The sequence below is a fragment of the Copidosoma floridanum genome, unplaced genomic scaffold (genome assembly GCF_036245765.1).
Source record: "Copidosoma floridanum isolate Cflo_tuat_1 unplaced genomic scaffold, Cflo_Japanese_pri ptg000015l, whole genome shotgun sequence".
NCBI lineage: Eukaryota > Metazoa > Arthropoda > Insecta > Hymenoptera > Encyrtidae > Copidosoma > Copidosoma floridanum.
In genome coordinates this window covers 5,289,278-5,577,635 of record NW_028321892.1, presented here as the reverse complement: position 1 = coordinate 5,577,635, position 288,358 = coordinate 5,289,278, and the positions used below count along the sequence as shown (strand labels likewise).

The 288,358-nt window shown below is 32.5% G+C and overlaps 2 protein-coding genes across 3 annotated transcripts; both read left to right on the top strand.

Annotated features, from left to right (window-relative positions):
• The first annotated feature begins 57,908 nt into the window (after positions 1 to 57,908).
• LOC149374722 (uncharacterized) lies at positions 57,909 to 59,210 on the top strand. The gene is made up of 4 exons (XM_089592275.1): positions 57,909 to 58,005; positions 58,090 to 58,426; positions 58,567 to 58,672; positions 58,773 to 59,210. Exons 1-4 carry the CDS (start codon positions 57,909 to 57,911, stop codon positions 59,208 to 59,210), a joined length of 978 nt encoding a protein of 325 aa, XP_089448401.1.
• A 15,290-nt stretch (positions 59,211 to 74,500) lies between these two features.
• On the top strand, positions 74,501 to 270,691 carry LOC106642445 (activating signal cointegrator 1 complex subunit 2). Of its 2 annotated transcripts, none has more exons than XM_089592284.1 (14): positions 74,501 to 74,603; positions 74,697 to 74,782; positions 74,855 to 75,015; positions 75,080 to 75,464; positions 75,540 to 75,760; positions 99,953 to 100,138; positions 100,219 to 100,374; positions 100,619 to 100,697; positions 100,783 to 100,956; positions 101,038 to 101,160; positions 169,172 to 169,293; positions 269,730 to 269,934; positions 270,124 to 270,313; positions 270,410 to 270,691. In XM_089592284.1, exons 2-14 carry the CDS (start codon positions 74,741 to 74,743, stop codon positions 270,547 to 270,549), a joined length of 2,184 nt encoding a protein of 727 aa, XP_089448410.1. In that variant the 5' UTR covers positions 74,501 to 74,603; positions 74,697 to 74,740; the 3' UTR covers positions 270,550 to 270,691. The 2 variants fall into 2 exon arrangements, with proteins under 2 accessions (XP_089448410.1, XP_089448409.1); XM_089592283.1 differs by having other exon boundaries at positions 74,506 to 74,559.
• Positions 270,692 to 288,358: the final 17,667 nt, after the last annotated feature.

Genomic DNA, 288,358 nt, shown 5'->3' with positions numbered 1-288,358 from the left:
GCAAAAAAAATTACAAGTCTCAACAAAAAAAAGCTTTTTTTAATATCAAATATTAGTTATTTAAAGCATTTAATAGTGTAAAAACAAGGATAAAAAACGGCATTTTTTCCAAAATCAAGTACTTACAAAAAATACAAGTCCTGCTTTTTGAAAAAAAATACAAGTCCCACGAGCGGAAAAAATTACAAGTTTCAACGAAAAAAAAGTCTTTTTCTGATATTGAAAAAATGTCCCTTAGAACATTTATCGATTTTAAAACAAGAATGAAAAAGGACATTTTTTTCAGAATCAAGTACTCGCAAAAAATACAATTCCTGCTTTTTGAAAAAAATACACGAGCAGAAAAAATTCCAAGTCTTAGAAAAAAAAAAGCTTTTTTTAATAAAAAATATAAGTCATTTAGAGCATTTTATGACGTTTAAACAAGGTTAAAAAAAAAAATTTTTTTAATCAAGTACTTGCAAACTATTTTAAGTCATGCTGGTTGAAAAAAAATACAAGTCCCACAAGCGGAAATAATTACAAGTTTCAACGAATAAAAAATCTTTTTTTAATATTAAAAGAAGGTCATGTAGAACATTTAAAGATGTTAAAACAGTGATAAAAAAGAAAATTTTTGTTTAATCAAGTACGCGCAAAAAATACCACTTCTGCTTTTAAAAAAAAAATACAAGTCCCACAAGCGGAAGAAATTACAAGTCTCAACAAAGAAAAAGCTTTTTTTAATGTCAATTATTAGTTATTTAAAGCATTTAGAGATGTAAAAGCAAGGATGAAAAAGGACATTTTTTTTCAGAATCAAGTACTCGCATAAAATACAAGTCCTGCTTTTCGAAAAAAAATACAATTCCCACAAGCGGTAAAAATTACAAGTCTTAGAAAAAAAAAAAGCTTTTTCCAATAATAAAAGTAAGTCATTTAGAGCATTTCATGACGTTTAAACAAGGTTAAAAAAAAAATTATTTTCTATTAAGTACTTGCAAACTATTTTCAGTCATGCTGGTCGAAAAAAAATACAAGTCCCACGAGCGGATAAAATTACAAGTATCAACGAAAAAAAAATTTTTTTCCAATATTGAAAAAAAGTCACTTAGAACATTTATCGATGTTAAAACAAGGATAAAAAAGGACATTTTTTTAAAAATTAAGTACTCGCAAAAAATAAAAGTCCTACTTTTTGAAAAAAAATACACGAGCGAAAAAAATTACAGGTCTTAGAATAAAAAAAAAGTTTTTTCTAATAATAAATATAAGTCATTTAAACCATCTCATGACGTTTAAACAAGGTTGAAAAAAATTTTTTTTTTATTAAGTACTTGCAAACTATTTTCAGTCATGCTGGTTGAGAAAAAAAACAAGTCCCACGAGCGAAAAAAATGACAAGTCTTAGAATAAAAAAAAAAGTTTTTTCCAATAATAAATATAAGTCATTTAGAGCATTTCATGACGTTTAAACAAGGTTAACATAAATTTTTTTTCTATTAAGTACTTGCAAACTATACAAGTCATGCTTTTTGAGAAAAAATACACAAGCGGAAAAAATTACAAGTCTTAGAAAAAAAAAAAGCTTGTTCCAAAAATAAATAAAAGTCATCAAAAGCATTTTATGACGTTTAAACAAGGTTGGAAAAAAAATTTTTTTCTATTAAGTACTTGCAAACTATTTTCAGTCATGCTGGTTAAAAAAAAATACAAGTCCTACAAGCGAAAAAAATTACAAGTCTCAACAAAAAAAAGCTTTTTTTAATATCAAATATTAGTTATTTAAAGCATTTAATAGTGTAAAAACAAGGATGAAAAACGGCATTTTTTCCAAAATCAAGTACTTACAAAAAATACAAGTCCTGCTTTTTAAAAAAAAATACAAGTCCCACGAGCGGAAAAAATTACAAGTTTTAACGAAAAAAAAGTCTTTTTCTGATATTAAAAAAATGTCCCTTAGAACATTTATCGATTTTAAAACAAGAATGAAAAAGGACATTTTTTTCAGAATCAAGTACTTGCAAAAAATACAAGTCCTGCTTTTTGAAAAAAAATACACGAGCAGAAAAAATTCCAAGTCTTAGAAAAAAAAAAGCTTTTTCTAATAATAAATATAAGTCATTTAAAGCATTTTATGACGTTTGAACAAGGTTCAAAAAAAAAATTTTTTTTATTAAGTACTTGCAAACTATTTTAAGTCATGCTGGTTGAAAAAAAATACAAGTCCCACAAGCGGAAATAATTACAAGTATCAACGAATAAAAAATCTTTTTCCAATATTAAAAAAAGGTCATGTAGAACATTTAAAGATGTTAAAACAGTGATAAAAAAGGAAATTTTTGTTTAATCAAGTACGCGCAAAAAATACCAGTCCTGCTTTTTAAAAAAAAATACAAGTCTCACAAGCGGAAGAAATTACAAGTCTCAACAAAAAAAAACCTTTTTTTAATGTCAATTATTAGTTATTTAAAGCATTTAAAGATGTAAAAACAAGGATAAAAAAGGACATTTTTTTCAGAATCAAGTACTCGCATAAAATACAAGTCCTGCTTTTCGAAAAAAAATACAATTCCCACAAGCGGTAAAAATTACAAGTCTTAGAAAAAAAAAAAGCTTTTTCCAATAATAAAAGTAAGTAATTTAGAGCATTTCATGACGTTTAAACAAGGTTAAAAAAAAAATTATTTTCTATTAAGTACTTGCAAACTATTTTCAGTCATGCTGGTTGAAAAAAAATACAAGTCCCACGAGCGGATAAAATTACAAAATTCAACGAAATAAAAATTTCTTTCCAATATTGAAAAAAAGTCACTTAGAACATTTATCGATGTTAAAACAAGGATGAAAAAGGACATTTTTTTCAAAATTAAGTACTCGCAAAAAATACAAGTCCTGCTTTTTAAAAAAAAATACACGAGCGGAAAAAATTACAAGTCTTATAATAAAAAAAAAGTTTTTTCTAATAATAAATATAAGTCATTTAAACCATCTCATGACGTTTAAACAAGGTTAAAAAAAATTTTTTTCTATTAAGTACTTGCAAACTATTTTCAGTCATGCTGGTTGAGAAAAAAAACAAGTCTCACGAGCGAAAAAAATGACAAGTCTTAGAATAAAAAAAAAAGTTTTTTCCAACAATAAATATAAGTCATTTAGAGCATTTCATGACGTTTAAACAAGGTTAACATAAATTTTTTTTCTATTAAGTACTTGCAAACTATACAAGTCATGCTTTTTGAGAAAAAATACACAAGCGGAAAAAATTACAAGTCTTAGAAAAAAAAAAGCTTATTCCAAAAATAAATATAAGTCATTAAAAGCATTTTATGACGTTTAAACAAGGTTGGAAAAAAAATTTTTTTCTATTAAGTACTTGCAAACTATTTTCAGTCATGCTGGTTAAAAAAAAAAACAAGTCCCACGAGCGGAAAAAATTCCAAGTTTCAACGAATAAAAAATCTTTTTCCAATATTAAAAAAAGGTTATGTAGACCATTTAAACATGTTAAAACAAGGATAAAAAAGGAAAATTTTGTTTAATCAAGTATGCGCAGAAAATACCAGTCCTGCTTTTTGAAAAAAAAATACAAGTCCCACGAGCAGATAAAATTACAAGTTTCAACGAAAAAAAAGGCTTCTTCCAATATTAAAAAAAGGTCACTTAGAACATTTATCGATGTTAAAACGAGGATGGAAAAGGACATTTTTTTTAAAATCAAGTACTCGCAAAAAATACAAGTCCTGCTTTTTGAAAAAAAATACACAAGCGGAAAAAATTACAAGTCTTAGAAAAAAAATAAGCTTTTTCCAATAATAAATATAAGTCATTTAGAGTATTTCATGACGTTGAAACAAGGTTAAAGAAAAATTTTTATCTAATAAGTACTTGCAAACTATTTTCAGTCATGCTGGTTGAAAAAAAATACAAGTCCCACAAGCGGAAAAAATTACAAGTCTTAGAAAAAAAATAAGCTTTTTCCAATAATAAATATAAGTCATTTAGAGCATTTTATGACGTTTAAACAAGGTAAAAAAAAATTTTTTTCTATTAAGTACTTGCAAACTATTTTCAGTCATGCTGGTTGAAAAGAAATACAATTTCAACAAGCGGAAAAAATTACAAGTTTCAACGAATAAAAAATCATTTTCCAATATTAAAAAAAGGTCATGTAGAACATTTAAAGATGTTAAAACAAGGAGAAAAAAGGAAATTTTTTTTAATTAAGTACGCGCAAAAAATACCAGTCCTGCTTAAAAAAAAAAAATACAAGTCCCACGAGCGGAAACAATTACAAGTCTCAACAAAAAAAAAGCCTTTTTTTAATATCAAATATTAGTTATTTAAAGCATTTAGAGATGTTAAAACAAGGATGAAAAAGGACATTTTTTTCAAAATCAAGTACTCGCGAAAAATACAAGTCCTGCTTTTTAAAAAAAAATACACAAGCGTTAAAAATTACAAGTCTTAGGAAAAAAATAAGCTTTTTCCAATAATGAATATAAGTCATTTAGAGCATTTCATGACGTTTAAACAAGGTTAAAAAAAAATTTTTTTCTAATAAGTACTTGCAAACTATACAAGTCATGCTTGTTGAAAAAAAAAACAAGTCCCACGAGCGAAAAAAATGACAAGTCTTAGAATAAAAAAAAAAGCTTGTTCCAAAAATAAATATAAGTCATTAAAAGCATTTTATGACGTTTAAACAAGGTTGGAAAAAAAATTTTTTTTTATTAAGGACTTGCAAACTATTTTCAGTCATGCTGGTTAAAAAAAAAAACAAGTCCCACGAGCGGAAAAAATTCCAAGTTTCAACGAATAAAAAATCTTTTTCCAATATTAAAAAAAGGTTATGTAGACCATTTAAACATGTTAAAACAAGAATAAAAAAGGAAAATTTTGTTTAATCAAGTACGCGCAAAAAATACCAGTCCTGCTTTTTAAAAATAAAATACAAGTCCCACGAGCGGATAAAATTACAAGTTTCAACGAAAAAAAAGTCTTCTTCCAATATTAAAAAAAGGTCACTTAGAACATTTATCGATGTTAAAACGAGGATGAAAAAGGACATTTTTTTCAAAATCAAGTACGCGCAAAAATTACCAGTCCTGGTTTTTGAAAAAAAATACACAAGCGAAAAAAATTACAAGTCTTAGAAAAAAAACAAGCTGTTTCCAATAATAAATATAAGTCATTTAGAGCATTTCATGACGTTTAAACAAAGTTAAAAAAATTTTTTTTCTATTGAGTACTTGCAAACTATCCAAGTCATGCTTTTTGAAAAAAAAAACAAGTCCCTCGAGCGCATAAAATTACAAGTTTTAACAAAAAAAAGTCTTTTTCCAATATTGTAAAGAGGTCACTTAAAACATTTATCGATGTTAAAACAAGGATGAAAAAGGACATTTTTTTCAAAATCAAGTACTCGCAAAAAATACAAGTCCTGCTCTTTGAAAAAAAATACACGAGCGGAAAAAATTACAAGTCTTAGAAATAAAGAAAAAATTTTTTTCTAATAATAAATATAAGTCATTTAGAGCATTTCATGAAGTTTAAACAAGGTTAAAAAAAAATTTTTTTCTATCAAGTACTCGCATACAATACAAGTTAATCTGGTTAAAAAAAATTCAAGTCCCATTAGCGAAAAAAATTACAAGCCTCAACAAAAAAAAGCTTTCTTTAATGTTAAATATTAGTTATTTAAAGCATTTAGAGATGTAGAAACGAGGATTAAAAAGGACATTTTTTTCAAAATCAAGTACTCGCAAAAAATACAAGTCCTGCTTTTTGAAAAAAAATACAATTTTCACAAGCGGAAAAAATTACAAGTCTTAGAAAAAAAAAACGCTTTTTTCAATCATAAATATAAGTCATTTAGAGCATTTTATGACGTTTAAACAAGGTTAAAAAAAAAATTTTTTTCTTTTATGTACTTGCAAACTATTTTCAGTCATGCTGGTTGAAGAAAAAAACAAGTCCCACAGGCGGAAAAAATTAAAAATTTCAACGAATAAAAAATCTTTTTCCAATATTAAAAAAAGGTCATGTAGAACATTTAAAGATATTAAAACAAGGATAGAAAAGGAAATTTTTGTTAAATCAAGTACGCGCAAAAAATACCAGTCCTGCTTTTTAAAAAAAAATACAAGTCCCACAAGCGAAAAAAATTTTAAGTCTCAACAATAAAAAAAATTTTTTTAATACCAAATATAAGTCATTTGAAGCATTTAGAGATGTTAAAACAAGGATCAAAAAGGACATTTTTTCCAAAATCAAGTACTCGCAAAAAATACAAGTCCTGCTTTTTGAATAAAAATACAATTCCCACAAGCGGAAAAAATTACAAGTCTTAAAAAAAAAAAAAGCTTTTTCCAATAATGAATTTAAGTCATTAAGAGCATTTTATGACGTTAAAACAAGGTTAAAAAAAAGATTTTTTCTATTAAGTACTTGCAAACTATTTTCAGTCATGCTGGTTAAAAAAAAATACAATTTCCACAAGCGGAAAAAATTACAAGTTTCAACGAATAAAAAATCTTTTTCCAATATTAAAAAAAGGTCATGTAGAACATTTGAAGATGTTAAAACAAGGATAAAAAAAGAAATTTTTTTTAATTAAGTACGCGCAAAAAATACCAGTCCTGCTTTTTGAAAAAAAATACACGAGCGGAAAAAATTACAAGTCTTAGAATAAAAAAAAAGTTTTTTCTAATAATAAATATAAGTCATTTAAACCATCTCATGACGTTTAAACAAGGTTAAAAAAAATTTTTTTTCTATTAAGTACTTGCAAACTATTTTTAGTCATGCTGGTTGAGAAAAAAAACAAGTCCCACGAGCGAAAAAAATGACAAGTCTTAGAATAAAAAAAAAAGTTTTTTCCAATAATAAATATAAGTCATTTGGAGCATTTCATGACGTTTAAACAAGGTTAACATAAATTTTTTTTTCTATTAAGTACTTGCAAACTATACAAGTCATGCTTTTTGAGAAAAAATACACAAGCGGAAAAAATTACAAGTCTTAGAAAAAAAAAAAGCTTGTTCCAAAAATAAATATAAGTCATTAAAAGCATTTTATGACGTTTGAACAAGGTTGGAAAAAAAATTTTTTTCTATTAAGTACTTGCAAACTATTTTCAGTCATGCTGGTTAAAAAAAAAAACAAGTCCCACGAGCGGAAAAAATTCCAAGTTTTAACGAATAAAAAATCTTTTTTTAATATTAAAAAAAGGTCACTTAGAACATTTATCGATGTCAAAACGAGGATGAAAAAGGACATTTTATTCAAAATCAAGTACTCGTAAAAAATACAAGTCCTGCTTTTTGAAAAAAAATACACAAGCGGAAAAAATTACAAGTCTTAGAAAAAAAATAAGCTTTTTCCAATAATAAATATAAGTCATTTAGAGCATTTCATGACGTTTAAACAAGGTTAAAAAAAAATTATTTTCTATTAAGTACTTGCAAACTATCCAAGTCATGCTATTTGAAATAAAATACATGTCCCACGAGCGAAAAAAATTACAAGTCTCAACAAAAAAAAGCTTTTTTTAATGTCAAATATTAGTCATTTAAAGCATTTAGAGATGTAAAAACAAGGATGAAAAAGGACATTATTTTCAAAATGAAGTACTCGCAAAAAAAATAAGTCCTACTATTTGAAAAAAAATACAAGTCCCACAAGCGAAAAAAATTACAAGTCTTAGAAAAAAAAAAAGCTTTTTCCAATAATAAATATAAGTCATTTAGAGCATTTTATGACGTTTAAACAAGGTTAAAAGAATAATTTTTTTCTATTATGTACTTGCAAACTATTTTCAGTCATGCTGGTTGAAGAAAAAAACAAGTCCCACGGACGGAAAAAATTACAAGTTTCAACGAATAAAAAATCTTTTTCCAATATTAAAAAATGGTCATGTAGAACATTTAAAGATGTTAAAACAAGAATAAAAAAGGAAATTTTTGTTTAATCAAGTACGCGCAAAAAATACCAGTCCTGCTTTGTAAAAAAAAATACAAGTCCCACGAGCGGAAAAAATTACAAGTCTCAACAAAGAAAAAAGCTTTTTTTAATATCAAATATTAGTTATTTAAAGCATTTAAAGATGTTAAAACAAGGATCAAAAAAGACATTTTTTCCAAAATCAAGTACTCGCAAAAAATACAAGTCCTGCTTTTTGAAAAAAAATACACAAGCGGAAAAACTTACAAGTCTTAGAAAAAAAAGAAAAATTCTTCAATTATCAATATAAGTGTCGTTTAAAGCATTTTATGACGTTTGAAGTAGGTTAAAGAAAAAAAATTTTTATTTTTTAAGTACTTGCAAACTATTTTCAGTCATGCTGGTTGAAAAAAAATACAAGTCCCACGAGCGGAAAAAATTACAAGTTTTAACAAATAAAAAATCTTTTTCCAATATTAAAAAAAGGTCATGTAGAACATTCAAAGATGTTAAAACAAGGATGAAAAAGGAAATTTTCGTTTAATCAAGTACGCGCAAAAAATACCAGTCCTGCTTTTTGAAAAAAAATACACAAGCGAAAAAAATTACAAGTCTTAGAAAAAAAACAAGCTGTTTCCAATAATAAATATAAGTCATTTAGAGCATTTCATGACGTTTAAACAAAGTTAAAAAAAATTTTTTTCTATTAAGTACTTGCAAACTATCCAAGTCCTGCTTTTTGAAAAAAAATACACAAGCGAAAAAAAATTACAAGTCTTAGAAAAAAAACAAGCTGTTTCCAATAATAAATATAAGTCATTTAGAGCATTTCATGACGTTTAAACAAGGTTAAAAAAAATTTTTTTTCTATTAAGTACTTGCAAACTATTTTCAGTCATGCTGGTTGAGAAAAAAAACAAGTCCCACGAGCGAAAAAAATGACAAGTCTTAGAATAAAAAAAAAAGTTTTTTCCAATAATAAATATAAGTCATTTAGAGCATTTCATGACGTTTAAACAAGGTTAACATAAATTTTTTTTCTATTAAGTACTTGCAAACTATACAAGTCATGCTTTTTAAGAAAAATTACACAAGCGGAAAAAATTACAAGTCTTAGAAAAAAAAAAAGCTTGTTCCAAAAATAAATATAAGTCATTAAAAGCATTTTATGACGTCTAAACAAGGTTGGAAAAAAATTTTTTTCTATTAGGTACTTGCAAACTATTTTCAGTCATGCTTGTTAAAAAAATAAACAAGTCCCACGAGCAGAAAAAATTCCAAGTTTTAATGAATAAAAAATCTTTTTCCAATATTAAAAAAAAGTTATGTAGAACATTTAAAGATGTTAAAACAAGGATGAAAAAGGACATTTTTTTCAAAATCAAGTACTCGCAAAAAATACAAGTCCTGCTTTTTGAAAAAAAATACACAAGCGGAAAAAATTACAAGTCTTAGAAAAAAAATAAGCTTTTTCCAATAATAAATATAAGTCATTTAGAGTATTTCATGACGTTGAAACAAGGTTAAAGAAAAATTTTTTTCTAATAAGTACTTGCAAACTATTTTCAGTCATGCTGGTTGAAAAGAAATACAAGTCCCACGAGCGGAAAAAATTACAAGTTTTAATGAATAAAAAATCTTTTTCCAATATTAAAAAAAAGTTATGTAGAACATTTAAAGATGTTAAAACAAGGATAAAAAAGAAAATTTTTGTTTAATCAAGTACGCGCAAAAAATACTAGTCCTGCTTTGTAAAAAAAAATACAAGTCCCACGAGCGGAAAAAATTAGAAGTCTCAACAAAGAAAAAAGCTTTTTTTACTATCAAATATTAGTTATTTAAAGCATTTAAAGATGTTAAAACAAGGATCAAAAAAGACATTTTTTCCAAAATCAAGTACTCGCAAAAAATACAAGTCCTGCTTTTTGAAAAAAAATACACAAGCGGAAAAACTTACAAGTCTTAGAAAAAAAAAAAAAATTCTCAGATAATCAATATAAGTGTCGTTTAAAGCATTTTATGACGTTTAAAGTAGGTTAAAGAAAAAAAATTTTTATTTTTTAAGTACTTGCAAACTATTTTCAGTCATGCTGGTTGAAAAAAAATACAAGTCCCACGAGCGGAAAAAATTACAAGTTTTAACAAATAAAAAATCTTTTTCCAATATTAAAAAAAGGTCATGTAGAACATTCAAAGATGTTAAAACAAGGATGAAAAATGAAATTTTCGTTTAATCAAGTACGCGCAAAAAATACCAGTCCTGCTTTTTGAAAAAAAATACACAAGCGAAAAAAATTACAAGTCTTAGAAAAAAAACAAGCTGTTTCCAATAATAAATATAAGTCATTTAGAGCATTTCATGACGTTTAAACAAAGTTAAAAAAAATTTTTTTCTATTGAGTACTTGCAAACTATCCAAGTCCTGCTTTTTGAAAAAAAATACACGAGCGAAAAAAAATTACAAGTCTTAGAAAAAAAACAAGCTGTTTCCAATAATAAATATAAGTCATTTAGAGCATTTTATGACGTTTAAACAAGGTTAAAAGAATAATTTTTTTCTATTATGTACTTGCAAACTATTTTCAGTCATGCTGGTTGAAGAAAAAAACAAGTCCCACGGACGGAAAAAATTACAAGTTTCAACGAATAAAAAATCTTTTTCCAATATTAAAAAATGGTCATGTAGAACATTTAAAGATGTTAAAACAAGAATAAAAAAGGAAATTTTTGTTTAATCAAGTACGCGCAAAAAATACCAGTCCTGCTTTGTAAAAAAAAATACAAGTCCCACGAGCGGAAAAAATTACAAGTCTCAACAAAGAAAAAAGCTTTTTTTAATATCAAATATTAGTTATTTAAAGCATTTAAAGATGTTAAAACAAGGATCAAAAAAGACATTTTTTCCAAAATCAAGTACTCGCAAAAAATACAAGTCCTGCTTTTTGAAAAAAAATACACAAGCGGAAAAACTTACAAGTCTTAGAAAAAAAAAAAAAATTCTTCAATTATCAATATAAGTGTCGTTTAAAGCATTTTATGACGTTTGAAGTAGGTTAAAGAAAAAAAATTTTTATTTTTTAAGTACTTGCAAACTATTTTCAGTCATGCTGGTTGAAAAAAAATACAAGTCCCACGAGCGGAAAAAATTACAAGTTTTAACAAATAAAAAATCTTTTTCCAATATTAAAAAAAGGTCATGTAGAACATTCAAAGATGTTAAAACAAGGATGAAAAAGGAAATTTTCGTTTAATCAAGTACGCGCAAAAAATACCAGTCCTGCTTTTTGAAAAAAAATACACAAGCGAAAAAAATTACAAGTCTTAGAAAAAAAACAAGCTGTTTCCAATAATAAATATAAGTCATTTAGAGCATTTCATGACGTTTAAACAAAGTTAAAAAAAATTTTTTTCTATTAAGTACTTGCAAACTATCCAAGTCCTGCTTTTTGAAAAAAAATACACAAGCGAAAAAAAATTACAAGTCTTAGAAAAAAAACAAGCTGTTTCCAATAATAAATATAAGTCATTTAGAGCATTTCATGACGTTTAAACAAGGTTAAAAAAAATTTTTTTTCTATTAAGTACTTGCAAACTATTTTCAGTCATGCTGGTTGAGAAAAAAAACAAGTCCCACGAGCGAAAAAAATGACAAGTCTTAGAATAAAAAAAAAAGTTTTTTCCAATAATAAATATAAGTCATTTAGAGCATTTCATGACGTTTAAACAAGGTTGGAAAAAAAATTTTTTTCTATTAAGTACTTGCAAACTATTTTCAGTCATGCTGGTTAAAAAAAAAAACAAGTCCCACGAGCGGAAAAAATTCCAAGTTTCAACGAATAAAAAATCTTTTTCCAATATTAAAAAAAGGTTATGTAGACCATTTAAACATGTTAAAACAAGGATAAAAAAGAAAAATTTTGTTTAATCAAGTACGCGCAGAAAATACCAGTCCTGCTTTTTAAAAAAAAAATACAAGTCTCACGAGCAGATAAAATTACAAGTTTCAACGAAAAAAAAGGCTTCTTCCAATATTAAAAAAAGGTCACTTAGAACATTTATCGATGTTAAAACGAGGATGGAAAAGGACATTTTTTTCAAAATCAAGTACTCGCAAAAAATACAAGTCCTGCTTTTTGAAAAAAAATACACAAGCGGAAAAAATTACAAGTCTTAGAAAAAAAATAAGCTTTTTCCAATAATAAATATAAGTCATTTTGAGTATTTCATGACGTTGAAACAAGGTTAAAGAAAAATTTTTATCTAATAAGTACTTGCAAACTATTTTCAGTCATGCTGGTTGAAAAAAAATACAATTTCCACAAGCGGAAAAAATTACAAGTTTCAACGAATAAAAAATCTTTTTCCAATATTAAAAAAAGGTCATGTAGAACATTTAAAGATGTTAAAACAAGGATAAAAAAGGAAATTTTTTTTAATTAAGTACGCGCAAAAAATACCAGTCCTGCTTAAAAAAAAAAAATACAAGTCCCACGAGCGGAAACAATTACAAGTCTCAACAAAAAAAAAGCTTTTTTTTAATATCAAATATTAGTTATTTAAAGCATTTAGAGATGTTAAAACAAGGATGAAAAAGGACATTTTTTCCAAAATCAAGTACTCGCTAAAAATACAAGTCCTGCTTTTTAAAAAAAAATACACAAGCGTTAAAAATTACAAGTCTTAGGAAAAAAATAAGCTTTTTCCAATAATGAATATAAGTCATTTAGAGCATTTCATGACGTTTAAACAAGGTTAAAAAAAAAATTTTTTCTAATAAGTACTTGCAAACTATACAAGTCATGCTTGTTGAAAAAAAAAACAAGTCCCACGAGCGGAAAAAATTCCAAGTTTCAACGAATAAAAAATCTTTTTCCAATATTAAAAAAAGGTTATGTAGACCATTTAAACATGTTAAAACAAGGATAAAAAAGGGAAATTTTGTTTAATCAAGTACGCGCAGAAAATACCAGTCCTGCTTTTTAAAAATAAAATACAAGTCCCACGAGCGGATAAAATTACAAGTTTCAACGAAAAAAAAGTCTTCTTCCAATATTAAAAAAAGGTCACTTAGAACATTTATCGATGTTAAAACGAGGATGAAAAAGGACATTTTTTTCAAAATCAAGTACGCGCAAAAATTACCAGTCCTGGTTTTCGAAAAAAAATACACAAGCGAAAAAAATTACAAGTCTTAGAAAAAAAACAAGCTGTTTCCAATAATAAATATAAGTCATTTAGAGCATTTCATGACGTTTAAACAAAGTTAAGAAAAATTTTTTTCTATTGAGTACTTGCAAACTATCCAAGTCATGCTTTTTGAATAAAAAAACAAGTCCCTCGAGCGCATAAAATTACAAGTTTTAACAAAAAAAAGTCTTTTTCCAATATTGTAAAGAGGTCACTTAAAACATTTATCGATGTTAAAACAAGGATGAAAAAGGACATTTTTTCCAAAATCAAGTACTTAAAAAAAATACAAGTCCTGCTTTTTGAAAAAAAATACATGAGCAGAAAAAATTCCAAGTCTTAGAAAAAAAAAAGCTATTTCTAATAATAAATATAAGTCATTTAGAGCATTTTATGACGTTTCAACAAGGTTCAAAAAAAAAATTTTTTTTATTAAGTACTTGCAAACTATTTTAAGTCATGCTGGTTGAAAAAAAATACAAGTCCCACAAGCGGAAATAATTACAAGTTTCAACGAATAAAAAATCTTTTTCCAATATTAAAAAATGGTCATGTAGAACATTTAAAGATGTTAAAACAAGAATAAAAAAGGAAATTTCTGTTTAATCAAGTACGCGCAAAAAATACCAGTCCTGCTTTTTAAAAAAAAATACAAGTCCCACAAGCGGAAATAATTACAAGTTTCAACGAATAAAAAATCTTTTTCCAATATTAAAAAATGGTCATGTAGAACATTAAAAGATGTTAAAACAATAATAAAAAAGGAAATTTTTGTTTAATCAAGTACTCGCAAAAAATACAAGTCCTGCTTTTCGAAAAAAAATACACAAGCGGAAAAACTTACAAGTCTTAGAAAAAAAAAAAAAATTCTCTAATAATCAATATAAGTGTCGTTTAAAGCATTTTATGACGTTTAAACAAGGTTGGAAAAAAAATTTTTTTCTATTAAGTACTTGCAAACTATTTTCAGTCATGCTGGTTAAAAAAAAAAACAAGTCCCACGAGCAGAAAAAATTCCAAGTTTCAACGAATAAAAAATCTTTTTCCAATATTAAAAAAAGGTTATGTAGACCATTTAAACATGTTAAAACAAGGATAAAAAAGGAAAATTTTGTTTAATCAAGTACGCGCAGAAAATACCAGTCCTGCTTTTTAAAAAAAAAATACAAGTCCTACGAGCGAAAAAAATTACAAGTCTCAACAACAAAAAGCTTTTTTTAATATCAAATATTAGTTATTTGAATCATTTAATAGTGTAAAAACAAGGATGAAAAACGGCATTTTTTCCAAAATCAAGTACTTAAAAAAAATACAAGTCCTGCTTTTTGAAAAAAAATACAAGTCCCACGAGCGGAAAAAATTACAAGTTTCAACGAAAAAAAAATCTTTTTCTGATATTGAAAAAATGTCCCTTAGAACATTTATCGATTTTAAAACAAGAATGAAAAAGGACATTTTTTTCAGAATCAAGTACTCGCAAAAAATACAAGTCCTGCTTTTTGAAAAAAAATACACGAGCAGAAAAAATTCCAAGTCTTAGAAAAAAAAAAGCTTTTTCTAATAATAAATATAAGTCATTTAGAGCATTTTATGACGTTTAAACAAGGTTCAAAAAAAAAATTTTTTTTATTAAGTACTTGCAAACTATTTTAAGTCATGCTGGTTGAAAAAAAATACAAGTCCCACAAGCGGAAATAATTACAAATTTCAACGAATAAAAAATCTTTTTCCAATATTAAAAAATGGTCATGTAGAACATTTAAAGATGTTAAAACAAGGATAAAAAAGGAAATTTTTGTTTAATCAAGTACTCGCAAAAAATACAAGTCCTGCTTTTTGAAAAAAAATACACAAGCGGAAAAACTTACAAGTCTTAGAAAAAAAAAAAAAATTCTCTAATAATCAATATAAGTGTCGTTTAAAGCATTTTATGACGTTTAAAGTAGGTTAAAGAAAAAAAATTTTTATTTTTTAAGTACTTGCAAACTATTTTCAGTCATGCTGGTTGAAAAAAAATACAAGTCCCACGAGCGGAAAAAATTACAAGTTTTAACAAATAAAAAATCTTTTTCCAATATTAAAAAAAGGTCATGTAGAACATTCAAAGATGTTAAAACAAGGATGAAAAAGGAAATTTTCGTTTAATCAAGTACGCGCAAAAAATACCAGTCCTGCTTTTTGAAAAAAAATACACAAGCGAAAAAAATTACAAGTCTTAGAAAAAAAACAAGCTGTTTCCAATAATAAAAATAAGTCATTTAGAGCATTTCATGACGTTTAAACAAAGTTAAAAAAAATTTTTTTCTATTGAGTACTTGCAAACTATCCAAGTCCTGCTTTTTGAAAAAAAATACACAAGCGAAAAAAATTACAAGTCTTAGAAAAAAAACAAGCTGTTTCCAATAATAAATATAAGTCATTTAGAGCATTTCATGACGTTTAAACAAGGTTAAAAAAAATTTTTTTTCTATTAAGTACTTGCAAACTATTTTCAGTCATGCTGGTTGAGAAAAAAAACAAGTCCCACGAGCGAAAAAAATGACAAGTCTTAGAATAAAAAAAAAAGTTTTTCCCAATAATAAATATAAGTCATTTAGAGCATTTCATGACGTTTAAACAAGGTTTACATAAATTTTTTTTCTATTAAGTACTTGCAAACTATACAAGTCATGCTTTTTGAGAAAAAATACACAAGCGGAAAAAATTACAAGTCTTAGAAAAAAAAAAAGCTTGTTCCAAAAATAAATATAAGTCATTAAAAGCATTTTATGACGTTTAAACAAGGTTGGAAAAAAAATTTTTTTCTATTAAGTACTTGCAAACTATTTTCAGTCATGCTGGTTTAAAAAAAAAAACAAGTCCCACGAGCGGAAAAAATTCCAAGTTTCAACGAATAAAAAATCTTTTTCCAATATTAAAAAAAGGTTATGTAGACCATTTAAACATGTTAAAACAAGGATAAAAAAGGAAAATTTTGTTTAATCAAGTACGCGCAGAAAATACCAGTCCTGCTTTTTAAAAAAAAATACACAAGCGGAAAAAATTACAAGTCTTAGAAAAAAAATAAGCTTTTTCCAATAATAAATATAAGTCATTTAGAGCATTTCATGACGTTTAAACAAGGTTGAAAAAAAATTATTTTCTATTAAGTACTTGCAAACTATCCAAGTCATGCTTTTTGAAAAAAAATACACAAGCGAAAAAAAATTACAAGTCTTAGAAAAAAAACAAGCTGTTTCCAATAATAAATATAAGTCATTAAAAGCATTTCATGACGTTTAAACAAGGTTAAAAAAAATTTTTTTTCTATTAAGTACTTGCAAACTATTTTCAGTCATGCTGGTTGAGAAAAAAAACAAGTCCCACGAGCGAAAAAAATTACAAGTCTCAACAAAAAAAAGCTTTTTTTAATGTCAAATATTAGTCATTTAAAGCATTTAGAGATGTAAAAACAAGGATGAAAAAGGACATTATTTTCAAATTGAAGTACTCGCAAAAAAAACAAGTCCTACTATTTGAAAAAAAAAACAAGTCCCACAAGCGGAAAAAATTACAAGTCTTAGAAAAAAAAAAAGCTTTTTCCAATAATAAATATAAGTCATTTAGAGCATTTTATGACGTTTAAACAAGGTTAAAAGAATAATTTTTTTCTATTATGTACTTGCAAACTATTTTCAGTCATGCTGGTTGAAGAAAAAAACAAGTCCCACGGACGGAAAAAATTACAAGTTTCAACGAATAAAAAATCTTTTTCCAATATTAAAAAATGGTCATGTAGAACATTTAAAGATGTTAAAACAAGAATAAAAAAGGAAATTTTTGTTTAATTAAGTACGCGCAAAAAATACCAGTCCTGCTTTTTAAAAAAAAATACAAGTCCCACGAGCGGAAAAAATTACAAGTCTCAACAAAGAAAAAAGCTTTTTTTAATATCAAATATTAGTTATTTAAAGCATTTAAAGATGTTAAAACAAGGATCAAAAAAGACATTTTTTCCAAAATCAAGTACTCGCAAAAAATACAAGTCCTGCTTTTTGAAAAAAAATACACAAGCGAAAAAACTTACAAGTCTTAGAAAAAAAAAAAAAATTTTCCAATAATCAATATAAGTGTCGTTTAAAGCATTTTATGACGTTTAAAGTAGGTTAAAGAAAAAAAATTTTTATTTTTTAAGTACTTGCAAACTATTTTCAGTCATGCTGGTTTAAAAAAAATACAAGTCCCACGAGCGGAAAAAATTACAAGTTTTAACAAATAAAAAATCTTTTTCCAATATTAAAAAAAGGTCATGTAGAACATTCAAAGATGTTAAAACAAGGATGAAAAAGGAAATTTTCGTTTAATCAAGTACGCGCAAAAAATACCAGTCCTGCTTTTTGAAAAAAAATACACAAGCGAAAAAAATTACAAGTCTTAGAAAAAAAACAAGCTGTTTCCAATAATAAATATAAGTCATTTAGAGCATTTCATGACGTTTAAACAAAGTTAAAAAAAATTTTTTTCTATTGAGTACTTGCAAACTATCCAAGTCCTGCTTTTTGAAAAAAAATACACAAGCGAAAAAAAATTACAAGTCTTAGGAAAAAAACAAGCTGTTTCCAATAATAAATATAAGTCATTAAAAGCATTATATGACGTTTAAACAAGGTTAAAAAAAATTTTTTTTCTATTAAGTACTTGCAAACTATTTTCAGTCATGCTGGTTGAGAAAAAAAACAAGTCCCACGAGCGAAAAAAATGACAAGTCTTAGAATAAAAAAAAAAATTTTTTTTAATAATAAATATAAGTCATTTAGAGCATTTCATGACGTTTAAACAAGGTTAACATAAATTTTGTTTCTATTAAGTACTTGCAAACTATACAAGTCATGCTTTTTAAGAAAAATTACACAAGCGAAAAAAATTACAAGTCTTAGAAAAAAAAAAAGCTTGTTCCAAAAATAAATATAAGTCATTAAAAGCATTTTATGACGTTTAAACAAGGTTGGAAAAAAATTTTTTTCTATTAAGTACTTGCAAACTATTTTCAGTCATGCTTGTTAAAAAAAAAAACAAGTCCCACGAGCAGAAAAAATTCCAAGTTTCAACGAATAAAAAATCTTTTTCCAATATTAAAAAAAGGTTATGTAGACCATTTAAACATGTTAAAACAAGGATAAAAAAGGAAAATTTTGTTTAATCAAGTACGCGCAGAAAATACCAGTCCTGCTTTTTAAAAAAAAAATACAAGTCCCACGAGCGGATAAAATTACAAGTTTCAACGAAAAAAAAGTCTTCTTCCAATATTAAAAAAAGGTCACTTAGAACATTTATCGATGTTAAAACGAGGATGAAAAAGGACATTTTTTTCAAAATCAAGTACTCGCAAAAAATACAAGTCCTGCTTTTTGAAAAAAAATACACAAGCGGAAAAAATTACAAGTCTTAGAAAAAAAATAAGCTTTTTCCAATAATAAATATAAGTCATTTAGAGTATTTCATGACGTTGAAACAAGGTTAAAGAAAAATTTTTTTCTAATAAGTACTTGCAAACTATTTTCAGTCATGCTGGTTGAAAAGAAATACAAGTCCCACGAGCGGAAAAAATTACAAGTTTTAATGAATAAAAAATCTGTTTCCAATATTAAAAAAAAGTTATGTTGAACATTTAAAGATGTTAAAACAAGGATAAAAAAGGAAATTTTTGTTTAATCAAGTACGCTTAAAAAATACCAGTCCTGCTTTTAAAAAAAAAATACAAGTCCCACGAGCGGAAAAAATTACAAGTCTCAACAAAGAAAAAAGCTTTTTTTAATATCAAATATTAGTTATTTAAAGCATTTAAAGATGTTAAAACAAGGATCAAAAAAGACATTTTTTCCAAAATCAAGTACTCGCAAAAAATACAAGTCCTGCTTTTTGAAAAAAAATACACAAGCGGAAAAACTTACAAGTCTTAGAAAAAAAAAAAAATTCTCCAATAATCAATATAAGTGTCGTTTAAAGCATTTTATGACGTTTAAAGTAGGTTAAAGAAAAAAAATTTTTATTTTTTAAGTACTTGCAAACTATTTTCAGTCATGCTGGTTGAAAAAAAATACAAGTCCCACGAGCAGAAAAAATTACAAGTTTTAACAAATAAAAAATCTTTTTCCAATATTAAAAAAAGGTCATGTAGAACATTCAAAGATGTTAAAACAAGGATGAAAAAGGAAATTTTCGTTTAATCAAGTACGTGCAAAAAATACCAGTCCTGCTTTTTGAAAAAAAATACACAAGCGAAAAAAATTACAAGTCTTAGAAAAAAAACAAGCTGTTTCCAATAATAAATATAAGTCATTTAGAGCATTTCATGACGTTTAAACAAAGTTAAAAAAAATTTTTTTCTATTGAGTACTTGCAAACTATCCAAGTCCTGCTTTTTGAAAAAAAATACACAAGCGAAAAAAATTACAAGTCTTAGAAAAAAAACAAGCTGTTTCCAATAATAAATATAAGTCATTTAGAGCATTTCATGACGTTTAAACAAGGTTAAAAAAAATTTTTTTTCTATTAAGTACTTGCAAACTATTTTCAGTCATGCTGGTTGAGAAAAAAAACAAGTCCCACGAGCGAAAAAAATGACAAGTCTTAGAATAAAAAAAAAAGTTTTTTCCAATAATAAATATAAGTCATTTAGAGCATTTCATGACGTTTGAACAAGGTTAACATAAATTTTTTTTCTATTAAGTACTTGCAAACTATACAAGTCATGCTTTTTGAGAAAAATTACACAAGCGGAAAAAATTACAAGTCTTAGAAAAAAAAAAAACTTGTTCCAAAAATAAATATAAGTCATTAAAAGCATTTTATGACGTTTAAACAAGGTTGGAAAAAAAATTTTTTTCTATTAAGTACTTGCAAACTATTTTCAGTCATGCTGGTTAAAAAAAAAAACAAGTCCCACGAGCAGAAAAAATTCCAAGTTTCAACGAATAAAAAATCTTTTTCCAATATTAAAAAAAGGTTATGTAGACCATTTAAACATGTAAAAACAAGGATAAAAAAGGAAAATTTTGTTTAATCAAGTACGCGCAGAAAATACCAGTCCTGCTTTTTAAAAAAAAAATACAAGTCCTACGAGCGAAAAAAATTACAAGTCTCAACAAAAAAAAGCTTTTTTTAATATCAAATATAAGTTATTTGAATCATTTAATAGTGTAAAAACAAGGATGAAAAACGGCATTTTTTCCAAAATCAAGTACTTAAAAAAAATACAAGTCCTGCTTTTTGAAAAAAAATACAAGTCCCACGAGCGGAAAAAATTACAAGTTTCAACGAAAAAAAAATCTTTTTCTGATATTGAAAAAATGTCCCTTAGAACATTTATCGATTTTAAAACAAGAATGAAAAAGGACATTTTTTTCAGAATCAAGTACTCGCAAAAAATACAAGTCCTGCTTTTTGAAAAAAAATACACGAGCAGAAAAAATTCCAAGTCTTAGAAAAAAAAAAGCTTTTTCTAATAATAAATATAAGTCATTTAGAGCATTTTATGACGTTTAAACAAGGTTCAAAAAAAAATTTTTTTTTATTAAGTACTTGCAAACTATTTTAAGTCATGCTGGTTGAAAAAAAATACAAGTCCCACAAGCGGAAATAATTACAAGTTTCAACGAATAAAAAATCTTTTTCCAATATTAAAAAATGGTCATGTAGAACATTTAAAGATGTTAAAACAAGAATAAAAAAGGAAATTTTTGTTTAATCAAGTAGGCGCAAAAAATACCAGTCCTGCTTTTTAAAAAAAAATACAAGTCCCACAAGCGGAAATAATTACAAGTTTCAACGAATAAAAAATCTTTTTCCAATATTAAAAAATGGTCATGTAGAACATTTAAAGATGTTAAAACAATAATAAAAAAGGAAATTTTTGTTTAATCAAGTACGCGCAAAAAATACCAGTCCTGCTTTTTAAAAAAAAATACAAGTCCCACAAGCGGAAATAATTACAAGTTTCAACGAATAAAAAATCTTTTTCCAATATTAAAAAATGGTCATGTAGAACATTTAAAGATGTTAAAACAATAATAAAAAAGGAAATTTTTGTTTAATAAAGTACTCGCAAAAAATACAAGTCCTGCTTTTTGAAAAAAAATACACAAGCGGAAAAACTTACAAGTCTTAGAAAAAAAAAAAAAATTCTCTAATAATCAATATAAGTGTCGTTTAAAGCATTTTATGACGTTTAAACAACGTTGGAAAAAAAATTTTTTTCTTTTAAGTACTTGCAAACTATTTTCAGTCATGCTGGTTAAAAAAAAAAACAAGTCCCACGAGCAGAAAAAATTCCAAGTTTCAACGAATAAAAAATCTTTTTCCAATATTAAAAAAAGGTTATGTAGACCATTTAAACATGTTAAAACAAGGATAAAAAAGGAAAATTTTGTTTAATCAAGTACGCGCAGAAAATACCAGTCCTGCTTTTTAAAAAAAAAATACAAGTCCTACGAGCGAAAAAAATTACAGGTCTCAACAACAAAAAGCTTTTTTTAATATCAAATATTAGTTATTTGAATTATTTAATAGTGTAAAAACAAGGATGGAAAACGGCATTTTTTCCAAAATCAAGTACTTAAAAAAAATACAAGTCCTGCTTTTTGAAAAAAAATACAAGTCCCACGAGCGGAAAAAATTACAAGTTTCAACGAAAAAAAAATCTTTTTCTGATATTGAAAAAATGTCCCTTAGAACATTTATCGATTTTTAAACAAGAATGAAAAAGGACATTTTTTTCAGAATCAAGTACTCGCAAAAAATACAAGTCCTGCTTTTTAAAAAAAAATACACGAGCAGAAAAAATTCCAAGTCTTAGAAAAAAAAAAGCTTTTTCTAATAATAAATATAAGTCATTTAGAGCATTTTATGACGTTTAAACAAGGTTCAAAAAAAAAATTTTTTTTATTAAGTACTTGCAAACTATTTTAAGTCATGCTGGTTGAAAATACAAGTCCCACAAGCGGAAATAATTACAAGTTTCAACGAATAAAAAATCTTTTTCCAATATTAAAAAATGGTCATGTAGAACATTTAAAGATGTTAAAACAAGGATAAAAAAGGAAATTTTTGTTTAATCAAGTACGCGCAAAAAATACCAGTCCTGCTTTTTAAAAAAAAATACAAGTCCCACAAGCGGAAATAATTACAAGTTTCAACGAATAAAAAATCTTTTTCCAATATTAAAAAATGGTCATGTAGAACATTTAAAGATGTTAAAACAAGAATAAAAAAGGAAATTTTTGTTTAATCAAGTACTCGCAAAAAATACAAGTCCTGCTTTTTGAAAAAAAATACACAAGCGGAAAAACTTACAAGTCTTAGAAAAAAAAAAAAAATTCTCTAATAATCAATATAAGTGTCGTTTAAAGCATTTTATGACGTTTAAAGTAGGTTAAAAAAAAAAAATTTTAATTTTTTAAGTACTTGCAAACTATTTTCAGTCATGCTGGTTGAAAAAAAATACAAGTCCCACGAGCGAAAAAAATTACAAGTTTTAACAAATAAAAAATCTTTTTCCAATATTAAAAAAAGGTCATGTAGAACATTCAAAGATGTTAAAACAAGGATGAAAAAGGAAATTTTCGTTTAATCAAGTACGCGCAAAAAATACCAGTCCTGCTTTTTGAAAAAAAATACACAAGCGAAAAAAATTACAAGTCTTAGAAAAAAAACAAGCTGTTTCCAATAATAAATATAAGTCATTTAGAGCATTTCATGACGTTTAAACAAAGTTAAAAAAAATTTTTTTCTATTGAGTACTTGCAAACTATCCAAGTCCTGCTTTTTGAAAAAAAATACACAAGCGAAAAAAATTACAAGTCTTAGAAAAAAAACAAGCTGTTTCCAATAATAAATATAAGTCATTTAGAGCATTTCATGACGTTTAAACAAGGTTAAAAAAAATTTTTTTTCTATTAAGTACTTGCAAACTATTTTCAGTCATGCTGGTTGAGAAAAAAAACAAGTCCCACGAGCGAAAAAAATGACAAGTCTTAGAATAAAAAAAAAAGTTTTTTCCAATAATAAATATAAGTCATTTAGAGCATTTCATGACGTTTAAACAAGGTTTACATAAATTTTTTTTCTATTAAGTACTTGCAAACTATACAAGTCATGCTTTTTGAGAAAAAATACACAAGCGGAAAAAATTACAAGTCTTAGAAAAAAAAAAAGCTTGTTCCAAAAATAAATATAAGTCATTAAAAGCATTTTATGACGTTTAAACAAGGTTAGAAAAAAAATTTTTTTCTATTAAGTACTTGCAAACTATTTTCAGTCATGCTGGTTAAAAAAAAAAACAAGTCCCACGAGCGGAAAAAATTCCAAGTTTCAACGAATAAAAAATCTTTTTCCAATATTAAAAAAAGGTTATGTAGACCATTTAAACATGTTAAAACAAGGATAAAAAAGGAAAATTTTGTTTAATCAAGTACGCGCAGAAAATACCAGTCCTGCTTTTTAAAAAAAAATACAAGTCCCACAAGCGGAAATAATTACAAGTTTCAACGAATAAAAAATCTTTTTCTGATATTGAAAAAATGTCCCTTAGAACATTTATCGATTTTTAAACAAGAATGAAAAAGGACATTTTTTTCAGAATCAAGTACTCGCAAAAAATACAAGTCCTGCTTTTTAAAAAAAAATACACGAGCAGAAAAAATTCCAAGTCTTAGAAAAAAAAAAGCTTTTTCTAATAATAAATATAAGTCATTTAGAGCATTTTATGACGTTTAAACAAGGTTCAAAAAAAAAATTTTTTTTATTAAGTACTTGCAAACTATTTTAAGTCATGCTGGTTGAAAATACAAGTCCCACAAGCGGAAATAATTACAAGTTTCAACGAATAAAAAATCTTTTTCCAATATTAAAAAATGGTCATGTAGAACATTTAAAGATGTTAAAACAAGGATAAAAAAGGAAATTTTTGTTTAATCAAGTACGCGCAAAAAATACCAGTCCTGCTTTTTAAAAAAAAATACAAGTCCCACAAGCGGAAATAATTACAAGTTTCAACGAATAAAAAATCTTTTTCCAATATTAAAAAATGGTCATGTAGAACATTTAAAGATGTTAAAACAAGAATAAAAAAGGAAATTTTTGTTTAATCAAGTACTCGCAAAAAATACAAGTCCTGCTTTTTGAAAAAAAATACACAAGCGGAAAAACTTACAAGTCTTAGAAAAAAAAAAAAAATTCTCTAATAATCAATATAAGTGTCGTTTAAAGCATTTTATGACGTTTAAAGTAGGTTAAAAAAAAAAAATTTTAATTTTTTAAGTACTTGCAAACTATTTTCAGTCATGCTGGTTGAAAAAAAATACAAGTCCCACGAGCGAAAAAAATTACAAGTTTTAACAAATAAAAAATCTTTTTCCAATATTAAAAAAAGGTCATGTAGAACATTCAAAGATGTTAAAACAAGGATGAAAAAGGAAATTTTCGTTTAATCAAGTACGCGCAAAAAATACCAGTCCTGCTTTTTGAAAAAAAATACACAAGCGAAAAAAATTACAAGTCTTAGAAAAAAAACAAGCTGTTTCCAATAATAAATATAAGTCATTTAGAGCATTTCATGACGTTTAAACAAAGTTAAAAAAAATTTTTTTCTATTGAGTACTTGCAAACTATCCAAGTCCTGCTTTTTGAAAAAAAATACACAAGCGAAAAAAATTACAAGTCTTAGAAAAAAAACAAGCTGTTTCCAATAATAAATATAAGTCATTTAGAGCATTTCATGACGTTTAAACAAGGTTAAAAAAAATTTTTTTTCTATTAAGTACTTGCAAACTATTTTCAGTCATGCTGGTTGAGAAAAAAAACAAGTCCCACGAGCGAAAAAAATGACAAGTCTTAGAATAAAAAAAAAAGTTTTTTCCAATAATAAATATAAGTCATTTAGAGCATTTCATGACGTTTAAACAAGGTTTACATAAATTTTTTTTCTATTAAGTACTTGCAAACTATACAAGTCATGCTTTTTGAGAAAAAATACACAAGCGGAAAAAATTACAAGTCTTAGAAAAAAAAAAAGCTTGTTCCAAAAATAAATATAAGTCATTAAAAGCATTTTATGACGTTTAAACAAGGTTAGAAAAAAAATTTTTTTCTATTAAGTACTTGCAAACTATTTTCAGTCATGCTGGTTAAAAAAAAAAACAAGTCCCACGAGCGGAAAAAATTCCAAGTTTCAACGAATAAAAAATCTTTTTCCAATATTAAAAAAAGGTTATGTAGACCATTTAAACATGTTAAAACAAGGATAAAAAAGGAAAATTTTGTTTAATCAAGTACGCGCAGAAAATACCAGTCCTGCTTTTTAAAAAAAAAATACAAGTCCCACGAGCGGATAAAATTACAAGTTTCAACGAAAAAAAAGTCTTCTTCCAATATTAAAAAAAGGTCACTTAGAACATTTATCGATGTTAAAACGAGGATGAAAAAGGACATTTTTTTCAAAATCAAGAACTCGCAAAAAATACAAGTCCTGCTTTTTAAAAAAAAATACACAAGCGGAAAAAATTACAAGTCTTAGAAAAAAAATAAGCTTTTTCCAATAATAAATATAAGTCATTTAGAGCATTTCATGACGTTTAAACAAGGTTGAAAAAAAATTATTTTCTATTAAGTACTTGCAAACTATCCAAGTCATGCTTTTTGAAATAAAATACAAGTCCCACGAGCGAAAAAAATTACAAGTCTCAACAAAAAAAAGCTTTTTTTAATGTCAAATATTAGTCATTTAAAGCATTTAGAGATGTAAAAACAAGGATGAAAAAGGACATTATTTTCAAAATGAAGTACTCGCAAAAAAAACAAGTCCTACTATTTGAAAAAAACTACAAGTCCCACAAGCGGAAAAAATTACAAGTCTTAGAAAAAAAAAAAGCTTTTTCCAATGATAAAAATAAGTCAATTAGAGCATTTAATGACGTTTGAACAAGGTTAACATAAATTTTTTTTCTATTAAGTACTTGCAAACTATACAAGTCATGCTTTTTAAGAAAAAATACACAAGCGGAAAAAATTACAAGTCTTAGAAAAAAAAAAAGCTTGTTCCAAAAATAAATATAAGTCATTAAAAGCATTTTATGACGTTTAAACAAGGATGGAAAAAAAATTTTTTTCTATTAAGTACTTGCAAACTATTTTCAGTCATGCTGGTTAAAAAAAAAAACAAGTCCCACGAGCGGAAAAAATTCCAAGTTTCAACGAATAAAAAATCTTTTTCCAATATTAAAAAAAGGTTATGTAGAACATTTAAAGATGTTGAAACAAGGATAAAAAAGGAAATTTTTGTTTAATCAAGTACGCGAAAAAAATACAAGTCCTGCTTTTTAAAAAAAAATACACAAGCGGAAAAAATTACAAGTCTTAGAAAAAAAATAAGCTTTTTCCAATAATAAATATAAGTCATTTAGAGCATTTCATGACGTTTAAACAAGGTTAAAAAAAAATTATTTTCTATTAAGTACTTGCAAACTATCCAAGTCATGCTTTTTGAAATAAAATACAAGTCCCACGAGCGAAAAAAATTACAACTCTCAACAAAAAAAAGCTTTTTTTAATGTCAAATATTAGTCATTTAAAGCATTTAGAGATGTAAAAACAAGGATGAAAAACGAAATTTTTGTTTAATCAAGTACGCGAAAAAAATACAAGTCCTGCTTTTTAAAAAAAAATACACAAGCGGAAAAAATTACAAGTCTTAGAAGAAAAAAAAGCTTTTTCCAATAATAAAAATATGTCAATTAGAGCATTTTATGACGTTTAAACAAGGTAGAAAAAAATTTTTTTCTATTAAGTACTTGCAAACTATTTTCAGTCATGCTGGTTGAAAAAAAATACAATTTCCACAAGCGGAAAAAATTACAAGTTTCAACGAATAAAAAATCTTTTTCCAATATTAAAAAAAGGTCATGTAGAACATTTAAAGATGTTAAAACAAGGATATAAAAGGAAATTTTTTTTAATTAAGTACGCGCAAAAAATACCAGTCCTGCTTAAAAAAAAAAAATACAAGTCCCACGAGCGGAAACAATTACAAGTCTCAACAAAAAAAAAGCTTTTTTTTAATATCAAATATTAGTTATTTAAAGCATTTAGAGATGTTAAAACAAGGATGAAAAAGGACATTTTTTCCAAAATTAAGTACTCGCGAAAAATACAAGTCCTGCTTTTTGAAAAAAAATACACAAGCGGTAAAAATTACAAGTCTTAGGAAAAAAATAAGCTTTTTCCAATAATAAATATAAGTCATTTACAGCATTTCATGACGTTTAAACAAGGTTAAAAAAAAATTTTTTTCTAATAAGTACTTGCAAACTATACAAGTCATGCTTGTTGAAAAAAAATACAAGTCCTACGAGCGAAAAAAATTACAAGTCTCAACAAAAAAAAGCTTTTTTTAATATCAAATATTAGTTATTTAAAGCATTTAATAGTGTAAAAACAAGGATGAAAAACGGCATTTTTTCCAAAATCAAGTACTTACAAAAAATACAAGTCCTGCTTTTTAAAAAAAAATACAAGTCCCACGAGCGGAAAAAATTACAAGTTTCAACGAAAAAAAAGTCTTTTTCTGATATTGAAAAAATGTCCCTTAGAACATTTATCGATTTTAAAACAAGAATGAAAAAGGACATTTTTTTCAGAATCAAGTACTCGCAAAAAATACAAGTCCTGCTTTTTGAAAAAAAATACACGAGCAGAAAAAATTCCAAGTCCTAGAAAAAAAAAAGCTTTTTCTAATAATAAATATAAGTCATTAAGAGCATTTTATAACGTTTAAACAAGGTTCAAAAAAAAAATTTTTTTTATTAAGTACTTGCAAACTATTTTAAGTCATGCTGGTTGAAAAAAAATACAAGTCCCACAAGCGGAAATAATTACAAGTTTCAACGAATAAAAAATTTTTTTCCAATATTAAAAAAAGGTCATGTAGAACATTTAAAGATGTTAAAACAGTGATAAAAAAGAAAATTTTTGTTTAATCAAGTACGCGCAAAAAATACCAGTCCTGCTTTTTAAAAAAAAATACAAGTCCCACAAGCGGAAGAAATTACAAGTCTCAACAAAAAATAAGCTTTTTTTAATGTCAATTATTAGTTATTTAAAGCATTTAGAGATGTAAAAACAAGGATGAAAAAGGACATTTTTTTCAGAATCAAGTACTCGCATAAAATACAAGTCCTGCTTTTCGAAAAAAAATACAATTCCCACAAGCGGTAAAAATTACAAGTCTTAGAAAAAAAAAAAGCTTTTTCCAATAATAAAAGTAAGTCATTTAGAGCATTTTATGACGTTTAAACAAGTTAAAAAAAAAAATTATTTTCTATTAAGTACTTGCAAACTATTTTCAGTCATGCTGGTCGAAAAAAAATACAAGTCCCACGAGCGGATAAAATTACAAGTTTCAACGAAAAAAAAGTCTTCTTCCAATACTAAAAAAAGGTCACTTAGAACATTTATCGATGTTAAAACGAGGATGAAAAAGGACATTTTTTTCAAAATCAAGTACTCGCAAAAAATACAAGTCCCGCTTTTTGAAAAAAAATACACAAGCGGAAAAAATTACAAGTCTTAGAAAAAAAATAAGCTTTTTCCAATAATAAATATAAGTCATTTAGAGTATTTCATGATGTTGAAACAAGGTTAAAGAAAAATTTTTTTCTAATAAGTACTTGCAAACTATTTTCAGTCATGCTGGTTGAAAAGAAATACAAGTCCCACGAGCGGAAAAAATTACAAGTTTTAATGAATAAAAAATCTTTTTCCAATATTAAAAAAAAGTTATGTTGAACATTTAAAGATGTTAAAACAAGGATAAAAAAGGAAATTTTTGTTTAATCAAGTACGCTTAAAAAATACCAGTCCTGCTTTTAAAAAAAAAATACAAGTCCCACGAGCGGAAAAAATTACAAGTCTCAACAAAAAAAAGCTTTTTTTAATATCAAATATAAGTTATTTGAATCATTTAATAGTGTAAAAACAAGGATGAAAAACGGCATTTTTTCCAAAATCAAGTACTTAAAAAAAATACAAGTCCTGCTTTTTGAAAAAAAATACAAGTCCCACGAGCGGAAAAAATTACAAGTTTCAACGAAAAAAAAAACCTTTTTCTGATATTGAAAAAATGTCCCTTAGAACATTTATCGATTTTAAAACAAGAATGAAAAAGGACATTTTTTTCAGAATCAAGTACTCGCAAAAAATACAAGTCCTGCTTTTTGAAAAAAAATACACGAGCAGAAAAAATTCCAAGTCTTAGAAAAAAAAAAGCTTTTTCTAATAATAAATATAAGTCATTTAGAGCATTTTATGACGTTTAAACAAGGTTCAAAAAAAAAATTTTTTTTATTAAGTACTTGCAAACTATTTTAAGTCATGCTGGTTGAAAAAAAATACAAGTCCCACAAGCGGAAATAATTACAAGTTTCAACGAATAAAAAATCTTTTTCCAATATTAAAAAATGGTCATGTAGAACATTTAAAGATGTTAAAACAAGAATAAAAAAGGAAATTTTTGTTTAATCAAGTACGCGCAAAAAATACCAGTCCTGCTTTTTAAAAAAAAATACAAGTCCCACAAGCGGAAATAATTACAAGTTTCAACGAATAAAAAATCTTTTTCCAATATTAAAAAATGGTCATGTAGAACATTTAAAGATGTTAAAACAAGGATAAAAAAGTAAATTTTTGTTTAATCAAGTACGCGCAAAAAATACCAGTCCTGCTTTTTAAAAAAAAATACAAGTCCCACAAGCGGAAATAATTACAAGTTTCAACGAATAAAAAATCTTTTTCCAATATTAAAAAATGGTCATGTAGAACATTTAAAGATGTTAAAACAAGAATAAAAAAGGAAATTTTTGTTTAATCAAGTACTCGCAAAAAATACAAGTCCTGCTTTTTGAAAAAAAATACACAAGCGGAAAAACTTACAAGTCTTAGAAAAAAAAAAAAAATTCTCTAATAATCAATATGAGTGTCGTTTAAAGCATTTTATGACGTTTAGAGTAGGTTAAAGAAAAAAAATTTTAATTTTTTAAGTACTTGCAAACTATTTTCAGTCATGCTGGTTGAAAAAAAATACAAGTCCCACGAGCGGAAAAAATTACAAGTTTTAACAAATAAAAAATCTTTTTCCAATATTAAAAAAAGGTCATGTAGAACATTCAAAGATGTTAAAACAAGGATGAAAAAGGAAATTTTCGTTTAATCAAGTACGCGCAAAAAATACCAGTCCTGCTTTTTGAAAAAAAATACACAAGCGAAAAAAATTACAAGTCTTAGAAAAAAAACAAGCTGTTTCCAATAATAAATATAAGTCATTTAGAGCATTTCATAACGTTTAAACAAAGTTAAAAAAAATTTTTTTCTATTGAGTACTTGCAAACTATCCAAGTCCTGCTTTTTGAAAAAAAATACACAAGCGAAAAAAATTACAAGTCTTAGAAAAAAAACAAGCTGTTTCCAATAATAAATATAAGTCATTTAGAGCATTTCATGACGTTTAAACAAGGTTAAAAAAAATTTTTTTTCTATTAAGTACTTGCAAACTATTTTCAGTCATGCTGGTTGAGAAAAAAAACAAGTCCCACGAGCGAAAAAAATGACAAGTCTTAGAATAAAAAAAAAAGTTTTTTCCAATAATAAATATAAGTCATTTAGAGCATTTCATGACGTTTAAACAAGGTTTACATAAATTTTTTTTCTATTAAGTACTTGCAAACTATACAAGTTATGCTTTTTGAGAAAAAATACACAAGCGGAAAAAATTACAAGTCTTAGAAAAAAAAAAAGCTTGTTCCAAAAATAAATATAAGTCATTAAAAGCATTTTATGACGTTTAAACAAGGTTGGAAAAAAAATTTTTTTCTATTAAGTACTTGCAAACTATTTTCAGTCATGCTGGTTAAAAAAAAAAACAAGTCCCACGAGCGGAAAAAATTCCAAGTTTCAACGAATAAAAAATCTTTTTCCAATATTAAAAAAAGGTTATGTAGACCATTTAAACATGTTAAAACAAGGATAAAAAAGGAAAATTTTGTTTAATCAAGTACGCGCAGAAAATACCAGTCCTGCTTTTTAAAAAAAAAATACAAGTCCCACGAGCGGATGAAATTACAAGTTTCAACGAAAAAAAAGTCTTCTTCCAATATTAAAAAAAGGTCACTTAGAACATTTATCGATGTTAAAACGAGGATGAAAAAGGACATTTTTTTCAAAATCAAGAACTCGCAAAAAATACAAGTCCTGCTTTTTAAAAAAAAATACACAAGCGGAAAAAATTACAAGTCTTAGAAAAAAAATAAGCTTTTTCCAATAATAAATATAAGTCATTTAGAGCATTTCATGACGTTTAAACAAGGTTGAAAAAAAATTATTTTCTATTAAGTACTTGCAAACTATCCAAGTCATGCTTTTTGAAATAAAATACAAGTCCCACGAGCGAAAAAAATTACAAGTCTCAACAAAAAAAAGCTTTTTTTAATGTCAAATATTAGTCATTTAAAGCATTTAGAGATGTAAAAACAAGGATGAAAAAGGACATTATTTTCAAAATGAAGTACTCGCAAAAAAAACAAGTCCTACTATTTGAAAAAAACTACAAGTCCCACAAGCGGAAAAAATTACAAGTCTTAGAAAAAAAAAAAGCTTTTTCCAATGATAAAAATAAGTCAATTAGAGCATTTAATGACGTTTAAACAAGGTTAACATAAATTTTTTTTCTATTAAGTACTTGCAAACTATACAAGTCATGCTTTTTAAGAAAAAATACACAAGCGGAAAAAATTACAAGTCTTAGAAAAAAAAAAAGCTTGTTCCAAAAATAAATATAAGTCATTAAAAGCATTTTATGACGTTTAAACAAGGATGGAAAAAAAATTTTTTTCTATTAAGTACTTGCAAACTATTTTCAGTCATGCTGGTTAAAAAAAAAAACAAGTCCCACGAGCGGAAAAAATTCCAAGTTTCAACGAATAAAAAATCTTTTTCCAATATTAAAAAAAGGTTATGTAGACCATTTAAACATGTTAAAACAAGGATAAAAAAGGAAGATTTTGTTTAATCAAGTACGCGCAGAAAATACCAGTCCTGCTTTTTAAAAAAAAAATACAAGTCCCACGAGCGGATAAAATTACAAGTTTCAACGAAAAAAAAGTCTTCTTCCAATATTAAAAAAAGGTCACTTAGAACATTTATCGATGTTAAAACGAGGATGAAAAAGGACGTTTTTTTCAAAATCAAGTACTTGCAAAAAATACAAGTCCTGCTTTTTGAAAAAAAATACACAAGCGAAAAAAATTACAAGTCTTAGAAAAAAAGTAAGCTTTTTCTAATAATAAATATAAGTCATTTAGAGTATTTCATGACGTTGAAACAAGGTTAAAGAAAAATTTTTTTCTAATAAGTACTTGCAAACTATTTTCAGTCATGCTGGTTGAAAAAAAATACAAGTCCCACGAGCGGATAAAATTACAAAATTCAACGAAAAAAAAATTTTTTTCCAATATTGAAAAAAAGTCACTTAGAACATTTATCGATGTTAAAACAAGGATGAAAAAGGACATTTTTTTCAAAATTAAGTACTCGCAAAAAATACAAGTCCTGCTTTTTGAAAAAAAATACACAAGCGGAAAAAATTACAAGTCTTAGAATAAAAAAAAAGTTTTTTCTAATAATAAATATGAGTCATTTAAACCATCTCATGACGTTTAAACAAGGTTAAAAAAAATTTTTTTTCTATTAAGTACTTGCAAACTATTTTCAGTCATGCTGGTTGAGAAAAAAAACAAGTCCCACGAGCGAAAAAAATGACAAGTCTTAGAATAAAAAAAAAAGTTTTTTCCAATAATAAATATAAGTCATTTAGAGCTTTTCATGACGTTTAAACAAGGTTAACATAAATTTTTTTTCTATTAAGTACTTGCAAACTATACAAGTCATGCTTTTTGAGAAAAAATACACAAGCGGAAAAAATTACAAGTCTTAGAAAAAAAAAAAGCTTGTTCCAAAAATAAATATAAGTCATTAAAAGCATTTTATGACGTTTAAACAAGGTTGGAAAAAAAATTTTTTTCTATTAAGTACTTGCAAACTATTTTCAGTCATGCTGGTTAAAAAAAAAAACAAGTCCCACGAGCGGAAAAAATTCCAAGTTTCAACGAATAAAAAATCTTTTTCCAATATTAAAAAAAGGTTATGTAGACCATTTAAACATGTTAAAACAAGGATAAAAAAGGAAAATTTTGTTTAATCAAGTACGCGCAGAAAATACCAGTCCTGCTTTTTAAAAAAAAAATACAAGTCCCACGAGCGGATAAAATTACAAGTTTCAACGAAAAAAAAGTCTTCTTCCAATATTAAAAAAAGGTCACTTAGAACATTTATCGATGTTAAAACGAGGATGAAAAAGGACATTTTTTTCAAAATCAAGAACTCGCAAAAAATACAAGTCCTGCTTTTTAAAAAAAAATACACAAGCGGAAAAAATTACAAGTCTTAGAAAAAAAATAAGCTTTTTCCAATAATAAATATAAGTCATTTAGAGCATTTCATGACGTTTAAACAAGGTTGAAAAAAAATTATTTTCTATTAAGTACTTGCAAACTATCCAAGTCATGCTTTTTGAAATAAAATACAAGTCCCACGAGCGAAAAAAATTACAAGTCTCAACAAAAAAAAGCTTTTTTTAATGTCAAATATTAGTCATTTAAAGCATTTAGAGATGTAAAAACAAGGATGAAAAAGGACATTATTTTCAAAATGAAGTACTCGCAAAAAAAACAAGTCCTACTATTTGAAAAAAACTACAAGTCCCACAAGCGGAAAAAATTACAAGTCTTAGAAAAAAAAAAAGCTTTTTCCAATGATAAAAATAAGTCAATTAGAGCATTTAATGACGTTTAAACAAGGTTAACATAAATTTTTTTTCTATTAAGTACTTGCAAACTATACAAGTCATGCTTTTTAAGAAAAAATACACAAGCGGAAAAAATTACAAGTCTTAGAAAAAAAAAAAGCTTGTTCCAAAAATAAATATAAGTCATTAAAAGCATTTTATGACGTTTAAACAAGGATGGAAAAAAAATTTTTTTCTATTAAGTACTTGCAACTTATTTTCAGTCATGCTGGTTAAAAAAAAAAACAAGTCCCACGAGCGGAAAAAATTCCAAGTTTCAACGAATAAAAAATCTTTTTCCAATATTAAAAAAAGGTTATGTAGACCATTTAAACATGTTAAAACAAGGATAAAAAAGGAAGATTTTGTTTAATCAAGTACGCGCAGAAAATACCAGTCCTGCTTTTTAAAAAAAAAATACAAGTCCCACGAGCGGATAAAATTACAAGTTTCAACGAAAAAAAAGTCTTCTTCCAATATTAAAAAAAGGTCACTTAGAACATTTATCGATGTTAAAACGAGGATGAAAAAGGACGTTTTTTTCAAAATCAAGTACTTGCAAAAAATACAAGTCCTGCTTTTTGAAAAAAAATACACAAGCGAAAAAAATTACAAGTCTTAGAAAAAAAGTAAGCTTTTTCTAATAATAAATATAAGTCATTTAGAGTATTTCATGACGTTGAAACAAGGTTAAAGAAAAATTTTTTTCTAATAAGTACTTGCAAACTATTTTCAGTCATGCTGGTTGAAAAAAAATACAAGTCCCACGAGCGGAAAAAATTACAAGTTTTAATGAATAAAAAACCTTTTTCCAATATTAAAAAAAAGTTATGTAGAACATTTAAAGATGTTGAAACAAGGATAAAAAAGGAAATTTTTGTTTAATCAAGTACGCGAAAAAAATACAAGTCCTGCTTTTTAAAAAAAAATACACAAGCGGAAAAAATTACAAGTCTTAGAAAAAAAATAAGCTTTTTCCAATAATAAATATAAGTCATTTAGAGCATTTCATGACGTTTAAACAAGGTTAAAAAAAAATTATTTTCTATTAAGTACTTGCAAACTATCCAAGTCATGCTTTTTGAAATAAAATACAAGTCCCACGAGCGAAAAAAATTACAACTCTCAACAAAAAAAAGCTTTTTTTAATGTCAAATATTAGTCATTCAAAGCATTTAGAGATGTAAAAACAAGGATGAAAAACGAAATTTTTGTTTAATCAAGTACGCGAAAAAAATACAAGTCCTGCTTTTTAAAAAAAAATACACAAGCGGAAAAAATTACAAGTCTTAGAAGAAAAAAAAGCTTTTTCCAATAATAAAAATATGTCAATTAGAGCATTTTATGACGTTTAAACAAGGTAGAAAAAAATTTTTTTCTATTAAGTACTTGCAAACTATTTTCAGTCATGCTGGTTGAAAAAAAATACAATTTCCACAAGCGGAAAAAATTACAAGTTTCAACGAATAAAAAATCTTTTTCCAATATTAAAAAAAGGTCATGTAGAACATTTAAAGATGTTAAAACAAGGATATAAAAGGAAATTTTTTTTAATTAAGTACGCGCAAAAAATACCAGTCCTGCTTAAAAAAAAAAAATACAAGTCCCACGAGCGGAAACAATTACAAGTCTCAACAAAAAAAAGCTTTTTTTTAATATCAAATATTAGTTATTTAAAGCATTTAGAGATGTTAAAACAAGGATGAAAAAGGACATTTTTTCCAAAATTAAGTACTCGCGAAAAATACAAGTCCTGCTTTTTGAAAAAAAATACACAAGCGGTAAAAATTACAAGTCTTAGGAAAAAAATAAGCTTTTTCCAATAATAAATATAAGTCATTTACAGCATTTCATGACGTTTAAACAAGGTTAAAAAAAAATTTTTTTCTAATAAGTACTTGCAAACTATACAAGTCATGCTTGTTGAAAAAAAATACAAGTCCTACGAGCGAAAAAAATTACAAGTCTCAACAAAAAAAAGCTTTTTTTAATATCAAATATTAGTTATTTAAAGCATTTAATAGTGTAAAAACAAGGATGAAAAACGGCATTTTTTCCAAAATCAAGTACTTACAAAAAATACAAGTCCTGCTTTTTGAAAAAAAATACAAGTCCCACGAGCGGAAAAAATTACAAGTTTCAACGAAAAAAAAGTCTTTTTCTGATATTGAAAAAATGTCCCTTAGAACATTTATCGATTTTAAAACAAGAATGAAAAAGGACATTTTTTTCAGAATCAAGTACTCGCAAAAAATACAAGTCCTGCTTTTTGAAAAAAAATACACGAGCAGAAAAAATTCCAAGTCCTAGAAAAAAAAAAGCTTTTTCTAATAATAAATATAAGTCATTAAGAGCATTTTATAACGTTTAAACAAGGTTCAAAAAAAAAATTTTTTTTATTAAGTACTTGCAAACTATTTTAAGTCATGCTGGTTGAAAAAAAATACAAGTCCCACAAGCGGAAATAATTACAAGTTTCAACGAATAAAAAATTTTTTTCCAATATTAAAAAAAGGTCATGTAGAACATTTAAAGATGTTAAAACAGTGATAAAAAAGGAAATTTTTGTTTAATAATGTACGCGCAAAAATACCAGTCCTGCTTTTTAAAAAAAAATACAAGTCCCACAAGCGGAAGAAATTACAAGTCTCAACAAAAAATAAGCTTTTTTTAATGTCAATTATTAGTTATTTAAAGCATTTAGAGATGTAAAAACAAGGATGAAAAAGGACATTTTTTTCAGAATCAAGTACTCGCATAAAATACAAGTCCTGCTTTTCGAAAAAAAATACAATTCCCACAAGCGGTAAAAATTACAAGTCTTAGAAAAAAAAAAAGCTTTTTCCAATAATAAAAGTAAGTCATTTAGAGCATTTTATGACGTTTAAACAAGTTAAAAAAAAAAATTATTTTCCATTAAGTACTTGCAAACTATTTTCAGTCATGCTGGTCGAAAAAAAATACAAGTCCCACGAGCGGATAAAATTACAAAATTCAACGAAAAAAAAATTTTTTTCCAATATTGAAAAAAAGTCACTTAGAACATTTATCGATGTTAAAACAAGGATGAAAAAGGACATTTTTTTCAAAATTAAGTACTCGCAAAAAATACAAGTCCTGCTTTTTGAAAAAAAATACACAAGCGGAAAAAATTACAAGTCTTAGAATAAAAAAAAAGTTTTTTCTAATAATAAATATGAGTCATTTAAACCATCTCATGACGTTTAAACAAGGTTAAAAAAAATTTTTTTTCTATTAAGTACTTGCAAACTATTTTCAGTCATGCTGGTTGAGAAAAAAAACAAGTCCCACGAGCGAAAAAAATGACAAGTCTTAGAATAAAAAAAAAAGTTTTTTCCAATAATAAATATAAGTCATTTAGAGCTTTTCATGACGTTTAAACAAGGTTAACATAAATTTTTTTTCTATTAAGTACTTGCAAACTATACAAGTCATGCTTTTTGAGAAAAAATACACAAGCGGAAAAAATTACAAGTCTTAGAAAAAAAAAAAGCTTGTTCCAAAAATAAATATAAGTCATTAAAAGCATTTTATGACGTTTAAACAAAATTGGAAAAAAAATTTTTTTCTATTAAGTACTTGCAAACTATTTTCAGTCATGCTGGTTAAAAAAAAAAACAAGTCCCACGAGCGGAAAAAATTCCAAGTTTCAACGAATAAAAAATCTTTTTCCAATATTAAAAAAAGGTTATGTAGACCATTTAAACATGTTAAAACAAGGGTAAAAAAGGAAAATTTTGTTTAATCAAGTACGCGCAGAAAATACCAGTCCTGCTTTTTAAAAAAAAATACACAAGCGGAAAAAATTACAAGTCTTAGAAAAAAATAAGCTTTTTCCAATAATAAATATAAGTCATTTAGAGTATTTAATGACGTTGAAACAAGGTTAAAGAAAAATTTTTTTGTAATAAGTACTTGCAAACTATATTCAGTCATGCTGGTTGAAAAAAAATACAAGTCCCACGAGCGGAAAAAATTACAAGTTTTAATGAATAAAAATCTTTTTCCAATATTAAAAAAAAGTTATGTAGAACATTTAAAGATGTTAAAACAAGGATAAAAAAGGAAATTTTTGTTTAATCAAGTACGCGAAAAAAATACAAGTCCTGCTTTTAAAAAAAAAATACACAAGCGGAAAAAATTACAAGTCTTAGAAAAAAAATAAGCTTTTTCCAATAATAAATATAAGTCATTTAGAGCATTTCATGACGTTTAAACAAGGTTAAAAAAAAATTATTTTCTATTAAGTACTTGCAAACTATCCAAGTCATGCTTTTTGAAATAAAATACAAGTCCCACAAGCGGAAAAAATTACAAGTCTTAGAAAAAAAAAAAGCTTTTTCCAATAATAAAAATATGTCAATTAGAGCATTTTATGACGTTTAAACAAGGTAAAAAAAAATTTTTTTCTATTAAGTACTTGCAAACTATTTTCAGTCATGCTGGTTGAAAAAAAATACAATTTTCACAAGCGGAAAAAATTACAAGTTTCAACGAATAAAAAATCTTTTTCCAATATTAAAAAAAGGTCATGTAAAACATTTAAAGATGTTAAAACAAGGATAAAAAAGGAAATTTTTTTTAATTAAGTACGCGCAAAAAATACCAGTCCTGCTTAAAAAAAAAAAATACAAGTCCCACGAGCGGAAACAATTACAAGTCTCAACAAAAAAAAGCTTTTTTTAATATCAAATATTAGTTATTTAAAGCATTTAATAGTGTAAAAACAAGGATGAAAAACGGCATTTTTTCCAAAATCAAGTACTTACAAAAAATACAAGTCCTGCTTTTTGAAAAAAAATACAAGTCCCACGAGCGGAAAAAATTACAAGTTTCAACGAAAAAAAAGTCTTTTTCTGATATTGAAAAAATGTCCCTTAGAACATTTATCGATTTTAAAACAAGAATGAAAAAGGACATTTTTTTCAGAATCAAGTACTCGCAAAAAATACAAGTCCTGCTTTTTGAAAAAAAATACACGAGCAGAAAAAATTCCAAGTCCTAGAAAAAAAAAAGCTTTTTCTAATAATAAATATAAGTCATTAAGAGCATTTTATAACGTTTAAACAAGGTTCAAAAAAAAAATTTTTTTTATTAAGTACTTGCAAACTATTTTAAGTCATGCTGGTTGAAAAAAAATACAAGTCCCACAAGCGGAAATAATTACAAGTTTCAACGAATAAAAAATTTTTTTCCAATATTAAAAAAAGGTCATGTAGAACATTTAAAGATGTTAAAACAGTGATAAAAAAGGAAATTTTTGTTTAATAATGTACGCGCAAAAAATACCAGTCCTGCTTTTTAAAAAAAAATACAAGTCCCACAAGCGGAAGAAATTACAAGTCTCAACAAAAAATAAGCTTTTTTTAATGTCAATTATTAGTTATTTAAAGCATTTAGAGATGTAAAAACAAGGATGAAAAAGGACATTTTTTTCAGAATCAAGTACTCGCATAAAATACAAGTCCTGCTTTTCGAAAAAAAATACAATTCCCACAAGCGGTAAAAATTACAAGTCTTAGAAAAAAAAAAAGCTTTTTCCAATAATAAAAGTAAGTCATTTAGAGCATTTTATGACGTTTAAACAAGTTAAAAAAAAAAATTATTTTCTATTAAGTACTTGCAAACTATTTTCAGTCATGCTGGTTAAAAAAAAAAACAAGTCCCACGAGCGGAAAAAATTCCAAGTTTCAACGAATAAAAAATCTTTTTTCAATATTAAAAAAAGGTTATGTAGACCATTTAAACATGTTAAAACAGAAATAAAAAAGGAAAATTTTGTTTAATCAAGTACGCGCAGAAAATACCAGTCCTGCTTTTTAAAAAAAAAATACAAGTCCCACGAGCGGATAAAATTACAAGTTTCAACGAAAAAAAAGTCTTCTTCCAATATTAAAAAAAGGTCACTTAGAACATTTATCGATGTTAAAACGAGGATGAAAAAGAACATTTTTTTCAAAATCAAGTACTCGTAAAAAATACAAGTCCTGCTTTTTGAAAAAAAATACACAAGCGGAAAAAATTACAAGTCTTAGAAAAAAAATAAGCTTTTTACAATAATAAATATAAGTCATTTAGAGTATTTCATGACGTTGAAACATGGTTAAAGAAAAATTTTTTTCTAATAAGTACTTGCAAACTATTTTCAGTCATGCTGGTTGAAAAAAAATACAAGTCCCACGAGCGGAAAAAATTACAAGTTTTAATGAATAAAAAATCTTTTTCCAATATTATAAAAAAGTTATGTAGAACATTTAAAGATGTTAAAACAAGGATAAAAAAGGAAATTTTTGTTTAATCAAGTACGCGAAAAAAATACAAGTCCTGCTTTTTAAAAAAAAATACACAAGCGGAAAAAATTACAAGTCTTAGAAAAAAAATAAGCTTTTTCCAATAATAAATATAAGTCATTTAGAGCATTTCATGACGTTTAAACAAGGTTAAAAAAAAATTATTTTCTATTAAGTACTTGCAAACTATCCAAGTCATGCTTTTTGAAATAAAATACAAGTCCCACAAGCGGAAAAAATTACAAGTCTTAGAAAAAAAAAAAGCTTTTTCCAATAATAAAAATATGTCAATTAGAGCATTTTATGACGTTTAAACAAGGTAGAAAAAAAATTTTTTCTATTAAGTACTTGCAAACTATTTTCAGTCATGCTGGTTGAAAAAAAATACAATTTCCACAAGCGAAAAAAATTACAAGTTTCAACGAATAAAAAATCTTTTTCCAATATTAAAAAAAGGTCATGTAGAACATTTAGAGATGTTAAAACAAGAATAAAAAAGGAAATTTTTTTTAATTAAGTACGCGCAAAAAATACCAGTCCTGCTTAAAAAAAAAAAATACAAGTCCCACGAGCGGAAACAATTACAAGTCTCAACAAAAAAAAAGCTTTTTTTTAATATCAAATATTAGTTATTTAAAGCATTTAGAGATGTTAAAACAAGGATGAAAAAGGACATTTTTTCCAAAATCAAGTACTCGCAAAAAATACAAGTCCTGCTTTTTGAAAAAAAATACACGAGCAAAAAAAATTCCAAGTCCTAGAAAAAAAAAAGCTTTTTCTAATAATAAATATAAGTCATTAAGAGCCTTTTATGACGTTTAAACAAGGTTCAAAAAAAAATTTTTTTTTATTAAGTACTTGCAAACTATTTTAAGTCATGCTGGTTGAAAAAAAATACAAGTCCCACAAGCGGAAAAAATTACAAGTCTTAGAAAACAAAAAAGCTTTTTCCAATAATAAAAATATGTCAATTAGAGCATTTTATGACGTTCAAACAAGGTAAAAAAAAATTTTTTTCTATTAAGTACTTGCAAACTATTTTCAGTCATGCTGGTTGAAAAAAATTACAATTTCCACAAGCGGAAATAATTACAAGTTTCAACGAATAAAAAATCTTTTTCCAATATTAAAAAAAGGTCATGTAGAACATTTAAAGATGTTAAAACAAGGATAAAAAAGGAAATTTTTTTTAATTAAGTACGCGCAAAAAATACCAGTCCTGCTTAAAAAAAAACAAATACAAGTCCCACGAGCGGAAACAATTACAAGTCTCAACAAAAAAAAAGCTTTTTTTTAATATCAAATATTAGTTATTTAAAGCATTTAGAGGTGTTAAAACAAGGATGAAAAAGGACATTTTTTCCAAAATCAAGTACTCGCAAAAAATACAAGTCCTGCTTTTTGAAAAAAAATACACGAGCTGAAAAAATTACAAGTCTTAGAATAAAAAAAAAGTTTTTTCTAATAATAAATATAAGTCATTTAAACCATCTCATGACGTTTAAACAAGGTTAAAAAAAATTTTTTTTCTATTAAGTACTTGCAAACTATTTTCAGTCATGCTGGTTGAGAAAAAAAACAAGTCCCACGAGCGAAAAAAATGACAAGTCTTAGAATAAAAAAAAAAGTTTTTTCCAATAATAAATATAAGTCATTTAGAGCATTTCATGACGTTTAAACAAGGTTAACATAAATTTTTTTTCTATTACGTACTTGCAAACTATACAAGTCATGCTTTTTGAGAAAAAATACACGAGCGGAAAAAATTCCAAGTTTCAACGAATAAAAAATCTTTTTTCAATATTAAAAAAAGGTTATGTAGACCATTTAAACATGTTAAAACAAAAATAAAAAAGGAAAATTTTGTTTAATCAAGTACGCGCAGAAAATACCAGTCCTGCTTTTTAAAAAAAAAATACAAGTCCCACGAGCGGATAAAATTACAAGTTTCAACGAAAAAAAAGTCTTCTTCCAATATTAAAAAAAGGTCACTTAGAACATTTATCGATGTTAAAACGAGGATGAAAAAGAACATTTTTTTCAAAATCAAGTACTCGTAAAAAATACAAGTCCTGCTTTTTGAAAAAAAATACACAAGCGGAAAAAATTACAAGTCTTAGAAAAAAAATAAGCTTTTTACAATAATAAATATAAGTCATTTAAAGTATTTCATGACGTTGAAACATGGTTAAAGAAAAATTTTTTTCTAATAAGTACTTGCAAACTATTTTCAGTCATGCTGGTTGAAAAAAAATACAAGTCCCACGAGCGGAAAAAATTACAAGTTTTAACGAATAAAAAATCTTTTTCCAATATTATAAAAAAGTTATGTAGAACATTTAAAGATGTTAAAACAAGGATAAAAAAGGAAATTTTTGTTTAATCAAGTACGCGAAAAAAATACAAGTCCTGCTTTTTAAAAAAAAATACACAAGCGGAAAAAATTACAAGTCTTAGAAAAAAAATAAGCTTTTTCCAATAATAAATATAAGTCATTTAGAGCATTTTATGACGTTTAAACGAGGTTAAAAAAAAATTATTTTCTATTAAGTACTTGCAAACTATCCAAGTCATGCTTTTTGAAATAAAATACAAGTCCCACAAGCGGAAAAATTACAAGTCTTAGAAAAAAAAAAAGCTTTTTCCAATAATAAAAATATGTCAATTAGAGCATTTTATGACGTTTAAACAAGGTAGAAAAAAATTTTTTTCTATTAAGTACTTGCAAACTATTTTCAGTCATGCTGGTTGAAAAAAAATACAATTTCCACAAGCGAAAAAAATTACAAGTTTCAACGAATAAAAAATCTTTTTCCAATATTAAAAAAAGGTCATGTAGAACATTTAGAGATGTTAAAACAAGAATAAAAAAGGAAATTTTTTTTAATTAAGTACGCGCAAAAAATACCAGTCCTGCTTAAAAAAAAAAAATACAAGTCCCACGAGCGGAAACAATTACAAGTCTCAACAAAAAAAAAGCTTTTTTTTAATATCAAATATTAGTTATTTAAAGCATTTAAAGATGTTAAAACAAGGATTAAAAAGGACATTTTTTCCAAAATCAAGTACTCGCAAAAAATACAAGTCCTGCTTTTTGAAAAAAAATACACGAGCAAAAAAAATTCCAAGTCCTAGAAAAAAAAAAGCTTTTTCTAATAATAAATATAAGTCATTAAGAGCCTTTTATGACGTTTAAACAAGGTTCAAAAAAAAATTTTTTTTTATTAAGTACTTGCAAACTATTTTAAGTCATGCTGGTTGAAAAAAAATACAAGTCCCACAAGCGGAAAAAATTACAAGTCTTAGAAAACAAAAAAGCTTTTTCCAATAAAAAAAATATGTCAATTAGAGCATTTTATGACGTTCAAACAAGGTAAAAAAAAATTTTTTTCTATTAAGTACTTGCAAACTATTTTCAGTCATGCTGGTTGAAAAAAATTACAATTTCCACAAGCGGAAATAATTACAAGTTTCAACGAATAAAAAATCTTTTTCCAATATTAAAAAAAGGTCATGTAGAACATTTAAAGATGTTAAAACAAGGATAAAAAAGGAAATTTTTTTTAATTAAGTACGCGCAAAAAATACCAGTCCTGCTTAAAAAAAAACAAATACAAGTCCCACGAGCGGAAACAATTACAAGTCTCAACAAAAAAAAGCTTTTTTTTAATATCAAATATTAGTTATTTAAAGCATTTAGAGGTGTTAAAACAAGGATGAAAAAGGACATTTTTTCCAAAATCAAGTACTCGCAAAAAATACAAGTCCTGCTTTTTGAAAAAAAATACACGAGCTGAAAAAATTACAAGTCTTAGAATAAAAAAAAAGTTTTTTCTAATAATAAATATAAGTCATTTAAACCATCTCATGACGTTTAAACAAGGTTAAAAAAAATTTTTTTTCTATTAAGTACTTGCAAACTATTTTCAGTCATGCTGGTTGAGAAAAAAAACAAGTCCCACAAGCGAAAAAAATGACAAGTCTTAGAATAAAAAAAAAAGTTTTTTCCAATAATAAATATAAGTCATTTAGAGCATTTCATGACGTTTAAACAAGGTTAACATAAATTTTTTTTCTATTACGTACTTGCAAACTATACAAGTCATGCTTTTTGAGAAAAAATACACGAGCGGAAAAAATTCCAAGTTTCAACGAATAAAAAACCTTTTTTCAATATTAAAAAAAGGTTATGTAGACCATTTAAACATGTTAAAACAAAAATAAAAAAGGAAAATTTTGTTTAATCAAGTACGCGCAGAAAATACCAGTCCTGCTTTTTAAAAAAAAAATACAAGTCCCACGAGCGGATAAAATTACAAGTTTCAACGAAAAAAAAGTCTTCTTCCAATATTAAAAAAAGGTCACTTAGAACATTTATCGATGTTAAAACGAGGATGAAAAAGAACATTTTTTTCAAAATCAAGTACTCGTAAAAAATACAAGTCCTGCTTTTTGAAAAAAAATACACAAGCGGAAAAAATTACAAGTCTTAGAAAAAAAATAAGCTTTTTCCAATAATAAAAATAAGTCATTTAGAGTATTTCATGACGTTGAAACAAGGTTAAAGAAAAATTTTTTTCTAATAAGTATTTGCAAACTATTTTCAGTCATGCTGGTTGAAAAAAAATACAAGTCCCACGAGCGGAAAAAATTACAAGTTTTAATGAATAAAAAATCTTTTTCCAATATTAAAAAAAAGTTATGTAGAACATTTAAAGATGTTAAAACAAGGATAAAAAAGGAAATTTTTGTTTAATCAAGTACGCGAAAAAAATACAAGTCCTGCTTTTTAAAAAAAAATACACAAGCGGAAAAAATAACAAGTCTTAGAAAAAAAATAAGCTTTTTCCAATAATAAATATAAGTCATTTAGAGCATTTCATGACGTTTAAACAAGGTTAAAAAAAAATTATTTTCTATTAAGTACTTGCAAACTATCCAAGTCATGCTTTTTGAAATAAAATACAAGTCCCACAAGCGGAAAAATTTACAAGTTTCAACGAATAAAAAATCTTTTTACAATATTAAAAAAAAGTCATGTAGAACATTTAAAGATGTTAAAACAAGGATAAAAAAGGAAATTTTTTTTAATTAAGTACGCGCAAAAAATACCAGTCCTGCTTAAAAAAAAAAAATACAAGTCCCACGAGCGGAAACAATTACAAGTCTCAACAAAAAAAAAGCTTTTTTTTAATATCAAATATTAGTTATTTAAAGCATTTAGAGATGTTAAAACAAGGATGAAAAAGGACATTTTTTCCAAAATCAAGTACTCGCGAAAAATACAAGTCCTGCTTTTTGAAAAAAAATACACAAGCGGTAAAAATTACAAGTCTTAGGAAAAAAATAAGCTTTTTCCAATAATAAATATAAGTCATTTAGAGCATTTCATGACGTTTAAACAAGGTTAAAAAAAAATTTTTTTCTCATAAGTACTTGCAAACTATACAAGTCATGCTTGTTGAAAAAAAATACAAGTCCTACGAGCGAAAAAAATTACAAGTCTCAACAAAAAAAAGCTTTTTTTAATATCAAATATTAGTTATTTAAAGCATTTAATAGTGTAAAAACAAGGATGAAAAACGGCATTTTTTCCAAAATCAAGTACTTACAAAAAATACAAGTCCTGCTTTTTGAAAAAAAATACAAGTCCCACGAGCGGAAAAAATTACAAGTTTCAACGAAAAAAAAGTCTTTTTCTGATATTGAAAAAATGTCCCTTAGAACATTTATCGATTTTAAAACAAGAATGAAAAAGGACATTTTTTTCAGAATCAAGTACTCGCAAAAAATACAAGTCCTGCTTTTTGAAAAAAAATACACGAGCAGAAAAAATTCCAAGTCCTAGAAAAAAAAAAGCTTTTTCTAATAATAAATATAAGTCATTAAGAGCCTTTTATGACGTTTAAACAAGGTTCAAAAAAAGATTTTTTTTTATTAAATACTTGCAAACTATTTTAAGTCATGCTGGTTGAAAAAAAATACAAGTCCCACAAGCGGAAATAATTACAAGTTTCAACGAATAAAAAATCTTTTTCCAATATTAAAAAAAGGTCATGTAGAACATTTAAAGATGTTAAAACAGTGATAAAAAAGGAAATTTTTGTTTAATCAAGTACGCGCAAAAAATACCAGTCCTGCTTATTAAAAAAAAATACAAGTCCCACAAGCGGAAGAAATTACAAGTCTCAACAAAAAAAAAGCTTTTTTTAATGTCAACTATTAGTTATTTAAAGCATTTAGAGATGTAAAAACAAGGATGAAAAAGGACATTTTTTTCAGAATCAAGTACTCGCATAAAATACAAGTCCTGCTTTTCGAAAAAAAATACAATTCCCACAAGCGGTAAAAATTACAAGTCTTAGAAAAAAAAAAAGCTTTTTCCAATAATAAAAGTAAGTCATTTAGAGCATTTCATGACGTTTAAACAAGGTTAAAAAAAAAATTATTTTCTATTAAGTACTTGCAAACTATTTTCAGTCATGCTGGTTAAAAAAAAATACAAGTCCCACGAGCGGATAAAATTACAAAATTCAACGAAAAAAAAATTTTTTTTCAATATTGAAAAAAAGTCGCTTAGAACATTTATCGATGTTAAAACAAGGATGAAAAAGGACATTTTTTTCAAAATTAAGTACTCGCAAAAAATACAAGTCCTGCTTTTTAAAAAAAAATACACGAGCGGAAAAAATTACAAGTCTTAGAATAAAAAAAAAGTTTTTTCTAATAATAAATTTAAGTCATTTAAACCATCTCATGACGTTTAAACAAGGTTAAAAAAAATTTTTTTTCTATTAAGTACTTGCAAACTATTTTCAGTCATGCTGGTTGAGAAAAAAAACAAGTCCCACGAGCGAAAAAAATGACAAGTCTTAGAATAAAAAAAAAAGTTTTTTCCGATAATAAGTATAAGTCATTTAGAGCATTTCCTGACGTTTAAACAAGGTTAACATAAATTTTTTTTCTATTAAGTACTTGCAAACTATACAAGTCATGCTTTTTGAGAAAAAATACGCAAGCGGAAAAAATTACAAGTCTTAGAAAAAAAAAAAGCTTGTTCCAAAAATAAATATAAGTCATTAAAAGCATTTTATGACGTTTAAACAAGGTTGGAAAAAAAATTTTTTTCTATTAAGTACTTGCAAACTATTTTCAGTCATGCTGGTTAAAAAAAAAAACAAGTCCCACGAGCGGAAAAAATTCCAAGTTTCAACGAATAAAAAATCTTTTTCCAATATTAAAAAAAGGTTATGTAGACCATTTAAACATGTTAAAACAAGGATAAAAAAGGAAAATTTTGTTTAATCAAGTACGCGCAGAAAATACCAGTCCTGCTTTTTAAAAAAAAAATACAAGTCCCACGAGCGGATAAAATTACAAGTTTCAACGAAAAAAAAGTCTTCTTCCAATATTAAAAAAAGGTCACTTAGAACATTTATCGATGTTAAAACGAGGATGAAAAAGGTTATTTTTTTCATAATCAAGTACTCGCAAAAAATACAAGTCCTGCTTTTTGAAAAAAAATACACAAGCGGAAAAAATTACAAGTCTTAGAAAAAAAATAAGCTGTTTCCAATAATAAATATAAGTCATTTAGAGTATTTCATGACGTTGAAACAAGGTTAAAAAAAAATTTTTTTCTAATAAGTACTTGCAAACTATTTTCAGTCATGCTGGTTGAAAAAAAATACAAGTCCCACGAGCGGAAAAAATTACAAGTTTTAATGAATTAAAATCTTTTTCCAATATTAAAAAAAAGTTATGTAGAACATTTAAAGATGTTAAAACAAGGATAAAAAAGGAAATTTTTGTTTAATCAAGTACGCGAAAAAAATACAAGTCCTGCTTTTTAAAAAAAAATACACAAGCGGAAAAAATTACAAGTCTTAGAAAAAAAATAAGCTTTTTCCAATAATAAATATAAGTCATTTAGAGCATTTCATGACGTTTAAACAAGGTTAAAAAAAAATTATTTTCTATTAAGTACTTGCAAACTATCCAAGTCATGCTTTTTGAAATAAAGTACATGTCCCACGAGCGAAAAAAATTACAAGTCTCAACAAAAAAAAGCTTTTTTTAATGTCAAATATTAGTCATTTAAAGCATTTAGAGATGTAAAAACAAGGATAAAAAAGGACATTATTTTCAAAATGAAGTACTCGCAAAAAAAACAAGTCCTACTATTTAAAAAAAAATACAATTTCCACAAGCGGAAAAAATTACAAGTTTCAACGAATAAAAAATTTTTTTCCAATATTAAAAAAAGGTCATGTAGAACATTTAAAGATGTTAAAACAAGGATAAAAAAGGAAATTTTTTTTAATTAAGTACGCGCAAAAAATACCAGTCCTGCTTAAAAAAAAAAAATACAAGTCCCACGAGCGGAAACAATTACAAGTCTCAACAAAAAAAAACCCTTTTTTTAATATCAAATATAAGTTATTTAAAGCATTTAGAGATGTTAAAACAAGGATGAAAAAGGACATTTTTTTCAAAATTAAGTACTCGCAAAAAATACAAGTCCTGCTTTTTAAAAAAAAATACACGAGCGGAAAAAATTACAAGTCTTAGAATAAAAAAAAAGTTTTTTCTAATAATAAATTTAAGTCATTTAAACCATCTCATGACGTTTAAACAAGGTTAAAAAAAATTTTTTTTCTATTAAGTACTTGCAAACTATTTTCAGTCATGCTGGTTGAGAAAAAAAACAAGTCCCACGAGCGAAAAAAATGACAAGTCTTAGAATAAAAAAAAAAGTTTTTTCCGATAATAAGTATAAGTCATTTAGAGCATTTCCTGACGTTTAAACAAGGTTAACATAAATTTTTTTTCTATTAAGTACTTGCAAACTATACAAGTCATGCTTTTTGAGAAAAAATACGCAAGCGGAAAAAATTACAAGTCTTAGAAAAAAAAAAGCTTGTTTAAAAAATAAATATAAGTCATTAAAAGCATTTTATGACGTTTAAACAAGGTTGGAAAAAAAATTTTTTTCTATTAAGTACTTGCAAACTATTTTCAGTCATGCTGGTTAAAAAAAAAAACAAGTCCCACGAGCGGAAAAAATTCCAAGTTTCAACGAATAAAAAATCTTTTTCCAATATTAAAAAAAGGTTATGTAGACCATTTAAACATGTTAAAACAAGGATAAAAAAGGAAAATTTTGTTTAATCAAGTACGCGCAGAAAATACCAGTCCTGCTTTTTAAAAAAAAAATACAAGTCCCACGAGCGGATAAAATTACAAGTTTCAACGAAAAAAAAGTCTTCTTCCAATATTAAAAAAAGGTCACTTAGAACATTTATCGATGTTAAAACGAGGATGAAAAAGGTTATTTTTTTCATAATCAAGTACTCGCAAAAAATACAAGTCCTGCTTTTTGAAAAAAAATACACAAGCGGAAAAAATTACAAGTCTTAGAAAAAAAATAAGCTGTTTCCAATAATAAATATAAGTCATTTAGAGTATTTCATGACGTTGAAACAAGGTTAAAGAAAAATTTTTTTCTAATAAGTACTTGCAAACTATTTTCAGTCATGCTGGTTGAAAAAAAATACAAGTCCCACGAGCGGAAAAAATTACAAGTTTTAATGAATTAAAATCTTTTTCCAATATTAAAAAAAAGTTATGTAGAACATTTAAAGATGTTAAAACAAGGATAAAAAAGGAAATTTTTGTTTAATCAAGTACGCGAAAAAAATACAAGTCCTGCTTTTTAAAAAAAAATACACAAGCGGAAAAAATTACAAGTCTTAGAAAAAAAATAAGCTTTTTCCAATAATAAATATAAGTCATTTAGAGCATTTCATGACGTTTAAACAAGGTTAAAAAAAAATTATTTTCTATTAAGTACTTGCAAACTATCCAAGTCATGCTTTTTGAAATAAAGTACATGTCCCACGAGCGAAAAAAATTACAAGTCTCAACAAAAAAAAGCTTTTTTTAATGTCAAATATTAGTCATTTAAAGCATTTAGAGATGTAAAAACAAGGATAAAAAAGGACATTATTTTCAAAATGAAGTACTCGCAAAAAAAACAAGTCCTACTATTTAAAAAAAAATACAATTTCCACAAGCGGAAAAAATTACAAGTTTCAACGAATAAAAAATTTTTTTCCAATATTAAAAAAAGGTCATGTAGAACATTTAAAGATGTTAAAACAAGGATAAAAAAGGAAATTTTTTTTAATTAAGTACGCGCAAAAAATACCAGTCCTGCTTAAAAAAAAAAAATACAAGTCCCACGAGCGGAAACAATTACAAGTCTCAACAAAAAAAAACCCTTTTTTTAATATCAAATATAAGTTATTTAAAGCATTTAGAGATGTTAAAACAAGGATGAAAAAGGACATTATTACCAAAATCAAGTACTCGCGAAAAATACAAGTCCTGCTTTTTGAAAAAAAATACACAAGCGGAAAAAATTAAAAGTCTTAGAAAAAAAATAAGCTTTTTCCAATAATAAATATAAGTCATTTAGAGCATTTCATGACGTTTAAACAAGGTTAAAAAAAAATTTTTTTCTAATAAGTACTTGCAAACTATACAAGTCATGCTTGTTGAAAAAAAATACAAGTCCTACGAGCGAAAAAAATTACAAGTCTCAACAAAAAAAAGCTTTTTTTAATATCAAATATTAGTTATTTAAAGCATTTAGAGATGTAAAAACAAGGATGAAAAACGGCATTTTTTTCAAAATCAAGTACTTACAAAAAATACAAGTCCTGCTTTTTGAAAAAAAATACAAGTCCCACGAGCGTAAAAAATTTCAAGTTTCAACGAAAAAAAAGTCTTTTTCTAATATTGAAAAAAGGTCCCTTAGAACATTTATCGATGTTAAAACAAGGATGAAAAAGGACATTTTTTTTAAAATCAAGTACTCGCAAAAAATACAAGTCCTGCTTTTTGAAAAAAAAAACACGAGCAGAAAAAATTACAAGTCTCAGAATAAAAAAAAAAGTTTTTTTTAATAATAAACATAAGTCATTTAGAGCATTTCATGACGTTTAAACAAGGTTAAAAAAAAATTTTTTTTTATTAAGTACTTGCAAACTATACAAGTCATGCTTTTTGAAATAAAATACAAGTCCCACGAGCGAAAAAAATTACAAGTCTAAATTTAAAGTTGGAAATAGATCTGTGGAAGAAAATTATTTTTGGGAAAAAGGGGTTTTGAGGAAAACTACGATATGTCAAAATAAGCAAGAAAATAACGGATTTTTACCTTATTTTGTGGGGGGTTGGTGGGGGGCAAATGGGGGCGGTGGGAGATTTGTGTGGAATGCCCCACTGAGTCAACAATATAATATAGGAATATATTTGTATGTATATATATATCCCTGAATTATATAATTGTATTGACAAAAGTGAGTCTCATCCCCCCCACTCCTCCTTGCTCCCCCTCCACCTACCCCCCAAAAATACTTATTAATAGAATATTTTATCATCTCAAATGTTAAAAAATATTTAAAATTTAGTATTCAAGTCATACCTCGTTCTTAGGGTTTTTCAAGTCACTGATCATTGGCCCCTCTGTCTATTCTCTCCCCCTTACTCACTATGTCTCTGAAGGACCATTATTTGTTTAACTTGATTGAACTTTTACATTTGCAATATCTTTCTGGTCCATGTTTACTTCACCTAAGTATAAAATTCTTGATTAACTGAGGACTTTATTTACAAAAAGACAGAATTAAGGAGCAGGTATAATTGAATAGACAAACACAACTGAGCTTTTGGAACAATTATTCATTCTGTTAATTTAAAGGGCCATCCATAAACTACGTAACGCCATTTAAGGGGGACAGAAATATGACAAATTGCTACATTAAGTTATGTGGGAAAGGGGGGGGGTCAATTAAAAGTAACGTATAACTTCACTTTATGCCACGAAAATTTAAAAAAATTAAATGCACTATTATATTTTTTCAAATAGAGGTATATTATATTTTAGGTAGGACATGCGATTCATATAAAGTATATTTTAATTCAAAAAAACAAAAAAACTTGCACACTAAAAAAATTCATCGAAAAGTCAATAATCAAAAGCTACGGGCTAAAAAAATTTTAGTGAAAAGAGAAACAGAATTACTTTGTGAACTTGAGACTCTTGAGCCAATAATAGAGTGGCTCGAAGAAGAAGACGTAGAAATGAAATATTCTGATCTCTCAAATAATGATTTTACTGTTGATATAGCTTCCTTTCCTATAATCAGTGATCTACACGAGTGGCTAGTAGCACCTTTTGAAAGTGCGTGTGACGTAGAGTTAAAATAAAAGTTTTATTTAATAGTAAATGTAAATAATAAATCTATTTTTATTTTTATTTAACAAAATAAAATTTTTTTTAGTAGAAAAAGTTACGTAACATTTACTGGGGGAGGAGGGGGGGTTAGGCAAAACGTTACGGTAAGTTATTTGGGGGAGGGAGGGGGTAAAAATGGCCAAAAAAAGCATTACGTAGTTTATGGATGACCCCTAATGGTGACATTTTATGTTTCGTTTTAACCCATCTGTTCTTTTAAAACCCTTTCCACATTTTTCACACATTTATTTTCATGGTTTTTATGAATTTACATATGTCTGTTTAAATTTGACGATCTTCAACGTTACTTTTTTTTGAATTACTGAAAAATTTCTTGCTAATCAATATTTTTAATTTCTGATTTATTCTCGGATTAAATTTAAATAAAAATTCTTTTTAGAGTCTTACATCTCGATAAAGCAACGTATAATTAAGTGTCCGTGAGAAAACAAAGGTTTTTTAATATACAATCCTAAGGAATTGTTATGTATGCTAATTGTACGTGAGTAGGAAGGTGAGGTAAGAAAGGTAGTTGGACGTGCCGTACTGTGGGTATCAACTATTTATTCAAGTATACGTGGGATACATATAGCACACGGGGGAGAAGCAAACGAGACCGCTCGTATTGCCCGCTTGATTTGTACTGTCGTGATACATATACGCATGAGGCCCACGGACGTCCCTTATACATACTTGTCGCCTTGCACACCCGTACATATGATTATCAAAAACATACATTCCTCATACACACTCTCACAACAGGAATCAAAACTCTGTCCTTGTAATTTGTGAGAGTCATAGAAAATGCTAATACAACGGGAAACTGTTTTCTGTATAAGACAAAAGGTAATGATGATGAGGTGTGCCAGTATTCAATGACATTCTAGGAATATAAACTTTGGTTTCTTATTTTTCTCCCATTATAATTTTTGCTTCTATATTATACTTGAATAATTTTGTTATTTTTGATCTTGTGCCATTACAAAGACGGTCTGACATACTTAAATTTTTCATTAACATTACTACAGGATTTATTTTTTTTTAATTCGTTGAAGACCTTCTCAGATGTTATTTAAAAATTCTATTATAAAATTAATATTTATGTTATCATCTATTTTATCAACTCCTTTCAGAGTCGCGTATTCTCTTGTTTTTAACTCATTCTCAGCCTGCATTGATAATTACACGAGTAATGTTGTTATTTTGTCTACCCAATCTGCTAGTGGAAGGTTGGCGCGCGAAGCGCGCAGGGGGGCGCCAGCCCCACTAGTATATATATATATATATATATATATATATATATATATATGTATATATATTAACGAAACACAAATAAAAGAAATGAAGACAAAATGATAAATTAAAAAAAAAAAAAAAAATCTACCGTGACGAGGATTTGAACCCTTCAGTGCGAAACAATCTACGAAGGGGCATAAGCCTTCTCCATCTTAGCTATCCGAAGAATATGTTACATCCCTTTCGAAGTCACATATGTTCACGGATATCCTCCGGAGCTTGTCCTACAGTTTACAGCAGTCAGGATGTGTAAAATTAATTAAAGCTTAAAAAATAGTTGAAGCTACATATTTTTTAAAAACATAAATGGATTTGGGAATGTTAAGAGTACGGGAGAGTTAAAAAATAATTTATTGAAATCAAAATTCTGTGTATATAATTGATGAGCATTAAGTTCCCTGATTTAATTAAATAAGATTTATAGATAACATTGAAGCCAGAGCGAGAGCAAGTCAGTTAAATATATACATGGCATGTACTCGGTTGCAGAGTCAAAAGACTCTCAAAAGAGAAAAACTCGTGTCGTCGCTTGCTTTGGCTGTGCGCTCAGATATATACCGCTATATAGCCGACATTTCCACTCCTTTCCTCATAGGCGCACATTCAGTATACCCCTTCCACGCGTCTCCAAAATGTGCGCCTATGTGGACATTTCCACACGAATCCACTTTTTTCATACCTCTCCCGGCTTCTCAAATAAAAAAAAAAAAATATGCGCCTGGTTCAGCCGCTTGGCCGCGGCGGGGCGCTTAAACCACTGGAAAAAAGTGGGCACACTCCGTAGCATGGCAGTCAGCAATCTCCCTACTAATCTCTGACCAAACTGAAAAAATTAATGCAAGTAACTTTTTGCAAGTCCGATGTACTTCTTGCATAAATGTCGTGCGTACGCGCTCTTTTGCACTTCTTGTGCGCGATTGATGTACTTGTGAGTGCGTTAAAGTAAAGAAATTATTTTAAGTAACTTTATGCACGTCTTGTGCACTTCTTGTGCAAAAGCATCATGCACATGCACCTCTGAGCACTTTTTGTGCACGTTTGATACAGTTGCAAGTACATTAAAGTACAATACATTAATGCAAGTTACTCAACACACGTCTGACGCACTTCTTGCGCAAGCGTTGTGCCAACGTGCCTCTGTGCACTTCTTGCGTACGTCTGATGCACTTGCGAGTGCACTAAAATGAAAAAATTAATGCAAGCAACTTTATGCAAGTCTGACGCGCTTCTTGCACAACCATTTCGGACCACAGTTACAGTTTGTTACGTTTTTTTACGTTTGATTACAGTAAACTACAACCCAACACATTGTCTTACGATTTGTTACATTTTATTATAATTCTAAAAAGACACTTGAATCTCGTGAAAAAGCAACTGTAGTAAACTCTAATAAACTGTAAGAAAGTGTGGTAATCTGTAATGTTTTATAACAGCTTACAGTTTTTTGCAGTTTATTACACTTTTTTATATTTTATTATCATTGTTAGCTTTTAGACACATTTTCTTACATTTTCGAATAAAATTTGTCTTAAATGAAAAAAACTTGGGTAACTATTATGAAAAAGTATAAGTGTGATAGCATGTAGTAAATCATATTAAAACGTAAGAAAATTTAAAAAAACGTAACACAACATAATAAAGTGTAAGAAACGTCCGAAATCCATTAGACTATTACAGTTCCTTACATTTTCTTACATTTTCTTGTGGGTTACGGCAAATTATTACACATGCTCACTTTTTCTAACATTTTGTTACGTTTTCAAATTTCCGCTGGGGAACCACATGGTTTAAAAAACCATGTAGCGATTTGAGATAAAAAACCATACGAAAACGAAGTTGTAAAACTACATAATTTTACCTTGTTTTCTTATGTGGTTTTTTTAAATGATTTTTTTCAAGAGAGAATCCACCTAACCCAACGCTGCAGCAATCTCTCTTCTAATCTCTGCCAGCACCGGTCACTCCAACCACTACGGTTTTTCTTAATTAGCCACCTAAGTGTGGCGTATTAGCAGTTACTCGACAGTCTCACACAGTCAACCAGACGAGACACACGCGCGCCGATTCAGCAGTACACGCTACTTGTATAAAGAACTCGAATAAAGTTCTTACTTTTATAACCCTATAGGTGAGTTATCATTCCTCGCCCTGTACTTAACCTCCAGCCTCCTCAGCTTTGGATAGCTTCGTACATAATCCCAGATTAGTGACCCTGACATGATCTTCAAGAACAAGGAGCCACCGTGAGGTAAGCTAGTGCGCGCTTTTAAAGGGGCTCAGCAACAGCCTCCAGTGACAGTAGTGCCAGTGTGAGTATGCGTAGACATTCTTACTCGTCATTCGTTGCTGCTCTCGTGACCAACGCTACTCATCCGCACCCTTGGCATTTCCTTCAAGGCAGCTGCTGCTTCCCCGTCGGAGAAGCCGTCGCTGCCCCACGAGTGTCATCCACACATACTCGCGACATAACATTGCATCAGCCTGGTTCCGCCATTTTTTTCTAATCCAAAAATCAACCACGTGTTAGATACATAGAGGTATAAGAATAGAGGAGAAAAGGGGGCGTGATATGCGACAGCAGAACTCGCTACGTAACGGGGCATCTGTCTTTGTCTGGCATAATTATGTTATTGGTCGAGTCCTACTCTGAACGATATCTTAAGGGGGCTCCAGCGAACACTGGTACCAATCCGAAAACCATTCGGTTAGTTAGTATCATTGCTGTGAGTATATATCTATATATACGTGTATATATATGCGAGCAGGCGAGCACCATCATCTATATATATGAGCGTGCGGTGACTCGGTCGGCTAGGTCGTGGATTGGCACGCGGGAGACCGTGGTTCAATTCCCGGCCAGTGCGACTTATCGGGCAAGTACCTCTGTGATTTTTCACATGTGCTTTTTCACCACGCAATGCTCCTCGAGGAGGGTTTTAGGCGACGTTCTCGGAGCAACTATTGCCTAATTTCCTCCTACACCCCCATCCCAGTAATGGGGGGCCTCCCATTCCTTTCCTTGTCCCTTTCCCTAATGCTAAGTGCCCATAGTAGTGCCCTTATTAAAAAGGAGCCGGACGTATAGCACTATAATATATAAAAAAAAAAAAAAAATCTATGTATATGATGTATCCGTACCTATGGTAAACAAACAGCAGCTTCTGTCACGTACAGAGCGTTTTATTTAGAATTAGTTTTTTTGTGTTATAAAAATGAAGGAAATCATACATCACTGTAAGAGTCATCAAGACTTGCAGGATGCTGAAATGATTTTGCAACAGCAAAAAAGAAATAAAAAAAGTAATTGATGATAACAAACAAAAATTAATATTATTAAAAGGTATTATTAATGATAAGATAATTTATAAAATGGCCAAAGAATCGATATCAATAGAAGTATTAGAAGAGATGCATATAAAAAAGATCCTACAAATGGTATCACCTTATTATTATCTATGAATGTAAATAATAAAGTAAGAGTTACTTCAAACATTAAAATTATTGACGCAATTTGTGATAAAATAAAAAATAATTGCAGTTAAAATTTTTAAATGTTCTATTTTATTTAAAAAAAAATAAGTGTAAGTAATCCATAGGAGAACACGATTAAAAAAAAGTTACGAATGATATGAATCCTATGTAACTCTCTTGTCTTGATATGTAACTCCTCGATTATTGTTAGAAAATATCGATGTTTTCACGTTACTCCATAAGAGGCTATGTATAATGTACGAACTTTGAGAGCAAATATCTCAAAGTTTTCCGGGGTCAGAGGGGTAAATAAGGACACCGTTGGAATCAGCGTGTTTTTATCTATCAATAAGCTACCTGTGACCTCCTAACTCCTCCCGCAGGAGCCCCCTTAAAAGAGCTACCGCCCAAGAAAAAAAAGGCTGACCTCACGTGGACTCCGCAAGCAGATGCCGCTTTTACGGCAAGCAAAATCGCTATCGCTGACGCTACGATGTCGTTTTTCCTTTGTGCTGAGGCCCCCTTGGCTCTACGCACCGACGCATCAGACTCCGCTATCGGAGCGGCCCTCGAACAACAGGAAGATGATGGCAATTGGAAGCCTCTAGCTTTATTTTTGAGGAAATAAGAAACTCACCAGCACCGAGAGACGTTACAGCGTCTATACAAACGAGAGCTCCTTGCCATCTACTTAACCATCAAGGACTTCAAGCGTATCTCGGAGGGCAGGGCCTTCACGGTTTACACGGACCACAAGCCCCTAAATTACGCGGCCAAGCAGCCTTCTGACAAGGCTTCGTCAAGACAAGTGCGCTACATGGACTTCATCCTTCAACACAACGCCAACCTCATTTATGTGAAGGGAGAAGACAACCCAATAGCTGATGCGCTTTCCCGGATTTTCACTGTCTCTATGCCCACGGAACTGGACGCAGAAACTATCACCATTGCCCAAGCCATAGACGAAGAGCTGCAGCAACTGGAGGATAACACCAGCTTGGTCCTGCAGAGGTAATTGGTTGTCGATGGGCACAATATTTTCTGAGACACTTCCACAGGAGCAGTAAGCTTACTGCTCAATAAAGGCCTTATCTGCCTACAGCCCTACGTCGCAAGGCCTACGAAGTTTTTTACAATCTCTCTCACCCAAGCATCAAGGCCACAACAAGTCTCATCACTTCTAAGTTTGTTTGGCCCAGGATGCGGAAGGAGATTGCTCGTTGGGCTCAAACTTGCGAAGCCTACCAACGCACTAAGGTGCATCGGTACAATCGGTCAGCGTTGGGGAATTTCGAGGAGTAGGAAGCGCGCTTCGAACATCTTCACATCAACCTCATCAAACTACCTATTTGTCAAGGTTTCCAGTACTGTTTCACCATTATCGATCACTTCACTAAATGGCTGGAAGCAGTGCCTATTCCAGACCAACTGCAGAGCCCTCATCGATAGATGGATTTCCCTTTACGGTACTCCACTTACCATCACCACCGACCAAGGTGCACAGTTTGAGTCAGCACTGTTTACCGAGTTCGCCAAGCTCTTGGGCATCTCTAGAATCCGGACCAACCCATACCATCATCCTCAATCGAACAGGATGATTGAACGCAACCACCGGACCATCAAGGCAGCCCTCATGTGCCGACCGGACCAGCCATGGTCCCGGGTACTGCCTCTAGTTCTGCTCGGACTACGTACGTCTTACAAGGAAGATTTGCAAGCATTTCCAGCCGAGTGTGGGGACCCTCACTACCACATGGTCACTACTGCTCTCCGTCTTTCTCCAACCATCCGCTAGGTGTCCAACCATTGAAGTTAACCCACTCGCAAGTGCCCGGATTTTCATGTTGGTTAATATGTAAGGGCGCTTAAGATTGAGCTAGGGTACCCCCACCGATATAGGTGTCCAAGGCAGGGAGCACGTCATCAGCCTTACTGATGAGTCCTGGCGTGCTCTCGGGACGAAACATCAAAACAATCTTTTCTCTCTTATCATGGCATCACTTGATCGCCATACGAGATGTTGTAGGGCACCGCGCTCTGGCCAAAAGTGAACTTACGCCGTAGCATCACAGTCAGGGGCCGTACCACATAAGTTTTTTTCGCTTCGTGAGCTTATGTTATTACATAGGCGTTCGAAGCGAAAAAAGGTTATATAGTACGGCCCCAACAATCTCTCTACTAATCTCTGCCAGCACCGGTTACTCCAACTACTACGGTTTTTCTCAGCCACTTAAGTTTGGCGTATTAGCAGGTACTCGACACCGCCCGTTTTACATAGCCAACCATACAAGACACACGCGTGCCCAGTGGTGGGTCGTGTATAATATGTCGTGTCGTAAATGCTTTCACGACATGTCGCAAATGTAATTTTTGAAGTTGTTACCGTCAGGGGTATTATTTTAATAAAATAACTATTTTTCTTTTAATTCGATCGTTTTACATAAATTTAAATTTTGAAATATCGCGCGCAGCTCCGACTTCCAACTAGTACTTGATAGTACCACCTATCACTCGCCAGGTGGCAACCACTAGTCTTTAACGAAAATCGCAAGTAAGAAAGTGACGTAAAGTATATAAGAAGGATTGTGTGACGACTGATTGATATCGATCCGAGTTATGCAAATATGTGTAATGCATACCTCTTAAGCCACTCAATTACTTAAAATACATATTCAATAAATATCACTGTACCAATACAAAACACTTGTCTACACCCTTTTTTTTTCCCTCAAAAAAAAAAAAATAATAACAACAAACACCCACCGGTCAACCTGGCAATCAACCACGCATCACTGCTCAAACGCCACATCTCTCCGATGAGTCAGATTCCGAGGAATCAAACGGAGCCACTACACCAACAACATCGGACATAGTACCACCATCGTTGTTTAACCTAAAGGAAAGGCTTGAGACACTTGAGAGTTGAGAGTGACTCCGATCTCTTTAAACTATACCCCCCTTGTTCAAAGTCGCCCACCTCTAATGGCCACTTTTAACAAAGTCATTTGCGACGTGTCATTTATGTCGTAAATGAAAATTTGCAAATATTTAAAAAGGCCTGTGATTGTGCTATAAGTTGTGTTAATCAACTTATAAGATGTGTTATAAGTTGATTAAAAGGAAAAAAACATGACAGGGCGGAAAGAACGTTGTGAGTACGAGCGTTTAGGCTTTGTGAAAAGAAAAAATTCTAAGAACCTGAACGTTGCATTTTGTTCAACGTGTAAAATAGAGCGTGGGAATATAGCTGTCGCTAGGTGAGAATCTCACAGATGGGTGGCAAATTTGACTTTAAATTGCTCATTGATTTATTTATAACGTTTCTTATTGACTAAAATATTAGACATTGATCAAATCAATACTCTGATAACTTTTAAATTATTCTTATTTTTGTCTTATTGTACGTTATTTTAGGCGTGTATGCAAACAAAAAGAATTTCAACGTGAACCTAATAAAATAATCAATGAAGACAGCGACAAAGATGAAAATTTAGAAGAAATAAGCGTTATCAATTGTAGTAAGGAGGATGGTTCTTGTGAAATAGATCGTAAGCGCAAAAATTCTGATGTGACCTCGGATGTGACACTAAATAATCTTAGCGAAATGAGTACTGAAATACCTCTTTGCAAAAACTTGAATGTAAATGAGATACTTATTATTTTATGTCGTTTAATGTTTTACGATTCTCTTGTACACTTTATTTACAAAAAATATTTTATAGGTGAAAAAGGTATTTGAAAGAAATTTCGCCTCAAGAAAACAAAACAGATTAAAAACTTCATAGACAATGTAAATGAATCTGAAGTTTCTAGATTACACGAAGCACTTGTAGAAGTTTTTGTTGCGTTACAAATAAGTTTTGAATGCATCGAGTCTAAATTTTTAAACAATTTTTTGAATCTTTTAAGACTAGCATATAAACTTCCAACAAGGCATAAGGAATTAGAACAATTATTTTATAAGGTATATGACAAATACGTTCTTTCTTTACCAACTGAGTTATCTGAAATCCTTATGATCTATAAAGAAGAGAACTGTATTGTAAGCACTACTTTCGACAACGAAGAAAACACTCTCCTGGTTCAGGTTAACGACTCTGGTGACTGGAATATTTTTTTACAAAAAAGTATCGACGAGGTAAATAACAAATATTCGAGTGATGTTTATGCTGTAGTCTTGAATGCTAGTGATGAGGACTTGTTAAATTTAAAATCAGAACAACGCAATGGATGGATTTTTCAATGTCTGTCACAGAGATTGGAATCTCTCACTAAAAAAGTTTTAGAACCAGAATTTATCATTCAAGTTGAGAGTTTGCTTAGTATTTTTAGAGATAAAGGGCTTCAAAATGATTTGATTAAATTTGGTGGTGATCTATTACCCTATCAAAAACTTCAATGCTAAATCGATGCTGAATCAACGTTGATTTAAGCGTTGAATCGACGCTGAACCAACGTTGAATCAACGTTGATTTAACGTTGATTCCATGAAAGACGGAACACTGAAATCAGTCGTGATTTAAATTGTTGATTCAACTCGATCTGATTCAAAGTTGAATCAGCGTTGATTTAGCGTTGATCAAATCGTTAAAATTAAATTTTAAAAAATAAAAAAGTAGTGTAATAACATTTGAAGCAGATATATTGACGTCTATGGAGGTACTATCCGTATGGTAACACGAAAACAGGGGGGTTCAGTTATTTCATGTGAAACTGTATTAAATACGCATTATATTTTTCTAATATTATATTAATATTATTATTTCTCATTATATATTAATTAACGTTCAAATCTACACTGATTCAACGCTGATTCAATGTTGAATCAGTGTTCATTTAACGTTGAATCAACAATGTAAATTACGACTGATTTCAGTGTTCCATCATTCATAGAATTAATGTTGATTCAACGTTGGTTCACTATTGTTGATTTATCGCTGAAATCAACGTTGATTCAGCATTGATTCAGCATTGATTCAGCATTGAAGTTTTTGATTGGGTACCACCATTACCTGTGATTAAAAAGGAACAGTGATTGTAACTACTATATAACAATCATACAATTATGTTTAAATAATCTCAAACCTATACGTCAAGTAATAGGCCCTGCTCAAATGGATTTTGATACAAATATAGTATCTTTTTTATTCGACATAAAATTAGAAGCTATAAGTTAAAAGAATACTTAATTATTTTTCATATTATTTTTAATACGCATAACAAGCGCAATAATAGTTATGTTAAAGCTTGCAAACTTGAAGATTAGTTAGATCTGAAGTTTCAAATTAAAAATGAAACGGTAGCGGCTTGTGTTACAGAATTTATAGATTCCATGAGTGATAATTTGACACTAACTGCAAATTTATTGCATCCCATGTTTAAAGGTGAAAAAATAAAATACAACCATGAATTCAAAAAAAAAAAAAATCATGGTATGCATAGTTTTGGAGCTAAGCGAAAAGGTAGTAAAAAGTTATTTTTAGTACTGTGATAGAGTTGATTTTTTTAAAACTTTGTTTGATAAGAATATTCAATCTTATTCTACTTTTTGGCGATCATGTGTAAATGAACACCCAGATTTAGCCAACTTTGCTTTAAAAATACTGAAAATTCCAGCATTTGGAAATTCTGGAAAAATTGAAAAATTGACTAACAATATACAAAATGTAGAAGAAAAAAAAGTTCTTGAATTGTATAACTATTCATTACATATGAGTGAGTGAGTATCGTATTACTTTATGTACAAACATGTCAATTTTGTATACTTTTCAAGATGAAAATTCTATTTTTTCTATTAGTACAAAAAGAGCTATTTTTCATACTTATTACCAAAAATTAACAAAATAAAAATAAAGTTCAAAGCGAAAACTAAAAAAGTTAGAAACGCGTCACTGTGTATATTTTCTCTGTTATCGGAAAATTAATAAGATTATATTTATTAAAAAGTTAATTTATGGTAAAAAAAAAAGTTGTTTTATTCTTCCTCGTTTTCATCATATTCTCGGATTATAGCATCTGTCAATCTTATATCATAGTACAATGAAATGAGTTTTGATGATCTTGAAGGGCTGAATCGATTTCTTTTCGTGTCGTGTACGTAGGCCCATTTAGAAAATAATCTTGCTTTTTAGTTGAGCTGTGGAAGCGCATAAAATTTGAAGCCTCATGGCAAGTTCACCTAATACAGGGTAAAATACTTGAGCTACTTTCTAAAATAAGACACTTGACTGAAAATTTCTTTGAAATAAAATATTGAACATGTTTGTTCAGTTTTTGAACTCTTCAAGTTCCTCGCGCGCGACCCTGGGAACCCTTAGGAAAAAATTCTTCAAATATTTCTTCAGAAACATCTACAGATATATCTGCAGCATATTCAAAAGAAATTGCTGCAGAATTTTCTGCAGATATGTTTGCGAAATATTCTTATAATTGTATTCAGAAAAGTCTGCAAATTTTTCTGCAAAAATTCTCTGCAAAGTTTCTGTAGAAATTTCGTTATTTTCCTGCAAAAATATTTGCAAAATATTTTATATATTCGTTTTTGTAAAAAAACTTGCAGAAACCTTTTTATATCATTTACCAAAAGGTCTGGCTCCATGTGTTACCATAACGACTTTTTTTTCTATATTTGTGTATAATTTCATGTAAAATAAAATAAAATAGTCGCTGAATTTGAATTCGATTGGTTCAAAACACACAAAATTAAAACGACAACGGATGTCATGCTAGAAAGGTTGAAAGAATACTTAATGGAAATCGGAAAAAATGATGCATTTGACATTTATGTCACTTTTATAAAGTTGGGCACAAATATTTTATCACCTTCCTGCACAAATCCTGCAAACATAACAGGTAAATTAAAATAATAAAGAATATAATAAAAATACTATAACTATCTTTCAATGTTACTTATCTCTACAGAAAAATGAACAGAAATTTTTGCATCACGAAATTATTTTCTCTGTTTATATTACCTTATTTATTTACACTTTGTAGAATTCATTAATTAGCTGAAATATCTCTACCCCTTCAAAAATCACTATTCTTACATTTTACTGTTGTGGATACAATGGATACAATACTTTAATCAGTTTCAATGCTGTTAACTAAGAAATAAATAGAATAATTAGTTCCATAGGGAACTGCAATACATTTTTGCGTAATTGATTATACTTTGCATGCAACAATTTGATTTGTTTTCTTCGCAATACATGATATTTCATTTAAACTTATAGTTCGCAATTTACATAAGCATTTATTAATAACATGTAATTTATTTCCTACAATCATATAATATTCATTTTGATCTCGATACAGCTATATTTTTACAATCTTATTCACATTATAAGCTGATTGGTCTTTACAATACAGTTCAAGCGTTTTTTTAAACGACTGTAGTTACTGGTGTGGATGAGAATGTTGTTATAAATAAATCTATCGTGAGCAACTACAATTTCATCGATTCTATCTAATACAACATTTTCAATCTCATTTCTTTCAAGTGCACTCAATCGCAAGTAAAATGTAGTAAAGTCGAGAAGTGATACTTAATTTTACATAGTTTTACGATGAAAGATTGAAAGTTAAAACTACTGTGTTATATTTATGTTAAGAGAAATGAAAAAGTGTTTTATTTCTTAAACAGTTTTAAATATAGTAGTTATGAGAAAATTACTTTTGAAAATATAATTAAAAGATCAGTTGACTTATAGAACAAATATTCTTGCACAAAAGATGATTAACAACAAATAAATCTTACACGACAAAAAAACAAGTACAAGTAGAGTGGTAATGGTATTTTCTTTATGTGATTACATAAAATAAATTGTAAAGAACAATAAAGTACAATTTCAAAACTTAGAGAAGAAAAAACAAAGGAAAATTCTATGTTTGAGTTAAACAAGTCTATAATTAAACTATCCGAATAGTATAATGCAGATAATTAATTTATTGTTTAAAAGAACACTAAAATAAGTGTACATGTAATGTTTTGTTGATTGCAGTATGAAAATTATTTATGTATTGTCTAAAAAAAGTAATTAACAGAAATAAACATGCAATTATTTTCAATACCTTGTATGAAAATATATGCACAGAAATGTATCACTAAAATTATTAAGTAGTAGTCCCAAATTTATGAAAAAATTAACCGATTATTATTTTATGAGATTTTAAGATGCACTAGATAGAATTTCTCAATGATAATAGTTTTTTTCCATGCTTAACCGTACTATACTTTTCCACAGTAGTTCTTCAAGACCATATTGTAAGTTTTTTTGAAAATCATTGCAAAAAAATTATAAAAGGCAGAATAATTTATTTTAAAACATCTACAGGAAAGAAGCATCGATGAGATTTAAATACTTTATAGAATAACTCCGCAGATATTTTATATAGAAAGGTAATTCTGTCTACTTAAACAATTTTTTGTAGACTCCTTTACAGTGGTAACAGCCTAGTTTTACAAAATATCATGTATGAATTGTCATGCAAGACCCCACAAAATATTTCAAGTTGTTGATTCTTGCGGGATAGATAAATGCCTTACATTCATCCTTACAACGTAGCACCTTACGTAAGAACACCTATTACTAAAATATAAAATGATAATTTCTAAAAAAATTGTAACAAGAGTACTATCGCTGTCAACAAAAACTTGTGTAGAAAAATTTTAATATAAAATTATACGTGTTCAACAGATTTTTGTTTTTTTAGTAGTAATTAGTTGCCTTAAAAAATCGGAACAATTTATCGGCTAAAGACACGAAATCAATAAAACAACAACAAATGCAGCGTTACAAGGTTTTGACAGCTACTTTCGCTGATCTCATCAGGATTGACTTCACAGATAGCGAATGGATACAAATATTTGCGCTCACGACCTGTAACATCACTTTTTGTAATGTCAGCAAACCAAGCTGACAAAACTTTGTGACATAACATCTGTTGTGGTTTTAATTTCGTGTGTTCTCAACCAATTACCTTCAAATTCAGCGACTCTTTTACTTTTATTTTACATAAATTTATACGCAAGCGCGGCATCCGGGGTAAAAATATAGAAAGAATAAGCCGTTATAGTAACACATAGAGCAGACCTTTTGGTAAATGATATGAAAAACTTTCTGCAAATTTTTTTATAGAAACGTATATATAAAATATTCTGCAAATATTTTTGCAGGAAAACGACGAAATTTCTACAGAAACTTTGCACAGAATTTTTGCAGAAATATTTGCAGACTTTTCTGAATACAATCATAAGAATATTTCGCAAACATATCTGCAGAAAATTCTGCAGCAATTTCTTTTGAATATGCTGCAGATATTTCTGAAGAAATATTTGAAGAATTTTTTCCTAAGGGAAGATACATTGTCTAAAAAAAAATTGATCAATCATAGCTATAAAAACGGCGTTGTCTTGAAATCGTAAACCTTGGTATTGAGAGTGTAAAAAGTTTGCTGCCAGGCCGAAAATGTTAACAGCTTTGGTTTTTCTATCTCTAATAATGCGATCATAGTTAGGATTGTCAGTTGGGATTTCCAATTTCAGCCATAACTCAGTCGACTCAGCAATCGAACAATTAGCTTTTTGACTTTGATTTATCAGTTGAAAAATTGGATCAAGAATTAATATATTATCTTGTAACTGTATTTCAAAATTAGGATCAAATAACAGATTAGTGCTTGGATCAGATAACATATGAATCTCCTGTTCTCGTGCTATTTCTTTCATCAAATGAATATTTCTCACACAGCGCCTAAAAGCATCACAATGAAAACACCAACGAGTATCTCTAATTAAAACCATTCGGTTACCACCTCTCTCTATAAGTTGAGCCTCTAATACTCAATTTTTAAATTCTTTTAAAAGATTATTTACTGTGCTGGAAAATTCATAACTGATTAAAGACTTACGCAATAAATTTGCACTATGACTACTGCATGTGGTGTGCCAAACATTTCAACCAATTGATCCATTCTAATCATGTTGCTGGCATTATCTGAAATTACAGCATAAATGTTTAAATTATATTTTTCCCAGGCAGTTCCAGTACACTCATTCACAGCATCTTGTAAAGCGTGGCCAGTTACTCTTAGAGTGCTAAAATTCCCTGAATTCAAGTACACATATTTTTTGTTTTGTAAACCATCGAATTTTACCATGGCAACAACATTTTTTGAATTGGCTGCTTTATTTTTCCATCCATCAGTCAGTAAAACAGCATTTTTTGTTTCTGTTTGAATCATTGATTCTTAGAATTCTTGGAAACAATTATTCAATATTTTATTTGCAACAGTTTTTCTTGTTAGAATAGCATAGTTAAGATTCAAAGCATGGACTAATCTCCTGAAATATTCAGATTCCACGATGACGAAGGGTATATTACAACCAAAAAAGAAATATCCTAATAGTCGGTCAATCATCTCTGAATCTAATCTATCTAAAAAAATGCACCACAAAAAAATTCAATTCATTGGACAAAATTGGTTGTAAGTATATACAGGTTAGATTTAAGTAACTCTTACCGTCCATATTGAATGACTAGCAGCCCCTGGTCTCGGCTTCGCCCGAGAATTACTAAATAAAACACCGTAGTGTGTTGACATGTAATGTGAAACGTTTTCAGTTAGAAATTTTACACATATTCCTGACACATCTCAGAACAAAAATCTTCTTATTAAAAACATATTTTTTCGGAATCCATATAGTTTATTTGGTCAAATATTAAGGTGTAAGAATTCAAAAAAAATAATTATGCTAAAAAGTACCGTGCATTCTTTATGCCATAAAATAAGAAGCCGTTGATTTACAGTTTCTCCCGTATAATTCACGAAAAAGGCTATTTTTTAAAGCTGTTAAGATTTTAAACCCCCAAAAAATTTACATTATAAAAATTTTGTTTTCTCATATCTCACAACTTTATTACCAGAGCAGTGAAGTCCTGGACCTTAAACCCTACATTTTTATTGCCACAAAAACACAAAAACATTTTCTACTTATTTAAAAATCTGAAGTAGGATCTTTAAAAATTTCAGAGATTGCAATGAAAAGCTTATCTCTCACGTAATGGACTCTTTGTTTGTCGATTTTGACGCTGCTGTTTCAATCTCGATAAATTTTCTGCGTCAGTTTCTTAATTGACGCCTAAGCAAAATTGTATTTATTAGATACATTTGAAGTTTTTCTTTCAATTCACCCTCTTGCGGCATGCTTAAAATTTTTGTGACCCCTAAAAGCTGTATTCTGTCAATTTTGTTAAGTTCTAATATATTTGTTGGCAAGGTAGTTCGACGTCCGATGGCCCTAAAAAAGACCGGTGAGAGGGTAATATAGGGTCGTCGGTCACCGGGTTTTCCAGCCTTGGGAAGAACAACTCCGCAGGTGACGTCTGCCAGTGAATAGCTGACTTGGTTTAATAGTGCCCGTCTTTAGTTAATATAGTCTTTTAGTCGACGAATTGCTTCTAGAAATGATAATAAAAATGTATTTGTTGGCAAGGTAGTTTACACTAAGGTGGATCCTAAAAAGAACCGATGAAATTGATGGTTAAGTAGGGAACGCCAACACTTATAATGGCCCTAAAAAGTGCCAGTGGTGAAACTTCCAGGCTATACTTTATTATTATTGCTGATGATGAAGAGCTGGCTACGAGTTGCTTGATTCTTACCCTGGGAGTCTCGATGTACGGAGACTGTGATGGAAGGAGGTACGCCGCTGACCAAAGAATATCTCGTCTCGGGTCGTTCCCCGGATAACCAACCGCTCATCGTTAGACGGGAACATGTGGGTAAGCGCGTTGGGGATACGACGACCAAGAAGGTAGCCGTTGTGGCTCCCCGTGCCCCTTAGAGCTGTTTTCCCTGGCTTACGTTAGTAGCCACAAATTCTCTAACAGCACCAGGTGGGATGGTGGGACTACCACACAACCCTGATGAGTTGGAGCAGATTGGGCTCTGGCTAGATATGTCTCCTGGTATTGTGGCAGAGACGGCATCGGATGGAATAATTTTGTTTTTTTTGATCGCACTCGTTGAGATTCAGGGTGAATGGACACCTAGGTCCCTTCCACCTTGGATATGAGTGTCGTCCGTAACCGGGATACCCAGCTGCAAGACTGTCATCAGCATTCTCTATGCATCTCGTTGAACTGCCGAAGCTCGACTACATCACTATCGAGACGCTCCGGTCTATTATAACCACACTTATTTAAATCTGTTGCGGGTAGCTTCAATTTTATGTCGACGCCACCTAGCGGATTTTACTGAACTAAAGTGAAAAGCTGGCGTATTTTTGCAAAACTTTGAGCTCATCTATTGCTATTGTTATTAAATTTTTTACGATAAAAACTATACTAAAACCATCTAGGAAGTATCATGAATCAGTGTGCAAAATTTGAAAAAAATTGGTTCTGTAGTTTTCGCGGTTAGCGATTACAACGGTTTTAGCGTTCTTGATTTATATATTAGTAAGAAGAAATATTATATTAAAGTTAATTCAGTAAAATACTGTACGAAAAATTAATTTGTTAGATTTTGACTACAGCTTTTAAGTTTGAAGCATGTACGATATGGTAGTAGTGCGTTTTTTAGTCGATCGATCAGCCTATTTCTACATCACGTACATCTTTTAGGCTTATAGATGGATATACTTAAAACAAGATGGTATAGTTGAAAAATATAATATAAACTCATTCAATAGTTTACTTCTTGAAAAAATTAATCAACTTCTATCTATTTTGTATCAAAATTGAATTTACATACTTTTATTTTTGAATCGCTTTTTATTTTCGCGGGTAAAAGTAAGTCCTAATTTTGTTCACGACACTTATGACATTTACGACACATTCACGACATAAAATACATTTACAACACGTGTCGTGTATATAAAGTAGAATTTCTTGTCGTAAACCCACCACTGCGCGTGCCTAGTCATCAGCACACACTGGTTGTACGTTGTACTGCAAGTTGTACAAGGAACTCGAATAAAGTTCCTACTTTTGTAACCAAACAGTTGAGCTATCATTTCACGCCCTGTTCTGTACTCAACCTCCGGCCTCCGGCTTCCTTAGCTTGGGATAGCTTCGCACATAATCCTATATATATATATATATATATGCCAGTAGATGCAGCCAATTGATGAAACGCCAAAATCCCCTATAAATTATATGATTTATAGCAATATCAACAAATTGATTTTTCTCAATGGTAAATAGATCATGATAACAATTAAATGATAGAGCAATTTTTTTGATGAAGAGAGCAGTTTTTACAACAAGAATCATTACGAAATATTGTTTGTTAGCTGAGAGGTATTGACTTGCAAAGTGTTGCCTCTTGCACGGCACTTTAATTTGCGTTAACTAAATAAATAAAGGGAAGCAATTTTTGTTACTTGCATTTTCGAAAAGAGCAGTTTTTAATACGTCGTTTAGATACATTTGTTTATTCCATTTCTAATTTTCTGCTGGCTGGGGTCTGGGCCGACCGGGGTGGCGTTGGTTTGGTGGATTCACAGAGAAATGGAGTGGTGGTCATTTCTTGGGTGTAATCCACAATCGCCGCCAGCAGTTACATATGTACGACGTGACAACGTTGCGTGGTTGGGGGCGCTACTGTCGATTTACTGGTGATGTGATCCGCAATCTCACCAGCAGTAAAGCAGACGACGTCGGTCTACTTGCTCTTTTTCGTGACATTTTCCGACATTCTATCGTCTGCTTTAATTTGTTTACAATCAGAAAATGTCACGAAAAAGAGCAAGTAGACCGACGTCGTCTGCTTTACTGCTGGTGAGATTGCGGATCACATCACCAGTAAATCGACAGTAGCGCCCCCAACCACGCAACGTTGTCACGTCGTACATATGTAACTGCTGGCGGCGATTGCGGATTACACCCCTTGGGTGTTTTCCGCAATCGTCACCAGCAAGTTATTTAAGGTTGCACTCTACGCTACCATCAGGTCGGTAAGTCAACTACCTTGAATTAACTGGCGCTCTGTTCCGTAATCTGGCCAGTTAAAATAGCAGACGACAGTCAACAGCGATGAAATCTTCACTTTTTTCTCGACTTTCACATCGTCTGCTGTTTTAACTTGCAGATTACGGAATATATATATTTGTTGACTTATTGACCTGACGGTAACGTATAGAGCGCAAATTTAAATTACTTGCTGGTGACGACGGTTGCGGAAAACACCCCAAGCGGCGTTACCACCACGACCTACGTAACTTTACAGCCTCTGATTTTATCATTCTGGTAAAGAGAGCACGGTGTAAGATGTACGTGAAGTTATGTGTAGTAATTAAAGAAATTACTACTAAGTAATGCCATATGGTCGATTTTATTAAACCATATGAATATCTCTATTTTTAGAGGTCGACTTTCAAGTAAAAAATAGATTGTAAATTTGCCGCAAACAAAACAAACCACGTCAACTTTTTATTATTCATCTATAAGATTAGTTGCGGCTGGTTTATAATTATCAAAGTGACTTTGCTGTAAATAGCAATAGTTAATTGTATCAGCGCCATCTAGCGGTCTTTATTTTTTGGCCAAAAGTGGCTCCTAAAATTCTCAGTTAAAGCATTCAGGATTAGATTAGAGCCATTTAATTAAATATAAACCAGCCGCAACTTATATTGAAGCTATAAAATGAATAAATAACAATAGGTGTGTTTTAGGCGGCAAGTTAATAAACTATTTTCAATAAAAAAATCGACCTCCTATGTGTTTGTACTTAAAAAAATGAATTTTCAAGCATAAAATGGATTGTTAAAGAGTCTTCTAGAAATGGAGCATAGGAGGTGGAATATTTATACTTTTCAGGGTCCATTTACAGGTAAAAGACATATTGTAAACTTGCCGCAAGTAGCATAAAAAATGTCAACTATTTCTTGTCTATTTAAAAAATATATAAAATTTTAAAATATAATATTTGCGGCTGGTTTATAATTAATAAAGTGACTTTACTGTAAGTAGCAATAATTATTTTGGATCAGCGCCATCTAGCGGTCTTTATTTTTTGGCCAAAAGTGGCTCCTAAAATTCTCAATTAGAGCATTCAGAATTTAAGCCATTTAGTCAGTAATAAACCAGCCGCAACTAATGATGAAGCTATAAAATGGATAAATAACAATACATGTGTTTTTGGCGGCAAGTTAACAATCTATCTTATGCTTGAAAATTTATCTTTAAAAGTACAAACACATAGGAGGTCGATTTTTTGGTATAAAATAGTTTGTTTACTTGCCGCCTAAAACACACATATTGTTATTTATTCATTTTATAGCTTTATTATGAGTTGCGGCTGGTTTATATTTAATTAAGGTGGCTTTTTACTATAAATCCCACAAGAAGAGTAAGCATACTGCAACACAGCTTTTCATTGGCTGTGGAGGTTCTTGACTAAAAATGGATAGGTACTTATAGTCCCTTCAAAAAAAGTTTAGTCACATCTACACTGTTGACCTATATCGTACATTACAGTGACCCGAGCAGACGTAGGTATACAAATCTGACAACACAACCCTTGTATGTAAATAATACTAAGCTGACGATAAGTACCTAATAATAAGCCACGGGTGACCAAAGACAAAAAAACTTTAGAAAAAATCTACAAGTTATTTATTAGTGACGAGTAAATACAACCGTGTCCTAACTTTATCGTGACATATTCTATTAATTTTATCTATTAGTCAAAAAAGTACATAAGTCAGCCCCGCATTAAATTATTTTCTTTTAGTTTAGCGTCTCATTTATTTTTATTATAATTACGATTCCCCACTACTCCTATTCATTTAACGTACAACTTTCTGACCAATTCAAACTACGCGGGCTACCGCTCTTCGGTGTAGCAGACGCCCCACACTTTTCATCTGTTCCATGACTTGCACAGTTATCTACTATTTTCACAAAATATCCTATAAAACCCATGGTAATGTCCAAGTACCTGAATGTCGTTGGAAAGATTCTGATTTCTTCTATCTGCTACATAGTTTTCTATTAAGAACTACAGTATCTTTGCTGAGATATCATACAACCTGCGCCACCAATTTGACGACCCTCCATAAGAGGCCATGTTACAGAGTCTATTTTCCAGTTAGTTTTTTTCAACAATTTTGGTGGTGACGAGGTCTAAAATTTTGGGAAAAGACTCCTTGCACCTTCAAGAATCATTCTTTAAAATATCATTTAATACTCCAGTGTTTTGATTTAGTGAGGAGCCACCTTAAATGGCTCTAATCCTGAATGCTCTGATTGAGAATTTTAGGAGCCACTTTTGGCCAAAAAATAAAGACCGCTAGATGGCGCTGATACAAATAACTATTGCTATTCACAGCAAAGTCACTTTGATAATTATAAACCAGCCGCAACTAATCTTATAGATAAATAATAAAAAGTTGACGTGGTTTGTTTTGTTTGCGGCAAGTTTACAATTTATTTTTCACTTAAAAGTCGACCTCTAAAAATAGAGATATTCAAATGGTTTAATAAAATCGACCATATGCCATTACTTAGTAGTAATTTCTTTAATTACTACACATAACTTCACGTTCATCTTACACTGTGCTCTCTTTACCAGAATGATAAAATCAGAGGCTGTAAAGTTACGTAGGTCGTGGTGGTAATGCCGCTTGGGGTGTTTTCCGCAATCGTCGTCGCCAGCAAGTAATTTAAATTAGCGCTCTATACGTTATACCGTCAGGAGCCGTACCATATAACTCTTTCCGCTTCGTGGGCCTATGTTTTAACATAGGCCCGCAAAGCGAAGAAAAGTTATATGGTACGGACCCAGGTCAGTAAGTCAACAAATATATTCCGTTATCTGCAAGTTAAAACAGCAGACGACGTGAAAGTCGAGAAAAAAGTGAAGATTTCATCGCTGTTGACTGTCGTCTGCTATTTAAACTGTGCAGATTACGAAACAGAGCGCCAGTTAATTTAAGGTAGTTGACTTACCGACCTGATGGTAGCGTAGAGCGCAACTCTAAATTACTTGCTGGTGACGATTGCGGAAAACACCCCTTGACGGGAGCACGCTTTTTCAGGCAGAGTGCAGAGTGTTGCAACCATAGAGATATCTCTATGGTTGCAACTGTATGAACTGCGCTTGGGGCTTAAATGAACCCTAATCAATAGAAATGCGTACGTTTTTGAAATGCTGTTTATTTTGATTAACATTAAATAAAGTTTGTGAAGCAATTATCGGAAATACGTTCTTACGAAAGCTTAGTGTTCGATCAATAAAACAGGTTTAATTTTTTATGTTTCATTTGTTATAGAATTTGAGAATTTTGACCATTAGCCATTAAAAGATTAACATTTAATGGTTGAAAACAAGTCAACTATCCAAATGACTCCAGTATTGGTAAGATTTTGCAAAGAAGTATGGCACAGAATAACGTAGGTGTATGTAATACGATTTTCACTTTGCTTACAGGATGAATACTGGATTTGTGAGAGATTGTTTTTGAAGTATGAGGCACCAATTTTAGTTGATTCTCAAGGTAAGTATATCACAGGGGCAAAGGAAAGATGGCTCGAACTTGTCCGATACATTTGTGAAGATGTAACATGGTTGCTCTTGCAACCATCTTGCAGGTAAACCTATGTGGTAAATAAATATTTTAAATTTAAGCATTGTTTATATGACTATTCTTCATAGGTTTTGGTCTTGTGTCATTTATAACTCATCGATTATTGATTCAATTGTCATTTTCTTGCAAGAAGCTCCAACTCCATACACTTTGAAAAATTTTCCAGATGATAATGATATTAAAGAACATTTTGATAAACTTAGAAAAAGTATACTGCTGGTATTAGCTAGATTCATGTCTAACCAAGAAACTGCTTTAAATTATATTGATTCCGTTAAACATGCGTATTTACTGTACAACAAATACATACTGACTGTTCCGATCCTGATGGACATATGTCAGCAGTACGGTCAGGATAACAGAAAAATTATTGAAAAAATTGTCAATGAGGCATTTACAATTCAACCATTGTATGAAAAGGATTTAGAAAAAGTTGTGGAATTCGTTGTGAAGGTGAAGAAATACAAAAAAAATTTTTCTCTATAAATAAAAACTGATGAATCTCTATAATGCTGTATTGTAGCACAGGTCTTACAAAATGTAGAAAGAAAATTTGAAGATTATTCCATAAACCAAATAGGTAAGACTGAGCTGCTTTTAAAAAGAGGAAGGAACACCAAAGAATCTTCTTTGTCTGATTTAGAAGATATAATATTGTATACAACTGACATAGTATCTACTGTAAGCTCCTTTATTGATATTTATTCTCCTGCAGCCACTGTTTTTAATAAGGAGAATTTTTTACTAAGGTAAATCTTAACGTTTCTGGTCAACACTCTAATAAAAATTATATATTAAGTACCCACCTTAATAACATAGAACGTCTTAAAACGTTTTTAGTACTTTTTTTCAACGTTTTTAAGGCTTACAGATGTTTTGACAACGTTTTGAAAACCTTGTGGGTAAAAGTGTAGTTTAGCCCACCTTTCGAGAAGTTATCTTGAAAAAAGACAGTGCTACCATAAGGTGCCTAATTCAAAAGTGTAAGGTACTTGACAGCGGGAAGTTGTGAAAAATAACCAAATTCTATCGATATTTTTGCAATAAATAAAAAAAGGTTATAAATATAATCAGTAATAGCTTCCATGCGAGTTTCACTCGCTCGTTAGCGTTGAAATTAATTAAATAATCCGCCACTTTTTCAGCCTCTCCGTAATTAAAAGTTAGTAGCAGCACTGTCGTTATAAGCATGTTATGAAGCCACCTTCTTAAAGGGTGGGCTAAACTACAAATCCGCCGAAAATTATTTCATTTTTCTCTGCATGATGGCCACTCTCACATGTTGCCCAAGAGCCAATTTGCGGAAAATGCCAAAATAGCTTCCTATTAGGCAGTAAATACGATTATTACGCGAGGAGACTATGTTGCACTTCCATCCCTGAAATGAAGGCATAAAAAAACCGATGATATACATTAGATTATTATTAGTATTGATTCTTTGTTGTATAAGATTTTTCCAACCTACAAAAAGAGAAGCAAAATGTGATGTGTCCGGTAACTTAACGTCAAATCCAACGCATGACAAAATGCAGAGAGACATGTACACAGCTCAATAATTATAATTGAAAATTATTATGATATGACTTCTCAAAAAGACATGATCAGTACCTAAAGGTTTGTTTGTTTGTTGTTTTTTTTTTTTTTTTTTTTTTTTTTACCGGATTACCACGACAGCCTAATTGGCCTAGTCGCGAGGGCCACCCAATCACCACCTATGTGTGGGGGTGTATTGCCACACCCATCTCTAAACCTTTTTCCTCGCATCCTACCTGAATCCATGGGCACAGTGTGAGTATCTCCGGTGGACCGGTGGAACACCTTGCCAGTTAAGCTGACACTCTCTGCACCGATGGTGCATCGGGTCCACTCATCACTGTGTAGCCTTTCCCCGTAGAAGACTCCATTATTCCAGGACGTCCACTCCTCACCGGTTAAGCTGGCGCTCTCTGCCGAAGCATCGGATCCAGGCTAATTAGCATCCCTGGAGAAGCCCCGTGTTTCAGGGGCCACTCCTCGCCGGTAAGGCCGGCGATCCCTGCCCGACGCCTGGCATCGGGTCCGCTATTCCCTACCTATAGCCCTAACACTGTTTCGCATTCACTCAGGCCCGAAAACCTGTGGGGCAAGGAATTACTCTGAAGGAAAATTCCACGTAAAAACCCTCCCTGAAACAGCTGGTGTTACATAGGAACTTTTCCCGATGAAAACAGTTTTTGCAAAAATCTGCATTCACCGGGAATCGAACCCACGACCCCTAGAACTGCGTTGTATCAGTAACAAGCACGCTTATCACTGAGCCAACGCCGCTCTCCTAAAGGTTTTTATTTAACTCGTTCATTAACTCATTGAATCATTAGGATAAGCTCTTCAAGTCAATAATTTATTTTAAAAACCAAGTGCGCTGGCAGTATGCACGCGTGGTCATTATGTTAAACTGCTCGAGTTATCACTTATTTAAATGAACAAGCGCCCTGGCAGTAAGCGTACTGGGTCATTGAGTTTTGCTGCTAGAGTTAATAATTTATTTAAAAAACTAATTGCGCTTGCAGTAAGCGCGCCGGGTTATTGGGTTAAACTGCTCGAATTAATAGTAATTATAATAAACTTGCACGCTGGTAGTAAGTGCGCCGGGTCATTGGGTTTTAAGTACTTGGGTTGATGTTTTCGGGCTTTGCGCGCTAGGTCATTAAGTTTGAAGTGTTTGAACGACGCTCAAGTGCTCGGCCAATGAGAGATCGCCTGCGCGAGTTCTCAGTTCGATATCGGAGCACTGATCTATGCCGATAACCGTTACCTTCTGAGTAGCATGACAGAATGCCTTTTCATCACTTGCTCATATATTACTGACTTTTGATGCGAAACTATTGTAATACACGTCCAAACTATAATTAATTAATAAAATATTGATAATGAAAGTATACAAAAAATTGTACTTAAATTATTCTCAGCATGCTTACGAACAGCTTGTGCATTGATTCCAAAATATTTCAAGTCGTGGGAGAACAATCAGTGGCTCGATGGTAAAACTTTTGCTTTCAAACCCAAAGTTCTTGGGTTCAATGCACTATCTCCGGCTATTTTTAATTACTATCTTTTTTTTGTAATTTAGTGACAAACATTTTGAAAGTTAATTTTGTGCCTAATATTTATTAAATAATACACGTATTTGAAAAATTTAAGAATATTTATTATGGTATTTCTTTAAGTTCCCAGAATAACTTACTTTTCAAACCATCGCGTCATTATAATTAACGTAAACTTAATTGAACTAAATCAAATGAAACATATATAGTGGTTTTTTTTGTAAAGATTTTGTCTGCTTTCAATATCCTTTTTTATTCATTGAGTGCACGAGTCATCTGGCTATTTGTTAAATTATAGTTCCATTTGGCATGGTATTTATTTTAAACGAGATTAAAGTTTTGTCTGATATTTTTATTGGTTGTATTGGTGTATTACTGTCAAACTTATATTGACATTATAGGAGGGCAGAAATATTTTTGTCGCTTTATTAGAAAAAAATGGTAAATAAAATATAGCTGGAAGAAGTGTATTGAATCCAAGAACTTTAGGTTTAAAAGCAAAAGTTTTACCATAGAGCCAACGATTGTTCGCTCATGACTTGAGATATTTTGGAATTAACTCAGGTGCTTCTGCATAAGCTGTTCGTAAGCATGCTGAGAATAATTTTAGTACAACTTTATTTAATACTTTCATTATCAATATTTTATTAATTAATTATAGTTTGGACGTGTATTACAATAGTTTTGCATCAAAAATCAGCAATATATGGGCAAGTAATGAAAAGGCATTCTGCCGTGCTACTTGAAAGGTAACGATTATTGGCATATACAGATAAGTTACCCAGTTGTCTCCCAACACTAAAACCGCCTGCCTTATACACGGAGAGATTCGGCCACAGCTAAAGACGGTGCAATGCTGCTGGCGAAAACAGTGTGCGTGCGTGGTAGGGATGCACGCTTTTTTGCCGTGCAAGCCACTGGAGTTTTAACTGATCGACTTTGGTACAGTTCGACACTTATTTATAAGCGCATAACTATATTCCTAACATGCATATGTAAAAAAGGCGCCGAACAGTTCACATATAGGTATAGAAATATACATGTATCTAGCTTTTATAGATATTTTAACATGTATGGGATACATAAAAGAGTAATAATGTAACGTTGTTTAAGGTCTTATTCAAGTTAGATGGCTCAAAATGCACTTACATCTCTAAAAGTAAACCTTAGTATTTGTGTGATAACAGTTATAATAACAAAGTGTTGTACTGAAAAAAAAAATGTTTTTCTAGTATTTATCAGGCATATTTTATAATAAAGTATTATTTAAGTCACATAATAAGATTTATCATTTATGTATGTTTAAATAACTATTTTATTCAAACTTCATTCATCTGTCTTATAATTATTATATTATTAATACCTTATTATATCTTGATTAGATTAATACACAGTCATTTTTCAACTAATTTATTAAGAAAATTATTCGCAGCCTTTTTTTACATTTATCATTGAAATCTGAATGTATAATACAATCTATATTCATCTTTCAACATGTATTCCTACTTTTCAATTATAACCGTAGTCACACAACTACTGTGATTTATTTTTAGGAATGTATATGCATTTCGAGCCATTTAACTTGAACAGAACTTTAAACAACGTTACATTATTACTCTTCTATGTATCCCATGTATGTTAAAGTATGTATAAAAGATAAATATATGTATATTTATATCCCTATATAATACTCCTGTCTGATATAATATATTTAGTGAATTGTTGGGCGCCTTTTTAACTAATGCATCTTGGGAGAATTTTTTCAACTGCCCCAACGCCACCGCAGACTGGCTGCGTGAGCACAAAAGATGACTTTTTCATCTCGTCATTTGGGCCTGAGAAAAATGTTTGAAAAATCACCAGAGCATCAATTCTCATGCACGTTTTTCTCAGCTTTCTGATGGTGCTATCAGTTTTCACAAGTTTCCAGTTTATAACCTATAAAAATGCGAATGTTGGTAAAAATGCGTTAAATCTCATGATGTACAATTTTTAGAATTTGTTTGACCATCTAGATCGAAAGATGAGACAATTTTACGAAAGCCTAGTCAATAAAAAAAAAAGGGTTTTTTTTGTTGATATTTTTATGTATTTGACCGATGAATGTATGGGTGCGATACACTGCGCGGCACGGGCGGCTGCTACGCGCCCGCCACCGCTCCTAACGCCGCCACACACCGCGAAGCCACACGCTGCTACACATTATTTTCATTTATTCCGAGTGTTAACAAGTACGCCTAATCTAAATACTGTATGAAAAAAGTTTTGTCTTTGTATTGTTTTGATACTCTTTGATTATAATTATCAAGACATTTTTTGTTTTCCGTCGTAAGTCGCACTTTTTTTAAAATTCCTTTTATTTAGAAAGTGGTTTGCCTACGATACGTATTATTATTATAGTAAGCTGAAACAGAGCTATGGTAACACATCCTTGAATGGCAGCTATATTTGATTCTTATATTTCACTTTTTACAATCAGTATTTAAGATGGTCGTTTGCTGTAATCCCTTAAATAAAGAGAATCATCACGTTAACAATAGTTTAGCGCATTTTCTGCAATCGTTGAAATAACAATTTCCATTCGTTCAAGATAAAGCTATGATATGCTTACAGTGCAAAATTTCGGCTTCCAAACTTAGAAATAAGAAAAAACGTAACGACGATAAATACCTTAAAGCCGGTCTCGCAGTGTTAGAGCAAATCAAAGAAAAGTTTGCATCGTTGAATTATCAGAAGGAAAGAATAATATTATGCTGCTCACACTCGCTCCAAAATTTTGGAATCGACGCGATCTGATGGAAGAATTTGGATGCACCGAAAGAGAAGCTAGGAAAGCTTTGGACTTAGTTGGAAAATATAGAATTTTATCGTCACCTAATAAAAAAAAAGGGTAAGGTATGTTTAGCCGATAGTGAGAATCGTATAAAAAGTTTTTACAAACAAGATAACGTAAGTCGTCTAATGCCAGGTGTAAAAGATTGCATTTTATTGAAGCAAGATAACGGTGATTAAATAAGCGTTCAAAAACACTTTTACTTGGCAACTTGGACGAGTTATTTATTTTGTTTAAAGAAGAAAATAAAAGTATCGAAGTAAGCCTTACGAACTTTGTTTAACTAAGACCACCGCATTGTATTTTAGCAGGCAGTAGCGGTACTCACAATGTTTATGTGTGCGTGCATCATGAGAACGTCAAACTCATGTTGGATGCAATAAAATTAGAAGAGTTGACAAAACACACAGCATCACCTCTTAAAACTTATGGAGACTATCTGAATCTAATTGTATGTCGCGATCCTTCTGAAAATGGTTTTTTAGAAAACTGTTTAGATTGTCCGAATTGTAGAGGACTTAAATCAATCTTGCTGGAGAGCTTAGAAGCTGAAGATATTTTTGAGGTGAATTGTTCACCATAGACTCAAACTAATAGATGCACAATTACTTTAAATTCATTGAAAATTCATGAATACTTGGATTTATTGGGAGACAAATTAATTAAGTTGAAAACACACGATTTTTTCGCGAAGAAACAATCTGAATTTATCAAGAATTTAAAAAATAATTTAGTTGACGGCGAGTTTGTGGTCAGCTTTGATTTTGCGCAAAATTATGCGTTTATGGTTCAAAATTTAGCGCAGTCATTTCTCTGGAACAATAACCAGGCCACAATTTTCACCGTCATATTTTGTTACCGAAAAGATGATGACTTAAACCATGATGGCAGAAGATTTATTTCATTGGGCTGAACGATATTGCAAGGAAACGACAGTTTTTTTCAGTAGTAAAACTGACTACGAAGATATTGCCAAAACATTAAAATATCGAATTTGAAACGCAAAAATGATTCCAAGAACTTTGAATTATCACGCTTTTATTCCTACTAATGACAATAAATTTATGCTACAAAATATTTCGGCAAGTGATAAATATGAAATATTGCCGAAGTTAAAATGCCGAAAGCGACCACTATCAATAAAAAGAAATGAAAAATAAAGTAAATATGCTGAAGAGTACGGAAAAAAAATTTTTAATCTTATTTTTATTAATGTAAATAAATCACAATATATCTATTTTTAGTCTATCATTACTCCTTGATTGTTAATAATAAAATATTATATTTTTACTTACATGTCAACTAATTACTAAATTTCCGTCTACATTTATTAATTGTTATTTATGTCCTCAAAAAATAAATAAATAAAAGTGTCTTGCGGTGTGCAGCAGCGTTAGGAGTAGCGATGGGCGCGTAGCAGCCGCCCGTGCCGCGCGGTGTATCACACCTATACATTCATTGGTCCAATACTTAAAAATATTTAAAAAACCCTCTTTTTTTATTGACTATACTTTGGTAAAATTGTCTTATCTTTCGATTTAGATGGTCAAAAAAATTCTAAAAATTGTACATCATGAGATTTAACGCATTTTTACCAATATTTGCATTTTCATAGGTTATAAAGTGATAGTTTGTGAAAACTGATAGCACCATTAGAAAGCTGAGAAAAAAGTGCATGGAGATTGATGCTTTTGTGATTTTTAAAACATTTTTCTCAGGCACAAACGACGAGATGAAAAAGGCGTCTTTTGCGCTCACGCGGCCTGTCTGCGGTGACACTGAGGCAGTTGAGAAAATTCTTCCCAGATAAGGAACATAGTTAGGCACTTATAAATAAGTGTCGAACTATACCATAGCCGATCAGTCGAAATTCCAGTGGCTTGAATGGCAAAAAATCGTGCATCTGCAGCTCGAATTTACGTGCGCGATCGCACCGCTTTTTTCAATGTCTGCGCACGTTGCTTTGCCTCCCTACCACGTTTATTTAATCGTGTTTTTTATTTAATAAAATGGCCTGTAGGTGCCCTGGGTCATCTGGTGATTGGCACTCGTGTTATTTAATATCACTTAATGTATTAATGAAGTAGCTTTTAGGTGCCCTGAGTTATCTGGCGATTGGCACCTGTGTTGTTTAATCGTATTTTAATATATAATAAAGTGGCCAGTAGGTGTCGTGGGTTATCTGGTGATTGGCACTTGTGTAATCGTATTTTATTATTTAATAAAGTGGTCAGTGGAAACATGGGATATAGTAAGAACAGCGACAACGATTCATAGACTAAAAGATGCCGTGGTGGTTAAATGTTTATTACGTGACAACCGAAAAGAGAGTACTGCGCAACATTCAACATTTTTTTTTGTATAGATCTCGAACCCGATAACAAACGTCACCACTTTCAGACAAAAAAATGTCAGCAAAAGGTCCAAAAAAATTATAGAAAAGACCAAATCAGGTTTTTCACTTCTAGCGGAAAAGCTGTAATTCGGCCAAAAAAACGTTCCACATAAAAAAGATGCGCAATTTCAAGACGAACAAAATGAGCTCTGATGAATCCAAATCGGCCTTACCGTTTTTCCGCAAATTTATAATGAGTGCCAATTTCACCCCGTTTTTCGGTATTTCATAACTGGCGTTCTAATTAATATTTTGACTTCAAAATTTCAACAGAACATGGGTTTCGTTATTCCTTAGCGGCGGCGCTCGATTGGCACGGTACCGCGAGGAAGATGGCATGTTCTAAATCAATGGCGCACTCAATCCAGCGCCGACGCGAGCCACCGCTGCCAATATTTCTCCACGCACTTACTGCCGCCCCCCTTTCGTTTGTAAAGTGTACTACCCGTATACAGAGCTATTTAGAAGAGTATATAATAATAAAATACTATGTATGTATTGTACATACATCATATACATACGTACGCATATGTATTATATATGTGTGAATAAAATTTTCAAATTTGACTGACTCCGAGAATCGAACCATATTCTTTGGATTGGTAGTTGGTGACCTTATCAAGACTTGCCTCAATAAATGGAACCAAATGCTTCAATGCATTATACAGTTATCACAAATATGACACCAGTTCAGGGGTCGGGCCCAAATTTCTCTCAGATTAAATCTCCACCCTGTACAATCTCACAAAATCGAAGCCAGCGAAGTATTAATTCGGCCAGTATTTTCGCTATAGACACGGGTAGATGCTTCAATTGCGGGGAAACAGGCCATCTATGGAGAAAGTGCAAGTAACCCTGAGCCAACACTACGAGCGGAGTAGTGAGCGGCATTAGCTCTACACAAGAATCATAAACAGATTGCGGTTACTGCGGGATAAGATATTATGCGGCATCCAGGTATAGGGAATTAGCCTACGACATAAGTTCGGAGGACTAAAAGGATGGAAAGAATTTTGGGTCGAGGAGAAGGAAAGAATAGAAAAAAGGAACAGCGAAGCATCGCGCACAAATCAAGGTCTGGAACAGAAGGACGGACATTTAAACGTAAAGGGTGCTTGGGTCAGTCCCCAGGTGCCGGGCACTGAGTAAAAACAAAGCAAGTAGCCGAAGAACTTGAAGTAGTAAAAATTAATTTTACACAGTCACGCAGATTACCACCAGTGGTTAACTTTCGAAGTAATGACATAAAAAACGGAGCACCATCATTCCTCGTAGACACACGAGTGGATATCTCAATAATAAAAGAAGACTGTCTGAGCGCAGGATCAGAAATAAACACTAATGAAATACTAGAAGTATACGGCGAAACAGAAGGCTCATAAAAAACTTTGGGAAGCACTTGTATGATGCTTTATAACGTCCTTTCCAAACTGCATATCGTTCCCACGAAATTTCCCATAAGCAGAAATGGACTAATAAACTAGGACATGTTAGATAGGCACAAAGGAGATATTACCGTAAAAAACAGGTGTGTGTACTCCGATGGGACTAAGTTCCTAATAGAAGAAGTCGAACGTTTTGAAATTCCCGTGCGCTTTAAACAAGTAATACACACAACAATTAACACACGGAAAAGTGAGGATAACGTAGGATGGGTTCAGAGACAAAATTTAGGGAAAGGCATTTATTTTGGAAATTTCATAGCAAACCGTGACAGTGACAGAAGTCATGGCCTGTGCTTCAACACTAACGACTCCACGGTCAGAAAAAGAGTATATGAGGTGGAGTTTTTGAATTACGAAACTACCCAAAAATATAGGTGCGCAACAGCCAATGGGGAGTATAAAGTTGAACAAAAACAAGTAGGCAAGGAGGCAAATGACAATAGCACCCACGTGAAAGTAAGGGTAATAAACACTGATTCACAAGAAGAACGAGTAAATCTAATTATGGCATTAGTAGACAGAGATAGCTGTAATAAGGAAGAAAAAGCGCACGTTCAAAAACTAGGTAACCACAATCCGCATGTATTCGGGTTAGAAAATGAACCTTTACAGAAAACTGATGTACTCAAACACATAATTATTACAAACACGAAAACGCCAATTCGTGCGAGAAACTATAGGTACCCAACAGGAATAAAAGACCAAATGCGAATAGAAGTGAAAAATTGACTCGAGCTAGGTATCATTGAATCTTCGAAATCACCGTATAACTTCAATATATCGATAGTACCAAAAAAACAGGGGCCTGATGACGAGAAGCGCTGGCGCGTAGTATCAAATTTTAGGCAATTGAACGAAGCCACGGTGGGCACTAATCCCCCATTGCCACTAAAAGTGGACATTCTCGACCATTCAGTCTCCTCCAGATACATTACGGTAGTAGACTTAAGACGAGGATTTTTTAAGTTGAGATCGACGAGAGGGACGCACATAAAACAGGATTGTCAGGGCTGAACGGCCATTACCAATACAAACGCATGCCAATGGGCTGCTGCGGAGCTCCTCACTCGTTCGCGGCAGCCATGGAAATAGCCCTAGCTGGATTAAAAAGCCATGAGCTGGAGGTATACCTAGATGACATAAAAGTGCACGCTCTGACCTAAAAAGAGCATGGTACACGATTTGAAAGGTTGTTAAAATGTTTTTTTGACGCTAACCTGTCAATCGAACCAAAAAAAGGCCAATTTTTAAAGAAAGAGGCCAAAGTACTGGGACATTGTAGGTAATGGCACATTAAAAATGGACTTAAATAAGGTCAAAGTAGTCAAGGACTACCCAACACCAGTGAATGCAAAGAAAGTGAAACAATTTTTGGGACTAGTTAGATATTATCAGAGATTTATAAAACATTATGCAAAAATTGCTCAGCCTCCAACTAAGCTCCTCAAGAAAAATACAGAGTTTTAATGGACACGAGTCAAACAGGAAGCCTTAGACAAACTGAAAGAAGAATTATGCAAAGAGCCAGTGCTAGCAGCTCCAGATCTTAAAAAACTGTTTATTGTAACAACAGATGCATCAGAATATGTGTCAGGCGCTATATTCAGTCAAGGTAAAATAGGTAACGATCGCCCCTACAACTACGCTTTACGCACCCTAAAAGGCGCCAAGTTGAGATACACCATTTACGACAAGGAGCTCCTGTTGGTAGTTTTTGCGAAAAAACAATTTCGCCCTTATTTATATGGTTGTCAATTTACGGTGATAACAGATTACGAACTGCTGAAACACTTTTACATCACCAAGAAGGTTGGTTTAAGATTCAATCGGCTAAAGGCGCAGCTATTAGGATGTGAATTCGACGTAATATATAGATGGGGAGGAGATAACTACGTAGACGTCCTCTCCAGGAACTCTGTAATCGCAGAAGGTGTAATTAATCTGGAACTGCCAAAAAAGGACCTTTATGCGCTAGCAGAAAAGCAGAAAAAAAACAAAATCTGTCTTGAGAGCGGTCCACTAGCAAGAATGTTTTTAGTTCCGGCAAAAAGCGTACAGAATGATAAAGGAGACAATGAACAAATAGACGAAGTCAGCTCATGGGAATTCGATCTAGATTCTTCCTCAGAAAACTATAAAAACACGGACGTCGCTGGAAAACATCGCACATAGATCATAGATGCAAAAAACTATTCCAAAAAGGCAAGAGGACAAAAAAACTCTTCTTTAATTTGGATAAAAGCAACGCAAGAGACAGGAAAATTAGAATCGAATCTGAGTCGGATGAAATGGCAGGATTCTTCCTAGACAGAAGTTTCATAAATACCGAAGTACACGCAACAAGCACGCCATTATGAGAGTTCATCTTACCAGCACGAAAAAGCAAAGCAACACCTTACACGACTCGCATGCTCCCATTACCCAAGTACAACGTTCATTGTGATGAGTCAAACTATTTAGATACTACAGAGAAAATAACAGTGACCCAAAAGAAACAGATAAATGAGAAAGAATTCAATCCAACACAAGTGATTGAGGAAGTCAGATTCGACAAGAGACATGCAAGTCAGAACGAAAATATACACTCACCTTAAGGGCCACAAAGAAAGTCGGATTGGAGGGAATTAGCGAGTAACATTTTAAGTGGTAAGTTAGGGAAAGCAGTCAACTTATCAGTGGAAATAAAGGAAATGAAAACATCAGAAGGCAGGCAGGGTGCTAGAAGACATATGGGAAGAATAAGTAATAGGGAACGGGGACAATATCAAAAAGTTTCCCTACCGTTAACAAAATGGGATGGTTGGATAATTATCTTTACTCCCGCGTTGAGAGAGAAAGTAACAGGAAGTGTGTACACATTCACTTGCAGGGGCAGCATTACATTCCTCTGATGATTATCGACGCCTTCCCTTATATGCATCAGACACATCCATCACCAACTTGGAAGAAATCTGCATTACCTCCGGTGCCTGATGAGAATGAAGTCTCCTGGTCAGTTACCACAACAATGATAAAATAAAGCAAACGAAAAACTCTTGGCCCGTTGCAGTAAGCCGCAAAGCATGCAGTAAGGTCGACACAGAAAAAAGGCCAAAGAGTAACAGAAGAAACACAACTAACTCTTGGGCCGTTGCAGTAAGTTGCAGAGCATGCCGTAAGTTCGACACAGGGAAAAGGCTATAGAGCAACAGAAGAAACATAACAATACCCAGCAGGCAACGTAGCAAGAGGTGTCATCGGAAACGATGACACATTAACCGGGGAAGTATCACGGATGTGGCTTGGTTTAGCCCGTGTGTTAGTACACTGGCGTACAACTGACGACATAATAGAGTGCATCTAAGAGTACAATTAATACAGCCGCTCTTGGCGGCGGTTGTGGCTGAGTGGTCAGCGTAAAGTTTCACGAATCCTAAGTTGACGGGTTCGAGCCCCTAATCCACCTTATTAGCCGTGCAATTCATAGCAATATTTTGAACTCTTCAATTCTTTTATTTAAAAAATTAGAATTACCTGCTCTCCATCTACACAAGAATCCCTAAAGCTTGTTTCGTAACAATATTCTAAATTCTCTGTCGAGGGTACTGATGAGACAAGAAATTAATTAATAAGCTTCGTGAAAACTACTGAAGGTTATGTTTTTACACTAGAGCGAAGAAAACAGACAACAGACTGAGCTATAGAGAACGTTTCATGGACTATAGTTAGGGATAGAGCCATATTTTACACAGTTGTGACCCTCTAGTACAAAGTAGTATCCATAAAGTGGACCTCTTATCTTTGTCTTTGTCTTTGTGGTTGGCCCTTGTGTCACCTGCTGTAACACATAGAGATATTAGACTAGAGTGCGCAAGAAGCCAGATTCCGCGTGGCTACAAAAGAGAGAAAACGCTGCATGCTGATCCCTCTATCTCCGCCTAGCCGAGTTATGTGATTGGCTGAAGCGCCGCTGTATATGAAGGTATAGTCCAAATAAGTATTACTACATGTTTATGGGGTTGAGCAGAACTACTCATACACAAAAACAAAAAGTACATTCACATCTTAAGAAGATGATCAATGAACTTCAAACAATGAACCTTTTTTTTAATACTAAGATTAAAAATCATCTTTTTCCTACTCAATCTTGATGTATAATAATATATGATAGTGTTTCCTGCACACTATATTAGACTATTATTATAAATCTAACAATATTTAAATTTGGTGAAAATTATATACTGAGTTTGCAGAAATGAAAGATCACGATCAATGGCTAAAAAATACGATACCTAACATAAAACTATATTACATTTGATCGTGTACGTATTATCCGAATCACGAATACGCTCACAAAAATCTGCTGTTAAAGTAGAATTTTAAAAATTTTTTATCTTTTACTTCATATTTTTAAAATCTCAATGAAATCGCAGTATTTCTACTGAACAATTGTGCTGCTAAAAAAACTTTCATTTTTTCTGATTGAAAAAGGATATGACGATTTGTAATTTTGTTGGCACAATGAAGTTTCTCTACATTTGTTTCTCATTCAGCTTCACAATATAATTCCAGTCTTTTTTTTCCGCATCAACAACAATTATATATATTAATAACAACAACAATAATAATAGGTCCTTTTAAGGCACAATAATTGTGACACAATTTTAGACAATGACAGGCGTAAAAAAATATACACGGGTTCAGTAGGGGGAGGTAAGGCTTAAAATTTCCGTTATAATTTAAATCAAAACTAGCACCGAAATTTTTACAAGCAGTTCTGTGAGCTGAGGCTTCATCAAAAGTTATGCTTGCAACGGTAATATTTTTTTCGTGTAGATATAATAGTAAGTCTTTGATCAGAATAGATTTCTGAACTGCGTTTAACGAATTAATCAAATACTGAGCGACAGCTGCTTTAAAGGTACCATTAATATTTACTAACACGAAAGCCAATGCTTTCGTCGCCATTTTAGTAGTTCCAGATAGCTCAGACTCAGACAATTGGCATCTTAGATCCACAAGACCTTTCCAAGAATGCGTAGTTTATCCCACTCCTTATGCTGCTTTATTCCAACTTTATCAAACGTCAGACTGAAGACCAACTTTTTACCTTTCTTGCTTTCCTTTTCTACTACAGAAGATATTTTATCTATTTTATCAACTGATATACCAGGCTTATAGTTTGCCGAACTAGCCCATTTATTTAGTGTTTGTACTAAAGGTAAGCTAAGCACTCAAAAAAAGGAAGACGTACAATATTGTGTGCAGCTAAGGAATAAAAGTGTAAGGTTCTGGCAAATTTTTTAAAACTTTCGGGAAATGCAGCAGTTGGTTTACGGTTTTTCATTCTTGTGATCAATTCCCGCAAATGTACCAGCAAATCCTAAAAACCGATCAAGTAATTTTATTGTAAAAAACATTGTTATATAGATTTTCTGTAGAATTGTAGTTGTAAGAAATAAATTGAGTATTACTTAAAAATTTTTGGTACTTTGTTCGTATTGTTATAAAAAATCATTTTTGTATCATTAACTTCTTTTTCGAAATAAAAATTGCAAGTGCTATTTAATAACTTTTTGAACTGGCCGGATTTCATTTCATGTTTCCCAAATATCAGCAATGTAAAGATGATAACGGAAAACAACAATGTTTGTATTTTTTAATTTTTATTTGAGATTCAGCACTTAAACGTATAAAAATCTCGAAGTAAAAGATATGATGGTAATGTATAAAATACAAATTTAATTGAAAAAATAGCGTTGTAAAATGTTTACCAGTAAAAAAATGTAAATAAATGTGAATGTATGTGAAGTGTATAAATTAAGTTAACTACTTTTTACATATGTATATAGAGTGTATACACATAAATATGCGCGTAGATAAAAGCATGATAATGATAACTCTTGAAAAAATCTAACATCATGATTGGTCTATAAAAGAAAAGTAATTGTAAACATCAAAATACTTAAATATAGAATACAATTACTTATTCGTAGCACATTCGTAACTGAAATTGAAATTTTTTGTTTGCTATTATGAATAACTACAATATACTGTTACTACTATGTTATTTTAAACCTGTAAATAAGTAGCAGCAGCTGTTGCTCCTTTCATTCCTCCAAGTTTAATAGTAGTATTTTTAAAGCTTGTAACTTGCTTACTTCGCTGGCAGTTTTTTATTTTTGTAGCAGCTAGTTTCAAGTTGTTGACTTTCTTATACCTTAAAAATTTTTTCCGCCTTCTAACCTCAAAATATCACCTTCGCCGCTTGATTTTGGGTTCGCAGGCGGAAAAATAGTATACGAAATTCGTTCAAAAAGGCTTCTTTACGAACCTCGTTATGGCCTTCGCCTTCGGCTCGTGCCGTAAACCTACGTACGTTTCAATACGTAGTGAAAATACGTCTTGGCTTTAACTTTTTGTCACCTAATTTTATCATGTATTTTGCTGTCATAAAGTATTTCTTTATTAAAATAGTTTCAAAATATGATTCCGATGTGCATAAGCATGATCGTAATATTGCTATCATCCGTATAGTAACACTAAAACAGGGGGGGTTCAAGTATTTTTTCTTGAATCTTAGTAGTATTGATAAAACTTAAGAAAAAATCCACTTTCTTTAAATCCAAGAAAAAATACTTGAACCCCCCTGTTTTGGTGTTACTATACGGATGATGACACTGTAACGATTATGTTAATGCACGTCGTAATCATATTTTGAAACCATTTTAACATAGAAATATGAGCAATTTCCTTTATGACTGCAAAATACGGATGAAATTAGGTGACAAAAAATTTCAAACCATCACATGTTTCCACTAAGTATTGATACAATGTATTTTTGATACATACTCAAATACGTAACGAAACTACCTAATTGTTTTCAATTGGGTTAAATTATAATATAGTATAGTGTGCGAGCTTATATAGCATGACACGCACATGCGTATTGGTGGATAGATATCTCACTTAGTCCGTGTCAGAAACTGGTTAGATACCTCATGATGTTTCTGACATTTTGAATTAAAGTAGTTTTTTCGTGAAATCCAGGGTATTATAGCCATTTTAATAAATTTTGGCTCGTAAATCTTACAATCTTTCCGTGGTTTGTGCCGTTAAAAAAGTTGAAATAAATAAAACTTGCTGAAATTTGCGTTCGTTTTGGATCGAATTCTTAATAGAAATGAAAATGAAATAAGTAGGTTAAGATTTAAGTGCATATATTTAAGTTACTGACGTTGCTAAAATTTCTCACATCTTTCTGACATTTCTGACAGTTTCCGAAAGGTGCGTGCCGAAAACCTCCCGAGTCGCGTCGGAAACCCACCACTGGGCATAGCGCGTGAAGCTGACGCCCAAAGTGTATGGTATGTACTCATGCTGATTTAAAGTGAGAGTCATACACATATTATATACGCTGTCGTGTGTTGTGTCCTTTACGCGCAGCAGTGCAATATTAATACTTATGGATGATTTTGCCGTAAGTGACTTACTTCGTGTCCACAGCTCATGCTACTACAAGAAACTAAAATTGAATGCTCAAATTGCGTGAAGTTATGTTAAAGGTGTTAAACTTTCTCGGAAAAAACTTTCAAGCCGATACATTCACTCCTCAATAACGTAATTGAGGAGGTTCGATACGTATTATCGACAATAGTTGAGAGCCAATTAAGTTTTTGATTCATTCTGTAATATAAAAAACAATCGTACTTTTTTAAGCAATCTCAGCCACATAGTTATTAAGATATTTCAAAGTAAAAAATGAACAACTTAACAAGGGCTTTTATGAGAACATTTTTGTGATCTGAAAAGAATGTACCTTAGTAATTGTTAAAACATTGACAAAAATATATTTCGATACTTCAAATACTGTGGATTCATACAATCACCTGATTTTTATCAGTGTCCATACTAATTAGAGAAAAAATCACGATTTTCAAAAATAAAAATGAAAACTTTTGTGAGGTCTATAAGATTAATGAATATAATGCCATATAATATATAATGCCATAGGAATAAACTGTATCATGGTTAATGCCTTAAGTTTTCCACACCCCTGACCCCGCTTCACCACCCCTCTGAAACATTGTATTGAACTTCCTCAAGAAAATGTAAGTAAAATGTCGCTTCCGTACATTGTCCCAATCTCAATTTCGCATCTAAGAGCTCCTACGTGGAAAAAAAATCGTTTCTGCCATGTCCGTGTACATACACAGTCAGTAATAGACGTCATATGTTATATTTATGCCATAATAACATTAATTTTCAATTTATAAGCAAAAGTTTTCATAAAATATCAAATGCCCCACGATTTGAGCTAAAATGTCGGTGACAGTGGAAATTGCTTTGAAAACCACACTGCTGTATTTCCTATTTGGTCTACTTAATTGGTCTTTTTTTGCGACATACATCGATGAATATCGGTTCTACTTCAGATCAAATATCGAAAATAGGTTCAAATGAATGCTGAAACGAAGCTTTATGGATTACAAAATATTTGTGGAATTTGGTGCCAATCAAACGTTACAGGGATTTTTTTTAACATTACGGATTTTCGGTAAAAATCTACGAAACTTTATTCTTAGCGATTTTTGTTGCTCCTATTTAAGGTAGCTCTCTTGCGAAAACAAAATATGTTTAATTTAGTAGATTAAAATCTATTAAATCCAATGGTAACTCTGTTTGTACTCCAAATCGGACACAGTCTCGAAAAATTTCAGCTCTAAGTTTAACCGTTTAACACGAGCTCAAATGAAAGAGCATTAAAAAATCAGTTGTACAAGCATTTTTCCACTCAAAATCAAAAACCTGAGCAGGCATTTTATAATGTGCTTGTAGAAAAAATTCCGTTCTTTTTAAGACTGTTTTGGAAAATGCTGGTAATCAGTCATTTTTAAAAGATATTGGCCAAGAAAGACGTGAAAATTAGTTTTATGGTTATGTGACAGACGGTAGCAATATCGACACTTCTGTACATATATACATATATATACAGACAAGAGTTGAATTCTCCTACTTGACTAATGCAGTAGACAAGGGAGCTACCTTAAACAACCATAACTTTCGAACGGAGGCACAAATGGAATGAAACTCTTTTTTAATCAATAGGGTTTAATCTTAGCTTTTATTTCATTTAGGTTAGAACACTTTAACTACTCAAGCAGCTTAGCTACGCGTATTACAAGCAAACGTATATTTTTTGAAAGTTTACTAAAATCGACTTATACGAAATACCTTATATAGTTTTACCGAAAAACTTTGTAGTAGAATCGCTTCAGATATTTGCTGTGGATGATAGTTGAGGTAGAACTACTATGAGAAATAGTTTTTTCAACCAACTTTTTTTGAAACGATTCTTTAATTTTGAGCCACTTATTGCAAAATCACCTATATATACATATATGTATAGGCATAACTGACAGGCAAATTTAGGACTTCAGCTCTTCGTATAACATTGAGTAAAAATTCAAACTTTTACAACTCAAAAAATGTATCTCTTTTTCCAGCATTTTTATTAATTACAAATAAGTAGAAAAAGTCATTCTAAAAGTTATTTTGCATGAATAAATTATTTATCTAAATGTTTTTACGATGCTATTACAAAATAAAGAAATAGTTTACCAGTCAACATATGATTTAAAGTGGTTTATTACCTCTATATAGCACATATTTTAAATATTTTTCATGAGTGTTCATTACAGGATAATTAAAGCATAACTTAAATTGATATTAATATAGCTAGTTCTAAAATCTATGAGATTTTTGAAGTAAAAACTTCTTTAGGCCCATTACGCACTTTTTTAGATGAGTAAAATTTTGTGAACTCGCTACACAAAAAAAAAAACCAAAATAATAGATACAAAAATTATCTATTGGGAGTAAATATTGATTATCGTTAAAAAATTTCAGGCTATGAATGAATGTAAAAAAAAACGTATACGTCAATAACTCCAATTCATCAAATAATCATGACATAATTTTTATACATTGTTAGAAAAATCTTTTTAAAAAGCTAAAAAGTTTGTAATTTTGTTCTAAAAAATAACTGCTATTTCATTTGCACGAATTTTCTTTATTGATACGTATTATTGGGAATTTTATATTTATTGCTTATCTTATATTTATTGCTGATACATCCCATCAAGTCATCTATATCTGTAATGAATTGTGAATGTTTTGTACATGATAAATTTTATGGATGTATAATAACATAATTTAAGTACCTACTATATTTATTTATATGTATTGTACACGTGATGATACACGATACACTTGCGCGTGGGCTCCAGCCTGTGCATGACATGCTGTCTAAGCTTGCAGACCATACTATAGTAGTATCGTCACATCTGATGCATCATATTTGTGAAATTTAGAGTGTTGTTACATGCATTGACGCGTATTATGCTCAACGTTTCTCTCACTGATACAGTGAGCAAAAGAGTGCTTATGCTATAATTTCTTGGATTTTTTCCGTGTAGTTCATGCCACAATCAACTTTCTTACAAAGACAATGAAAGTTGGGGTATGAGTATTTGACACTCCCATACATTCGTGGTTAAATTTTGGTGCCGATTTGGATTACCATTTTTAAGATATTTAACTTTTAATTTACATGTTTGTACACTACATTTTTTAAGCAAATAGTTTTTGTTTGCAAGTAGTTCAGTTAACAGCTGTTCTTGTTAATAAATATAAATATTTCCTACTATCGTTTTAAAAAAACTACTATAATACGAGAAACATAATGACAGTCCATGTGTTGAAAGATCATCAACATATCGCATGTCATGTTTAAGATATCTGAATTTTAAATGATTCTTAGTCAAAAATTTTTATAAAAAGTTAGTTTGAAATCTGAATTTTTTAAAGGTATGTTGTTTACTATCGACGTTATCATCTGTATGATAACATTCAAACTGAGGGCCTAAAGTATTTTTAAATAATTAAAAAAAAGAAAAAAAAAATTGTTGATGGTTTTTTTTCTACTTACTTAAAAATGCTTCAGGCCTTCAGTTTTCATGTTAACGTATGGATGATGGTACCTACACTTATCGATATATCTTTAAAAAAATCAGATTGTAAACCAACTTTTATTAGAAACTTGAGAAAAACTTATAGCTGTTATAGCTATACTTTTATCTTTATTTTATAGGTTATTGTAGCTATTTTATTGGTAATTATAAGTATAATTGTAGCTGTAACTTATAGGTGTATTTATAGCTATACATTTTTGACTGAGTTTTCTTTGTTTTTAGTATACCTGTATAGCAGTAAAATTGTTCTCAACCTTCTGCACCTAGTTATAATCATCGATTTTTTTGTCAGTCTTATGATGTTAAAGTTTATTAGATTACTGAGATGTCCATTGATGATAAACAACATTAATTTTAAAAAAACTGTTTCACAAGTAGGTTGAAAAACACTGAGCAGCATTAACTTCCTAAGTAATGTGAACTCCTATTTTGAATTCTTATACTTTTGCATCATGCTTTGTCCCAACAGCTGATATTCGATATTACTTCAAAGCCAGAAACGAAGACTTGTTCGTAAAAGGAAATAACTTACTGTAGGTCAATAAAGTGTGTGAAATAAATGTAATCCAGTCTAAGGAGTCTAAATCAGATTTGTGATATCTGCTGATTTAACAACAAGTTATTTATATTATAATAGCCACTGCAGCTTGAACAAAATTACATCAAGAAAATTATATTAGTATTCCAATGGCTCAGTAAACTAGTTCTTAATTACTTTCGGTATTTTTTCTGTGTATCTTGTAATAATGTGTTGGGTTTGATGTAAGTTGATTTACCTAATGTATTACATTCTGCGTTTACTTTTTATAGGTAGAAAATAATCTACTATAACAAAGAATTAATTCTCTTGATAATATTTCTCTTTTCGGAAATGAGAGGATTAACGAAATTATTTCTTATGCCCAAATATCAAGCGACTTTTTGTTTATTAAAATCATTTTTTCAAACCATCTTTAGTTTATTAGGAACTATTTTTTTTTAACTTAGACTTTTTTTAAAAGTCTTGAAAAGTTTTGGAAAAAAAATTGATGTTAAATATTTTGAAAAAACGCATAAAACCATTAGTATTGGTGAAAAACTCATAAAGAATTTAAAATCTTAACAAATGAGAATTTGTCATGCGAAATAACCTAATTTTCAAAATTAGAAGTAATTAATATTGTCTATTTTTTATGCCTTCTTGTTTTATTAGTGAGAAATTATTTACTATCATTTAAATGTACCACCTTTGTACCTCTTGAGATGGTGAGTGCCTCTTTGCGGAGAAATAAGCTCCATTGTGTCCTCTTGACTGGAGTGTTCCCATCCGCGTAGTGGCTGAGAACGGTAACTTTCCAGCTGCTTGGATGAAATTGTATATATTACAACCTCAGTAATCTAGAGGCCAGGGTACTTTGTAGCCGATCATGGTCCATGGCTGCATAAAAATTTTTCTTACATTTTTCCGTGCCCTGAATTTAAATATTAAATGTGTTTGGCCGTAAGCTTGGTCGATTAATCGTTAAAAACATATTTTCAAACATTTTTTTAGATTCTTTGGCTGATTCAAGAAGAAAATTATTACCATCATTTTTCGTTGAAACCTTATAGTTTTTAAGTAAAAAATAGACCGTTTCGAAAATTTTACGCAATTTGTCCAGGCATTGCACATTTCTACGTTCAACAAGGCTTTAAAGTTTGCATAGTATTTTTCAAGCAAAGTGCAAAAGGTATAAATAAATATGGATCAAAATGACATTATCAATAAGCAAACGTGTACATGTGGTCAAGACAAAGTCGTAGAGCCAACTGACTGTTAAAGCGCAATGGGCATCAGAGCTCGCGTTGGTCGTGACATCCACCGTGAAAATAAGTATCTGGAAAAAAATGATTAGATAATAAGTTATCTTAGCGCATACATATTTACGAAGTATAGGCATGTTCGACAACATTTTACTAAACTAATGTGAAGTAAGTAGTTCATCATTTGAATTGGATTTTCTTCTAGCAAATTTGCATTTCTGTAGTTATTGCGATGCTTCCATTGTGAATGTGCATAAAAAGACGTCAATAAGAGAAAATATATTGAATATATCTTTTTACGTATTGGGATTTGAACTCTAGTCGTACGCACCGTCGTGGAAATAAGCGTAGCTGGGAGAAAATACTCTCATCCACTGCTCCATTCACAGTATGTGATGGTAGGAGAAATTTTTTCGAGGGAGAGAAATTTTTTTGAGGGAGAGGCACATTATTAAATGCGAGAGAGTCTCAATAGCAATGTAGTGTTTCATATGACAGGATTATGTTTACAAATAAGTGGATTTAGAATTACTCATTATACCATCATAGAAAGAATATCACGATCTGGAATGATTTTTGCTATCAAAAATGTTTGATGCATACCCGCATACTTTTGTTCACATAATTTTTTCTGTCTATGGCCTTCACCCATATTTTTCAAGCCAGTATTTTATCATGCTACTGAAATATATTTTCTCTACAAGTGTATTTTTTATGACCCGGAAAGGCATGAAATATAAAACTTCTGTTGTATGTGAGTCTATTAGAACAACCCTTAACACTGTACGAAATACGAAATTTTAAGAGAGACCACAGTGCTGCTTGTTTTTGCATATTCATTTTGTTACAATCTGTTGTGGAGACATCTACAAAACATTAGTTTGTAACGATTTCATAGCTAAAAAAACTAACAGCTGATGTATTTACTTTACGTGAAAGCTGTCACAGCCTTCTCTCCGAGCTTCTGAAATCAGCCTGAGAAGGGCGTTGATAGCTGAGTTTAAATCTCAGTTAAAAGCCAGATCCGCTGTTTTATTGACGCCGACATTTCACGATCCCCCAGCGTAGTATGCCCCCCATGATCCACGTAGCAATGGTTAAATTTTTTTGTGCAGTAGGTAACGTAGTGTAATAGAAATAGTTTTTTGGAGTTTTCAAATCTGAATTTAGAGAAAAAAATTGCCTTTAGTGCATAAGTACATAATTATGATACATATTGAGAAAACTGAAATCGAACACCTTTCAGTTGCCAGCACTGGTCCAAAAACATGGTAAGAATCTTATACGCCGGAAAAAGACGAAAAAAAAATGCTGCTGATGGCACCAATTGGTCGGGAGGTAGCTCCAAAAATTTCAAAAAACCATCAACTTTTGCTCGGAATTGAAAAAAATTCAACACTCTTTTTATTTTAGAAATCAAAAGTCGAAACTTCAATAGGTTGTAGCTTTTCGTAAAACGGCTCTACTAGTTTTTGCTATTTTCATCATTTTTTTGGACCATTGCTGACAACCGTTAATTGTTCTATTTAAATTCATTCAATTTGTATCATAATCATTTATTTAAGGCGATTTTCTTCCAAATTCAGAACTGTGCAAAAATTACTGTAATTTTTTGGTTACTCTATTACACCAATGTTACTAACCTCCTCTCTGATACTCGCTTCATTAAAACCACCAACCTACATTTTGCAAAATTCGATCGATCCACAGTAAATTTTTTTTTATTTATGTGAGACCAAATTTTCTTCACGAACCACATCAAATATATCCAAAACTTTTTTTTTTCACGTAAAAAATTAAATGTTATTTTATTATCATGAGAGTTAAATTTTTGTTAAATTAATTCAACAATTTGTACATAATTACAGTAATATTTATTATAATTTTTAACTTACACGATTGTTATTGCAAAATACTATCGGGCTATTGTTATTTTTATAACCATGTACTTACTATAAATACAGATGCAAATTTGTAAAAAAATTAATTATTAAGTATTTTGAGAAACGTTATAAATCATCTTTTACTTGAGTGATAGTTATCATTTGATGTAAGGATTGATTGGATACGTCCAAAATTTAAGACTGTGTTTCATCCATGCGGCTGTTCATGCATCTAGGGGAGGCGCTATGCTCACTATATAATTATACGTAAGAAAAACTTAGGTGCAGTTATGGACTCCGACTGGATACGAAAAGTACCCTCGCTCCTAGATTCAGGCCGGAAAAGTAAAGAAAGTTTCAAATCGCCGGTGCATAGAGGTCTGAGGGGAAGTCGAGAATAACGAATGCACGATCTGATGCTTCTTTACTTCTGGCCGCTGGTTGGATATGTTTTATTGTTCTCCCAATTGCTGGAACGAAAACTTATTTTGATTTTTTACTATTTAAGAATTACATCGGTGTACAGTAATACAATACCAGCAATATATGCAAGATTAGATACTCTAGCGTTCAGGGATGAAGTAATTGAAAAATATTTAGAATTAAAACATTTTCTCGACATCATGCGCTTCTGGATCTTGAATATCTATCGCAAAATTATTTATAAAAGTATTCATGACGTTTCCGAAAACAAGTAAGTTTAACCATATATGTATCTTGAATACAAAAGAACGCTAAAGCTGAAATGACTGACAACTTTATCCAATTTATTAGGAAAGTAGTTTCTTCTACAAAAATGGAATGCATTGTTGAGGATTTTCTAACTAATTTAATGTCATCATTATCTGGAAAAGAGTTTATTATTGATTATAATAATTTGTACCCCGTCATTGATGATTTCCAGGTTTTGGCCAAATTGTACCCTGATTTGTATCCTTTTTACATAATTGTTTTGTAATGTAAATTTAAACTTACATTAGTGACAAAAATGTTTAAAAGACCTATGTATTGTCTGAAATATTATTAGAAAAAAAACACAGTAAATATCAATAATATCAGGTAGTTTACGGAAATTTGTTCTGATATTTCTTTATATGGAATGGCATGACACTTAGAATTGAAAAACAATTATTCAGAAAAGCATTATTTTGTTTTCTTTAATTGATTACAACAGAGATCCTTTAAAATGTGAATTTATCATGAAATCTGTCTTTGTATTTTTTGATGAACCAATGTCCTTTACAAATTCTCAGGTAGCAACCACTACTTTGGTAGTTATCTTTTGTTATATTTTCAACAATTCTGAGTATGTACTGTTAACGGTTTTACAATTTATAGGATTTTCTACGTAAATTAAAACGTGCTTCGACTAAAGATAATTTATCAGAATCATCCAATGAAATAACTGCCACAAGACTGCCTTGTAATAATACAGATCCTAAAACCAACTTGATACAACTCATAAAGGAAGTAAAAGATATTTTTTCTGATTTAACTGAGGGATTTATAGAGGTAAAGTATAGTTTTACGTTATGTTTTAACTTTATGAAAAATTAGTTGATTAAAATCGTAAAATTCGTTACATGTTTGCAGAAATGTCTGGAAAACTACAACTACAGTTCAGAATCAGTTATAAATGCTGTTCTTGAAAATTCATTACCAACTGAGCTAATAAGTTTTTACTGTATGTCACCTGTTATTCCACCTCTTTCAGATGTACGGTAATTTATTTGATAAGTTTTTATGGAGATCTAGTTCATTTGAAGGAGCCAACACCCGAAAACGTACTTAGCGTATACGTGAAACTCTACTCCAGAAAATATGCTCCTCCCACTTTCGCGATATGTTGTTCGTATAGGTAAAAAAAGTGTGCGAAGCATCTTTTCTGCAGTAGAATGTTACGTGTTGGCTCCCTACACAGACTTATTTTAATAGTATAGTATTTAGATTTTTCGTATACCCATTGCAGGATTCTTACAAATTCTAAATGCCTAAAATCTCTATTATCTTTCTCTTAGCTATAAATGACTCGTTGTACCAGAGCTTTATTAAATCAGCCCAACGCTACGTAGTGATTAATAATGGTACTGAGACCAGAGAATATTCAATACATCTTTTTATGTACACAAAGAGATGTATTTAATGTATTATTCTCGGATTTAACAGAGAAAGCTATGTAATGTTCATAAACCTTCATATTTGTTCAAGCAAAATTCTTTTCTAGTTATAAGTTTCATTTCGAACCCAAATATAGCAATCATTTATATTATTGCAAATATTATCGATAATGTTAAGGAGGTTACCTATCGTTACTTGAAATAATAGTAAAATTTAATGAAAATTAGGAAAACCAAAGTTGAAGTTGTCCTGAATCCACACTAGTTTTTTAAATACTTGTAATTATACTAAATACCAAAAAATATAATGATAAAAAAAAGCGTATTTAACACGCGTTCTAATGGGCTAGTTATAAAATCATCAGTAAATAGTATGATAGAAATAACACATGCCAATGGAATGACAAGGATACATAGAAAAGTGTGTAAGGAATCATTATTAAAAGTTTCAACCCATGTCATAATACTATATCAAGAAGTATAAATAAAATACTACCATACCATAAATAGGCCAAATAAAAGTGTTATGGCAACATTGCATACTCAAATCTTGTAAAGACATATACTAACAATCGGCGTGAATTTCGAAATGCTGTAGTTTCACTGGTACTGTAGATATATGTAAATTTAATTCATTGTAAAAAATTTCCAGAAGAAAACAACTTACAATTATTGTCCTAAGAAATTTCAAGTTGTTATAAACTACACGTATTATGAATACAATCATACATACATGTTTATTTGAAAACCGAATTTTTATTGGAATAAGGAGTTGAGTACTATAAGTTATCATACTCTTCTCATTGTTACTATATTACTCGGAAATTGTAAGCAGTTGATATATAAAGTTTGTTTGAAAAACGTATGTATCAATCAAAGTTTTATGACAATCAAGGATTTAAAACTAATCTTGAATACTTCAAAATAAAAAAAAACTTATCACGCAGGTTATATTAATTAATACGAGCAAAATAAGTTTATGTGATGCCTTATTATACCTATGGCTTGTTTGTTTTTATTGTGTATGATTGACATGGTGTTGCCAACTCTGCATCGGTAATATAATTAGCTAGAAAAAAATCGTAGCTAGGCAAGATCATAATAAACCAAAAGAGCATTTACGAGTATGTGTATGTGTATAATATTACATTTATCTTTTCCAAATCTAAAGTTTGCATACTGTTAAGCCAAACTTTAATGATTAGGGTTCGTACAATAATTATCAAATAATGAGACAGAGGACAGAAGGTGATCATGCAGGATAATAAAACAAAAAAAAGTTTCAAAGATGTAAAGAATTAAATTTCCGTTTATTCCCCATGTATCCTAAATCAATACACCAGGCAATGTACAAACAGTATCAATGAGAGTTTGCAGTTTTTTATCCTTTCGATAATAGTATAATAACGAGGAAACAAACTTTTGTTTGCTATAAAGCATCACAAGAGAAGTCTAATTTCGACTTATAAAATAAATTCAACGAGCGCAAATTCAATGGTCAGTCGAGCGCATACAAAAAACATCTTTAATCGTACACGGCTCTACATTTAATTGGTAATCGATGTACAAAACATTCACTAAATAAAGAAAGTAAAACGAAAAAAATTTAGTTTTTTGTGGAAACGACACTATAGATAGATTGACCGTTGTACAATCGGTTTACTCATTTTCAAAACAAATCGATGCTCGAGTTTGCCGTTCATGTTATTGAATGAACTGACGACTTACAGTACACCTAAGGTCATTATTATCGCAAATAAAAACAGAATAGAAAATGCAACCGTCGCGGTTTATCTTATCAAGAGAATCCTTCTTACTTTTAATAATTTGAGCGGAACATAATTTTTCTGAATTCATTCTTATACTTACTTAATGCGTCGCATGGATTTGCAGAACGATGGGTCTACGCGTACTTACGCCCAATAATAATTATATAGCTTGATACCCTTACTAATTTTCTTATCATAAACTAAATTGATAAGGTATCACGGATCATCAATCTGATCAAAGAAAATTTGCACGTACCACACAAAGAACGAGAAGATAGGATATCGCCAGAAACACTATCATGGAACACAACAAGGCAATACACAGTGGAATAACATAAAATTACTTCCCTTACAACCAGGAGTCGATCCTAAGCCATCACTTGGTTGAGTCAATTAAGCAACCAGGGCTTTACGGTATGATCTAAATCGCTAGAACTGTCTAAAGAAAAACTTGCTGATCTAGAGGGGAACCTCACTTACTTTTTCTGCGACCACCAAGTTGCTCCGCGAAGTCTCGATCCTTTTCCCCCTCGATCATATTAGTTCAGATCCTTTCGCACCTCGATCCTCTGTGCTTGTTCCCTTCGACAATCAAGCCACACCCCATTCGCCGCGACTTGCCGCCGAAAATGATGCGCAATAATCATCAGAATAAAATTTTATGCATTTTCCCCCCAGAACGGTACTCCCGACTCGGTTTCCATACACACATACCCTCTCGCTCTCGTACGTGACCATTGCACCACATGTTAAAAAAAATATTTTCAAACTACATACAATCTACAAAAAGTATAAAAATGTAGCGATTGAGAAGAGGAGTTGCCGAGACCTCGATGGCAATATTGGTAACGCGCTTTCCCAGTAAGAAAAGAGTTCCAGGTTTAAGTCTTTGTCGAGGTGGCACTTTTTTCCAATTGCTACGTATGACAATTTTCTACAAACGGTAGTTTTAACTAAAAAAGTCGAGTTGCCTTGGCAATATCGTATTAGATGGGAAATGTCGATAAATTCAATTACTCGCATTTAATACTTACCCATCGATAAATTAGAGTAAATTCTAATATTCTTGCATACTACATCCAATCGTATTAGCATTTAAACATAAGTTGTATGCGTTTTATAGTTTTATTAAATTGTTTATATACCTTGTTATTTAAGTTTAAATGTCTTAAGATTTTGACTGATCAGTGGTATGAAAAAGGCACTACTGAATTCAGCGTGATCTTAACTTTTTATAACACATGTCTAGGTTCTAGACACTTTAGCGCTCGAACCTCCTTTGAATAACTTTAATGCCTATGATTTCAGGTGTAACTTGTCAGTCACAACCTACCTAAAACTGTTGGTTATAACAAAACAAATGGAATGTGCTCTCTAGCAATGTTTGTGATGGTATCGTAGCTATGATAACTGCAATTGATGAAAATCAATGCTAGTCTCACACATTGTAAAAATATAACATGTCAATAGTAATTTAATAATTTTAAGAGTGCTCCTGATAAACTCCCAACCGACCACTACTACAAAGACTTGTAAACACATACCACGATGTAAAATAAATTTTAATTAAATTGAAGTTATTGTTGTTCATATTTATATACGACAGACAAGAACGCACCGAGTAGACAATCTGCCGTCAGCTCGACTTTTTATGTGGTATGATGGCTGTTCACCAACTTCTCATTTTTTTTAGTGTAAAACTTCAAATTTTTAGAAAACCTACTTCAGTCGTATGCAGCTAAATTTAGTTCTGTCATTTTAAAAATTGTAAATTTTAGTTATTTGAAGTAAAAAATTACCTTTCCGTTATTACAACAACTTACTTATAAAAATGTATATATTTTCATTTTAGTAAGAAAAGATTTCTGACTGTGTGTTAAAATATAATAAAAAAACTAATCTGCCTTGATGTTAAACATCAGTATAATTTTTAAAAGAAAATTAGCATGTTATGTTAATATGAAATAATTTAGAACCATTTTACCTTATAGAAATAATCGTGTACGGAGGTAGCTGATGTATATGATGGCTTGATGTGATATACATGTAAAGGTGTGAGGGAATACAAGGGAGTGAAAAGCTTGGAAAGCCGAATGCTTGGTATTAGTTGCGTGGGAAAGTGTAGAGGGCTGGTAGAACGAAGCTATATTTCGTCATGTAAACACGTATAGAGGTAGCCCAGTAACTTGTTCTCGTAATACCCAGTGTGGGATTATATATACTCATTTAATTGCGTATCAATTCAGTATGGTTTATTACCGAACTTCTTTATATGGTGACGTTATACTTGTTTTATCTTTTTATTAAAATTATTTTTACTTACACATAGTTTAAGAATAAAATCCCTACACGAAACCACACATGACCATTTGCGCAGAAAATGTTTATTTTTATCCTCTCTTCATATAAGGTTGCAGAATCAGTGATATGATGGGAAAGGACAAGGAAATTAAATGGACCTCTGTCGCTCAACGATATCAATCGCAAGCTAAGAAGCTGCCGGACAAATATGGAGAGTAGCAAATTTTCTGATATTCATAGTATGTCGATATTCTGACAAATATGTGAAATCAACATATTAAGGGTATTGGATTTTTCATATACCAAAATAAAGAATTATATGTAAGAAAACGACTATATTGAAAAAAACGCCTAAGTTACAAAAGTACAGCATGCAAGCTGTGATAAAAAAAATATTACACATCAATAATTTTATCATTCGAATTCATCTAATATGAATTATGATACAGACTAGCCATCGTCAACTTCATTGTAATCTAAATAATTTATAATTTTAATCGGCAATTTACATCATCCAATCTGCAACAATTTAATACAGAAGATTTTATGATGTTTGTTGCCGTAAAGCCGAGGAATATAAAAATAGAAAAAATTAAATATAAATTTTGAAACTATATAAAATTTTGAGACATGATAAATGAAAAGCACCTAAATGTGTATTATTAATTATAGAGTGGTGAACAATAAGCACAACCTACAGCACCTGTATAGCACATGTGCCTAATAATCACCTCGCTATGGTGTATCATGTAATACAATCCTGAATAGCCTCTCTCTGAAGTGAACCAAGCTGAATCATCTCCACAAGATAGACTAACTAGCAGAGCAACTCGAGGTAACAGTAGACCTCGGTTTTTCGGCGGCTCAGCTTACTGCGTCGCTCTTCTCGTCGAACTCGTAGGTGAGAGGCGAACGGCGGACAAACAAGCAATGGGCTGTAAGACGCATTGTGACGTCACAATGACAAAATAAAATTAGAATAAGCCAAGGTATCGCATGAAAGAAAATAAGATCATTGCTAAACAATTAATTAGATGCCTGGTTTTTTACATGACATTTCTTTTTTTGTAAGGAAGAAAAAAATTTATCGTTTTTTCTAAGTTAGTAACCTACGGTTGCAATATAAACACAACCCACTGCTTCGATTGATGATTAAATATTTAATAAGTTATGCACCCAGGACATTAAGGCTAGCGTATAACATGGAATACGTTAGAGCTAAATGTTTGGAAAGTGAAACGTGTGTTCTTCGTATAAGTGGAAGATGGCCGCCAAAGTAGTACTAGAGGGCATAAACAAGTTTGATGAACTCAATTATCAAATTTGGAAGTTCCAGCTTAGACAAGTGCTAAAGTCCCTGGATATAGAGGCGATCATTAATAGTAGCGAGCAATTCAAGCATTTAGCTGTGGAGTTGTCAAAATGTTAAAAAGCTTAGAAGTTTTACGGAAGCCAATCTGATAATTATAAAAGAATCATTGATCTTGCAAGAAGCCCTGAGAGGACCATAGAGAAAACTATAGGGGGAGGTAGTAAAAAAAATAAAAATCTTACCAAAACAGTAGCTTCTCGATGCTACTACCTCGCCTAAAAAACGTACATTAGATAGACATTTAAGGTACAGTAAGACTCCACAGAGAAAATTGAAAGGTACAAAGTTAGGTTCTGTTTAAAAGGACACTGAAAGAAAGAAAGAGTAGACTATGTAGAGACATTTGCTCCTGTGTATGCCATTAATCCTTCTGTATTATTTTTCAGCACATCAGAATCTTGAAATATTGCAATTTGACATGAAGGCCATATTTTCATACGAAGGACTGAGTGAAAAATTGTACGTCGAGGTTTCTTAGAGACCAGAAGTGAATTCAGATGAATGGGTGTGTGGATTAAACAAGGCAATCTATGGACTAAAATAGGCATCGTATTGTTGGAGTAAACGGTTCCAGACATTTCATAGAAGGCTTTTGCTCCCTGCTATAATGACTGATCAGTGTTTAAGTGTCAAAGTGGCGCTAGTTTTGTGTATTTGGCATTAATTGTAGATGAAGAACTTTTGCTGTGTAGATACAATAATGTGCTAAGAATGATTATAGATAAATTAAGATAAGAATTTGAGACAAAGTATGTGTCGGATGGCATACTTATTTGGTTTCAAAAACAAAAATATCGAGCAAAATAGTCTTCATTTGTTAACCAATCTAGTAGATAAACTATGTGAGTAAGCACTAGCACATCCCCCCTTCGCTGCCACAGAGGCCTGATCATTTGGGTACTAGCGTCTGTCGCTCATAGCGCTGTGAGCGCGCTAAATTTTGAAATTTTCTGATGTGGATAGCAAGTCTAAATATTAAAAGTTTCAACTTCAAAAGCTTCTTGAATGTTGCAGGTGTGGAATTATAAGTTAAAATGTAAGTGCAAATGATAATGTAATGAATCAGTATTTAAAGTTTAAAGTGCAAAAATTAAATAGAAAAAATTTTTAGCACTGGTTTTTCGTGCACAACTTAAATGTGCGAAAGCTTGCGCAGCTTTTGCACGTGATGGATATATGCATTTTTCGGTATGGGAGTGCGTTGCATGATAATGTGGGATGTGGAGTGGTAGGAAAAAAAATTGTTAAACATTTTTGTTTTATTTTGTTTTATTTTGTTTAGTCAGTATATTGAAACAAAAAAAACGTACAAAATGATTTTGTGAAACATCTTATTCTTGAATTACATTTTCACAGCTCTTTATTATAATCGTTGTCGTCGTCATCAGCATCAACCCATTCCATTTTTAAGATAAACTTTTTCATTCGCTTGACATTATGAAGAGCACATAGATCTGTAGGCACCGTTGTGATGAGCATAAGTAGTAACTTATCTTGGGAGTTCAAACGGTGGATAGTCTGTCATGTCAGTGACTTTAAAGCCAAATCTTTCAAGTCGTTTTGTTTCAGATCTCCAATAAAAAGTATTTTCGCAGCATTTTCAAGATTCTCTCGTAAAATATTTCCCATCTCCGTGTACTTAATTTTTCCTGAGTCCGAGGTTAGTTCAAGGTAAAAATTTGTGTGTATACTTTTGTGATAATTTACGCCAGATAAAGGGTGCTTTAAAAAAAAATACTTGTGCATCTGCATCATTAGCACTAAGCGTAAGAATAGCCAATTCTTTGAGCACACAATCATAACCCGGTCTTTTGAAACCTTGCATGTTCACAAAATACTCTATTTTTCGATATTATAATATTTATTTTTTTATCTTTTCATAACCTTCATTTTTAGGACGAGACCCTTAGTTGGTTGAATACTTATCGGTGAGGTTTTTCAGCCAAGATTACTTATTATTTTTCACTTAATATTAGTAGTAAAATTGCTTGTATTCGGTTCATAAGACGTATTGATTTAAGTCTTATTAAACAAATTGATTTTTTAAACAAATACACAGTCTTTATCTTCCGATTTTTCTACAGATTTTGTTTTTTCAACCTTCACATCTTTCTTCTCGTTTCTCCACAAACTTTTCCCACTCTTTTTGTCGTCATTTATTTTCTGCTTCTTCTTTACTCCAACTGTTGCTCCGGCCTTTATCCATGATGTCTGAGAATAAACTGATGCTCGTAGAGCCTATGAACTAGCTGTATGTAGCTTTACATGAGTTTCTTGACATCCCCACTCATTGGACTATCCTAAAAGATACGGCCATGTAAAATTAAGCAATAAGCTGATGTATTGGCAGGAAAAATTGTCATGCGACTCAAATTCTAGCCTCACATCTACTGGAGCATTTTTTAATGACTCATTTTGTTTCGAACAATCAAAAACGATTAAAGGTATTCGATTGAGAAAGTGATGGTTGCTTAATGAAGGCGTACAATTTTTGCCATAGTATGAATTTTGAAAATTAGCATACATATTATATAGCAATGCATACTGATTAAGTGTCATATCGAGATTAAGATCACCATAAGGATAATGATGTGAATTTAAATAGAGTTTCACATTTCTTATATTGCAGTGATGAAACATGCTAGCGCTTTCGTTTTTCTGATTTTTTCGGTTTGTTTGAAAGGCTCAAATAACATAATGTGGCTTTTCCAACTGATAAGATGTTTTAACTGTCCAGATATGTTTTGATGTGCTAGGTAAAAGGGGATACTCATATAATTCCCAAGTTCGAAAACTCATAGGTACGAACTTATTTTTTTGTAGATAATTTAATAAACGAATTTTATGAGAATCTGACATTACCACATAAGGCATAAGCCACTCAAGCTTTAATATTACTATTTTAAAGTCTTTCCAAGTTGCTGCGGCCGCAGGATCAGCAGCATTGGCATTAAATCGAATTTGCGACACGGCATTTATATCGTTTCTTGATCTTGTAAGTATATGCTCATGTTTTATATTAACAGCTATCTTACGATAGTCTTCAGAAAAACCTAAAATTATATTCAGTGGAGGTATGATATTAAAGTAACCGTTATTGTCAGTAAAACTATCATCTTCTTCTTCAACGCCCATCCAACCCGCATTTATCACAGACTTTGTTTGATCGGGACAGAGCGATAGTCAATTTTTCATACGGGTTGTTAGTCCAGCATTTTTGTACTTGTCTACTTCTATAGCATTTATCTTATATACTGTTTCTTCAAACAAGTGGCAGATGGCGTTGTTTATTAATGCGGTGTTTGTTACTCCCGTATTTTCATCTGTTTTGACCAATCTTCCGTGAACATGTCAAGAACTTCTGGATGGTAAAAGACACAAGTCTTGATATTAAATTAAAATACGAATTTCATCGCTGTTGCTGTATATTGACGATGCATACGGCTGATAAGCATAAATCTCATAGTGCGCAATAGATTCGGTAAATTCGACTGGAGACAGAATACTTAGAATTTCGTCCATTTTGTGTACAACAAAAAAGTATCTAATTATGTTTCCACCAGGGCTTTTTATTTTTTGACCGAAACTTTTTATAAACTGTATGTTTTGATGAGTTAGTTTTTAACATATCAATCGTTTTCTTGGATGTCTCGTTGCTTTGATGGAATTTTTTTTCTGACATCTCAACGGTTTGTGAGCTCGTTGTTGACTGAGTGCTGGAGTGCATATTGAACTGTCTATGATTTGTCTGATTATAAATGATACCCATTATGGAGAGGGTTTTATGTGCAATCTTATTGTTATGACTTCTCCACGAAAATTGACTAAATCACCATCCTGATCTACAATGCGTAGTTGTGTATAATCAATGATACGTCCAATGATCGGTAAATAAATTATTTGTGAAGGAACTTTAATAATTTTGCATCCAGGAGGTACAGCAGGAAAAAATTCATAAATCGTGTGAACTTTGTGGCTGTTTATGTAAGCTCCACTCGTGATGTTACATTTAACTTGTAATGCGTTTATCTTTAGAATAGCTACTGGTAAGTCTGAAATATGAGTGGTATAATTTTTTAGAACTCTGAGTGAAACCTAATAGACGGCTTATAGAACCTTGAGGTCTAAAATAAATAGAATGACTGTACTCCATAACACTTCAAAGCGTATTATTGTTTGTTTTAATATCGAGAGTTATGTTGCAAGGTTGCTATACGTCAATTAAAAATGACCTACTATGTTCGATCTCATAACTGCCTGTTGGTAATACAATAACTTGATTGCTGACTTAAAATTTATTACAATTTTCATCAATATTTGGGATGCAGTTAAATGACAAAAGTTCTACTAAGCCATGAACGTAGCTATGTTTTGGCGATAACTCAATCGGTGAAAATAACTGTGCTTCTAACCTGTGCTACAGAAGAAGTACCAGAAAGGATGAGTATTCATGCTTTTTTCATGGATTTTCAAGTGTAATTAAGCGGTTTTTCGCCGTAGAAGAAAGTTATGTTTGTTTTAAAAAAAATAACCACGTTTTTGATAAGCTACCCAGTGAGTTCCAGGTCCATTCCTATAATCACGATTTACTATAGATGTCTCACAAAATCATGGACCATCAGCAGGTAAATTATTTCTCATGAATACCCTGAACATGGGGAATTTTTAAGATTCCAAAATATTTTATCAAATCTATGTTCGTTAGAGCCCGATCAGGTAATCTTATTTATTTGAACTTTTTTTGAGGTTTTTTTTTTCTTTTAAAACTTTTCCAGCGTAAGACGGTTTGAGATAGAGACCTTTTCCAGGGGTGTCAGTTTCCATGGTTTGATTATGTCTCTGACTTTCTGCTAGCTGTTTTTTGGCCGACTTAGCAGCATTAATGCTCTTCACAATTCCAGCTATTTCATTTGCCATACCACCGGTTGCACTCAAACCAGCAAACAAGGGAATCAAAGGTAAAGATTCACCAATCTGAGTAGGAAAGCGTAAGATGCGCGGAATTGTAATTCACTTTTTACCTCCCGATTTTTTAACTGCACTACGAGCACCTTTTAAAGCACTTCTAATGACATCTCGAGCATTTTTGCATTTAGTATTCATGTCTTGCGAGGCAGCCTTAATAACTGCACTTAAAGCACTACATTGTTTTTTCTTTGACTTACCCATTCTTTGTTTCCTTTTGTTAATACCCTGTTTTTTTCTCCTGCTTCAACCTTATACCAAATTTACTTTGAACCTTCAGAGCGCTGGTCACCAGGGTAGCGGCTGCTCTTTTACAAATACTCGAATCCAAAGCTTTAACTCTTTGCCAAGTCTTCTGAACTAACATTTTATCTGCGTCGTGTCTGGCTTTTAAATTTTGTCGATTCTTTGAGTATGCTATATCATGCTCTTCGCATGCTGCATCTAGATGATTTACTCCGGGGTCCCCTCTATCAAGACGTTTAGCAAGCTTAGTACCTTGACTGCAATACTAATAACCTGGAAAATGAAGTTCTACTGGTAAAGAATTTATGATTTTATTTACAAGACCGTGCCCTCTCTTACGATGCATAATGATGATTAGTCCTTAGAGGTTGGATCATGACGAATCGTTCGAGGAAATGAATAACGGATTTAAAGTAGACAAATTCATTGAGAAACAAAGAGTTTAAACTATGTAAGTGTTGTACTATTTCATTAAAAGATTAGTTGTAACTGATTATTCACACAGTATAGACATGGAGTTCAAAGAGCAGTCCATAAAATTACTAGTGCCTAATTTTGACGCTATTGTTAAACAAGAAAAGCGTTCGAATTGACATGGTGAACTGCTTTCTGAGAGTATTCTTGCGGTATTTTGCGGTCTATCTAATTGTGGTAAAACTAATAGCTTATTAGTTTTAATTGTGCATCTCAAGAGAGTTAGGTTCGAAAATGTGTACGTGTGTTCTAAATCGCTACATCAACCAAAGTACAAGTTTTTAAAAGAACTATTGGAGCCCATAGAGGGTGTAAAATACTTATCTTTCAGTGAACACGAACGTGTAGTCTCACCAGATGATGCCTCACTAAATTCTATAATGATTTTTGATGATATAGCCTGTGAAAAACAACATAATGTAAAGGCCTTTTTCTGCATAGGTAGACACAAAAATTTGGACTGCTTCTATCTTTGCCAGTCATATGCTCAAGTGCCAAAGCATCTTGTAAGGGATAATTTGAACTTTTTAGTTTTATTTTGTCAAGATTAAGTTAACTTGATGCATTTGTGCGATGATCATGTAAACTCAGACAGGTCATACATTCAATTTAAAAATTAATGTTCTAATTGCCGAAATGATGATAAACATGGATTCGTCGTTATAAACAAGGATAGGAAAACAAATACTGGTCGCTACAGAAAAGGTTTTTGTAATTTTGCCGTACATTTAGGACAGACCTAGTGCAATCGTTACAGTCTGTTGCAAGACATTGGATCATCATCATATATCAACAAGAGAAAGACGTTCTACGCCAGTTAGTGAAGGCGCAAGAGATGATTAAAGAAAAGTACAGACTGTTGAAGTTCGGAAAAAATGAGGCTGAAAAAGTACTCAGTGAAACTGTAACAAACCAAGAACAGACCCTTTAATGGAAATTGTTGCCGAAACAAAAAAAAACTACAAAAATAATAGCAATAATTATGTTACATATAATCATTTTTATAATAAAAACGATGAAGACAGTAATAAAGTTGATGAATTGAATCAACAAAAAAACAGAGAAAAATTCAGTGAAGGTGATTCAACATTCGAGTCTGCCATTAGTAAAAGTGATGATAATACCGATTTAAATCATACTATTCAAGATAAATCTCTTGATCCTTGTAAAGTTAGTAAAAATTTATCAAATAATTTTCATTCACAAACACTTGGTCAGAATTGAAAAGATTTATTAGATTTAAAGTATGGAATACGAAGAGAAAATAAGATTGAACAGCTTGATAGTTTGTCAGTAGACTTTGAAAATAATCGTATCAAAATGAACGATTTGAATTATCCAATGACTCCTGGAATAATGGAGCTACTTATCAAAAAGCATCTTAATGAATCTCTGTTGACACAGGAGGATTTTAATAAATACTACTTAATATCACAAACTTTAAGTGTTCATAGAAAATGGTTTTAAAAAAAAGAGCTATACGAACCCATGATAGAAATAAGTTTAGTAAAATTATTGCTCTAATGTTCGATCTTACGGTTCGTAAAAAAGCTGACTCATTGCTACCTTTTTATAAAACTACTTCTTTTTTTTTTTTTTTTTTTTTTATATATTGGGTTACTGCGACAGCCTATTGGCCCAGTCGCCGGGGCCACCCACTCACCACCTGTGTGGGGGTGCATTGCCACACCCATTAAATCTTCTCTTTAATTGATACCATACAAATCATACCGTGGGCACAGTAGAACTATCTCTGGTGTAACATACCTTGTCAGTTAAGCTGACACTATCTGCACCGGAGGGAAGTGCATCGGGTCAACTCGCCACTGTGTAGCGTGGGTCTGAAGCATTGGATCCAGGCATATTAGCATCCCCGGAGAAGCCCCATGTTTCAGGGGCCACTCCTCGCCGGTAAGGCCGGCGATCCCTGCCTGGCATCAGGCCCGCTAATCCCTACCTATTAGGCCCTAACACTGTTTCGCATTAACCCAGGCCCGAAGACCTGTGGAGCAAGGAAAAAACCCTGGAATTACTCTGAAGGAAAATTCCACGAAAAAACCCGCCTCAAAACAGCCGGGGTTACATAGGAACTTTTTCCGGTGAAAACAGTTTTTGAAAAAAATCTGCACTCACCGGGAATCGAACCCGCAACCCCTAGAACAGCGTTATATCAGTAGCAAGCACGCTTACCACTGAGCCAACGCCGCTCCTTTTTATAAAACTACTTGAATAATGCACCAAGTAGATTATATATACTGGGATGATCTCAATGAATTAGTAAATCATTTACGCTTATTAATAGCTGAAAAGTCAGCAGGAAATACAAGTTATGACAATGAAATTATATTAATCATCGAAGAGTTTCGTGAGGGAGGATATATACATTGATTCATGTAATTATTGTTTCAGTATCAAGATGAGTTTCGATGTATTCGTTGGAAAATTGATTGAAGTAATTAAAACGCTTGAAAAAGAAATAGATAGCTTTTGAATTTGTATGTACAGTTTGCAAAAAAAATTCCCATTTATTCTAGCTGATTCAAAAAACTTCAATCTAGATAATTAATGTATGGGGCAAATCGTTAAGGAACTCCATAAGGCAGCCAGGCGTAACTATCCTCGCCGAAAATTCAACATACGTGGCTTAGACGAGACTTGACAAGCAGACCTTGTAGGGATGCAGCGTTACGCCTATGAAAACAAAGGTTATCGGTACATGCTTATTGTAATAGACATTTTCTCCAAGTACCCATGGGTTGTACGTGGAAAGAAAATAACTGGTGAAGAATTAACTGCAGCAATGCATTTGATATTGAAAAAAGGACGGGTGCCCGTAAACATGCAAACTGATCGCGACGAAGAATTCTATAATGCAAACTTCCAAAATCTCATGCAGAAATATAAAATTAATTTATATTTAACGCATAGCAATCTTAAAGCGTCTATATGCGAGCAATTTAATCGTACTTTAAAAGATTTGATAGGGAAAAAATTTAGTTTGCAAGGCAATTATAAATGGCTGAATTTGTTACAAGCGTTAAGAAAATTTTGTAATAATAGAAAGCACCGAACAATTGGTTTAATACCAATAGATGTTGTGGCTGAAAATGAAGTTCAAATTTTAGAGAAGTTGAAAAGAAAATGTGAAAATAGCAGTAAGTCCAACCTTAAATTCTGAATTGGTGATAAAGTACGAGTGAGCAAAACTAAACAAGCATTTGAAAAAGGGTATACACCAAATTGGTCGACGGAAATATTTACAATCACACAAGTAGCAGCAACAAATCCACCAACGTATTATCTCAAAGATTATCAAAATCAACCCTGGAGGTTTTTACGAGCAGGAGCTACAGAAAACAAAGAATCCCGATGATTACTTTGTAGAGAAGTTTCTTCAAAGACGTGAAAATTAAGTTTTTGTCAAATGGTTGGGTTTTGAATCCAGGCATAACAGTTGGATTGATCAAAATAAATTATAAAAAATATCTAAGTAGAGACATTTTTTTTAATTCAGTATTATGAGAAGAAGATATGTATTTTAAAAAAATGAACACTTTTAATTGTAAAATATATATTTATTTATTTTTCATAACATTTACAAACTTACGTATATAAAAATATAATGTGATCACCATTGCATATTACGAACAATTTAAACTTATACACTGCTTTTAATAACTCATTAAAAAACTCTTTTTTTTCCAACAATACAGTACATGTCTTGTTAGGTAGAAAAATTTGGGAATCATCCACCAGTTCAGCGACCATCTTTAATCCATACTTTGTTTTCACTTTTTAAGCTCAGTCACTACGTAATTCTGCTCTGGAATCATATCAGTAACTTTCCTTGTTGAAAGGAAGTTATTTTTGTCAATCCTATTCAATGCTGTGAGGTGCATCTGTATCATATTTATGAAAAAAAAAATAATAAGCTTAGAGAATTATGCAAGTATTTTTCGCGAAAGCGTCTGTTCACTAACCTTTGATATTTCGTAGTTTTTTACACAAGGATTCACTTGAAGAGACACGTAGTAAAAAATATGTCAGCTTCCGTTTACTAAGTTCAATCCTACTTAAATCTCTGCTTGCGGGTACAGTGAGCTCGCCTAGTTTGGACAGCTCCTTGTCATGGGCTATCCCCTCTACTACCAGCTGTGATCCATCTGTCGACCCTCGCTCTACTAATGTTAGCTAAACTATCTGATTGGATCTCTCTTCTAGCGGTCTTTTCCCCTCATTGGTTGCTTCCAACTACAGTTTGCTAAAATGACCCCACAGTAGGGTATCTGTACGCACTTAACGCGAGCTTTGTTTCACTCTTGGTTGGAATTTGATAATGACGTGATCTTATATTTTTTTGCTAACGCGTCATAATAGTCTTTTCACACAAGCACGTAATTTAGTCGTCAAAAGTTGTCGTAGCTTTCACAACGGAATTTTTAACGCCCTTGGCTTTTTTCACTGGATTTTGATCTTGTATCTTTATACTATACATTTTGCTCCGTAATCCAACGAATTCCAACATGACTTTTGCATAACATACAACTTTTATTAGACCAACAATTTTTTTACTGACAAATGGTAATTTAAATTCATTCTCTAAATAATAGTTGAAGGTATCGAATTCCTCAATATTTTTACGCATAACATTATATAATATATGTTGTAGATTATGATCGTCTAAATAAAAGTTTCCACAGGCACAAGTCTCAAAAATGGACAGTTTTTTAGAAAATAATTATTAAAGTTGCAGATTCTGCAAAGGTTAGTTTGACGGGTGACGTGGTAGAGTTAGTAAATATAGCTCATTCGATGTACAAAGAAATGATCAAAAATGGTAATGTCGAGTGCATCTTTACCATTTTTGAATATCATTAAGCCCAATATAAAGTAATTTAGCTCAATCAATAGTAGCTCATCGTCATTATTCTCTTGAATGGGAAATTGATAGCCTCTAGTATAAGAAAGCGCTTATCATAATAAACCGATAAACGAGTTTTATTATTTTTTAACAATAAAAAGCCGATAAATACTCAAACAAGTTTGTTAATATACGTGTCACAATTATTCTTGTACAAATAAATATGCTGACCCTTTTTATTTTTTTTATAAATTCTTTGAAGACTGATAACAATATTATTTTAAGCGAAATCTATTTTGTAATTCATTATAACTAAATAAATCATTTACTGATGATACATCTTTTTCTCGTTTTATGTCCTAATTATTTTATTTAAAATATTGCATACAGGTACAGTGAGCTTTAATCTCGACTCCTCCACCACTTCCTCCTCCAGTTTCTAAAACCTACTACTTGTACATCCTTCAGGATCCTGAACCTTTTCTTGTGGCAATGGATACTGACTCCCGTACACGAGATCATGTTTTTCTAAGACAAATAACCATTTCTTGTGAAACATAAAAGTACTTTTGTTAATACAACTTATCTTTAAAAAAAAAAATTGAACCATATTTTTTTAAGGAATTGTAAGCACTTTTTTACTATGCATTAGTACTAACATTAAAGTGATGTATTAAAAAATTATTTGAACTTTATGACAATTCCTGAAACAATAAAGATATTCTCATTTATTTTCGTTGTTCATAAATTAACTTTAATTTTATAACTCTTTTACAATTGTGAGCATGTCAAATAATGCATAAAGCATTATAAGTATGTGACTCTCAGTGTCAGCCCAAAGTGATGATTTAAAAAGAATTATCATATATAATAAAATATAAAATAGAAATTATATAATAAAGGAATTGTATTTCAAATATTATTTCTGTAAATTTTTCACTAGTATACGGACCGTTTAATACGGCATTTTCACTACAAACAAGGATCTATATGTACTTAAGGCTTTGTCTGAATCATTCACATCAAAATCACGAGTCCTGATATGCGCTTACTTATATAACCAATGTTCATCATTCGCGTACAAGAAATGAACCTCATCTGTCAAGTACAATATTCAACTTTCTGTGACTAACAACATTTGTTACCCAGCAGGGCAGAATTTTCTTTGCTACAGAAAACAATTCTATCGACATAGCATACAGTTTTACTGTGTTCGTAACCTGTAAAAGAAAAAACAAATGACAAAGTTTGAGGTCCGAGGTCTAGCGTTGTGTTCTATAATAAACTTTTTACTATTAAACAAACACAATTATTTTATATTAACTGTATGAGTCCAGACATTCAGCCGAACAATATGCCAAACATGTAGCCGGACATTTCGCAAAACTATAAGCCATACTTTTAGCCATACATCTAGCCGTGAATGCAGATCAACGTTGATCCATATATATTAAGACGTACATTAGGCCATGCCTTTAGCCATACATTTAGCCGTTCTTTGAGCCATACTTTTAGGCAGTCATGGTGCTTTACTTTGGGCCGAACTTTTAGCCATACTTTAAGCCATACATTAGGCAATACTTTGAGCCACACATTGTGCCATACTTAAAGCTATACTCCAAGCCATACTTTGAGCCACACTTTTAGCCATACTTTAAGCCATACTTTGAGCCATACTTTTAGCCAGACATTAAGCCATACTTTAAATCATACATTAAACCATACCTTGCGCCATAAATAGAGATGTTTTTTTAGCAATACTTTAAGCTATAGATTAAGCCATACTTCAAGCCATACTATGAGCTATACATTAAGCCATCTTTTAAGCCATAATTTGAGTCATACATTAAGCTATACATTGAGCCATACCTTAAGTCACGCTACGAGACGAACTTTAAGACATACATCAAGCAATACTTTGAGCCATACTTTTAGCCATATATAAAAACGAACTTTTAGCCAGACATAATGCCATACTTTAAACCATACTCTCTGCCATTTATTAGGAATAACTCAAAGCCATTCATTGAGCCATACATTTAGCCATACATTAAGCCATACTTTTAGCGATATATTGAGCCATACTTCTAGCCACACTTAAAGCTATACTTTTAGCCATACACAAAAACGAACTTTAAGCCTGTAAAAATGCCATACTTTCAACAATACTTTAGTCCATACATTAGGAACTACTTTAAGCTATACATTAAGCCATACATTGAGCCATACTATGAACCGTACTTTGAGCCATAAATGGAGCAATATTTTCAGCTATACTTTGAGCTACATATCAAACCATACTTTAAGACATCCCTTGAGCCATACGTTAAGCCATATAGTAAGCGATACTTTCAATTTTAAATAAAGCCAAACTTTTAGCAATACGTTGAAGCAAACTTCGAGCCATACTCGTAGGCAAAAATTAAGCCATACTTTAAATAATACATTAGGCTTTACTTTTAGCACTACATTGAACCATACTTTAAGCACTACATTGAACCATACTTAGAGCAATACTTGTAGCCATACATTAGGCCAAACTTTAAGCCATACTTTCAGACAGACATTGTGCTTTACTCTAAGCCACACACTCAGCCATACTTTTACATATACATTAAGCCATACTTCGAGCCATACTTGAAACCAGACATTGTGCCATACTTTAAGCCATACTTTAATCCATATTCTGAATGATACTTTAAGCCATACTTTGAGCCATACATTAAGCAAAACTTTAAGCTATTTATCAAGCCATACCTTCAATTATACATTAAGCTTAACTTTTAGCAATACATCGAGCCATACGTCGAGCCATTCTTGTAGACATACATTGAGCCATACTTAAAATTATACATTAGACCATACTTTGAACAATACATTGAGCCATACTTTGAGCAATACTTGAGCCATACATTAGGCTAAACTATGAGTCATACTTTCAGCCATACATATAAACGAACTCTTAGCCTGTCATAATGCCATACTTCAATCAATACTTTAGGCCATACATTAGGAAATATTTATAGCCATACATTAGGAAATATTTATAGCCATTTATTAAGCCATACATTTAACCATATATTTAGACTAACTTTAAGCCATACGTAGAGTTATACATTGAGCTATACATTGAGCCATACTTTTAGTCACACTTTAAGGCGAACTTCAAGCCATACATTAAGCAATACTTTGAGCCATTCTTTTAGCTATACATTAAGCCAAAATTTGAGCCATACCTCTAGCCATACATTAAAAATGAACTTTTAGCATGACATGATGCCATACTTCGAACCATACTTTATCCCATACATTAGGAAATACGTAAACCCATATATTGAGTCAAACATTTAGCCACACTTTAAGCTTTACTTTAAGCTATGCTTTTAGTCATACTCTAAGCTATACTTTAAGCTATACTTCTAGCCATATTTAAAATCATACATGTAGCCATACTTTATGCAACAACTTGAGCCATAGTTTTAATTAGACACTGTGCCTTATTTTAAGCCTAACTTTGAGCCATTTATTAATCCATACCTTAAATCATACACTAAGCTTAACTTTTAGCAATCCATTAGGCCATACTTTTAGCCATACTTACACCGATACATTAAGCCATACTTTGAGCCTTACTCTAAGCCAGTCATTTTGCCATACTTCAAACCATACTTCAAGCCATATTTTTAACCACACTTTGAGCTATACTATAAACTATACTTCAAGCCATACATGAAGCCATACTTTAAGCAATTTTTTAAGCCATACATTAAGCCATGCTTTTAACCATACATTAAGCCAAACTTTGAGCAATTCTTTGAGCCATACTTTGAGCCACAGTCATACACATACATTAAGCCATTCTCTAAATCATTTATTAAGCCAAACTTTTAGCAATAAATAAAGCCATACTTTTACTCACACATTTAGCGATACTTCGAGCAATACTTTAAGCCAGACATTGTGCTATATACTTCAAGCTGTACTCCAAGCCATACCTTAAGCTATACAATTAACCATACTTTAAGCCACATTTTGGGCCATACTTTAAGTCGTACATAAAACAATACTGTAAATGATACATTAAGCCAAACTATAAGCAAAACCTTGAGCCGTAATTCAAGCCATACTTTTAGCTATACATTATGGTTTATAGTATGGCTTAGAGTATAACATAAAGTTTGGCTTAAGGACGTTCGGTAGTGTAAGCGGGGGGAAACATTTGCGCGGTGAGGGGAAACCAGCGATGAATGAAGATTTGGCAACGTCGTACGGGTCTTAAATGTGTAAGTGTTCATGTACACGCATCAGGTGTCTCTGCACACTCTACACTGTCTGCTCGTCTGCTGCGTGCTGCGTCGGTTACGACAGCGTTCGTGTATCAATGTTTTTGTGATAAAGCTGTAAGTATTTGTTACTGATTTATTATAAAAGTGTAGTGAAAATGAATAAATGAGTAATTAGAAAGACTTGTAACAATTGTATTTCTATTTGTAGATTTAGTCTATCATTCCCAAAACAGTGATTAAAAATCTAAGTCAAAATAAAGTAGATTTTAATATTATTGTTGATAAATTTATGGAAGGTAATGATGGTCTAAGATCGTTTCTAATAAATGGGCAAAGCCCTTTAATCAAAAGAGCTACCAGTGTGAATAAAATACTTGAATTTTTAAATGACTTGACAAGTCTCATACAGCATGGGATGTCAGATAAGTAGGATGATTTCTAAGATGAGTGATTCAAACTATGAGCATGTGATTTTGTAATGTGCAAAAAAATTGTATCTTAAGAAGAAATAATAAATTTGAAATTAAAAAAAATAAATAAATAGCGTGTTATTAACATTTATTGTTTTTTATGGGAAGGGGTGGGCGTTCTGTACATACACTCACGCACACACGTAAGCTTGTATTTTATGCGTGAATGCATAAATATCTACAATAATATTGAGATATTTACTGATCAACATCCTGGAACATTTTGAATTTCCCGCCACTTGCGACGTTGCCGTTGCGTTTCGGTCGAGCTTTTATTTAATTTTTTATCTGTAAACGAATCAGACGATTGTCGCAAAACTTGGTATACATCAAATTAATAACATTATCTGTAACATATAAAAAAATTAGCCAAATTCACTGGCCCAATTTGCTTAAAACTGTGATTTAGTCAGTTCTCCCATAAGCGACAGTGTTAAAATGACTTAACTTTGAAATTCAATATCTCGAAAACGAAACAGAGGAACCTCTTTAAATTTTGACTGGTTTATTGTAACAACAATAAAAACGTCTGGTCAAAATTTCAGAAAAATTCGTTGGAAAATTCAATCACTACCGAACGTCCTTAATGTATAGGTAAAAGTATGGCTAAAAGTACGGCTTATTGGATTGCTTAAAGTTTGGCTTAATGCATGATTTAGGGTATAGATTCATAGACGGCTTAAAGTATGGCTTAAAATGAGGCACCGTGTCAGATTAAAAGTATGGCTGAAAGGGTAGTTAAACGTATGGCTAAATGTATGGCTCAAAGTATAGCTTCAAGTATGGCTAAAAATATGGCTCAATAAATCGCTAAAAGTATGGCTTAATGTATTGCTAAATGTATGGCTTTGAGTTATTCCTATGTATGGCATAGAGTTTGGTTTACAGTATGGCATTATGTTAGGCTAACAATTCGTTTTCATGTATGGCTAAAAGTATGGCTCAAAGTTTAACTTAAATTATAGCTACAAGTATGGCTCATAGTATTGCTTAATGTATGTCTTAAAGTTCGTCTTATAACGTGGCTTTTAGTATGGCTCAATGTATAGCTTAATGTAGGGCTCAAAGTATGGCTTAAAGGATGGCTCAATGTATGGCTTGAAGTTTGGCTTGATATATGGCTTAATCTATAGCTTTACTGTATGGCTGAAAATATGTCTCTATGTATGGGGCAAGGTATAACTCAATGTATGGCTAAATGTCTGGCTTAAAGTATGTTTCAAAGAATTGCTCAATGTATATCTCAAAGTATGGCATAATATATGGCTTAAAGTAAAGCAGAATGTCTTTCTGGAAGTATGGCTTAAATAATATGTTAACGTATTGCTAAAAGTACAAATCACTGTATGGTTCAGAGCATGGCTTAATGTTCGGCCAACAGCATGGCATGAAGGATGGTTTAATATATAGCTTAAAGTATTGCTGAAAATATTGCTCTATGTATGGCTTAAAGTATGGCTCAATGTTTCGCACAATATCTGGGTTAAAGTACATCTCAAAGTATTGCTAAATGTATAAATAAAATTATGGCTAGAAGTATGGCTCAAACTTAGCTTAACGTATAGCTATAAGTATGGCTCAAAGTATCGCTTAATTTATGGCTTGAAGCTCGTCTCAGAGTGTGGCTAAAAGTTTGGCTTAATGCATGGATCAAAGTATGGCTTAACCTATTGCTTAAAGTATGGCTGAAAATATGTCTCTATGTATGGCTCAATGTTTAGCTAAATAAATGGCTTATTGTATGCTTTTAAGTACTTTCTAATGTATCGCCTAAAGTATTGTTTTAAGTATAGCATTTTTTCAGTCTTACAGTTCGATTTTATGTACCGCTGAAAGTACACTTCTAAGTTTTGCTTACTGTACGGCTACAAGTATAGGTCGAAGGATGGCTTAATGTATTGCAAAAAGTATGATGTATGATTTGAAGTATGGCTTAATGTATGCCTACGAGTATGGCTCGATGTATGGCTCAATGTATTGCTAAAAATTTGGCTTAATGTACGATTTAAAAAATGGCTTTGCGTATGGCTTGAAGTATAGCTCAAAAAATGGCTCAAAATATGGATCAATGTATGGCTTTAAGTATGGCACAATGTATGGCTTAGAGTAAGGAACAATGTCTCGCTGAAAGTATGGCTCAAAGTACATGTTTAAGTGCTGCTATATGTATGAATTAAAGTATGGCTTAAAGTATGGCCTAATGTTTGGCACAAAGTATGGCTGGAAGTATGGTTTAATATATAGCTTAAAGTATGACTAAAACTATTGCTCTATGTATGGCTCAATGTTTGGCTAAATGTATGGCTTAATGTATGGCTTAAAGTAGTTTCTAATGTATGGACTAAAGTATTGTTTAAAGTATGGCATTATGACATGCGTAAAGTTTGTTTTTGAGTATAGCTGAAATTATAGCTTTAAGTATGGCTAAAAGTATGGCTCAATGTATCGCTAAAAGTATGGCTTAATGTATGGCTCAATGTTTGGCTTTGAGTTATTCCTAATGTATGGCATAGGGTATGGTTTAAAGTATGGCATTATGGCAGGCTAAAAGTTCGTTTTTATATATGGCCAGAGATTAGTAGGGAGATTGCTGACTGCAATGCTACGGAGTGTGCCCACTCTTTTCCAGTAGGTCGAGTGCCCCGCTGCGGCCAAGCGGCCGAACCAGGCACACATTTTTTTTTATTATCTGAGAAGTGCGGTAGGAGTATGAGAAGAGTGGATTCGCTTGGAAATGTTCATATAGGCGCATATTTCGGAGACGCGTGGAAGGGGTATACCGAATGTGCGCCTACGAGGAGAGGAGTGGAAATGTCGGTTATATAGCTGTTTATAGCTGAGCACACAGCCAAATTAAGCGACGACACGAGTTTTTTTCTTTTGAGAGTCTTTTGACTTTGCAACCGAGTACCTACATAATATGTCTATATTTAACTGACTTGCTCTAGCTCTGGCTTTAATGTTATCTATAAATCTAATTCAATTAAATTGTAGAACTAAATGCTCATTAATTATATACACAGACTTTTGATTTCAATACATTATTTTTCAACTCTCCCGTACTCTTAACATTCCTAAATCCATTTATGTTTTGAAAAAATATTTAGCTTCAACTTTTTTTTAAGGTTTTCAGTACAGCTTTAACCACTAATTTATTAATTTTACACATCCTAACTGCTGTAAACTTTAGGACAAGCTCCGAAGTAGATCGATGAACATATGTGACTTCGAAAGGGATATCTCTCGTTCTTCGGATAGCTAAGATGGTTAAGGCTTATGCAGCTTCGAAGATTGTTTTGCACTTAAGGGTTTAAATCCACTTCATAGTAGATATTTTTTTTTCTTCTTTCCATTGAATTTATCATTTTGTCTTCATTTTTTTTATTTTTGTTTCGTTAAAAAAGATGTGTATGTATATATATGACGGCAACATTTTTTTTTTTGATACATCAAAATAAATTAATATTGTTATTTTGATACTTCTTGTTAGATAAGCAATTTCATAATTTTATAATAATAAAAAAACTTTTAAGGATTTTAACATAATTTGTGTATTTTAAAACTCCTAAAAATTTATGAACATCCTTTTCACGATAAAAAAAGCCGTCCGTCTACTGCTATGTACTAAATGTTAAAATTCCATCAGTAAATGAATTTGATGAACACAAGAGAAAATAGTTTCGTAAACATTTGAAAATTGTTTGCAAATTTTCAACAAGGTGTTCTACTTTTATTTATTTTTAGACTGCCAGAAGAAGAATAATGAATGAAACAGTTCGATGAATAAGTAATAAAATTTATTCGGCAAGATTCTGAGACAAAACATTTTTTGTAATACCGCAGTATTTTGTTAGAAAAAAAGAAAAAATGAATTACCTTTAAGGGTGATGATTGTGATAAACATATTTTTAGGCTGTAGATTATTAAGGAAGTTTAATCATTTATATCGAATGCAGAAAAAGCATCGTAATACTTTTAACAATGATACCATCGGGTGAGTGCAAGAAAAAGTCTTTTTAGAGTAAAATTCAAGAAAGAGCCTTTTTAAATTTTCGGACAAAAGGAAGTCTTCTTAAACTAATAGAAAAAGCCTTTTTATACAGAGGTAGACTCGTACTGAGTTGTATTAAGCTGGCGTCGATTGGTATAATTAAGCCCAACGAAACGTCGCTGAAGATTATTCTTCGAAATTTTTGAGTTCTTATTTGCTCCTCACCCAGCTTTCAGTTGATCTCGTACCTCTGTACGAATCCACATATTTATTCTATACTGGAGAGCAAAACGAGGAGTTTAACAAAAAGACATCAATGCCTTTTTAACCAATTTGCTTACTTCTATTTTAAGGTAGTATTGTATATATTTTTAAAGATCAATTATATATATACACACATAAATGTAGTACCAACTTAAAATCGGAGAAATAAAAATTAAAGGCTCTTTCTTATATTCCGTTTGAAAAGGCTCTTTTACGCCTATTACTCTGGAAAGATTCTATATTATGCTAACGTGATAAATTATTTTGAATCAGGAATTATGAGAACTAAAAAGATTTTTTAACTACAAATTTATATATTAATCAAAACTGAGTCTGGGTCTATTTCTGCTAGCAAAAACTTCGATTAAGATTTACGGGGCATGTTCTGATATTTCATTGTTTTAAGAAATTTCTGAAAAATTTGTATACGTATGTTTCAGTATCATAAATAACATATTAAAATTTCAAAGAGCCTAGATTCACCGTTTTTGAGAAATAAAATCGCGAAGTTGGCCACTTACACACATGCTTTTAGAAGGACTTGTCGAAAAATGCACGTTTTTACTAATATTTCTTGATTTTTTTTAAGAATCTTTTAAAAAATTAATATGTTAGGGCTTATTATAGTTGAAATAAGTATACTAAAATTGGGGAAGCCTAGCTACACCGTTTTTGTAATATAACATTTTAAAGTTCAGTTACAACCTTACAAAAATACCTATGTAGTGGTACAGTCCGAGGCGAAAGATAGGTTAATTTGTTGTTTTAACGTTTGTGTTTACTTTCCTGGGCATTTTTCTGTTTGATACACCTAATTTTTAAATTATTTACCTGTTTTGTAAAGAATAATCACAACAAAGACATTTCTAACACGAAAATTCAATTTTTAAATTGACTGTACCACGACAACCCCCTCAAAATAGTATCAACATATACATTTGTAGTGCAAAATCTTTAAAAAATCTACAGTTTTCTGAAAAAAACGACTAATTATTTATTCTAGTTTTTCATTTTATTCTTAAAATCGTTAAGTATTTAAACTATCATTGTTTACTGTATTTAAGTGCATACTTCTCTATAATAAATTAATTCAGCTATGATTCTCAAAAATTAATATGTGGAGCTATGCATAAAAGCAACCTATGTCGCGTGGTTGAAGATACCGATAATACGACTGTTACTATAACTACAAAAAAAAAAAAAAAATTAGCTGCCTTGCGTTGTAAGTATGACTAGAGATGTTTTTTGATGGTCTATCTTATCAACTACAAACAATCGAATAAATTTATGCGAATTATTGTGTGTTGCATACAATGTAAAATTAATTGATCGATTGCGACAGTTGAAAGAGCAATTTAAATTGTAAAATTTTAATATTTTGTTCAGTTATTTATCTATAAAAATATTTATAGTGCCACTTTCAAAACAGAGGAAAAAAATTTTTGTTAATTTTTTTTAATATTTAAAAAGGCTAATTGTTTATACAAAATACAACTTTTTTTTTAAAATCCATACTTCAAATTACAAGTGGTTAAAACTTATATGTCTTGAATGAAAAAAGCTTTGTTCAGTATATGTTAGACTCTTTAATCTAAAATACGCACTATTTATAAAGACTAAAGAATCTACTTTCATGTTTGTATATATATATATATATATATATATATATATATATATATAAATATATATGTGTATTACGAATTCTGTCAATGCAATAACCACAAGGTATTGATAAGGAATGTAAATACAAGCTCAAAAATATAATATATGTACGTAGATAAATATTCACGTATAATTGGATGTGAGTTGTACTTTACTGTTAATGATCATATTTTATGTAATCGTAGTAAAAGTATGAGTTTTCTTCTGCTTTCGGCTTTTTTTGTCGTAAAAAGGATGTTCATAATTTCTTAGGAGTTTTAAAATACACAAATTATGTTAAAATCCTTAAAAGTTATTTTATTATTATAAAATTATGGAATTGCCTTGCTAACAAGAAGTATTAAAATAACCATATTAATTTATTTTGATGTATCCGAAAAAATGTTGACGTCATATATATACATACACATTTTTTTTTAACGAAACATAAATAAAAGAAATAAAGACAAAATGATAAATTGAATGAAAAGAAAAAAAAAAAAAAAGTATCTACTATGAAGTGGATTTAAACCCTTAAGTGCAAAACAATCGACGAAGGGGCATAAGCCTTAACCATCTTAGCTATCCGAAGAACGAGAGATATCCCTTTCGAAGTCACATATGTTCATCGATATACTCTGGAGCTTGTCCTACAGTTTACAGCAGTTGAGATGTGTAAAATTAATAAATTAGTGGTTAAAGCTGTACTGAAAACCTTAAAAAATAGTTGAAGCTACATATTTTTTAAAAACATAAATGGATTTAGGAATGTTAAGAGTACGGGAGAGTTAAAAAATAATGTATTGAAATCATATGTCTATGTATATAATTAATGAGCATTTAGTTCCACGATTTAATTGAATAAGATTTATAGATAACATTGAAGCCAGAGCGAGAGCAAGTCAGTTAAATATATACATAGCATGTAGGTATACGGTTGCAGAGTCAAAAGACTCTCAAAAGAGAAAAACTCGTGTCTTTACTTAATTTGGCTAAGTGCTTAGCTATAAACAGCCCTATAACCGACATTTCCACTTCTCTCCTCGTAGGTGCACATTCGTTATACCCCTTTCACGCGTCTCTAAAATGTGCGCCTATATGGACATTTCCACGCAAATCCAATTTTCTCATACCCCTACCGTGCTTCTCAAATGAAAAAAAAAAAATGTGCGCCTGGTTCAGCCACTTGGCCGCGGTGGGGCGCTCGAACTACTAGAAAAAAGTGAAAACACTCCGTAGCATGTTAGTCAGCAATTTTCCTTCTAATCTCTGATATGGCTAAAAGTATCGCTTAAAGTTTAACTTAATGTATGGGCTGCAAGTATGGCTCAAAGTATTGCTTAGTGTATGTCTAAGAGTTCGTCTCATAGTGTGGCTTAAGGTATGGCTCAATGTATAGCCTAATGTATGGCTCAAAGTATGGCTTGAAAGATGGCTCAATGTATAGCTCATAGTATGGCACAATATATGGCGTTAATTAAGGCACAATGTCTTTCTAGAAGTATGGCTTGAGGTATATGTTAGAGTATTGCTAAAAGTACGAATCACTATATGGCTTGAAGTATGGCTTAATGTTTGGCCCACAGTATGACATGAAGTATAGTTTAATATATAGCTTAAAATATGGCTGAAAATATTTCTCTATGTATAACTCAAAGTATGGCTCAATGTTTGGCACAATGTCTGGCTTAAAGTACAGCTCGAAGTATCCCTAAATGTATGAGTAAAAGTGTGGCTGAAAGTATGGCTCAATGTATAGCTTAACGTATGGCTCAAAGTACGGCTAAAAGTATGGCTTCATGCATGGCTTAAAGTACGGCTTAATATATGGCTCATTCTATTGTTTAAAGTATGGCTGAAAATATGTCTCTATGTGTGTCTCAAAGTGTAGCTAAATCTATGGCTTTAATTAAGGCACATTGTCTTTCTGGAAGTATGGCTTGAGGTATACGTTAGAGTATTGCTAAAAGTACGAATTACTATATGGCTCAAAGTATGGCTTAATGTTTTGCCAAAAGTGTGGCCTATTGTATGATTTAAAGTATGGCTTAATGTATGCCTACGAGTATTGCTTGAAGTATGGCTCGGTCTACTGCTAAAAGTTAGGCTGAACGTATGATTCAAAGTATGGCTTCATGTATGGCATAAAGTATGGCTTAAAGTATGGCTCAAAGTATGTCTCAATGTATGGCTCCAAGTATGGTTCATAGTACAGTTTAATGTATGGCTCAAGGTATGGCTCAAAGTACGGCTTATTGTATTGCTTAAAGTATGGTTGAAAGTATGACACAATGTCTGGCTTAAAGTATGTCTTAAAGCATGGCTTCATGTATGGTTCAAAGTATGGCTTGAAGTATGGTTTAATATATAGCTTGAAGTATGGCTGAAAATATGTCTCTATGTATAACTTAATGTTTGGCTAAATAAATGGCTTATTGTATGCTTTTAAGTACTTTCTAATGTATAGCCTAAAGTATTGTTTTAAGTATAGCATTTTTAGGCTTACAGTTCGATTTTATGTATCGCTGAAAGTACACTTCAAAGTTTTGCTTACTGTGCGGCTACAAGTACAGCTCGAAGGATGGCTTAATGTATTGTAAAAAGTATGATGTATGATTTGAAGTATGGCTCAATGTATGCCTACGAGTATGGCTCGAAGTATGGCTCAATGTATTGCTAAAAGTTTGGCTTCATGTACGATTTAAAAAATGGCTTTGCGTATGGCTTAAAGTATAGCTTAAAAAATGGCTCAAAATATGGCTTAATGTATGGCTCAAAGTATGGCTCAATGTTTGGCTAAATGTATGGCTTAATGTATGGCTTAAAGTAGTTCCTAATATATGGACTGAAGTATTGTTTAAAGTATGGCATTATGACAGGCTTAAAGTTCGTTTTTGAGTATAGCTGAAAGTATAGCTTTAAGTATGGCTAAAAGTATGGTTCAATGTATTGCTAAAAGTATGGCTTAATGTGTGGCTTAAAGTATGGCTCAATGTTTGGCTTTGAGTTATTTCTAATGTATGGCATAGGGTTTGGTTTAAAGTTTGGCATTATGTCAGGCTAAAAGTTCGTTTTTAAATATGGCCAGAGATTAGTAGGGAGATTGCTGACTGCCATGCTACGGAGTGTGCCCACTTTTTTCCAGTGGTTTGAGTGCCCTGCCGCGGCCAAGCGGCCGAACCAGGCGCATATTTTTTATTATTATTTGAGAAGTGCGGTAGGGGTATAAGAAGAGTGGATTCGCTTGGAAATGTTCATATAGGCGCATATTTTGGAGACGCGTGGAAGGGGTATACCGAATGTGCGCCTACGAGGAGAGGAGTGGAAATGTTTGTTATATAGCTGTTTATAGCTGAGCACATAGCCAAATTAAGCGACGACACGAGTTTTTCTCTTTTGAGAGTCTTTTGACTCTGCAACCGTATACCTACATGCTATGTATATATTAAACTGACTTGCTCTCGCTCTGGCTTCAATGTTATCTATAAATCTTATTTAATTAAGCCGTGGAACTAAATGCTTATTAATTATAAACACAGACTTTTTATTTTAATACATTATTTTTCAACTCTCCCGTACTCTTAACATTCCTAAATCTATTTATGTTTTGAAAAAATATGTAGCTTCAACTATTTTTTAAGGTTTTCAGTACAGCTTCAACCATTAATTTATTAGTGTATGATTCAAAGTATGGCTTAATGTATGCCTACGAGTATGGCTTGAAGTATGGCTCGGTCTATTGCTAAAAGTTAGGCTTAACGTATGATACAAAGTATGGCATAAAGTATGGCTTAAAGTATGGCTCAAAGTATGGCTCGATGTATGGCTCCAAGTATTGTTCATAGTATGGTTTAATGTATGGCTCAAGGTATGGCTTTATGTATGGCTCAAAGTACGGCTTATTGTATTGCTTAAAGTATGGTTTAAAGTATAACACAATGTCTGGCTAAAAGTATGTCTTAAAGTATGGCTTTATGTATGGTTCAAAGTATGGCTTGAAGTATGGTTTAATATATAGCTTAAAGTATGGCTGAAAATATTGCTCCATGTATGGCTCAAGGATGGCTTAACGTAGGGCTAAATGTATGGCCTAATGTATGGCTTAAAGTATTTTCTAATGTATGGTTCAAAGTATGGCATTATGTCAGGCTAAAAGTTCGTTTTTATGTATGGCTGAAAGTATGGCTTAAAGTTGAGCTTAGTGTATGGCTACAAGTATCGCTCAAAGTTTGACCTAATGTGTCGTTAAAAGTCTGGCTTAATGTATGATTTAAAGTATGGCTTTATTTTTGGCTAAAAGTATGGCTCAAAGTATGGCTCAAAGTTTGGCCTAATGTATGGCTTAAAGTAGGGCTAAAAATTCGGCCTAAAGTGTGGCTCAATGCATGAGTTAAATTAAAACACCATGTCTGTTTCAAAGTATGGCTGAAAGTACGGCTGAATATATGGCTCAAAGCATGGCTTAATGTACTTCTTAATATATACGGATCAACGTTTGTCTGCATTTACGGCTGGAAGTATGGCTCAAAGTATGGCTTATAGTTTGGTCAAACATCGGGCTACATGTTTGGCATATTGTATGGCCAAATGTCTGGACTTATACAGTTAATATAAAATATTTGTGTTTGTTCAATAGTAAAAAGTTTATCATCGAACACAACGCTGGACCAGTGTTGCGATATACCCAAGACTTCTCTTGGGTGCTCTTGGCTAGTAGCGCAAGCGCAGAAGAACCATGCTCTCTCTCTCTCACCAGACAGGTAGGAGTAGGGGAGCTTCTTACCTAGTCTTCAACTTAAGCTCCGCCCACTTCTCACGACTTAAATATTACTTTTGACTCTAGGTCCCTATGGCTCTCGATGGTCGAGTGGGCTAGCTGTTTTGCCAACGCATGACTCGTAGTCGGGTAATCTTCGATTCCTGACTATGGCACTTTTTTCTTTCTTTTTTAATATTATTATTATTATTATTATTATTATTATTATTATTATAATTATTTTATTAATATTATTAACATGAAACATCAGGAATATAATTAAATGTGCAATAAAAATTCTAAAATTAGGAGATACTATTTCCTCACCACCTTGCAGTAAGTATCGGGGCGCGTTTTTTTTTTTTGAAAGAAAAAATTGAGAAATAATTTTATTACTAAGAAAGGAGTGATGAGGCTACGACTCAAACGAAAAATACGTTGAAAAAATTTAGTTATTATAAAAAAGATTAATGAATTTATGAGCAATTTTTTTGAGTAAACTAATCATACGAAAAAAATAAAATACGTTAATTAAACTGGACTAAAAAAAAAAATATCAATTATAACTGTAATTTTTTCTTTTAGTGGTATCCCCTATAGGCCTATTCCACTAATGATGATGTCTGAATCGATATCTTAAAAAAGCAATTAATTTAAAAAAAACGAGAACAGAATAATGAAACTTAATTTTAAAATTAAAAAGTTATAACCTACTTCAAAGCAATCATCGATTCAGAAATCTACTTGGATACTGTAAATAAATATCAAATTAATAATTTTATTAAATAAATAAATTACTATATTACTAAGCAGTCTTTTTTAAGTGACTATCAACGTTACTCTTATAAGCATCAACTATTTCGTACGAACACTAATAATACATTATTTAATGAAACTTCACTTTCGTAAACTTCTTTGGATGAAAAAAAAACTTAGATTTTTAATTAATACTGTAAAGTGATTTAAATCTAATGACTAATTCAAATTTTTCACAATACACTTATAGTGTAAAACTAAGTAAATAAATAAATTAATGAAATTTTTTACATATGATTTTAATAAAAGTTATTTCTTATCTAAATATGACTTCTTAAATTTAATTTGCAATGAACACAAAACAAAGCAGTAATTACACCATTTCTATTTATTTAATATATAGCTTTAAAAATAAACAAAAAAATTTTAAATCTTCCACGTTATCATGAAAACAGCTAATAATTGATTTTGCATGAAATACATAAATTATTGAACACATTTGAAACTAAATTATTTAGAAGTTAATAAAAATTTAAAAACACTGAACTGATTACAAGTTGCCTTGAATTTTGATTTCTGGATCGACTGCTGAATCGCGTTTATACATTTTTGAGTTGAATAATTCAAGATGTTCTTTTGAGATTTTGAAATTGATTGCATTAATACTTCGAATTGGAAAATGAGATCGAATAAAACAAATCGCGTTAAGTAAACTAATTTCCATTTTGTTCCGTTTTTTAGGTTTTGTATCTGTAACAATCGAAAAAACTCTTTCCGCTTCGGCGTTAGAATGTGGAAAAGATAAAATTGCTTCAATAAAAATTTTTAAATTTGGGAACTCTAAGTTTTTATCTTCTAAGCGTGAATCAATAATTTTCTTCCAAAACTCATCTATTTCAACATTGCAAAAAGTTGAATGATTTAAATCAAAACGTGATGGCAGCTGCAAAATTTCTCTCTTTAATAATTTAAAATCAATATCTGAAAACGGAAAGTAAGTCTGAAAGTCGTCAATTAAATTAGGATTCTGACTCCAAAATTCACTATTCAAGGCATTTGTAGGTTCAAGAAAATCAAGTGTTCGAAGCATACCGTCATTTTTAAAATAATTTTTTTGAATTTCGTTGAAAGCAGTCACATAAAAATTCAAGCAATTTTTTCGAACATCCACAGCATCCTGTTCTGAAAAACATTTTAAAATATTGTTACAACTATCACCAACAGTCACATCCTCTATGAGTTTAAAGTCTTCATCTGCGTTTACCTTGTAATTAAAATTTTGTGTTAGTTTTTTTAGTGCTGCATCGGTGAGGAAATTAGAGCCCATTGCTACTAAAACTTTTCAACATTTATTTCTTAATTTATAAATGACTTGTTTTTTAGTTTGAAAAAATGCATTAAATTTATTAAAATCAAGTAAAGTATAGTGTAAAAAATGCAAATATGCTATCACTGAGTTATCACTTAATAAATTATATATATAGTTGGGTGAGCTTTTTTTTTCCTCATCGTTACTTTCAGCATACTTCTCATGAGATTCGAGTAAGAAAAAGGCTTTTAAAACTGATAAATTATCAAGTACCCGGTCAATACAATTATAAAGCGAAAGCCATCTTGTGCTGGCTAATTTTAAAATTTTTCTAGTTGAAGTTTCTTCAAAAATTTGAAATTCTTTTAAATTCTCGCATCTCTTAGAACTATTAGAGAAGTATTTAGCAATCGATTGTAGCAAAGTCTGGCAATACGATGGAATTTTGGCACAACTTTTTTTCGCAACCAAAGCTGAACTATGGCAAATACAAGGAAGCAAAATTACATCAGGGACTTTATTTTTTAAAAAGGTAAAAAAAGAATTTTTTGAGCCGGTCATTATACTAGCATTGTCGCATGCCAAACTTGCTATATTGCTGAAAGGAATTCCATGTTTAATAAAAAAATGTTTCAAACGCTTGAAACAGTTCTTTTGCCCCACACAATTTTGCATCTAATTGAATTAAATGTAATAAATGAGAAACTACTTTACCCGTTTCATGATTGAAATATTGAATCGCAACGCAAAAAATTTTTTTTAATGTAATATCTGTCGATTCATCAACTAAAATTGAAAAACTTTGATTTTTAAGGGTATTAACTAGTTTTTCAAATTCACAAGCGCTTAAAACATTTTTTATCAAACTTGCACATTTGTCCCTTTTCATGCCCATTTGCTCTACAATTTTTGGTTTTTTGCAGAGCTCCTGTATAAAAGGTATCAAGTCATTTACAAGATGAATTGGCAAGTTATGTTCTGCTATAAAGAGGGCTACTTTTAATTCAAACTCTTTAATTTGAGTAATTATATCATTAAAAGGAGAATCATTAGGTGAATTAACTTTTTGTTTTTCAATATTCGCCCTAGTTTGATGTTTTTCTGTTGCAACATGCTTGACTAAATCTTGCCTGTTATAGCACGTGATGTTTATACTACAAAAAGAACAACGAGCAGGTTTTTCCACATTTAAAACATCATGTAAAAGCCAATCTCGAACCAAAGGATCTACTAACCACGCTAAAAAAAAAATGCAACTACTCTTATTTTTTTTTGATGCACCAACATCACCGCTCTTTTTTAATTTTCGCTTGGAATTTTTATTCGCACTGGAAGACATGATTTTAGCTTTAATATCACAATATTCTTTAATAAGTACAATAATAAATGCAAGCGCGAATTAAGTGAACGAAAATTTTACTCAACAGTATACTCAAGATTATACTGGGCCAACAGTTGATTATTACCCACGTATCACGCCCAATAGACAGTAGTAAACACTTACTAAATTAAAAGTACACTAAACTACGTTACTAATGTAATATATCAAAAATAAGCACGTATTACTTAACTTCCTTGTGATATCCGGACCTGCTTCCTCCAAAGGCAGACGCTAAAAGAAAGAAAACATAGTTCTCCACGCTGCAGTAGAGTATCGCATATATGTATACTTGAAAAACAACGCATGTCGCGAAATCAAAACAAACAACCTTCACGAAGGCTTCGAGTGAGCCGCGATTTTTACGCGCAGCTTTTGTTTTTACGCTGCCTGTTGGCGCGCTTCTTTTTCTCATGCCCTGTAGTAGTTGATGATGACTGCTCTGCTTTTGAGGATTCTTAACTCTTGACAGATATATATTGTTGTCGATGAACATATAAATCTTGCCAAGAATTGTAATGCACCAGAGCATAAATTGCCCATGACTGAATCAGAGTTACTCCAAATTTTATTGAAAAAAAAACTGCTCATTAATTAATAAATCTTTTGATAATTACTGAATTTTTTCAACGTATTTTTCGTTTGAGTCGTAGCCTCATCACTCCTTTCTTAGTAATAAAATTATTTCTCAATTTTTTCTTTCAAAAAAAAAACGCGCCCCGATACTTACCGCAAGGTGGTGAGGAAATAGTATCTCCTAATTTTAGAATTTTTATTGCACATTTAATTATATTCCTGATGTTTCATGTTAATAATATTAATAAAATAATTATAATAATAATAACAATAATAATAATAATAATAATAATAATAATAATAATTATAATATTAAAAAAGAAAAAAAAAAGTGCCATAGTCGGGAATCGAAGATTACCCGACTACGAGTCATGCGTTGACAAAACAGCTAGCCCACTCGACCATCGAGAGCCATAGGGACCTAGAGTCAAAAGTAATATTTAAGTCGTGAGAAGTGGGCGGAGCTTAAGTTGAAGCCTAGGTAAGGGGCTCCCCTACTTCTACCTGTCTGGTGAGAGAGAGAGAGCATGGTTCTTCTGCGCTTGCGCTACTAGCCAAGAGCACCCAAGAGAAGTCTTGGGTATATCGCAACACTGCGCTGGACTTTGGACCTAAAACTTTGTCATTTGTTTTTTCTTGTACAGGTTAGAACACAGTAAAACTGTATGCTATGTCGATACAATTGTTTTCTGTAGCAAAGAAAATTCTGCCCTGCTAGGTAACAAACGTTGTTAGGCACTGAAAGTTGAATATTGTACATGACAGATGAGGTTCATTTCTTTCGCGAATGATGAACGTTGGTTGCATAAGTACGCGCATATCAGGACTCGTGATTTTGATGTGAATGATTCAGACAAAGCCTTAAGTACATATAGATTCTCGTTTGTAGTGAAAATGCCGTATTAAACGGTCCGTATACTAGTGAAAAATTTACAGAAATAATATTTGAAATACAATTCCTTTATTATATAATTTCTATTTTATATTTTATTATATATGATAATTCTTTTTAAATCATCACTTTGGGCTGACACTTAGAGTCACATACTTATAATGCTTTATGCATTATTTGACATGCTCACAATTGTAAAAGAGTTATAAAATTAAAGTTAATTTATGAACAACGAAAATAAATGAGAATATCTTCATTGTTTCAGGAATTGTCATAAAGTTCAAATAATTTTTTAATACATCTTTTTAGTGTTAGTACTCATGCATTAGGAAGTTCCTATAATTTCTTAAAAAATACGTTTTCATTTTTTTATTAAAAGATAAGTTGTATCAACAAAAGTACTTTTATGTTTTGCAAGAAATGGTTATTTGTCTTAGAAAAACATGATCTCGTGTACGGACGTCAGTATTTATTACCACAAGAAAAGGTTCAGGATACTGCAGGATATACAAGTAGTAGGTTTTTCAAACTGGAGGAGGAAGTGGTGGAGGAGTTGAGATCCAAGCTCACTGTACCTGTTAGCAATATTTTAAATAAATTACTAGGTTATGAAACGAGAAAAATATTCATTATCAGTAAATGATTAATTTAGTTATAATGAATTACAAAATATATTTTGCTTAAAATAATATTGTTATCAGTCTTTAAAGAATTTATATAAAAAAAAAAAATAGGGTATGCATATTTATTTGTATAAAAATAAGTGTGACAACGTATATTAACAAACCTATTCGAGTATTCATCGGCTTTTTATTGTTAAATAATAATAAAACTCGTTATTCATCGGTTTATTATGATAAGTTTTTTTTTATACTAGAGGCTATTAATTTTCCATTTGAGACAATAATGATAATGAGCTACGCTACTATTGACTGAGCCAAAATAATTTTATATTGGGCTTAATGATATTCAAAAATGGTAAAGATGCACTTGACATAACCCGTTTTGATAATTTCTTTGTACATCGAATGAGCTATATTTACTGACTCTACTGTGTCACCCGTCACACTACCTTTTGCAGAATCGGCAACTTGTATAATTATTTTCTTAAATACTGTCTATTTTTGAGACTTGTGCCTGTGGAAACTTTTATCCGGACGATGATAATCTACAACTTATATTAATTTTAGACCATTTGACCGGGAACCAAAAGTCCATTGAGTTGCTGCGGGGTCCTTTATATGCAAGTTTTTTTGACAAATATAGTACACTCAATTCCACATATATCGGTTTTTTGATACAATATATCAGTGCGCAATAATTGTACAGCTACAAGATCTGCGTCAAATATGTCGCAATTATGAAATCTCGGTCGTGCAACGTGAGCATCAGCACTACATCTACTCTTATACTTATTGACAAGTTTAACATCAATGCGTATTTTTCCATACACAGCATTGTGGAATAACTTACATAGCATCTTCTCAAACTTATTTTTCGCATTTTGACGCTTCACTGTTGAAGTCTATATATTTTTTCAACTATAAGCTTTGATTAAACTGTAGTGCTCTATGAATTGTTGTTATACAGAGCCCATAACTTACAGCTTGCTTAAGTGCACGATAATGGATCACACAACGTTCTTTAATATACAGCGTAGTCATTAATTTACTTTGTTTAGACCTTGGAGGTGGCATATGCTTCGCACGGAATGGTAAATCCCTATGAAAATTGTAGGAAGTCTTGGGATATTTGATATTATCTTCGAGTATATAGCTGATTTCAGCATCATCTGCCACATTTAAAATACCTAATGGGTTAACGTTTTCGATCGATCTAAAACCTACGAAAGGTAATGGTTGAGTCATGGCCCATCCACATAGATTATTAACATCATAATACATTAAATATTTTTCATCCCTGTTGGCTTGATAGTCTTCTTTCATGTAGGGGTTATTAGCTTTGGCATATCGATTGCAGCATTGGCGTATTCCACTTTGTATGCCTCGCTCTGTAAATAAAACTTTCTTTATGTCAGTCAACAATTTTAGTTTAATCTATAATTAAAATAGTATGATAATTTTAACTAATAATTTAAATGTTATTATTTAAAATAAACTTATAATGAATACATCGTAACTAACAAAAGTATCAATTACTCACTTTTGTATATTTTAGCATAGCGTCCCAAGTTAAGCCAGGTGTTGTGTAGTAATGAGCTGGGTCTAATTGATACGTCTCAATATAATTACAACGAAAATTTTCGAATATTTCAGCAAGAAGCTGCACGTCAGTCTTTAAATATAAATCACAGTACTGTCCGAGAGTATAAATTTTAAAAGTATTTCAGACATTTTTAGGATGATCGTACTCTTCGTTAGTTACATGGGTTTTATGTAAGCTGCTGTAAAAATCTTGTTTTGATAAAAGTTCATTTTCTTTCAGCTTTTCAAGAGAAGAAGTATAATCATACGGGTATACCCTTTTTCTTTTCGCTAAATTTATCTGCGCTATTGTATACTAACAATCTCTAGAAAATACTTCTTCTAGTATTTTTAGTTCGTCTAAATACGATGACAATTTTTCAAGAAACGTGGCCATAAATTTATAGGAATCAATAAATTGACGATTAATATCAGTACTCTCTACGTATTTTGTGAACGAAGTATATTTTTCTTTTGTCTGCGGTAAAAGTTAAACTCTTTCGGGGAAACACTTGGCTAGTTCTTTTAGAAATAAATGTGAATTATAACTACTCAAGTTATGAAAAATTATAGGTATTATTCTTGAGTCTTGATAGCTTATATTGCTTTTGTTGTGGGCAGAACCACGATATCTGAAAATTAAAAATTATATTTGACCAGCTAAAATTATCATCATAATAGATTACACTTACTTTTTAGTAAAATGACAAGGACCTTGAACATTTTGCATCATTAAAGCTAATGGGTTGGTCACATATATGACACAAAAATACTTTGTCATATTTAGTTTTTTCTTTAAGAGTTTGAGCAATCATTTTTAGTGGATTTTTATATGATTTTTCCAGCTTCAGAGCAAGAAAATGAAGAGCTCGAACAAGCCACTGAGCAGGTATCTCTTCGTCTTCTTTATTTTGTCTATAGTTTTTATATTCTGATTTACAATCGTCATACGAGTACTTGATAAAATAACCAATACTTAATGCTTTGTGACAAAAGGTACACGGTTCTTGTGTGTAAAATTTTTAAACTCAAGCATGCTCATATTATTTCTGTTAGGTAATGTAATTTTGCTCTTGTTTAAATTTTTACAATCAATTTCGTGTGCTTCCAAGTTTTTCTTAAACCAAAAATAGCGAAGGCAGCGATCATATATATTTGCTGCATGTTCATGTCCAGATAACTGCTTATGTACTAGACGAGATAAATGTTTTATCCATACGTAATGATATTTGTACTCAATATCATCATTGTAAATTATTTTATTTGTATTATCTTCTTCTTCACTATCTAGATAAAAATTTTTGACAGTTGAAAGATTGACGTGATTTTCTTTTTTTTTAGCTGTCAAGTGACAAGGAAAAATGTCATAAGTGATCCTTTTTTTTAAGCAATATAAATTAACTGAAATATTATTTTGCTTTTTGAATTTAAAATTTTTTCTAGTGAGTACAGGAAATGTAATACCATTAATATTCAACTCATTTTCATATTGAATATAATTAGAGGCACGATTTGGGTTTTTTTTCAAAGCATGTTTTTTTTTTATATAATTTGGTAACTCAATAAAAGAGCTGCCTTGCATAGGATTTAGTTTATTTATGTTTACAACTGAATTTAAAATCGAGAACAGAGACCAACGAGATTCTTTTATCTTGAAAATCGTCTAAATTTTTTTATGTAGGCTGTTGCACATTCACCTTAAAACACTCATTTAGATTGAAGTATTGAAATATTTTAAATCAGCATTCTCAACACCATCTTTAATCATCATATATTTAGCTGCTAACACTGTATTTGCTTTCAATACTTGATGAATCTTAAGAGACTGTTGAATTCGCTGAATAAATCTTTGTTTAGTATCTTTGCGGAATTCTTGTACATCAAAATTTACAATTAAAGCCGATATGATGCGATTTTAAATGCAGTATTTACATCACCTAGATTTACAGATTGAACGTTCTTAATATTGCTATGCCTTGACCCAGAAAGACTTTTTTATTACTCCCTCGTACAAAAAATTCTGGTTTATTTTTCAAAGCATTGACTGCTGCTGCCGCTTCTTATTTACTATCTGATGTAAATACTTCAGAATCATTCTTAAATATTTTTGTTGCCTCTACTACTTCCAAACGATTGTTAAGTAACTATATAACCCTTTTTAGTAAAACCACAACAAATTTTAGTTTTTGTTTTTCTGACGTTGTCAAATTATTTCTTTGAGTAAGAAAATCAGCATCTTTAAGAATTGTAAGGCTAACGTCCAATAGTCTCTGTATGTGAAATGTATTAAGCCGTATCTTTAAAATATTGAATAGTAGCCATATTAAAATTCTCTTGAGGAAGTTTACTAATGTAACGTTTGTTTAGAAGTGAGCTGCTGAAGCTAATACAACGCCTAAAATCCTGAAAGTGTTTAACTATGGCGGGAGGAAAAAGGGGCTTATTTCTGATTGGACAGAGATGGGACGGAGAGGGGGTGGACGTGTATGTTTTAAGTAAATTATGTGACGTCTTGTAGCGATAGGATTTAGTCGTTTGGTTGTGCTTAACTGCGCACCGTCAATTTTTTTTTGGAACGAAGTTCTTTCTGGCGCGTGCTTGGGGGGCTAGAATTTTAAAAACGACAGATTTTCATGAAACGGAAGTCGCTTACGAGAAGTTTCTTCCTCCTAATTTATTTTATTTCCCCCTTTACCCCATCACCCTTCTAATTTATTTTATTTCCCCCCTTACCCCGTCACCCTTACCATCAGCCCCCTACACACATCCCCTCACCCTTTCTCTTCCAACCGTGTTGTCTCCTGCACACCTCCTCTCATCACTCCCCGTTGTGCCTCGCCCCGCCGTCCCCCCTCACACTACACCATCAAACCACATACACATTTTTTTCTTTTACAATTCTTTAAAAAAAAAAAAAAAAAAAAAAAAAAAATGGACTTTTCAAAGAGATTCAAATCGCCGACCTCTTACTTTCCAGCCATAGCCCATACCTACCTTGCTATGAGCAGGCCCAACATAGGAGGATCAATTACTCCATCTTATCTTACAGTTTGTAACTTATTTTTCATAGAAATTTTTATTTAATGTATATTAATTCATTTGGTTTAGTTATAAATTAAATAAATAAACTATTTACGTAATAAAATGATTTTTTTTTTAAATGTTTTAAAAAAAAATGGGCAATTAGTATATTTCAGCAGAGTACCCTTCCAATTCATTAATAAATATTTATTTCTCTGTATTCAATTTGTTACTTTTACAATAAGTAAATAATTTTTTTACAATTCTTTCATATTTTTCAAAATTTTCAAAAATTACAAAAAATTGTTTTGTACTGTGCAAAGACATTGATTAATTTTTTTTGTACTTTATTCTTTTATAATTTATCTATTCGTGATTAAAGTGATTTTTTGACTGAAGGTCGTTCTTCACATAGTTTGTCAGGGAAAGTTCAGAGAAATAACAGGAACGCTAATGTGTACAGTAAAGCTAGGAATTCTTATTCTTATGTAGATGCATGTATGTATGTATGTACATTTTTTTATGTATGTACTCGTATAGATGCTTTCACGCACACCTCATGCCCTTTTTTTAAATTTATTTAAAATTTTTTTTGTGGGTCTATTTGAAAATTTGCTTGCATAGTGAGCATAAAGTTAAATTAAATCCTGCATGCACTATATGAAAAATCAAAAATACAAATATGTACTTCATGAAAATAAAAAATTGAAATTTTACTATTTTCTACTGCTGCTACCACCATATTGTCATTCAGCATTTCGGGTTCTTATGGTGCTACCTCTACGATACAATCCCTAAAACTTTCTGGTACCGCTATCACATTCCTATCCATTTCGGGTGCTGATGATTCCAAACTTGTAACAAAATTATTTAAGGCTCTGCGCAGAAGACGTTCCTGGTATCTTCTGATATCACTTTCGTTTTCTTTTCCACCATGTTTATCTAAAAATATTAACACGTTTAACACTACATTTATAAGAGCGTAAAAGTATAAATAAAACTAATTAATAAAAGAAATGAAAGAAATGTAAATGATTAAAAAACTGTGTATATAATTTCTACGGAAAGAGTAAAAATAAGAAAACTCGATTGCCATCATTGCTGCGTCTTAAAATAAGAATTAGTGTAAAGATGTATGGTATGAAAATTTGTGAGGAGAAAACAAAAAAATATTTCCGAATACAGAAAAGAAAGATTTAAAGAAATACCTTGAAAAATGAAAGCGTTGACCCATGCAATGTACTCCTTGTTGGATCTTCCACTGGTGCTGATGTTAAAGTGTAACTATGGCATGAGGTAAAGTTTATGGGCACTCTCCTTATCATATTGTCTAAGAAGTGCGGGATTTTCGACATATAGCAGAAAATATTCTGTATATGGTAGAACGGATTCGATTTTCCTCACTTTGCATAAAGTAGATTGAGGGACCAAAATTATTGTCGTCCTTTCCTAACTTTCTTATTGGTTGAAGTAACTAATGCCAGGAAGTGGGAGAATGTAGTTTAGAAATAGGTATGGTAAAAAGGGTTATTGTGCTCTTTCTAGAGCTTCTTATTGGCTTAGACAATTATTCTAGTATTGAAAGAATATAAGTAAACGTAAGAAGGAGTACGTGCAATGCAGCTTCTCTCTTTATACTCTATGTAAAACTTCAATGTCTTACAAAGGCGAGTTGTGCTCAAAAAACATCAGTCTGAAAAGTAGTTTCATCGTGATCAAATATATCAAGTGAAAATCTCAGTCTCGCTCGAAATGGCGCATATACATTCGATGGAAGAATCTATGTGTGATGTTGCATGGATAGAATTGAAGGATTTGGCTTCTTTAACGAACGTAAAGTTCGAACGGGATTCTGATAAAGATGATCATTTTCCTACCTGATGAAACGGAAAGGCAAACTATCAGAAAACCACCGTCAGATACAGCTACCTTTTTTGGTAAGTACATATTTGAATGAAAATTGAAATCATAAGTTAAAAATCCTGATTTTTAATATTTTAAGACTCTAAGGGTAATTTTCTTACACTTCCTCCACAATCGCATGGCTCTATGGTTGTCGTTGTAGATAAATTGCCCCAATCTTTGGCTTCATTGCACTCGAGAGAGTTTGAGACGCTCACTGCAGTAAAAGCCAATTTTCTGGTATCAGTGTCAGCAGTCGATCCATCGGAAATAACTAGCTTTTCGAGTAAGTATTTATTGAAATAAAAGCTAAATTTAAACTGCAATACTCATGATAATCCTTATTTGTTATATCTTTTAAATTTTGAAGATGATTTTATCCGTTGCTCCCTATGATCTATATGTACTGCTGAAACGGAGAGGCAAGTACAATTACTATCACCGTTGCCATTTCATGAGTTATCGCCATCGATAATGAGAATTTTTTTCGGTGAGTATTCTTTCGAAAATTTTAATGGATTTAGAGTTTTTTTTCACTTTTAACCAAAATAAAAATTTTTTTTTAGAGGATGAGTTCACCATTTCTTCACCACATTCTTTTTTCATTAAAGAATCGGGGACACTAGCAAAATCTCCAACTTTTTCACATACACGAGAGTTTGATACCCTCAGCACGGTCGAATGGGGATCATCAATTGACTTGTCAGTTGTATCGTCGATAGGTGCAGTCATCGATATGTTGATTCCTACTGTAACTATATCTACAACATCCCCTATCCTAACCTGCTCAACATTGTCCGATGCCCCCTCAATACCTGTTGTGGATCTTGCTACAACACCTGATCCCTTAATATCTGTTGTGGATCTTACAACACCTGCCCTAAGCTACTCAATATTGCCCATCATCCTTGATAATAGTCCGGAAATTTTGTGTGAAATGATATGTACAAAAGGGAAAAAAAGACGCCAGAGTGCTCTAAGTAGACCAAAAGAGAAAAAAGTATGTCATAGGCTCTCATTTTACTGAAATAACTAATCAATAAAAGGCTGTATAAATGTATTATACTTCAAAAATATGATGATTGACCAGATCCTTTCGTAAATTATGCGTATTCTTACATGTCCAGTTTTGTAAGTGTAGATTTTTTTCGTTTCAATGTACTGATTAAACAAAATAAACCAAAAATGTTTAACAATTTCTTTTCCTACCACTCCACACCGTACATTATCATGTAACGCACTCGCTAACAGAAAAATGCATATATCCATTACGTGCACAAGCTGCGCAAGATCTCGCACATTCAAGTTCTGCGCGAAAAACCAGTGCTGAAAATTTTTCTATTAAATTTTTGCAGTTTAAACTTTAAATACTTATTTATTACATTATTATATGCGCTTACATTTTAACTTATAATTCCATACCTGCAACATTCAATAAGCTTTTGCAGTTAAACCTTTCAATATTTATTACATTATCATTTGCTCTTATATTTAGACTTGCTATCCTACATCAGCAAATTTTTAAATTTATCGCTCTTACAGTGCCATGAGTGACAGACTTCAGTACCCGAATGATCAGGCCTCTATGGCAGCAAAGGGGGGGATGTGCTACAACTGTCAAGTGGTTTTAGCACAGCTGTGCTAGAACCGCCATAGTTTATCTACTCAATCTGATTACACTCAAAGGATAGTGCAGGTACTTAATTTCAGTTAAGCGTACCTCAGTACAGTGCTAGCTGACCCTGGCCAAGTTTTAAAATTTTCTGATGAAGGAATGAATGTAAACATTTCGTATTGAGAAGTCATTAGCTTTAAACTTTGCCAAAATTTATGTTGAAATGGTAAAAAGAGTAATTAAATACATGGGTGGTATCACTAACTATGGAATTGTCTATAGTTTCGATGATACTTGTGATTTTGATATATATGCATATCGTAAATTTAACTTCGTTGATGATAAAGATACTCGTAAATCTATAAGTACGTGTGTATTAAAAACTGGAAATGCACCTATAACATAATTCTGAAGAAGTTAATGTGTGGTTTCTACCAGCTCCACCAAGCCATATTATATTTTTGCAAGCATGGCATCTAAAGCCATAATTTAGGCCAAGAGACTTGTTGAAAAACTTATGTATAATCATATAACTCCTATTTTATGCATTGATAATATTGTCTTCCGTCAGTTCAAAAAATTTCTTTCGCACAACAGAAGTAAAAAGAACAGAAAAAATTACATGAATGTAGAAGTACCATTTGATTAGGAGCTATGTAGAGTCAAGAAAAATAAGATTATAATATGTAAACACGGTTAAGTAACTAGCGGACATTTTGACTGAAAGTTGACATTATGATCATTACATTAAGTTACGTAAATATATCGGAATTTCGATAGTGTGCGATTAGAAGCAGTAATAAAAATGGTTGTGCACTGTGACTGCTAGTATACATAATAGCTTGGTGTAATATGTATGTATGTGTAAAAGAGTACAGAGGAGTGGAAAGGTTGAAAAGCTGAATGCTTGAAATTGGTTGTGCGGTAGAGCACTGATTGCCAGCAGAACGAAGGTATACCTCGTCGAGTAAACACGTATAGATATAGCATAGTAACATATTTTTGTAATACCTACTGTCTTAATAAATATACACGTATAATTGCATATCCGTTGAAGATAGCATATTACTAAACTTCCTTCTAGCAACACAACCCACTTTATCTATTGATGATAAAATCTTTAAGAATGTAAATTAATTTTCTTCAGCACTTCTGTCAAATGTTAGCTTCACACTTATTTTTGGAATAAATCGTATTATTTATTACTTCACTATTTCATTAAAACAAACCATTTAAAGTAAAATAAACTATTTTGAAGAAAAAATTTAATTTTTTTATTTTGCGGGCTTAGTTTCTGTCTATTGTACAGCGCGTTATGAAGTAATAAAATAAACTCTCTAGAATAAACAAAGCCAAAGAAGCTATTACGTGTCTTCCTATTTTGCTTGGACAAAGTTCGCCCTGTTCAAATAGGTAGGAAAGACCGATGCGCAACCCATTTAGCGAGAATTTCATGGAAAGAGAATGTCAACACTACTAAAATCGCTAATTCTTTTGAGATTCCCCATTTTCAATATGTAATTTACAATTGAATATTAGTATTATCAACTACTAAAACCAACAAAAATTTTGTTAATATTAGTAGAGCTTGTGTTGTTTTATACATATACGATGCAAAAATTAGATTGGCAAAATAATCAAAGATTAGCGCATCAATTATGAGAATATAACTGTAATAACGTAATTAATACGTACACATTTATATACTTCATACATACTTCGCCCACACTTTAACAGCACAGATAATACAATCTTGACTATAAATAAATGAATCTACTACATGTAGAGCATGTACGCCTTACTTTTAGTCTGACAAAAAGCCTTCTCTCGGTAGTTTGCGAGATCGCTCACAGATTGCGTGAGCGATATGTAACAGTGGAGGGTTGGTTATGGTTTGGCCCAGTGCTCACTCTAGATCACCTGTGCTGCTCCAGGATGTAGGGAATCTACGTATACTGAAGACAAGAGGACTTTAGTACATAAAATTTATCAAACTCTTTTCATTTTTACAGGTATTACTACTCTGTTAGGCGATTAGCGTTGGACCGCCTATACCTATTGATGCACAAGTACACTTGCTTTGCACTAGGGGATATCCCCCACTACTCAGCTAGTTATATTACAATATCCCTACAAAACTATCCCAAGTTATGACCTTAACTTACAAATTAACTTAGCTATATTGCAGATTACACAAGCCTTAGAAAAGTTTACGAACAGCGGGTTTAACTTGTACATAATCTTATCGTAATTGCCACAGGCAAGTCTGGCAATGTCTAATAGAAGTTACAAACAATAATTCACGCTAGTTACAATCATAGTTTAAGATAATACGCATATATCTCACAATGTAAGAAGTTAAAAATAAATGAAAAAAAAAAAAAAAAAAAAAAACAACAATTTTTAGGTGCTACTTGAAAGACTAAAAATAAAGTACATTTAGTCTTATTACTAAGGGAAACTTGTTTTTGGACATAAGTTTTTAATATATATTTAAGCTCTGTATGCTGAATAGTAGTGGAAAATGATTCAGGAAAAGCTAAAGGTCGCAAGTCATCAGGTACAAAGTGAGCAGATTTTAGCTGCTCTGAAGAGATGATTTGAGGATTAACGTTAACATCTATTTTATAGTTGAAATCAGAAATTCTTTCCAATACTTTATGTGGACCAGAGTAGGGTAGAGATTTCTTGACTGGCGAAGCTTTTGGAAAAACATGAGAAAAAGTTTTTAATTCTTAAAAAAAGGCATGGGGCTTATGTCTAAAGGCCACCCAAACGGGTTCGACATTTTGCATATGCACAGGAAATTCCTCTAAGAAAATCTGAGGATTTGGAGTGAAATCATCTAGTAACCAAAATTCCCCAGGAACTGAACAAAGACTTGAACACTTAAGATTCAAACTAGGCATCCTGATCTGTAGTGATTATACAAGAAGCGCCAAAATGAGCTACCTAAGTGTCAAAAAAAACTTGGCTTACTGAAAGAGCAGACATATCTTTTATTGGAGCTACCTCCGGCTAACGCGGAAATCGATTCATTATAGTTAAAAGATAACAACAACGAATAAAATTAAGTCTAGGGACCTAATATAAGGACTACGAACTATACTAATAAGGACTTACGAACTGACCAGGACTATTTTTGACCTGACCGGAAATCTTAGAAACTGGGCAGTCTATATAAGTTTTGCACCAGGTCTTAATATCGTGATACATCAAGGGCCAGGCATATCTCTATCTGATGGTAGTGTCCGTTGGGTGGGCAGGTATATGGAATAATTCAAAAACATGTCTACGAAGGGGCTTAGACATGTAGAAACGTCAAATATTACCAGAGACATCACAGAAAATTTTATGATATTCCTGGCCCCCACTCAATGGCTTTGAACTGAAGCGAATATTTCACCGGGTCTTCAAGTAGCTCTATTAATTAAGGATCAACTTTTTGAAGCTGAGCGAGCTCAAGAATATTAAAATCAACCGGAAGACGAAAGAGATCTACACGAGACAGGTCATTAGACACTTATTCATTTGCACCTGCAAGGTGCTTAATAGAAGTTATGAATTGAGAAATAAATGTCAACTGTGTATATTGGCAAGGAGAAGCCTTCGCAGCCCGCTGTTGAAAGGCGTGGGTAAGAGGTCAGGATGTGTAATTCTCTACCCTCAAGAAAATACTTAGATTACTTGGTTCATTTAAAGTTAGTAGTCAACTCCTTATCGTACATTCCATTATTCAACTGAGTCAGAGAGAATTGCTTTAAAAAAAATTCTAAGGGTTTCTAAACGTTACTCTGGAACTGATCAAGCAGATCAACCGTGGTGACTTTCGAGAAATTAGTTATTAGACGGGTTTCTGCAGAAAAAGAGGGAAGATATAAAAGAGCGACATTAGCTGAATCGTGCCTAATTTTTTCAAAAGCTAGCTCAGCCTTAAAAGTTCAAATGACCTCACGTTAATTATTTTTGGTTGATCCATAAAAGTATTCGTTTAATGGGGCAAGAATTTCAGCTGCGTGAGAGAGGCAACAGCGATAGATATTAACAAGATCTAAAAAACGGCGTAATTGCACAACCGTCTTGGCCTTACAAAAATCGATGACCGCTTGGACGTTATCACCCGAGGGTTTAGAACCGTCCTTGTTAATAAGATGACCTAGAAAGGCAATTTCAGATTTTAAAAAATTACATTTTATTCAGTTTAACTGTACGCCAAAATTTTTTAAACGTTCAAAGACCATGAAATGATTTTTAATATGCTCTCAAAGTAAAAAAAAAAATTAAAACATGATCAAGAAAAACAAAGACAAATTCTAAAGCACTAAGTGCACGATTTATAAAACGGTGAAAGGTTTGACAGGCGTCTCTCAACGCGAAGAGGACCACTAAAAACTCAAACAGCCCAGAGGAAGCTATCGCAGCTGTATTGGAAACATCCTTAAGAGTGACAGAAATTTGATGGTAAGCCAGAAAAAAGTCTAGAGTAGAAAAAATCGATTTACCATGCAAGGTGACTGAAAAATCATGAAGATCAAAAGTCGGATACCTATCAGACTCAGTCACACGGTTTAATTTACGAAAGTCACTGCAGATACGTCAGGATCTGTCCTTCTTACTAGTTCAATGTAAAAGACTAGCCCAGCGACTATTTAAGTGTCTGCAGATGCCGTCCTGGACTAGTTTTTCAAATTCTGTCTTATCGGCTCGATATTTATCAGGATTTAAACAATAGGCATGCTCTGAAGCTGGGAGACCTTTAGTGATAATGTGATGGAACACATTAGGCGAGCTCAGTTTGATGACAGGCTTCCGTCCAGGTACCTTAGGAAATTAAGAAAGAAGCTTACTAACTTCATCGCTTGATACCACACTTACTGAAAATGGTAAAACTGATTTGACAAAACACAGTGTGGACGCATCAGAGTGAGGGTCGATTAATCTATGCCTACGAACATCAACTAAAAATCCGAAGCTATCAAGCAGATCCGCGCCGATACTTAAGTATGGAACTGCAGCTACACAAAAGTTCCAGGTTATTGGATTGTTAAGGTGAAAATCCAGGACCAAATCAGTCTATTTAACATATCCACACAATTTATTTAAAATTAAAGATGGTTTGACATTCAAAGATTCTTGGCCTTTAATAACTTAGCGCAACCTCGCTTCTGCTGAGCTACCGAAAGTGGATATTAGTCAAGCTTTGATCTGATCATAAATTTTAGCTGGGTGAGGCTCTAAAACTTTTAAACCCTGAATCGCCTGAAGGCCATCCAGGTTAAGCTTAGTTGTGGTATGATCAGCTTTGGTAACTGAGCAAGTAACACTAGCGTAACGATGTGTTATTTCAACTGAAAAAAACCACGTTACCGGATTATTGCGACAAAAAGCTGGAAGCTTAGGCTGTTTAAAAATTGCCGAAACTATCTGTAAATTATTTTTACAGGTACGATAATTTTGAATTTGGCTAATCTGAGTATTCTAGTTCCACCTAACCAATCTAGTTCAGCTTCAAGCTGACTAATTCTTTAAGCTTCAGTAGTCATAATAACCAATGTGAAACCTTACAAGATTTAAAGTAAATGATGTTAATGACTCCAATAACAGCGGGTAGGACGAAATGCAATAAATACTGACACCAATGGCTGTTGCTGTTAAAAACTGTAATTTATTCCCCTGACGACGTTTCTCTCCTCTTTGGGAAGGAGCCTTTTCAAGTCCTAAGTATAAGTAATAAATATACAATGCGAGTAATTACAAGAGGTATCACTAATACAGTCATCACATCTGAGTAAACGAATATAATAAACATGTAAGGAATATGTATAAAATATTTATAAAATAACAATATAGAAAACTTACAAATACGTTTTTCTGTTTGAAAAATCAAACACGTCCATACCCAACGAGGGCACTACGTCAGATGATTAACAATACATGAAGTTTGATAATGCAGAGTATATAGGACGGAACAAGATATAGTCAAACATTACATATATAGTAATGGAACGAAACAAAACACGCGAAAATATGATTTACAAAGAACTACATAGTTTGTTATTATTTTATTTTAGTAGTAAATGGATGTATCTTTTAAAAACTTTATTGAAATTATCACAGTCTAAAATTCTATTAATACTGTCTGTCTTTTCAATAAAAACCATTTCAGACAGTAATCTTTTATAATAGTTTTGTTCCTTATCGACAATTTTAATTTCATTTTCATTAAAATTAAAAGAGTGCCCTGTGTCAAGCTGGTGCTGGTATAAAGCTGACTTGTCACGTTTGTGTTTTACATCACTTGCATGCTCATTTATTCTAATGCCAAGTCTCCTAAGAGTCTGGCCAATGTAACAGTAGATACAGTCAGAGCAATCTATTTTATAAACAACTTTCGGAACATCAAGCTTTTTTATTGGATCCTTGCCGAACATATTATGGAAAGGCAATTTGTTATTACTCTTAAAAATAACTTTGATAAAATGTTTGGCACAGAACTTCTTCAACTTATAATCCAACTGACGGTTGAAGGGCAAAACCAATGAGCCAATTACTTCAACAGAATCTTTGATATTATTTTTATTATTAATATTTAGTCCAGATCTTAACAAACATAATCTTTTTTTGATACAACGTTCGATAAACTGTGGAGGGTAATTGTTTGCTAATAATACTGTAAAAATGTATTTAAAATTGTTAGAAAAATATTGAGGTGAAGAAAGTTTAAAATTTTCATCTACCAAATGAGTAACTATAGATTTTTTCTGTGAAATTGGACAATGCGAGTAATAATTAAGATAAGAACCAGAATGGGTGTTTCTTCGGTACCAATTGGTTGAAATAGAAAAATCGTTATTTACCACCACGGTCATAATTTTTTCTATTTCAACCAACTGGATTATAGGTTGAAGAAGTTCTGTGCCAAACATTTTATCAAAGTTATTTTTAAGAGTAATAACAAATTGCCTTTCCATAATATGTTCGGCAAGGATCCAATAAAAAAGCTTGATGTTCTGAAAGTTGTTTATAAAATAGATTGCTCTGACTGTATCTACTGTTACATTGGCCAGACTCTTAGGAGACTTGGCATTAGAATAAATGAGCATGCAAGTGATGTAAAACACAAACGTGACAAGTCAGCTTTATACCAGCACCAGCTTGACACAGGGCACTCTTTTAATTTTAATGAAAATGAAATTAAAATTGTCGATAAGGAACAAAACTATTATAAAAGATTACTGTCTGAAATGGTTTTTATTAAAAAGACAGACAGTATTAATAGAATTTTAGACTGTGATAGTTTAAATAAAGTTTTTAAAAGATACATCCATTTACTACTATAAATAAAATAATAACAAACTATGTAGTTCTTTGTAAATCATATTTTCGCGTGTTTTGTTTCGTCCCATATACTCTGTAATGTTTGACTATATCTTGTTCCGTCCTATATACTCTGTATTATCAAACTTCATGTATTGTTAATCATCTGACGTAGTGCCCTCGTTGGGTATGGACGTGTTTGATTTTTTAAATAGAAAAACGTGTTTGTAAGTTTTCTATATTGTTATTTTATAAATATTTTATACATATTCCTTACATGTTTATTATATTCGTTTACTCAGATGTGATGACTGTATTAGTGATACCTCTTGTAATTACTCGCATTGTATATTTATTACTTATACTTAGGACTTGAAAAGGCTCCTTCCCAAAGAGGAGAGAAACGTCGTCAGGGGAATAAATTACAGTTTTTAACAGCAACAGCCATTGGTGTCAAGATTTAAAGTAATGTGCATTCGTGAATGCAGTACCAAATTATAAAAATCGAAGCTTGCACCTATGTAAAAAAAAATTTTTGCTCCAAAAGACGGTAAAATTTTTCAATAAAATAAATGAATATTTTAAAACGCTCGAAATCTCTATTCAAAATATTATCTGGAATTTATATGCTCATTAAAAGCTTTTTTTCAATAAAAGACTCAAGGAAAGAACATATTAACTAGTTTACGAATTGTGCTACTATATTTTGCACGAAAAAAATAATTGAACTTGTGGAGGCAACTTGAAAAATGAAATTTGGGGTCAACAGTTTGGTGAAAATTAAACAACTCTATAAAGTAACCTAAACTTCACGCTTTGTTCAATTTCGCAAAGTCATTAGTTAAAAATCAATCAAAAAGGTGAGAAATCAGTACTCGTAGAGAGTTGTCCAGCAGTCCTCACTGGGTAGCAGCATGCAGAGGTTGACATCACGTCAAGATCACCAACGTTGAGGGTTGCCCCTGGTTTTGCCTAGTGTTGCTCCTGATCACCTGTACTGCTTCAGGATGTAGGGAATCCACCTAAAACTAAGACAAAAGGATTTTAGTATGTAGCATTTATGAAACTCTCTTAATTATTACAGATATGACCGCTGTGTTAGGCTGATGTATGATTTTACTCATACGAGGTTCAATAGATAAAATATTATATTTTCATAGCATCTCATCGTTTCAAAATATTTTCACTCTTAAATAAGGCGATTTCTTAAGTTTAGCCACATTCACTGTCATTTAATAATACCCCATTTTAGATAAAGTGGTACAACAAGATGTTTTTCTTAAGCCTTTTATTAGGTACACGCTACTGAGAATGAGTATGCGTATACATGTGATAGGTGCGAGTGTAAGGTTGAATATTTTATTACTGTAGAAAATGGTTTTAAAACAATCCAAAGATTTGATGAAACTAGATAGCCTAGTATTGGTCAGCCTGACAGCCCGTGCGTCGTGCCTAGTCCATACGCTGTACCTTTCTTATTTGTATAATATGTTTTTTTTTTATTGTTTATTTAATATTAAAACACTAATTGAAGCAGCGCCTAAGTACAGAATATTCTTATTTCAAGAATAATTGCACCATGCTTGATACATTGCAGTAGAATTATGTTGTTTAAAATATTGTTTTTTAATTTGTATATCTACATTTAAAAGTTGTATGCTACAAAAGTATGACTTCATACTTAGGTATCCGAGTACACTGACTTTTTATTAAAAATCTACATAAGTAATTTAATAAACTTTCTATTGTTTGCATACTCACGTGTGTGTATAATACACACATTGACTAATAAATACTATTATTTGAATAAAGTAAATTACCAAAATTTTTTTGCATGCATGGCAGATTAAAGCAAATAGTCAATATTGATTCGTCGGTTTTTTACATGACGTAACCTCCAAATATTAAATAATATGCCATATCTTACGAAGGAATCAAGATAGACCAAGAATAACAATTTTTACGGGTTTCCAAGAGGAAAAAAAAAACAGTACGGTACACAAAAAAAGGCGTTAAGTGGAAATATAACCTTAAATTTTAGTGTTTTTTATATTTCTCTATAAAGAAGTCAAGGTAGAAAATTTTAGAAAAAATTTGAGCATGTTTGCAAAATTATTAATAACGTGTATAATGTGTTTTTCGTTTTTTTGACCAATTATAACCCTGAAAATTTTTTAAAAAACTCAAAATTGCTAACAGAAAGATAGATAGATGTACTAAAACTAATAATTTTCATTCGTGTGCGTGTATAAGCAATTTAAATAAGCAATTCTATTTTCAACAAACATTATGTCAGTGCACTGAGCACCATACTGGACCTTTATAACCACAGTCTAAGTACTAAACACTTGTTGGAACACACATTAATAAACATATTTACGAACATCCGTAACCTCTGATCCTTCACTTTTTCATTCATAAATTCTCATTATCTCTGTTAATTCATACATATTTTGATTATTTTCGAAGTTATCACTTCTGCAACGTATCAGATGTGACTCACTTCGTTTTTTTAAGTTTAAAATAGAAGTAAAATATCATTAGTGCAGTCACTCTACTTTACACAATGAACAAAGAGATAGAAGAGTTTTCTGACTGTAATCATACAACGTAAGATTATTTGAGGTTATACGTAGATATAAACCATATTGTAAAGCTTACGTTCTTGATAGTTATCGTTATTACTGTCTATGTCTAACATTTCAAAGTGAAAAACTCATTTATGTATGATTAATAGTGTATGGAGTCCTTAAAAGTCTGGCAAGTCTGAAATTTTCTGTCACCGTAGGCTCTCATGACGTTCTTTTTCATCCCAACGGCTTGCAGACAGTGAATAGTCTGTTAATATTTGGATTGCGTATGGGGGCTACCCCTTCTCTCTCGTTCTGTTCTGGGGTCTTACGCTGCGCCGCAAGTCAGTTGCGCCTTAGATATATGCCTAGCTTGGTCTTAGGTGTCTTAGTAGACATCAGACTGTATTTTGGATTAAAACTTAATTTTATTGTATCAAGCAGTACTTTTCTCTGAGATTCCCTTCTCCGAAGAGACCATGTTAACGGCAGAAGTGGAACTGCACAACCGACCCGGATAACCGGATCTTTCTCTTTGGTCACTTATTTCCTCATTCGTGACCCCTATTGACTTCTAAGAAGAAGAAAGATGCACACACTATAAATTCTGGAACCACATCGATCGTCCAGGCGGCTATTCTTCCCCAGTAGCTTTTTTGAAACTTTCGATGAACTTTCGCCCAGCATATAAACTGTGTTTATATAAATGTATGTACAAGTTTTTAGGAGCGTGCGTGAGCTTGTCAGGCAACCGTTGTGCGTTTTTCCAAACTGCTTGTGGTTCTCGCTTGTGTTTACAGCTTTTGAGCGCGTTGAGAATTCTGCTGCTTCTAGTGTTTTTATGGTTTTTGTTAATCATAACGTTCTCCCAACCAAGTCACGTTTTTTTCTTTAAACATCTTTTGATGCATGAGTTCTTATGTAATACTATTTTTCTTCCTCTTCGTAATTTTTACTAATTATAATTTTTTAGAGTTATTGTGTCAGTGTCTGTCTGGTATTTTTAGAAAAATTAGCCCTGCTCGTGCAAGTTAGACCGTTTTCTTGTTTACGCTGACATAATATTTTCTTCTTTGTACAATGTGCATTGAGGAATAGTTAAGGGAGTTGCTTACTGAGTTGGCATCCACTTATGCTAAAATAGTGAATTTGCAAAATGATTCTTTAGGTGTGGAGGGAGGCAGTCAACCTCTTTCCCAGGTTGCTGCTGCACGAGCAACAAAGATAGCAAATTTTATTAAAACCCTCAAGTGTGGTTTACACTTGCAGAAATTTCATTAAGAAATGCTGGCATCACAGTTTCTCTAACTAAAGCTGATTGTATTGCTAAAAAACTAGATTCAGACACGATTTTGTGAATTTTAGATTTACTTAACTCAAGTCCAAGCTCTGCAGATTTGTACGAACGAATCGAATCGCGAATTTCGTCGACCTTCGGTGGGTCTTTAGAGAAGCACCTCCGCCAATTTTTGGGTAATCAGGTATCTTCAGAAAGTAAACCCTCCTTATTACTTAGTCGCATGCGTGCCTTGGAAATTGGTTGTGGAGACGAGGTTCTTCAAATTATTTTCTTAGAGCAGCTTACACCAGATTGCCGTGCAGCCCTATCGATTTACAGCATAATTTTGCTCACCGAGCTCGCGTCAGCCACTGATCCATTTGTAAAATCCCTGGCTTCTAATAGTTCCCATACCTCGTGTTCAAAGTTCAGGAACTTATTTCGAACTCCTCAATTCTTAACGCGATTGAGCGGTAACTTGTCACTCAATGCTCAACAACTTCCCTCTGAAATGGGTAAGTACTCAAGGTGCAGTAATAACCGTCTCTATAGTCATTCTAATTTCTGCGGTCGTAATCTCAATCAGATGGGTAATAACTACTCAAATCGTATAGATCAATTCAAGGCTATCACTGGTAATAAGTTGTGCTCAATATGTTCTGAGTACGGCAGTGAGGCTTATTTCTGCTGGAGTAATTGTTCCTGGAAGTCGTCCACTTCGGGAAACTAATCTCTCCTCCTTAAGTGGAGGCTTCAAGAGAGGCGTCTTCTAAAATCAAACGCTTCCATGTCCGTGAACTTGCAACTGGCAAGACTTTTTTATTTGATAATGATGCAGAAGTCTCGTTACTGCCCAATACCAATGTTGGTGCTAAACCATCTAGTTTTAAACTTTTTCAGCAAATAACTTGATAAGTAACACTTATGAGGAAGTTAAACTCTGTCTCAACCTGTGTCTTAAGCGTCTGTTTCCTTGAAAATTTCGTACGATTGATGTTCTTAGCCCGATTCTTGGTGCTGACTTCCTGAATTTCTCTGGTCTTATTATATATTTACGCAGACGTAGGATCATCGATTTGTACTCTAGTGCGGTTTCCATCATGTGTTTTAGGTTAGCTGACTGCTCCTCTTAGCTGAGCATTGTTAGTCCTATTTCTTGCTACTCAAAAATTGTTGCTAACTTCCCTAAAGTCACAAGAAGAAACTCTTTCAGCTTATAGCAATCAAGGATATTTTACAATTTACTGAGAAAACAAGTTCTCCGATTGCTGAATTTTGGATAAATATGGCACTTGTAGGTACTCCAAAAGTCCTTGAGCCAGTCTTACTCACATGATGAAAAAGTCAGATGGTACTTGGGGTATTTGCGGCGATTATTGTCGTTTCAATGCCTGCAGTGTTTCTGACAAATTTCCAATACCTTATCTTTATAATTACTCTATACTCCTGTCAGGTAGAAAATTTTTCTCTAAACTTGACTTAGTTAAACCTACCAAATTCCAGTAGCTCCTGCATATGTTCTCAAAACTGCTGTGACAACGCGTTTTGGCTTTTTTAGTATGCGTTAAGGCCTTCTGGTCTCAGGAACGCATCTCAATCGTTTCAAAGGTATATCTGCCGTGCCATTGGAGATTTGAAGTTTGTTTTCGTCTATTTAGATGATATTTTGATTTTTTCATCTTCTATTGAAGATCACAAAAAGCATCTTCGTACAATATTCAATCGTTTGAAGCAACATGATCTTCGGCTAAATACATCTTAATGTGAATTTGATAAGGCAGAGCTTTTTCTTCTTGGTCATCTTATTGATCAAAATGGTTCTAGATCCAGTCTCGAGAAAGTTCAAGTGATTTCTGACTTAACTCAGCCTGTAACTATCGCTCAAATGCGTAGATCCTAAAGTCTGGTTAATTTTTATCGTCGAAGCCTTCCTTATGCTGCTTTTCTCAAGCTTCACTCTACGCGTACCCTTATAACTCCGAGAAAAATGACCAACGAATCATTGAATGGTCTTCAGAGGCCATTCAAGCTTTTGAGAGAACAAAATCTGACTCAGTCAAGGCTTGCTAACTCAGCCATCCGTCATCGAATGCTATTACCAGACTGGTAACGGACGTTGGACCACAGACATTGAAATGCCTGAACTGGTAGATCATCAGCAGCATGACACTGAACTTAAGGGACTTGATTCTTCGACTCGCTCTCTCAATATTAAAAGCATTGGTTTTAGTCATGATCATAGTCATTTTTTTTGCGTCTGGACCAGAAATATTCACCCATATATTTCTAAGACTCTCAAAAAGTATCTCTTCAATCTCTTTTACTTTTCAGCGCTTCATGGTCCAAAGGTCACTGACCAGCTTATCAGACAACGTTATGTTTGGCCTTCCATGCACCGTGGTGTCAAAGCTTGGTGCAATGGCTGTCTCAACTTTTAATAGTCGAAGACTTCGTGCCACGTGAAAAATGAGCTTGCTCAATTTGCGGTGCCTGATGATAGGTTTCGCTATGTCCACATAGACATTGTAGGCTCCTTGAAAACCTGTGAAGGTTATTCCTTTCTTCTGACAATGGTTGATCGTTTTTCTCGTTGGCCAGAAACTATTCTTTTTAAAGACATCGAAGCTTCCGTTATTCTTCAATGTTTTGAAGACACCTGGGTTGCTCGTTTTAGTGCTCCCAGATACCTGATTATAGACTAGGGCTCTCAATTTGAGTCAAAGATTTTCAACGCTTATTTTTCTTCTATCGGTTGTCAGAGAAAGATAACAGCAGCCTACCATCTGGTTGCTAATGGTCTGATTAATCGTTGACACCGTTGCCTTCAAACTTTTTTAATGTGTCACAATAATGCTAACTGGATCAAATTACTGTCGATAGTCCTCTTGGGCCTTCAAACTGCTGTTTGGAATGGCATTACCGCTTTACCAGCTGAATGTCTGTTTGAAACTTTTCTCTGTATCCCAGGCTAATTTTTCATTCTGGATGATTTCTTCGCCGATCTTCAAATCTTCATTGAGAACTATCGAGAGCACATACGTGAATTGAGACCAGTTCCTGAGACTCACTGTCATAAACCTTCCTCCTTCTTCTTCAATGATTCATACTCTTGTTCGCATGTCTTTCCTTAAACTCTTGCTCACAAATTTCTCAAACGACCTTACACTGGTCCACACAAGGTGATAGAGCGCGTTTTCGATCTTGATTTCAAGATCGACATTAATATAGTATCTAAGGTTGTTTTCACCGAGTTGCTCAAACCAGCTCATTTTCTGCCGGATGACTTAGTCTCTCCGATGTTTGATCTATCAGTTCTTTGTATCCAGCCTTCAAGGCCGATTCCAATTTTAAAAATTTATCAATCTAAAACGAATACCCTACAAAATAGTATGCAAAAACTCTGTTTTTCATGTTAGTAGTCCTAAATAGTTCATCAATCTTTCCTTTAAGCTACAAGTTGACTTAGTCCTTGTGAGTCCTAAAATGCTGCAATTGTGATGTTAGTATTCACTTTGAGCATCAACTCACGCCACTTAATCTGTAGTTATAAAAGCTGATGTACTTTTCGTACCTTATCCTGTAATCAGGTTGCGTAATACTTTAACCCTACGTTTTTTGTCTAAACACCTACGAAGTTTTTATTTGTATTTGTTTAACTACGTTTCTTGGAAAGGAATGTGTGAGGACAGGAAAATTTTAAAATGGAACTCTGTCAGTACACATCTTCGTGGACAATCAATAAAGCTGTGAGAGAAGGTTTTTATAAAATGTTAAACAATAAAATAAATATTGAATATGCTAAAAAATATACGTCTTACTATAAGAAGGCTTTGTTATCGCTGTCAACATAAACAGTGCATGGTGTAATTGCAAAAGTAATTTCTTTTATGGTTACATAGTTGGAAACATGTATTTAAAACTAGAAGTAATAAGTATGCTTATTTAAAAGGTTTAAGAGTCCTTAAAATGGTAGTGAGTAACCATTTAATAGCACACATTTCTCGGTCTCTGAATGTCCACTTCGATGAAATTTATCAATGTCTGAACGTTTTTAAAGTTTTCAAAACATGATGGTATAACACTTTGAGAATGTTCTGGCAAAAAATGGAGAATCTTGAGTAACACTGATCCCAATTTCTTTTTTTTAAGAACATCAAATGTGAGTATAAACTTTTCCAATATTTTTATCAGACGTATTTTCGAGGAAAAAATTTGTATCACTCTACAATTTAGCGTAGGCTCTTGGGGAGGTCATTAATTCTATTTTATTAAATGGGCCTTTGAAAGGTTCTTGGAATTATTTTTTTTCTATCAATTCTTTTTAAGAAACGTACTTCTAACTAGGACACATTTTTTACCTGCTTTTAAAAAGTTTTAGTTTATTTGAATGTAATTAAAATACAGTTTAATTACTGATGGCCACAGTTAGTAAATCAACCATTTTAAGAGTCACTTTCATTAAATTATTTCAAGGTAGTACTGTTGTACATAAATGTACCTTTAAAATTTGGATGAAATTTAATAAGTTCATCGGTATTAACATGCTAAAGACTCATTTTTAATTTTGTGAACCTAGGATTCCTGAGGAAACGTTAAAGACGTTTTTTATTTTGGAAATTTAACATGCACCCTGCTGCAATCTCGCCTTCTTCATGTATTTAATTATGTGCAGAGAAAAAACTACCTACATGATCTTGTAAAAAATTTGTACAGCGTAAGCCTAAAATCTGAAGAACATCATGCAACTCTGAAAACATCGATTAGGTACCTGTAAGAGTTGAAATAAAAGATTTAGTAATAAAAAATACCACAAGTAGCGGAAAGATGACTACAGTAACTGCAGTGTGGCAACCCCGCAGAATAGCTTAGAACGTGCCTTTTGTTTGAAATATTTACAGTTTAGTACTTACGAGACTTAAAGTAATCTAGCTTCGCCAGATTTGACAAGTAATGTTGTAATTAAATAATTAAAGATATGTTAGTAAATACGCGATTATACGTGAGAATTCATGGTGGATAATGTCTTAAAAAGTTATTGTTAAAATTATATATTTTTAATATAAAAGAACATAGAATTTTGAATAAAGAACATAGAATGAAATGTAACATTTTATTTTTGATTAATAATCACATACTTATAAAAAGTTATGAACAATAGAAAAGTGTCTCATTAATGTAATTAGTTTGTTTTATATTAACAGCGAATACGTTTTCTGAATACATAGACAGTTTTTCCAAGATTTTTTTAGTTTTTGTAACTTTTACTGATCCGTTTGCATCTTCTCCGAATAAATCTGAAAGTCCTTGAATGTTTTCTTTTTGAAAAGCATCAGAAATCATATAATGTGTAAGTCCTGCACCAACTAATTATTTTCTTATACTCAGGGATAAACAATCGCTTACAGCGGTTACATTTTGTGAGTACTTAATTTTTCAATACTAAATTTTTCGTTCAACGTCATTCCAAGTAACAACAGTTTGGTGTAAATCAGTATTCTTGATTTTTAGTTCCTTTACAACTTGCTGTCACATTATTACGTCATGTAGAGCATCGTGTGCTTTATGACAACAGATTATATTGAATTGTTGAGCTCAACTCTCTAATTTTTTGCTGCTTTTGATGGTTTTTCCAGTGATTCTTCGTGTGATACGAAGAGTATCACAAAATTCGTAAACCAAATTTTGGAAATGTTTTGTCATAAAAACTTTATCGATAGCAGCCATCAATCGTAGATGGTCAAACTCACAGGTATCTGCTGTTAAAATGCACGGTTTTTTAAGCGAATCTTGGAAATCGTAAGAGGTCAAAAAAGCTTCGGGCAATGAAAATGTAAAGACGGGTTTTCCATGCAATTGGAGTACACCATCTGTAAGCCGCAAGCCTTGCACGTCACGGGCTTCTCGTGAAATTTTTTGCCATTGCCTAATACATACAGAAAACTCAAAGTCATTATATTTAGCAGTTAACTTCAGAATATCGCTTATTTTCGAAAGTCCTTCTGTCTCCAAATCAAAAAACACAAATATTGGTTTTGAGTTTAAATTAAAAGTTGCGATGGAGATCTATTCCATTGCAACACCGCATTAACTAATGTTACTTTCGTACATAATACCTTTTTCGGCTTCTCTTTTGTTTTTCAGTCCCATTTTTGACTTCTTTAAAGGTAATCTTCTTAATTTATGCTACGCGTTACAAACTTGGCATACATAACTTTTTTTGCGGAAGGAGAATATTTACCTGGTGACAAACTTAGTTTTCCAGTTAAAGTCAAATATTATTTTTCACCAATATTTTTTTTATTAATTGCACTAGCTACTTAAATATCACTTGACGCTGTCTTGCTGTACAGTCTCGTCTTAGGTGCCTTGCTAACAATTCTGTAATTAGACAATTTTGTAAATAGACATTAAAAAATATCTATCAAAGCATCGAATACAATTTCACTGTAAAAGCCATTGCCAATGTTGAAGTGCACATAATTTTCTTGACGAGTCTGGCACCAATCTCCACAATCGTCGTGAATATTAAAACAATAATACGGTATATTTTTAATTACACTTGTCATTGCTGTACTGTTTTCTTGATTTTGAGATACGCAATATGTGAAACATTTTTCAGGTACTGAATAGCAACACTGTCCAATTCTTTATGACTTTTTTGAATTTTGTACAATGAGCTTACAACTACTTTGGTTGTATGATTTTTGTTACTTTATTTAGAAACTTTATGATTACAAGCTTGGTGCACTGCATTAATCGAACAAAAATCATTGTCAGGTATAAATATTCCAACATGTAATTTGCATGCTACTAATATTGGGTGGTTTTTGGTCAGTAATACTGCAGCTGTAGCTGTAGGCTCCATTGCCTTTGCACTAACTGTAAAGTTGCATCTACAGTCATGGGCTTTTTTAGCATGACCACTAACACATTTGGCACATTTTCTGTTCAAAGTGACAAAGCCAATAACTTTTTTGGTATTGTAATCACCTTAAAGCAGCTGTGCCAGATAAGCTGTCGTATGTTCTACCTGTGCCACGAGTGAACTATCCCATGTCGAAAGATGCTGCAATTCGTACAATACTTTTATTTGTAATATTTGGTAGGCTTGTATCAGAAGAAATAAAATAAAGGTCCAAGTGAGCGGGCCTGAAAAAAGGACAATAGCGACAAAGAGTTGTAATGGATAGACCATCAGATGTGAAGAAAACAATTTTATACATAGTTGTATGAAACATTTAATCTCTTCTATATTTCATACTCACACTATAAAGGAAAATGGTTATTTTAGCTCAAACATAGAAAATCACTAACCTACTGAATTCATTAAAAATCAAGTTTATCTAATTTGATCACACAATGTATAAAAATCAGTATTGTTACATTGTATTTTATTTAAAACAATCATTGTTATATAATTTGATATCGTGGTAAGAAATTAAAAACAAATTTTTTTATTGTATGTTATAATAGAAGATGCAATGTTTCTCCCGATATATATATAAATATATAAGTAGTAAATTTTAGTATGGACACTTTTGCTATACTTACAATAGTTTTTTTATATCCTCAGCATTAGCTATAGTTGATCGATATGTGTGCCAGTTCATTGCAGGAATGTTCAAGGCAGCAAGCACTTTGTTTATATGAGTATTTCCTAGTCCTCTATTTATGAACCCTGGAAGTACAAAAAATTATGTATTGAAAGCCTTTATGCACTTTCAAAGTGTACATTAATAATTATAACATCTGTGGAAAATTACAAACCTGTAGTGACCTTTGTATTCAAGTCATAATAATATTTTTTCCTGAAACGTGAAGTACTTTGTCTGTGCAAACTTTTCTCACTGTTTGATAGATACCGCATTTTACAGTAAAATTAGATGCTAATCCAGTTCGTTTCTCAACTTGAACGTTTGTCAATGACAATGTAGACTTGCATCCAAAATGAATAAATTATTCTAGAGTTTTCATGTAAACAATTCGTCTGAAGCCTGAAAAGTCTATACAACCCATCTATGTCTATGTATTTACTTATCTATAAAAATAGCGAATGGTGTTGTCAAGTCTAGATACCATGTTACTCATACAAGGTGAAGTACTCATTTGACTTTGTCAGCATCGACAGTACTACCTTAAAGAAATACTATTTTATTTTAATTCAACAGTAAGACAACAATCATACAGCAGTATTACTACCACCGTTTATTTTTTGTAAGAACTTACTCTTCCAGCTTATAAAATGAGCCTGCACGTGACCCTGATAGCTAAATTACAATTTCAATCGCTGCAAATAAATTATCAATGCTATAAGTATAAATGAGTATTTTGCATGGGGATCGTACTGCCAGCGCTGGTTGACAGCCACTAGCTAAACTTGAACTAGTCCTACACCTCTCATCTGTAAGCGCCCATATTTTGATGAATGTTTTAAAGAAAAGAGTTTTTTTTTATTATTTTCGTAGTCTTATTAATTTATGTATGCAAAAAATCGCGCAGATACGTGAAAGGCCACACTTTACCCCACTATTTACGGTCACTTTAATTTTTCAGAAGACTATGAGAAATTATTCACTTAAGGATCACTTACTATTATGTGTTAGCACACTACAGTTTAAAATTTTCTTTATTTTTTATGACATCTTAGACAAAACGTGATAATTCAATGTCTTAGTTGCGATAAACGAATACGTGATAAAAAAATTTTTTATATTATAATTCTTCTCAAAGCTGTATACTTCCAAAAATTATAGTTTATGGTTTTGCAAGTTAGCAAGAAATAAAAATTTATTGTGATAAAAGATGTAAATAAAAAAAAACTTAGTGTCTATTCGCACAAAAACGCACCGTATATCCACGTAATTACGTGGATATAGTGGATACACATGCGCAGTGGGTAACTCTACTGTCCGGTACTTATAGGGTCCAAGTTTTTTTTTTTTTTACGAGCGAGCGAAGCGAGCGAGGCGCATGCGTGTACGTGGATATAAGGTGCGAATAGACACAGCGTAAAAAAAAAAAATAAAAAAGTACACTAAACAATTAGTACTACTGTAATAGTTGTACAATTAACATACTAATACAGTAATTAATTGTACAAAAAGTAATGGTACAGGTATTGTTAAAATGATCAACTCTAAAATGCATTACCGACATGTAAAGTAAACGTGAATAATAAAAAGTGTCAAATTATAAATAGGGTGTTTTGCCGCTGTAGTGTATCATAGGTCATTATACAAATGCGTTACGCCAACAAAGCCAGTGGTTCTATGTCAATGATAAAGATATCATCAAAAAACAATTGCCAAATGATGCTGAGGATCTTCATATTTCATTTTTGGATCAAATTGGTGGTATTTAAAAGAGTTTAGTAAAAAAAAGGGAAGTTTGATTATAGAATATCATAAACTAAACCAGAATTCTATAAGTAAAATAATGATGTATGAATTTTATAACTAACTATTCATGTTCAATTCTTATGAATTATAATAGATTCATTCAAGAAGTCCAAAAAGAAGAAGTGAAATCTCCATAAAAAAACTAACTTTATTTGAATGTGAAAGGTTCGGCGAGTTTTATATCCATGTTTAGTATCCATTGATAAAAAAATCAAGATTACAAATATGAAAACCTAATACAGATGTACATGATACAGTAGTTATTTTAATAGCAGAAACCACCATAATATCAAGTAACTTCTGTGAGATGTATAATATTTTTAATGTTACTTATTCAAAAAAGTAGTCAACGAAATCAAAGAGCGTCAGTTGCACTTTGTGCCCGTGATAAGAAATGTTACTTTTCCGACTTCGGCCATTTTTGAGAGGCTGGTGTGCCCTCGGTAGGAAAAATAGGATTTGCCATTTAAGTGCCATCGCTCCGTGGCTACCTTACGTCCTTCGGGCCCTGCTTCGCAGGTCCCTGGGGCCTCAAAATAGTCCTGGAGACGACGGCACTTATCCGAGGGAAACTACGATACTTTTTTTGAGTTTTGCAATAATTGTAATAGAGATTTAGAATAATATTTCATAACTTGACGATTTTTTGTTGATTTCATTATTTTGTAAATATTTAATTTCGTTTTGTGAAATTTTGTATTTACTCAGATATCATGGTGTAGATATTTCTTTTAATATTAAATCCTTTTTGAGGAGTAAGAACTCTTTGATGCAGCAATAAACCTGATTATTTTTTGTTGATCCCATTACTCTTAATATTTTTGATTTCGTCAAATACTTCTAAATAAGAAACATTAAACATTTTAAACATCTTCAAAAGGCCCTTGATATTATCATGGTTTGTTCTATTGATGATAACTGTATCACGTACCACTGTATCAGGTTATTATTTTTGTAGTCCTGGTTTTTTTTTCGATGAATACCAAACAAGTCAATCTGGCCTAATCTTCCACAATAAGTAAAAGTAAAGTTGGTTTATATATGAAATCTTCTTTACAACAAGAATGTGTGGTTTTAGTGCGTGTATAATTCATGAGTCTACGATAAAATTGAGAAAAATAGCGTCGATACTGCACCAGACAAAAATATGACTCCAAATTTCATGTATCTGATTGTCAAAGCAATACAATATGGTTTGCTTGTTTACCTTTACTATGGTGTACGAAATATACAATCTCTCAAATCACTTTACGCATGCTTTGTAATAAAGAATCTTGACACATTAACTTTTAATAACAGTCGTACAACCCTACATAAATTTTATTTATTACAATGAACAATTTTTATAAATTTGGCACTGTAAAAAAGGCTCGCTATTCAGCCAGCGTTGTAAAAAATTACTGACCAACGCTGGCTGTTTTTAATCTTACGGGGAACACAATGTGGGAAAGAAGTTCCTTTAGTAGTATGGTGATAAAAAATTAATATCATATACGTTTATTACAACAAAAATCGTGTCATCTGATAATTATAATACGTATCACTATCATTCTGTGTTATTTTTATGTAAAATTTAAACTGTCACGTGAAAAGAGAAAACATTGTAGTCATCATTAAAATAATAAATAAAAAACATTCATTTTGTGATATAAGAAATAACTTTGCCGACGATAGATTGATCAGCGAAAAAATTTAGTTGGTGTCCCTAACTACTAGGCTATTAATCGATTAGACAGAGGTGTTTGTAATACAAAAATTGGTATTACTGTGTATTTAAATGAATTTATTTATAATGTATATTTAGATCGTAACAAGTGATGGCTAGGATGCTAAACACTAAGCCATCGAAGCTTCTTCTTAAATTTTTATATATTAATACATATTTTGTTGACATAATTTGGTTCTTGTAGTTTTTATACTTATTTTATGAACTTTTTAATTTTTTAAACTGTCATATCTATTTTAATGTGTTGATGGCTTGAATTAAATTTTTTAAGGAAGCTTCAGCAGCTATCGACGTAGATATCGGAAGGCAAAGATTGAATATTTACAATAATAATGAATTTGATGTTATAACTCAAAGTTCTGTAAAGTCGTCAAATATTCAGCAAGGACAAAGGTGAGTACTTTTTTTGAGTATTTGTTGCACTTGAAACAGTGAAAAATCAAGTGTTTAAGCATCTATAAGCGATTGATTGAATAATTGGATGGTATTTTACTTATTAGACAAATAATTTTTTTTTTTATTTTTAAATATTATCAAAATTATTTTATAAATTCCAAAAAAACGCAACATTTTTTTTATTATGTGTGATTTAACATTCAACGTTTGCCAGATGCATGAGATTAGAGGGAATAGTCTAACCCATCGAAGTGCCCATAGTGAGCAAGCTGGGCGACTGAGTCCTTGCAGTAGTTGTAAATTCATCGCAAAACATCTAAAATCAGAAGCTCCAGTTAAAATATTTCTGATCACTAAAATTCTAAAATTTTGCATCGGTAGTAGTTTAGGTTTGGACCCATGATCATCAAGAACAGTTATTTTTGTGCACGTAAGTGCCGGGACAGAAGCCCGATCTCGAGCATACACGAGTGTTTGGCTCTGTAGCTTACATGCACGTGCCCAAGCAGTTTACCTCAAAATTCGATGCTCGGTCCCAGAAAGTCTACTTGGTTGGTTATGATGGGAACTCGTCGAACTACAGATTTTACTGCCCCAAAACAAAAAAAGTAAAAGTGTCTAGGAATGCTACAGTAAAAGAACAGTTCAGTTTTGTCGATGAAAATGAGTCCGATGAAGAGGAGGAAGAGATATCATTTCCTGCGCAGAACGTCGCCAAAAATAACCTAGAAGAGGATGACGAAGTTGTTTGACAACTGTCTCCTGTCCAGGAGCAGCCAGAGCAACGGCGACAGCTGTGAAACAGAGAAAGTTTAAAGGCTCCTCAGAGGTACGAGGCAAATATACATCAGTGCGACGTGCCCGAAAGTTATCAGGAGGCAATCAATGGACTTGACAAGAAGAACTGGACTCGGGCTATCAACGAAGAGCTTAAAGCTCACACTAATAACAAGACGTGGGAGTTTGTACCGAGAACCCAAGGAATGAACACAATCGACTCAAAATGGGTCTTTGAAATCCTCAACGACGAAAATGGGGAGGCTCTGCGCTATAAAGCACGTTTGTGCGCAAGAGATTTTCAGCAGCGGGAAGGCATTGGTTATAACGAGACGTTTTCACCCGTGGTCCGGTACGATTCATTGAGAGTACTGTTGGCCAAGACTGCATACGAGGATCTCGAGATGAGGACGTTCGACGTGCGCACGGAATTTTTGTACGGTGATCTCGAGGAGAATATTAATATGGAAGTGCCCGAGGGAGTGGAAATTCCAGAGCAGTACAAAATAAAGTCAGGCAATGTTGTGTGCGTGTAGCGAAAATCGTTGTATGGGCTAAAACAAGCCCCGCGCTGTTGAATAGAAAATTTACAAGTTTTTTAGGTAAGTTCGGATGTAAAGAAACTGAAGCAGATAAGTGTATCTTCGTCGGAAAATCTAATGGACATATATTTTATCTTGCGCTTTTTGTAGATGACGGATTAATTGCGAGCAAATCGTTAGATGTATTAAATGAGATACTTCGTTATCTTACACAAGATTTTGATATTACCATCGGCGATGCAAGTTCGTTCGTGGGATTAGAAATAAATCGCAATAGGCTTGAGAAAAGCATTGTTATCTCACAGAGTTCGTACATAAAATCTATATTACAGCAATTCGGAATGAGTGATGCGAAATCAGTAAGCGTGTCCGTGGATCCGAATGTAATATTGAAGCCGGTAGAGTCGGAAAGCGAGGTAATTAGCGACAAACCGTATCGCGAAGCCATCGGTTGCCTTATATTCTTAGCTACGGTTTCTCGTTTCGATATTTCGTATGTGGTTAATTTACTGAGTAGATTTATAAACAAGCATAATAAAAATTACTGGCAAGCTGTAAAAAGAATATTTGCTTATTTGGTCGGAAGTATTGATTTTTGTATTAAGTATTGTCGTGGCGGAAGCGCATTAAAATTGACAGGTTTTTCAGATTCCGATTATGCCAGTGATATTGAGACGAGAAGGTCAACTTCGGGCTACGTATTTTGTTTGGCAAACGGGCCTGTAACTTGGTCTTCTCAGCGCCAAAAGCTAGTCACCCTAAGCACGACAGAGGCAGAGTATTCGCCGCAGCAACAGCTGCTAAAGAGCTGATGTGGTTAAGAAAACTTACGAGCGGCATCGGTAGTCAATGTGAGAAAGGTACAAATTTGTTTGTTGACAATCAAAGCGCGATTAAATTGAGCAAAAATCCCGAATACCATAAGAGAACCAAACATATTGACATCCGATACCATTTCTTACGCGAAAAATATGTAAGCGGCGAAATCTGCATTGAATATGTACCATCAGAAGTACAGAAGGCCGACATGTTTACAAAGGCTCTCCCGCGAGATCGCTTTAAATGTCTGTGTAGCAGCATAGGTTTAGTTCATATGTGATGTATCTTGAAACGAACGGCGAAAGTGTTAATGTAGTTCGTTTATCCATACATACACATACTCAAAGTCTTTACGCGTGTGTGTGTATTCATGTGTGAATGAATATTGTATGGCCCTCTGTGCACTCGCAGTTAGTCTGCTCTATAGTGCTGCCTTGTTCACACGCTGTATATACTTGCATTGCCCGTTTACGACTGTATTCTTAATATACATTAAATTTTTCATTTATTAATTATAAATATTATCAGTATTTCATTCTCACCTCACACACCTATATTCCTTTAATATAACACGTATAGACATAAATATGCAGTAAGAACACACAATAAGCAACGTAAATATAATTTAAAAAGTTAGTTTTTTTTCCGTTATTTTGACTTGTATTATTTTTTTATTAAAATATCCCACCACTCTCCACTGACCTCATTCGTACTTCAATATTAACTTTTAAATATTTTATTTTATCTCTTTTTCCACAACGCCTTAGTAGCAAGTACATTGACTTTACACATATGAATAATTAATAGTTATTGCAGTTATATCACTCAGAGTAAATTCATAAATAATGATTTACATAAATTTTATTTCAACTTACAAGCAAGTATAAAGTTATTGGTGAGCTAAGCTTTTTTTTTTAATGTTGGTAACAAATTATGTCAAAAATTTTAGTTTCTTATATATGTTTGTATGGCGTAATACGAATACATACATAAATTAAAAAAACACTTAGTTATGCAGTAATACAAACCGTGTAAGTAGTGCCCTATGAAGGTGACATAGAAATCGAAGGTATTCATGTAATATTATTCAGTAAAAAAATATAACGCACTCAAAACCTTCTGATTGACAACAGCTTAAAAACATATCTTTGAAAAAATTTTCAAAGTTAATAAAATATACAAAATTGAAAAAAAAGTTTCATTACTATTAAAAACCACGACGTTGATCATTCTATCTGATAGGCAGTGCAAAAATAACATATGTTATTCGAGAGTTTTGCTTTATTTTTTGGGGGGCGGAGAGTGACTGTAGGGGTATTAAGGAGACTGAGGGATATTGTGGTAAGCCCTAACTAAGTCACTACATAATATGTATGTGTGTGCGTGCGTACGTGTGTGTGTCCTTATAGAATTAAATACTTTTTGTGAGTCATGGCACTAGCTCCTCCACATGATACGCCCCCCTAAACGTTAGCCGTCTGTATAAATTAAGGGGTACACGCTTTATTATTCTGATATTTTAACCCAATACTTTTTCAGCGTGACATACCTTGTTTTTCCCCTCACATGATTTTAAGAGGCATCTAAAGTTCTCCTACATGAAACTTTGCTTCATATTTGATTTGCTAAGCACACACATTATTATTTAATAAAAACTTTCACTCCTTACAATATTTTTCTTTCTATCGTATTCTCTGATATCTTGACCTAATAAATTGTCGGTGTGACTTGATTTTTCTCACATTTACTTAGCTTATACAAACTGAAATTATAACTTATTAGAAATGAAACAGGAATTATAATTATAATTATAATTATGTTAAATGTTGTGTATATGTATATTCTCCACTCACCATCCTTTTTTTTGCGTATGACCATTGGGCTGGCCCATGGAATAGACAATAACCTGCATATACCACCCTCGAATCCGTTAAACTCTTTTTTCGCAATTTCAAACTTGAGGGGGAAAGTTGGCAAGGTCACTCACAAACAGAAGGCCTGGTTATTATTATGTGATCTTCAAGAAATCTCTTACGATTTTTGCTGTGCGTGAATTCAGATCAACAACCGTTATGTTTGAAAATCTGCTAGTTCTATTGTTCCAAGAGAGAAAGTAATCAAGTTCTTATCCAGCAAGCAATAGCCACGTAGATCAACAACTGAGCCGTATCTGTAGGATCCGCGTCTATAATGCTATATGGAACATTATCTATAGTGAATTTCTATTGTATGGGACGATAAAGTTCTAAGTCAAGTGCTATGAATGCTTCGTCGAAGTTATGTATGACTGTTTTGTTCGCAGCGTATAATTTTTTTTTCCGTCAGAATTGTATGTACCTTCATGTCAGTTGAGATCACAGAAAGATCATCGCCGATGTTCGTGAAAAAGTTTTTACCAGACTACTACCATTTTTGTCAGTCGACAGCACGACAGGTGACGAGTAAGTCAACCAAACTTACGAATTCTCGCGTACCTGCGCCTGATGAGGCTGACGCATATTGTCAGCGAAACGTTGCGCATCAATAAATCAACGCAGAAAATTTAAATACACTTTACTTGTATTTATTTATTTTCTTACATTTCGCCCCCAACGGATCACTGATCACTTTGAATTTCCATACTACCATTTTTATTCGATTTGCTGTGAAGTACGTTAAATTTTTGGGCTAATTTTTTTACTTACATATTGTATAAGTACGAACTCAAGAGAATCTTATCTGTTATTGGAAATATCTGAGACACATGTCTGAAGAAAACTCTGCTATTCTATCAGCTGCAAGGGCTTAGTTTTTTTTTTCTTTTTTTTTTTTTTCGGGTAACCGCAACAGCTCTCAGGCCAAGTCCCCAGGACCACCCTCTCACCACCTATGCGTGGGGGTGTATTGCTGCATCCATTTCCAACCTTTTTTCATTACTAAGTCACGAATGCAAGCTAGCACATCATCGTCCAAAATGGTCACAATATAATATTTTTTTGTTGCATCCAACGATATATTTGATCTATGGAAGTCGTGTCTACGAGCAAAAACCAAAGTGTAGATTCCACTGACATAAACCGTGGGATCGTCGTATTTCTCGTGGCATGTATGTGTTGATTTTTTGTATCTCTCTATTTTGCTTTTTGTAATTCGTTTATTTGATGAATTAATATATCTATTATCTATATCTTAGATTTTTCCTCTTTAGATTTTAAATCATCTTTTAACTTATGTAACGCTTATTTAATAAATTAACGACTTTTTATTTATCATCGATCTTCATTTTATTCGATAAAAACGTGTTACAGCTATTTCGGTATCATGGTATCTTTTTCAGACGTATGTACTGTAACGAGGCAAAATGGCCTCTATATTCCAAAATGCTCTCGCTGATGCAACGTGTATACAAAAAGCAGAAAGTCGAAGCTTCTCCGAATTTATTTATTTTTCGGGAGCTGTATACACGCTGAGAGGAGGGGACGAGGACGCCAACGGACACACAGTTGAGCCGCAGAGACGCAGCAGCGCCAGCGAGAAAGGACAAGAAAATGCGAACGCCACTACCGAGACGCAGCAGCTGCTAAGTATGTTGAGAGTGACTGCGAGAGGAGATACGTGGCGGCAGCAGTGGTGGCGGCCATTGCTCGAGCGGGAGATCGTGAGTCAGTCTGGAGTAGAGCCTCGAGCTGCACGCTTAAGCGTGAGCAGCGAGAGCTTCGGTGATTTTGCGGGGTTTTGTGGCGAGAGTTGAGAGAGAGATTTGATTTGATTTGAAAGCTAATTTATTCATGCCAAGGGCATTACACCCGAATAGCAATTTTTGAAGTACAAAGATTTTTTGATAATGTTATTATCGACAGTATTAAACAATAGTTACAGAATTTTTACAGATTTTGATTTAGTTTGAACGGCGACAATTTAACATAGCAATCTATACATACGAATAACGAATATATATATATTCGTTAATTTACATTTGGTCGCACTTAATTTTAGTTTCATTTACAGTATACCCTAGATTTGAAAAAGACAAGTAATAATTAATCGTAACAAAATATTTTCAGTCTTGCCATAATGACTTAGTAGAGCTTACAATCTTAAACATAAGCGTGCTTAGTAGTCAGTCCCCCTGTTTTTCTAAATGAAAACGGTAAAGAGTCGTCTTGAAGACGTTCAGCGAATCAACCTGCCTAATACTTAGTGGGATAGTATCCCACAACTGCATAAGTTTCTGCGAAAAGGCTGATGCGTATGACGATAGCGATGCAGTGGGAATCATAAATGTCGGCCGATCACGACGCGCTGAACAACGGAGCCCATCCGCAAATCGAGGGAGTAAGTCGAACAAGTACGAAGGCTCACCCGAGGCCAAGAGTTTATAGGCAAACACAGCGAGAAAGTACTCCCTTCTAAAGCTTGGCCGTAACCAACCCAGCCTTTTATAGTACTGAGAGAGTGATGCATCCCTCCTCAACCGAAAGATGTACCTAACAACAGTATTAGACAGACGATCGAGCTTGGTGGCCAGGTACCCTGAAAGACCCATGTAGACTAAGCAGGCATAATCGAAGTGGGGAACAACAAGACTCACAGCAAGAGCAGCTCTAAGTCGGGATGACAGAGTGCCACCCCGATACCGGAGACGATACAACACACCATGTACCCTTGAGCATATTGCTGCAACGTGGGCATTCCATGAAAGGTCACTCGACAACGTCACCCTTAAGTCCTTAACCGAACTAACAAGTGGAATCACCTTCCCATCAGCCAGCAAAGGAGGTATGGCGTCAACGTCAATTCGCATTAAATTCTGACAAGTAGTCAAAAGCATAGCACGCAACTTTCCAAAGTGGAGCTGAAGACCAAACTCAGATGCCCAGGCTACAACCCTCCCGATATCCTCATTGAACCTGCCCACAGCTCCAGCAATCTCTGAAGGCCTGCATTGCATATACGCCTGCAAATCATCAGCAAAAAGTATGCCCGTACTATGAGACAGCACCGCCAAAATAGAATCTATAACAATTAAAAATAAAATTGGTCCCAAAGAAGAGCCCTGAGGCACACCCGACGTACATGGCAGAAAATCAGTCTGCACCCCATCCAGCCCAACAACGGCCTGCGATCGGTCAGACAAGTACGAGTGGAACCACCTAATAGCGTCCGGAGAGAAGTTCATCCTGCTCATAGCCTTTAGCAGGACCACATGGCTGATGGAATCGAATGCACGCCTGAAATCAAACAGCACCAAAATCGTGACCTTTCCGGCCTCCATCCCAACGCGAACATCCTCCGTCAACTTAAGTAGAGCTGACTGTGTGCTATGGCCCCTCCGGAAACCCGATTGCATGGGCGAAAGGAGTCTCTGACCCTCCAAGTAAGCCACCACCTGTCGCGACACAAGAACGTCCAGAACCTTCGCAAAATGCGCCATATTCGCAACAGGACGCACATCAGAAGGGCCAATGGGTTGCGCAATCTTAGAAAGCGGCACAATCACAGACCGACGCCAAGGTGCAGGATACCTGCAAGATTCAAACGAGCGATTGATAAGGCCGGTGAGGAACGGCACAATTGCGGCAAGAGAGCCACGAAAATATGAGAGGGACAGCCCATCCAAGCTTCTACTCCGTGAACGAACCATGCAATGTGCCATCGCCTGAGACACGCCCACAAACGACACCGGAGCCAATGAGAAGCCGTCAGGCCGGGCACCGGCATCACCCAAGATACCCTCCAACTCCCACACGGTGCACGGCAAGTGAGTACAAGACATCGCCGAGAAGTGCCGGGACAGCACCACGGGTGAAATAAAATGCAAAGGTGATCGCTGCGAGCCTCCAACTATTCCAAATCTACGGAGAATACTCCATCGCTGGGATGGCTCCCGTGCACCCTCCAAGGCACGACGCAGATACTCTTCTCGCGCCTCTCTTATGTCTCGCTTCAGGGCCGACCTTAGACCCCGATACCGCAGCAGACAGCCAGGATCACCTGTGCGGCGAGCAATCCTATACACACGATCACGCGCCCTACAACGCTCACGCAATTCCGCATTAAACCAGGGCGCCGGCCTACGACGCTGCCTCCTCTCCACCAACGGTGCATGAATATCCAGAGACGACCTCAATACCTCCTGGAAGTGCCAAAGTAATGTGTCCACGTCCACACCATCATCCACATCGACCCTTGCCAACCCCGACGATACCGCAGCCGAGAAATCCTCAGCCGAGAAGTGTCGAAACTCACGAATCCGTGGCAAAACCCTCACCGATGGCTCACTCAAAGCGTAATCTATGTACAAATAATCGTGACCGTTGATGTATGGAGCATCAGACGACACCACAGACCGCACCACTTCACTTGAATTTGTTACTATCAGAGAGAGAGAGAGAGTTTTCGAGAACGTGCGTTGAGTGTTGAGAGAAGAGAGAGGAGTGTGCGTGCGAGGTTAGAAGCTGTTGTGTTCTCCCAGGACGACGAGGTCTCCAGGTCGAGGACTACGGCCGCTGAGAGAAGAAGTAGAGAGTAAAAGAGAGAGAGAGAGAGAGAGAGAGAGAAGAGAAAGGGTTAAGCCGCAGGACGAACGACCCGCTCGAGGACGCCGGACGACATCGCGCCTGGTTGGACTCGCGGACGTTTGACCAGGAGGTGAGGCTAGAGAGAGAGAGAGAAAAGTAGTGTGTAGCATAGATAGTGCGAGAGAGAGAGAGAGAGATTGTAGTGTAGACAGTGTTAAAGAGAGAGTCTGGGTTGACGAGACGAGGTGTACAAGAGACCGCGAGGTGCATGCTTGGGAGTGCTGCTATTGTTCGCGTGTTTCGTCGTGTGTACGGATAGATAGCAGAGTTGAGAGAGAGAGAGAGAGAGAGGCATCGTCGAGTAGAGAGGAAGAGAGAGAGAGAGAGAGAGTATAGTAGTGTGTGAGATTGAGGATGGAGTGTGAGTGTGTGCAGAGTAGTGTGGGTCGAGGACGAGCAGGAGCCTGTCCTGGTCGAGGACGAGCTGGACGTGGTGTACGTGCGCTCACGACTCGCGTGGTGCGAGGTGGAGTCGCTGCAGCGCAGTCCAGAAGACGAGGTGAAGCATTGTGTCGTGTATTGTGAAGAGAGAGACTGTGTATTAGTGTTCAGTGTTTAATAAAATAAATAGTGAAAGGTATTTGTTTGTGCGTTAATTATTAGTTCTCCCCGTAGAACGAAAGAACTTCCGTGCCAATCCTCCTTTTTCAGGAGCAGAAACCCAAGAGGTGAGAGGGACAACGGTGACGAACGTGATTGAGATTTGCTAATGCTACGTCGGCGCCTCTTTTCATTGCAGATCAAAAATCAGTGTTACAGTACAACAAGACTTACAAATAATATATTACGCACCAAGGGCAGGAAGTATGGCCTTCCCTCCCCAGTGTGAGTTGCCACCTGAGCCGAAGGCGAGGGTAAAATATACTCAGGAGATGATGCCGCACCTTCTTCCTAAGGCCCGTATACCATTCTTTCTCTTCCTTAGCTGAAAATACGATGATTTTAGGGGAAAAAATGCAACATAATCTTTCATGTAGAAATCGTTTTTACTGCTTATAAGGAAAAGTATTTTGGCATCCTCTGCAAGGAAATTTCAACCGTGCACAAGATGTCAAAATACTTTTCCTACGAGCAGTACATGCGATTTTTTACCTGTAAGGAATGTTGCACTTTGCTCCCTGAAAACAGGGAATAAAGTTGTACTTTCGTCGGGGGTATGAGAATAATAATAAGTCAAACTTTTTGTAGTAGGCCTCTAAGAATCGACTCATAGGATTTTGAATTTTTTATTGATGATTTCTAAAGATTAAGATGTTGTAAGAAATATCCTAAAACATTCAAAAAGATCCTGAAAATTGTAAGGCATGTTCAGAATCATAGTAAAATTGATAACCGTATCATTTGCAGAAAAGTAATTCAATTTATTTATTAAAAAAATCAGTTTTTTATAAATAAACGACTATTAAATTAACTAATTACTGATTTTGAGGTCAAATTTTCTCTAATATTTGTCGAATTCGTTAAAAATGTCTTATAATTTTTTTCTAGGCAAAGATGGAGATTTTTTGAAGGTAGCAGATTATGAGGTCATCCACAAAAAAAGCGTTGGTATGATCTTTTTCATTGAGGTGTAAAAGTTTGAGTAAGTCGCTTAAAATACTAGCAGCCCTGCCCCTCCGCCCGGCTTCACCCGAGACTCACTGAATGGAACACCGCAGTGTGTTGACACGTAAAGTAAAACGTTTTGAGTTTAAAATTTTACATCTATTTCAGAAGCTTCTCAGAAAATCTTCTTATTAAAAATATATTTATATAAATCCATGCAGTTTATTTTGTCAAATAATAATCTGTAAAAAGTAAAAAAAATATAATTATTCTGAAATGTCCCATGCGTTTCTTACACCAAAAAATATTTTTTGGCCGTAAGGGGCCGTTGATTCGCACTGATGATTGACGATGTCTTTTAAAAGAGAACTAGACTCGTTGCTGTAACAGACGCATATCTTGAACAGGAGAAATTTCCGTAGCATGTCTATTAGCAGCTGCTATTCTCATTTGAGAATTTTGAGTTTCACGATCGTTTAAACTTTCATTCAGTCGTCTAGATGCCATGGACCTTGCGGCAGTTGTCTTGCGAGACAATCTCGATTTTGGTATTTTGATGTCAAAATCCAATTTCAAAGATAAACTGTAAGTAATCGCCAACAAAATAAAAAGAAAAATATAATTTGAAAATAAAATCAAAGTTAAATAACCAACAGGTAGTAGACAAAGAAAATAACGAGATTGTAGGGAATTGAAAGAAGTTTTAATGCTATAAAAAATTTTAATTTGGACTTTAAAAAATCAAAAAAAATGTTGTGGATAGAAAATCAGACAAAACTTTATATTTTATACATTTTAACTATCTAAATTGGAAAAACAAAACACTTCTCACTTTGAATGGAGGAGATGCTAAGAAAACGAATAAAAACTATCAAATTATAGGATTATTACGTATTCAAGGTTTTTTTCACACCATATAGACACTGTTAAGTAGGAAAGAGATTAGTAAGGAGGTAAAGAGGCTCAAGAACGATGAAAATTTCATGAGATATAGTATTTTATGAGATGTGTTATCACTTAATATTGACTATGTGCTGATGTGCGTGTCGTACATCACTAAAGTCGCTACTAACTTATTCATGTAACTCCATAAAATAGATAACGGGATAAGCTTAGTCAATGTAAATTAACATTGAAAAAAATTACTACTTGCCCTCTAGTGGTCAAAAATTAAAACTCCCTTTCAGAACTGTTTTGCAATTAATTTTCTATAAGGAGTAAAAAACATTTCTATTAAAGTTATCGTTAATTTTAATAGCCTATGACACGTTAGAAGTTGTAAGTGAACTTCTTTAAAAATTCGGAATCAATTGGTTTAGTAGTTTTCGAGATCTTTGCGAACATACAAACATACGCTGTCTCTTAATAGTAAGATTGAAGAGTATTGGTAAGTTCACGGTTTTCTGTGTAAAGGCTTTTATACAGTGGGTATTCGTCTAAGTTTCTTTGTGTTTATGTCGTGTACCCTTTTTATGAGTAGAATAGTTACATTGTAACTACAAGAAGTCTTTTCCAGCTCATAAAAAAAGGCTTTTGATCCAAATGGAATCGAATACTTTCTCTAATATATTCAACAAATTGCTATTATCTTGTAGCTGTACATATGTGTTTGGATTTCGTGCAATACTTAATATTCGAAGGATTCCAAATAATTTTCTATGAGATCTGGTAACTGCGTGGAAATTTCTGCGATGACTTGAATAAAAACAGGACAAAGAAGGGGTGAGAGCAGAAGCTATAAGGGCAATTATATTGAAATCGATGATTGGCTTAATTGGTCAATGGAATCGGCTCTGTGAATAGTCCGGAGGGGGCCGAGAGGACGAGCCGAGATGTGCTGAGAGCATGAGAAGAAGGAGAGAGTTAGTTTTGAAGGCTCTAATAAGTCGTCCGAACTACCGTGACGAAGAAATAAGTAATTTCCGCTTATCAGATCCTATACGGCTGAAACCGCAAGGCTCTTTATTTGAAGCATGAAACCACTAGTTGTTTACTTGATCAACTGAAGGGTGGCACCGGATCAGCCGAAAGGACACTTGATGGACATTCTCTCACGACGACTTCGGTTGGCCTTTTTCATTGCATTCCCAGAGTGCAATCTCCGTTTACTAATTACACCTGCAGCTCCTGCTATCAAATGTTCTTCGTATTTCCGATGTATTTTGACTCTTTACTTTGTTGTGACTACTTATTATTATATTTTAAACATCGAGTGAATTTCTGTTGTTTTCCTTTTTTTGTTGTTTTTTTTTTAATTTTTATTATTTTTTGTGCCGTTAATTTTTTTGAAATTGAGGCACTAAATAGTTGAAAGATTTTGCAATTTATGATGTAAAGATTTACTATATAAGGTATGTTGTCATTATTAAAGTAAGAAAATAAATTACTGTGTTGGTGCGCACGTTAATAGTTTGTAAAAAAATTCGTCAAATTCAAAATCGATTAAATCGAAACGGTCGCTTGCGAGTAGAACTCAATCTCGCTAACATAAGTTGCGGTAAAAGCGATCGTGCACTTTGTTTACAGTTGGGAAAAGATTACTCTGTGGATTTACGTACTATGTATCTTATATCAAATAGGCTTATATAAAAAAATTACGGACCTTTAATATGGCGCTAAGTTGACTGGATCGACTGTAACACTTCGTATACGTGTGTACTAAAATGGTCGTTGATTTGAAAAAAAAAAAAAAATTTTTTCACCCATTAAGGGTCAAAATCAGTTGTATGTATCTAAAAACTTAAGTGGAGACCTTGCATAGTATAATCGAATACTTTTTTCTTGTGCCTCAGAACACACAAAGCTTTTTATTACGTTGATATGTTGAAATACGTTAAAACACTTTATTTCGTGTAAAAGCACTTGAAATTGATAAAATAAATTTTAACATACTATTTTCATGTATTGTTGCATGATAAATCAAGTAGTATCATTGATTTTTACCGAAAATGAGAAAAAAAGGTTATAAGCAAAAATTGGTAGCTAACAAAAAAAATGAGAAAAACAGACAAGCAAACGTATCCCTAATTGAAATTTATTTTCAGTTTCACTACTTTTTTAAAACAGTTATATTCTAAATGAATCGTACTATATTTTAAACATTTGAATTGGCATATTTAAGTTTGACAAGAAAAAATACTTTGCCTTACTTTTATATTTGCGAATCTTAGGCCTAACGAAGTAATATGAAACTTTTAGATTATAAATATGATCGCAGGCATGCATGGCACGTTTATCACAACTTAGTTTTTTTACATATTAGTTAGTAACGTAAGCATACAAAAGTATTATTATACTTAAAGATTTAAAAAACGACTTGCTCGTAATATTTTGTGCGAGGAATAATGTTACCTAAAAGTTAGTGTTGCTACTAAACTAAAATAACTATGTATGGAGACCTGAACCCGCTATTAGCATGTCACCTCGCACGAACTACTTGTGAAGTGCACTAAATGAGCTGCTTAGCATGTGATATATATTACGTATGTATAGGTATTAAGGTAAAATAAACATATGGTGTCACCTGACTGATTGACTAAAGAACTCTCGTGCTACTCATGAAATACTTTTCCAAAGCACAATTTTTTTATATTATTGTAGTCCAAAATCCCATTTTAATTTCCCTATAAAATTCAAGTCGCATTAAGCACACAATAAATCATACTAAGTAAAATTGATAAACTCTCTAAACTAATTTTGTAGGTCACGTGATTCACTGTAGTACTCATAAAGTTTGTGCGAGAAGGTGCCATCAGTTAGATCAGGTTCTAATTCGGTGTAGTCTTGTAAAGCATAACAATACGTAGCATACGATAACCACTGTTGAAAAGTAACCATCATGGCTAATCAAGTTAGATTTATGTCACAACATTTATTTTAGTATCTAAAACACATATTAGTCAATTCACCAAACCTTAAACTTTTGTGTTTCTGAGTTCTTAAAAAAGACTCTTACATTTTTTTTCATATCAATTTAAATGAAAAATATATTGTAGTTACTTCTACAAGAAACAATCATTGTACACAATTTCAACTCTATGACTAATCGCCTTTTTTTTTTTTTTTTTTTTTTTTCATAGAAATTTTAAAGGCAAAAAACATAAAATTCGCAGTTATAACTTGAGAAAAATTTCGTACTTTTAACAATTTCATGAACTCAGCGCGCGATCAATCAGTCTTAAAATGCTTACTTTTACTAGTTGCAACTTTTCTACAAGAGATATTAAAACTTGACGGTGTGCTGTTAACAAGAATAATTTATACTTTTATTGTATACATTTATTAAAGGTTATTTAAACTTTTATAAATAATGCCAATAATAAAGCAAAAGTGAATCTCTTATAAAGAAGTTTTTTGCGAAACAGATGGTGCAAAACACGGAGAAGGTAGCAGCAGCTGTCTAACGTTTAAAAAGACACTAGACGAGGCAAAGAGTTAAGTGCCTACTTTACACAAATAGAGTTAAAAAGGATGGAAGATAAATGACCATTGCAGACCCAAGCTACGCTGACTTGCTTCAGCTATCAGCAAAGGGAAGCAACGAAAATCGATGTTTCCGTTTACGAAAAACAGCAGATGACTTGATGTAATAAAGAGAAGGCAACATCACGACGGTTACGACACTTTGAGAAAGGCCACGTTAATGGTCAACACTCCGTGGCCCTGGCTCGAAGTATTAGTGCGAAAGCAGATGCAAGGCTAGGTGTCCCAGGAGATAGGTCTTGCTAGTTAAGTAGGTATTCAATCATCATCGAGAAAAACAGTGTTGCGAGAAATAAGCATTTATTGGGTTACTGCAAGTCCCACTCACGAAAGGAGTTCGTACCATCTTCTATCGTGCATTTAAGCATTCTGGACGACCTTGGATAAAGGAAAAAAAAATGATAATAATAATTATAATAGTGCAAAAAAAAGTTAAAATAATAATAATAATAATAGTAATGAGAATAATAATAATAATAGTAATGAAAATAATAATAATAATAATAATAATAATAATAATTGTAACAATAATAACAGTAATAATAACAAAAAAAAATAAAAATGTCCATAATAATAGTAATAATTATAACTTTTACGATCGTTTTCTATTTTCATAAGGTGAACGATCATTAAAAAATTACGATTTAACTTAAAATATCATTTCTTTGAAAAGATTATATAAAAATAAGTTATGATAATTGTTGTTTTTAACAAACGAATCCTATTTTTTATTCTAATTTTTTTTAACTTTCATTATATGGCTGTTGTTATGTTTCTTATTTACAATTAAGAGAACAAATTCGGTAATTTTTTATAATTGTTAATAAATATTGTTTTTGCTTATTATTTCGGGTAATTAATTTGTGACACCTCATGTCATGTACTTAATAATTATCACTTCAAGATACATCATTACATTTCCAAATTATGAAAAGCAAAAACTCAGCAATTTCCAACCATCGAGCAGTACACCTGCAACTGTGTGTAATCGCGTGACATATAACTAACTTCTTTTAAAACAAGCTACCGTCACACAGCTTGAACTACGCGTGCGACCTCCAATAATCTTACGAAGTGGTTATCTTACAACATTAATTCGCAGTGGTACATCCAAGAATATGAATAATAAACAATTTCAACATTCTTTACTGCGTATGTCTACAAAAAGTATCATGCACATTTTCAATAGCAACTTGTACTTAATGTAAAATCGGAGAGATCAGCAGTTTTCATCCTTAATTAATGTGTAATTATTGCCCTGCGGCTGTGCTTGTGGGTCAATTGAGAGTAATTAGGTTAAGCTCTGATTCATCTTTCAGATCCCTGTCCTCCTTAAATGCAAGAGTATAAGAACTCCTTGCACACAACAATATTCGCCTTTTTTTTGCATCAAGTGATTTCAAATAACTATAAAAATTAGAGAGTAAGTTCTGTTGTGTCTTTAAAGCGAATGTAAGACTTAGTTTGGTAACTACGCCGCATGTTAGAAGCATTACTACTGCATTACATAAGATATGAATTAAAACAGTAGGTAAACGCAAGCTCACGTACGACACACTAGCACTACTGCACACATACTATTCGGTAAAACCTAACACAACATCGCTGAGATAACGATTAAAGGAGGTTCGACCGTTGATCTTTTGACGGATTCGTCGTCAATTGCGTGGCTAAAAAACATGGTTTGTGTCTGTGCAAAGTGTCAAGTTGTCGTTTACGTGCTTTCCGTGATTTTTCTTTTCGTTCTAATATTGTTGGTGTGCTTGTAGTAATTGTCCCCTTTCGAAAGCCTGGCTCTTTTTTAATGTAGCGTTATTTTCCGTCTGCTGGCCCCTGTGAAATTGACCCTCTTTTAACTGCAACTTCTCGCACTCGTTTCGATCTATTATTGCTTGTGGCGGCGGCGAATTGTTTTCGTAGGGCTCCTCTGATTCAGAGTCCGCATCGCCGTTTTCTTGGCTTTCTGTACTCATATCTGAACCTTTTTCACTATTTTCACCGAAATATCGTTTTTTTTTCCGTGTTATAACGTTCGAGTTTTCTAAGTCGGTGCCATGGATTTTTATTTTCTTCGAATCACCTTAAATTCTTTTCTTGCGAGTTGCCCGTACTTTAAATATGCGCGCCGATGGTCCGTTGCTATTGGCCGGTTGTTCGTTCTCTTGTTCGTCTGCTAGCTAGTATAGCTCTCGGCGAGGCCGTTCGGGATTCTGACGCGTCTGCCGCGATGATAAAGAGTTTTTCCAAGTCTAGGGCAACAAGCACTGGTCCGCAACACAGTATTTCGATTAGAGTTTTGAATGCGTTTTCTTTGTTGTAACTCCACGTAAATTTTTTGCCCTTCTTTAGTAGCATAGATGGGAGTCGAGCGATCTTCGCATAGCCTTTCATGAATCGTCTATAATATCCGGAAAATCCTCAAAATTGTTTTACCTTTTTTGCGTTTGTAGGACGTGGGTATTTTTTGGCTGCTTTGATCTTCTTAGGTTCAATCTTTATTTGTCCATTACCTACGATATGGCCCAACACCTTTGCTTCCCTCTTCAAAAATTGACACTTCTTGGGTTCTATTGTCAAGTTTGCATCTGCCAATCGTTTTAATAATTTTGTAAATCGCTCCTCATGCTCTTTAAGATTGGTTGCAAAAACCATTATCTCATCAAGATAAACCTCGACCTCATGACCTTGCAAGCCTGCGAGTGCTAGCGCAATTGCCCTTAAAAATGTGTCCGGCGAGTCTTTACACCCCATGGGAATTATTTTGTATTGGTAATGCTCGTCCAGCCTCGAAAATGCCGTTTTGAGCGCGTCATCTCCGTGCACTTCAATTTGAAAAAATCCTGACTTGAGATCGACTACTGTAATGTAGCACGCAGATGCTAGATTATCTTGAATATCACTTTGAAATGGTAATGGATAGCACGATCCCACCGTGACTTCGTTTAGCAGACGAAAATCTGTGACGACCCTTACTCTTTTTTCGTTATTTGGCCCCGGTTATTTCGCTCCTATCCAAGTGTTTGAACTGTACGGGGAGGTAGATGGTTCTACTATCCCCTGCTCTAGCATTTTCTCTAGTTCTGTCTTCATGTGGTCTCTGATCGACGGTGGGTATCTGTACCTCTTCGCAACTATTGGTTTATCTGTTGTCGTCTTTATTCGGTGTTTGACAAGATGCGTTGCTTTCAGAGGTTCTCCGTCAAGGCAAAATACGTAAGGGTTTGACTTGATCAGTCTTTTCACATGCTCTATTTCTTCATCGTTGCAACCGGCTGTGTCTACGAGTTGCATTATTTTGTCCACCCGTTCCAGTTTCCCCAGCTCCTCTCCATCTCTCCAAAATTTTTTTGTTTTTTCTTTATCGTAGTTTATTTCTCCATTAAATAACATCATCACTGCTTCTCCCAAACTTTCAACATTGTCCCCTTCAAAGTCTGAGAGCTTCCGGTAAATGTCTTCGTAATTTAGCAGCTCCACTTCTAGAACAGGCACATATCTTATCTCATCACTCATATTAAAACATTCTGCAACTATTTTCCCGTTGATATTTCTCGCTATAAGGTTCCCAAAGAATATTCCCTCCTCTTTCTCTTAGAGTGGTATCCAGCCAATTTCTGCTTTATTTCTATCATTTTTCACTCGGGCATAAATAATTTGTTTCGATCTTACAGGAATTTTAAAACAATCTGGCTTTAACAGTGGTATCTCTTCATCTTCTAATTTAATCATATTCTCGGCGGCGCTTATCCGGCCCCGATATCGCTTATAAGTATTCCACCCTATGATTCCTTCCGCGTCAATAGGGAAGTCATAGGGGACAACATGTAATGTGCACTCCAGCCCTTGTAACTGAGCCTGTACTGTGCCCAATGTTTTGCGTGCTCCGTGAGTCACGGCAATAATAGGCACTCGATACCTACTATCTATGAGCATGTCTGTGCTAAGAAAATTTTTCTTTATAATCAAAATCTCTGCGCCTGTATCCGCATAAAAAGTCGCCTTTCCATTCTTTAACTGTGGTCCCCGTAACTGGACCGATGGTGGTATGTGCCCTGTTCTCGCGAGTTTTATAGTTTTTTTGGGAAGCTGCTTCATTTTTTCGTCACACTCTGAAAGCTTGGGTTTGTCATTCTCTGCATGTGTGTCCGGTGCATTTATCCGATTACTTTTTTTGCGGGCCCTCCTACTTTTCCTCGTACGTCTGCCCCCCTGTTGTGTAGGAGTGTCTTTGCACTCTGCAGTGTTGCATTCTATGCTTCCCCGCACTGCGTAAGTACTCAGACTGTTGATGCGCGATTCTGCCTCCACTAATCTTTGCTCCGACCCTTGCGGCCGCTCTCTCGCACCTTCTTTCTCGCCGGACACGCTTATCTCCGTTTCTTTCCCTAATTCATGTTCGACGTTTGGGGACCATGCCTAACGATTTGCGAGTTTAAAACTGCCGGTGGATTTGTTGTGCTGTCAGGGGCGTATACGCTGTTTTCCTGCTGCTATAAGCCCCTATCCTGTGGTGGCCCGTTCCTAACCAAATCCCTAGTATAGTCGTCCCTGGTACCCTGATTTTTATAGCCGTTTCCATAGCTGTTTAATGTATCACTGCTGTCATTATTATACGAATCACCATAGCCGCGGTTGCCATAATAATTATTATCCCTAGGATTGTAGTGATTGTACCTGTCATTGTTATAATTTCTATCATTATAATTGCTATTTCTATTGTTATAATTGTTATTTTTGTTATTTCCATTATTGTAATTGTTGTTTCTGTAACTGTAGTTGTTATTCCTGTTGTAGTAGATATTATTCCTGTTATGAGGCTCTGTTGGGCCGTTGTCATAGCCCCTGTTATAATTACTATCATTATAATTGTAAGCAGGGTCATTTCCGTTCTCGTAATAATAGGCGTTTCTATTGGTATTGGTATTATCTACGGGTTGGTTATGCCCCTCGTTTCGCTGTCTCTCCTCCTCCTTCCTGTCTTGCTTACGCGAGCGACAGTCTCTTGCATAGTGTCCCGGTCTCTAATAGTAATTGCAGTTTCCCATTAGTTCTCTCCCGTCATCTCTTAGCGTTTTTCGGTCGGTTATCACCGATAACAGTTTTCGGCATTCTTCGACTGAATGCCTGGTTTGGCCGTCGCAGTATACACAGCGTTTTACGTTTGCTGCTGCTGCTGCTCCTTGCACCCTATTGGTGGTTTTTTTTGTTCTTTCTCCTATATTTGCCAGATTTACTATTGGCCCCCACTCAGTTGTTGCTTTATTGTGTGTGGGCAGTGTACGTACTGGTATAGCATGGCGTAAGCTAAGATCGCTCTCTATTTTCAGTGCCTCTATAATTGCGTCGCAGGGGGTCCTTGGGTTTAAACATGTAATTTTACATCTATATGTCGGATGCAGGCCATATGTGAATTGTTTCACTGCCTCTGCCTCTGCACTTTCTTTCAGAACCTGCTTCTGAATAGGTAGTAGGCTTGGGTTAGAATCATGCAGCATCATCAGCCCATTATACAGTCCTTGTACTCTTCTGCCGTAATCCTCTATCGATTCCCGGTTTTGCTGTTTAATTATCTTTAGCTGTGCCATCAGCGTGTCCGAACTATTTATGCTACCAAATTTCCTCAATAGTCCCGAAGAAATTCCTGAACTGTTGCGAATTGAGCTAGTCTGAGCGTAAAATGTTCAGCCGCTTTTCCGTTTTGTCTGCTCGCAAGTGTGCCGAGAAAAAATAATTCATTTTTTGGGCCCACCCTTTCCGCAGTTATCCTTATAACCCTTTTGAATATTGGCAGGTTGATTGGGTCTCCATCAAAGAACGGGATAGTACTCACCATATGACTGAGCGTGGGCAGAATGTTCAGTTGCGCGTTCTGCGGTCTGCGTGAGTGATCATAATTGTGTGTAGCGTGTATGTATTCTGTGTATTGGGCCCTGGTAGGTGCTAAATCACCCCATGTTTTATCCCTATTTACTTCAAAATCGACTCGATTTGCATAATTATTATTTGGCGGTGGTACTGTTGCTATCGATGCGGCTTTCTTCATTCTTTCGAGTTCCTCGCTCATATTTTTTATTCTGTCCTACAACTGTTGATTGTATAAGTCTCTTATCGCGGCGTTACTTGATCCTTTATATTTATTACCGGAGGCAACCGAAACCGGTCGCTTTGATTTCTCTGGTATGCCCTCTTATGTCGATAGCATTCCGATTTTGTTAGTTCGAGCTCTACGTATTTCTTCAGCTCTTCTCGTATTTCGCTCGCTGACTAATCCACTCGAAAAAAGACCCGCTTCTTTGTTCATACATCCTGCGTTTATGTCTGTGTCACAATATATATTGCTGTAATCCCCATGCGTCGGTGACGAATTTCGGATGGTTTCTGTGACCACCTTGTGCGGGACCTCTACCTCCTCTGCTTTCTTTAGCTTCGCTCGGATTCTTGAAAATAACCCCATTACTATAGTCTTAGTCCTTCCATCTAGGGCGTCAAGTTTTTTACACCCTTCTGGTTCGAGCTCCAGTTCTAGCATTTGTTCCGTCATATTTTCTTTTTGCTGTCTTCTACTGAACCTGGCTTGCCCATGTTGGCTACAATATCATTACCCGGCCCTTCGCTATCGCTTTCCAGCTCGTTAATAAAGTCACCAAACTGAGTCATTTTTCTTACTACTGTTTATATCTATATGTGTGTCGTTTATCGTATTTCCTTTCTGGATTATAATAAATCTTGTTTACTTTCCTAGCTGCAGGGCTGTATTTCACTACCTACGTGGTGGCTTAATAATAATTCGACGAATAGTAACGTAAGTGGCGAGATAAGACGGTAAAAGAGCGGCGTTCCTCTTTCACTTGACTTTTCCTTTTTATCGTTATATTTTTGTTTGGTGATAATCGGGGGAAACTATTCTTTTGGGGCTATCTGTCGTTTATTTTTCGTTAAAAAGATAATAATAATAAAGATAGTTATAAAATTTTCAGCGGATATTGGTGTAAGTAATTAATTACGGATGTTTCCTGTGTCTGTACCAGGTGTACTAATAAAATCTCTTTGTTTCCCGTTTGTTTTTCAAACATATGTCTAGTCAACTGTATATTTGAGTTTGTTATCCCGCGTGTTTTTTGTTTCGAGTCTCGAGAGAATAACCACTAAAAAAAAGGGTAGCTGGCGAAATAATACATATATTTTGAATTTAAAAATTTTCCCCAACCCTATCTTTTCCTAATAAGTGCCTCGGGAGTAAAGGAAAAAAAAAATTTTACCATAAATTTACTTACGTGCACGTCGCTATGCACACCAATAGAAATAAGGTTGTGGAGACCATTTCTCTCGCCTTTTGTCTGCTTGATCCCATGATGAGTACCCTAGTCCTACTGGCTTTCGGGCTGCTGTCACCGCTGCTCGAAAATCGGTCCTGTCGCTTCTGGTTGGACCGTCGGCTTCTTAATTTCAAATCGTCGTATTCTCGCGGCACTGCACTATGTGTGCTTTTTGGCAGAATTTTTTGAAACGCATAAAGTAAAAAAAAAATTCCGATTCTCACCAAACTCTACACTTAGCACCAAACTGTTACGTTGGAATATTATCGGTGAGGAGGTGTGCCGCGAGAATGACCAACAATTGTTAAACAAAAAGCTTGCTTTATTAAAAATACCGGAATTCAAGGCAAAGTAGCGCGTGTGCTTGGTCTGTCCGATCTCCTTTGTTCGCCTGACTCCCTTGAACTCCCTGACTGCCCGACTGCCGAATCCTGCAAGGGCCGCGACTAGAGTCCTCTGATTAAAGGCAAACTGGGCCTTATATAACCTCGTCTCTCTCCTGTCGATGGTCTCTTGCTGAGATCGCCTCGCTATTGTTAAGGGGGGTCAGTATGATATGCCCTGCATATCTTACGTAACAAAACTAATAAATTTTCGATTCGCATTTGCAATTTATTGTTTTTCTTAACTCAACTTACTTCCATAATCGTTGGTTGCCCGCTGCTTGTGCGCACGCAGTTGCAAGATCTTACAAGGTTGACTGCAACGATGATCCTTATTCTACAAGAGAGTACTCGTGGCGATGACAATCATTAGGCTGCTGCTTTTAATGTTGGAACCAAAGTCGAAGGCCCTTTCTTTCTTGTTCCTCTTTGATTCACTTTTGAGGCGAGCTTACGGTGGCCTGGTTTGCTCCAGCTTTTCTTACAGAGCTTGCATGCTTCTAACATGCAACGTAGTTACCAAACTAAGTCTTACATTTGCTTTAAAGACACAACAGAACTTACTCTCTAATTTTTATAGTTACTTGAAATCACTTGATGCAAAAAAAAGGCAAATATTGTTGTGTGCAAGGAGTTTTTATACTCTTGCATTTAAGGAGGACAGGGATCTGAACGATCAATCAGAGCTTAACCTAATTACTTTCAATTGACCCACAAGCACAGCCGTAGAGCAATAATTACATATTAATTAAGGATTAAAACTGCTGATCTCTCCTATTTTACACTAAGTACAAGTTGCTATTGAAAATGTGCATGATACTTTTTGTAGACTTACGCAGTAAAGAATGTTGAAATTGTTAATTATTCATATTCTTGGATGTACCACTGCGAAATAATGTTGTAAGATAACCACTTTGTAAGATTATTGGAGGTTGCACGCGTAGTTCAAGCTGTGTGACGGTAGCTTGTTTTAAAAGAAGTTAGTTATATGTCACGCGATTACACACAGTTGCAGGTGTACTGCTCGATGGTTGGAGATTGCGGAGTTTTTGCTTTTCATAATTTGGAAATGTAATGATGTATCTTGAAGTGATTATTATTAAGTACATGACATGAGGTGTCACAAATTAATTACCCGAAATAATTAGCAAAAACAATATTCATTAACAATTATAAAAAATTACCGAATTTGTTCTTTTAATTGTAAATAAGAAACATAACAACAGCCATATAATGAAAGTTAAAAAAAATAAGAATAAAAAATAGGATTAGTTTGTTAAAAACAACAATCATCATAACTTATTTTTATATAATCTTTTCAAAGAAATGATATTTTAAGTTAAATCGTAACTTTTTAATGATCGTTTACCTTATGAAAATAGAAAACGATCTTAAAAGTTATAATTATTACTATAATTATGGACGTTATTATTTTTACTGTTATTATTACTGTTATTATTGTTACAATTATTATTATTATTATTATTATTATTTTTATTATTATTATTATTATCTTCATTACTATTGTTATTATTATTCTCACTACTATTATTATCATTATTTTAATTTTTTTTTGCACTATTATTATCATTACTATCATTTTTTTTTCTTTTTCCAAGGTCGTCCACAATGCTAAAATGCACGATATAAGAGGGTACGAACTCCTTCCGTGTGTGGGACTTGCAGTAACCCAATAAATGCTTATTTCTCGCTACACTGTTTTTCTCGATGATGACTGAATACCTATTAAACTAGTAAGACCTATCGCCTGGGACACTCAGCCTGGAATCCGCTTTCGCACTTATACTTTGAGCCAAAAAACTTCTTTATAAGAGATTTACTTTTGCTTTATTATTGGCATCTTTTTCCTTGTTTTTTTACGACTATCTTTAAACTTATGCAGAAGGTTTAACGCTACTTTTACACCGTCTTTTATCGGCATTGCTGTTTTTGTGTACGTCTTTGTTGCTGCTTCCACCATATCTTCGATTATTTTCTTGAGTTTTGTGAATATAATGTCCTTCTTTGTCTGCTTTATAGTAAGTTTAAATCTTAAGTTTCTGGTATATTTAAAATCTATCTTGGTGTTATTGCTGGAAAAGCTAGCAACGCTGACGTCATCGCTCTGCTTTTAGTGCTTAACAACCTGTCTTGTCTATGACTTGGCAGAAATATGAAGCTTCTCTGTGAATGTTTTTTATCAGAGGTTGTGTTCTTGCTTTTGTTCTGGATGACTTTGTGGCCTTTACCAGAATCTGTGAGGCCAACACCTCTAACCGGGGTTTTTACCAGGTTGGAGCTGTTTGCGGATTATCTGAGAGAGGTTATTACCTGAGGTACTAAATTTTTATTAGCGTCACCCATTATAGGTTTTATTTGGAAACCTAACCTAGATTTTTTTTACGAGGTGTTTTTATCAGCGTTCTCGTTTGCAGGAACCATTTTATTTCGATCCAACCACCCACGGATATAAGCTTCGACCGTGGCAGCGCTTTGGAACCATACACCCGCGGAAAGCTTGTCTCCATCCGTCACCCAAAGAGTACGCATCCCAAGACTGACTGCCTCAGCCCGGGAGTTATTATTGTAGTTATTATTGTCATTGTTGTTATTTTCAATGTTATTATCATTGTTGTTATTAATATTATTATCATTGTGATTATTATTTTTGACATTTTTATATTATTATTGTTATGATTATTCTTTTCAACATTTTATTACTATTATTATTGTTTTTAATATTATTATTATTATTATCATTATTATTATTGTTACGATTATCATTATTGTTATTTTCATTATTATTTTTATTATTTTTATTATTATTCTTAATATTATTATGAACCAAACTAAAATTCCGTAACTCTTGAAATTTATTTATTCATTTTTTAACGATATTTTTAATACTGCACTTCTATCTTCTAAAGAGGAATTAAATGTGAAAGAAATAAAAATACTTTTTTTTATACAAGCAATACGGATTTTATTTTCTTAAACACTTTTAAGAATTACTTACGTAATGATTCAGTTGATGTGAGCTTAGTGTAACAGACGAAAATAGGGGTTGAAAGGTTGCGAGTTAAAGGGGCAACGTTACTGTGTACATCAGAGATAAAACATGTAATTTTGGCTAAGGTATGATGCAATGATTGAATGCGGTCGTGTGGGGAGGAGCAGGGTCGATTTGCCTTTTTTGTGAAGTCATCGAGGCGACTTGTATTTAGGCGCGAGAAGCTCGCTGCCATCAAGCCACTATTTGTTATCATAGACCTCGATAGGAGCGAGAAGTTCCGGTTGTACTGAAGGTCGAAACTAGCGTGCACAGATGCAGGTCTGGGGCCATTCAGACTGAAAAGTAGTCTTGATGACACGAAGAAATAAGCTGTGATGTTTCCTTTTATATCAATTGGTACAGTTTTTGAATTTAGCGGTTTGCTCCTTCATCATCGACATACAGTGCTCCAACATCGAAGCTCGCGAGAAACAGGCGAAACGCGGGGTATGGAACTGCGGTGGAACGGAGGGGAGGAACGAGCGTGGCGCCGCAAGTGGCGCGACGCTCCCTCGCTGTAGCGAGCGGCAGATGTTCACGGGCTGCGAGCGAATAAGGTGCGTATGGCGCCTAAAAGGCTATGTATCAAATTAGCGTCAATATATTTCTTTTGATCAAATAAATTTGTGTGTTTCAATTGTCTCTCCTGGTGATTCCTGCTTCCGGCTCGTTCCATCGTCAACACTTAGATTACAAACTTGTTGTTGAGATCTGTAAAAAAATATTTTGAATCGAAGGATTTTATTCTATGTTTGAATTAAATACAATTTTTACTATTAAAAGAATTTTTTAAGTATTATTAGAATTATAAAAGAACGTTTACTTGGCTGTTTTTTTCGTATTTTCAGTTATGTGTTAATTTTTGCTCATAACTTTTTGTTTTCTCTTCTTTGTTAAAAACTAATGACACTATTCGCCTTAGCACTCAAAAATACATAGAAATAGTACACTAAAGAAAATTTTAATTAATTCTGTAGGCGTTATACAAAATACTGTGTTGTAACGTATTTTAACATGTTGATTTTGTGAGAAACTTTGTGTGCATTGAGGCACAAGAATGATAGATACGGTCATTCTGTTTAAGGTTTTTACTTTAGTTTTCAGGTCCCTTGAACTAATTATCACCCATACCTGGTAAAAAAAAATTTTTTTAATTAACGACCACCTTTTTGTGTATACGTAAATTGTCTTTCAACAAAAAAAGGCAACTAGCAGTTTATGCGGAGGGTTTGTATCGAAAACTGAATTGTTTGGGTAGTATTAGTTGATTATTGACGTAGTATTTAAGTATTTGCTTTTTTATTATCACTGAAAAAGTTTTGCTGACAGTTGGATCTAAGCTTATCGGCATGTACTTTTCTGGTACGGCTGTATCTTTGTTCTCTTGCGATAGGGATTAGTTTTGCTATTGTGTAACATTTTGGGTAATGAGAATTATTCATAATGTTATCAAATAACATTATGTAGTTTCTCAATTTTAAGATTTTGTACCACATTTTTTGGGATTCCTTCAGTTTCAGCTGACGATTTGTTGTTGTAAGATTTAAAGATGTCTAGGACCTCGAGTGTGCTAGTGACTACACTTTTATTGTTGATCGGGTTGTGTGATCTGTTGTAATCGCTGAGCTGTGTATCTATTTTGATTATTTTTTTGAACTAAAACTTATTATGTTGGGCTGTGAACAGCCGCGTGAGGGAAAATGCGTTACGAAAAATGTAGCCACCCACCGTACGACCCAAGCCCTCTCCTCAATCTCCTCTCTTATGCTCTCTTATGCTCTTACACTCTCTCCTGTTCCCTTTCTTTTTCTCTCGCATGTACGCTGCTTGCTATATTCCCCTTATGCTGCTACTATACCTATATATATATATATACACATGTATTATAGGTATGTGTGTTTCTACGCTAAGATTAAACCAATATGCACCCAATGTACGTGTGTATGGTATACATATTGATTGTACATGTATTATGTCATAACAAACGCACAAATAGTAATTTCAAATAAAAGGAATTTTTGTCCCGCGTAACTGAACAAAAGTACCTTTTTTGGAGTCAGGATGGTAAGAATTTTTGTTTCGTTCTGCTTTACATGACTAATAACTCGTATCTCGAGGCACTTTATATCTGTCGGAACGGTAAAAAATATTACTCGTTAAGTGACAGTAAGTCTTGAGTATAGTATATGTTACAAGACATCATTGACCATGTGTAGACAAATCGTTATGATAGATATAAAGTGCCTAGGTGGACATGAATTGATACTTATATCATAGCAAACATAGAAGTACTTAAAATGCGCGAATCACGTGTAACATAAGTAGTACATAAATAGGAATGTGTATTTTATGCACGCGTGGGCTCGAATATATAATAATAATAAAATTTTTACTACTTTAATATCGGATTGTTAAAGACCTGTTAAAATTGGGTGTACTATAGTTTTCTCAGTTTCTGTTATACCGAGTTTAATAACATTTGAATTGGAAGTTTCACTTTTACCGGGGGTCCTGAGACCCACACCTGGTTTTTTTAATGTTTCAGCATTTCTTATGTCTTCGTAATTCCTATTTATTAATCTGATCAGAGGAACGTTTGTGGCTTTATTTTTGAGATTGCTGATATCTTGGTACTATGCTGCTATGTACGTGCACTTTGCTGTTAATGGTTACGACAGTAAGTGTCGTAAGTGTTGGTTATTTTATTTGTAATTTTTTAGTGTCTATTTTAGCATCTTTAATTAATTTATCGCGTAAAAATTGCATATGGTTTTTTGTATTTTTTTTTCTGTATTTTGGGCTTAAAATTTATTGCACAAGATTAAAAACAAAGAAGACTATATTCACGAATTTGTCTGTTACATAAATTTTCTTTCCAACTTATTATTATTGTTCGGTTATCATGGTCAACCCATTTAGGTAACAATAAAGTGCGACTTTTCATTTTTGTGTTTGAATAGTTATCTGTGCTACTCACGTATTTAAATTCAGGTCTTATATAAGATATATTTTAACTTAACGTTCGTATTTTTTTCTTAGTTACTCATGGCGTCGTATAAGGTGTAAGGTGTACGTCATATTTATCCCTGTTTTAGATTTTTTGCTATAAAAAAATTAACAGTTTTCTTCAGAAAATTAATACCTTGTACGCTGATACTTCAAAAATATTATATTTCAATTTAAAAATGATATTGTGTCTCGTTATTGGGATATTAACTCATGAAGTAGAAATAACACCACAAAATGATATTGTGTAACAAAAACAGAAAATGCAAATATATTTTAGTAAAGTGAATAATCAAATACGATAGTGAAAAAGCAATTATAAGTAAATCTTAAAGATTTAACAGTACTTTGAACATACCAAAACTTGAATCATTCTTCAAGTAATGCTTTTTTCTAACAGATAGCATACTTCTCATGACCCATCCACCTTAAGTGTGATAAGTAGTTATCCATTTCAGTATTTTCTAGGTTTTGATAGTTAGGTATTTTCATTTTATTCATGGTGAGACTTTGACCAACTACCATACACCAACCTTACTAACCTTACCAAAAATGTTTAACACACTAAATGGCTAAAATGTCATTTGGTTACTTTGAGTCAAAAGATGTACTTCTCTGTTGAGAGTGTCATGACTGCTGCAGTAATATGAAACTTTAAATTTGTAAACAATTAAGTTATCTACAATGATTCTTAAGTTGACTATGCACACGTATAGATATGATAAGCTCTTATGACAGAATGGTTGAAAAATGGGGGTAAGAATTTCAATTGGTTAAAAAAAGGGTTTTGGTGAAGCCAGTTTACCATTAATCCTCCCCTAGTATTGGTTTTTGAATCTCTTTAGCTTGTGTTCCAGGTATGGAAATCTGTGGATGAAGTGATATTTTATTCATATATTCATGCTCCCAGGTATTGGATAAATATCCTTGCTGTTTCTATCTCGTATTTATAAGTTCTGAAGAAGCCTTATATTTAAAGCAATGATGCATAATTTTAGTGTCGAGAGAGAAGCTGGATGATTCTTGGTATTTGAGTTCAAGAGGCAGTTTGGAAACTTTTTTGTCATTAAACCATAATCCTAAAATATGTGGAATTGAAGATAGAGGAAAGGGGGATGTTAGAACGTAAAAAAAATCGTTAAGTGAACGAATAAAATTGTATTAGCATTTTAGTACACCTACCAACTAATGTTCCAAAAAATCGTCATCCGAAATCTACAGGCAGTTTGCTTGTACCGATTTTTTAAATATAATTTGAAAAAATCGTGACGAAACTAGTCGGAACTTGATGGAAAATTTTTTTTTGTCAATAATACGAAAAATACTATCATCCATTTCTTCTAGGCAGTTTACGAGAAATTTAAGTTTGAAGTTCGATTTTTTACTTTATATTCGTTAAAAATTGTTTTAAAATTGTTAATATTATTGAGAACTAATAACACTTTTTGAACATATTCTTGAAAGGTGGAACTATCACATGTAATTATGTCATCCGTTTATATTATGTTTCACCCCATTTTTCGTATCTTACAGGGTGTGACATTATAAAACGCCTTCCGTATCTTTTTAGAATCGATTCTAACATCGCTTTTCCGCTTAATATCACACAAAAATAGGTAAGTTCGAGTACAACTGTCAGTTCGCATGTATTGGTAGATATTTGAGCCCAATTGAAACATTCAGTTTTATGTGCAGTTCTCTATTTAGAGGGATAATATTCAAAATAATTGGAAATACTTTACTCTATTGATATCATTCTTGTTCTGCGTTACGTCTTATTCATTTGACGATTAAGAAAACACTATTTTTCTGCTGCACGGAGGTACTTAGTAAAATGTTTAAAAACTTCGCAATTAAAATATGTTTAAGGTAGTTTTTTAGTAGTTGTCTCCCAATATATAGGTCAATCTTATACATGTACAATACGAAAGTTATATTAATATATTATCCCGTATTCAAAATATCAGAGAGAAATGTGAATCCCATTGCGTACACTCATACGTACATAAACATATAAATCTATCTACTTGTACTCATGTGACAATGTGACGTTTCCCCATTCGTGATACTTCCTTAGCTATCTTCCAAAATCAAACGAAGAGCACTTTTTTGATTACTATTACTTTAAAACTATGTGGTAAAAGATTCTCAAAAAAATGTACGTGTTTCTTTACTGTCTAAGGTAGTTTTCAGTAGTTTTTTAAATTATTTATAGATATGTGGTAAGTAACACTTTTTAAAACAATGAAGCTATGTAGCGTTTGCACCATTTCTCCAATGTTAAGAAAGTGATTTTTTGACGGGGATATTTCAATAACTACGTGGTGAATCGGTCTCAAATTTTTTATACATATTTCTAGACGCTTATATTAGTTTTGCTGAAAATTTCGTACCTTTTTAGATACTTTTGATTAAGAAAACAACTACCTTGAAGTAGCTTATTTATCAAACATGCATATTTTTGGAGAAGTAATCAGTTTATTTTATTCTCCGTACAAACTTGTGACTCGACAAACTATACGTAAAGTACATTGCACTTCAATTTTACAATAAATACTTTTACATTTTAGTCCGGGAGCCTGGGTACTTTTCGTAGCCGATAGAGGTCCATGGCTGCACTCAAATTATTTTTATGTATTTCGATGCACTGAATCCAATTCTCAAAGGTGCTTGGCTGCAAAGTTGGCCGATTAATTGTTATAAATATTTTTTATAAACAAATAAGAAGTTACAATTTTTTCGACATAAAATTTATTTTTAGATTCTTTAGCCGATTTTCAGACAAAACGTATACATTTCATTTTTTCGTAAAAACCTTCGTTGACGAGTAAAAAATTTACGAAGTTTCAAAAAACAGGGTTTAAACGAAATTGGACCATACATTTCACAGTCATTAATGCATATTTTTTAATCTAACTTGGCTTAAAAAGTTTGTATAACATATAACTATAATGATATAAAATGAGCAATAATTGATTTGAATTGTATTTTTATCTAACAATGTCTCATCGTTAGTTCTATCTCGTGCTTACGCGGTAAGTATGTACTAGAGGCCACACACGAGAGTTCCTTATATTTATGTATAAATGGCTGCGTTTAAACTTTCTTTTGATATTTTCAATCCTTATCTAAATGTCTGAAGATGCACATCATAAAAATTTTCAGGTAGCACATTTTTAAACAATTTGAATAAACAGAAATTTTTTTTATGTGAAACATCTAATGGCGTGCTTGGGGGTTTGACTGACGTGATGAAGCGACCGTGCGATGGCACACTCTCTGGTTTAACTTGGGTTGGCTTGGCTCGACTTGGCTTTCTGTCTTTTTCTCCACGTGCTTACTGCCGCCCCTCTCTCGTTTCTAAAGTGTAATCACCTTATACATATATCTATATAGAAGTGTTTATAATAATCAAATATATTGAGCGCGTGGTGGCTCAGTCGGCTAGGTCGTATATTGGCACGTGGGAGACCGTGATTCGATTCCCAGCCGAGTGACTTTTCGGGCAAGAACCTCTGCAATTTTTCACATGTGTTTTTTTACCACGCAATGCTTCTCAAGGAGGGCTTAAGCGAACTTCTCGACGAAAATATTGCCTAATTTCTGCCTATCCCCTTTCCAGTGATAGATAGCCTTCCATCCCTTTCTTTGTCTCTTTTCCAAGTGCTAAGTGCCTATAGTAGTGCCCTGATTGAAGAAGCCGGACGTAGAGCACTATAATGTAAGAGAAAAAAAAATTAGATGTATCAATAACATATATATGTGACGTATGTGTGTGCTATATACATATAATATTTAATTACATATACATGTGACGTATATGCGTGTGCTATATATAAATGTAGCATACACATGCGTCCATGTATATATTATACATAATACATGTGTGTCAATAAAATTTTCAAAAATTATTAACTGTAAAAATCGAATTCACATCCTTTAGATTGGTAGTCAGGGACCTTACTGATTGTGCTACGCAGCACGCTGATCCTAATTCTGTTCTTATGACATATGGATACCAACCAAAAAACATGAGAAAGTTGATCGATAATTGGGCGTTTCTTATCTTACTAATAAATAAAGCTTAGTCGCTAAAACCGTTGTAATCGCTCACCGCGAAAACTACTCAACCGATTTTACTGAAATTTTGCATACTGATTTTTCGTGATTCCGAGATGATTTTCGCATAGTTTTTTTCTTGAAAAAGTTGATAACAATAGCGAAAAATAAGCTCAAAGTTTTTCTAAAATAAGCTATTTTTGTGCTTTAGTTCAGTAGGATCCGCTAGGTGGCGTTGAGATTATATTGAAGCCACCCGCAATCAAAGATAGTCAAGAGTAGTTATAAGAAGCCCCATCGAGAAGACAATCATCGCAGCCGATCATTGGCACTACACCAAGACAAGAGGAGTCCATCGTGCAGCTGGGCATCCCGGCTACCGATGACACTCTTCTTTCATGGGCAAGCAAAATAAATCAGTTTTTACCCCTGATCCCCAAAAGAACCGAGTGCCACGAAAAAACAGGCGTTCAGAACGTCAATGTCTACGGTGGAATACCAGGAAACGTTTTTAGCCAGAGCATAACATTCTCCAGCACTTTAGAGCTTGGTGGCCGTTCAACCATCTGACCTGGTGCCGTCAGAGAATTTTCTATTTCAAATGCGAGCCAGGGGAGACAGCCCTGAAGAGTACGGTAAGCCCGGCTTGCTTAGTGTTCGTCCCAACGGCATGCGGCATATCTATAGAGAAGGTATCCTCCAGACCCACTTTCCTGACTATCGATGAATGGTTGGTTATCCGGGGAATGATCTGAAGACGAGATATTCTTTGATCAGCGGCGTACTTCCCTTCCTGTACGGTCTCTGTACACAGAGACTTAAAAGGATAAGCGCCAAGCTACCTGCAGCTGGCTTTTCATCATCAAGAATAATAATAAAGAATAGCTACAAGTTTCACCACCGGCCCTTTTCAGGGCCATTATAAGTATTTGCGTTCCGTACTTAGCCATTAATCTCATAGTTTCTTTTAAGGGCCCCCTAAGTTTAAATTACCTTGGCAACTAATACATTTCTAATACGATTTCTGGAGACGATTCGTCAACTCAAAGACTATGTAAAGCCGGCCACTATTAAACCAAGTCAGTCATTCACTGGCAGATGTCACGAGTAGAGTTATTCGTAGCAAGGCTGGGAGTCCCGGGGACTGACGACCCTATATTACCCTCTCAACTTTAAGCATTCAACTAGGAATTACCGATCCTCTCCAAGGTCTACGCTGGGAGAACCTAACAGCTATGGAGAAAAAATAATAAACATGAGCCAACGGGATAATTACCAACGGGCAAGCATCACGAACCAACCTTTTCACCTTAGATCACCAAAACCACTGAGACTAAAAAGAAAGATGCTTTAGACACCGTCTTTGACGTTATGCCAGGAGACGTTGAAAAAGATCTCTACAACTAGCTCCTAAGCTTCAAAAGTTGTAGTTTTCTACTTAATCAGTGTGGTGGTGCAATAGCAGGCCAGAGACGATCACCCTGAGGTATAGAGACAATCACGTTTGCTGGAAACTTCAGTCAAGAAAGAGTTTACTCAAGAAGCTCACCGGTCCTTTTCAGGGGCATAGGACGTCGAACTACCTTGCCATTTTTATAAAGTTGAAAAAATAGCCTTGAGGACTTACAAGAGTCTCAACTATGCCAAAAGTCACAAGAAATTGAATTGGAAGTAAAACTTTAAATGCATCTTATGAATACATTTTTAGGCGTCAAGAAAATGACGAAAGAATTTATTAAGTGAGAGATAATTTTTTTACTATAACCCTCATAGTTATCTGTTGAATCTTCCAGACTTTCAAATAAGTAGAATTTGTATTTTTGTTGCAATAAAAAACGTAGAGATTAAGCTCCAGAACTTTGTTGCTCTGCTGGTTTAAAGATGCAAGATAAGAGAAAAAAAGTTTTTAAGTATATATTTTTTGTGAGCTTTGAATCTTTACAGCTTTAAAAAATAGCCCTGTTCATAGATTATACGGGAGAAACTGCAAATCAACGGCCTTTTAAGGCCAACAATTATTTTATGGCATAAGAAATGCACGGTACTTTTTGGCATAATTATATTTTTTTCACTTTTTACAGATTTTTACTGGACCAAATAAACTGTATGCTTTTCGAACAAATATGTTTTTTATATAAAGATTTTTTCTGAGAAGTGTTAGAAATAGATGTAAAATTTTTAACTGTAAACGTTTCACATTACATGTCAACACACTATGGTGTTTCATTTAGTGAGTCTCGGGTGAAGCTGAGACGGAGGGGGGGGCCGCTAGTATTACATAATACAAAAAACAGCTTGGTTACTAATCGCTAATGCTTGCACGCCTAAGAAAGCAATTTATTAATTAATAATGCTCAAATACGGTTGTCAAAATGTCTTAGAAATAATAATCCATTTTCGATTTAACATCTACTAGTATTTATACAATAAATAAGTAAATAATTTATTTTTCCTCGCGTTATATACCTCAATCGAAAATGATTTATATGAGATATTATTTCAGATCAAATTCTTAGTATACCCGAAATATCGTTAATTCGATATAATGCAATGACCTTCTATATATACCAAAATAGTATTTTGTAATGATTAATTTTTCATTGTAAATAGTATGCCTAGTTACTTCTGAATTTTAAATGTTGATTTATAATTTTAAATAAGTATTAAACTTTAAATTTAAAAAGTAATTGAATTTTTAATGATTAACATCTTATTTGGATTTCATGTTTTAAAATTTACGTTTATTTTTTACTTTTCAAAAACTAATTGTACTATTAAGTAGTGGGCTTTTATTTTAAATTAAAAAACCACTTTAAAAATATTATAAATTACTGTATATAATGTAAAAATGTATCTTAAATACTTTTAATTTCAGATTTTAAAATCACGTTAGGGTAAACAGGTTAGAAGATACACGATTTGGAATCAAAACATTTATAACATGTACTTATATTATAAAAATGATTTGATTTTTTTTTTAATAAAAAATTATTTATATTAGTATTATTATGAATGCGAAATTTTTTTTTCAAACTTTGTATATTTCGTGCCAAAATATATTGTTTATTCACACTTGCTAGTATGAGAAGCTCGCGAGGCGAGTGTTACTTATAGTAAACAAAAGCTTAATTGCAAAGTAACAAAGGTAATTACTGTATCACTACGCTTCTATTTTAATAATTTTTAATGTAGAACAAAAATTTACTGAAAATACTGTAAAGAATTTATGTAGTAAGCGTCTATCTTTTAACGGAAAAATTCTAACCTACAATTATTAGATAGACGCATTACGTTATTATTAAAAGCAAAGATATTTTTGTTCTTCATACATGGATTGTATGCAAATTAAAATGAAGAATTCTCTTAATACCAATCATGTTACAATATCTACTGCTTTGAAATCCAATGATATGTCTGAAATTTGTGAAATTTGGAACGAGCACACCTTTTTTTGCCTAAGCAAGATTCAAGTTGTAATTCAAAAGTAAAAAAAGAAAAAGAATAAGTTCCATATGTTATTACAGGTAAAAAATTTAGAGAGCGACAACTCAAAATTAAAATTAAACAAGAAAACTAAAAAATACAGAAACGAAAAAAAGCTCAGGCAAGAATAATAATAAAAAAACAACAACTTAAACTCCAAGAAGAAAGAGAAAAAAAAGACTGGAAAAAAAAAGAAAAAATGAAGGAACTTTCCGCACAAACAGGTGCAAAAAGAAATTAAAAGTCAACTAAAATTAATGTACCGATGAAAAAAAAGAGCCTTAAAAAGTATTGATACTAACAAACAAGACTGTAACTCCGGTTGATTTACCAAAATCTCAATAAACATTTTTTACAAAATAAATTTATTCTTTTTTTAATTTTATTTCTATATTATGTACAATAATATCTATCGTTTTTATCTTGTATCAATATCCACCATTCATTTAATTATAATTATAAGCGTTTGGTATCTCGTCATCTATCTATTAGATGTGTACCGTCTATCTACTAGACTTTTAGCCACGTTTCAATGTTTTAATTTTTTTTATTTTCCTTAATTGCAATTTTCTGAATTTTGTGATTGATTCAGATAGTTGAAATATTTTAACGTCTATATAAAAAATTGGTTCGTATATAAATATTTTAATTATTAAAGATATTTAAGCTCAAACTTGAAAGCATCCTTAATCGTCTATCTATTAGCCTGTTTACCTCACGTCTTAGTAGTTTGCTCCAAACACATTTATACTGATTTGTATAATTATATGATTTGTCTCTTGAATTCGAGAGAAAAATTAAGCTGACTTTTAATTTTTGCAAAAAAACTTTAGAAATACTGTTAAAAAAATTAAATTAAATATTTTTAATTCATATACTACGATTGCAAATAAACAACTTGTAACTAAAATTCAACCTCCCTTAACAAAATCATTTATCTGGAATTCGTACCCTTTTCAATTCAACACAATAATGTTTAATGATTTCCATTGAGTATTTTAACTAAAAGAAAAAGTATTTTAGATTGATTATTCACAATAAAACTTGTTATCGAGGGTGACGTTCACAACGGTCTAATTAACTCAATTTAAATGACCAATCACGATTCCGGAAAAAAACGAAGGCACAGTGCAAGAAGAAACAACAGACAAATACGTTCAAATGGTCGAGGGGCCCAGATTAAGGAGAAAAAATTTACTTTACTATTTTAGCGAACAATTTAAAAAAAAAAGAAACGTCGTATGTACCACTCAGCCGGCACTGGGGCCACCAAATGGTTGGTGTATCAATCATCTGGGGTTTTACTACCCACTCGCCTTAATGAACTCGAGAACGAGTTCAATACTTTCGTGGCTCAGCCGGGATCAGATCACTACTCACACTTTAGCACAGGTAACGAAACGCGACTACGAGTCCAAGGATCCTGAAGTCACCCCGAGAACCTTTCCGTTCCCTCTCGTGATTACATACTGCCTTCTTCGTTTTCTTGATGATTCGACTCACCACCTCGGTACCCCCCATGCTCGAATTTTGCTACTTTATTCCCCAGAAAATATTCCACTAAAGCCCCACTTGCAAACCTTGCGCCGAGCCGCCGAGTTGAATTTCCTCCGGATAATCGCCTTCTCATACATGAACGAAGTAGAAGTAATACAGTATGTACGTGTTCAAAGTTCTGGCACATGCTTTTAAGCGAGACCTCACAATATTTTTGAGAATATCTTCGATGACGTCACTCATCACGTGGCTAACAACACAACTATTGAGATCCCTGGTAGTTTATTATTTTTGAATATTTTTAAATATAAAGGATTGAGAAACATTAAAAAATTTATAACACTTTTAACTAATAAACTTCCGTGCATTGTGTTCAAATATGTAGTTTGTCTCATAACGACTTTATCGTCTCTCTCTCTCTCTCTCTTTATGTATTTTGATCATAAAAATGACTGAATCAATGAACTTGAAGAACAGATAAAAATAGTTTTCGTTGCTCACAAACTATTTGATCTGGTAGAAGTAAGGGAGTTGAAAAGCACAGGAAAAGTTTAGGTGAAGGAAAATGCCAACGCTATGTTCGTATTTCTGTTGAGTTCTCGCAATTTAAATATCTTATCACGTGTACCACAGCGAAGGATACGTGGAAAAAGCTGCTTGACTTACACGAACAAAAGAGAGCTTTAAATAAGCTTTTTTTACTATTGTAATTTCACAACTATCACATGGCTCTTGTAAACTCAATTGCACAGCATATTGCTAAGATAGAGAACATTGACAGCTAGCTGAGGGACATTGGTGAGCTGATAAGCGAGGTCATGATGGTGGCGAATGTTCTTAGTACACTATTAACCAAGAATAACGTTTCTGTAATGTAGAATAGTGTAGCCAAGGACAAACAAACAAGCTCAGCAGCCTGAGTGAAAGACTTGTTCAGAAAGACACCAGCATAACTTTAGCAGATGATTAGGCCAGCTCTTTTATCTATGCTCAGTAGCTCAGTGAGGCAGAACAGCAGTAGAAGCCATTTAAATAAGCGGAAAAAAGAGATAGTATGCCATTTTGTACTGGATTTTGTAAGAAAAAATGACACATTGCGAGGTTTCGTTTAGCTCAGAAATGTGCGTGTTAAGACAAGAGTAATTCTGATGAGGATTCCTTAAATAGCACTGGATTTGCAAATTTTTGTGCCTTCTTGGTATCTGGCATGGTTGAGTTTGAAGATTGAAATATTTCTCTTTCGTTTATTGATGCTTGCCTCTTTACGGAGTGCGTCAAGACACATGTTTAGATAGCCTGATTGTTTTGATGAAATGATGCCAATCAAGGGCGGTTATGTTTACTTCGGTGATGCTAGATAGTTGCCAGTCAAGGACTGGGAAATCATTCATATAAAACGACTGATAAACAAAGACCAGTTTGACGGAGTCATTAGTGACGTTCTGTATGTTCCTTTGTTAAAACAAAGTTTGTTGGTGTGTGTTATTGAAAATTCTTTCATTATGTGCAAAAGAAACAGGGCAAGCATGCATTTAGAAGAAAGATGTATTATGGCTAAAGGTGTAAAGTTAAGGAATAATCTTATAAAGTTTATAAAAAAGACAGAAGTGAAGTATTTATTTAATTTTACATCAATTGCTCCTTTAAAATTGTGGTACAAACGCCTGGAGATAACAACCGTGGCTCGATAGAAAAAATGCTGCTTCTGGCTTTGTCGCGAAATATAAACATTAATTTTGTTGTAAAGATTGTCTCATGGGTAAAAAATTTAGGTTGCCTTTTGCAAAAAGTGAGAAACGTCATAATCTGGTTCCGTGTGAGACAATATATACTGATCATTACAGCCCCATTCTAGTTGTGTCAGTTGGAGAAGCAAGATGTTTTTTTACTTTTCAAAGATGAATTATCAGGTTGTCGTACTGCATTTTTTTTTAAACAGAAGGTTGGTACATTCAGAGGTCTAGAAACATTCGTATCCTATGTACAAAATCAAGTGGTCACAAATATTCAAACCATTCGATCAGATAACAGAACAAAATATGTTAACGAACCAACGATAAAATTTTGTAATGCCAAGGATATAAGGTTTCTTACATCTTTTTTGTATACACCAGAGAAAAATGGCTGGGCTGAGCGCAAAATGCGCACTATCGTTGAATGTTTCGAAAGCTTGATTGTTTTTGTTAATTCGATTATATTGTTTTACAAATTCTGTTAAGTTTTTAATAAATCAAAAATTCTACCTTTAAAGAAAGTTGACATGGAAGTGGAAGAAATTACTCACATTTATGGGAGTCAAGAGGGAGTAAGGGGGGGTAAGGGAATCTTGTTTAAATATAATTAGATCAAAAATCACTTAAGAACAATAAAATTAACACATTAGAAATGTTCACAATAATGATGAGACATCTGTGATTGCCGCGCATTGTCACTCTGGAAACCATTAATTTTTATTTGATAGTGCTGTAATTTTTGACATTGAAAAATATTTAAGAGAGAGTTTGTTGAAATAATTTTTTTTCAATTTATAGTAATAATGTTAATAAAAAATGTGGTGTAAGTAAATTACACTCTCAATGTAAAATTTTTGTAAGTAGAGGAAGAAATACACTTTGCTAAATTATCTGTGACATCTGCACGTTTTCCTTTACATGTAAATAATCTAAGTTACGTTGTAGACATTTTGTAATATTTACTGTGTACAATTCTTACATTTTATATTTTTTCGAAAATTAAACTTAATGCTTAATATGGTTTACACATGGTTTCTGTGACTAGGGTATGACTTTTACTTTTTTTACATTTTTGACTGAGTATTTTTTGTACATTAATTTTTCTTTAAGTACGTCGAGAAATATTGCTAATATTTCAAATATATTGTTTGGCCACGAAGAGCCTTATGTGTCATGTTAGAGCTCGACCATTTATTTTATTTAAGTAAAAAAAAAGAAAAGAAATTGTAAGTAAGCAACTCAGGGCAACCCTATTTTACATATTATGTTTTTATTGTTTTTTATATTTGGATTTATTTCTATAGTAAGAAGTCCCTGATAATAGCAATACTTAATTTTCAAAATATCAGAATAATGTAATACTTTTTAAGAATAAGTCGTCCTGCTGAACCAACCGAATTGTCATATTCTCATTAATTTTTTGTATTAAAATAACATTCTATAATACAGACTAAACGAACAAAATTTCAGTTATTTGTTATATGCCAGAAGACTAACTTAACAATTTTTGATACAGCGTACGTTATAATAAGAAATTATTTTCTAAAATTTTTATGTAATAGCGACATTTCAATATCAAAGTATCATAATAGTAGTTCTAAACGTGACTTATAAATAAGGTTATTAAAACATTTTATTTTTTAGAATCATAATTTTAAATTTATTAAACACAGTCAGGAATATTTAGACTTAATATCACAAAAAAAAGTTATGGGACCTCAATCTTTAAAGTTTTGTTGAAATGTTCAGTTAATTTTTTTAAAAAGTTCAAAAATTCAAAGGATATCTTGTACTTTGGTCATATTTTATGTTGTTCAAAATAATACATACTGTTTTTTGGAATATAGATTCTAGTAGATCCATACTACTGAATTTGGAAAATCCAAGTTTTAACCAATTATTTACTTTTTCATTTAATGTTAAATTTGAACAATGTTGAAAGTATTTTTTTCAGAATCAGAATCAGAAAAAGAAGATTAAGAGGAATTCATCTAATTATTAGGGTTGAGGTTTCCATGATTTCAAAAAAGCTTTAGAAACAACAGATAGAAGTTAAAGATATCTATGCAACACGAAAATTAAATTTTTAAACGAAATAATAGTTTCAAAAGGAGATTTTCGTCTAATTTTACCGGTAATTAAAGATAGTATAAAAGTATGATTATTATGGAAACAACGAAATCACCGTTTTTTGGGGCTTGTTTTCGCATTCTAAAATCAAGCGTTAATGTTCTATCAACAGATAAGGAACTTTTAAAACTATTATTGGACATAGAGGAAGTAAGAATCAAGACATTTAACTTTCTGCAAAATGGAAAATAAGAAATTTTTTTTAAAAATTGAGATTCAAATCTATACTTAGGGAATGACATCGTAAAAATGCAATGTCTAGTTTATCATAAACATTTTTTACCAAGGTATGAAAATATGTATAGATTCATACATAGAAGAAAAATGGCAACGGAGTAGGAAAAGCCTCGTGAAAAGTGCTCAAATGAATATTACACGTACCAGCCCAGAAAAAAAGTGTGCAACAGTTACTTGCATGATAAGTAAAAATGTTTATCATCGCAGTGATTTTAACATACTCACTAGTTGTATATATGTAGGTAGTGTACTTGTAATTAAACTATAGTTGCATTATTAGGAATTAAACACACTAAAGATTTAAAAGAAGAATTACTATCAGAATTAGAAATTAAATCTCAAGAACTTTATAATAGCGCTATGATTGACTGTAACACAGGATATGAATTACTAGAATTAGTCAAAACAGATAATTTACTACTTCAAAAACTTAATAAGCAAATAGATAAAAAAGTACTATTTTAAAAGAACTAAAAAAAATACATAAACAAAATTACGTATTATTGAATGACAAACAAAAATAAACTTTAGAAAACATTAACAAAACGTCTTTTGCTAATGCATTAAGTAAAACAATACCTTGTAAAACAAGAATTCCTAAAATAATAATAAAAACGAATGATAATGGAAAAAATACGGTTTAAATAAAAAATTAAGAAGCACGAATAATGAATAATACTTAAAATATACAATAAAAAATGTGTACATTAAAAACAATGAACTACTAATAAACTGCAAAACAATAAAAATGTAAAGGAAATAATAAGAATATTTTAAAAAGTTACTAGAATGAGAGTATGAAGTTAAAACTAAACAATCCAAAATTAAAAATAATTAGGATAGACATTACACATGAAATTAATACAAAAGAACTTGAGAAAGATATCAACTTTAGTGAACATGAAGTTAAAGGAAAAAAACTACACACATATAAAATCAAAGAGAAAAATTCTACTACAGTGATAATGAAAGTAAGTTCAGAAGTTTACTAGCAGATAATAGATAAGAACTATAAAGTACTCGTTGGATATTAAAGTTGTAAGTCTTATGATATGGTTTATGGAAAACCGTGCTATGATTGTGGTGGGTTTGGTCATAGTGGTTTTAAAAGCAATAAGGGAACAATGAACTGCTTACGACGTCAACCATCTAAAAAATGATTCTACAAAGTGTATAATTCTACAAAACAAAATAAAAAAACTAATTAATACATTTGACCATCTCATCGAACCTGCAATAACCGATATGTACTAGTAAGGAAGCACAGCGACCTAATAGGATATATAATCAACAGATTTTATTGAGATCAACGAATAAACACGCTTATTTAAAACAATAAAGAAAAATGTTAATATGCTGAATGACCTGCTGACAAATATGATCAAGCCAGATTTTTGTTACTATGATATTGAGTCTTTTAAAAGGGATATAAATAACAAAGAAAAAATATTATACATTAACATAAGAAGTTTAAATGCAAATTATGAACAGTTAAAAATCTTTATCGAGAGACTAAAAGACAAACCGATTATGATTGTGTTTGCTGAGTTGGGAATCTTGAACATTACCAACACTATGTTATATAAGGATACAAGGTACATTATAATTTTGGAAAAATTAAAAAAGCTGATGGATTAGTCGTTTATGTCAAAAATGAGATTTATAAAAACACTTAAATAGTTGAAATAGGAAAACTACACAAGTTATATACTTGAATCATTGTAAATAATGAAATCGATATAGATGATTACTCATTCTAAAGATGCCATGATTTTACTTGCAATGAATTCAATTCGTGTACTGAAAAATTTTTATAAAAAATAAAAAGTAGTAAAAATCACTTGATAATTGGAGATTTCAAAATAAATATATCTAGGATATAATCCAGGTTTTATGAATACAACTAGACAAAAAGATTCCAGTGAAAGTGGCTCATGTATTGATAATATTTTCATTTAAAATAATAACTTTGCTGCAAACACTTTCAAATAAGAACAACCAATACACAATCATTATCCTTTGTTCATTAAAATAAGCAAATTTTAAAAAATTTTAGAATATTATTAATTGATTTCTCGCTTGGGCGTTGGTGAATTATTTCGAATCAAAATGTATATTAATAAGTAAAAACTTAAAAGTTGGCTTTGTTTCACAAAGTTTTATCATTCGCAGACGCTGTTTCGGCAGTTACGCCATTGTCAGATGCTCGACATACACTGAATGGTCTATGTACATCAGTTCGCTAAAGTCAAGTACAAGTATTACAAATGTAGTTGTTGCTCAACGGTATGATATGTATGCGCCTGTGTATGAGTACCTTATGAGATACTATGTATTACATTTTCTATTATTGGAGATAGAATAAAATTAATTTGATCGTTCGTTATGGATTTATTATGTTTTTTTGCTAATTCTATTTCTATTGTCTCAAACAGATTTAATTTAAAACTTTTAGGTAAACTGTGTAGTAACTCTATATTATTTTCATCTAGGAAATGCGCATTAGAATTACAATGTTCACTAAAACCCGTCGTATTGCGATCATTATAAATAGACTTTTTGTGCTCCTTTATACGTTCGGAAAGGGCACGTCCTGTCTGTCCAAAATATATGGCATCGCATTCGGAACAATTAATCTGATAAACACCACATTTCTGTAAAATACCAACTTTTTCCTTATTATTACATAAAATGGATTTTAAGTTACGTTTATTGACCATAATTGTATTTACATTTTGTTTTTGTAAAAAATTACTTATTTTATCGGATACTATGGGAACATAATTCAACATATTAAATTTTTTGGTTTGTTTTGCGACTGCGTAAAAATATATTAAAATAAGTCTATTGTTTATTTTAAAAATTAGATTATCTATGAGGTTTTCATTGTAACCATTATTAATTGCTAAACATTTTAATAGATTGATTTCCTTTTCGTAATTAGATTTCGTTAACGGTACTGTTAATAATCTATGTACAAAAGAGTAAAATGCGCTCATTTTTATATTGATGGACTGCTTTGAATCGTACGGTACTAACGTATTTGTGAAAGTTGGTTTTCTATAAATTTCATACAACAACTCACCGTCTTTTCGTGTTATTTTTAGATCCAGAAAATTTAAACTATTGTCATTTTCAGCTTCTGCTGTAAATTTTATATCCGGTACTAAATCATTTATGTAGCTGAGCAAATTGGTCATTGTCCTCTCTGTACCCTTCCAGATGCAAAACACATCATCGACATACCTCGACCAGTGTAAAACATTACTGGTGAGGGGGGAGGTCGAATCGAATATAAGGTCCTATACGTATGACATGAATATCTCACTGAGAAGGGGGGAGAGGGGAGAGCCCATTGGAAGACCGTTAAGTTGTAAATAATATTTATTATTGAACTTGAAGTAGCTTTGTTCTAAACAAATGGATATTAATTTTGAAATTTCTTGTTTTGAATCAACACACAAGGAAGGGCTATTGTCAACCAGATATTTAATAATATTCTTTAGATGGTCTATAGGGATGGAGGAAAATAGATTAACAACATCGAATGAAAGCAATCGTGCATTACATGGAATTTTGAGATCTCTAAGTTTATCTATTAGTTGACTTGTATTTTTAATACTATGTTTTGGCTTAAAGTTGAGTAAGGAAGGGAGTATTTTATTAAGTTCTTTTGCGAGTAAGTAGGTTGGTGCATTAGTATAAGATACTATTGGTCTCATTGGTATGCCCTCCTTGTGTATTTTAGGTAAGCTGTATAGTACCGGCACTGTAGGATTCATAACAGTTAACATGTGCAAATTACAATCATGGAGTATCTTTGTACAATTTTTTAAAACTGACTTAGTCTCTCTTTGAAATTTTCTGTAGGATCAGAATTCAAAATTTTGAAATTATTGTTATTAATTAAAAGTTCTGTCTTTTCAATATAGTCATACTTATTTAAAATGGTAACAGTGTTTCCTTTGTCAGCTTTACATAAAATTAAATCATTATTTTTGAGTTTTTTCTTTAAAGAAATAATACTTTTGAATTCTGAGCTATTGTTAGTTGAAAAATGTTTTTTGTTTTTATTTATTACATCAACGCATTTGTATCTAAAAAGTTGTAGTTCGTTTTTACCTATACCTTTTGATGCTATTTCTGCGTTTACAGAAAGTTCGATAAAATCTTCAAAGTTTTTAGTGGTAGGACAGTACTTTAAACCTTTATTAAAAATATTTATTTCATTTTGTGTGAACGTAACTTCGGATAAGTTCTTGACTCTCAAATAAAAAGAAAAAGAAAAATCAAACTTTGTACTGGATTCCGCGGTGGCCGATGACGTAGTCTGTTGTTGTTTAATAACCTTCGTATGTGTGGTAAGTGGTAAATTATTTGCTCTCTGTTGTATTTTGCTGTTCTTCTTCTGTCTGAGCCTATCAAGTTTCTTAGTATGTGATTGGCGGTGTGTGTGTGAAATTTCTCGAACATAATTTCTCGTCTCTTCGTCTAAAATATCGAATTCTACGTTATGGCAGAGTCTAAGTAGTTCACTGTGTATTAACTTTAAGTGGTGTGACAGATTGCTCCTGATTCTGTACCACTTTTTTAATTCCAGATTTAGCCAACAAACAACGCCCACACAGGCGCATACATATCATACCGTTGAGCAACAACTACATTTGTAATACTTGTACTTGACTTTAGCGAACTGATGTACATAGACCATTCAGTGTATGTCGGGCATCTGACAATAACGTAACTGCCGAAACAGCTGTCTGCGAATGATAAAACATTGTGAAACAAAGCCAACTTTTAAGTTTTTACTTATTAATATACATTTTGATTCGAAATAATTTACCAACGCCCAAGCGAGAAATCAATTAATAATATTTTAAATGCTAGCAGAGCATATCTCGCAATCTTTTATAGAAAGTGTCTAGTAAAATTTTACAAGTGTAACAACCATCTTTATTTTAATAAAAGATGTTTACAACTACATTTGGTACCCACATATATGAACATAATTTGCTGACATAAATCAACAGAATCAACAGCAGTAACTGACAAAGCATACACTTTTTAGCTAAATCTAGAATTAAAAAACTGGTACAGAATCAGGAGCAATCTGTCACACCACGTAAAGTATATACACAGCGAACTACTTAGACGCTGCCATAACGTAGAATTTAATATTTTAGACAAAGAGACGAGAAATTATGTTCGAGAAATTTCACACACACACCGCCAATCACATACTAAGAAACTTGATAGGCTCATACAGAAGAAGAACAGCAAAATACAACAGAGAGCAAATAATTTACCAATTACCACACATACGAAGTTTATTAAACAACACCGTATTTTTTCCATTATCATTCGTTTTTATTATTATTTTAGGAATTCTTGTTTTACAAGGTATTGTTTTACTTAATGCATTAGCAAAAGACGTTTTGTTAATGTTTTCTACAGTTTATTTTTGTTGGTCACTCAATAATACTTGATTTTGTTTATGTATTTTTATTAGTTCTTTTAAAATAGTAATTTTTTATTTATTTGCTTATTAAGTTTTTGAAGTAGTAAATTATCTGTTTTGACTAATTCTAGTAATTCATATCCTGTGTTACAGTCAATCATAGCGCTATTATAAAGTTCTTGAGATTTAATTTCTAATTCTGATAGTAATTCCTCTTTTAAATCTTTAGTGTGTTTAATTCCTAATAATGCAACTATAGTTTAATTACAAGTACACTACCTACATATATACAACTAGTGAGTATGTTAAAATCACTGCGATGATAAACATTTTTACTTATCATGCAAGTAAGTGTTGCACACTTTTTTTCTGGGCTGGTACGTGTAATATTCATTTGAGCACTTTTCACGAGGCTTTTCCTACTCCGTTGCCATTTTTCTTCTATGTATGAATCTATACATATTTTCATACCTTGGTAAAAAATGTTTATGATAAACTAGACATTGCATTTTTACGATGTCATTCCCTAAGTATAGATTTGAATCTCAATTTTTAAAAAAAATTTCTTATTTTCCATTTTGCAAAAAGTTAAATGTCTTGATTCTTACTTCCTCTATGTCCAATAATAGTTTTAAAAGTTCCTTATCTGTTGATAGAACATTAACGCTTAATTTTAGAATGCGAAAACAAGCCCCAAAAAACGGTGATTTCGTTGTTTCCATAATAATCATACTTTTATACTATCTTTAATTACCGGTAAAATTAGACGAAAATCTCCTTTTGAAACTATTATTTCGTTTGAAAATTTAATTTTCGTGTTGCATAGATATCTTTAACTTCTATCTGTTGTTTCTAAAGCTTTTTTGAAATCATGGAAACCTCAACCCTAATAATTAGATGAATTCCTCTTGATCTTCTTTTTCTGATTCTGATTCTGAAAAAAATACTTTCAACATTGTTTAAATTTAACATTTAATGAAAAAGTAAATAATTGGTTAAAACTTGGATTTTCCGAATTGAGTAGTATGTATCTACCAGAATCTACATTCCAAAAAACAGTATGAATTATTTTGAACAACATAAAATATGACCAAAGTACAAGATATCCTTTGAATTTTTGAACTTTTTAAAAAAATTAACTAAACATTTCAACATAACTTTAAAGATTGAGGTCCCATAACTTTTTTTTGTGATATTAAATCTAAATATTCCTGACTGTGTTAAATAAATTTAAAATTATGATTTTAAAAAATAAAATTTTTTAATAACCTTATTTATTAGTCACGTTTAGAACTACTTTTATGATACTTTGATATTAAAATATCGCTATTACATAAAAATTTTAGAAAATAATTTCTTATTATAACGCACGCTGTATGAAAAATTGTTAAGTTAGTCTTCTGGCATAGAACAAATAACTGAAATTTTGTTCGTTTAGTCTGTATAATAGTATGTTATTTTAATACAAAAAATTAGTGAGAATATGACAATTCGGTTGGTTCAGCAGGACGACTTATTCTTAAAAAGTATTACATTATTCTGATATTTTGAAATTTAAGTATTGCTATTATCAGGGACTTCTTACTATAGAAATAAATCCAAATATAAAAAACAATAAAAACATAATATGTAAAATAGGGTTGCCCTGAGTTGCTTACTTACAATTTCTTTTTTTTTTGTACTTAAATAAAATAAATGGTCGAGCTCTAACATAACACATAAGGCTCTTCGTAGCCCAACAATATATTTGAAATATTAGCAATATTTCTCGATGTACTTAAAGAAAAACAAATGTACAAAAAATACTTAGTCAAAAATGTAAAAAAAGTAAAAGCCATACCCTAGTCACAGAAATCATGTGTAAACCATATTAAGCATTAAGTTTAATTTTCGAAAAAATATAAAATGTAAGAATTGTACACAGTAAATATTACAAAATGTCTACTACGTAACTTAGATTATTTACATGGAAAGGAAAACGTGCAGATGTCACAGATAATTCAGCAAAGTGTATTTCTTTCTCTACTTACAAAAATTTTACATTAAGAGTGTAATTTACTTACACCACATTTTTTATTAACATTATTACTATAAATTGAAAAAAAATTATTTCAACAAACTCTCTCTTAAATATTTTTCAATGTCAAAAATTACAGCACTATCAAATAAAAATTAAAGGTTTTCAGAGTGACAATGCGCGGCAATCACAGATGTCTCATCATTATTGTGAACATTTCTGATGTAACGTAAAGGGTTAAAGAGCCGACGTTTACTCTGACCAACGTAGCAAACACTACAATCTTTGCAAGTAATTTCATAAACAATATGAGACTTGTCTTCAGTCTTTGTAACATCTTTTCCCAGTCCAATCAAATCAGTGAGCTTGTTTGAGGATGTGGAAACAGCGTTAAGTTTGAATCTCGAACAGATTCGCCTAACCTGTAATCTCAATTCCAATACATAAGGGAGTATAATCCACAGTTTTCCTCTCCCCCCTCCCCACTATTTTCCCACAAAAAAGGTAAAATTCTGTCGTTAACTCCCTTATTTTAAATTAGCTTATTTTTTCTTTAGAGTGCTACCTAACTTTACAGTTTACCCCCACAACTCTTCACAACCCCTGGATATTTTCTGGCATCCCCCCACCACATAATACACATACGTATAAACGTTAGAGGGCATTATTTTCTGGTAACGAACATATTAATAACACGGTAGGTGTATGCAAACATAGTTTTTGTTATTCTAATATATTAGTTTTTATCAAAAGACCGAACCGGCCTCCACTGACTACATAAATCGATCTATATATCTATTTTTTTAAATAAAACTTATCAATTTTTATAAATATGCCTATAACTTTATGTACAAACTGTTTAAGTAGGTAAATATTCAGCTTAAATGGGCTTATTAATTGGGACTATTTACGGTCTTGGAGCTTAATAATTAAGCTGAATAGAACAATTCTCGTTTAATTCATAAAAAGAACTTATCATTGATTTTTGAATTTAGAAGAATGTACACTTACAATTAATAGGGTAAACTATTCATATCGGCTTTGAATTATATTAGAATAATTTAGTATAGTTTTAATATCACATAAGTTTTTTAAAAGTTTTCCGGAGACTGTCGATAACAGAGCCATCTATCTCTCTGCAATACTAAGGAACTGTTTGCATGTATCTCCCATTTTTATAATTTTTCAGATTCTGATATATCTTCCGAGTGCGTGGTGGCTTAGTCGGCTAGGTCGTGGATTGGCACGCGGGAGACCGAGGTTCAATTCCTGGCCAGTGCGACTTTTTTCGGGCAAGTACCTCTGTGATTTTTCACATGTGCTTTTTCACCCCGCAATGCTCCTCGAGGAGGGTTTAGGCGACCTTCTCGCAGCATAATTGCCTAATGTCCTCCTACCTCCTCCCAGTACTAGGAGGCCACCCATCCCTCTTTCCTTCCTTCTCCAAAGTGCTAAGTGCCCTCAGTAGTGCCCTTTATAGGAGCCGGACGTTAAGCACTATAATATATATAAAAAAAAAAAAAAAAAAAAAAATGATATACCTTCCATGATGGTACAAACAGTGTTCTGGAATCTCATTCTCCTCCCACAACAGAGTTGTCCCTCCTTGTTCCATTCCGAGGGGTATCAGTGAACTAATCTTAAACAAACTCACTGCTTCAAGCTTTAAATACATATCTTTAATTTTTAACCTTTAAAAGAGGAAACTATATGAACGTTATCATACTTAACGTAAAAAACAAATAATTACAAAGCTTTCTTATCAATATGTATATATCTAACAGCACAACAAGTGTTCTACTTACTTTACTGGTTCTGTAAGTTTACCTTCTTAATAGGGCAATACTTCCGTGGTTTGTATTATTGTATGATAAAGTGTTATTGCAATTTATGTATATGTCAGCACCATGTCATCCATAGACAAATAAAAAATTTAAATTGTTTCCATAGTTCATTACCAATATCACCGAGAAAAGATCAGCGCCTTAAGAACGTTATACTTTTATTTGAGTTGATATAGTCATGATGTTAATTTATTCGTGATTTTGCTTTAAAATATATAAAAGTCTTTATTGTTAATTATAAGTATGTATAAAGTCCATTCATTTGCGTCTTTGGTAGTGTGAAAGTATGTATATGTGTTACGTGTGTGTGTGTGTGTGTGTGTTTGAAAGTAAACATTTAAGTATGTATAAGGCTGGTGAAGGGTGGTGGAGTATTGTAATAAAAAAAAATATTATTCAGAATAACAAAAAAGACTTCTACATACATTTACCATATCATAAATGTATATTCTAACAGAAAATAATGTTGGCTAACATACGCACATATACGTACTAGTTTATTTTCAAAGCTTATATCTTATCGTAGTTTGCTAATAAAATAAATTTTGAAACAAAATAATATGTTTACATGTATGTGTGTAAGTAGGTGTCGGGGCCTGTGGAGGTCGATAGAGTATCCGTTAAATTTCAAGAAAACAGTGTGGGGGATGTAGGGGGGTTTAAGAAATATTTTGTAGGGCTGGTTGGTGTACGTGTTGGGGTAATACTGAGGGGCTGAGGGGGTGGTAGGGGTTTGGACAAAAAATAAGCTTAGCCAAAATTTAAAAAAATGACGCCATTTGATATTATTTTGTGGTGAGGCTGCGGGTGGTGAGCAGGTGTCTCTGTGGAGTTTTTGTGAAATGCTCTATACAAACAGCCGTATAGGATAGGAAGATATATATATACATATGTAAGAGGCATCGTCCTCTTGCTTGCTGCGCTTGCCAACCCTCAGACTCTGGTATAGACTATAGTTGTATATTATAAGTAAAAAAAATTATTTGTACCATTTGACTACCTAAAAGCATAACCGTTCATCATACTTTTCGACTTTGATTGTATTTGAGTGTTATAGAAACTGTACCTTAGACAAAGTTTCTGATAAACAAGTATTACAAAAAGCAGGTTAAGCTAGTATAATTTCTAAAAAAGCTTTAGAAGTACCTAGTTTGAAAAATTTTTTGAACCGTAAAAAACCATTAGGAAGAAAACTAATAATATAGGGTAGTGATTTCTTTTGATTCTTACTAATTATAAAAAACAGTTGTGGATCATTAAGAACAAAAGAAACAATAAATTACTTTTATTATTGTAAAAATTAACTATATTTAATTTGAAAAAAATTTTTGGCTGTGTTGATAAGTATTTTTCATCAACGCTATTAGACATAGGTGAAGGAAAAATCGATGAATTTTCCAATTCCCGTTTGTTAGATGATAAATGAAGTTTCTTGATATATTGAAACGATACCAGTGATACTTTTTTAAACAATAGTATTCTAACAACACATAAGAATACACTATTTCATTGAATAAAAGAGTTTTGATGAATAATGTTAAAGGTGATGTTAAAATTTATTAATGCATCGACTTTGCAAGCCATAATGGTGTTGATCAAACTGGTGATAATAGATATTCAAATTTTTTTCAAATAGTTTTAAATAATATAAGTAGAGGCCTCCCACCACACGAACTTCAATTAAAAATCAATTTAATAGTCATGTTAATCAGAAATATTAGTAGGTTAGATGGATTGTGTAATGGGGGAAGATTAAAAAATCCAAAGTTATTTAAATACACCATCAGAGCAGAAATTGTTATAGGTTAAATGTAGGAAATAAAGTATTTATTTATTTAGCGAATCACTTAAAATGGGAAAAATTCTTGATCGTTACCTTTTATTCTCTACTGAAATTAATTTTCAGTTGTACTAGCCTTTGCGAAAACAATAAATTAATCACAAAAATAAAGTTTTAACAATGTCAGACTATACCTGAAGAAGGAATTCTCTTCTCATTGCGAGTTTTACGATTTCCTTTCAATAAGTGAAAATCCACGAAAAAACTTGCGTACAAAATGTTTTGAACAGTTAATTCGAGAAAAAAATATTGGTTAGGGACAGATATTTAAGTTATAATTGCTTAAATAACATGGTATAAAGCTTATAAAAATTTAAACTCCATTTTTTAGATGCAAAAGATACAGAAAGAGACCGGAATGGAACTTAGCTATCATTGATATTCCTACAAATATATAATACAGAAAAAAATTATTAACCAACCAAGCTTTTTTTTTGGTCGTTCTTGGAGTGTTAATATTATAAAAATATGCGTTTTCGTAAGTTATATTACTTATGTTATACTATTCGTAACTGCTCGATTTTCATACTTATCTTAATACTATATAATGATAATGATGACTTTAATAATTTTATTGTAATCTTTGCAGAAAGCTGGTGCGCTATAAAAGTACCTCAAAAGTAGAATGAATATAGAAAGTAATGTAAATTATTATGTAACATTATTATACTATTGTAAATTCCATGTTACTATAAGGTGGTGAGAAAATCTATCAGTTTGACCAAAAGGTGATATAACGACGGCAAAAGGGTGGCCAGAGATAGACAGGGATAAATAAGGGTAGATAATGGCAAAAAGGGTAGTAAAGGGTGGCTAAAAATAAAAAATTTTATGGTCAAATAAACCTTTACAAAACAATTATGGTAAGGGTTGCAATGAACGAATTAGTGTGGCTAGAGTTAGATAGGGCTAAACTACTATTGCAAATCTTGCAACATTATAATATAGAAAGAAATATAAAAATATACTTGTGGAGCCTGCTGAACGCTCTGCGTGCCAACCCCATGGTTTTAAATGATTGCTTAGATTCTAACAAACCCCTGGTGGTTTCCCTCGGGGTCGATAAGTTGAAGTCTATTATGATTTATTTGTGTGTGTGTGTGTGTATGTGTGTGTGCATGTATGTGTGTGTGAAAAATGCCTCAAACCAGATCTTAAGCTAAGTCATGATGTAGAAATTTTAATTATAGCTAAGATCCATCCCTGTCTCTTTCTGTATCTTATGCATCTAAAAAATGGAGTTTAAATTTTTATAAGCTTTATAGGTACCATTTTATTTAAGCAATTATAACTTAAATATCTCTCCCTAACTAATATTTTTATCTCATATTAACTGTTTAAAACATTTTGTACGTGTGTTTTTTCGTGGATTCTCACTTATTGAAAGGAAATCGTAAAATGCGCAATGAGAAGAGAATTCCTTCTTCAGGTACAGTCTGACCTTATTAAAACTTTATTTTTGTGATAAATTTATTGTTTGAGATTAGTTTTGAGACCTGTGATAAGACGTACTTTTGGATCAGTTTTAAGATCAGTTTTTACATCAGTTTGGATACTTGTTTTACATTACTTACACTAATTACAAGTGCGCTTCCAAATACACAACACCTAGCAGACTTACACATCGACACACACACATACAATAAGACCAAATTTAAGCTTCTCTAACTCTATTCTGGCACAATCTAAGATTCGAGCTTCGTCCAGATGCGTAAGTGCCCCTTCTGTCATCCCTTTGTGAGCGAGCTTTCCACCGCACTTCTCCGTTATTTTGCTTTTTCTTTTTTCTCTTATGCCCTTTTGTCTTCTAGGAGAGTGGTCCTCACGGACCTGTCCCTGCGGGGAGGTTAGTTCTTGGTCGGTAAACGCACCAGGTGAATCCGACACTACCACCGGATTAGCGGGGGTGTCTTTAAAGGTGTTTTTTCTCCCTACTTCATAAAAAAAAAAAAAAAAAGTTTTATGACCAGTTTTAAGGCCAAATTAAAAATTAGTTTTGAGACCTGTAATTAAACTTTTTTTTCGGACCAGTGTTAGGATCAGTTTTTACATTAGTTTCGATACTTGTTTCAAGACAAGTTTTAAGACTAAATTTAAGGTTAGTTTTAAGACCTGTTTTGACACGAACTTCAGAGAGAGGTAAGTACTGTAACTTTCTAAAGGGCTTTCAAACGTAGCCGCTACTTTAGGTAGGGCAATTTTCTGAATTGTAACACAGTTACTTTCTTAACCATTAAACAACAGTTTTTGACACAATGTTATCTACATCCTGCCGTTGCGAGGAAAATTAGCATTAGTGAGTCAAGGGACTTTGAGAACGAAAAGTATATAAATGTATATGTATGCGTATATCTACAGATATTATTGGTACAATTCAGGACGTTCATAACAAATAGCGTTTTCTGAAGAATCTTCTTGAAATTTCTGTAGGATACTCCTGATAATGTTAGAAAGGCAGGTAAAGAATTTGAGACCATTTCATAACAGCGTTCTTTAGATATTAAATGTTGATAATGCTTTAATTTAACACGTAATCTTATAAAAGAGTCACATAGTAATGGAATTTACAAAAAAATACTCTGAAAAATTTATTCAATTTTTTGTTGCATGACACAATACTACAAAACTATTATTATACTGAATTTTCAGTGGGATTGACAAGTTATTTTTGCAATAAAATTAAAAAAAACAGTATCAGACGCCTATGTATAGGTATACAAATGTATGCAGAACAATTGCTGGCGCTGCCGCATGCTCGCTCTCCCCTCACCACTCTCAAGTTTTGCCCCGCTAACTGTGATGAACGTCCTTGATGTTGGATAATATTTCGCTGCCACGTATATGAGGCAGCTTTGCTTCTGTCAGGGGTCCCCAGACCTCTCACGCTTGGTATCAAAGGAAATAACTTTTATATGTTGAAGACGGTTAATCTTGCACTAATTTAAGTAGCACTAAGGTAAATGTACCAAACATTGGCCATCTTAGTACACCAATGTCTAAAGTACTCCATAAATGAAAAAAAAGTAAAATTTCAAGTTCCAATGGGAATTATTTTGTAGTTATAACACTATTTTTAGCTGTACCAAAAAGATACGATTTTTTGCATACACAGAAAAAAAGCTTTTATTTATTATTTGAAATGATGGAGTGTCAAAATTCTTGGCCACTCTAGAAAAAACTTATATAAAGATAGTGATCGCACTGAGGAAAATATAAACATAACATTTTCTAATGAAACTTCAAATAATATACATGAAGGATTACCGCCATATAATTTTAATTTAAAAGTAGATGCTATTGTTACATTAATAAAAAACTTGAGTATATTCGATGGTTTGGTACTAGTGTTTCACGAAACTATTTAGATACAGTATAAAAGTAATCTGGTAGTAAAGTTTTCCTTCCAAAAATCAGGCTAAAAACCGTTAATAATTTATCTTTACCGTTAATTATGTGCAGAAAACAGCTTCCTTTAGTTCTAGCTTTTTCTATGACAATAAATAAATCGCAAGGTCAAAGTTTTGAATTTTACTTCAAAAGACTTTTGTTTTCTCATGGTCAAATGTACCTATTGGTATCAAGATATAATAATTCTAAAAATATTTTGCAACACCTCTTGTCTATTTAGTATAATCGCGGTGCAAAGACGACGACTGATACCTGTTAAAGCCACAAAAACTAAGAAATTAAGGTCTAACACGTAGTTGTTGAAGTCAACTACTTGTTAGAGGGTGGGTTCGTTACGCAGTGCAAAAATCAAGTAACTTTTAGTCGTTGATTTAATAATAAAAAATAATATAAGGAAAATTTTCTATGTTTGTTAAATAATCTTTATTCGTTATAGTTAGAAGTTATAGTTTTTCTGGAATATAAGAAATTACTTGACAGTGATTAGAAACCTGTAGTTCGTTTATTAAGCACAGATTTTGAAGGGATTTCTTTGAAAATTTCAGATTGGAGAAAATTTAAATTGGCGTTTACCGACATTAAAAAGTATTTCACTACAGATGACAGCAACTTGTAGGACATAAAGATTTACAGCTCTCACTGATTCTTGAAGTTTACTGTGAGTTGTAACTATAAGGTTTGAAGAAAGATGAAAACCAGGTGTGAGTGGTAGTGTTGCGAAGCAATACCACAGTAGCTTAGTACTAAAAAAAGTAACCATTGATCATTTAAGCGAATTTATTGTCAACTGCATTGACTGTAATTTGCGTGTGTTAAGTAATTTGTCGGATTTTATGTCAGCTGTTGTGCAGTGATTTAAAAATTATATTTTAGAAAGTGGCAGTTGTATATTTAAAGCGCTTATTAATTATTAAGGACCTAACATTGTAAAACAAAATGTAAGAGGTATGAACGATGCAGAGTTAGATATTATGTATGAAAAAGTCGTGTCAATGGATACTGTAAAGCGCGAATATTCACCAAAGAACATGTATACGATTTTATAAACAACATTGCGTCATTTTATACAAACGCATGTGTAGTACTTATCTTTGTCATAACTTACCTAGAATTTACACCATATTATTATAAATCATATTTATTTTGATACAAAAGAAACAAAAAATTTTTTCCTCTTTTTACTAGAAAAAACTTTGGTTTCAAATTATAAAAAGAATATCCCCACAAACAGAAAGAGAAATTCTAAAAATAACTAAAAAGTGAAAGACTTCTCCCTCCACACATTCAGTTGAAAGGAATAGCCATCTCAGGTAGGGGTGTATCCCACGCCCTGTACCTTTCGTCTTTATTCAAAGCTCTTATCTAAGACGTGGGTGCTTGTTTCGACGTGCCAAAGTGTTGCAACAACTGTTATTGCTATATTATGTAGTTATTCATTTAGGGCATTTCAAAAAAGCCCCTCACTACCCTTGACGAAATCGCTCATCTCTTACCCATAAAGTAAGGAAAAATTGTATATCATTCTCCTTTATTATAACTTATTTTATTTTTTAACGAATCCTACGACAGTGCCCTTTTTTTCCACAACCCGTTAAGGAATTCGAAGACTGATTTAGAAAGTCACACAACTTCAATTGGCCATTAAAGAATTACATCTTCGAAGAGAGGGGTAAGAAAAAACACAAAAAAATATAAAAAAAAAAAAATGAAAGAATGTTAGAGGGGGTCAGTCTTATAACTGCCGTTTCCATCTTCCGTCCACTCTCTTTTAATGGTGGTGTTCCTGGCGACGAGGACACTTCATCACATCCTTAATGCCGACCAATCCGCACCACCAGCAGAAGTAGGGACGTAGCCCTGTAGGGCTGGGGTCAAGCCTAGCTTTCTGGAGGGTGGTACAGGCACCTTTCCACTGGCGCACGGCAGTAGCTCTCAGCTCTTCAGCTTAATGTCGAGCTTTCTCTTGGGCTCTCCATGTCTTCTTACGCTAGCGTTCCTCGCAGTCAGACCTTGGTATGGCGAATCATCTTATTGAACCCATGTGCTAAGATGTATTGAGCCACTCAATCGAATAGGGCTCGGGTGCGCTGATGTTGCTGGCAAACGTCCCAGCAAGCTTCTTGCACCTCTGGCAGGATGTCTCACTCCGCCTCAAAGTTGTGGGGCTCGTCCCAATTGGGGTTGGTGGTCAATTCTTCCTCTGCCTCCGTTTTTACAACGGAAAGGGCGATGGAACCCTAAACAGAGACCCGCAGGGCCAGCGAGTCTCGTTACTAAGATCTTTTGCGATACCTGGGATGCCCAATTAGTCCATCTCGTCGATTTCTTCCAAAGGAGCTGTTGGGGTAGGTTCCAGGGTTTGGCTCCGTTCTTCAGCGTGTTTAGAGAAGACGTCCAGGAACAAGAGGATAAGCTGCCTTGCCAGTCCTTCCAGCCCCATATGTAGCAGCTAGCTACACATATTCTTGGAGCGATGGCATGATGATCTAGGGAAATAGTAAAGAAGTGGCGCTAGTTTTAGGTGCCTACCAGGTGAACACTTGAATACTACATTGATTGTTTTAGGGCCTTCTGGGACATTGGTACGGGTAATTAGTCATGTTGTTAGGTCTGGCCTGTGGTTTTAATACAACGGGCGTTTCCAGTGGTCGCCCTCGCTTACTTTTAATTGGTAATACGTTCGCTGGTTCTGTATGATTCGCATATCATCGGACTGTTGTGGTCCCATTGGATTGGTGGTGTACCAGCTGTTTTTTAAATTAGTGTCACGTGGAGTTTATCCTCAGGTCTTTTATGGTATCGTTTGAGTTGGGTTGTTGAGACTGGTCCCCACTTTGAACCTTCCTCATTTTCGATTATCTCATTTTTTTAATTATTCAAAATATAAGTATAAAAATCGATAAAACAATTTATTTAATAAAACAAAAATTATAAAAATATGTCTTGTATGATATACATCATAACTTCGTGTGATGTAATAACTTTAAAATTTTACCACAGTAATGAACGTAGTAGTCGTTGCCTGTAGCCCTTCAAAAAGGAGATATTTAAACTTTTTGTACCATTCGAATAATACATTAAAAGTTTAAACTGTGATATTTTTTTTGTTATTAAATTTATTTTACGACTTTTATATTAAACATTTATTAATGATAAATAATTTTTACATACATTTTATTTCTAAATGTCTTTTTGCACACCATTGTCCATATTATAATTATTATCACCTTAAATTTGTACAAATATACAAGTTTTAGTTTTGCGTTGTAATAACGCTAAATACAATTGTCTGTGGTCAAATGAAGGTTTCTTTAAATATAAACCAAAACTGTCAAAACTTTGTCCTTGCAACTTAATAATTGTTTTTAAATATTATTCGGTAATTTCTTCTACCCCATAAACTTAATTTTAAAGTTAAAGCAACAGTTGCGTAAACAAAAAATTTGGGTGTATGTGACGGTTTGTGCAATGGTACACGATTAAAAATTACAAAATTTATTACATGTTATAGTAAAGCGGGAATAATAAATAAAAAAAAAATTGAGAAATAGAGTTTTTAAAATCTGGGGTGCCCCATTAGTCCGTCTCGTTGATTTTTTCCAAAGTATCTGCTGGGTAGGTTCTGGGGTTTGGCTCCGTTCCTCAGCGTGTTTAGAGAAGGCGTCCAGGAATTAGAGAATGAGCTGCCTTGCCAGTCCTTCCAGCCCCATATGTAGTAGCTAGCTACACATATTCTCCACCTAATCTTGGAGCGATGGCATGATGATCTAGGAGTGGGGTTAGTTTCAGGTGCCTACCAGGTGAAAACTTACATTCTTCATTGATTAATGACAGTCTTCAATTAATGTCACGTGAGGTTTATTCTCGTGTCTTTTATGGTATGGTTTCAGTTGGGTTGTTGAGACTGGTCCCCCCTTTGAACCTTTCTCATTTTCGAACTCGTAAGTATTAGAACCTAGCACTCGGGTAATTAGGTATGGTCCCCTGAACTGGGGTGCATGCTTCGCCGTGACATTTTTGATTGCGGAGAATAGGAGGTGGACTCGTTATCAAACTAGGTCACTGACAACATAATTCCCTTTGTGCCTTCCGGAGTTATAGTTGCGGATAGTTCGCTGCTGCGCTCCCTTCATATTTACACTCCTTCGTAGCTTTTACTACAAGATGTTGTTAAGCGCTGCGATCCACTTAAAACTTTAGGGTGTTTGGTGTTGCAAGTTTACGCCCATCGTTTAGAAGGGTCGGCATTTAGCTAGTAGAGGCATGCCTCACAGTGTTACACGCGAAGGGGTGTTCCGATAACTTTTCATCCTCACTCTTATGATCGGATTCTACGTACACTCGGATCATCGTCTTAATAGTACGATTCAGGGCGTTTGACCGGGATAGCCTGAGAGTGGTACATTGGGGATTATGTGTAACGTTCGTGGTTAGATGATGATTCACGACAGTCGAGAAGATCCCGTCACCAATGCACTTATATCTTTTTCTCGATTGTTAGACAGTAGTTAAGCCGTAGACTCAGTAGTGTTGATAATGGTTGACAAGAGTGGATTAAAAGATAAACACCACAGTTTTATGTGGTTGTTATTAATGGTGTTTTATTGAAATTAATTAGTGCTTTAGCCACTGCCCATGCCGTAGTGTAGGTCTTGTCGAGCGAGGGAGATCCTTGCTTTGACTTACGATTATATGATAAATCTGGGTAGATGCTTTTTGGAAGTCGCGTGGACCGTCTTATATATTATATATTGTAAGCTACTTTCTTACTTGCGTTGTTGACCAAGAAACTAGTAGTTGCCACCTAGCGAGTGGTAGGTGGTACTATCAAGAGCAAAGTTTGAAATTGGAACTGCATGCGACATTTAAAAATTTTAATTGATGTAAAACAATTAAAATTAATGAATAGTAGAAATTTTAATAATAAATTATTAGTAAAGTTACATTCTGGCCGGTAACATATTTTTTAATGAGCCAATACCACAATAAAACAAAAATTATCTATAAGTGGTTTTTACTTAGGAGTATTCAAAAAGGTGCTTGAGGATAGGAAACTTTCAAATAATTGCAGTGATGTTGTTTTTTAAGAAAAATTTTAATTTTTTTTGTCGAGCTTTACTTGACCAAAACTTTTTATAATCTTGATTCACTATAGATACAATGGGCGTCAGTGGTTCTAAAATAGGAAGATCTAAATGGGATACTTACGTGTAGCTACTCAGTCTTTCTAAATTATGGTGAATTTTATAATAGGCTATGTTTGTGAACAACTAATAGGCTAATATGCTTGGATTAAAATACTCTTTAACGTTACAATCTTGAAACTTCTTTTGCTAATTAGCACTGTTCTCTAGATTATATTGATTTAAGAGATATGACTTGATAAATTTAATTGCTTCTTTTATTGTATTTTTTTGATAATTGGCGTGGATTTTGTTCTTATTTAATTATAATAGCGAATTGTTTTTAACGAAAAACATTTTTGGTTTAAGTTTACATTTATAATATGTTTTTTTAAACGAAATAAATGTTGATACCGGATTTTTAATGAGAATTTTATATTTTAAATCTTGAGAAAAAATAGTTATAAGAAAGCAAAAATTTTGCAACCTAATAACTATCATGTGCAATCAAAATAATCATGAGACCATTAATCAAATTATATTTTGTGTTAAAATTTATGAATGTGAGTTGATGTTTACGTTCTATGGCTGGCAAAGCTGCCTGGCTAGGGCGTGATCTACCAACGAGAATAGTTTTTGCTGAAGTGACTGTAGCTGGCTTAAGGTTAATGGTTTTTGTTGCTGCTGCATTGTTAGTGTCAACATTGTTGAAGGAAAAAAGCATCTGTTGATTACAACTGTCACCAATGACGTACAAAGTTTGTTTAATATCCACCGTGTCTAAATAAATCAACTCATTATTTAACAATAGTCATTTTTATTTACAAAAATTGTATTATACTGCAAATTTTATATTAAAAAAAGTATAAACATGTAAATGAACAGAAATTTTTCCATGAATTTGATGAAAAACAATGTAGACATTCAAAAATTTTCTGTTATAAAAGAAAATGAAAAAGAAAAATTAAAGAAAACATATAATTCGTGGGTCGACAAAAAGTGATTCTCGAAATTCATACGACCAATGGTATACAAGCGAATGTTGATACATCTAAATCATTGTATCAAGAGGTGCATATGCATGGATGGCGGCACTTTCAATACAAGCACTCCATATCCTCCATACATGCCCTTTTTTTCCACTATACAATATACTTACTTAAAACTCATAATATCACGCCACATTAGTTCTTCTTCAAGAAAATTTTTCCTAAGAAATAAATAAGAATGAGAAAAATATCCTCCCTGGGTGCGGATCGAATACACAACTTTCTGTTTACTAGACAGTTGCTCTACTACTTGAGCTACCGAGGAGCCGTACATTTACTCGCACCGTAAATTTAGATAAGTTTCCCATTCTCTATTTTCAGAGGTATCTTATCACCAGAGCACAATAAAGTAGATATGTGACACTAATGCTTGTCGGTAAATTAGAAATTCATAAGACCAATGGTATACAAGTGAATGTTGATACATCTAAATCATTGTATCAAGAGGTGTATATGCATAGATGGCGGCACTTTCAATACAAGCACTGTATATCCTTCATACAAGTAATCCTCCAAAAAAGTGATTTTCTCTTATGATAATGATTGTTTCAAAATTATTGGCAAAAAGTGTTTGAGGGCTTAGTAAGCATGTACATGTATTATACAAGTAATTTTATCATGCACGCAACTACCAAGAAATAGAGAAAATAATGAATAAAAGCAATAGCTAATTTTAATGATACACAGAATACAGAAATATTATGTTTTACTACTAGGGCGTGAATTGATTTTAGCGCAATCGAAGGACGTGGACGCGGTCATAGTACGTTGAAGCCCGAGTATAGAGCGACAGTGTTCGCGCCGAGGATGCAAAGTGCAAGTTTTCGCTCGACAGAGCGAATGTACCTTTTAATCCGCTCAGTGGCATGAAAAATCGTACACGCTCAGATAAAAAAGATAATAATTGCTCAGATAGCCTATTTGGCACTTTCTACTTTGTTTTGGGCTGCCGGACACCTGCAATCTAGAGCATATTTTACTTTTACACTATTAGTGCGTTACATACTATTTTATCTGGAGAGAGATAAGTACTGTACTTTTCTCAGGGGCTTTTATACGTATCCAGTACTTCTCCAAATTGTAGCACATTTTCTTTCTTAATTATTTAACAACAGTTTTTGACACAATGTTATCTTCATGCTGCCATTGCGAGAGAATTTAGCATTAGTGACTCGAGTGACTTGAAAAATAAAAAGTCACTGCACAAAGCGATATTTCAAATGATTGAGCGGAATATTTTAACTTTTTGGGTACATTATTAAGTAATAATTTACCCAAAAGAGTGTAAATCCATGTCAAAATCATCGGACGAGCTGAATATCGCATCGAATTTAACTAACAAATTTTTTCAGAGGAAATAATTTTTCTATCTTGAAGATGGTTGATCTTACACTAATTCAAAGAGCACTATAAAATGTAGCAGCCAATTTTACCTATTGGGTATAATTTCTATTTACCTGCGATCATCAGGTCAGGTCTTAGAGAGGAGGTAGTAAAGTTAAAATTGTCACTCGGTATACTTAATATTTAGTACTTCAAAACAGAAAGTTCTGTTTTTTAAATTATACACAGAAAAACTCAGCGATCTCTAAACAACGAGAGGTACACCTGTTTCTGAAATCGCGTGACATTAAATTTACTTATTTTCAAACAAGCTACCGTCGCAAAAGTCTTTTAAAAAGCTTATCTTACTACATCAATTTGTACTGGTACATCCAAGAATGTGAATAATCAACAGTTTTAATATTCTTGTCTGCGTATGTCTACAAGAAATATTATACACAATTTTGACAGCAACTTGTACCTAATGTAAAACCCGAGATATCAGCAGTTTTAACCATCAATTACTGTGTAATTATTGCACCACGACTGTACTCATATTAATCGAAAGTAATTAGGTTCAGTTCTGATTGGTAGTTTGGATCCCGAAGCTAATGTAATCTCCTTAAAGGTAAGATTATAAAAACTCTTTTACGTCTTTGAAGCGAATGTAAGACTTAATTTGGTAACCAAGCTGTGTGTTAAAAGCGTGCATTTCAAGCAAATGTAAGACTTAATTCGGTGACTAAGCTATGTAAGAAAAGCTCGAGCAAATCAGGCCACTGTAAATTCGCCTAAAAAGTGAATCAAGAAGAATCAAGAAAGAAAGGACTGGCGACTCGGGTTCCAACGTTAAAAGCATCAGCCTAATTATTGTCATCACCACGAGTACTTTTGTGTAGGATTAGGGTCATCGTTGTGGTCAACCTTGTAAGATCTTGTGACTGCGTGCGCGCAAGCAGTAACTAACCAACAATTATAGAAGTAATGTATAGGCTTTTGCTATACTAAGTGAAAATGGTCTCAGCGACGAGACTCAGGTAGCTCGTGCGTACTCGGCAGCGGCCGCTTCGGGTAGGTAGGAGTAGGGAGGCTATCCTAGCCCAGCGGCTTCAAGCGCGCTGCGTTGCGTCATCGGCTCGAGCTCGCTCTCTCGCGCCGCTACCTCCGAGCGAACAAGTTGTGCTTCGCACGCGCGCATACACTTTGTAACCAATTGTAGCTTTTTTTATTATTTTCATTTAACTCTTTTTAAGAGAAAATCTCTCTGTTCTTGCCTTATTTTCTTTCACCTGCTATTCAAGTTTATCAATTTCGAGAGGAAGCCAATCCAGCAATACACCTCCTTAATCTTGCGGAGGCCAAATCTCAAGCATCTGGTGTATTGGCCAGGAAAAAAAGGCTTGTAACACATTACTGCATTTGCAGCTGGGAGCTGGTGAGTTAACTTTCTTCGCCCTGGGCTGACGCTTGTATTTTTACCGTGGACGTGGCATTCTCTATACGAGCGTCTGCACGGCAAGCCCAGGCACCTTTTCAAAATACGAGTCGTTGTCGGCCTCCATTTTAGTATTGGGACTGGCTGTGGCTCAACAGCGTTTTCCTTGCAGGTGCGCGAGGTGGCCATATTCATTGGACTCGTGCACTGCTCCAGCATAGCGTGTAGTTGTGCTCCCCGCAGTGTGTGTGTGCGTGCTGATATCTTTTCGTGTGTGGTGACTCTTGTTATCGGATGTGGGGTGGTGAGCCGTGCTCGTGGCCGTCGTATCGTCAGAGCATCTCTCGTGCAGTTGGCTGTTGAGACTAGCTGCCATTGCTGCTGTAGTGCAGCGCTTCTTTCTTTCTCTCTCGTGCATTTGGCTGTTAAACCAAGCTGCCATTGCTGCTGTAGTGCAGTGCTTCTTCTTTTTCTCTCTCTCGTGCAGTTGGCTGTTGAGCCAAGCTGCCGTTGCTGCTGTAGTGTGGCGCGTTTTCTCTCTCTTTTTCTCCCCAGCAGCTGGCTGTTGCTGGGCCAGGCTGCTATTGCTGCTGTAGTGCGGTGCTTTCCGATCTATTTATTGCAGCTGGCTGTTGTTGAGCCAGGTTGCTGGTACTGTAACTGCTTTCAATCAGGTGCGCAAGACTTTGTCTTCGGCGCCGGTGCTGTTGCTGCTGCGGGCAAATTTCTCTGTGGGACGTACTCGCCCTGTTGCTGTAGTGCAACACAAACTTCTCTCCTTTGCTTCTATGTTTTTTTTTTTTTGAAAGCACATTGACATCATGGTTACAGTTACGGAGTTAACAGCAGAACAATGTGACTTGGCTCAAAAACTTGCCAATGCTTTGCCAAATCTCAAGAAAACGCCTCAAGAAAGGCAAAATATCGCACATTTTGAAGGCCGAAAAAGAGTTATACAACAATACTGGGACGCCTTCTTTGAAAATCATCGCATGCTGATGCGTGTCAAGGATATTGATGAGACTTCCTACGTAAAGGACGACGTCATGCCATCAACTGAGGAGGCCTACATTGATGCCTGCTGCTATATTGATAACGCCATTAAAAAAATTGCGGGATGCCAAGACCCTGGCCCTCAACCAGTGGACAACCTGACTACAACGGCGCAGGCAGTGTCTCAGCAGATCCAGCTGCCTAAGATCGACCTGCCTAATTTCGACTGAAATCCACTTCAGTGGACCAGTTTCAAAGATCAGTTCAACGCCTTGGTACGTCAAGTAGAAGGTTTAAGTAATGTAAGAAAATTTTTGTATCTAAAATCTTGTTTAATCGGTGAAGCTGCAGAGGTTATTGCGAATGTCCTGCCTACAAATGAAGGCTATTTGTCTGCTTTTGCCGATTCAAGGATTCGATATAATAATACACGGGTATTATCTAATGTATGTTTATGGAAATTAATTAATTTGGAATCAGTGGAATCTTCCAAAGACGCTTTGGACCTTAGGTCGTTAATTAACTCTTTTAAACAAATAATAAGAGCTTTGGAAGGACTTCACAAACCAATTGATGTTTGGGATGAATGGTTCGTTTTTCTTCTGTCAGAGAAGTTGGATAAATTTACTCGCGTCCAATGGGAAACGTCCTTGAGTGATAGCAAGTTAGTACCTAAATTTAATCAACTTTGTAATTTTTTGATAAATCGCATGCATGCACTCGAAGCCGTTGGTCAATCAGAAAAATTAAAGTTTCGAGACATCTCTGGCAAGAAAGACGAGCCACAAAAACAATAAACCCGAAAATAAACTCTTGCGCTTCCATTTAAAGCAAGTCTGATGATTTTTGCACATACTGTTCTGAAAATCATGCCCTGTATAGATGTAGTACCTTTAAGAAACAATCCCTGTTCAAAGAAAAGAGCATGTTGTACAGGCCAAACTGTGTTTTTTGTGTTTAAAGGCTGGACACGATTTAAAGACTTGTGAATCTTTCTATGGATGCAATGATTGTAATGGTAAACACCATATCTTGATGCATGATGCCTTAAGCAAAAGTTCTAATCGTCAAAATCACAGTTTGGTCCTAATCGGCAATCTTATGTAGCTGAGAATGATGAGGAGTCTAATGACTCTAATGATTCTAATGAATCCAATGATTCTAGCGATGAAGTGCAAAATTATTTGGCTAATTGTCCTCCGGTACCTTAGAATTTTATGGTACTGATGTCAACGGCTTTAGTCAAACTTATTTCTCAATCTGGAAAATCGATTGTACTTAGGGCACTCTTGGACACTGCTTCAATCTCATCCTTTGTTTCTGAGCATGCAGCCCTGTCCTTCAAATTGACTAGACGTCCAGTTAAAAGTGCCGTGTTTGGAATAAATTCTTGTCCAGCTGGAAAAATAAAGGAAGAGGTTAGTCTGTCGGTGACCCCAATTACAGATAGTGGTACAATACTACCATTCACTGCCCTAGTCTTAAACAAGCTGACCCGCAACACCCCAAGTGTAAAGGTAACAAACCTTAATTGGCCTCATATTTCTCAACTAAAGCTGGCTGACCCAACCTTTACCACTCCTGGTCCAATTGATGTTATTTTGGGGGCTGATCTAATGGGTTTTTTATGCAAATATGGCACTCGCTCCGGTTCAGTACAAGAACCAGTGGCTAAACTTACTATTTTTGGTTGGGTTCTATCTGGTAAAACTTGTCCTCCTCAATCTTGCCAACCCAGTCGTTCCCTTCAGGATTTATAAGCGTTTCCATCTTGCGTTGAATTTGATACAGAGCTCTTTTGGGAACCCTTTTTTTCTACATCTACCAGCATCCAAAAGAACCTGATCACCTGCTTATCTAGTAGTTTGTCCGACAATTATTTTGACCTTGAAGTCCCTCACACTAAGGAGTGTGCTAATTGTGATTTACAAAAATTTTGGTAAGTTGAAGATCTCCATAATAATCCCATTCCCTCTGAAGAGGAGGAGAGGTGCGAACAACTTTTCACCAATTCAGTTTAACTTAACCGTGAAGGTCGATACATAGTTTCATTACCTTTTAAACTTGACCCAGAGCAGTACCTGCAATCGAACGTTAAGCTTGCCACTTGACTCTTCTTCGGTCATTTTTTGCCCCATCACGGAGTCTTTAAAACATCGGATCCTCATGGAAAAATTCGAGTTGTATATAATGGTTCATCTCCCTCTCCATCAGGTACTCTTTAAATGATTGTCTATATGCTGGCCCTAAGCTTCAAAAGGATATTTAGGTTGTTCTGACCCGTTGGTGGATGTTCAAGTATGTTTTCACTGCAGACATCGTTCAAATGTTCAGACAAATCCTAGCTCAACCCAAAGATCATAAATGGCAACGAATTCTATGGCGTGATAATCCTAAACAGGCTCTGACTAGTTTTGATTTGCATACCATAACTTATGGTTTTACCTCTGCACCGTTCCTTGCTTTGAGAGTTTTGAAGCAGTTGGCCCTGGATAAACAAGCAAAATATCCTCTTGGTGCTGATATTTTGCTTAATAATTCTTACATGGATGACTTTTATGTTGGAGCTTATACTTAAGCTCAAGCTCTTGCTGTTCAGCAAGAGTTGATATCTATCCTTAGGGCTGGCGGTTTCTCACTCAGCAAATGGGCATCAAACATGTCGAGCTTGTGTAAGGAAACTAAACTAGAATCAAAATTTCTGCCTCAAGCTGAAGGTGTGTCAGCTCTAGGTGAAATTCTCACTCAGACACCTTTTCGATAAAAATGGCTATGTCTTCAAAATCCACTGAACCACCCACAAAACGTGTCATATTATCAAAAATAGCTCGCCTTTTTGATCCTCAAGGCTGGTTCTCTCCAATCTTGATTTTTGCGAAAATTTTGATTCAAGATACTTGGCTTTTAGACCTTGATTGGGTTAACCCGTTGAGTGATTCTTTGATAAAAAAATGGAATGAATTTTATGAATCTCTTGTTCAGTTAGAATCAATAAAGGTACCAAAGTGGCTTGGTATGAGTTCTGAAAATGCCTCACATATCGAGTTGCATGGATTTTGTGATTCTTCTGAACGTGCCTATGCAGCCGTAATATATGTGAGAATTTTATTATCGGATAAAGTCTGTCGATCCACCTTACTAGTTGCCAAAACTTGTGTGGCCCCAATCAAGGTTTTAAGCATCCCTAAGCTGGAGCTCTGCGGAGCAAAATTATTGGCCGAATTACTGGATCGGGTTAAGATAGATCTACATACTGAGTCATTAAAAACTTTTGCATGGACTGACTCCCGAGTTGTTTTGGCTTGGATTTCTGGACATGCCTCAAAATGGACATCATTCGTTGCAAACCGTGTTTCAAAGATTTAGTCCATATTGCCACCAAAAAATTGGAAATATATTTCATCCGCTAAGAACCCGGCTGACATTGCTACCCAAGGTATCACTCCTTTACAATTAAAGGATCTCAAGCTTTGGTGGCACGGTCCCGATTGGCTTCAAAGTCCAGACCATGATTTTACTCCAACGTATGTTGAGCCCCCCGAAATTGTTCCAGAGATGAAAACTAAAGTAACAGCGTTGACGGCTCATTTAAAGGGAGATCTGGACTTACTTGTAAAATTCCTTTCTCTTACTCGATTAGTTAGAGTGACGGCTTATCTCTTTCGATTCCCTTTCAACCTTAAAAATCCAGATTCGCGTCGCTCTGGGTTCTTGACTACCCTTGAGCTTCGTCAAGCCCTTGATATTTTGATTAAATACTCACAGCTCAATTTTTTTGGATCAGGTATTTTAAATTTAAAAATTGAGAATAGGTTGCTGTCAAAATTACGACTAGTTTCCTTCAAACCATTTTTAGACGACCTTGGGATACTTAGATCAGCAGGACGTATAGAAAATGCGCCCTTGGCTTCTTACAGTGAAAAACATCTTAATTTTCTACACAAAGCATGTCCTTTGTCTGCTCTGTTAGTCAAACACGCACACCATCAAACTCTTCATGGTGGCCCACTGCAAATTAGAATCTATTTTTCAGCTCGATTCTATATAATCCATTCGCGTTCTCTTGTTCATCGTATAATAGATCAATGTGTTCGGTGTGCCCGTTATTCCTCCCGATATGCACAACCTCAAATGGAAAACCTTCCTGTTAGTAGAGTAACAGGTATAAGACCGTTTTTGACTGGTAGAGTTGATTACGTTGGACCAGTTCGTATACGTATGTCTTGGGGACGAGAAAGAAAATCTCAGAAAGCTTACATTTTTTTATTTATGTGCACAGCAACTAAAGCCATCCACCTGGAAGTGGTATCCGACCTGACCTCCTCAGCATTTATTGCTGCTTATCAAAGGTTCGCCGCTCGTTGAGGTCGTTGCCAAACGCTCTTGAGTGATAATGGAACCAACTTCCATGGTGCAGATAAGTAGCTTAGACAAATTTTCACCGAGGCTTCAAGCTTTTATAAACAATCTGCTGAAGCTCTTTCTAATGACACCGTGGAATGGTCATTAATCCCTCGGTCTGCCCCCCATTTCGGCGGGCTTTGGGAAGCAGGAGTGCGTTCTGTGAAGAGGCATCTGCGTCGAGTCATCGGCGACACTAAACTGACTTTCGAGGAATTAAGCACGTTGCTCCGCAAAGTCGAGGCCTGCTTAAACTCTCGACCTTTAACTCATTTTAGCTACCACCCTAACGACCCAATGCCAATGAAACCTGGCCATTTTTTAATAGGTGAACCGATTGTTTCAGTGCCTGAGTCTAAGGTTGCGAACGAAAAGCTGTCCCCCCTCGCTCGTTGGAAACTACTATCACAGATGAGAGACCATTTCTGGGATCGTTGGCGCAAAGAGTACTTACGCGCCCTTTAACAGCGCACAAAGTGGTGCAACTCAGAACCAAATTTGGAGGTTGGATCTATTGTCCTTGTCATTGATGACAACGTTCCACCATCAAAATGGCCACTTGGAAAAATTGTCCAGGTTATAAAAAGGGCTGACGATATTGTTCGCGTGGCAAGAGTTAAAACCGCATCTTCCACCTTTAAGCGTCCTGTGGTAAAGTTGTCTTAAAGTAAAATTTTTTTTCTTAAACTTTTCTTATGGCTGGTGGCGTTGAAAATAAGATAATGCGAACCTTTATTTGAACTGTTGCGATCTGCTAGAGAATAAGTGTAACTTATTCACTATTTTTTTTTTTTTTTTTGATAGAAAATTATTATTTTGAGTATTGTATTCAATTTGACAAAAATGAGTAGATTTTGAGTTACTACTTTGCCGAAAGTTTTAGAATATTAAAATATCGAACTTTTATTAATTGAGTGTAGAATACATTTATTTTTGCTTGTAATTATATGTGCTTTACAAACCTCTCTTTTGTTTTGCGACAATGTACTTTCGGCGCTGATGCTAAATTTTATATTCTCTTTAAATCCTCCAGCCGTGATACACTTTAGCGATAAAAGGATCTAATTTGTTCTTATGTTAATACGAAATAATTGATGTTTTGTTTGTTATTTCAATAACACAAAAATGTACTTATGATCATGTATTATTTTACGCATTATTATAATATGCGTGGTGTCTCCGACGGGGCTGGCGGTATGTATAGGCTTTTGCTATACTAAGTAAAAATTGTCTCAGTGACGAGACTCAGGTAGCTCGCGCGTACTTGGCAGCGGCCGCTTCGGGTAGGTAGAAGTAGGGAGGCTATTCTATCCCAGCGGCTTCAAGCGCGCTGCGTTGCGTCGTCGGCTCGAGCTCGCTCTCTCGCGCCGCTACCTCCGAGCGAACAAGTTGTGCTTCGCACGCGCGCATACACTTTGTAACCAATTGTAGCTTTTTTTATTATTTTTATTTAACTCTTTTTAAGAGAAAATCTCTCTGTTCTTGCCTTATTTTCTTTCACCTGCTATTCAAGTTTATCAATTTCGAGAGGAAGCCAATCCAGCAATACACCTCCTTAATCTTGCGGAGGCCAAATCTCAAACAAGTAAGTTAAGTTAAGAATAACTATAAATTGTACAAACATCGTAAATGCGAATCTGAAACTTTATAACTTAAATTATTTTTAAAATCAACTGTTTCCGGCTTTTCTAAATTTATCAAATCATTAAATAAGACATCACTTGGTTGTTGAGTAAATTTAATTTTTTAATGTAAAAACATTCTAATTACTAAATTATATGAAACATTCCAAGATCCAATATTCTAATTAATTTTCACATAATTCGTACCTTGATGAACAAATTGAATACCAAGGAAAATTTAAATAGACATTTTATGACGAAGACTTCTACAAGGACGTGAGATAAAAAGACTAATAAGATACACTACTATTGCATTATATACGGTACAAATTCAAATGGTAGGTCAACTCTAGCTCGCGTATGGCACACTAATACTACTGCACACTTATCATTTGGCTAAACGCAACACCACAACGCCAAGGCAACGATTTAAAAGAAAAGTATTTTGTAAGTAAGAGAAAATAAGTCCTTTTGGCCGATGCGGCTGGTTTCTGACGAACAACAATTAAATTTATTTGCTTGTAAAACGAATCCACGAGCTCTGTCCTTTACTTATAGAAGTTTGGACGTAACAAGGTAATAATATTGAAGTGATTCTCGTTTAAGCCATAGATGTAACTGTTTTTTGTAACGTAAAATAAAAAATCAAAGTTTTGTACAAAAACGTTTTTCCGTAACCCTCTGGACCACCAATAAAATATAATTTTGTGTCACTATTGATAATTTTATTTAAAAAATTTTTTTCTTTACTTTTAAGTTTGATTAATAAATTCTTAAAACTTGTTTCAAAATCAGTTACAGTTTTATTATCCTTAATATCTTGAGATGTTATTGTTGTATTTGGTTCTGGTAATTCATAATCTTAACATGATTTTTTCTTAAATTTGAAGATTTCATTTAAATATAATTAAACATTGTTTTGCTTATCGTCTTTCAAATCTTCAACAAAAACTTATTGACACGATTCCCAAATAGTCTTAACACAAATGTCTTCAGATATTAAAAACCATGCAAAATATTTCTTCAGTTGATATGGCAGCATAAAATTACAAGCTTTCCCAAATATCTTACTATTATCAACACATAAAGCAAAGTCGCTAAAACTGGTGGAGTCGCTAACCAGGAAAACTACTCTACCGATCTGGCCGAAATTTTGCATACTGATTTTTTACTTTTCCTACATGGTTTTACTATAGTTTTTATCATGAAATATTTATTAACAATTGCAATAAATGAACTCAAAGTTTTGTAAAAATAAAGTAGCTTTTAACTTCAGTTTAGTAGAATTCGTTAGGCGGCGTAGAAGTAGCACCACACTGAGGAAGAAGTTGCATCCCCTCCACTCTTTGGAAGAGCTGGTAGCATCCGTTGACTGTAGAACGGAAAACGCGCTAGAGGGGCATGCCAGCCGTTCTATTCTCCGGTATTCACGCCAAACTATGAATATGTGCTGTTGGAGCGCTGTGCAGAAATACGCTATCTGCGCTCTTATTGGAATACTCGGGATTCGAAATCCGAACAACGGTTGGGTGGGGGTAAGGCAAAGCATCGGCTAGCTTTGTGTTAAGGCTTATAGAAATCGCCACCTTATATAAATTTATATGAGTTAATGACGGTGTTTTTTGGATCCCAGTTGTGGCTCATGTATACGTCTGTACTCTTAAGTATATAATTATTTACATGTACACATAACACGTTTAGATTTTTGATGCATATAATTTCGTACTTGAAAACAATATAAAGTGAGGGTGAACGTTAAACTTATTTGAAAGTACATTATGCAACTAGTGTGAACTAATGTACAAAGATGATTTTCACACGAACGATATAGAAATTATGACGCACAGTCGTTGTATTGGATATTTTTTATTACGACGATGAAAAAATCTCACTCAAAGATTTTTACACGAATAAATCTCTAATAAAGTATATGAGTTCTTGTTATTTTTAAACATGTTATGTCAAGAGTACTTAAAAGCACTCAAAGTGCCCTAAAACGTGATCAGCTAATATAATTTTGTTTACATATGCGAACACAGTTAGTTAAGCTAAGGTGGGGGTAGGTACCAACCAAATACTTCACCAATGTATCATTTCTGAACAGAGCCATAGAAACAGTTATGTTACTGTCTTAAGAGAAAGATGAACATCTATAAATAGAATACAAATATGATATACTTGGGTTACATTCATTACATGCACAGTGCGCAAATTTAGAATACATAAAATACTATATATAAGCTCAGCTACTGCATCACATGACTGGAGCTACTGCTGTACTATAATATACTCTCTAACATTCACATAAGAATGCCAGTTGCTCCTTTACCTGGCACACGAGCTGACTTGTTAATTAGTACTACGACTGCCCATGTGGGGCAGCAGGCGTACTACTTCTTCCTCAGTTTATGATTAATGAGTTTCATTAATAGACATGTTAACATCTCTGGCGGAATACCAGGAGAATGTCTAGCCAGAGCACAATCTGCACAAGCAGTTTAAGGGTTTCATGATTATTCTTCCAATCATCCTGGGACTACCAGAGTAGACTTTGCTACACAGCAAGCCAGGGAAAACAACTCTAAGGAATTCAGGCAGCCACAACGGCCTCTTTCTCAGTAATCGTCCTAACAGTACACCCACAGAAAAGGTATTCTCCAGGCCCACTTTTCTGACTAACGATAAGTGATTAGTTATCCGAGGGACGACCTGAAGACGAGATATTCTTTGGTTAGCAGCGTACCTCCCTGCAGCACGGTCTTCATACATAAAGACTCCGAGGGTAAGAGTCGAGCTTCTCACAGCCAGCTCCCCATCATCAAGAATAATTGTAAAGAATACCTGGAAGTTTCACCACTGGCTATTTTCAGGGTCATTATAAGTATTTACGTTTCCTACTTAACCATCAATCTCATCGGTTCTTTTAAGGTCCACCTAAGTTTAAATTACCTCGGCAACTAATTCATTTTTACTACCATTTCTGGCAACGATTCGTCGACTAAAAGACTATATAAAGCCAGCCACTGTCAAACTGAGTCTGTCATTCACTGGCAGATGTCACGAGCGGTATTGTTTTATTACAAAGCTGGGAACCCCGGTGACCGACAATCCTATATTACTCTGTTGACTCTCAGCATTCAATGAGAAATCACCGATCCTCTCCGAGGTTCCCTTTGGGTGAACCTTACAGCTATGAAGGAAAAACAAATTTTAGCAAACGGGACAGTCTCCAACGGGCAAGGATTACGAACCAATCACCCCACCTTAGATCACCAAAACAGCTGAGTCTGCAAAAAAAAGCTGCTCAAGACACCAGCATCTTCGGTGTAACACCAGGATACGTTAGGAAAGAGCTTTACAACTAGCTGCAGCGCTTTAGACGTTGCAGTCTTCCTCCTGATCAGTCTGGTGCTACAATAATAGGCCAGAGAAGAACACCCTGATGTATAGAGGCTGTCACGTTGGCTAGAAACTTCGGTCAAAAATAAGTCCACTTAAGACGCTCATTGGCCTTTTTATGGGCTATCGGACGTTGAACTACCTCACCAATAAATGTATGAGAACCAAAAAAATTTGACAAAAATAACCTTTAGGGCTCACAAAAGTTTTACCATGCCCATAGTCGCAAGAGGAAAATCGTAAGGAAAACTTCAAATGCATCTACGGTGTAAAATTTTAGGCATCAAGAAACTGGGAGAAGGGAGAACACCAAAATAATCAAGAATCTGTTACTCTGATACGTTTGTTAAATCAGCTTTTTTTACGAAATATTCATTCTCACACCCACACAAAAGCCTTGTATGGTACCTATGGACATATGCTAAGTGACGGAGTGTGAGGCGAGCGTACCAAGCGTGCAATTCACCTTATATTGATCCTATTTAACTGGAGAATAGTGTACTGTCGGATAGGGTTGGTGATGTACGAATCGGGAGATCTACTTAAGCATTCGCATCGGTACGGAATGAAAGCAGGATTATTAAAGGCTAAGTGACTCACCGAGTATACTGAATTAAACCTCGTAATGCCATCGGTCAAGCCACAAAATGTCATGTTGAACGAGCGAATAGAGGGAGTCAGTAAGCGCCGGCGAGTGTCAGTAGATTATCCAGGATGCCCAGTAGTCCAGCAATAGCACACTTGATTACAAGGCTTATGACGTCAAAATCATTTTTACGAAGACTGCACGTCTATGTCCACAAGCGAGCTAAGAAAGTCTGACAGTGCTCTACGCATCGGTAGACAGACTACCTGTAGTCGTTGTTACTGTTTCTGCTTCTACCACCATACATTTTCCGTGGTTCTGGAGCATATTGAAATATCGATCGCATAGTATAAGCACTTATATGTGTGCATTCCTGTTGGTACTCGTTTTTCTACTGACGCGTTGTATTCGCTGTGAGAGTGAAACCAGCCAGCGCTCTAGTCGGCAATTTTTTGCAACGCTGGCTGGATAGCGGACCACTTCCGCGATGCCTAATCTAGAAAAAATAATTAATTACAATTAATATAATGTTTGTTTGGTTGAGCAAGTGTTATTAAAAGATGATGTGAGCAATCTTCTTAACTATAAAAAATGTGTAAAGTGATTTGAGTGTGTCTATATATGGTACGCCATTCAAAAAGTTAAACAAGCTTACCTTTTGGTGTTGTTTGGACAATCAGATACTAGAATTTGACGTCATGTTTTTTTCTGGTAGACTTTGTTATAAGCGTATGAGTTGTACACCCACTAAAATCACTTCACATATCTTTTCTAGTTAAGAAGATTGCTCACATCATCTACTAATAACACTTGCTCAACCATACAGAAATTATATTAATTGTAATGAATATTTTTTCTAAATTTAGTATCGCAAAAGTCGTTCGCTATCCAGCCAAAATGTTCGCTATTGCAAAAAATCGTCGACTAAAGCACTGACTGTCTTTACTCTCACAGCAAATATGCTTATACCCTAGGTGAGTATCTCTGGCCTAGAGCACCCGTGCCGTCTCGTGGATTTTCATTGAAATAGTTAGGTGATCAAAACGAGAGATATTATATTAAAATTTATGATGAAGAAAATTTTTAATTTAATAGTTTGCTTGATATTTCAGTAATTTTTTGAAATAAAAATGGTCATTGTAATAAAAAATAGTTTCCAAGTAAGTTAAAGCAATTGCATATCCCTCTAAAACTTGATTTTTACTGGACTGAGGCTGACTCAAGGTGTCAGAACGAGAGTGCACTCTCTGTGCAACAGCTCCGTTTTTATTTGTGGAAATCCTTTATCAGCCATTACCTCGTCTCCTGGTTGCAACAAATGTGAGAATCTAGAGTCATTTTCAATAAAATTATCTATAGCACGTTCTCCGTAACCTTGCAATACAAATGTTATTAACCCAAATGGACTTATCCCAATGAAACATTTAACAATAAATTCTGATTTATAGTCGGAATACATTAAAATTCTTTTTTCAAGCGTAGGAAGTGTATCACAGTGCAGTTGTGTGCAATCAATAATTACTCTACAGTTTGGATAATTTTTAAAACTGTCTGGTATTGTGTATCTTATCGCTTCTTTGGATGGCCAAAAAATCCAGCTTTTAGTTTTCAAATGCAAGATTTTTAATATACTCAAAAAAATATCTGAAACATTATATCTTGATACTTAAACAAAATACTCCAAGCCGGAAAACTCAGTTACAATTTTAATTTTCTTTAAAAATAATAAGGACCTAATGAAGTATTTTTGTATATTTTGTGAAAAGCGTTACTTATTGACTGCTGTTATGTACGAGCATTCTTCTTTTGCCGGAGATTTACAAGCAACTGTTACGTCTGCTTGAGTTGATGCATTATTACCACTAGTGTTGCTAAATAAAATGTAATCAGCATCTGTATGTTCCATATCAAAAATATCTGTTTGAATTTCTGCATCACAAAATTTCTTAAAGCTTACACTATTTGATTCTGAAATAATTAAAAAGTAAGTAGTATGATTTATACGAATAGTATGTAAGGTTGTAATGGTTATTGCATTCCATGAGTGTCAAAGGTATGTCACTGTTGTGGGTATGATTAACCAACTCAATAGGTATGTTGATATTTTTTTTTTTTTTTTTACATTCTGTTTATCAAGTCTCACTTTTATTGTATTAATTTGCCTTAAAAAAAAAAAAATAAAAAAAAAATGGAAAAATAGTTGGTAAATAATTCACACAGGTTGGGTCATCAGATTTTTCTCTTCCCTTAAAATGAGCACTACATAATCTGAAATTTTTAAAGGACTCCAATCTTTTATCAGCACTAAAATTGTGATTATAATTCTTATTTAGCTTATAAAAACATAATCTTCAGAGATTATTTAATTTATGCCATCAAAACTAATTTTTTTAGTACGTTACTAAATTTCTTACATTAATAATGAACTTGTGTCCATACAAAAACATTAAATTTATTTTATTTTATATTAACTGTAAACTCACATCAAGTGGCGTACAGCAATAATCCACTTATTTTTCGGCTCATGTTCGTACCACTAACCAGGAAAACTGTAGAACATTAACTCCGAATTCTTTTTCTCTGTATCAAAACAGTTAACTACAAAAGAAGAACGATTAGATCCACTGGTTTTACTCATTTTGCTGGTTGTTGAAAATTAATATGCAGCTACTGTTTAAGACATTGGAGTAAGCTCCCTAGTAGGAGTCCCCACTCTATCGACTCTACTACTTATTTATGTGTTTAACTTACTTCGTTCACACAGTTTTTAATCAATGCCTAAAAAAGCTTTACGTATGATATACCTCGGTTTTACATTTTTGGAATGCTAATTTCCTTATTGCAACCATATGCATGAATCATAGTCATCATTAACGTTAACAATGGTACATGACGTCACTACAGCACAGTAAAAACATAAGTGAACAAGCACAAGTAAAAACATAAGCACCTGAAGAGCACGATTATTGTATGTTGGTACCCGAGTCACGTATAATGTTTTTCTGACGGGGGCAAAGTGCAATTTTGCGCCCGTGGGTACACTTTGCGCCCGGTAAATCACTTTAGGCCCTAGGGCAGAAAAGTAGTTTAGGCCCAGAGACTTCAGATGTCTTGTGACTTATCATTTCACAACGTCAAACACTCCTTCCGAAAATTTTACCTCCACGCTAGGAAGCCTAGAAACGCATAAGGCCTAAACGGAAAACTACTCAGTTTATCGAATGAGAATTTGGTGCCAGTGTGTAAATAGCCATAAAGTGTTGGACCTGCGGGTACGTCGTTGAAAACTGGAAGTATGTGTCAGCATTCGAGCCTTGTATTGTGTAACTAGTATCCATTATTTCCCAATTGCCGGTGTTCATTACAAATAACAACAACAACGTAAGAACAAGAGAGCAAAATTTTTTTTCCTTCTAAAGATGTTAAAACTAGTTTGCTAAACCACTATTGCTAATATAATTATAATAAAAATACAATTTTGTTAAAAATAAAAAAAATAAAAGCTTATCTCACATGGCAGTTCGTATCTGTATTTCTATTCTAAAAATTTAGAACATTACAACTAGTGAAAAATGTAGGGTAATAAAAAGATATACAAAAAAATCAATAAAAAAATTCTTAGTGTAAGCATAAGCAAGGACTAATAAAAATACTTACCAGATTAGTTTTGATAACAAGAAAAATAATTGAAAAATGCATTTTTTTTTTTTTTTTTAGTATTTGGCAAGTCGTAAAAACTCGTCCTCACTTACACTCAGTTGCATTTGTACTTAACCGTTCACACTATTACCTAATTCCCAACTCATCCAACTCGTTGGTTTGTAAGATGGCCTGAATATCTGAAACACGAAGCTTAAATTGGGGTAGGGAATACATGAGCCGTTAGAAAGATAAAACACGTGAAGAAAAGAGAACGAAAAGAATAAAATTGGAATCCATGAATGATTACGTATATTTTAAACAAAGTTACTGCAATTATCATACAAAGTGCATTTAATAATACCTTACCTTGAATGTTGTCTAATCGAAAATTAGTTATTCATCACGAGGGGGAGGGGGGTAGAGGTTAGAAACGGTCAGAGAGACAAAGTACTTCCTAAGTTTCACTAGCTCTATTTCCCAACATTTGCTACAATGAGCGAGAGTGATGTCTGGTGCTCTGCAGTCCTTACAAAATTTTTCTGATAACACTCACAGGCAACTAAAGAACCGGTGACGTACGTCTCCATAATTTCAGCACCCTTGCTCAAAACCTGGGCTTGGGTTAGTAGAAACGGGGTCAGTAAGGGATTTTGGAGTTTGGATTGTGCTTCTAGCCAAGAGCAGTGAGATAAAATTGGGCTAAAAAATCTGGATAGTGAGAAGGTAAGGAATACTAGCCTGGTACATTAAGACGATTCAAAAGTTGGCGCAGATCTAGAGCTGCACTCAACTAAGGTGTCATAGATATCCCTGTAGTTCCTTTCTGGTGTCTTGTACTTTCTTCGTCCTTTACTTCTTTTTTTTCTTCTGGTATGTCCTGTAATCCACCATCAAATTGAGTTCAAGGGGCAAGCGAACCACCCACTTCTTGGGGTTGCAGTCTTTCCTCACTTCAAGGTCCCGCTCTACGCAGTATCCATAGACCTATTGGCGTCGCTGCTATTAAAGTTGGCAGCGTTTTAACATCTGGTTGTGATATGTCTGATAGAGAGAAGGAGAGAGAGAGAGAGAGAGAGAGAGAAAATGTTCGCTCTGGATTAAAGGGACATCGCGTCCATGGGCGGAAAAGATCCACCCTCCCTCTCTCAGCTGGAGAAACTCTTTTGTATGCAGGTTCTTTTTATAGGACCTGTATCCGAGGGCCTCGAGCCTGTATGCATTTTTGGATTATGAACCCTATGAACTTAAGTGGTATTTCTCGTGCTGCCATCCCTTACCTCCGTAACAACTTTTGACGAGACCTTATTATATATGTTTGGGTGGTTGTTACTTTTGACGGTAAGGGGTTCTTCTAAAGTTCAAAAATGTCTGTGTTATTGAAGTGGAGGAACATTTTGTGGTGATAAGGGTGAATACGAATTTGTATATGCGTTATTCCAATAGTGTTTAATTGCTTTGATGAAAGAAGTGTGGTACGCTTCCACGTGATGAGTAGACATATCAGTATGTTTGATGGTGTTGTCGGCACACGTCCCCTTGAGCTTTATATTGATGAACTCAGTACCGTTGTCGGTAAAGATAACTTTCGGCTTACTCCAATGGTTAAAAATTAACTCTTTAAATGCTTTTGGAATGTTTCAGGCATCTGCTTTCAAGTATGGGCGTAGTTTGACGTATTTGGTAAACAAGTCCTGAAACATGATCATATACTTATTACCAACTTTTGATAATGGTTTGGGCCTAATAATGTCATCTACCACTACTATTCGTGGGTATCCCACCAGTCTAGTAGAGACCTGTCGTAGGACTTTATACTGCTAGTATGTTTGATAGCCTACGACTGCTGACAATATAAAAAATAAGTAATATTATATTTATGTACCGAGAATGATTCAAAGATTAGCTAAAGAAAAATTAAACTATACTTTTTTAATGGTTAGTACCAATAGTTGTGGTTTAAAGGTAGCACAAGAAGAAAGTCCCTTGTGAGACAAGTATTTAAAAATGGAGACGATCTTGTTGCGACCGCTAGTATAACAATGTTACATAAATACTTACGGTTTGTGTGTACCTTACATAAATATATTTAATTCAGTCCTATTACTGTTGTGAGCAATTTTTATTTTTCTCACGTTATTAACTTAAGTCTTACAAAAAATTGCTAAAGAAACGTGTAGGTGTGTCACATATCTCGAGGTATAGCAATCATAGTATGGTATAATTACCTGAAAATCATATCGGTATCCCAAAAATTCTAAGTAGCTCAAAAAAATAGGGTAATAGTACCATTGCACGGTAACGAACTGACATAGAATTTAACAAGTAGAAATGTCAGCAAGAGCCCCAAAAAATGGCAAAAATGGCCAAAACTTTTTTTTTGCGTCTAGAAAAAAACCGTAGAGTATCAGATAAAAAAAATGTTGTAAAATAAAAGTGCAATTTTAAGACAAAAATAGTAAGCTGCTTTGGATTAAAATGGGTTCAACCGTTTTTTCGCAAATTGCAACAATCTGCCATTTTTAGTCATTTTTTCGTAACTTAACAACTCGCGTTCTGCATGATATGTAAAGCTAAAATTTAGTCACAAGGCAGATATTACAGTTCTTAAAATACACATAAAATTTCAGTTACATCGGTTTCAAACTTTTCATGAACCGCAGCAGAAACCAAAAAAAGTTCCTCTCGAAAAATAGCGATAAAAAAGTTGTTAGCCAACATAGGTACATTTTTGAAACGTACTCTTCTTCGTCTATATGTAGTCTACAACGACCTAAAATGATATTAATTTTCACTACTTGAAAGTATCTTGAAAATTAATTGCAAAAAAGCACTTTTTTATTGTGAACGCACTCAATCAAAGCATGCATGCAGGAAGTGGGCGTGGCCTCCAGTGGCAAAAAAACCGTTTTTGGTAATCGATATTAGAGGTAAAAATAAATGGCGTTTTAAGTTATAGCCAAAGTGAAGTACGTTTAAAAAGTGTATCTATGTTGACTAACTTTTTTATAGCCATTTTTTGAGAGGACCTTTTTTCAGTTTTGCTGTGGTTCACCAAAAGTTTAAATTCAATCAAGCTCAAGTCGTGTGTATGTTGAGTACAGTAATATCTGTCGTGTGACTAAATTTCAGCTCTAAACATTGTATAGAATGCAAGTTATTGGGTTTTGAAAAATGACTCAAAATGGCAGTTTTTTGCGATTTGTGAAAAAATGGTTTAACTGATTTGAACCCAATATGGCTCATTTTTTCATCTTAAAATTGCACATCTTTTTCACAATACACTTGTTCGTGTACGATTCTACGGTTTTTTTCTAGATGCAAAAAACATGTTGTGGCCATTTTTGCCATTTTTTGGGGCTCTTGCTGGCATTTCAACTTATTAAATTCTATGTCAATTTGTTACTATGCGTTAAAACTACTACCCCTTTTTTTTAGATAGTCAGAAATTTTCCTGGCCAAAAAATTATTTCTACCATACTATAAACGAAATAAACAAAGGAATGAGTGTGCACTCAACACTGCACACGCTTGTTTGTTAGGAATTTCATTTCAAATACATGAATAGTCGACTATGCAAGCTATGTTAGCTGGAGTGGCAGTGAAATGTATAAATTTTAGGATGTAAGCTAGACGTACACGTAAATGCTTACAATCGTCTTGGGTCCTTCTCTATTTGTAAATACTCCGTACTATCGCATTTACTTCCATCGCATGTATGTTTACAGTATGTAGCTCGTAAAATTTTTACCATGCTCAAGGTTAATTTTATTGATTAAAAAAAACATTTTATTTCTACTTAGCTTACATCAAGCTGTAGTAAGTAGTGCTTGCTAGTTTTATTTTTTTTTTTTCTTTGTACTCTCAATTTTAGTATAGTCATTAATTTTTGATGATGTTTAAATTAGGTTGCTCAATCCACTACTTCATAAATGCTAATTTTAATAAATGTTCATCACTGCCATAATTGATCTAGTCATTGATTTACTTTAAATTTTTGATAGGTACACTAAACACATATGATCAATAATGTTGTATTTTTATTTTAAAAACAAAAGGTCATCATAAGATTTAACCATAAATTATCTTCAGATCCAATTATTTTATTATCAGTATGTATCGTTGCAAAATGTAATCATAAAAATCTGTTTCCTCAAATTCAATAGAATAAATATAAGCGTTTGCTATGGAAAAAATCTTTTGCGCGTTCCATCGCATCAACCATAATTAAAATTTTAAAATCTGTTTATTAATTAAGTTATTAAAAATAAAGTTCTCACGATAATATCTACAAGTATTACTTACTTTCTTTGCGTTAACTATACTCTGTCACCTATTGTACCATGTTTGAAAACTTTTATAAAAATGGCTCTTGCTGAAGAACACACAGCTTGCTATGTTTTTCGTGCACACTAATCTAAGAGTGATTGGAGGAAAATACGGGGTAGTAAGGTGAAGACGAGGTTACGTACAGAAGTGATTTGAACTATTCTTGGCCCTTGCTTATATCAAAATGGGAAACGTGATACCTAGCTTACTCCAGTCAATTGGCTTCAGCGAGTACATTTAGTCGCGTATGACTGTTGGGAACTCTTGTGAGATGATATTAACTTTTTGGTCGAACGTAAAGTTCGAATAAATGAAGATTGTCTAGCGTGGAAAGACGTACCATATCCTGAAATTGTGCATCCAGTATGACACGGCTTTCTCCATAGATTGAGTGAGCTCGATAAGTTAGTGTGTACCTAAGAATAAAAATTTTCTTGGTTGACATGGCTAGAATTTTGACAACCAAGGTAGGGGATTAGAAGATCGTGCTTAAATTCTGACACGGCGTATCCGTTCTTCGGCAAAAATAACGCGATAAGAGTTTTTGGAGCAGAACTGAGCGCAATCTGAAAACACAGACTTTTATGGTATTGTCTCAGCCCTGAAAGTCCTGTTGAAAAAGCATCGTTACACTTCGGATTAAATTAACAGCAAAGTTAAAGAAGCAGTTAAGGTAATTAGTAGTTTTCTGTGACTACAATAAACGATACCTAAGGTCAAAAGAAAACGAAAAAATTGTGGGAGTACACCAACCCCCCAAAAAAGTAAAGAAAAAAACTTCTAAGAGCTTGGAACCTCGGCTAGCACCTACTTCCATTGTTTCAGCTGTTTCAAATGAAGAACGAGATGAGGAAAAGTGGTCAACAATTGAGATACACATTAAACAGCTTGATTGACTGAAAAAGCTCAGTTGTTATATTTCTTAATTTGATTGGTGGAATTTGACACTGGCTAAGCGTCCTACGATGTAATTCCCTCAAGTTTTAAGGTTTTTAACCTTTAGTCCATTGAAGTTGGACCTACAGAAGATCCTTAATAAGATTTTATTGAGCTTACTGACTGAGCCTAGATTACAGTGGAATTGGATAAACTATGATTCACTAATTTTTTGACAAAAAGTTTGACTTTTTGTTGATGAGTGAACAATAGTTATCATTGGAGTGATTTGTCTGACATATATAATCATCCTAATATCATATAGGATTTGAATGAAAATGTATGTGTACTAAAGTTTTTTCTGAAACATAACTGAAAGCTAAAAAGCAGATCCTTAGTTCCCACATATTCAACGTCTTTCGTAAAGTTACAGATTCGAGGGTTTTAGATGCTGTACTCATAATGCTAATTGGGAGAAAATAGCTATCCATGTGTGATGATATCTTTTTGAAAAGATTTTTAGGAGAATTGGCAATAAGACACGGAAGTACTGTATTAGGAATTTGACTGGCAGTCTGTCAGGGCAACATCCATCGGATCTGGAAGACCTAAAAGCAGGCATGATATCCTGAAAAGTTACGTGGTTGAAATAGAATCGATCATAGGCTACAGCAATAACTTACCTTGTGCTTTACCGTAATTAGAGATACACAGTGAGTAGTGTTACTTAAGGTCTCTCTAGTATTAATTTCGCAATTTCACAAATAATTTAATCTAAGGGGCGATCGAGGGCTTGAGTTTCTATTTGTAGTTTTTAATTTTCTGAGAAGAGCACAATGGTCAATATAATCTTATAACCTTGGGCCCATTAAGAGATACTTGATAGTCTGATAACAATGATCATCTCAGAGCGTTATAATCAGAAATCCATGGTAACTTGGACATTTTTTCCTTTAGGGCGATACAGGCTATTTCTGAGTTTAATTTTAAGGTATGATGAGTTAGGTCATAGGGCACTTGCTTGCATTTATGAACCCATAATGACTCATTAAGTTTTTTCAGATTTTGTCTTAAACTAATTCACTCAATATTAAAATAATCCATAAAGGCGCCCTAACCATCTGATCACAAGCATAATTTGTTTCTACTGTAGGTTCATTAACATATACCCAAATATCTGCCTTCTACTGACTGTACTCAGTGACGCATAGAACAGTTATTACTATTAGCTTATGTTTAATCAACATTCATTCTTTATGTTCAATATACGTAATCGTTTTATATACACTAGATAAAATTCAGGATGCCCAATAGTTCTGCTCTTTAGTGAATCATAAACATAGATTGCAACACCCTGTGCAACATGTCCTATAGTAAGAGTAGGCTTGACAGTAGTTTTTGTCTTACTCACCATAATTTGTGTTACACAATTTTTGTTATATTAAAGTTTTAAGTACATTATATAAAGCCATATCAAATGTTTTATGTGAAGTATTTATCGTCTTACTGTGAAAGCAGCTTACAGAATTTCGTTCAATCTTTGATTTGCAGTGCTGTGATGCATGACTTCTTGTACAAAAGCCAAAAATCTCCTCTTCATTGTAGTTTTTTCTGTATGGTCGCAATCCTGACATTTATTATATTGAAAGATACTAATGTATTTTAAAAACGATATTAAAGACAACCTATACATATGTGAAGCGTTTCATTAGTATTGAGTCAACAGCTGGGTTCAAATAAGTTATATAAGACCTGTTTTCTTTTTTTACGGGATACTTAAAGATACTAAAGATCCGTAATGGAAGAACATTGGATACGTTATAGTTTAGGATAGTTTGCTCTATTTTCTCATTTGTAACGGTGATTAGTATGCTTTAGACAGTAGTGCGCACCATGAGTTTGGTTCTGTTTTTTTTTTCGAATCCTGCCTGTTGTATTTGTACCATTTGGCATACACGGAAAGTTTTTCAACCTAATGGCAATACAGTTTATTAACAGCATGTTAAGTCACTTACCCCTAATGTAGAGATACGAGGCTCTGGCTTTTTGTAGCAGTGTACTTTTAGTGTTCTTGGCTCAGGTGATATGAAAGTAATTTGCCTTCAAAGCAGCCAGACTGTCAGTAATACGCTCTAATATTTTAGGTGATAAGAATTTTATTTGTTTACAATTAATCTTAGAAACTATTTTCTTCGCTAATAAGAATAAGTTTCTCTTTTGTTAACTCATTTTTTTTTCCCCGGGTTACCGTGACAGCCTACTGGCCCAGTCGCCAGCTCCACCCACTCACCACCTATATGTGGGGGTGTATTGCCGCACTTGTTTACCAATCCCTTAATTGATATCGTACGTATGTCATACCATGTCCACAGTGGAGTATCTCCGGTGAAACACCTTGCTAGTTAAGCTGACACTCTTTGCATCGGGTCCACTCGCCACTGTGTAGCCTTTCCTCGAAGAGGACTCCATATTTCAGGACTTTCACTCCTCGCTGGTTAAGCCGGTGCTCTCTGCTGAGTCATTGGATTCAGGCTAATTAGCATCCCCGGAGAAGCCCCATGTTTCAGGGACCACTTCTCGCCGGTAAGGCCGGCAATCCCTGCCTGGAGCATCAGATCCACTAATCCCTACCAACAGCCCTAACACCGTATCGCATTTAGCCAGGCCTGACGACATGTAGGGCAAGGAAAAAACCCTGGAATTACTCTGAAGGAATTACTCTGAAAGGAAAGAATTCTATGGAAAAACCTGCCCCAAAACAGCCGGGGTTACATAGAAATTTTTCCCATTGAAAACAGTTTTTGAAAAAATCTGCATTCACCGGGAATTAAACCACGATCCCTAGAACAGCGTTGTATCTCTAATAAGCACGCTTAGCACTGAGCCAACGCCTCTCCTTTTGTTAATTTATTATCAGCTTATTTATTTGAATAGTTAATTAAAGTTCCTATAAAATCGGTGTTTAAAACATAATTTAAATTGTAATAAATGTAACTACGATTTTCCGTGACAATTTTTAAAAAATGACTGTTGAAATTTTATCAGTGATCTCTGATAAACTTAAAACTTTGTAAGTCATCGATGATCTGTTAGGGGCAGGGTTCAAGAAAAAAATAACTGCATGGTGTATTCAAATTTTTTTTTGTTAGCCTTACCTAAACTACGCAACCAAAACGTTATCAGAATTTGTTTCATTGTTCTGCATCATTTATTGAAAAATGTTAAAAACATGTGCAGTAACATCTCGCAAAAGCGGTTCCAAAAAAAAATAAAGAGAAAGATTTATATATTTAAAGCTGCCTCATTATATTTACACACAGTTCTCCTTTACATTCAATTCACACAACTTCTCATAATTTTTTTACAATACGTTAATATTTGTTTCTTTCACTTTGGTCAGCATTTTTTCATAAAGTTCTTACTCGAAAATTTTCTTGAAGAGATCTATTTTTGACACAAATGATACATGCTCTATCTTATCGATGCAATTTTTAGTTTTAATTTAGCAACGCTACGATCGACACTCATAACTATTTATTGCATACTCTCATATTTTTGAAAGTTAAGGAATTTCCAGGTTTACATTTGTAACTGTAAATTGATAAATTTTTATTTCTTTCATTTTAGCAATGAACTTTGAAATTTGTAATCTCCAAAATTTTGATTTTCTCAGTAAAACCATCAGTGGTAAAAAAATCTTCCTACTCATCAAACTCATACTGAGTTATGTAAAAATATCGATATCAAAGTAGTGTCAAAACTATTACCATAACTGATGAATACTATTGAATATTTTGTTAATGGCTTAAAAACTGACAATTTGTATCACAATTTATCAGGGATTCTGAATAACTTAAGTGATTAACAACAGGCACTGTATGATTTTAATAAAAAGCAACTACGTAATGGATAGTAAAACGATTACGAAAATTTGTCACTGAAAGATCTCACATAATTTGTATCATGTTAGATGCAGTTTATTAAATAAATATATGAGATGTGACAACTGCGTGCAATTAAAATTTATGGTAACCTAAAACTAACTTTTAGAGAAATTATTGATGTTACAAAGTTAAAATCACTATGTCGTAGTTATTCTAATGGCTAATGTCATGAATAATTTCAAGTATTCGGTCACCATCTGCGTATTAACTTATTCGAAAAACAAATATAATTTCATTGCCATGCACGAAAATAATAAAAGTTAGCTATTTACACAACTAGCGTGGTTGAGTAAATAATGTTCCAGATCGCGTTTGCACTGTCACTTGAGGTGAAGCCGAGGGTTACAAACACGAAATCTGAGCAATCTTTACTTCCGCTCGTGGTTTGTATAAAATTTTACACCTGCTTTAGACCGGAACTCATACGTGACTGCCCATGTAACGGGTGGTTGTGAATCAATTTTGGGCTAAGTGTGATTTAAATATTTTTTCATGATTAATATAAATGTGAACTTAGTGCAAAATTTGAATGCTTACTATAAAAGTTGACTTAATGCCAAAACGCTAACAAAAAGATACAGAGTAATTATTTCGGAAAAAGTTACTTGGCGTAAGTCTATTACCGTGTGCAGTAGTAACTTGCGTACAAAAGGCCTTGTAGATTTCTGTAAAAACACATAAAGAGCTAAAGCAATTGACGAGCAAGTGGCACATGCACTTTTTTCAAATGTTTTAACCAATGTCTAGTTCATACATTTAGATTTTGCTGTATTCACTACAAAAAATTTGATAAAGAAAGTTAATGGGTGAAATTTCAATTAAAGCTATAACTTTCGTTAAAAAATGTGAATCTTACGTACATGACACCAGTTCTGACAGAGCACAGGTTATTAAAAAAATGAGCACAATACTTAACATCAACCATAATCGAAATCCCTTTAAAACTTATCTTTTAACAAAAACAAAAGGTTAACTTAGCGAAATATTTTAAATTAAAAGTTCTTTTAGAATTTCTGAAGCCTTTTTACCGTATCAATGAGTTGTATTATTGATAAGAGACTGCCATTTTAGAGTGTAACTTCTTTTATGTAAAATAATTCATTCAATACGTCACCATTAAGAAATGGCCTCTTCATTTATTTTAATGAGACCGTTTTTAAGCTGTAAAATGTTTTAATTTAAAAAAATTACACTTCTAAGTTGCCTTTTTTTCAGTAATAATTACACTTAGGAGTAAGCGTAGAAGTAAGAAAAATAGTCTTTTGGAACGAAGTAAGTTGTATTCTTAATGACAAGTCGTTAACTTTGCAAAAATCTGAAATCAGAATCTAAACGTTTTGTTGCATTTTTTGGTGCACCTTACTTTTTGCATAATTTTTGTAGTATTATAAGAACCTTTTGTAAAGAAAAAAAACAATTCGTTAAGCACTTGTATTAAAAAAATGGTTGGTGTTATATAATCATTAGAGCAGGCTTTCAAGAAATGATAAGCCGTGAGATTAATTTTAGTATTAAGTAAAAAAAAAACTTTTAAAACGTAAACATGTTTTAGTGTAGAGAAAAGAAACAATTTTTACATTTAGTATAACTACTGGTTGTGCCATCAGACAAATCCGTGTCAAAAGTATCCTGTACGAAGCCTTTCTTGAAGTAAATTATGAAACTTATAGGTAAAGTTCTAGTTGAAAAATGTGTTAACATATTTTTTTTTGATGGATTCATAAAAATTGGCAAAAAACTAAAGCTACTATAATAAGCTTCAGTTTATTGCCAATTGTCATTTATCAGTGTCCAGCTGGGTCTGCAAATGAATGTGAACATCTGTAAATTCGTATTTTTTTCATTGATCAAGCGACCAATACTGGAAATCAAGTACTACTGAAGCTTATCAATGGTAACGTCTGTAGTAAGTATATCCAGAACTGCAAATGATGTTAGAAAGTCACATGTAAAATCTTACACCGTTTTATAATTCCGTTTCTTAGATATTAAATGTTTAAAAATTTTATTTTACATGCAACCTTATGGAGAGGTCACATAAAAATGAAATTTATAAGAAAATAGTCTGTACAATTTGTCTAATTTTTTTTGTTTCAGGGGGTTATCGTGGTACAATACGCGTTAAAAATTTGGTGTATCAAGATCCAAGCTAATTGTAAGCCCTTGTTTTCCCGTAACGATAAATTTTTATGAGTGTGTGTACTCGCTCATCCACAGTTCGAGTCTAGTCATCTGTTAGCTTCGTTTTCATCAATTTTTGATAAAATGTGCTACTTTACATTACAACATCTCATAAACTAGAAAGGTAGGCCTTCTAAAATTTGGGACAATGCTTCTTAATATCGTCAGCTTTCTAATATTAGTTTTTTACGAAAATTTATAGAAAATCAAACGAGTTCTATCAGATAACGTATCTTTGGCAGCGAGCTCGTGACGACCTCTCCATAAAAGCCCGGGTATCATACAAAAACTTTAAGATTCTTTTTCTAAAATTCTACAAATCTAGTTCCTCTAAAATTTTAATGTGTTATGTGTAGTGATGAGATAAGTATCTCATAATTTTTTAAAAAATTTTATAGAAAATGAAATATCACGATCATCCCCTTAACGCAGTACCAGAAAACTAATATTACAGTAAATTTTCAGAAGTATTGACAAGTTATTTTTGCAATAGAATGATAATTCAGGTGCATGTACATAGGTATACTTGTCCATACTAAACAGTTGCTGATGCTGATGCATATTCGCTCCCCCCTTACCGTTTTCTTATCTCCCCCTCCCATAACTGTGAAGAGCTTCCTTAATATAATTAGCTGCTTGGTTGACATTTACAAAATTTGAGCTCGATTACTTATTTGAAACAGTTAAATTTGAGGGCAATAGTTCTGTCTCTAATGAAGTAGATATTGATTTAATAAATTTAGTCAGTTAGCTAAAAAGTTACAAGGTTTAAATTGTTAGTGTAGAAAACTAATTATCTTTAAATGACTAAAAAATTATTAATCATAATTTACGTTTATTAAAAAATGAAGCAACTTTTACAGTTACTTCGTATTTACCATCTACGAAGACCATATTAATGATGTGCAAGTCATTTACACTGTTAAGAAACAGTTATTTTCTTACTGTATTTAAGGTGATAATAACTTCGATTATTCATGACCATAACTTTGATACCTAACAACTTCACGTTTTATATGCATGGAGTCAGAGTTTAGTGCAGACTAAGGAATTAGAAACGCTAAATTAAACCAAAATACATGAAGCAAAACGACAAAATGAATTATTTCTCGCTGTTTGGCAATTGCAATACATGAATCTAAAGTAAACAGTAGCGCAGTTGCCAAGGCTTTGTCTGTTTCTCAAGTGTACATCGTACCGCTGCTGCACTATTGTATAATATAAAAAATTAGTTGTAGAACCTCATTCAGTATGACAATAAAAGTATTTTTATTTCAAAATGTACAGTATGAAACGCTACTGCAAAAGTTGTTTTAGTGCCAATAAAATTTTAAGCTTACATACAAATTTTGTTCTTAAAATTTTGTACGTTATCATGGTAAAAATGAAAAAAAAATTTAAGCTTACATTTAAAAAGTTTCTTAAGTGTTAGAAAACTTGTATAGCTTAAAACTAACATAAAACTATTAATTCTCTTTTGCAAAAATGTAGATTGATAAACGATCGAAAATCAGCTAAGTTGTAAAAAATAATTTTAGCCGATGATTTTTTGACTGATTGCATTACTTGTGGCTTTGTTTTGCAGTCTACAATAGACGTTATTGTGTCATTATAAAGTAGAAAAATATAGTCACACAATAGTGATTAATCCACTTATGACGAAAAAGAAAGATGAAATAGATAGCGATAAATTATGTGAAGAAGAAAAAAAGAAGAAAATTCTGAAGACGAGTTCATTTGATACGACCGAAAATCTAAAAAAAAAGTAAAAATGTATTTTCAAAAAGAACTCAATGATTTAGTAAGAAACTTTGGTTTATCCAAAGAATCAGCTGAATTACTGGCCTCAAATTTAAAATCAAAAAATTTGTTGAACGAAACAACCAAAGTGACGTTTTATCGCGATAGAGATGAAGAGTACAAGAGTTTCCTCGCTCGAGACTCTAATCTAGTTTATTGTCTCTATGTAGTAGGGTAAATTAATAAACTAAAACCAGCTGCTTACAAAGTTCATAAGTTACGGTTGTTTATAAACTCCTCTACAAGGGGTCTCAAGGGTGTCTTATTGCACAATACCAATCAATTTGCTCCGATTTCAGTTGCTCACTCTACTGTATTAAAAGAAGAATATACAAACATAAAAATGGTATTGAGAAAACTTAATTATGAAGACCCCAAATGGTTGATTTGTGAAGATTTGAAAATTTTATTAATAATTTTGGGTCAGCAGTCAGGATTTACGAAGTATCCATGTTTCTTGTGTGAATGGGATAGCTGAGATCGACAAAACCATTACGTTAAAAAAGAATAGACACCTAGAACATCTTAACACCCTGGTTCAAAGAATACCACAAAGCTGCCATTAGTTAAGCCGAGTAAAATTCTTCTGCCTCCTTTACATATTAAATTAGGGTTGATAAAACAGTTTGTTAAGGCTTTAGAAAAGTAAGGGCAATGCTTCGTATATATCAATCGTGCCTTCCCTAAGTTTTTGGATGCTAAAGCCGAACAAGGTGTATTTTATGGATCACAGACCCTTACTTTATTAAGAGATCAAACTTTTGCGACTACTATGAGCGCTACTGAAAAAGCTTCATGGTTTGGTTTCAAAGATGTCGTGGTAAATTTCCTTGGAAACACTAAGAGTGAATAATATGAAAAAATTGTGAAGAACATGATAGTTTACAAGAATCAGGATGTTTTATGAATCTCAAACTACATTTCCTTGGCTGTCACCGGGACTCTTTCCCAGAAAATTTTAGAGATCTCAGCGAAGAGCAAGTTTAATGATTTCATCAGCATATTGAAGAGATAGACGTTGTCAAGGACAGTAGGATATTAATATGATGACTTACTTTTGCTAGACATTAAAAGGGAAACGAATCAGAAAAAAAGTAAAAAACGTAAGAGAAATCCCCTACGCAGATCTTTCAAGGATAAAAAAATTACATAAACAATCGAAAAATTAAATGGAATATATTGAGGCATAAGCATACAGCCAAGTCATTGGAATTCTTAATTTTCTTCCAACTCATTTGGTCGAAATGCTTTAAGTCTGTTCTTTTCGTACACTAAAAAATAAGATATTAAAAATCCTTGCACATTAAGCATTTAAACATGATGGATAAGGTATCTTAGACTGATTTTCTAAATTTTTTGACTTGAACTGACGATTTACTCAAATTTTTTCCGCAAGAATAAGAAAACATGTTTCACATGCCTAATTCAAAAACTTTTTTTTGTAAGCCTGGGTTATCTCTTCTACTACCTAGAAACGATGTAGTAAGGGTAACAATTGTGGCTCTTCCAAGCAGTGTGAGGAGAGTGCGGTTTAAGAAGAAGAGTTTACAGTACTGCTGGGACCAGATAATATCTAACCAAGTAACTTAAGCGTGGTGATTGGTTCCTTAAAACCAGCTTACCTAATTTCTTGTTTTTTCTTCGACTATTATTGCATGTACATCAGCAGCTTATACTATGTGTACTTTATCCGGACTGGTAAAGTGAAGATCTGCTAACTCAAGATTGTTTTAATGCTGCAAGCTAGTTTCAAATTTTTTAACTGGTAGTTGATAAGAGGAGAATTAGAGAAAAACTTGAGCTTCTACTAGCATCGAGCATTGAGATGGAAACCTATGTATTACCTTAAGTGTGACTATTTCTTTGGCAGTTTCCATAAAAGTGCCACCAGAACCAGAAATTGGAATACTCTAATTCTTATGTTTAGGTTTAAGAATATAATAAAGATCATCAGAGATAATAGAACATCAAGAACATTGATCTATTAGAACTCTAACAAGTAGTAGTACGCTCGTTTATCTGATCATGTACACTGGAGTAGTGGCTGGTAAAACGCTAATACTACAAGAGAAAGGTGACTCAACATGATGAAAAGCTTGTTTGACCTTGAAGCTCTGTAAATTAGAAGACTTAGTTATGTCAGAAAAACTTGTTTTTTAACTCTAAACAATCCTTGATAAGTGTAATAGGGTATGATGTCTTCTATCACATGTGAGGCAACAATGATTGGATTCACAATTAATTATAGGGTAGTTACCTAAGCAATTGAAACAATCTTTCTTCGTTCCTAATTTTTGCGACCATCAACTGAAAGACATTTAAAACGATCATACTTGGATATACTATGACCACTCTTACATAACGGGCAATTCACCGTTTCCTCAAATCTTCCTCAAGACTCAATCGTCTTGGAAGATACATTCGACTGGTAGGAGATCGGAGTGCTCTGCTTTAAAATTTATTTTAGGATTTGAGACTTTGGACTAGAGCTGTTTACCTCACAAGCATTCAATATTATAATTTGAGCTGCAAGGAAATTATGCAGTTATCTGAAGGTAAGAGGTTGGGTGCTAGTACTAAGAAACTTATTCCAATCTTTGTTAGTAGTATTAAACTTGCTTACAACTAAAACTATGTATAAATCTCTGGTTCTTGAATCGCGACCTAAATAATTAGTTGAACCTATGAAATCAAACATTTCTTTACTTATACGTTTCAACTCAGACCCAGACTTCCACTTTATAGGTTTACTATAAAGAATACCGAAGAATTAACTGTTAGTTATTGAAATTTAACAATATTGTCAATATCCTTTTGATGATGGACTAAAGATTAGTATACATTGCGAAAACTCTTCTTTTCTGAATATTTACCCCAGAATTTAGGCAGCTCCATATGCGACGAATGAGAGTTACTGCTTGCTTAAAGTGTTGGAATGGGTAGCGTAAGGGGTAGACGAGGATCCTGAACATCAGTTTTTCTAATAAACTCGACAAAATCTCCCATAACTGAAAAATACAAATCTTCTACCTTCTCAGATGAATCAGTAATAGAATACAAATAATTCTCATCTAAACTAGTAAGTGAGATTATCTCATTATGGATCCCATTAAACCACATTAAATGCTTCTCCAAAGCTTTAATTGAATTCTTAGCCCTTCCTCGTATTACTTTTTCAGTGCCTGCCTTTTGAAATTTTTCGAAACAATTACTAATCCTCATATAAAGTTTAATTTGATTTTGATGTAAAGTATACATTTTATTCGTGAGTAAAAAATAATAAGGACTCTAAGATAGCAGAGACTTCAATTGAGAGTTTTGCAAATTTCGTAGGCGAACTTATAGTTAATCTCTATACTCAATTTAAGGAACACTTGAAACTACGAGACGTGACTAAAGGTCTTTACAAACAATTCAATGCTCGTGACGTCGCTCTTGATTAGTGTGTGTGCAGAGGCTCTACCGGCCGGCAGCAGCAACTCTCTCTCTCTCTCTCTCTCTCTCTCTCTCTCTCTCTCTCTCTCTCGATATGTGTGTGTGCAGAGGCTCTGATTATCCGCAGCAGCAACTTTCCGTGTGTGTGTAGAGGTTCTGATGGCCCGTAGCAGTGGCTTTTGCAGATGTAGAAATTCGAACCTACGGTGTGAAAATTAATACAATTAATGATCCATCACAAATTTTATTATAACCGGAAACTAGAGCTATTTAATTGAATCACGCTGTGTGATAGTTTTGAATGCTCTCTTGAAGACAATAAGCCAATATGCTGTTGCTTTAATCATACACTGTAGTAGTATATAATTTACAAGATGGTGGGCCGTCCGCTCCCGTTGAGGGATATGGCGTGATTGGCACTTGAACCTAGATAAACAATCAGCTCGCAGCATTAGGTATAACGGTGACAGTTGCACAAAGTGGTAGGCTGTCAGAGCAGCGTCGATGTCAAAGGTCTGTTAGTATACAAGCGTTGAGAGGCTGATGTTGTCAACCTGCAACATGTGGTTTGGGCCTGCATAGGGACGAAAGGTAGAGCGAGAAGATGTCACATGTAACGGTGATGACGCAGGTAGTGAGAGAGATTGAACTGCACAAAAAGAGAAGTATATATGCTTGTTTTAACTCTTACTTGAACAAGACCAGCCCGGTGTGGCCTTGCCGTCCTTCCTATCATCGAGCGAAACAACTAAGATGGCTGCTCTCTAGAGGTGTGCGTGTTTAATGGTAAGTCACGCTGTCTCGTATACTTAAGCTTGCATGAGGTCTCTGTTCAGCTGCCGATGTTTTCTCTTTAAATTTTAATCTGAGGGATTTGTGGCTCAAAAAAAAAGGACAAACATGTAAGAACTTTCAACACTGTACCGATAGATAATATTAATTAATTATAAAAAACTTCTTGCCTTTTTATACTTCAAATTTTCTTCATTTTATTATTTGTAAGCTAAATTAATAACAATATAAAATTTTTTCAATTGCCTGAATGCGGAGCAAGTTCATAAAATTTTCCACTTATGGCCTTATGCCGAGACTCAAATACTAAGATAAAACGCTAGCTGAAGGTAGGCGAGGGGCTCGACGATTAGAAGCGAACTGGCCTCGACGTTGGCACCGAGAGCCATTGTACATCTTACAATCTGATTAAACGCAAGAAAAGGGCAAGTCATCTCTAGGTGGTCTCAAACAAATTGTTTAACAACCAATCAACGTGGCTAACTATGCTTATGCTGTTCTTAATTCATCAGAACGCATTAAAAAATAGATGAATCCCGAACAGTGTTGAAGTGACATCTAGTGGCAACAACCATCCTTGCAGCTCCATATTTCTATCAGTGCATAAAAGGAATAATGTTGCTGCAATGTGTGCTAAAGCCATCGAAGGCTGAAAATTGCACTGTTTAAAATGAGATGCACCAAAAATTTTATTCAGTATGCATGGTTATAAAAGTATATAGAAAATATGTTAAATAAATTACATATGTTAATCTAATTGTCTGAATAAACTAGCAAATTTAATAGAAAAATGAACATCCAGTGGTCCTTACTATTTCAATCCATGTACGGTTCACATCATTTACTGTGTCAAAGGCTGCAGTCACATGGAGCGCAATAGAGCGTGCAGGATAGTATTGTCCCCATAAGCCAATGTGTTAACTCTATCCGGCTGTGCAATAGGTCTATACAGTAGGAGAATAGACTTAACACATTAGCTTATGGGGACAATTCTATCCTACACGCTCTATTGCGCTTCATGTGACTGCAGCCTAAGACTTTTTAACATTAAAATTATTTTAAATTTTTATTTTTTCTGAGTAGTTTGATATAATTTTTTTGAATATAACAACATTAATCAATACAACTATGATATTATACAGATCTCAAAAGTTCTGCAACTGAATTAAAAAGATAAAATAACTGGTCTATAATATTGAATCAGGATACAAGATAAGAACTTTACGACAATCTAGTAAAGTTTTTAGCATTAGTACTTATAAAAATGTAAAAATTGAGCTATTTTACTTTAGTCAATAAGGTCTTATATTTTCTGTAAGAACCTTTAAACTTTGTTTGTAAGTTGTTGTATTTTTGTAACTGCAAATAATACATTAAATCTCAATATTTTTCGTAGAAAGATTTTTAAATTCATCGAAAACTAGCAATACAAATGTAATAATAATATATTTTTACAAGGGGAGGTGCGGGTGCAACTATGACACTAAAGGTATTTTATGTATCTATCACGTCAGAAGAACATTAATTTTTAATAATTAGGGTAAAAAGTACAACTTGACCGTCTAAAATTGTGGTTTTTTATATTTTTGTATCATTGTTGCTGTAGTGGTAAACGCTGATCGTTTAAATAAAGGCACAAACTGTACACCAGAAAAAATATGTACTTTTCCTGTGAAGTCTTTCCTGATCGTGTGCATCTAACACATGGTCTCTTCTACAGTGGCCAGGGTTATCATACGAAGAATCTTCATCATGTTACTTGTGCACGAGTGCACATAGAAATTTATGTATTTAGTAATAAGAATGACAGTGACTAATAGCACAAAATAATGACAACGTAGTAAAGGAAATAAGATCATGCGAGTGAAGAATGATGGACACGCTGGCTTAAATTAGATTTAATATTGTGGGTGAAAAGAGAATGGAGAGATAAATTACTACCTCTATCGCATGTCAATAGTAGCATTACCTAGGTGCGCTCACTGCCCTAAGGTGGATGATACTTTTAACCATACGTTTATTGTGAGCAAAAGATGACACTAAGAGCGTAAGCAGATTGTGACTTGACTCAATTTTTAATTTTATTAGCATTTGCCGTGATTATTAATGATTTTGATGGTTAAAGTTTTGAAAGTGTACTCTTATACTTAAAAAACCTTTTTATATTGTAGTAGTCAATTATTTATAGTAGTCTTAACATTTGTATCTTAAAATGAACTACTGATAAAAATTGAAGGAAGAAAGGTTCTAGAAACGGAAAATACTATTTAAGAAAAAATATTTTATCAAAATGTATACATCCATATTTCCCACATGTATAAAAATAGCCCAATTGTTGAAAGTAGTTATAAAAATTTATGTAGCTAATTATAGTTTTATGTATCTATATTAGAGCAAGATAAAATTATTTCTTTTGTCAATATTTATTCTTTTACACATCGTATGCATAGATAGTTGAAAAAAAAAATGGACAAGTTCTTAGAAAAAAGCAAACATTTTTAATGCATGGGTTATCATAAGAAAATATATTAATACGTAAATTTGGTATTATTATTTCTTTACTTTGATAAACAAGGAGTAAGATTTTTCATGAATCAATGAATGAATGTATGATAAGTGGCTTTTTAAATAATTTTTTTTATCATAATATTTGTTTCTGTATACGTTATTATTTTCTAAGTGTAGAATTGAAAAAAAATAACATTGTATTTAAGCCTTATATTCACATATACAGATGAAAATTTGATTCAACTAAGTGTTGGAACTTTTCTATCTAAAATTGTTTTCATGAAATTTTTAATGCGATACTTCTCAGAATTTGAAATCCAGTCTTTTGAGATTTACCTTGTTAAGGAGATGCAATAGTTTTAACTTCAAACATTTCGGATGGATTTAGTATTGTTTCTTTCAATATTACTGACAGTTGATGGCAGTTGACAATGCTTTAAGAAATATATCTGGTACACTTTATATTTACCAGAGAAAGTTCAGTAAAGGCATGATTTTGTATGACTTTCTATCTTATTTCTCGTAGTAGCAACACTTATATTTAATTATTAAAGTCCGACACTCAAAAATTTTACTTATTGTCAGAGATTATTTCCAAATATAGTCATTTTTTTATGTATATATTTTAAGGATGAATTATAAAAATGGTGATAAAGTATTACAATTTTTTAGGGTGCTGGTGTTTGCTATCGTGCGTGCGTATCATTGTAAACTGATTGTTGATGTGCACTTATTTTATCAAAATGTGTCAAACTCTACCTAACCTATTTAGAGTTACATACACAACTACATTCAACGTATTTTTTTCAGAAAAGATAAGCATAAGAGTTTAAATGAATTATTAAATGATAAAAGTTATTTGGTTGCAACAAAATATATTTATAATAGATATAGTATAGTATCCGATGATTATGATGATGAGTATGACGATACGTATGATGACATTAATACTATTGGCTTGAATACCCAAGATGACATTGCGGATATAAATGGAAGACCATTCACAACACCCAATGTAAGTTTCTCACACTAAAGTACGTAGGCACAGAAATACTCATGAACCTACGCACCCGCACATGCATGTACAAGCGTACTTTGGCATATTTTTGCTTGCATGTGTAAATGAATTTAATAAATAATGAATATGTTTTTTATACATCACTACTTGTATTTATCCAAGCAAAATTAAATGCTTTTTTTGTAGGTCTTTCGCAAGTATAAATCTAACAATTCAGAGAAAATTGAAAAAATTGAGTTTGAAGATGCAGTTAATATAAAAGAAAATAGAAGTTTATTTCCGCATAATCCAGATTTAAAAAAAACAAAAACTAAAGAACGACCATGTCATAATTCAAAAGCTCGAACGGTTGATCCACAAAATGAATTAGTAATTGGTTGGTTTACTACCTAAATATTGTTTTAAAATATCAATTTATTACTGTTTTAGTAGCTTGATTAATTTTGTTGCCAATTTTTTTTTTCTTTGACAGGTAATCTGATAGATCAAGGGCAACCAAAGAATTTTTCCGATTGCGGAAAAAAAAAAAATATAAAAAAAAGTTCTAGACCTAATCACAATCGCCGCTCTGCTTCACAGTGGAAACGTAACCAAGGAGCACTACCGTTATAAAGTTGTATTAGTGTGCCAGTGAAATTTACGTTGACCTTGCAACTTATAGTCCACGTTTCATTACTCTTATTATTATTTAAGTGAAGATTTTTTAATCTTAAAATAATATTTCAACATATTACGACGATTTTTACATATATATACCATAATTAATTTCATACTCCGTTTTGGTGTATGATAATAAAAAATAAAAAATCCAACCTGTTATTCTTAATCTACAGTTAAATATAGAGGAGAGGTATCGTAAAAAATAATAATTTTTATAAAACAGCTTTTACACCACTTAACACATTACAAAAAAAAAAAAAAAAAAAAAACTCTTTGATTGTAAAAGTGCGAAAAAAAACCTTACAATTTCGATTTAATCAAACATAAAATACTAACATGAAGCTAATGCGATTTTCATATCCTTTTCAAGATAGTACTGTGGGTGTCTCTGCTATGCAAATGCATGAGGTGGCTACAAAAATAGTGTTAAGTTATACTACAACTGCGAATACCTAAATAGTTCTCAATAGAGGGTAACGTAAAAATTCATAGCTAATCTTTAGTAAACTTAGTTGATTACAGTCACACTAACTCCACTCTATACAAATCATTCGGTAAATCTTAACACCACAATGTTACGTCAACGATTTAAAAAGAAAGAATACTGTTAGTAAGAGCAAAGAAGGCCTTCGGACCAACGTGATGGCTGGCTCTTGACTAACAAAAATTGAATTTCTTTGTTTGCAGAACTAATCTACGAGTTTTACCCTTTACTTAAAAGTTTTGATGCAACACAAAGATTAGGTAAGTAGAGCACCACACGGAATTCTAGAATGTTATTATTTTGTGACGATAGAAAATGTTTTTCAATATAAAATATAATTCTACAATAGCTGGGTGATAAAGTTGAGTTGAGGTTCATAAACCTAACAAGCCAATGAGATAAATTATGCCCTTTGTTTGTTCACCTACTTAATAAGTCTCAAAATGTATAACACAATTTAAAAAAAAACCACTTACCATGCTCTGATCACAATATTAAAAAAAGCTTTGAATTTGTTAGTTATTTCTTACTTCTATGTCCCAGACGGTCATATTTCAGCTAGTTTTGATATTACTGCCTTACTTGCCCCAGTTTTAACGTTATTGCCTTATTTAAAAATGTACATTTTCAAATAGCTGAACAAGCCATAAAAAGAAATTGGCACATAATAACATTAAAAATTCATGCATCCCTTTTTTAATTTTTACATATTGGTGAATTTATTCATAACATTAATTATTTTGCTTTTAATGAACAATTTTATAAACAAAAGTTTAGCTCAGCAATGAGCTCTGCATGTAGCCCAATTCTAGCTGATCTTTTGGTGCAGGATCTAATTAATCCTTCATTTGCAATCCCTCCTTTACCTGTAAAGTATTTTAAAATATATTTTTATAATGCATTAGTGTGCGTACTTGAAATAAAGCTGATGATAATTCAAATATTTAAAGTTCTTTTGAAAAACATATTAAATTTACGATGGAATAACTAAATCTCAATTCTCTTAATTTTTTAGATACTACCTTATAGTAGAATAATACAAGTAATATAACTACTATTTGGTATTAGAAAAATACGCTCGTAAACATATATTTAAATTTTTTTCGCATTCTCCTACATCACAAATGATTGACGTCGTTTTTTCACTAGTTGACCGAACAGTTAAACGTGTTAATTTTTCTTTTTATGAAGAAAATATAAAAATAGTTTCAGTTATGTCACTGGCCAATAATTATAGAAAAGAATTTTTACCTAAGTATACAAAATAACGATTAAGTAGGATTAAGTATTACTTGGCCAATTTTAAAAAAGTGGAGAGTTTTGAATCAACATTAAAAAACTACATTGTATTACTTTACCTAAGAAATTGTGATTTACTTATAAAAAAAATTTTTGTAACAAAATTAATAATACTTTTAATGTTGAATCTATTAACAAGTTTAAAGTTCTTAACAATTAAGGAAAGATAAAATTGACGACCCCGAAAGAATGTTTACTGTACATTCTTTTAAGTGTGAACATTGTGTTAAATGCTACGTAGGCCGAACTGAAGAAAATTTTGTATTTAAATCAAAGAACATATAAGGGATTGCAAAAACAAAAAAGAGTCTTCAGTTGTTGATATGCCAATGATAACGATTACACCTTTGATTTTGACTCGGTACGAGTATGAGATCAAGAATATTTCCATACAAGAGATAAGTATCTGAAATAGATTATATTACGAAACATAAATTCTGTAATTACAATTATAGACACAAATAATTTAAGTACAGTTTTTAAATATTGTATGAAACACAACTTTAAAGTTAAAGAATAATTCTTGATCTTATACTCGATACTCAAAATTTTTAAAATCGAGCTTTTTTTACTGTTCATTTGGTACCGTGTTTGCATTTTATGCATGTAAATATACCTCAACACCACCTGTATAGCTTCAATATTAGTTTGTTTGTATAACGAGCAAAAAAATTTGTAACTTATGTTTGTAATTTTTGACTCTGCTTAGTACTAATATTTTTTTGTCATGTAAGTTTTTCGTTTTTTTACTGTCTACGAAAAAACAATTGATTAAGGCTGTTACGACTACGATTTTACTTGCTTTCGTCAAATCAAGTAACTTAAAAAGGGCTATTTATGTACAGTCCGAACGTTGTCAACACTAGATTAAGGAATTTTTGAACAGCATTGCTCTTCGATTCAATATTGGTTTCCTCTACATTGCATCTCTGTTTTTGGAATTTTTTCAACCTACTATAAATCATCACAAGATTTCGTCTAACAAGTGGCACTATTAATTAGAAAAATATACATATTACGAACTGAAGTTTTATCTTGTTTAAGGTTTGTTTGAAATTACAGTACATTTTAAATTTTACATTTATAATTAAGAACGTTCAGTAAAGTTAGAGGGGAAATGTAGAGAGTGCAGTAAGGGAGGAGTGAGCATGCGGCAGCGCCGGTAACTGTTTTGCATGCATTTGTATACCTGTATATAGACACTGTTTTTTTTTTTATTTAATTGCAAAAGTAATTTGTCGACCTCTCTGAAAATTGATTATAATACCAGTTTTATGATATTGCGTCATGCAAATAGAAATTGAAAAAATTCTACATACCGTTTTCTAATAAATTCCACTTGTGTGTGATTCCTCTATAAGGTAACTTATTAAACTGAAGTCTTTTCAACACTCAATACCTAAAAAACGGTGTTGTGAAACTTTTAAAGTTCATTTAATATTTTTTACCTCCAATTTTTGGTATCGACGGAATTTCGACTTTTAATACAAGCTCTTAAAAACAGCAATTGATTTAGACTCATTTTAGTACAAAAATTAATGGTAAAAAATATTTTTAAAAGTCACTGTTTTCTAATACGTTGTTTAACGAAGATTTTAGATGTACCTTTGATGAGTTTCATAAAAAATGACCTTTTTTAGGTATCGAACGTATAAAATTTGGCAAAAATTGGAGTAGGCTGTCGTTATCATGTACTTACTTCTCAAAAGTTAGTATTTTACAGCAAAAATTTTTTCTCAACAAATTTTTTTCATAATTTTTTTATATCAAAACGCTTAGAAAAAAAGTTAAACCTAACATTAGAATTAAACTTATCTTTTCAAGTTTGACAGATACTATGTTTCTTTTCATAAGGTCTATCTAGTTATTTATGCTTGGATTGATAAAAACAAAAAATAAAACAAGTTTTTTAAACTGTTAAGAATAATAAATTCGTATAAGAAAATAAATAAAAAAATTATAAAATTCTTAAGACATGACTAAAAAATTTTTTTATTGTTAACCTGTGGCAAAAATCGTTTTTTAGAAGTAAACGTGCTTATGTTTCTAAAACTGTTAAGAACTTTGTTTTCCATGTTTTCACACATACTTTTTTTATAAAGCTTTTTACTTATTTAAAAAGATTTTTTTTTTTTGTTAAGTAATATAAGTAGAAAACGTAGTGATTTATATTGCGAATATGACATTTGCTTTGATTGTTTAAAATATCTTTCACAACTTTCAAGTTCTTAAGTTATCAATTCAATTATCATTGAGATCTACGTATAGCTACATTATTATAAGCAAGTTTCTAAGGTGTTAAAAACTGATAAAATTAGACTACAATTATCATTGAAACAATTCAACAAAGCATTTTTTCCTTCATGGTAGTGCCTACTTGTTTTGTCCAAACAAACTACTCGCATTAACCTTTCAGTTATTTTCTAGGGTAAAGCGGTTTTTTATTTTTAATAATGAAATATAAACTAATATACAATTACACAATATTGCTTATTTGTTTCAAAATATCTCATACATTAAAAAAAAGATTTATTACATTCATCATACAAATACTAAACTTTCTAGACCCTTAACGTTAACACACCCGCTTCAGATCACCTTCCTTTTAACTGTAATGTTGGAGATCTATTTTTGTTTCTTCATTTAGACTTTCTGCTCCCTAATTCAAATAAAGTTAAAAGCAGATAAAAGTGCCTCTAAAAGGAGGTGAATTAAATGCAAGTTCACTCGTAGCTGCTACGACTCAACACGACTCACGCATATGCATGCTGGTCTATGCTGACCAAAAGTGACAAGCAACCGAAGTGCTTTTTCAGTACAAAAACATGAAATAACTTTAAGAAACTAATAAATACAAAAGTTTAGCTAGAAACAGCTACACTGATGAATAAAATGAAACCTTCAAATAATTTAGAAACATAGTATTTACGCTGAAATAAAGTTAAACGGTGGATAAGGAACTGACTGCAGTCACTGAATCGATCAAACATTTTAAGTACTTTCTAAAAGGCAAAAATTTTAAAATCGTTGCAGATCATAGTCCTTTGATTTATGCTTTTAATCAAAAAGCAGACTAGGCCTCTCCTCGTCATTGACAACAACTTTGCTTTATCTTTCGATTCGTAACTAAAATTGATCACTTTCCTGGCTTTGAGAACATGGTGGCTGGCGCCTTATCTCAAGTTGATATGATACGGCTTCCAACAATCCTTGAAATGGCTGAGCTTGTTCAGTTGCAGAAAGATGGCGCAGAACTAAATGTTAAATCTCTTCTTGTATTACTAAGTTTATTGCTCAACTTCAAAAGCGTTTAATTAGGTCATAGCAATCCCAACCTTTTTTGTGATCTTAATGGCGAAATTCTGAGACCCTTAATTCCTACAGCCCTGCTCAGGCGTATTTTTACATCTTTCACTCTTTGTCTCATTCTGGTCGTAAGGTTACTGATCAGTTGATGAGATGGAAATACGTATGGCTTAAATTGCACCGTGATATTAAACTCGGCACCAGGCTTGTCTTGACTGTCAGCAGTCTAAGGTCTCTTGTCATGTTAAGAACGAACCCAGTCAGTTCGTCGAACCTGATGGCAGATTTCATCACATCTATATGGATATAAACTTCTGTCCACATTATTATAAGGCCTTCGCACTGCAGTCTGGAGTGATATTGGAGTTTCTCTAGGAGAATTCCTCTACGGAACTACTCTTCGTATTCCTGGTGAATTTTGTACTCCCGATGATTGAATAGCAAATCCATAAATTTTCTCAGAAGATCACAGAGAACACATTAAACAGCTCAAGTATGTCTCTGTTGAGCATCGTCACAAGTCAACTATTTTTCTTCAAAGATCTTCACAATTGCTCTTATACCTTTCATCGCTCTTTTGCAGTCGAGTCTCTTGAGATATTCTATTCTGGCCTATTCAAAATTATTGAAAGAATCTCTGATCTTGATTGTACGATTGACATTAACGGTACGCCTAAATTTGTCTCGACTAAACAACTAAAGCCAGCTCATTTTGCTCCTGAAGACCTGGCTGCACTGATTCTCGATTTTTTTTCTGTCTCCATTCAGTCTGCAGGGCCAGCGTCTATTTTAAAGACACAGTCTTGTAATAAAAATGTTAATTTCAAACCTCCTTAAGTTAGACTTAAGAACTTAATTTTTATTTTATCTCTACTTAGAGTTTTTCTCTATCAAAACCTGATCACTAAACTTACTTAGTCTGACTAGTCTCATTTTAGTTATATAGAAAACTACATTGTGATTTTACTCATAAGTGTTTATGGAAAGTATTGTCGTTGCACCTCGTACACTTCGGCTTGCACCACCGCTTTTTAGTTCAGACTCATCTACCAACTTGAGCTGTGGCTAGTGCTTGCAAGGCACCTTATACCATTTCTTAACAAAGAACAAATCTCGTTATTGTCAAGTAAAGCTTCGTCATCACAGGTCCACGCCTTTTTTATATTGAACACGAAAGAGGTGGGGTTACCTTGGAACCGTCGCATAAGTCTATCTTCTGGGGCCAATAAATCCAATCCTATCCTATTAACGTTTTTTGAAAATCAAAAAAAAGTTTTCATTTTATTTTATCCTTTATTTAATTTCAACACGTTACATTTTATATTTAAAAATTAGATCCATCTAACGATCCCTTTGACATATTTAATAATAATTATGCTGATATATAACCTGAGGAATTTTTATTTTCTTTTACTTATTGCAGCCTTTAAATCAAATTGGAATCAGAGTTTCATATAGGTTGTTGTAACGATTTTTTTATTTTTCAGTGAAACATTCTGAATAACTTTTAAGTTGTAACACTCAAATCTATTTTATTTTATACTTATAGTTGAAAAATCATAAAAATAGCTTCATTTCTTGTTACAAAATTTCCTTATTCGTAATTTTGTTGTTGTTTCATTAAAAAAGTTCTTTATTAGTCATGTATTAGGATTTGTTAAGAAACAATGTCTTGGTCGATGGGTTAATATGTTTCATTTTAAATATACATAGTAGCTTACAAAAATGAAAGTAGTTTTATACTCTACCCAAAATGTTATTTTTTTTCTTTTCATATATCAAAAAGGTTGTTTGCTATTTTTTAGATGGAAAAATTTATCTTTAACATCATAGTTGATTCGGTATTGTAAAGCGTAAAAATAGCTCATTGAAATTTTAAACTTTTCTTATAGCTGACTTTCTTCTTCATTTACTACATTTATTCAATGTTTTTTTCTTAATTTATCTCTCACGACTTTTAGATAGTTTTAATTATTAATTACTTGGAATGGTTTTTTCTCTCGTTCTTGTTTCTACTAGTAGTAGAAACGCAGTTTTTAAGAGTAAGTCTTTAATTTTTATAAAACCATTTCCTGTTTCCTTTCCCTTCTTTATACTCTTACATGGCCACATTTATTAAAGTGCAGTTGCTGGACACCAGTTCTTGGACTGGTAATATAAAATTAAAAATACTGGCATGTTTAAAAAGTATAATCATTTTGATCTATGTCTAGCTTTTAAACAATTTTATACCTCCTTTCATCTAACGTTGTTAACTATCTTTCTCTTTTTAATAGCTACAGCAACAAAACTGTACATGTGTTGTGTATTTGTTTTATGATTATGTTACACGAATCAACTTTTATGTATCTTTTGCATGGTTTGAATGTATGTTTCCAACTTTGAATACCGTTATTTGATTTTTGTAAAAATTAAGAGCATATTTATTTATTCCTATGAGAGGTCTCTTTTTTTGCTTAATAGAAATTATAATATGTAAGAACAACTCTAAAATAACGACAAATAAAAAGTATGAGTAACATTTCTTAACTACAGTCCAGTATACGTATGTTATGATGTCTTAGAAGTTTTACTATGCTTTAAAGTACATGCTTTTTATTACTATAGGCTTTATCACCCAAAATGAACTTGACTGTGTATTCTTGTCCCCTGGTAACAAACTTTATATGCTCTTATCATCGGAAAATCAACTGGACCATCACATTCACTTTATCTAAAAAATCAACTAGACATCAGCTGATTTTTAGACTATTTTTGTCTTAAGTTTCTGTATCATAAATTACCAGTTCTTTGTTTATTTTAAAAACTTAGCCTTTGCGCAGCTGTCAGTAGCAAAATGGAAATATGTCACTAAGTCTCAATTAAGACGTTTATGTTGGACTATGTAGTTGGGTGGACTTATAAATGGAATTAATGCATGCCTATATAATAGAAAAAATGATTATCTTTATAAGTAGTTTCTTACTTATTTACGATTTTTCATAGTTAAGTATTGTAGTTGTTTTAAATAAATCTTTTCATTTAATTAGTGCGCATTAAGTTCTTGGTGCGTTAATCTTTTTCCTAAATATTATTGTACAACTATGAAAAATCCAAATTTGTTACACGTATTCAATTTTCAAGACACGATTAAATTACATTTACTTATATAAGTTTAAAAAAATCCCTGAACAACGGGAACCGTGGAAGTTTTGCCTTATTAACACCTGACTCTTTCCTAATACCTTACTGTGTACGTTATATAAAATAATTATTTAAAGACGTTCATAATAGAAAATTTTATATTATTTTGATTTTAATAATAAAGTGTTTTACAAAACATATTTTAAGTAAAATATTAAAAAACTTTAATATTATATTATAATAAAAGTACTGATAATATTAGAATATTATTTTATTAAAAAAAGTTTAATCATGACAGTCATACATTATATACATGTGTAATTATCACATAATGAATGAAAATCTTGAAATTTCCCCTCAATGTGGAAAAAAGTTTTTTAAGAAGATGCACTAAAAAGATATTCCAAGATATTTAACAATGAATGAAAAACTTATTATTAACTATTAGATAGTCAAAATATGTTAAGATAGTTTCACTATAAAGTTTCTATATTTATTTCGGAATACAGATGTCATGTATACACAAAAGTTTTAGATCAAAATAGTAAGGCAAATATGAACTAATGTAATTGCTTTTTATCAATGTCTTAATAAATCATTGTTATTAGAATGTTAATAATATTTTATATTCTGTCTAAGGTAATTATAAGATATATAAAAAAGAGAAATAGGAAAAGCTTCCAAAAAAATGCTCTAACTTCTTTATAACTGATTTTTTTTTTATTTAAAAACCTTATAAAGCTTATAATTTTTTTATAGTTGAGATTTTGTAGGGCTATAGGGCTATGGGATCTTAGAATTCCGATCTCGGGGGTTTAAGAATTACAAGATTACCGAAGTGTAGAAGTACAGTCAAAGAAGAATGATCAGTATTATAGGGTTAAAAAGCTTGTAAGGATTGATATTGATGAGTTTAGGGAGTTTTTGTGCTTGCAAGATCAAGAGGTAACGCAGTTATCATTTTATAACTATTTTACATCTTATTAACTCTATTCCAGTGATTATTAGGGCATGTCGAATTGTGTGGATCGTATTGTAAGATGAGCTCATCTGGCCATTACGTTAGTTCGCTGATAGAGTCATGGAAGTATTGGGTTTTCAAAAAAGTGACTTAAATTTTAAAAGCCTTTACTGATACAAACATTTGGAGCACAAACTCAATATTTTGGTGGCTTAGGTACTTCAAAACTGTCAGATAAAAGTCTATGGTACTCAGAGAGTATGTTAATAAAATATGCTAAATTTATGTGCAATCAAGAAATACTGAGGTCATCGATATAATTTTTGAGAAAGTGTCTTCTGAAAAATTCTTAATTTAACACGTAGACTTATGGTAACCGTTAAGAAATTGATTATGACTCCAAAAGTATGCGATGGACCTCAAACAATAAAGTTTACATACTAACAGTTTTTTATAAAAAATACATTGATAATTAGAAAATAAAATGTTTACGAGTTAGATTTTAATAAAATAAGGAAAAAAAGTCGTCTGCCATCTTCTGCGCATGCGCAGATAATAAGGAAGTGTAATTTTCGTTTTTGACAATATTTTACGATTTAAAAAATAGTTACACTGCGTATTATTGAGGATATGACAAAGAGAAATAATTGTTTAAAAATGAACCCTACTTATTAAAAAAAATATTTATTTGTACCTCAGGGGCCCCTTACTTGTTGCAATACGTAGTTCTGAAGCCACCTTCAAGCCGCTTTAATTTTTGAACGTAACGATGTATCAGAATTTTAGTTTTAAAAATTTCTATTCTTATATTTAACATTTATAGATCGTTTGCTTTTCACAATTTACTCTTTTTATTGGTATTCCTTGCTTTTAGACTACATTTTTGCGTATTGTGTTCTTTATACCTTCTAAAATCTTTTTACGGTACTTCTGAACCTTTTTAATGCAACATTTTGTGTTCTTGAGTAGGTCAGTGGAACCATTTGTAAAGTTTAAAATAGTTTTCAAGTGCTTCTTTGGCGTTGAATAAAATTTTATACCATCTACTGGAAAACCAGTTGTTAGTGTTCTGTGCAGAAGCTCTTCAAATGTTAAAACTTCAATTGTTAAATGCTGTAGACAAATCAAAAAGGACTAGGTGATCTTAAATTCAAAGCTTTTATAATCATAAAAGGATGCTTGTATTATGATAAAAAAAGTTTGAGCTTGTATAACTTTGAAATTTGGTACATCTTCTGTCCAATCTATCACAAACTTGAAATACAGAAAATCTAATGCTTGAAGCTTTTCTTACATCAAAAAGAAGCGCGTATTTTTTTTGTTTTTTTGTTTATTTTTGTTCAGTGACTTCTATACTGCAACACTTTTAAACTTCGAATTATAGAAACTGTAAGAATTTCATAATTTTTTAACTTTCAACTTTCCCATAAAATTCTGTGTAGAAAATCACATAAATTTCAAATAGATTTTAAGTTGATTACACGATAATTTCAAATATGTCCTACAAGAGATTTCCACACAACGACAAAATGTAAAATGGTGTAAATTTCATAATCATTTAGCTAAATAAAAATTTAAAGTTTACAGTTATAAGCCAGTTATTATTAAATTAGTTTTCATAATTTAAGATTCACTTTTAATGATCGTAACTCAATCATTACTAATAAGTACAGCAAACCTACCCACTCTAGTACGATACGTAAATTTTAACTAACATTAATCTGTATTTCGAAAAAAAGCTATAATTCACACTAAAGTGAATTGTAGTGTTAAATTATCTCATAGCAAATTTTACTTAAAACCTAGAAATTACAAGAAAAAGTTATTAGCTGATAGTAACCCACTTAACTTTATCAATAAATAAATGAAATAGCAATGACACTGGATAAATAATACACGAGTCTCAAGTCATATAATTTTTTGTAATCATAATATACTAGTTTTACCGTTCTTCACGAAACTTCACTTTATCATTAGAAGAATTGCTAGTAATAATAATGTTGTAATAGTGTTTCAACGTATTAAAAAGTTCTTGTCATTGATAAAACTGGTAATGGATCGAGTTCATAATACAAATAAATGTATCGTTTCATATGACATACATTGTAGTAATTGCAAGACTTGTTGCACAGGCCAATTATCTAGACATTTAATAATCAAAATTGACGTTTATGAAAGTGACTATATATTTAAGAGAAAAATAAGTATTTGCAGAAAATACTTGAAAACTACTCATTCTTTTAATTTTAATCAGGTAAAAATATAAGGTGCTGAATATAAGTGATTTAAACAATGACTAGTGGAAAAGTTACGTATCTATGCTAACTCTAATAATATTAACAGAGTACAAAACACAAAAACTGAAAATTGTGTTACAAAATTTTGATTAACGGAATTATTTAAAATGTTAACAATTTATTAGTCGTTATGCCTTCTAATCTCTAAGGTAATAAGCATTTTATCATATTAATCCTAGACATATATTCACACACATATACGAGCAAGGCTGACGTAAGACAGGTACGAACGGGCTTTAATGTTGTATTCCACGCTTCACTATCTTGCGTGCTACTTTTAGTCACTGTCGTAAGGCAAATGCAAATATTAGTTATAGTTTAGGTTGAAAAACTGTTACTGTTCTTAAAATATGTTTTACATCAAGTTTTTACGTTTTAGATTTTGTACCTGATAATTTTATAAGGCCAAGACGTTGTTGATTATTTATTAAAACTTTTAAAAAAATGATAGCCTTACTACCTGAGTCATTGTTTTTATAGATTGAAAGACTCGTGATAATACTTGGATAAAATTCAGTGCATGTTAACGCAAACTTACTAATTTAGAACCTACGAAATTTTCCAAGGATGCTACAGGCCTCAAGTCTATTATTAGTTTTTTAAAACAAGTGGTTTAAGCTTCAAAAGAACTTCACAAACCAATCGATGCTCTGAAATAAATAGTTCGCTCTTCTTCTGTTAAAGAAGTTGGATAATTAACTTTCGTCTAGTGCAAAATACAAAAGTTCCAGAGTAATTTCCTGTACTTTCATTCAAAATAAGTTCGATTACCTGTGTACTTATTTCTTTGAGAATCATTTTATAGTTAGTTATAATATTTTTTAAAACGAAGCCCACCTTAGTGAAAGGAGTATGTTTCGCAAGTCCATTTGTATTTTTTGTGTCTAATGGCTGCACAGACTTCAAAAACTTGTAAATTTTTTTAATTATGCAATAATTGCAATAATACCATAAGCAAAAATTTTGTACGGCGAAAGATACGTCGGTGTCAAAATTGACAAGCTAATGTAGCTGATAATATTAATAATTCGAATAACTCAATTAATTGGGATGACTCTCAGAGATCCAGTGATGAAGTTCAAAATTATTCAGCTGTTTGCTTCCTTTGCCTCGTAATTTTGTGGTATTGATGTCAAAGGCTTTAGTAAAACTTATTTTATCAACGAGTAAATCAGTAGTACTAAGGACACTCTTAGATGCTGCTTCTGATTCGTCTTTACTCTGAAGCTCGTGGCACAATCTTTAAATTTGTCTAGATGTCTAATCAAAAAAACTACATTTGTAATGAATTCTCGTGAAGCTGGTAAGAGAAAAAAATAAGTTAGTTTGTCAATATCCCCAACCGACGGTTTTGCATCAACGTTACCATTCACTGCCCTAGTCTTAAAATATCTGACTCTAGTCACCCCAAGTATAAAAGTGCCTATTATTAATTGGCCCTACATCACTGAGTTAAAGTTAGCCAACCTAGTTTTTGCTTCTCCAGGTCTAATTGATGGTACTTAGGGAGCTGATCTCACAAGTTACTTATTTAAATGACACTAGTTTTGGGTCACTTCAAAAACCAATTGCCAAGCTCACTATCTTTGGCTGGGTTTATTCTGTCGAAAGCTGTTCATCTGAGTGTCACCAATCTAGTTACTTCCCTTCCGATACCCTAAAATTCTCATTTTGTGTTGAATTTGATCCCAAACTTTCCTGGAAGCCCATAGTCTTTACATAAATTTTCATGAATGGAAGTTCAATCAAGTGCCTGCCTAGCAGTCCTTCTATCGATTGATCAAATTTTAAAAAGAGTTTCAATTCCAATTTACAAAAATTTTTGGGATAAGAAGACCTTTATGAGAGCCCAATTCTCTTGATGCAGGAAAACAGGTGTAAACAAGTTTTTAATGACTCTATTGAATGTACTCGTAAACTGTACCAGTATTCGTCATCCTTATGCTAACGAATATGTTTTTATGCTAACACACATTCACTACAGTCACCCTTTGAAATTGACTTGAATAAATATTTATAATCAAATTTTAAGCTTTCTACACAACCTTTTTTCAGCTAGAAGATCGTCTAAACAGGGATATTGTATTTTCAAAAAAATGTATTGAATGAGTAGTTTTATCTCGTTGACGCATGTACAAGGATATGTTTACTATAGTTAAAATGCTAACACAGATTTTAGTCCAATCCAAAAATTACAAGTGGTAATGAATCCTATGGCGTAAAAACTCTAGTTCTTAGTTTCTATTAAGAAGATACGCTGGGATCAAGAGTATTACAGCTTTAAGACTCTGGTAGGACTTTTGTCTCTTTTCTCCAAATATATTGAACCCCTAACTTAGCATACAGTACTGTCAAAAATAACTCGTCTTGTTGATTTACAAGGCTGGTTATCTATGGTTTCAATATTTCCTAAGGTTGTAGTTCAAGACACCTGAATTTTAAACCTCGATTCAAATTGTCCACTACTCGCTTGCTAGGCGAATAAATGGACTGACTTTTATTAGTCTCTTGTACAGTTAGAACCTATATAGCTACCTAGGTTGCTTTGCGTGAAAACTCCAAAAATGCATCATACATTGAACTGCATGGCACGCGTCAAGAACGAACTTCATATAAACTGCGTATGGATTCATAAGTGGACTGATTCTCAAGATGTTTTTCTTGAATTTCTGGATATGCTTTAATATGAATCACATTTGTTGTTAATTATATTTCTAAAATTCAGTTTATACTATCATCTTAGTGTTGGTATTATATTTCATGTGGTAAGAAGTCAGTTGATATTGCCACTCAGGGCGTTACTTCTCTTAAGTAAAAAAATATAAAATTGTGGTATCACGGCCCTGATAACCTTTAAAATTTCAATCTTGATCTATTTCCGTTAAAAAACAAACTGGCTGAAACTTTTCTGGAGGGAAGAACTAAAGTGATGGCTCTCACAGCTTATTTGAAGGATAATTTTAACTTACTTAAAAAATTTTATTTACCTACTCAGTTGGTTAGTATAGTGGCTTACATCCATCGATTTTATTTCAATCTAAAAAATCCAGATCCACGTTGTTTAGGGTATCTGCTCACTTTTTAATACAGTCTGAGTTTGGATTTCTCAGTCAAACTCCTACAATCTAACTCCTTCACTTCAAAGATCTGACATGGATACCATCTAATTCGGATATTACTTTCTTCAAGGTATTTTTTAGATAACTTTAGGCTCCTCAGAGCAGCAGGGTGTATAGAAAAAGTATCTTTTTTCTTATACAGAGAAAAACATTCTCTTTTGTTGCACACTGATTTACTCGCTATTGATCCATCGCACCAATATGTCAGCAAGGTCAGTGGTTTAAACATTCTGTAAGATTATTCATTGTTTTTTGACTGTGTATGAAACATCAAGTCAAGTTCTAATACATATTTAATAATGCAATAAATAAACTTATTAAGAATTTAAGAGAAAAAAAATTCAGCATGACATCCCAGCTAAAAATTTGTCATAAGTTCTTACACAAGTTCTTATGTAATTTCTTATGTAATTTCTTACAAATGCTCTTATGTAAATTCTCGTATAAGTTCTTTAAATAGAACTTATGTCAGAACTTGTACATGATCTTGCATTTGCTTATCAACCAAGAACTTACATAAGATCTTATGTAATTTCTTAGGTAAGTTCTTATTTAAGTTCTTATAAGAGTCGTTTCAACGTATTTAATTACTATCTACATACACACACGATAAATTTTGAAATTTTTCCTGCATAAAAGTTGTTAAAATAGCTAACATAATTAGTAAATACAAAAAAAAGCATCTCTTACCTTCACTAAGGAGATTTGAACCTAGTCCGGGGAATCTCCAGTCAAGTATCTTACCCACTTGGCCAGAGTGGATTCCATACATGGGAAAGAATTGACGTCCTCATAAGGTACTTCTAAAACTAATGTTTATTTTTTTATTTTGTGGATAACATTTACCACCTTGGTTACCTCATTAGTTAATAAACATTTCATAAATGTACATATAATATTGTTTTAAGTATAATAATGCGCTTCTCGACAATAAATCTAGTAATTAATTTCACAACTACTTTTCGTTCACGGATTTTATTTGAACTTTACTTATACTTTTTATTCTAAGGGAAAAATAATCTATTTTTAAACGTGTAATAAATTTATTGCAATTGCTACAACAAAGTTGAGGATTAACTTTTTCTCTTTAATACTTTAACATCAGTATCGAAAACCAGCAGCAAAAATCATTTCTCTCTTATTTATACATTACTCAAAAAATTATATAAATTCTAAAAATATAAGTTTATACATGAAATAAAGTTTTTTAAAAAAGCATTTAATTCAAATAAAAAGTGGACGTCAATTCTTTCCTATGTATCGAATCCGAAGACACTTGACTAGGGATTCTCCGGACCGGGTTTAAATCCCCTTAGTGGAGGTAAGAAATGCTTTTTTTGTATATACTAATTTATACTAGCTATTCTAACAGCTTTTATGCGGAAAAATTTTTTTAATTCGCCATGTATGTATCTAGATGTAATTAAATAACGACTAATACATAAAATCTTATAAGAACTTACATAAGAAATTACATAAGATCTTATGTAAGTACTTGGTTGATAAGCAAATGTAAGTTCGTGTACAAGTTCTGACACAAGTTCTGTTAAAAAAACTTATATGATAACTTACGTAAGAACTAACATAAGAAATTACACAAGAACTTATGTGAGACCTTATGACAAATTTTCAGCTAAGATAACATTACTTCAAGGATGATGTAAAAAGGCGTTAACAAATTATTTGGATAACATAGTTATTGAGAGTGGCGGAAAGCGGCTGCAGGGGGCTAAAACAAATAGTAGAGCGTTGCGAAACTTAGTGCTTATGAATTGTGAGGAGTCTGAGGGGGGTTTCTAAAAAAGCGTGAGGAGAGCTGAGATGGGGCTGCAAAATATAATTTATTAAAAAATTACTGAATAATCGATATCATTTTTACCTCATTTAAAGAGGCAGCTAAAGGCTGACTGAAGGAAGTTCTTTAAAGTTGTGAGGGGGCCAATTGGTAAATAAAAATTTGGTAAAAATCAATAGAATTTTAACCTTATTGAGAAAGTGGCAGAGGAGGGTGAATGGGGACTCTTTCAAATCGAGCGGGGGCTGATAAACGTTGAGGTTGCTACACAAAAATTTTATTTCTCTTTTATTTCGTCAGTGACTATCTCCTTACATCCGTTTCACTCTGCTCTGGTCAATGCCAAAAGGACGTAATTTTTAACGTCAGTATTCAAGAGTTCTAAATCAAGAAAAATGGTTTAAAAAGTCTCTTTTTTTTTCTTCTGAATCGTATAATAGATGACACATGAGTTTTTTTAGACCAATATTTGGTGTATTATTTTTGCCACCTTTTAGTAATGTTGATAAAGAAATCTTCTTTGCTTGACCAATGGTGGATTTCATATTATAAGTAAGTAATTTCTTAATTTCCTTTTTTTTCATTTAGTGTTTCATCAGTTTTTTTAATAAAGAGTCCCTAGTAGAAATAAAAGTTATAGTTCGTTGTGTATAACTATGAAAATCCGCAAGTCTATGCATTGCTTTAATGTTGTCTATGTTTTCTAATTGTTTAATTACTTTCTGTAAAGGATGATTTATGTTGACTTTGGTCTTTATTGTGATTTTGATTTCAGAGGTTATCATAAAGCCTATCAGAAAAATATTATCAAATTACTATTGATCAATAAGTTAATTCCAACTTTTGGGGTGTATGGTAAAGGAGTATTAAAATACCTGGCTTTATCGCAGGTCAAGTTTTAAATGATTTAGAGATCTTGAATGAATGGGATCTTCATTTTCTGATTATATTTTGTTTTTGCTTTCATTTTCATTAGTATTGATTGATTTCCTTGCGCAATTTACATTCTTCAAGTCGCTTGATAAGATCTTTTAAATGTAATAGATAAGTTCGCAACCTTTTATGCTTAGATATCCTTAAAGGCAATCTTACTATTTTTCTAAATACTAGTTCATGAAGCATAAAATTTTTTGGTATCAATAAAAAATAAAGGCTCAAATAGGTGTGACTTTGACCTCAAAGAGTTCTCTTGTTTTTATTCTGTTCTTGTTAATTCTCTTCTTTTTTTTTCTTAACATTTGCTACATTGACGAACATAATTAAGAATATTATTTGTTGTTCTAGGCCAATAGAATCGTTCTATTGTTCTCTAATTAATTTGATTTTTTTTCTTATTTCTTCAACAGGACTATCATATAATGTTTACATTATTTCAGT

Coding starts and splice junctions, on each gene's coding strand:
- LOC106642445 (XM_089592284.1), top strand. CDS start 74,741: ATGGTTGAAAACAAGTCAACTATCCAAATGACTCCAGTATTG. Junction 100,139..100,218: donor CATGACGTTTCCGAAAACAA/GTAAGTTTAACC, acceptor CCAATTTATTAG/GAAAGTAGTTTCTTCTACAA. Junction 101,161..169,171: donor TTATTCCACCTCTTTCAGAT/GTACGGTAATTT, acceptor AAATTTTTTAAG/GAAGCTTCAGCAGCTATCGA.
- LOC149374722 (XM_089592275.1), top strand. CDS start 57,909: ATGTCGTTTTTCCTTTGTGCTGAGGCCCCCTTGGCTCTACGCACCGAC. Junction 58,427..58,566: donor ACCAGCTTGGTCCTGCAGAG/GTAATTGGTTGT, acceptor CTCTCACCCAAG/CATCAAGGCCACAACAAGTC. Junction 58,673..58,772: donor AAGCCTACCAACGCACTAAG/GTGCATCGGTAC, acceptor CTATTTGTCAAG/GTTTCCAGTACTGTTTCACC.